The sequence below is a fragment of the Furipterus horrens genome, unplaced genomic scaffold (genome assembly GCF_987537825.1).
Source record: "Furipterus horrens unplaced genomic scaffold, mFurHor1.1.pri manual_scaffold_7, whole genome shotgun sequence".
In the NCBI taxonomy this organism is placed as follows: domain Eukaryota; kingdom Metazoa; phylum Chordata; class Mammalia; order Chiroptera; family Furipteridae; genus Furipterus; species Furipterus horrens.
This window is the reverse complement of record NW_028327177.1, coordinates 108,525,200-108,813,557: the sequence shown is the minus strand read 5'-3', so window position 1 is coordinate 108,813,557 and position 288,358 is coordinate 108,525,200. Positions and strand designations below refer to the sequence as shown.

The window sequence follows — 288,358 nt, the reverse complement described above, 5'->3', positions numbered from 1 at the left end:
TTTTCTTCTCCACAGTGCAGATGCTTTTTCCACTAGCAAGAGCCATCTATCCCTCAAGGCCTATCCCAGGTTGAACTGCCTGTATGGACGTGGTATAAACTCCCAGAGGAATATCAGTCCTACCATGCAGGTCAGCAGCTTCCCAGGCCTGGAGCACAGGCTTATGCCCCCACTGCTGTCTGCTACAGCCACCTGCAAAGGACTCCTCTGCTTGTGACCCCATCCCTTTCCTCTATCCTGGAATTCACTCCTGAGGATGTGTGGATGCCCGGGCTTGAGAGCTAAATGCTAAACTTACCTCCTCATTCAGAGAAGTCTATAAATCTGAGTGATGTTTGCCCTCTTTGAAATAAACTCCTAATTGATTTCTAAAGATTGCTGTTTGCAAATTAAATTACACTTCTCTTACATATTATATAAAGAAATATAAACCAGTCACTTCTCCTGGGCACACACCCCCCTCCTTGGGCTCCTAGGGTGTGATTACATTACTTCAATTACACTGCTTCTATTCAACTCAAGCTACATAGATTGTTTCCCCTGCTTGTTTAATTGCCCATATCTTATTACAGAGGCAATTTATTGTTTTAGTGCAGCATAAAGTTCAAATATTTTATGCAAGATGAATATGTGACATTTTTATTTCCATCTTCAATTCACACACAAAAAAAATCACGCTGGAAACTTTTCATAATGTTTGTGACCAATACCACAAAATGTCCAAACCTTGGTAAGTTGTATGTTTTTTAAAAATGAAAAACTCTAAATAATGTTTCATTTTCTTCTATAGCATTGCTAGGGATTTTATAGGGTGATATTGACACAGCTCATGAAGAACTTCCCCTGGGTGTGAAGATGCCTTTGAAAACACACTGGGAATGAACTGTTGATAATATGCCACAACCCGAATCTCTAGAGAATGATGTTGAGTTAAAATAAAATTCCAAAATGCAAAAACTGCATGATATCATTTATATAATATTTTGAAACACATAATTATGGAAATGGAAACTAGCTTAGTGGTTACTAGGGGTTAAGGAAGGGGTGGGAAAGGATAATAAAAGGGTAGCGTGAGAGGTCCTTGTGGTGATGGAGATGTTTTGTATCTTGACTATATCCATGTCAATAACCTGGTAGTGATGATGTTCTCTAATTTTGCAAGATGTTATTCCTGGTGAAAAAAATAATAAACGGTACACAGCATTTCTCTGCATGGTTTCTTACAGCAAAATATAAATATATAATTATCAAAAAATAAAAATTTTTATTTTAAAAAGCACTGAAAATAGGGGAAATGCTGATTAGATAAATGGATAGATATGTGATAAAGGTGGATCCATTGTACAATTAAGTATTGTACAAAATAATATGAATATTCATTGTAGGGTTATTTTAATGTTTCTCCATGTTTGAAAATTTTTATAAGATGCTGGAAAAGACATATTGGAAATGTGAGCAATAGCCTAATGGAGAACAAATATAGGTCAGAACCCAACTGTGCAGTGCTGCAGATCAGAGCAGACCACTTGGCCCCTGGTATGGAGCAGAGAAAGAGTGTGTAAAGGAGGAACAAGCTTTCTGAGGTGAGAGACTTGGGTTCAGATGTACAGACGTTTTCTCGATCTTCCCAGTAGTCCAAGAGGAAAGCCTGAGCCCCACCACAGAGCTGTGATGGATAAATTCTGCCAAGCAGAACCATGCACATCAGCATGAGTTCCAGGATGGCAGAAGTATAGATGCCCATCTCTTCTCTAGGATTCCCAACTTCTAGGGATGTGTATAAGAACAAATCATGATAATGTGTATTTGCAATTGTATAAGCGAAATAATCACTCACAGTAGAGTTCCAACTGTTTCTCAACAGTGGTCATGCTGTTGCTCCATAATCCAAGTAATAAAATCCAGCAACAGTTCGTCCACTGGCCTGCTCAGTATGTGTTCCAACCCAATTCCTCAGAGGCTGGAGCTATTCAAGGGTCTGAGAGGTCACATCTTCACATTCCAGGGGCCACTTGATGTAATTTCCCTGCTTTGTGTCCTTCTTTTCCCTCCCTCGTGCCTTCCTTCCTTCCTTCCTTTCTTCTCCTTCCTTCCTGGTATTGTAGAAAAAAACACATAATCTGAAATTACTCTGAACAAATGTTTAAGTTTACATCAGATCTCTAGAGCTTTATCATCTTGCATGACTGAAACTATAACCACTGAGTAATGATTCCTCATTTTCCCCTCCCTCTGCCCCAGCAACTACTATTCCCCTTTCTGTTTTTATGAGTTTGACTGCTTATATAATTGGAATCATACAGTATTTTTTTGTAACTGGCTTATTTTACATAGTATAATGTCCTCAAAGTTTATCTGTGTTGCAGCACATTACAAGATTTCATTTTTAAGGCTGAATAATATTTCATTGTATATATAGACCACATTTTCCTTACTCATTCATTCATTAATGGATATTTAGATTATTTCCAGTTCTTAGCTATTATAAATAATACTGCAATGAACATGAATTGCAAATACTTCTTTGAGATTCTGATTTCAATTTTTTTGGATAAATACCTAAAAGGGAGATTGCTGGATCATATAGTCTTTCTATTTTTAATTTTTTGAGGTGTCTCCGTACTGGTTTTCATAAGGACTGAACCATTTTATATTTCCACCTACAGTGTACAAGGGTTCCAATTTCTCCACAGCCTAGCCAATACTTGTTATTTTCTTCTCTTTTCCTTCCTTCCTTCTTTCTTCCCATTCTTCCTTACTCCCTTTGACAGTGGCTGTTCTAACAGGTATTAAGTGATTGTGCTCATGATTTGCATTTCCCTTGTGATTGGTGATGTTGAGCATATACACCTTGACTATTTGTCTTCTTTGGAGAAATGTTTATTAAAGTGCTTTGTCTATTTTTTAATTGGGTCATTTACTTTTTTGCTATTGAGTTGTGGGAGTTCCTTTCCTTCTCTTTCTTTTTTGGGGGGGGATATTAACCTCTTATCAAATACATTACCTTTTCACTCTGCTGATTAATTCATTTGCCACACAGAAGCTCTTTAATTTGGTGAGTTCCACTTGTCTAGTTTTTCTTTTGTTGCTTGTGCTTTTGGGGTCATATCCAAGAAATCATTGCCAACACCAATCCTATGAAGCTATTTCCCTACACTTTCTTCTAAGGGTTTTATAGTTTCAAATCTTATGTTGAAGTTTTTAATCAATTTTGAGTTGAGTTGATTTTTGTTTATGGTGTAAGATAAGGGTCCAATTTTATTCTTTGGCATGTGGATATCCAGTTTTCCCAGCAAGTTTGTTGAAGAGGCTATCTTTTCCCTATTGTATAGTCTTGGCACCATTGTCAAGATTTTTGACTGTGTATGCATAAATTTATTTCTGGGTTCTCTATTCTGTTTCACTGGTCTACACATATGTCTGTCTTTATGCCAGTACAATTCAGTTTTAATTACTGTAGCTTTATAATATGTTTTAAAATTGGGAAATATGAACCCTCCAGCTTTGTTCTTCTTTCTCAAAATTATTTAAGGTGTTCAGGGTCTTTTGAGGTTCCATATGAATTTTTGGATTTTTTTCCTATTTCTGCAAAAAATAACATTGGAATTTTATTTCTTTTTAATTAAAAAAAATCTATTTATTTATTTATTTATTTCTAGAGAGTGGGGAAGGGAGAGAGAAAGATACGGAGAGAAACATCAGTGTGTGGTTGCTTCTTGCATGCCCCAACTGGGAACCTTGCCCACAACTCAGGCATATACCCAGACTAGGAATCGAACTGGTGACCCTTTGGTTTGCAAGCCAGAACTCAACCACTGAGCCACACCAACCAGGACAACATTCGAATTTTAATAGAGAATCCATTAATTATATAGATTGCTTTGTGTAGTATGGACATTTTAATAGTAAGTCCTCTAATACATGAACATGGGTGTCTATCCATTTGTTTGCATCTTCTTTAATTTATCTCTTCAGTGTGCTGTAGTTTTCAGTGTGCAAGCTTTTCATTTGTTCAGTTAAGCATTTTATTTTATTTTATTTTTTGGTCCTATTGTAGATGGAACTGTTTTCCTATTTTTCTTTTCATAATGTTTGTTGTTAGTGTATAGAAATGCAATGGGTTTTTACATATTGATTTTGTATCCTGTAATTTTGCTGAAATTGTTTATTATTTCTAACAGGTTTTTGTGGCATCTTTAGGGATGCATATAGGATTAGGTTAGGGTTATTTCTTGAGACTGTTTTGACTTAGATTCTATTTTATTTGGCATAATTGTAGCTATCCCTGCTCTCTTTTGGTTAATGTTTACATGGAATATCTTTTCTCATTCTTTCATATTCAGTCTGTATCAGTCCTTCTTGTTCATGGATTGCAATAATTAACATCATTAAAATGTCCATACTACCCAAAGCAATCTATAGATTCAATGCAGTCCCTATTAAAATGCCAATGATATATTTCACAGATTTAGAACAAATATTTTTAAAATTTATATGGAACTAAAAATGACCTCGAATAGCCTCAGCAATATTGAGAAAGAAGAAAAAGTAGGAGGGATCACAGTACCTGATATCAAACAATATTACAAGGCCACTGTAATCAAAACAGTCTGGTACAGGCATAAGTACAGACACATAGATCAATAGAACAGAACAGAGCCCAGAAATAAACCCATGTCTCTGTGGTCAATTAATATTTCACAAAGGGGGCAGTTGCATAAAATAGAGTAAAAATAGCCTCTTCAATAAATGGTGTTGGGAGAATTGGGATGGTACATGCAAAAAAGAAACAAGACCACCAGCTTACATCATACACCAGAATAAACTGAAAATGGATAAAAAGACTTAAACATAAGCCATGACACCATAAAAGTCCTAAAGGAAAATATACGCAGTAAAATTTCAGATATCCCATGCAGCAATATTTTTACCAATTCATCCTATATGGCAAGGGAAATAAAGAAAAGAATAAACAAATGGGACTACATCAAACTAAAGAGTTTCTGCATGGCTAAAGAAAACATCATCAAAATGAAAAGGAAACCAACTGTATAGGAAACCATATTTGCCAATGGTACCTCAGACAAGGGTTTGATCTCCAAAATATATAAAGAACTTATATGATTCAACACCAGGAAGACAAACAATCCAATTAAAAAATGGGCAAAGGACCTGAACAGAAACTTCTCCAAGGAGGACATACAGAGGTCCCATAGACATATGAAAGGATGCTCAACATCACTAGCCATCAGAGAGATGCAAATTAAAACCACAATGAGATACCACCTTACACCAGCCAGAATGACCAACATTAACAAATAAACAACAAGTGCTGGTGAGGATGTGGAGAAAAGGGAACTCTTGTGCACTGTTGGTGGAAATGCAGACTGCTGCAGCCACTGTGGAAAACAGTATGGAATTTTCTCAAAAACCTAAAAACAGAACTGCCTTTTGACCCAGTGATTCCATTGCTGGGATTATACCCAAAGAATCCTGAAACACTAATTCAAAAGAACTTACACACCACTATGTTCATAGCAGCGTTATTTACAATAGCCAAGTGCTGGAAATAGCCTAAGTGCCCATCTGTAGATGAGTGGATCAAAAAACTATGGTACATTTACACAATGGAATACTATGCAGCAGAAAGGAAGAAGGAACCCCTACCTTTTGTGACAGCATGGATGGAACTGGATAGTATTATGCTAAGTGAAATAAGCTGGTGGTGAAAGACAAATACCATATGAGCTCACCTATAAGAGGAACCTAATGAACAAAACAAATGAATGAGCAGAATAGAACCAGAAGCATGGAAACAAGGAACAGACTGACAGTGACAAGAGGGGAGGAGGGAAGAGGATAAGGGGGAAAAGAAGAAGGGTCTAGTCAAGGAACCCATGGCCATGGACAACAGGGTGGGGATTGATTGTGGGAGTTGGGGTGGGTGGGGTAGGGGAAAAATTGGGACAACTGCAATAGAACAAGACTAAAATAATTTAAAAAGGGAACCAGATAATGCATATAATATACCTAGCATGTGCATGACAACAGTAAATACTAAATAAATGATAGCTACCAATTAAAAAAATAAAATAAGTATCTTGTAGACAGCATGTACCTGGATCTTTTTAAAAAATCCATTCAGCTATTCTGTGTCTTTTGATTAGGGAGTTTAAACCATTTATGTTTAAAGTAACTAGTGATAAGAAAGCACTGTTACCATTCTGTTCATTGTTTTGTCTGTCTTCTACAATTTTGTTCCTTTTTTTATCCCTTGCTATCTTTTTTTGTGTTTTGTTGATTTTTTCTTTTTTTTAGGAACGTACTTTGATTCCTTTCTCATTATCTTTGTGTATCTTCTATAGATTTTTTAAAAGTATTTATTTATTTATTTTTAGAGAGGGGGGAGGGAGAGAAACATCAATGGTTGCCTCTCATGCCCCCCGACCAGGGACCTGGCCTGCAGCCCAGGCATGTGCCTGACTGAGAATCGAACCAGCGACCCTTTGGTTTGCAGGCCGGTGCTTAGTCCACTGAGCCACACCAGCTAGGGGCATAGATTATTTTGTGTGTGTGTGGTTACTATGTGACATACATAAAATATATTATAGTTATAACAGCTGGTTTTATATTAACTTGGGGTGCAGGATCCTCTTAACTGATTTATGATTTCCTCACAAAGGGAATCAGTTTGTGCATTATTGTTAGGTCACTGTTTTCTTTGGAGAACTAGAGTCTGAGGGCCCCATTCCACCATCTTGACCCCTCGCATCCCAAGTTGTCTTTCTTTGAGAGAAAAAACCATATTGATGCTCCTCATGTGGTTATTTAAGAGACCTAAAAATCATTTAGGCAGGCAAGGAATAAGTACCCAAGTAAGTGAATGGGGAAGCTTCCATGCTCACCCTCGTACTAAAAAAAAAAAAAAATACTCTACCCACTCTCACCTTTTCCACAAATTCCTCCAGGGATCCTCTCGACCCAGCTTTCCAGTTTTTTCTCTGTCAAGATGTTCTCTTACAAGGGAAAACTCATCTCTCGCTCTTTGAAATGTAAAGCTCTTACAATGAAGGGTTTCTTTCTGCCCTGCAGAGATATAGACAGAGCCTTTCAACTTGCTGGTTCTTTCACATTGGTGCTCTCCACTATGACTGTCACTCTGAGCAGGACACAGGATGGGAGCTCAATCTACTTTTTTGTTTTTGACATAAAACTATTATAGAATCTATCACACTGTATTAAAATTATTGTTTTTCTGTCTGACTTCTCTAGTACTCTGTGAGCCACATGAAGGATGTATCTGATTTATCTCCTTGCTCCCAGACTAAGGTTCCATAAAATAAATGTTTAGCCAGTGTTTCCTGGATGACTGAGAGGAAGAGAGGGAGGGAGGGAGGGAGGAGGGAAGGATGGACAGATGGATGGATGGATGGATAGATGGATAGATGGTTGTATGGATGGGCAGATGGAAGGGGCACTGATGGAATATCAGGCTTCAGTGAGTAGGGGCAGAAGTTAGTTCTGGCACTAATTTCTGATGTATGGAACAACACATCCTGACAGCAGTGATCTAAGGCAAATGTATTTGTTGGGAAGGTTTCACATGGCTATATGGTATGGTCTAATAGGCAGCTAATATAAGTGCAAAGAGATATGTAAAACCCATGTATATTTTGACCTACCTGTAATACCCTCAATGAGTAAAGCTAGCCAAGTCCCAAGAGCATGCCTCACACAGTAGAAAAAGCCATTTTAGAAACCACCTTTGGATATCATGTAAACCCTACAGATAATGCCAAGCTGACATCGGTAGAGAGAATCCCCACCACACCATGCTCAGGATATTGTAGTCTCCCTGTGGTATCAGATAATACTATGAGGACAAAGAACCTTATAGGTTCTCAGGACACTTCTTTGGCATATAAGCCTGACAGTTCCTGAAGGCAATGTGATGTCTCAAATTTGACTTTTAAAGGTAGAGGGAATTAGTTCCTTATTTTTAAGTCAACTATTTTTCTATATTGAAACCTTTTGTGGACCTTCAGACCTTCAGACCTTTCTCACCGCCATAACAGTTAAATCCTATAATGAGCATTAGGAAGGGAGATATTACCAAGGCAGAGAGGGGGCTATATCAGTAAGGATCTTAGCTTCTTTTGGGAGGTTCCTACTATCTCCTAACTTCACCGAGGAGTCCTTCCTACCTGAAGTAGATATACTCTCTCCTTCTCGGCTCCAGAGCTATTAATGTCCTCTCCATCATCCAGCACTGGAAGAACTCCACAATTCCCTAAGTCCCAGCCCTGTAAGTTCTAAATATTTAACTCTATTCCTATCACAAAATGGAAGTTGAAAAAAGCTTTATGATTTTTAAAAAATGCAGACTGCCTCATGAACAGCAAATGAACCATCACAAAAATACCTTCTAAGGGAAAACCCCAGGGGAGATCAATTCAGGTCAAGGCAAGTATGAAATATCCAGTGACTCTGCCTTTACACTAGTAGGCCCATTATAGCTCATTTTGGGTCTAGAAAAGTACTCCACACTGAGGTGTTCAGTAAAGACCTGTAGGTCTGTCAACTGGTCTCCAGTTCTAGTCTCCTCCACATTTTATCATTCAGCTCTGTTGTTTCTTTATTGTTTGTCTTTTCTAGATAAGCTTGAGAATCAATTTTAGGAGGTACTTGGCAGTAAGATTCATTGGGACAAGAATTCTAATGTTTCAGCACATTTTTGAATTCCAACATCAAACATAATGTCTGCTATGCATTAGCCACTCTAATTGATGAATGAAAAGCTTTAGATCATTCAAGTTGTGTAATATAGTGGATAGAAGCACAATCTTGAGTGTCAGATTTCCTAGGCTCAAATCCCAGATCTGCCATTTTCCAGCTCTGTGTTCTTGGGTGAGTTTTTTGTTTCCTCATTTAAAAATAAGGTTAATAATGTTACTGGAATCTTGGTGCTCAATATTACTGTATTATTGTGAAAGTTGAAGGAGTACATATCTTTTAAATGTCTATAATAGTGTCTAGAGCACAGTACAAACTAAATTAATGTTATTCATTTATTTAATTCTATGATATAGCTTATGGGCTAGAAGTACATAGGCTTCCAAAAACAAACAAACAAACAAAAAAAACCGACATATTTCAGTCTCACCTCTAAAACTTACTGGCATCACAAATCTAGTCAAGTCGCTATACCCCACTGCTCCCCAGTTCTCTGTAAAATAATAATCATCAAATCTAGGCCATGTAACTGTGAGAAGCGTTACAGGAGGTAATTCATGTGCCATTGTTGACCCCCCCGCTGGTCTTCCTTCCCTCACCGTGGGTACCCTTCCCCTTCTCCTTCATGTTCTGCATACTCTGTCCATTTCTCCCCAGGAATCCATCCTAGGCTTTCTGCTCTTCTCATTCCATGCACTCTCTTTGTGTGATCTCATCCCTGCCATGGCTTTAACTGCAATTCCTGCAGGCTGACATCCCAAATCCCTACCTCCTGTCCAGATATTTCCCCTAAGTTTCAGTCCATATAGCGTTCTATTCAACACTTGCACTGGTCTCTTCCACGGACATTCAGAGTCAAAAGATGAATTCATTATCTCTCCTGCAAATCTGACCTTCCTCCTTTGTTGACTATTACAGTGAATGGCACCCATACCTACCCAGTACCCCAGCCAGAACCTTAGGTGTTTTCTTTAACTCTCTCTCACTACTAACATTTTAACGCTCACCAAGTTTTATCAGTGCTGCCACTGTAGTTCTTCTTTCAAATACTACTCTCTACTCTCTGAACCCTGGCACTAGCCCAGTTCAGGATAACAGCTCTTTCTTAGGTGACTTCCAGAGCTTCCCGACTGGTCACTCCTCTGTATTCTTCGACATCCCTGCCACCCAAAGCCTATTCATTTTCTATAGTGAAGCTGCAGTAAAATTGCTCTAGATTTTAAAAACAGAAATACAGACACCAGTTCTCTCTGGTTTAAAAGATGTCAGTGTTCTCCATTCCCTAAGCATTGGGCCCACCTCTTTCAGTGGTGGCAAAGGTCTTTGATATCTGACCCCAGATTCTCCTCACCCCATTTCCTCCATTTCCTTCTCAGACTTAATTTTCTGGTTCTGTACTCGTATTGCTCTAACCTTCTGTGCTTTCTCCTGCCTCTAGCCTTTGCACATTGTTCATTCTGCCCTCCTCTTTCACTTGATTGACTCTACATCCTCCAAGCTTTAAGTCTCAACAGAGACTTACCTTCCTCCAGAAAACTGCTTTTGGTCCCCTTCTCCTGGTCTGTGTAAGGTACCCTCCTCCAAGTTCATGCAGTACCACTTGGCTATTTCCATCCTAGCATACACCATATTGGGTTTGCTGTCTTTCTACATCTTCTTTCCCCAACAGGCTATGAACTCTTTGAGAACAGGGACACTGCATAATTTATCTTGCATTTATCTTTTACTTTCCCTGCCTGGAATATAGTAGTCATGCAGTAAAGATGAATGAGTAAAAAATAGTTGATGGATAATAGTTGATAATTTCTTCTACTCTACAGAGCCTGCTTAATAAGAGTTTTATATGACGGGGCAAAAAGTCTTCCCTGCCACAGTCTCTCTTTCAGAGGGTAATTTCTGGTGCTCTAGGATGGCATGGCAAACTATAGCCTGAGAGCCAAATTCAGCTCACCACCTGTTAATGCAAATCAAATTTTATTGAAAAACAGCCAGGCTCATTCATTTGTGTTATTTATGGCTATTTTGGGGCTTCAGTGGTAGAGTTGAGTAGTGCTAACAAGAGCATATGGCTTACTGAGCCCAAAATAGTTACTCCCTAGCACTTTACATAAAAAGTTTGCCAATGCCTGCTATAGTCTTGCTGGTTAGCATCTGAGCCCATTCAGCTCAGTGTTGAGATTCAAATATGCAAGGCAAAACCCAAGAAAGGGTCACAGTCTTATACTCAGTTTCCATGGCTAAAGGGGATTTCTAATACTTTCTCTTTGATAATTCTTTTTTCTTAAGTATATTTTATTGATTATGCTATTACAATTGTCCCAATTTTCCCCCTTTGCCCCTCTCCACATGGTACCCACCTTCCACTCCAACACCGCCCCCCCTTAGTTCATGTCCATGGGTCATGCCTATAAGTTATTTGATTGGTTTCTCCATTTCCTATACTATTCTTAACATCCCCCTATTTTGTTCCTACCAAATTATGCTTCTTTATCCCTGTACTTTTTCCCCCATTCTCCCCCTTCATTCCCCCTACTGATAACCCCCCAAATGATCTCCATATCTGTGATTCTATTGCTCTTCTAGATGTTTGCTTAGTTCGTTCTTGTTTTGTTTTGTTTTACATTTTATTGTTGATAGTTGTGAGTTTGTTGTCATTTTAATGTTGATAATTTTGATCTTCTTTTTATTAAATAATTCCCTTTGACATTTCATGTAATAATGGCTTGGTGATAATGAATTTCTTTAGCTTTACCTTTTCTGGGAAGCACTTTATCTGCCCTTCCATTCTAAATGATAGCTTTGTTGGATAGAGTAATCTTGATTGTAGGTCCTTGGTTTCCATCACTTAGAATACTTCTTCCCAGCCCTTTTTTGCCTGCAAAGTGTCTTTTGAGAAACCAGCTTATAGTGTTATAGGAGCTTCTTTGTAGGTAACTCTCTGCTTTTCTCTTGCCACTTTGGAGATTCCCTCTTTATCTTCAACCTTTGGCATTTTAATTATGATGTGTCTTGGTATGGTCCCTTTGGGTCTAGCTTGTTTGGGACTCTGTGCCTCCTGGACTTGTATGTCTATTTCCTTCACCAAATTAGGGAAGTTTCCTTTCATTATTTTTTCAATTAAGTTTTAATTTCTTGCTCTTTCTCTTCTCCTTCTGGAACTCCTATGATTCAGTTGTTGGGATGTTTAGAGTTGTCCCAGAGGTTCCTAATCCTCCTCATTTTTTTTCAATTCTTGTTTCTTCTTTCTGTTCTGGGTGAATGTTTATTTTTTCATTTTATTCCAAATCATTGATTTGAATATCAAGCTTCCTTCCCTTCACTGTTGGTTCCCTGTATGTTTTCCTTTATTTCACTTTGTTTAACCTTCATTTCTTCTTTTATTTTGTGGCCATACTCAGTCATTTCTCTGAGCATCTCAATCACCTGTGTTTTGAACTCTGCATCTGAGAGGTTGGCTATCTCCATTTCATTTAGGTCTTTTCCTAGGGTTTTGTTCTGTTCTTTCATTTGGGCCATATTTATTTGTCTCCTCAATTTGGTAGCCTCCCTGTGTCTGTTTCTGTATTTTGGGTAGGGTTGCTTTGAATCCATGTCTTGGTAGTAGGGGTTCCGTAGGGTCCAGTGGCACGGCCTCCCCTATCACCCAAGCTGGGTACTCCAGGTGCATCCTTTTGTGGAAGGAAGGTAATAAAGAAGAATAAATTGCTTGAACAAAACAAATTATTAGAAAATAATTTCTAGAGAAAAGCCACAGAAATGAAGAGGGGGTAGCATTGAAGAGCATAGTGGGAGTGAGGCTGAAGAAAATCAAGTTGCTGGTCATGGATGATGACTATGGCATATGGTGTCATGAAGACCCATGAGTTGCTGGGGTCCCAGAATTGTCTCTGCCTACACTTAATTGTGTGCCCTTGACCAAGGGCCATCCTCATTCTACCCTTAGGTACCAATTATGTGAAATCATTAATTTGAATTTGATGATTTCTAAGGGTCTCTCCATACATCTAAAATTCTGGGATCTCTTAGGAAAGGAAACCTACAACTGTTTTGCTGTTGTTGTTCAAGTTATTAAATGCTTCAATAGCACCCACTTTGTACTAGTCTAAGAATTATAAAGTAAAAATATTGCCTCTTATAAACCTTAACACAGCTTTAAAAATTAACTCTTATTTTTAAAAAACTATAAAAAGAAATTGCTCCACTATCTTCTGACTAGTGTTGTTTCTGATGAGAAGTCTAAAAAGTATGATATCAATGTTATTTTTATTTCTATGTGTAATATGTCTTTTTTGGGCCAATTTAAAGATTTTACTCTTTAATACTAATTTCATCAAGTTAAGATATGCTCTGTATGTTTTCTTCATTTCTCCTGTTTGAGGTTTATTGCTTTTCATGTGGGTTTATGATTTTCATCAAATTTGTTAAAACTGCAACCATTATTTTGTCAAACATTTTTTCTGTCTTGACTTGTATTTTCTGGGATTCCAGTTAAATGTATATTAGCTTGCTTGATATTGTCCCATACCTCACTGATTCACTGATGCTCTGCTTATTTTATTTATTGATCTTTTTTCCCTTTCCTTATTTCATTTTGGATAGTTTATGCTGCTATGTCTTGAAGTTCACTACTCTTTCCTTTGGAGGCTCTAATCTATTGTTAATCCAGTCCTGTATATTTTAATCCCCATTTTTTGTTTATCTCTAAGAGTTCTATTATAAATAGTTGGATAGTACATAGATAGAGATAGAGAGAAAAAAGCGTGAACAGATAAAGAAAGACATGGAAATTAGATAGATATAATAATATACATCTAATCCATCTACCTATATAATTTTTTCATAATTTTTCTTATCTGACCATGCTTTCTTTTCTTTTACTTCTTAAACATATGAAAGATATTTATAATAGTTTTAAATTTCTGTCAACTCGTTCTATCATCTGTGTCATTTCAGGGTCTGTTTCTTTCAATTGATTGTTCTTCTCATATGTTTTACTGCTTCTTTGCATACGTAGTAAACTTTTATTGGATTCTGGACATTGTGAATTTTATGTTGTTGAGTTGTGGGATATTTTTATACCTTTAACTATTTTGAACTTTATTCTGTAATGCAGTTAAGTTACTTGGAATCAGTTTGAGCCTTTCAAAGCTTGCTTTTAAGTGTTGTTAGGTGGGACCTAGATCAACTGTTGGTCTAGGGAAAATTTGTCCCTACACTAAGGCAATACTTCATGTCCCATGTATATACAAGGTTTTTCCTCACTAGATATTGGGGATACAAACTATTCCTACTACCATATAAGTTCCAGGAATTAATCTTTCTGCTCCTTTTAGTGGGTCTTTTCCCACCTTTGTGGTCTTCTCATGTGCATGCTCTGATTGGCACTCAGTCAATGACCTAGTAGAAATCCTCTGACATTTCTAGAGCATGCTCACATGCCTTCTCTCTGTTTCCCTCCCTCTCTCTCTGTGTTTCCCCCCACCACCACAGTCCTCTCTGATACTCTTCCCTACAAATTCTAACTGCCTTTACCTTCTTAAATTTCAGTGTCTTGACTTCCTAACTTTAGGAAACTGCTGAGCTCTCTCTCTCTGGATACTCTCTTCTTATGCTGCAGCTTGGAAACTTTTGCTAGACAGTAAACTGGGTCATAAGATTCACTCATTTGTTTCTCTCCTCACAAAAATCACAATATGTTGCCTGTTGATAAATATCTGAAAGCCATTGTTTTATACATTTTCCCCCAATGTTCTGGTTTTTTAAGGCAGAAGTTTCCTTTTATTTGATACTTTGAAGAAAAGTTTGCTTTATGGATGGGGAAACTGAGGCACAAAGAGTTTGAGTAATTTACTCAAGCTTGTGTGTTTAATAGTTGGAGTAGCCAGGAATTTGAAGTCATTTTCTTAAATTCTAGGCTCTACTGTCTCAAAATTATTTCTGTAAAACAAAGCTGAATTTTTATAAATGATAATTTGGCACTTCCCAATTACAGAAGAAGGAAATCAACTTTCCCCCCCCACATAAACCCATTCAGCTTTCACAGGGACAGGTCCATTCTGCTCATCCATGTACTCATCAGAGCTAAACATGGATGCTTTTCCAATGTCAGCCCCCATCCTATATTTGTGTCTTATCTCAGATCCTAGAACAGAAGATATTTCTCCTGAACCTTTGGGGCCACAGAATGGATTGGCAGAGCCTTCGGTTGTGACAGATGCCTGTATTGAAGGGAAATATAATGTGTCTTTTCACTGCTATCTGGAAAATTCCTGTTTTCAGAGCACAAACCATTTACCCAAACGCTGTAAAGGGATTATGGTTCACCCTCTATGCTGAATTATGCATGGTTTTTAGCTAGGTAAAGTTGTCTAAGCTCTATTTTAAGAACATTTCCTGCACAGAGTGGGGAAAAATTTATAGTGTCCAGAAGCAACTACTTTTGAAATATATTACTTCCACTAGGAAAATGAAATAGGAAGTCTGAACCTCATCTGTTTTTCTTGCATCTTGTATAATAATTGGTAATCAGAGATAGATTTCTCTTCATTTTTAGAACTGAAACTTTCCCTTTATGTTTCAAAACATTAAAAGGAAAAAAACAGAAGTAAAGTTGGCCCAAATTTTAAAACATCTATTGCAGCATACTCATTATGACATCTTTTTAGGATTAGGCTGACTAATTCTGCTTAATACATGTGAAGTGTTTGCTATTAAGTGCTGTGCCTTCTCAGAACACCATGTCAAAATCATTTAAATTTGAGTGAGGGAGTGGTTTAAAAATATCTTTAAAAGGACTATTTCAAGAATGCCTCAGAGCCTCGGATTCAGCTACAAAGAAATCTGTAATGATTGAAATAATAGAATGATTAAAGCAAGAGGGATTTAAATTTCAGAGTTTTAGCTCAGTATTTATGGTGTGAATTACAACGGATGTGAATCTAAAAGGGAAGTTCAATTGCCTGGCTGAATTGAAGACATTTATTTTGGAAGAAATCAAAATAACACATGGAAAAATATTTCTTTACATTTCTTAAATGTACGCTGTGTCTTATCATCTTTCCCAGCAATCTTTTGCCATATTTGGATTGCAGAAAAGCCTTGATAAACACAGTTTTTTGCTGTCAGTCTCTGTGAATATTGGCTGTGAGGATGGGCCAGATTGGATGGTGGCAAGAAACAAAATTAGGTGACTCCACAATTTTGATTCAGGTCAGACCTGCAACTCAATTTTCCTTTGAGGTTACAGAGTAGACATACACATATATGAATGCATACATAATACATATATGAGCTCTATTTATTAATGGTAAGATGCCATCAATTTTAAAATGTACCATTATTTTATGTACCACTAAAAAAAGACAAAGGCAAAAACATTGCCAACTAAACTATGACACACACTTTCTTAATACTTTGATTTTTTATTTTTTAAATTTTGGTTTTTCAATTACAGTTGTCCCCTTTTCCCCTAATTTCTCTCCCCCACCCAACCCACCCCCTCTCCCGCAATCATATCCCTCCCCGTTGTCCATGTCCATGAGTCTTTTATAAGGGTTCTTTGACTAGACCCTTCCCTTACTTATCCCCCTTCTCTCCCTCTCCCCTCCCCCCTATTGACTGCTATTCTGCTCTTTGTTCTATTTAGTTCCTTTGTTTGTGTTGTTCTTTAGTTTCCTGTATTAGGTGATATCATATGGTATTTTTCTTTCTTTGCCTGGCTTATTTCACTAAGCATAATTCTCTCTAGTTCCATCCATGTTGTTGCAAATGGCAGGAGTTCCTTCTTTCTTTCTGCTACATAGTATTCCATTGTGTAAATGTACCACAGTTTTTTGATCCACTCATCTACAGATGGGCACTTAGGTTGTTTCCAGCACTTAGCTATTGTAAACAGTGCTGCAATGAACATAGGGGTGCATAAGTTCTTTTGAATTGGGGTTTCAAGATTCTTCGGGTATAATCCTAGTAGTGGAGTCATTGGTTCAAAAGGCAGTTCCATTTTTAATCTTTTGAGGTAATTCCATACTGTTCTCCATAGTGGCTGCACCAGTCTGCATTCCCACCAACAGTGCAGTAGGGTTCCCGTTTCTCCACATCCTCGCCAGCACCTGTTGCTTGTTGATTGAGTTTTTTATTTTATACTAATTACTAAAAGAGTTTTAAAAACAAGCTGAATAATATTATCAGTCCATATGTACTTTAAAATAACAAGATAGGTAAATGATTAAGGGGTCCCCAAATTATCTTCACATTCAGAGGCTGAATTTTCAATCATCTGCAATTCAGATTATCCAAGCCCAAATTTTGTGATGCAACATCATCCTCCATGCCATTAGAACATTATGGATGCAGCATTCTTAAAAGTGCTTCATTATTGTAACCAGGACTGTCTCCAAATGCTAAAAGCCATTCTGCAAATTTTGATGTGTATACATTGTCAATGAAAATTACGTCATGATTATAGCCTAGCCATAGATTATAAGGTGCTATTGATTCACTGGTTGTAAGATACTTCCTGTTTCCAATGATGATAAAATATGAAAAATATGCAATATTTACATATATGTGCATATATGTAATATATGTATTGTGTAAACATGCACACATATTTAAACATTTTTATAACATAGAAAAGAAAATTCTACCTTGTAAGGTCTCACTCCAGTGAGAATAGAAAAGCTTTCTTCCTTTCCCGGACACGAATTTCATCTGTGCACATACCTTGACTTTGGAATTTCTCCTAAGTCCTGACCCAAGCCCCAGTTATAGAGCTCTATCATAATTGTACCTGGACATTCAGATATTTTATGCTAGTATTTACTGAGCAAGTTATCATAAACAAAGAAAATAATCATGGAAGAGCACATGTCATTGGGAAAAAGAATGAGATTTGAAAAAAAGGGGATAAGATTTAAGTATCACCAGGCTATAAAATTTACCAGCTATGAGACCTTGGTCAAGTCACATACCTTCCCTGAACCTCATTTCTTCATCTGAAAATAGTGATGCAATAATATCAACTTGACAGGTTTGTTGAAGGGTCAGATGAGATAACATTTATACAGATGTAAAATGGTACACACACAAATCCCACTTATACTGCCAGTGTGCTGACACATGTTCTGTGGGCCAGGAGGTGGGTCCTTTGTTGATGGTAGATGATCCTTGACCTTGTTCCTAGCAAAGCAGAAGAATAGATAGCTAGGAAGAAAGTGAGCCACCTTTGTCATATCGAAACAATGAAGACTGATTAGAAGATAAGGGGTGTTCTGCAGCTGGGGTAAAAGAGGAAGACAACATTTTATGTGGCTCTTCTGGGGTTCCTGTCTCTATACTACTCTCTCTATGAGTATCTTCCTCATCCCAGGTCATATGCTGCCAATATGGGAGGCTCAAAGTAGGGAAGGTGTTATGCATCCTTCATCATCAGTGGTAATGTACTGACATTCAGGAGATTAGGAATTGTAACTGCTGACAATGTGACAGAACATGAAAAATAATTATGCATAAAATCAGCTGTATAAATTGTCACTTGTAAGTTACCATTTATGGGTTCTGTTGGTCAATGGTTTTAGCAAGAGAGTTTTTTAAAAATAATATTAAGAGAACCATTTCATAGTGTGATGTACCCATTTTGTCAAATTGTGCCTGCCCATCCCTGTTGCCTCTGGTCAAGATGGTTAATAAGTTTCATACCTCCTGTCATCTAGAATCAACTGGCGGTGACTGCTGGGAATGTTCTGTTTCAAAATATTCTCAGGCTGTACTCATGTTCAACAAGAAAGTGTTTTGTGATGACTTAAATATTAGTATCTGCCCATGGATGAGGGAGAGGAAAATGTACTCAATGTTCCATTAATCCACTGACCCTAACCTGTGGTCCAGGCCATTTGTCCAGATATGTTTGTTAGAACAAACACTTAAGAGCCAGCTTAGAAGGGAGCTGATTGTGTACTTAATTCCAATCTTGATATTAGTTTCCTGTAACTGGTACTAGACATCTTGCCCTGATCCTAGTGCTCCAGACTCTTCTGGAACAAGTGATTAGACTATGAGTACATTCAGTCCTGTATTCATTCATTTAACACATTTTTATTGGGTGTTTATTATGTATCAGGAATTGTGCTAGAATCTGGGGATATATCAATGAGCAAGACAGATGGAGTCCCTGTAGTCTTGATGTTATGAGGGAAGATAAACCTTCAACAAACACACACAATATTTAATACAGTTGCTTTATATGCTAGAGAGGAGAAGACCAGTATAATATATTATAAATACATAAAAATGGGGGAAACCTGGCATATTCCAGGAGTCAGACAAGGTTTCCTTGAGAAAGACTCATGGAAACCATATTGTCATTTAAATATATATCTTCAACATTTTCCAGGAAAACCTGTTTGTGAGACACATGAGCAGCAGTATCAAGAAAGCACATTTGAAATATAATATGGTAAAATGTTTACATGTGTTTTCCATGGGTCAGCTTGTGAAAGTATTTTTTACTTAAATTTACCTTACATTTTGGAAACTTGGCATGCCTTATCCCAAATGTACATTGTCTGTGCTCTGGCCTCCCAGAGACCAGGGAACTTAACTTTTCCCTACATTAGGCAGGACATGGGCTTCCACCAGTGCTTTCCCGCTTGACTGGGAACTACAGGGTTTTTATGGACCTTGAGGGTTTAGCCACTCAGCCATTGCTTTCCCACAGGGAGACTTACAGGCAACGAGAGCTCATGGGACTCTGAACTTTATGAGAGGACATGACTCCCATTCCTCAGGCTGCCATGTCTGGCATTCACAGAGGTGATGGTGCCTGACGGAGTCCTCACTGCCCAACAGCCTGTGGAGAAAAAGTGCTCATTCCTCTAGTGATTCTCTCCCAGAGGAGGACTGCCCCACCACCGCTCCCTCCCTGGTTGATGGCCTGAGCTGACCCACATCATCCCTCAGTCTGGATTTAATACAGGAGTCCACATACATTGCCATGGTTATCTGTAAACTTTATGTGCTTCTTGTTGTTGTTTTTAATCAACACCCACTTCTTTCTCTTCTACGTGACTCTTAGTTAATCTATGATTCTTCTAGAACCCTTGCCAAGCCACTGCAGCCCCATGTACTTTTTTCCTTCCCTGATTCTTAGAAGCACATGTTTGCTAGTTGCATTAGTCTCATCAAAGCTTGGCGGTTGCAAAGGAAAAGAAATGTGTAATTCTTTAGCTACATGATAATTAAAGTAAGTTTTGGAAGGATAACAATTGAGTTGACCAGGTTGACAAAGAGAGAGGAGGGCAATCCAGGGGGCGTCGGCGTCGGCGTCGGCAGCCGTCCGTCTCGAGAGACGATGGCGTAGCTTCTTGAGAGACTATCTGCACCGCCGAGAATGGCTGTGCAGTCCGATTCGGGAGTGACAATCCCTGCCGCACTTGTTACAGGTGAAGGCAGATGGCTGTTGTTGCTGCTGTTGACGCTGCTTCCGCCTCGATCTTTTCTGGACCGCCTCCTCGTTGCGCGCAGCCTCCGCGCGTGACGTACCTTGCCTGACCGCGAGCCTCCAGGCTAGGCGGTCGTCTGCTTGAACTTCCCATGTGTTGAGATTGATGGAGCATTGTGTTATGTCCTTTTTGCAGATGTCTTTGAACCGCAGTTTTGGGCGCCCTGTCATCCTCTTGCCTTCTGCTAGCTCGCCGTAGAGGAGGTCTTTGGGGATACGGCCTGCATCCATTCTTTTGACATGGCCGAGCCACCTGAGGCGTCTCTCGCTAAGAACTGCATGCAAACTGCTCATATTGGCTCGCTAATCCAGGGGGAGCATCCAGGATGGGCAAGAGCTTCCCAACCTTGGTGGAAACACATTGCCATGGGCTAGAAACTAGTAGCTTCCAGAAAGGAAAATGCAATGACTGACAAATGCTGGAAGAGAGGATGGATGTCCTTGATCACAACATGTACTCCTTTCCTTCTCCAGAGAAGGTGCAGCTCTGTATGGACAGTCTTATTCCAAATTGGAAAGGCACCACACTTTCTGACTTCAGGGATCCATGGTGGCTTTGGATCATGGTCTCCCCCTTTGTGAATTCCCACTTCATTGCTCTTCTCCTGGGAACTTAAGGAGGCTGCAGTAAAGTGTGGCCCTTGCTCTAGCCAGTCAGCTGGTAGTGTCTGCTGAGGGCATGTATATCATCAATAGCCTTGTTTTCTTCGAGTCTTCTTCTTGTTATGCAGTACAGATGTGTGTAGCTTTTTTTAATAAGTGCACAATCAATAAACTGTGAATTTGTGACTGTAAATAAGACAACTTGTAAAAGTGCATTTACATTGATATTTCCAACTTAAAATTTATTTTGGTTTTACTTTATTTATAAGTCAGGAACGACATTGATGGAAAATCTGTTTCCATACTAATAACACTAAAATAGATTTAGATGCATATCAGATGGAAGCTGAGAATCATTTTTAATTATGATTAAAGTGATGTTTTATTATTTTCCCCAAGAGCATCATGAATTTTGACTCTGAATGAAATGTTAATTGAATGTACCTCCTGCCCCTTCAATCAGAGGATATTCTTGGAAAATAATTGTAGTTCTGTGTAGGCAGTTGCTACAGGGGCAACTTTCACCGAGTTCAAAGAATCATTCTAGATGCCTATCCCCTTTCTTACCTGTCCCAGCCAGGAGACAGAATCAGACACATGTGGATTTGAAACGCAGCTGTAGCACTAGTTATTTCATCTTTCTGAGTCTGAGTTTCAATGGGCCACTGTACAGTGGGCGTGATACCTACCTCACAAGACAAGGATTTCATGAAATGTGTTGTAAAATGCATAGCAAAATGCCCGGGACATAGTGAGTATACTTAACAATGTTTGTTGTTGTTGTTGTTGTATTAAAGTCTCAATAAAAATGGGAACTCTCAAACTAGTAAATCAGTCCATGGAAGTGGTAGCAGAGAGCAACAGGAGCACTGCTGAACAGGAAGGAGGGTGAGTCTGGAGAATTCCACAAGGGGTGTTTGTCCCCTTAGCAGTTGTCTCTGGGGCTGCTTATGTTTTGGGGCACCCTCACTTACTTCTGAGAGGTAACATAATACAGAAAAAAGGGTGTGGGTTTGGGGTAGAATCCTAGGGTTATTACAATGGGAATAAAAATGCTGTTTTTAGTCATTGTGAGGATTATGTATAATGCATAATAGTATCATCATATTCTTGGTGCCCAATACCAGGGGCCACAGTTATGAACTGATACAAGAAAGCATATAGTGGGGAACACATTTACCATGACAAGCTTAGAATATTCCTCTTCTAATTAGGGGAAATGCCATTGAGCATTTGGTTGGTTTTCGGAAAGGTGAGCTGAATACCATGAAAGGGCCTTGGCATTGACATTGGGAAGTTGACTTGGCTATCAGTGATATCTGTTCCATGAGGGTCTGTTTCTTAACTCTGTGTCTCCTTCGTGACTGTATTGAGAACCCAGCCACCCAGCAATTAGGACCTAATTGTTGGTACGGTGACTAACTTTTTAGGTTTCCTTGGGACTTGCCCAGTTCTAGCCTTAAAAGTTCTGTGTCCTGGGAAATTCTAATGCTAAGCAAACTGGATGGTTCATGGCCCTACCTGTCACCTAAAGATAGATGAAGGGTGACTTTCAGAAGGCCTTGGCATAGTTACAGTGCCCAGAACTTCATTTGTGGGAAGCCACTTTTTTCCCTAAGCCTAAAAATTCAACTTCAAATTGGCATATTAGACAGATTTCTTTCACTGAAAAAGACAAGGGGGAAAAAAAGGGAGAGAAAACAGAGCCCCTGGGTCTCTAAAGTGAAACAAAATGATGTGCTGTATTTACTTTGCTATAATTCTCTTCCACTAATGGTTTTTGGTGTATGTGTGTGTGTGTGAGAGAGAGAGAGAGAGAGGGAAAGAGAGAGAGAGAAAGAGAGAGGGAGAGAGAGAGAGAGAGAGAGTGAGAGAGAGAGAGAGAGAGAGAGAGAGAGAGAGAATGGGTATCATCTGAGTGAATAATGTGGGTATTTCGGTGTCTGGAGGGATGTGGGCACACGGACAGTGAGATACCTCCGCCCCTCAAACCCTCCCCGACAAAACACTTGTCCCCTTCATGTGGCAAAAGATGAAGACAGAGAGCAGTTCCAGAACCCTGCCAGCCTCCCCCTGCCTCTGCCCACTTGGTTCCCCTCAGGAAACACTCTTCCTGCCTTTCTGAACTTCTCAGACAGGCTGATACCCAAGCCACACCCTCAGAGGCTCTGATTTAATTCACCCCAGGATTGGGCCAGGCATCAGGATTCCTTCAGAGTTCCCTGAGGTGATTCTAGCATGCTGCCAGGACTGAGATCACTTTTCTAGTCTAACAGGATGTATGAGCAGTAGGTGCTTCTGGATGCAGGCACATTTTAAACCTGCTACCTCCCAGGCATCTGCGGGCATAAATTAATGGGTGTGTGAGGGAAGAACTTCAAAGACTTGTCTGTGGGGATCTGAGGGGAAATGAAAGGAGATGATGCTCATTCCCTAGGCAGAACAAAGCACTAGATTTGACATCCCACAGAACATAGGAGTATAGGTTAAGCCAAAGGGGACATTTTGAAGTCGTGACACAAGCCATACTGCTTAGGGGCCTCTTGGGAGTGTCACCCATCAGGAACAAGTGCCTTGTTCTGATTCCTGTAGACAGCAGGAGCTGAGTCTCCAGAGTGGTAGCAGCCCCAAACACAGAGGAGGAGGTGGTGACAATTTTGGACAGTGGTGGAGGAGACTATGGATCTTCCTCCAATGCTGTGGGGCCGAGGCCTCAGCTGGGCTGTAACGCATTAAGTGGGCTAGCTCCCAAGCCCATGTGAGACTCACTCTGAGAACTTGCAGCAATATGTATCTGGGAAAACATCCATCAGCCATCAGAAGAGGAACAGCTGCAATGCTGTGGCAGTGAAGGTGGGGCTGAAGGACCAGGAACATTCAGGGATTAGCTAATTACAGACTGCCAGAGGTTGAGGTCTGACAACAACAATTGCACAGTTCAGCTGGGTGCAGGACCAGCCCATGAACAAAAGGTCCTTATAGAATTCCTCCAATTGAGGGATTCCAAAATATGTTTAAGGATGAGTTTATTATAAAAGTTATACAGTAGTCCCTCTCTATATCGCGGTTCACTTATCACGGCCTCACTGTATCGCAGGATTTTTAAAAATATTATATTTAATTACTTATCACAGATTTTTCGCTATATCATGGGATTTTCCGGTACTGTATACATATGTTAAAGTTATGTAGGTTTAAGAGTGTAGAATATGTTTAAGAACATAAGTAATGTTTATAAAAGTGTGGGAAAGGTTAATAAGGGACTGGGAATGGTTTATAAGTGTGTGGGAAGGGTTATAAAGCCTTAAAAATATATATAAATACTAAAATAAATGTAAGGTTCTACTTCGTGGATTTTAACCTATCGCGGGGGGTCTAGAACGTAATACCCGTGATAAGTGAGGGAATACTGTATTTACATACAAGATATAGAAGGAACTGCATTCTACAGTTCCTTCCTTAGAGGTCAGGTTTCAACCTCAATTCTCCCACTAAGTAGCTATGTGACAAAGTCACTTTCCCTTCTTGTGCCTCCATTTGCCCAATTTTGAAATGGGAGGGATGGACAAGATGATCTATAAGAGACCTCTTAGCACTGACACTTTAGGGATTCATGTTTTTAGCTCAGTGTCTGTATTAGTCAGGGTTCTCCAGAGAAACAACCTCTGTGTGTGTGTGTGTGTGTGTGTGTGTGTGTGTATTTTAAATGAGATTTATTATGAGAAATTGGGGTATGTGATTGTGGAGGCTGAGGAGTCTCATCATCTGCTGTCTATAAGCTGGAGACTCAGGAAACTGGTGCTATATTTCAGTCCAAGTCTGTTGGCCTGAGAACCTGGGAAGCCAATGGTATAGATAATGTAAAACCTAATCCAAGGATCAAAAAAGATGAGATGAGATCTCCCAGCTCAATCAGTGAGGTAGAGCAAAGAAAAAGGGACAAATTCCTCCTTCTTCTGCCTTTTGGTCTATTGAGGTCCTAAAAGATTAGATGAGGCCCACCCACATTGGGGAGGGCAATCTACAGTAGCGCGTCCACCATTTCAAATGCTAATCTCATCTGGAAACGGAATGATGTTTAATCTGGGCACCCTGTGAACAGTTATGGCACATGAAGTTACCACCACAGTACCTATGTGAAGAGAGCTAGGGCTTGGAGGAAGGTTTGCCTGTGGGGTTATTGACCCCTCACTGCCACTTGCAGTCCCCCACTCCCTCCCTGCTTCTCCTAGGCACTTTCCTATAACAGAGCAGAGCACCTGAGATGCCAGGCAGGCGGGTCCAAGTCAAGCCCCGCCTCTGTTAAGATGTCATTCCAGAAAACACAGCTCTGAGAAAGACTGTCCTGTTCCTAAAGCTATTTCCTTGTTCAAACAACTCCAGCTGAAAATCTGAGCCTAGATGAAGATAAATTGACACAGACAGATGTTCTGGCCAGAGTAATTGCCCTGCAACTCACACAGGAACATTTAGTCAGCATGCCCAGCCTGTGGTCTGAGAAGTATGACAAAGCTGGGGGTAGATAAAGGCTCAGCAGAGGGCTTATCTGGCACCATATTACTTAGGGGGCTGGGACTCTCAAGGGGAAATGGTCACGGGGGCTCTAGGATTGTAGATCCTGGTGTAAAGAGCCGGTATGACCTGCACTCAGAAGGTAACAGCAAATGGCTTCCATATTGGGCACCTGCGACGTGCAGGTACAGCATTGGCACTTTGCACATTTGATCTAACTGAACTATCTTCCAAACCCTGGGGCATTATTCTCTCCACTTTATAGGTGAGAAAATTTAGGCTTAAGGGGTTCATAAGAGGAGAGGTGGTTTTTGCCCTAGGTGGTCTGATGTGAAATCCTACTTTCTTTTCCTCTGTTACATGTTAAATCCTAAGTATCCTCATTTCACCCACCATGTTTGAAAACTACTAAAACTCATGGGTCGCAGCCAAGAGAACTGGGGAGTACAGGAGGTGAGAGATGTCAGGAAGGTGTTTGCAAAGGCCTAAGTTTAGGACAGCCACCAAAGAGCCCAGCCCAGCAGGGCAGCAGGCTGGCCGCACTGCACCAGCGCCGCCATGCCTGCTGGCTGGTGGCCTGTGGTGGGCAGGGGATGTCCAGACAGACAGCAGTGTGCCTCAGTGCTAGCCAGGAGTTATGTCAATTTAAGAAATACTGTATGAAACTGAAAGTAATAAATGAACAAACAGAACAAACACACAAAAACTCATAGACAATACCGTGGTGGTTACCATAGGGAAAGGGGTAGGGAGGGAAGGGTAAAGGGGTCAAATACATGGTGATGGGGGGAGACTTGACTTTGGGTGGTGGTCACAATGGAATATATAGATGATGCATTAGAGAATTGTACACCTGAAACCTGTGTGATTTTATTAATTAATGTCACCCTGACAAATATAATAAAAAATTAAAAAGACAAAAAAGTACCCCAAAACAAAATAAAATAGATCTAGAGATATTTAAAAAAAAGAAATAGCAAGTACCCCTTCAAGAGTTACCTGCCTAATTATTTTTAAACTTTTATTTGCATTCATTTTATGCTAAATTTATTCCTGGGCCATAAGTTTTGTTCTTCGGTTTCTTCTTAGATATTTTTCTTCTCCTGTGCTCTCCTGTGTTGGGAACAATTTGTTCTTCCTTAGTAAGGATCATCTCAGTGTGGCAGGTGAGCTCATGTAGGGGTTAATCCGACTGTAAACTCTGTAAGCGCAGTGGCTTAGCCTGGGGACTTTGTTCACTGGAATATTCTCAAGGACCACAGGTTCTACACCCAAACCTTTAAGGTTAGCATTACCCTCTGCATTTTTAACCATGTGCAGCAAAAGCTCAGCACTCATTTTGAACCATCAACCCTGCCTTCACCTGCACTGTTTCCCCTGGGCACAGCTGTCAGCTCCACCATTGTAAGGACAGAATGGTATGCATTACTTCTGTAAAGTGATATCTTTCAGCTATTTGGTGACTTTTTGTATATGCATACTCTAATGGTCTGAGCAATTTCATGGGTGCTCTTAAAATAGACACAAAGAATCAACCCCTTCATTTGCATGACTTTGTGAGATTTTCCTGGGTCAAGTAAATAGTGATCTGTTTTCAGAGATCACCACAGGTCCCTTACAGTAAGAACCTGCTTTATTTTTTATTGGAAACTTGGAAATAGTTTGTGCTATGGAGGGATGTATCAAAACAAGCCTAACAGACAACATATTAAAAAGACAGGCATTATTTGGCAACTAAAGATTTGGTGACAACAGCAAGCATGTCTGAAGGATCACGCATTTGCTCAGCACAAGTACCCTGGTGCCTACTCTGCCCAGGACCATACGATGATCTGGGAATACTGAGTGAGCCAGATCTGCTCCTGACTTCCAGGAGCCTGCACTTCTCTAGGGCCCTTCAAAAAGTGCTGCACTCTGATGGTGGAATGGGGTGGATCACTTGAGAATGAGCTAAAGAATATTTCCATGCCAGACATTTACAGCTGAAATTCACAGCTATTTGGCTCTGTCTCTTAAGGGGGTTGGGGGGTTGGAGCTAATGCTTCATGGAGTTTTCACGGGGAAGAAATGAGAAAAATCTATTTCAATTACTTTTTAGAAGTCAAATTTACATAATCATTTGAGGTAATGCTGTTCATTATGGGCTTCCCTGGAGTGGCATTAGAGCCGCTGTCCCTGCAAGGGCCTCAGCCCTGGAGTTGCAGCCAGACCTTTCTCTGCACAGGGAGAACCAAGTTGCACTCCCTGTGACTGGATGGGCCCCAGGCCAGGGGTAATTAGGCCAAATGGGTGTGAAAATCCACCCACAGGGAGGAAAGAAAAGCAAGCATTCTCTTTAATTAATCACTCCTTTTCCAAACTTGAGAGTAAAACACTAAAATTAAACTCCATTTTAATAATATAGTCTTCATTAATGTGAAATATGGTTTTAGGCAGACTTTAATTCAAAGCCTCATTTTTCAGTGGAAAAGAATATTGCTTTTTGTATGCCCTTTAATAAATCCAGAACTGACAACATGGAATTATAAAGGATTTCTAAGCAGCTGAATTCGGAGAAGAGCCCTTTTCCTCCTGACTGGTTCTCATGTGGCAGATGAGTCCACACTGTGACATTTGTGCTAGGCATATGTTGGCTCTGACTTCTGCAGGCTGCATGTGTAAGAGGACATGTGAGTGTGTGGTCCCTTCTATGAGTGCCAGGACCTGGCTGTTTTTTTCTGAGTCCAGCCTGGTAGCCATCCAGGCACTGTCTGTGGAAGGAAGGAAGGAAGGAAGGAATAAGGGACATTACCAGAAGGTAACTTCATTGTTCTGAAATTTGGCATCTCCTCTGTGTCAAGGCTATTGAGTTTGCCATTTGTAAAAATTCTTCACAAAGAAGAGTCATAAGTATCTTCTTCCATTAAAGTTTTCTCCAGCCTGTGTAATTTATTCAGCATCTGTTTCTATACTTTTGTAGCTTGCCTAGTTATTGAGTGAATGTTTAGTGACAAAGAGTCTGAAGAACAAATTTGCTTCCTTCAGAATTTTGGCAGGAAGACCTAAAGCTGTTTCATGATTTTTGGAGACCATGTCTTTACTCTAGCCCGATGATTGACACCTGGTTCCTTGACCTGGGTGGCAAGAGGAAAGGAAAGTCACTGAGGGCAGCTGCTGAGTTGGTCTCTATCATCGGTATACTGTATGTGATGGAAAACACATGCAACTACCACCTTCATGGATCTCTGTCAAGTGAAGATAACAAAGAAATAAACAGACAACACAAAGAAATAGGCCTAGTTCCTGGGCAGTAGAATCTGTGCCAAGCATGGAAGAAGGAGTAGGAGTTACTCTGGTAGAGACAGGGCCAGCTGGCCGGAGGCGGTTTCAGAGTGTGGAGCACTGTGCTAAAAGCCTCACCCCAGACCTCCTGATTCAGAATCTGCACTTTGACAAGCTCTCGTGGCCATTCAGATGTATGTGAAACTTTAAGAAGCACATCTGTAGTGGACCACGGAAAGGGGAAATGCACCTCCATAAGGTATAAACAAGTTAGGAACGTGTGGTGCAGATGCACTTGTTAAGTTAATAATTTGTTTAAGGAAATCGCAGGGGACTCAGAGACTTGAAGGGCTACATGGACAACTGAAACAGCCCGTGAGCTTCTCTTCAGCCTTGAGTCAGCCCATTCTATGAAGATCAACAATGGCTGTGTAAACTGTGTCTCTCTGAAAGCCAGGAAGACCAGACCAACATACTAAGTTAACACCAAACTCTAGATCTCCCCCGTCCCCCAGCTAAGCTGTCTCACTGTCAGCCCTAAGTGTTCATTTCTGTCTAAGACTGTTTATATATTTGTGAGTTATATCACCAGGATCCATCTGACTACCTGTGTAGTCCAGGAACACCAGGCAAAGATAAGTGGGAAGCCTCCCTACCCAAACTCAGGGCAGAGGATGGAGAGCAGAAGATGGATTCAGGTTATAAAATTACAGTTGCAAAGACAGAGTCAGAAAACCTAGATCACGGGCAAGATGTTGGAGTAAGATTGGGACTAATCAAGGTCAGCACTTCAGCTCTGCTGTGGTCACTACCAGGTTCTGCAGTGTCTGGGAGGAAGTTATCTCCCCGGGGTACCTGCAGGAGCTGTCTCCAAACCCAGGAAACTGGTTTCAGCTTCTGAGGTCAAGGGCACTGTGCTCGTGGCAACTGAGGAGTTGATGTCCTTCATTAGTGTTGGCAGCAGCCACATTTGTTTATGACATTACATAATCAAATATGTATAACTTCTCTCTTATAACTCACTTAAAAAAATTCACAACAGCACAGTGCAGGCAGGGAGAGTGAGCGCGGGGGGGTGGGGGTGGGGCTCTTGGCAGGGCAGCATTCCAGCCTTTCCTCACTGGGAAGGGTGTGTGTGCACAGAGAGAATGCAGCCAGAGCTGTTTCCAGATCTGCCAAAATCAGGGATGACTTCCTTGTCTGGAACAGATTCTAGTCGAATTCTTTTTGTTACAGGGAGATAAAAAGTTCAGGATCCTAGAAGACAAGGACCCACCAAGAGTTGCAGTCCACCACCCAGATATGACTGTTACCATTTCTTCCCTCTGATACATGTGGGAATTTTTTGATTGAGTGACACTCCTGGAATGAGAGCCTCCATGCTTGGTGATGGGGGTGGTTCTGGTTCTGCTTAAAGCCATAGGCAGGCCTTTGTTGGGGGCAGTTAGATAAGTTTTTATAGTTGTCAGGGCCATACTCTGCTTCTGCTGTGAGTCCCTTACTTATTTTGGGCACATGTCTCCTCATTCTTTTCTAGAAATCATAAAATAGGTAAGAAGGGCCTCTTTAGAAGAGATTTTCACACTTCGCATGATCTCACCTCTTGTTGCAAATACATGAGAAATCTGAGAAGAGTTGCAGATCTTTGCAAACTTTATCTAAAATATAGAAATAGTCAAATTACTAAACTTTTAGGCTTCCTGCAAGAAGGAAAAATCATCACATATAGGGGTGAGGAGTCTTGGACCCCATGGAGGGGACTTTTATGTGAGTTTCCCATAACTAATTCTTAATCTAGGACTCATCGTTGCTTCAAAGTGTCCATGAACTATCCGAAATAATTGTGTGTATAATTTTTGTATATGTGCATTTGTATATGTTGATGGGAAACAGAACCATGTCATTCATAAAATTGCAAAAGCTGTGGTTTCACATAGCTTAAGAAGTTAGAGAATTTTTAATGGTTTAAAGTTTATGAAGAGCTTCAGGTAATATCTCATGCGGTCCTCATGTTATCACTGTGAATCGGGCAAAGCAGAGAACATTATCTCCAGTTTATAGTGAGGAAATTGGGGCATAGAAATGTTCAGTGCTCACTGACTACATGCTTATTAATTATTAGAAACGGGACACATAACCAGGGTTCTGACTCCTGCTCTTTTAACCCTGGCACGAGCTTTAAGAACAGAAATTATTGGCTCTAACTACATAATCTAGGACATTTGGACATTTGGAAACATTTAAAATCCTTACATCTTGAATCTGGGAAATTGATTTCTGTGTGTGCAAGTCAGATCTCTGCCAACTCAAATATTTCCTTAAAATGATAAAGCTATTTCTAGGTCATAGTTCTAGGTACAACAGCTGAAGATTAGAGAGACCTTTCCTCAAAAATATCCACAAGCACCCACTCTCCCATTCTTTACCTCAGTCCTCTCCTGGGCACTAGGGCCTCTCCTTTAAAAAAAAAAAAGTAGATGCCTACCACCCTTTTGCTGAAGATGGACCTTAAACTTTGTTTTCAGCCACACTGTTCAAAAAGCAGCCATATGAATACTGTTTTCAATTCACAATCAAACCAATTCCTAAAGGAAAGTATGTATTTGAATGGCTGTTCCAATGTATGAATGGAGTCTGCTACTTCACCTTTCTGAGCTCTGTAAAATTGGTATCACCACATCAGCCTCACTGGGTTATTTGTGCAGATTGAATGACATGAAATGAGAAAGTGCCATCACGATGCCTGGCCCAGAGTAGGAGCCCCAAAGTAGTTATTTGCCTTCATATTTTTCAGAATGAGTTTCAGGTTGGTGTTTCCATTCTCTGTCATCCCTGCTTTACAGCCTAGAACATAGATAGGCTGGACCAGACATTCTAGGAAGTGTTTCTCAAGTCTTTACAGCACTTCCCTTTTAACCTTGGCTGTCCCAAGGTTAAACATTTCTGACTGTTTGAGACTTCTATTGGATTCAGTCCAACAGAAAGATAGCCACATAAATAGCATGAACTAAAATACCACCAGAACCATTGTACAGTGTTTGGAATGCACTGAGTTTTTTGTTTGTTTGTTTGTTTGTTTTTAATTTACACTCTGATTCAAGAGTGTATGTCTTTCTAAGCAAGTGTACACTAGACACGTGTTTGCTACATGCTGAAAGTTGGATTTCACATTCCCAAGTCTGTCTGGGGAGACGAGCTTAATGCACAGAGAGCTCTTGAGAGCAACTTGTGTGGTGTTGAAAGGCATAGATTACATGCTTAATAAATATTTTTAAAATAATATTTTTCTGAAACTGAATTCAGTTCACTGGAATGCTTGAAGGAGGATTTAGAAGATAAGTTTCTAACTTTTATTTATTTATTCTTTTTTTTTTCTTTTAATTTCTTTTTATTATTTTTCTATTATGGTTGTCCCACTTCTTCCCTCATTGCTCCCCTCCTCACCCAGCCCACCCCTTCTCCCACAGTCAATCCCCACCTTGTTGTACATGTCCATGGGTTATTTATACTAGTTTCTTTAGTTTCTAACGTTTACAGCAAATATGCTTCAAACTAGTGAAAAGCCCTACAATAATTAAGTGTATGCTCCATAAGTAAACTTTGGTACACATGGTAAGTGGAAAAGTCTCTAAGGATCACTTAGGAGATTAAAATTATTTAATTAGGGAAAGTGTTTAGATGAAAAGTAGAAAACTATGGTTCATTCAGCAGACAAGACATAACCAACAGTAATACAGTCAGCCAGTGCAATGAGGAAGGTCTCCTATCACTTAGAGAAATGATGGAAAAGATTTACCGTCAATCAGATGCATCAAGATCATATCTTATATTTTAAACTTATTACTACTCAGTTGTTTACAAAGAAATGGAGTGGTAAGTATTGTTGGTATTCCAGCCTACTTCCTTCCAGTGTTTGGTGTAGGAGTGTGTGTGTGTGTAGGGGTATGTATGTATGTGTGTGCTGTGGTACATTCTGTGTATAAAATTACTTTTTGTATAATATTAAATGTTCCCATGTGATTAAAAATGTCTTAAAATATATTTTTTAATGGCTGAAAAATGTTCTGACATACTGATGCATTGTGGCTTAATTAACAGTTCTTCTGTTGCTGGGCATGTAGGTTTGTTTCCAAACCTTTGCAGGTATAAATATAAATATTTTAAAAAGTATTACAGGGATCACTTGTGTGCTGAAATGTCAACATATATTTCAGATTCTTCCCTTAAGATGAAGTCCCAGTAGACAAATTGCTGGGTCAAAGGGTATAAACACTTTTAAGACTCTTCACATATATTCTTTCTAGATGTGTCACTTCACTTTCCCACTGGTGGTGCTCAGGTGCTCTCCCTTTCACAAAGTCTGCCAATATTGAATGCTATTATATGTTTTTCTATTTTGGTAGCAAAATCATCTCATCTTTGTTTTAATTTGTTATTCTTTAATTATTGATTGAGCATTTCCCCTAACACTTAATAGCATTTTTTATTTTCATTTTTTACACATTCTCTGTTCATAGCTTTTTAACCTCCTTTTATTTTGTTAAGCTACCTTTAATAAAGTTATTTAAACAGACTTGAGATTTAAAAAAGAAGGTCCTGTATGGAATCTTCTACCTATGAATTTACTAATTCCACATGAGCAGTGACTTCCTCATAGACATGTAGCTGAAATGACTTTAATGCTTTGTACTTAGGTTAAGTATTTATCCATGGGTTTTTTATTTGACAGCTAATCCATGGCCTAGCTTTGGGAAGGCATTATTTCCTCCATGTGGCCATAGATAATGGATGAGGTCATTTCCAAATCATTTGTCTTTTCCTTTTTTTCTTCTTCTGGCTCTCTTGAGTTAAACCCCTGAAAAAGCTGTAAATGCACCACAATAAGACTGAAAAGGCACATTTCTGATGGGAGATTTGTCATTTCCCATTTGCTGCTGTTATGTGTATTCTTTTCAAACCTGAGAGGATAAATTTTGTACTTGCAAATAAATTGCATTACTTCCTCCTTATTGATATTTTCTAAAAAAAGATATCCCTCTGATGTTTTTTGTGGACACTTCTGTCTTAACATCTTTGAACTGTTTTCTATAGGGTGCAAGACCTCTTTGGGTTTTAATAATATGTTGGAAATTTCCATTATTCTGACACTTACCATATGATTACTAGAAGCTGTCTAATGACAAGAAGTACTTAAGAATGGTCTTCTGTGTAATTATCTTTATTTTCAAAACCTGTTCACAATATTGACTTTCTCATTGATTAAAATCATGGTATGCATATAACATGACTGTTTATGTAGATGAGGCACTAAGCAACATGGGACACATCCTTGGCAGTTAATTGATAACCTTACAAATTTGGTGTCTGTACCACACTATTGACTTCCATTTGAGTCATTCCCTTTGGTAATTTTATCTTAGCTTCCACATATCTTTTATGGATTATCTAGCTATCAGAATGTCTTTAGAGCTTGCTCTGCTAGTCATCATTGATATTGAGTATTATCTCTAGGTCAGTCACACAGCCAGACTAATTAGTATAATTCTCTAAAAACTGAAGATTTTAGAGTCACACTGTTCTGCCTGATTAGCTGTGCAACCTCAATAAATTTCTTAACTTCTCTGGGTCTCAGTCTCTTGATTTAGAAAACAGTGGTTATTAAAAAACTTGCAAGACCATTATGTTTATAATACACTATGCTTATGTGAATGTTTATTTGCTGTTGAACATGATCCAGTAGAGTATGAAAAATATATATCTAGTAATGTGGAAGCAAGAGGCTGATTGTTAGAGTGAAGGCAAATGGCAATCAGCCCCAACATATGAGTGATGAGGAATAAAGACACCTCTTTCCATTCCATAGTCGGACAACAAAACACTCGGATTAACTACTCATTGATAATTCTAAGAAGGAGAAATGTCCCTGAAAGAAAGTTTAAAGTTGAACTCTGATTATATGAGAATATTTGAAGCTGCAATTCTATACACAGTGATTACAAATGCCATGCTAAGTATTTTTTCTTCCATATTTCATGATCATATAAAGTCAATCCTCATTATTCATAGGTTACATATGTGTGAATTTACCTTCTTGCAATTATTTGTAATCCCAATATCAATACTCATAGGGCCTTCAGGACCATTTGTTGGTACATGGAAGTGGCAGAAATTTGAATCGCCAAATGCACTGATTTCCAGCTGAGGTCAAACAAGGAGACACTCTGTCTTCTCATTTCAACTCTCATATGTAAATAAGTATCCTTTTCATAATCTATTTACTACTGTGCTTTTTGCATTTTTGTGTTTTGGGTTGGTGATTTTGCTGTTTTAAATGTCCTCTGAGCATAGTGTGGATGGACATGCTGTCTAGTGTTCTAAGAATAAGAAGGCTGGTGTGCCTTACGGAAAAAGTACTTGTGTTAAATAAGCTTTGTTCAGGCATAAGTTATAGTGCCAATGGCCATGAGGTCAATGATAGTGAATCAACAATACATATTAAGTAAGGTATTTTAAAACAGAAACATACAGAAAACAAGGTTATATATTTCTCAGTTGATGAAAATGTTCTAACCAGAAGCTCTAAGGAACCTGACCCTCTATGTCCCCTAGGGCCAATGATTCAGTATTCGCTAATTCAGTGTTTGTAGTGACTTTATAGAATGTAACTACTGTGAATAATGAGAATGGACTGTGGTTGATGGTGATTCCCTTTGAGGATCATTCCCTTGCATTTCCTTCCATTGACCTGCCAGCAAGAGGTGATCTTTAGCCTGTTAGAGAAGTGACCCAAGAGCACGGGACCAAGAGAGAAGAGAGCAAGAACTGGCCAGTGGTTTTTAGAGCAACTGAAAAATTGATATTTCTCATTGAACGATGGCTACTCATGGAGAATGAGACTGGGGGAGTGGGGATCTAAGAGTACCGGCATGCTTCCACACACATTTATTGAGGGCTTTCTCTGTCAGACCAGAAGCTGAGATTACAGAGGTGACTTAGATAGAGCCCTACCCCCAAGGAACTCATAGTTTTCGATCCCTACCTGTTCAGTCCCTTCCCGTCTCCCCAATAATGTGCTGGCCATCAGTGTAGTATATTACACATCATAGATAGTCCATTTAATCTGTACAATGACTCTATGAGGAGGTACCATTACTATTGTCACTTTTTAGAGGAGGTAACTGAGGTCAGATAACTTGCCTGGATTTACTCAGTAGATAGCAGAGTCAGGAATTGGGCCCATCAGTGAGCTGCAGACACTCAGGCCTTCAACAACGAGTCTGCACTGCCCTTCCTGGCTGGAGAACAAAGGCAGAAACAGCCAGTTCCAAGTTGTAGGTGTTCTCTGTTGGGGGTGGGCACAAGGGGTGAGAGAGCCCAAAGGAGGAGCCTAGGCCAGTGCCACCTCCAGAAGCTCGAACACTAGGAGGCCTGAACTAACAACTTCTTAACAGGGCGGAGAGAACTGGGAGACAGGAGGCGAGTACACAGGCTTTGTGAGGACAGCATCCTAAACCACAGCTGTGCATGGCCCATCTGAGGCCCCTTGAGACCAGACTTCAAGAAGACAAGCTTTTGTCCAAAAGAAACAATCACTCTGGTTAGCCTGTCCCCATTGAGTGTGATTAAATGCAGTTTGAATGCACTTTCCACGGGAATTGATTTTCAAAAGTGGCTCTCCTGTTGCAGATATGAAATAAGAGCTGGTTTTATCTGGAAGACAAATAAAAACAATAAAGCCAAAAAGTGCTTTGAGCTTTCTTCGGTAAGGGCTAGGTTTTCTTCATTCTTCCCACTCCCACATAGCTCCTGAAGAGGGAAGTGTGTAAGTCAGCAAGAATGTTACACATCAAAGGGATATTCAGAGCTAGAGGTCCGGGGAAATTTGGCAGATAGAGGCATTGGTGCCATTCTGAGTCCCCTCCTGTGATCTGTAGCAATACATTCAGAAGCATTTCCACATTGTGGAAATTAGGCTCTAGGGTTCTTGGGCCCCTTGTTGGATGGTAACCGTTGTTGCATACATCAACCCTGCATTCACTTGGCTCAGCCAGCTACAAGGGACCCACTGTGACTCATGGGAGTTCCTAAAAAGCCTTTCAGTACTGCACCTGCCACCTTTCAATAGCCCAACACCAGAAACAGGGTGCTGGATTACTGAGGGTGACTTAATTCATCAATCAATCTACTGCCTGTTTGTCCCTCTCTCTGCACCTGATGTTGGCTTGTCCCCCCCCCTTCCCATTGTCCTTTAATGCCCCTCATTGCCACAGGGAATGCAGAGAAGGTGTCATTCCAAGGGCGTGCTCCTAAATTCTTAATCTTATAGGTAAATAACACCCGTTGAAGTATAAGAGAGCAAAAGAAAGATAGAGATAGGGAGCAGGGAGGGTCAGGAAGGGGGGAGGGGAAAAGGAAGACAAGCAACATTGGGAATCCCACAGCAACCTGTGGGATCCAAAATAACCACAGAAAACTTGAAAAGTATTGAGTTTATATTATTAAAAAAGTAGTTTTGGAGTTCTGATAAAACTAAGAGATCATCTTCCAACTTTAAGTCTCAGAAATGCCGAGTTTCGCTCACATGTGTGTGTGCCTAAAGAACAAGTCCAGTTCTCAGCTACTAGAGGACAATTTGAAGATGTATCAGTTGGTATCTTGTTTACATATTGGTTGCTAAAACTCATTATTTATTTTAAACATGTTGTTCTGCTTCCAGTAGAGGCTGAATAAATGAAATGTGTCTGGATTCCCACTGTTATGTTTTGGTTTTATCCTTCATGTTTACACCAGGCATTAAAGTTTTGACTATTTAATGTTGGACACTAATTAGTCTAACAAGTGATCATCCTTCTCAGTAAGTTTAAATAGACCTGATTCATAGGTTTACTGGTTGTCTACCTGACTGTGGGTGTTAACCAATGATTTGGCTTTACCTATATGGAGAGCATGCAGTGAGTGGTGGCATTTTATGTGTCAACTCTGATTGTTAGTTATCATTTGAAACATTATGCTGGAAAGAATCCCAAGGCTGAAACTGGCTCAGTAGGGAATAGTATCTTGACCAATTAGCAAAGTCTACCATGAGTTCAGGTGGAGAGAATTAGGACCACTAAGACTGTGTCTTTAATTCCTGGATTAGAGCTACAACATTTGGAAACCAGTTGTATCTGGAAATCCTAGGTGGATAGAGAATGGACTATGTTTCTCCCAGACCATCAGCTTGAGTGTGTAGCTGGCCGAGACTGTATCTTCCTGTTTGTTACAACACTTGGGTCTCTCCTTTCAACCTACCAAGGCTTTTCTGAGCATCTACCACTCTCTATAAGCCTCAGATCCTTCCTGAAGAAGAAGAATGAGGAGAACGCAGCCTAAGGAAAAAATATAGAGAAAGAAAGTTTGGGACCAAACCCAGCTCTTTGTTGCTCCTCTGTAAGTTCTCTTTGATGTAGAATAGAATGCCTTTGCCCTGGCCTCCCCATCTCAGGCCACAGACTCCCATTTCTAGGTCTGCTGCACATTTCTGGGCTTCAGAGCAGGATGAAAGCCTATCGGTACTGAGGGAACAGTGAAGGTCAGGGAGAAAAGCTGAGCCTTATTGAAGGAGAGTAAGTCAAGCAATAACGATTACCAAAGGAAGTTGAAGGTGGGTGGGATGATGGTAACATACCTACATTCTCAAGGTACAGGCTGCTTAAAACTGCCCTGTGCATCCTTCAGGCAGAAGTCCAGGTGGTGTCCATGTCCCAGGACAAACCTTTAAAGCTCAAGGGTAGACCTCAGTGATTTCTAGTTTGGTTGTTCTGAGGAAGGGCTTGCCATCTTTTTGATACCTCAACTCCACATTTGCACTGAGCTTTGCAAGAGTGAGAATTCTGGTACAGATCAGAAGCCCAAACATTGGGACAGAACAGTGTGGATAAAGGCCTTGGGAGAATACCACCAACAACAGCATACCTAGAAGGTACTGCTATTCTTAGACTCGTTCTGTGAAATGAAATTATACACACATTGACATCAATCAGCTCCTGTCACATAAGCATTTCATTTCTCCTTGAGTAACATATTACATAGAAACAGGGAATGAATTGGAAGCAGAAGAAAAGAGAAGGGAAATAATACTTCATACCAAACTTTGAGCTTGGTGGTAAAAAAATATCTCATCAGCACACCCCTGTGGCTGCCCTCACATAGCTTCCTATCTAGTAAGAGCAGTCTAGTAAGTACACACTGACCTGAGAACCCAAGCTCTCTGCCTCTCCAGAGGAGGGAGGATCATCCAGCAAAGGGATGGACCAGGGATACGCAGTGAAGGAGCATTGGACTTACATTCATGTGTTCATTTACTCAGGCTTTTGACCAACCTTTCATTCGGTATATATAAGCCCTGTGCTGGGCACTGGGGACATAGAGATGACTGGAGCTCAGTTCTTCCCCTCAGGAAGTTCAGGGAGTATGTATGGAGAAACATGTGCACATTATAGTGTTATGGGTGCTGAGATAAATCTGATGAGCAAGGGATGGGCAGGTGGGACGGGCTGCTGCAGGCTTCCATATGGCACTTTGGGGCACATCAGAACATGACGCCTCTTCTGGACAGATGCCACCCACAGGTATGTGGTTTGGCAAGCAGAAGACTGGAAAAGAGTCCCAGTCTGCTGGCTGACTCAGTACCCAGCATTGGTACTGACTTAGCCAGTGAATCACAGGAGCGCCCAGGTGCCATTGTGCAGGGTGCAACCTGCACACTGTGCACAGCACCCCAGAGGCAGTGGGCTAGAAGCACACAGCCCATGTCGTAACTCTGATGCTGTGTAACCTTGAGCCAGTCGCTTGACCTCTCAGAGCTTATTTTCTATATGTGCAGGATGGAAACCATAAAACGCAGCTATCTTGTGTTGCTGCGATTAGCAGCAGTCAAACAAGATAATGTATGTAGATGTGTTCTGGGCCCTGGAAGACTATACACAGATGTTAACTATAATTATTCAACAGAGATTTGTCTATTGATTAATTGATGAGGGATCTCTTTAATAAATCTGCTAGTGTGTAAACCGTACATTCCACAGCTTCTTTTCTTCTTGCTTCTCTCTCTTGTTCTCTTTCTCCCTCCTTGCCATCACCCTCTCACACTCACACCTACCTTCCACCATCAGCCCTGCCAATTCACAGGCCTACTTCCTCTTTGCTGAGAGACCCTTGCTTTTGTTTTTAGGATTTTAGTCAAGAGACAGCTTTCTCATGGAGTTGTAGGACTGGATACAACTTAGAACTTAATAGTGTTCTTTAGGCCATATCTGTCTTGCAGAAAGGATTTTATTTTTTAAGTGGACATAGAACATAAATAATCAGGACGTGTTTGTCCCCAATAGCTTTATTGGAAAGCATTATCGGGCCAAATGAACCAGGCTGAGCATTTGCATTAATTAAATTGACCATAAACCCAGCTTCATGTTTCATTTCACCTTTCTCCTGCATGATGGCGCCTGCGTGTTGTGGAACTCAGATACCTACCCACTGGTAGGGATGGCTGGAAGATCAGCAACAATCAATGTTTGCAATCAAAGAAGATTAAACTCCATATTAGTTAATGGAAATCTAATGATCAACACTCTGTGGGGCAGAGTGGCCCAAGCCTGTGGTGCATTTGCAGAAATGGAAGTCATTAAACGGTGGACCCTTATGGAAAGAAAAGCTTTTGTTATTGTTGAGTTCAACTGTGTGCATAATCTAATTCTTTAACCATTGGGGAGCAAACCCAGTGATGCAGAAAATTGGGACTGTGTGAAATGCAACTCCGGACCTGAGTTCTAGGACGCTCCAGCCCCTTGCGAATTTGAGTAGCATTAAGAGAGGGGGCTTACTCCTGGGTTCAAAGCCCAGCCCCATCCTCCCTAGATGTATGAGCCCAGGAAAGTTACTGAACCACCCCGAGTCTCAGTTTCCTCATTTGTAAAATGGCAGTAATTGCTAAATTTCAGAGGATTTAAAGTAATGAAGATAGAAGGACAGAAAGCAGAGGGAGGACATGCAGGATGGTTTGTTAAGCAAATGCTCCTTACTGGGCCCTCATTTTTGTAGACAGGAGTCCAGTTAAGCCTCAAAGCCAACAGCTGAAACACACTTTATTAGGCCAATCTTCACAATGGGGATGCTGAGGAAATTAGAAAAGAATAAATCCTGGGACTGCATGAATATCCTAGTGAGTGAGGATTTGTTGGCTCTCATTTATTGAGAAGACTAATTATATATAGCTTCCACTATTTGCTGTTCATTCATTGCTTCTTTCCCTCACCTGTGATACTTGGAAACTTCTCACACAAGTGAGAAGATGGAGACTGAGGGAGGTCAAGGGTAAGAGTCCATACCAAAGCTGGACTCACACCCCGATGCCCAGGCTTGCCCCACTCTCCCAGGGTGTCCACAGAAGGGAAGGGGTTAAACAGAAGATGGCAGTTGTCCCTTTTCCATGTTAAGCCCTGTTGATGGATAAATGAGGCAAGCTCTTTGAGATGTGCCTGTGGTCTGTGAGGACAGAATTCATAAGCAGAAAATGGAAGAACATATGTGACCCACTGTAAACTTGGTGGTAATCCCAGTGTCCCCTACCCCTCCCTTGGAACCGTTCACACACTGGGTCGGTAAATAACATGATCCTTTACAGCGAAGCCAGGTTGTTGTGTACAGGATGGGAGGAGGGCATGCAAGGGTATTGTAGGCATTCCCCTTGTCCGTCCTGTGGGTTTGTGAGTCCGTGATTAGAAACCCTGGTCCAGCAGGTGGCAAGCAGCACAGAGACAACCAGCATCTCCATATTATTTTATTATGGCCAACAGAATGGCTGGGGCTTCACTTTACTAAAAAGCACATACATTATCACCTGGCTGCTGACAGCAGAATTCTGGAACCTGCAATCCATACCAGTCCCAAGGGAGGGCTTGCAGCTCCCTCCCCATCATTACTCCTCCTCAACAGTCCCGGGCAAATGTTTGCATTTGACCTCTCAGCCTGTCATGGAGACAATTTGGCACCATCGGCTAGTCTTTCCATGAAGTAATAATTTAAGAGAAATTACTCTCTAACATCCCCATGCCAGATAATTCTTTACCAGCGTCTCTGGGTGATTTCCATCCTGGGGAGCAGCATAATTACCTTGCACTGGCTCACCAAACAGCTGATGGCTCAGTGCATCATTGCCCCCAGTCGAATGGATTTAGAGCACCATTGCATTCTGTGATCATTTGTCCCTAAATCTCTCGGAGGTCACCTCTGCTCACCAGGGCGCTGGGCACATGAGAAGGCAGAAGCCTGCATACCAACTAATGTCCAGGCAGGAAATGGCAAGTGGCTGTTTATTCAGGGTGCTCTCTCTGCTCCCCTCCCCTCTAAACGAAATTGTTTATTTCATCAAAAGCCCTGCCTGTTTAGCAGCACCTAAAGCTGCATATTAGATCTGCCTGGCTTCAAAGAGAAGGAACGCTTGTGAATTCAAACTAAGTGTGTCTGTGTAATGCAGATACACAGACTTATGCGGGTACCCGGCTGAGGCAAAATGTGTGTGCTTACACCAGTGAACACTTAACTTCTAGGATAAAAGTATGAACAGAAACCAGCTCTGCTTTCTTTGTTAATATTCCTTGCTAGTCATAGAATAGCACAGAGTTTAAAGTAACTACCAGGGCTGTGTTTCAAAGAGAAGCCACTCGCATGCCGCCCTTCTACAATAGCAAAGGAGAAGCTGGGTAAAGGACCGCCTTCCCTGTTTGCGGTTTGCTTACACCTAGATTCATAAAAGCTGGTGGAGTGATGTGGGAAAAGAAAACAAGGTTTTTGAACAAATTAAATCTAGGTCCACATCGTAGCTCCTCCAAGACAAGCTAAGTGACCTTGGGAAAGTTATTTAATGTTGCTGGCCTCTATTTCTTCCCCTTTGATATGAGACAGAGGGATAATTTAATCACTATGCATAGGGCATGAATAAGGTCAGCAATTCATACCTCATGGGGTAAGTGTGAAAAGAAATTAGATCCTGTGTGAGAAGGGGTATGTACAAGGTTCAGAACACAATAGCCAATCAATAAGATTATCATAATTAGAAAGACTATTTAAAATATAATGTTTGGTATTTTACATTTCATTGTATTGATTACTAGATGGGAAAATCATAAAATGTTTATGGAAGATTGTGATTGACAATGTTTTTTTCAGTCTTGACTTAATTTTGAAAACCTTAAAGGAAATTGCTCTTACACTGACCCAGTTCTTTGGGAGGTTGGAGCGACCTACTCATTGTCCTTATTGGCTCTCTCACTCCACTGTCATTTGTGACACACACATATTCAGATGAAGACAAAGGACACACAAGATGAGGGAATGATCTCACATTTTGAGGGCAAACTTCCCAAAGAAAGACTTTGCCTTTGAAATCAGACTCATCACCTTTGAATTCTTGCTAGTTGGAAAAATACTCACTTCCTTCTTTTTCTTAAACATATTTATTACCCATGATGCTGGAAGATATATTATTCATGTTAGTTCAATTAATTCTTCCAACAGTGTCATGGCTAAGGAAATGGAAACCTCATAGGAATGGTTCCAAAATCCACATATTTTTTCTCTATCTCTTACAAATAGGATACTATTAAGGTGCAGAGGTGTAAAGTCAGTATGCTAGCTTGGTTTTCTCTCCTCACCCAGCCAGGGTCTCTGCAGAAAGCTTAGGGAAGCAATACTTTGGGATAACTCACCCACACTATTGATTTCAACAATGTAATTCTAACTATTTAATTGTAGGAAGGTGCTTTGACGTGATCAGTTCCCATCACTAAGAAGGTGTCCTCACCCACACTCTCCCTATCAGCATGAGTACCACTTTGGGAGTCTGGATTCGTTCCAAAAGGAGGCAGGATCAGAGTTGCTCACAAAACCTCTAAGGATGTTTGATGGTTGGATCCACGGAGCCACAAAGGAATGAGAGCACTCGGCATCCTCAGTGATATGTGTTGTTCAAAGGTTATAGTGCAACGCCCACTCGCCCCTCGACCCCCATCTCTGGGGTAAGAGCCAGGAGCCCTTAACCTCAGAGACATCTGTCCTGAAAGCACTTGCATGTTGGCATTTAGCTTAATATACAGGGCTCAGGGACCTTTTAGCCCCTCCTGCAGACCCTTCGTGGTGGGTGAGAACATGAACTGTACCTGCACCAAGGAAAGGTCACAGGTTCACACAGGCTCTGCTCCCTGAATAAGGAATGTCAAGTGGACAGAGGGCACTGGCAGTGCTTTTTCTGAGCACCAGAGAAGAATTCTGGGGACAACATCGACACAGACCCTGCTCCTTGTGAGGGAGGCTAGGACAGCTCCCAAAGTCCAACTGACACCTCCCCACTTCTGTCCATTCAACCAGTATTGATGGTCATTTTAAGTAAATTGGCCCTGTTAGGACTTATTTTATAAAGCTGCCAACCTTGGGCTGGTGTCTTCACACAGTAACAGCAGGACAGTGTGCTTATCTTCAAGGAGTTGAGTCAGAGGTCTGGGCCTTCGAGACAGTGGCCTCATCAGATGTGAGGAGCGTGACGATGCTGTCAGGGTCACAGGGCGAAGGACAGACACAGATGGCAAAGCAGAAGGTAAGATGAGCTAGGGCAAGTTGATCAGAATTTAGGCTGGGGGCTGGAGAGGCTCCAGATACTTGCTTTTATGTGGCAGCAACTTGTGCGGAGCATGGCGGCTTGCTGTGTCCAGGTAGCCAGAGAGCAGCAGGGGGCTTCCTTGGTGTTACTCTCAGTCATCGGCAACCAGGGCTCTTCTTTGGAGGACTGCCTTCGGGCTCCTGGAAGTGTTTTGCCTATAGGCAGGAAGATAGAAGTGCCTGGGGATCCATGCACCCCACCCCAAGGCACCCTAAATTAATGAGTATTTAGTGAAGTATGAAAGTCCAGCTCCCTTGCCTCAGGGTCAGGACAACTCCTAGCTGTACCTGACACTCTGGTGCTCCTCCACAGGATCCGAGTGAAGCCACCCTCCATGGGACTCTGCCTGAAATTGCGTCCTTGACTGACTTCCTCCCTTCCCTGTCCTGCCAACCCCACTTGCTTACAGGTTTTTCCTGGTAGGACTTGTTCATGAATCACTTACGCAACAATCTGCATCTCAGTCTGCTTCTCAGGAGCCCCATCTAAAAGGCCATCTGACTCCTGCCCGTGACAGACTCGCAAGCCAGCCCTGTGCTCTCCTTGTGTGCTCCACACAGCGCTATGCTCTGGTGCCCTTGACTCACCTCCAGCTGGGGAAGCAGCAGGGCAGCACCCAGACACAGCGAGTATGTAAGAAGTGGTGCAGACAGCTGTAGAAACATTGAGGTCAGTGTGGGCTGTGACCATTCAAGAAGAGCTTCTTGGATGATGTGGGCTTACACTTAGTCTTGAAGGATAAAGCATTGCAGAGTCCAAGGGAGGATGTAAGCAGGTGGACACACACACGTGAGCGAAGATGCAGAGGCAGTGGTCCAGCACTAGGAGACTGAAGACCAGAGACATGAGAGGCCTGATGGCATGGGCTCTAACGTGGGTTGGGTAGAGAACCTGGATACAACTAGAGATCTGTCTTTCATATTCCACTCAGAGAGCAAAAAATTCACCTCTTTTCTCCCACCCAACATAGCTCCATGGGCATGGGAACAATGGGGAAGGGCTAAGGCAGAAGCTGGCCCTACTGTCTATAGAACAGGCCAGTGGCAGCACTTCAGTTGTTCATAGGCAGCTGAGGATGCAGTGGGGTATGTGTCCCCTTGGAATATTCAAAGTGAAGGCCCTGCAACTCTCCTTAGCTTCCAACAGGCAGTCTTTCCTTAGTGGTTTTCTTAACATGCCCTCCCTGCTCAGCTTAGGAGCCCATCCTCTTAGCCCAGTTATGAGAAAAGGTCTGGAGTGCAGCAAAGAACAAGAGCAGAGGGAGGGAGAGCACCACGCAGCCAAGTGCTATCTTACTCTGGTTTCCCCAAGACAAGGACTTGGGTGCAGGCAGTTTATTTGGAAGGTGACCCCAGGAAGCTCAAGTACAGAAGTGGAGAGTATGAGACAGGGAAGGGAAAAAAGCCAATAAATGGTGCAGTAAATCACAGGCCGCTGTGGGCACCTGGACTCTATCCCACGGAGGACCCTCTGAGATATAATTAGGGCGACCAAGCATCCTCATGGGTTCAGACTGACTCAGTGTTAGTATTGAAAGCCCCACATTCTGGGAATTCTCTCGGCCCCTTGCAGACCAGGATGAATGGTCACTGGTATGTAAAATGTGCACCAAAGGATGGGGAAGTTGGAATATTTATCTCCACAAGTTCTTTACTGGCTGAATGTTGCTTCTAGGGATCAGCACTTCTGTGCTGCCCATTTTAAGGGCAGAGTAAGCTATTATGGCACAGAGAAAGCCGTCAGATAGAGAAGCAGGGAGTTGCAGGCCCTTGAGGTAGGAAGCTGTCAACATACACCACAACAGTCTATGAACCTACAAGTAAACTCAGATGTGGGCCAGGGGTATATGGGTCAAAGCATCAGTAAGGTCGGCTGTTAGTACCTGTGATCTCAGTTCTTGGTTTATGTTAAACCATTTCATTGTCCCTGGAACTGTGCAAGGTAGGGATGAGGAGGCAAGTTGCAGGTCTGAGAAGTTAAGTTGCTTCCCTCAAGGTCACTGGCTTTGTTCTCAGCAGGCAGGTGTGTCCAGCCTCAGAGCTCAGCTCCTTGCCTTTCACATGCAGCCTCCTGTTATCTGTTTATCCTTCAGCAATCTCCGATTGCATCAGCCCAAGACAGGTTCTTTCTGAATAGTCCTGCGGACAACTGCTGCAAAGAGAGGCTATTGAAAGCCATTCTAGAATTTAGTAATTGCTCCCCTTGAAAAATGACAAGGTTAAGGCTGAAGAACATTCCATTCCAGTCTGCTATAATTAAGAGAACTTTTCTATATTGCATGTTGCATAATTGAATTATACCATTGATTAATTTTTTTAAATAATTAGTTGCAGATTTGTTTCCCCTACCAGTGCACTTTTTAAGAAAAAATAATATACTTTGCCACTTAATAAAGCAGATAGATGCTGGGGGAGAGATGGTTGAGGAGATAATGTTTGTATTCAGTGGTTCCATCATTACTATTGATTGCACAGCCTTATTATTCACCTCGAAGAGACTGCAATTGATAGAAATGTAAATGAAGGAATATCTGTGTTCCATGAGGCTTTATGGAAAGAGGAAATAAACAATATGTGTAGACAAATAATAATTCTTTGTTGGCCATGACAGCAGAGCTTTTACAGGAAGGATTAACATGCATCGTAAGCAAGCAGCCTAGACTCTCCCTGGCCAGTGCTGTGAGACATTCATGGCACAGGCCAGTTGCCAGGTCTGAAGCATGCGGTGCTGGAAACCTGACCCCCGCTGACCTGTCTGCAGCCTGCTGAAATAAGGAGGCAGTCACAATCAAGATGGTCTGAGATGGCCCTTCTGTGAGCTCCTTCATCTACTTGGTATTCAGGTCTGAGGCTGAAAATTAGATTATAGTAAGTCATTCTCTGGATCCCTGGATAGTAGTGACCTGAATAATGAGGTGAGTGAAGTAGGGGCAGACCCAGGTACTCAAGGGTGTTATTCTGAGGTCAGCCCCACCTTTTCCCTGCTCTCCTCCACAGCACTCCTTGCTTCCTGCCCTTCTGCCCCAGACTGCTGACTCCACAGGCTGCCCCTGCTTCACTCAGGCTGCCTCCTACCCCTCGAAGCCCCACCCTATCTTCCTTCCCAGGCCAGTGGCTGCTCACCCTTCAGGACTTGGACTACTGCTGTCTCCCAACCTCCTCCAGCTGCCTGCTTTCTCGGTTCCGAGGACACAGCTGTCTCCCAGCCAGACTGTGAGCTGCGAGGGTGACTGTGCCTCTTCATTTCTGTCCCTGTGCCCCAGCGCAGCGTGGTACAAAGCAGTGCCAGGAACTGCGAACCCACCTGTGCACATTAACAGTCACCTCTTTGCTGATACCCACAAAGATGTTTTTTTTTTTTTTTAATTGAGATACAATTTATATATAGTAAAGTTCACTAACTTTAACAGGCACAGGGTTATTTTTTGCATATCTATATATACAAGCATGTGGCTACTCTATAGATAAAGGCATGGGACATTCCCAGCACCCCAGAAATCCCCTTCTTGCTGCTTCCACCGCCCTGCCTCCCACCCCCACAGTAACCACTCTTCTGATTTCTATCACCATCAGTCAGCTTTGACTATTTCAGGCCTTTATGTAAATAGAATCATGCAGCAGGGACACTTGTATCTGGCTTTTCCTGTTCAACATTATGTCTCTGAGATTCATTCTGATGGTGTTTTGGGTACCCTGAGCTCGTCCTCTGCAGGACTCCCGTATTCAGATGCCTGGGGAAGCTCTAGATGAGGGAAGACAGGGACAAGCCCAGGGCTGCAGCTCCTGTTGGCTGCTATGGGCTCAGCACCAGACCTCAGACCATGGTCAGGTCACTGCTGGTGACCAGGCTCATGCCCATGAGTTGAAGCAGCTGCAGACCTTGGTTTGTTGAGAAGTGGCAGCCAAAGTGTATCCCAGGAGGGGAGCAAGGAAATAAATGGAAGAGGAAGGAACTGTCAGTGATGGGTATGGACAAATGGCTGTGCTTTCAGAAACGCCCTGATTTGCTCTGCCAAGTCACTGCTTTGAAGTGACCATCTTCTTGATCACTGCAGCAATGCTGTGCTGCCTCTGCACAGGCCCTGGCCTGGTGAATTTAGGATATCAGGTGATATCTGCTTAACTGTAGTGGACATGAGCCTCTCAAGGCAGCGGCCTGCCTTATTGGTCCCTATGTCACCAGCATCTAGAAGATGCCAGGTGCAGAGTACATGCTCAGTAAAGTTGCTTCCAAATAAACAAAGGAAGGAAAAATGGGCTATAGTTTCACTGTTTACTCCTTCAAATACCCTTGAGATGATGATCAGACCTCTTTCCTCAGGCTCTCCTGGGGTTCTACACCCCTCAATGCTCCCTTAGTCTGTCCCAGAGGTGAGCAGGACTTTGCAGGAGCACAGCAGACCTTCACCTGGCAGTTAACCCAGCCCCAGGCTTGCTTCGCTCTCTTGCCAGTACCCCACCTCCACCCCACCTGGCAGTCTGTTTGATCCCAGATCCAGGGTCCCAGCCTTGTTCACTCTGTGCCGGCCGCAGCACAAGGCCTCGGCAGAGAAGGGAGCTCAGGCAATTGTGTGGGCATCAAACTGAAATATCCATGTCCTCTCTTAAATAAAGGGAATTTTCGGCATGGAAGAAGAAATGTCCAAAGGAGGCTACATCCTGAGGTTCCTGAATCTGACATAATATGTGCGCAAAAAGAAGTAAATACTACCATTTCAATGTTCACGTTCTCTCCGCCTCCCTGCCCCCCCGCCGCCCCCACAAGTGGGACACCAACTCTGTCATATCGGGTCTTGGCTCTTTCTTTTTTCTTTCTTTCTTTTTTTCTGTGAAGAATCATGGTACTGGGTAAGCAGAGGAATGAGGGAAAGAAAGTCTGGCTGGATTTATTTGCATTGAAAAAGACGTAAAATTACTGGTGGAAGAGAGTAGAACATATCCTGAAGGTAAAAGAGAAAAGACAGCAGGAGGCAGGGAGGGCCAGTTTGAGGGGAAATTTTCAGTTACGAGAGTAAGTAAAGCCATTGGAAAGCAGCTTCCAGCCTGTGAGGAACTGAGAAAGATAAAGAGAATGTTCAGGATGTTTTGCTGTGCGTTGTAAAGGAACTGTCCTTGGATAGATACTGAAGGAGCTCAGTAGACTTGCATTTCTATTCAATTGTTATGCATGTAGAACTGGAGCATCTTCCAGTCCGCCATGATGCAGCATGGGGCTGCAGCGGGCAAGCTAGCTGATGTGGACTTCACGTGCAGTGACATACCTGGGAGTGGCAGGTGAGGGACACTGTGCACTGGGTGTGGGGTGGGGCGGAGCGGGGTAGAGGGAGTGGACAGGAGAGCCAGGGCTGCTTCAGGGGAACTTTGAGAATCGATATAGGTGACCTTGCATGTCTGGGGACAGCCAGCTTTTGCAAAACAACGTCTTTGGTACACTAAACTTGATCTGGGGTGGTAAATAACTATTATTCACTTAAAAGCCAATTCTTGTGAATTGGTAGTTTTCTCAGTTCTGATGTTTTGAGGAGGGTTCTGAGGTAGGATCCAGGCTCAGGAGAAAAAGTGACATGATTGGCATAATTAGCCAGAAATATCTATCCTGGGTGCCAGAGAGAACACAGTGGTCATGGTTTAAAGTTTTTCTAAGGCTTGGGGTTAAGTGTGAGTGTGAGTCCATGTGTTACCCTGGCTGGTTTGGCTCAGTGGATTGAGCGTCGGCCTGCGAGCTAAGTGTCGCTGGTTCGATCTTCCAGTCAGGGCACATCAGAGAAGGAAAACTCTGATTCCAAAAAACCTCCGCTGCCTTGCGGCATACCTCTTCAGGGGAAAGGCTAAGGGAGTAAACCCCGACAGAAAATCCGGAGCCGGAGTCCCTAAGGCGGTTTGACGTTGTAGTCAACACCGGCAACTCCTGCGGCGCACCTGAAGCCAAGCTGTATTGACTCCGTCTTTCCCTTGGACCCTTCAGCTGCAAAGAGAGGGGGGGTCTGCTGCATGGGCAACAGCAGACCCTCCATATCACCCTGCCCAGGCTCTGTAGCTTCAGCTCCACTGGAGAGGACACTCCAGCGTCATCGCAAGATGTCGATTCAACACGGGAGGAGACAGATACCGTGTCACTCCTGAGTCGGACTGCACAACCATTCTCAGCAGTACAGATAGACTCTTAAGAAGCTACACCATCGTCTCTCGAGACGGACGGCTGCCGACGACCGACGAGTCCATGTGTGTCTATGTGTGTGGCGGAGAGCCTCACAGGAGCTGGGATGGTGTCGTTAGATACTTAAATTCTCAGTGAAAGAACACTTTGTATAGAGTAGGAACTCTAAACCTTTTTATGTTTAATTATAATTGGCATATAATATTATATTAGTTTCATGTGTACAACATTAGTGATTCAAGATTTATATGCCTTACAATATGATCACCACAATAAGTCTAGTAACCATCTGTCTTATACAAATGTATGTGATATTATTGACTATATTCCCTGTGTTGTACATTCCATTTCTATGACTTATGTAATTATAACTAGAAGTTTGTTCCTCTCACTCCCCTTTACCTTTTTCGCCCATCCCCACACCCCTATCTGGCAACTATCAGCTTGTTCTTTGTATCTGTGAAGCTGTTTCTGTTTTGTTCTTTTTTTTTTTTTTTCTATAAATGCTTTTGAGTTAATTCCTAAATAAATGCATTAGGATGCCTTGAATACTGAAATATAAGATGAACAAATTCTTTTCATTTTAACAAATATTTATTTAATGCCAATAATGTGGCAGGTGCAGCAAGAGGTACCAAGAAGGAGTGTTTCCCACCTCAGTGAGCTCATGGACTTTGAGGAACTTTCAGAAAAAACAAACAAACAAACAAACACATTAAGCTCATCCTGATTACTACATCCTACAGCTGGGACCTGAGGTAGCTTCTCATTTCAGCTGGAGCAGGGTTCAGAGTTCTATAATCACCGCTATTCTGCCCATATCTCCTAATCCAGCAATGGGGGGAGGAGGACACTTCCAGTGGTCTAATTAATTTACTCTGAGAAATGATCTCAGACCCCCATTCACAGTCCAGTCACTGAGATTTTATAGGGAAAAAAAAAAAAGATATTTCACTTAAAATGGTAGTCTCACTCCACAGCTGGCTGGAAGTGGTAGATTTTGAGATTGAGAGTGGGGAGTGGCGGATCCTAGAGGGAGCCGTCTGATCAAGATTGTAAAAGAAACTATCAAAGAGACCATGAGAGGTGAGCCTGGGAACCACAAGAAGCAAGAAAGCGGCTTGAAAGCAATGAAAGCCTCACCTTAGGGGGACTTGTCCACCCTCTCATCCAGCCTCTGTATCAGATTAGCTAACTGCTCCATAGAGGACAGGGATGTGGGGACAGGGATACATCCTAGAGGAGGCAGGCAATTGGCTCAACAGTGGCACTAATCTCACCAACCAGAAACTGTGTATCCTGGTTTGCAAAGGATGGTGGGCATGCACTGCTGAGCTAGGTCCTTTACACATATTTCCCCAAGCACCACAAAGAACAGCTTCAAGTGCTGCAGGTGCAGACAGGTGGCACAATGCTTGCAGTGGGCCTGGGACAGAACTGAGGCCTACTGCAGCATATGGGAATGAAGGTCAGTGAGGTAGAACTTGTGAGTCGTCAAGAAGCTGAGACCAGGGCTTCCTGTGAAATCTTCCAAGTTTAAATATTGGCAACTAATTCAACTTTTTAAAACATGCTATAGACCAAAGAAACTTATCTGTGACATTTTTTTTTTTTTTTTTTGGTCCTAAGATTTTCTCTGCTTCCCTCTCCCCTTCCCCCATGTGTGATCGCTCCCTGCTTGAAGGGTATTATTATCCTGTGTATACCATGGAAACTAACTTATAGAGTAGTGTGCTGATTTGCCAAAGCTCCCAGAGATGATGGTCAGAGAAACTGAGTTTTGCAACTAGGTCTGAGTTCAAAAGAGACACACATTTCCCTGGCTATGCTGTTGTATACTGTGTGTATTACTTTAGCATTTCAGGCATCCCAACTTTTATCATTTGCAACCCATCCTGGCCAAGCTGAACAATAAACTGTTCTATTGCAAAACCGGAGACAAAGTAATGATCACTCATTAAAATGACTTTCTCCCCCAAAACTGAGCTGTCATCTCCTCCAGAAATGACATAAAGGGATGCTCAACAGAGCTGTGGGTGAGGTACAATTTCTCAGTCATAGTGTTCAAGACCTCCTGTTTTCCTATTGCCAGCAGAAGTTTATCCATTTGTCAGATAGATAGATAGATAATTTCATAATACAGGAGGTTCTAGAAAGTAATATAGCAAAGCATTGTTTTCCTCCTACCCCAATTAAGATATAAAACGTCACTGGTTCAGATGAAGTCCTATGTGCACTCGGACCAAATCTTCCAGATTTCATCTGCTGGAAGTGGGTGTTCATTGTTTCCATGCATTCCCTCATCTTTCTGAGATCCAAAGTTTAGGTATGTTTTAGATTACATACATGTATACACAGATACTGGTACACCCATATAATCACATATGTGACCCAGAATGTGTATACATGTGTGCATGCACCCACACCCATACACAGAGGTTCTACTTTTCCTTACAGATCATTCAGTGCTTCACTTTCAGCCCCAGATCTTGTCTGGCCTCTCTAGGAAGCCTGTGGAGTTCAATGGGGCTGATCCCATTTTTTGGAGGAGGAATAAGGACTTCAAGAGGGGTTAGGAAATGGGCATGAGTGCCCCAGGCCTCAGCAGAGCCAGACTTGCACCCTGGACCTCCTCTGCCTGGCGCTAGGGCAGACCCCGCACCCAGCCACAGTGGTGTCTTCTCTTTGCTCCGAGTCACTCTGTTACAGGCCAAGAAGACGGAATGAGTTCAAACAGAAAAGTCATTCCTCCTCAGACTGAAAGTAACAAGCCGCAGTTAAAATTTGTTTTTCCAATTTATTTAATGCTTTCTTTTTTCCTTTTAACTTCTCTCATTAATTGATAATGTCCTCTGCCCACTCAGTTTCTTTGATTGCTTCTCTCTTTAAAGCTTGGGGCCACGAGCTAGGTAGGTGGCATTTAAGTTATGACTTGTTTAGGAAATTGATATTGGCATTTTCTGCATGACTTGCCTTTCTTCAGTGAATTACTTTGCTCTAATTCTCTATTAGAAGCTCCAACTGTAAAGGAGATACAGGCTAATTAAAAGTTGGAAGCTGGTAAATTTCACCTTGGGCAGCTAGTACGTGCTTTTGGCAGGAATTGATGCAATTATTGATCAAATAAAATTGTCATCCAAAAGAACATCTCCTTTTTTTTTTTAAGAGAAAGCAACAAAGTATTTATTGTTAAAAATAAGCCTTTACTTCAAAGATGCAGTAATGACATATGAAAACCAGATAGGTTTAGGTCGAAATGAAGTATTATGTATATTTTAAAATCAAAATGGTATTAGATTTTTTTTAATGAGAGAATAAATTGAGCTTCTAACTTATTGCTGGGATAAAAAGTACCATACTAGGCCTACCATAATTACTCAATAAATGCTTATCAGATTGAACAGAATTGAAAAGCCATCAAGGCACCATCACCCTTAACCAATCTTCAGGGTAAAATAGCCAACTGCAGGGATGTTCTACCTGCATGATATTGATGGAGTCCTAAAAAAGATATGAGTGATTATCTTTTTAAAGAAAATTATTCACAAAATGCAGGGGATTGTGGGGATCAAGTTCTCAAATCAAGTAGTTGTGTGTTGCCACTGTGGACTGCCTGGCTCAGGAGCCATTCCTTCCCGGTGTACCCTGCCTCAGGGGCCCACGTTCTGGGGAAAGAAAAACTCGAGCAGCAGAAATCTTCCTAAAGCCAATGCAAACCTCTGCCCATCCCAAGGCTTTGTTTCCAGGAGCCACCAGCTTACATTTCTCAGTGTAAAGACTCGCTCTGTCAAAGGCTTTTGTTTGCTATGCTGACAGCAGAGCCTCTGCCTGTGCAGTCTGCTCTGACCAACACTGAGGACAGGGGGATGGGCAGAGCCAGGGACCAGTGGCAGGGCTGGGAGTAAGGACAGGCTTTGTCCCCAGCCCTGCCCTGCTCTCTCTACCCCCCAAAAAGCTGAGCCTGAGACAAAGGCTTACAGGATTGCAGGGGACACGATTGGGAGACTGGTGGAGGGCAGCAGGAAAGGAAGAGAAGCCCAGCTGGTCATCACTGTGGGCAACTAAGGGCAGTTTCCCTGGGCCCTCTGAGGCACCGTGCAGAGCAGAGCTGTCTAATAGAACCTTCTCTGGTACTGAGAATGTACAATATTGGATCCATTAGCCACCTGTGACTGGGGGGTGATGGAACTGTGGCTTGTGAGATTGAGGAACTGATTTTTTACATTTATTTCATTTTAATTAATTTTTATTATTAATTATGTGTAGGCTGTTCTTCAAGGTGCTGACCCAAGGGATGGAAGAGGTTATCACTTACTTGCTGGTGGTGTCTTCTGTTGCCTCAGCGGGTGTTTCAGCCTACACTTCCCATCAGCCTATGTGGGTGCAGGTGGTTCCTGCGGCCCCCCAACCCCACCCCAATACTGCATCAGATCAGCCTCAGGTGCAAAGTGGGAGCTCAGGAGGTTTGGCTGAGGCAGGAGCTAATGGGCCAGTCCTGTGTGAGGCTTTTTGCAACAGATGTGGCTATAGCGATGTTAACATGCAGATTGCTGATGGACACCCCTAGAATTTTTGATGTTCGTGCTGCTGGTCAGTGGTCACATTTCCAGAATCCCTGGGCTAAAGTAAAAGGTGGGCCAGACAATATGAGTTGGAACTAAGGTGACTAACTGGGTTTGCCTGGGACTGTAGGGGAAGGGAGGGGGCTTCTGAAACAGGAGACTTTCAGAGTTAAAACCAGAAGAGTCCTGGAAAAACAGAGAAAAGTCCATCACCTTTGATGGCGGCATCTTAACACTTTGGCACCTGTGCCTCAGTGACTTTACCTGTCCCAAAGGGGAGTTTAGGCACAGTCCTGCTTGCCTCTTAGAGGGCTTGTGACTTAGGGTGATGTAATGCCTGTGAAATTTGTGTCAGCTTTAAGAAGAGCCGCTTGTCCATCAGCAGAGGGGCCAGGTGGCCTATGAAGCAACAGGGGCTTAATTTTATCCCCAACCCCTGAGCAGTATCCAGAACTGTAGCCCCAGTGAAGAAGTCAACCTCTTGTCCCAGGTCCTGATTCTGAGGGGGGCAATGCTGGAAGCCTGTGGAATGAATAGGGTTGAGCTGTTCATTGGGCCTTTGAGTCATACCTGGCTGTGAGTTTCTTTTGTTAGGTGTGATGTTTTCAAGGAGAGCTGGGAGACTCTTTGGACCATTTCTCCTTCACAAATCGATTATATATGTATTGATTATCCTCTCTGTTCAGCCTTGTATAGATATGTCTGGTAGGGAGAGGCAGACAGGAGGTGCATGAAGCTTCTTCCTTGCTCCAGTGATGTCCCTGACAAATCGGGGAGGAAAACAAGGTTTGACAATGCCCACCCCCAGTTCCAAGTCACAGACAGACAGATGTATGCATGTTTCCTCGCCCTCAGTCTACTCTCTGTGTACCCATGTGTGTGACGGTGCTACTCTCTGCCTCCCTGCCCAGTCTTGGACATGTGAGCACCCTGAGGACAGAGACCATGTCTTGCCTTTCTCCCCATTCCCATGCTCAGCTCAGAGCCTGGCAAGGAACTGGCAGTTGGAGGTGTTTGCCAAATGGAGGGGGTATCTGCTCAGCTGTACATGCTGAGTTGTGAGACATACATGATGGTAAGAGGGGCTGAACAGCAGCCCAAGAAGCAGCAGGGTTCTAGAGGAGGCAAGGCAGGCACTGGACTGTTTGGATTGGGTAGACTACTTAGAGACAAGGAGGTGAGAGACTGTGTTCCCAGCCATGGAACAGCATTAGCCACAGACACTGGAGAGATCTTGAAAGCGTGGGTGACAAGGAGGGCCCAGCCTGGCTGGAATGAGGATTCTGGCCGGTCAGTAGAGGGGAAAGAGATTGGCTCAATCTAAAGAGTGGATGAAGAAGGGCCTTAACAGCCCAGCTGAGGAGTAGATATCATGTATCAGAGTAGAGTATAATAGTAAGAAAAAGTCTCTGAGAATGAGACAGTGAGATCTTTCTGGCTTTCTGATTTTCCAGGATGTTGTATGATTTATGAAGGCATGCCTTTATAGCTTAAAAAGTGCCATTTATGAAATATTACTCAGCAATACAAAGCAGTGAATTATTGATATACCCAACAACATGAATGAATCTCAAAATCATTATGCTGAGTGAAAAAAGCTAGATTAAAAAAAAGGGGGGACATCCTGTATGATTCCATTTATATAAAATTCTAGGAAATGAAAAATACTCTCTGAAGATAGATAGCAGATCAGCGGTTGCCTGGGGATGGGAGCAGGGGGAGAGGTGGATGGCAAAGGGGCATGAGGAAATGTTGGGGGGTGATGAAGATGCCTGTTATCTTGATTGTAGGGATGGTTTCACAGTAAATACACATCACAACTGATCAAAACATACACTTTAAATATGTGCAGTTTCTTGTACTTCAATTATATCTCACTGAAGTTGTTTTTTTAAAAAGACTATCTAGTTAATAATGTAAAGAGAAGCCATAACGATAGTGGAAATTGAGAAAACATAATTTATTTTCTTAAGGAAAAGGGAATAGTTTATATGTCAATTATGTAATTCTCACCAACAGCCCAGTGCTGTAGGTATTAAATTACCATTTTACAAACTCTGAACTGAGATGCAGGGATACTCCATGACTTGCCCAGGGTCACACAGTTTGTAAGTGTTGAGCGGAGCCAGAATTCAAACACAGGTCTATCCCGATCCTCACACCGTTTTTCTGTTTACTGTATCTGTGCCTCTCAAGCTCAAGTCTCCATTGGAGAGCACACCCCGGTGCTCAGCAGGAGAGAGGGATGACCCGCTGAGCCAAACAGGACTTCCAAAACCTCCATGGTTGCTCATCTTTCATAGTGGGTTTGGACTGGGAGAGGATTCCACCTTATAATTATTAAGATGATATTAGCTCAAATTTTCAACCCAATCAACTGAACTCTAATCCTTTTCTCTTCTCAATAGACAAGGCATAACCTTAGTTTGGAAAGCAATCAGAACAGGGAGCAGGCATGTCAGAGATGTTTCAGATATATATACTGTTAAGCATATTTATATTTACTGTCACTTATTATTAATATACTAATAACCTGAAAATAAAAGGCCAAAGAGAGAGGCAATGAGTGTTTATTTGAGATCCAAACAAATAGCTATTTGGGAAGCAATGAATCAGGCAAAAACCCAAATAATCTTCTGATTAGGAGACTAAGGCAAAGGGTATTTATGAGAAAGGGAAGGGAAAGTTACATAAATAGAAGGAAGGCATTTCTATTAATGCAGATAAGCTAATAATAGTGATGTTAATTCTAAAGATTCTTTTAAATTTAAGCCCAGTAGTCATATTATCAGCTTTATTGTTATCTTTAAAAACAGTTGCTTGTGATACAGTCGTGTTTTCAGCCCGGTCCAAAGGCAGTTTTGCCCAGTTTTAACACTCAAGGCTTAAGGAGTATGACATACAAGGCAGTTCCTCTGGGATGGCAGCTCCAACTCCATTTTAAAGTGTCTCTGTTTATAGTACTTTTTACAATACCTATTGTAATCTTTGAATGTCTCATTATTAACACATATCACATAAACAGAATAGAAGTAAACATTTGGGGAAAGTAAGAAAGGAGGGTGAAAAGAAAGGCAGAAGGAAGGAGGGGGGAAAAAGAAGGAAGGAGGGATAGAGAAAGAAAGGAAGAGGTGGAGGGGAAAGGTCAGCACTTCAGCGCATATGTGGAGGTCACTGAACAGCCAGCTCACTCTCCTGGCCCTTTATTCCTCTGCCCGAGAAGCAATGATTGCACCAACTGCCTCAGGTTCTCTCAGATACCCGGCTCTTTCAAGAAAGATTCTATTGCAATCACTGAACACCACCTCCCGCATGTTTTGGAAAATCTTCAGTGATGGTTAAGAAAAAGCACAACTGATTGGAACACTTCAATTCCCCCAAGTTTTTTTAGTGGAACTCAGCCTCCCAAGTCCAGGACATAATTTCTGAGGTTTGTATATTAAATTGAGGAAATGCTAATTGATTGCTTTGATTTTCCTTTTTCTCGCCATGCTCCAGTTAGCTGCCCACCAGCATCACTGACTAATAAACTCTTGTGATATTATCACTGGTGTTGTGGAAGGTCCCCTTAACACCTTCTGAGGGATTTATATGAAAGTGACTGTGAACAGGCTTGGACACTAATGAATTAGTTTATAAATGGGGAAAATCCAGCTGCTTCCAAACAGGCTATGGCATTCTCCATGGTTCCGTGAATGAGCTGTATTCTTTCTCTCCATCCTTCATACCAGCTCCTTCATCCAGGCAGCCTCTTCAGACACTACTTTTCCCCACCCCCATTACCTTGTTCTTCCTCACCAGGGTCATACTGCTACTGTTGCATTACTGCCCTGATCATGCAGTGCTGAAAACCTCTGGCATCTCCACTGGTTGCTCTGTGAGGAGAGGGAGCCATGGTTATTTCCCTTTGTGTCCACAGGACCCAATACAGGCAATAGGATTGCTTACTATGTGCCAGGCATGGCCCAACGGGCTTTACTTGTATTTAATTCTTTAATCTTTAGAACTCTATGAGATGAGCTGTGGTATCATGTCCATTATATAGATGGGGAAACTGAGGCACAAATAATTTAGTTACTTATCCAAGGTCACACAGAAGTATAGGGATTCCAACCCAGACAGCCTGGTTCAGAGTCCAATTTAGATGTTGACCAGACATTTTTAAGGTTTTTTTAAAACCAAATTTTATGTAAAAAGTCAAAAAAGGAAGATCAAAATTCCCTTTAGTGCTCTAATTTTACTAATAGGCATCAGAAAGATTTTCATTATCATTTTGCATTTTTAATTTTTTAAAAGATTTTATTTATTTTTAGAGAGAGGAGAAAGGAGAGAGAAAGAGAGGGAGAGAAACATCAGTGTGTGGTTGCCTGTCACGTGCCCCCAATTGGGGACCTGGCCTGCAACCCAGGCATGTGCCCTGACTGGGTATCGAACCAGTGACCCTTTGGTTCGCAGGCTGGTATGCAATCCACTGAGCCACACCAGCCAAGGCTCTTTTTGCATTTTTAAGATGATGAATTCCGAAATTATCTCAAAACTCCCATTTTATGAATTTCTTTAAGCCTGGTTTGGAATGTGAGATCATCTTGCAGTCACTTACTGAGCCATTCTCATGAGTCAGGCATTCATTGCTGTCAGCCCCTGAGGAGGGGGTGGGGTGGGGGCTGGAAATACAGGGAGCTTCAGAGGTGACTAAGAGGACAGAGTTCTGCCTTCAGGCAGTTTCCTGTTACTGGGAGCACTAATATGGCAGGAGGAGCCTGCAGAGCTCTGCAGAGCATCCACAGGGAAGGATTCATTCATTTCAGATGACAGAGGACCAGTTCAGGTCACCTTAGAAGGGTGACCTTTGAGGTGGGGCTGTGGGACCAGTGAAGAGATGGCTGCATGTGAAGAGAAGGAGTAGGTGGGGAAGAAAGGGGCATCCCCATATCTTCTTCTGAGAAGCTCACAGTCCACGGGGGAAACAGGCCCCAGACTCAATCATAGTGCGATCAGCAAATGACACAGGAAAGGTTCTTACTTGGTTGAAATCCTAGCAGGGTCCTGGCTCATGTTCCACTTTGCAGTGTGGCATGGATGACTCCCACTTTCTCCTTTGTTCTCAAACCACCTTTAACCTCTACTCCTCTTGCTGATGGCCCCACCCCACCCTTTATGGTGAAAACAGAAGAAGCCATCAGAAGACAGCTCCCTTACCTTCCCATCCCTTCAGTGGGAAGTGAGTCTTTTTTCCTATCAGGGCAAGTCTTTCACTAGACCTGTAACAGTGCCCTTTTTCATGTCCCTTCATTAAGGGGTCATTCTCGCCAGCTAATAATACCTAATATTAAAAGAAAAATCTTTAATCCCTGTCTTCTCTTCATCTTCAGCTATATACAAAGGTCTCTACTGCCCTTCCCAGCAAAACACTGCTCATCTCTCTACTCCGCTTTCCTCCTCTGTAGAAGGGGGCTATCATTAATAATCATCTCATAGGGTTGCTGAAAAATGAAATCAGTGAATGTGTGTAGAGTATATGGAAAGGGCCGGCCAGGCCCATGATGAGCTTGCTCTCTGTATGTGAGCAATTATTAATCTCCAACAGTTGCCTGTTCTTGCCCAGTGACCTCACGTGGTTACTCCTTACTCCCCTCCATACGTCCTCTCTTCCTAACATGTAGCTGAAATTGCTTTGGTTAAGGCCACCGGTAAATGACATGAAGCTCCAATGAGAGCTTCCCTGTCTGCTCCCTGTTGGACCCCACATCATTCAGCAATGCTGACCGCCCTCTCCTTTTTGAAACAATTCTCCCTGGGATTCTATGACTCCATTGTCTCACTGCAAGTTTCTTCTCAGTCTCTTTGCTGCTTTCTCTTCTTCCACTAGACAGCTAAATACTAGAGAGTTTTTATTCCCTGCTTTTACCTTTTCCACCTTCTCCAGGCCAGACCGTTCATAACTCTACACCCACATATTCCCCTGCCTACTTAGCATCTCTGATCCGCTGTCGGAAGCAGAGCTCTGTCCCCTCAGTCCTCTGCATCAAAAAATCAAGTTCCCAACCACTCAAACTCAAGTTATTTTTGATTCCTCCCTGCCTGTTCAGACAAGACAGGTCTTATCAGTGGCGACTTGAAAATGTCTAGATCAGCACATGCTCCCGCTCCGCATCCTGTCCTCCTGGAGGACCTCAAGAGAACCCCAACTGCTCTCCCCACTCCAGCTCCTGCCTCCTCAGTGCATTCTCCATGGAAAGCTGGAGGCTCTTTTTAATGCTAATTCCAGATCACATTCCTTCCTTGTTTCATTTAATTCAAAGACGTCCCAATGTTCTGAAGATAAAAACGCCTTCCCTGTGGACTGCAAAGCCCCCATAGCTGGACCGAGTCCTGCCTCCCATGCTCTGCTCTCTGGCTTCTCCCCTTGCTCAGGATACTCAGACCCTGTGGCTTCTTTCTGTTTCTTCAACAGTCTGGGTCTTTGCACTTGCTAACTCTCTCTCTCTTAGATGCTGTCACTCAGCTCTCAGCTGCTTCTGTCCCATTATGAATATCTTAGCCCAAATATATCCTCCTCAATTAGGCCTTCTCTGATTCACCCAGTTAGTTATGCCATTGGTATTTGCTTGTATCCACCAAAATAGAACCTTCTTTACATATGAGAACATTATCTGCCTTGAACACAACTGTGTCCCAAGCATTTCTCATCTTGGTGACCACACACTAACTCCTCAGCAAGTCTTTGTTGAAGGATGAACCAAGAGATACCCTATTCACATGCTGTACTATTCATTTCTACTTACCCAAGCACTTCTGAATGCCTGTGAGAGTCATGCAGGAGGCAGTGTCAAAAACACTTGTGTGTAAATCCACACTCCAACCTTTATGAGCCAAGTGACCTTAAGCAAGTTCCTTAACCTTTCTGGGGCTCAGTTTTATCATTTGCCACATGAGGGTGAGAATAGCAATAGATTCCTCACAGAGTTGCTGGGAAAATGGCACAAGATAGTATGTGTGATGCTGCTTTATAAATTAGAGATTACTTTTCAATACCCTATATTTTAAATTGTAGTAGTGCTTGCAGGTAGCTGTAGTTGTTGTCATTTTAGCCTATGGGGAAGCAGGGACTCCTTGAACCTGGCCACCAGTCTTTATCCCCACCCAAGACCAATGCGTACATCAACTGCCATCATTGAGCATTCATTTTCTCTCTTTGTTCCTCCCTTCTCTCCAAAATTTCCTAGTAATATTTAGTTTTATGCATATCATTTTGCCAATTTTCTAGGAAAAAAATAATACTTGTTTTTTATATTCATTTTATTGTAAGCAAGGATAATTATGTTTTCATGTGTTTATTGACTATATTTCTTTTGTAAATTGCCTGTTTGTTTTCTTTGTCCATTTGGCAAGAGTGGGGGGGATGGCTATTAAGCTTTTCCTTATGACTTTGAAGTCAGTTTGTATATTAGGGATATTAGCCTTTTATCCATCACATGAGTTAAAGTTTTTCCCCTAGTTTTTAAATTTATCTTTTAACCTCATTTATCAGAGTATTTCCTTTACAGAGAGGCTTATTAAAAATCATAAAAGGGTTTACCACATTTTTGTTCAATATTTATGTATTTTTATTATTTACATATAAATCTTCGATCTATCTGTAATTTATTTCTGTTTAAAAAGTGATATAAAGATCTCGCTTTATTTTTTTCCTGGAGAGTTATACAGCTGCACCAACTCTTCTCTGTTAAATAGTCATCTCGGGCCCCTCCCACTCTGGCTTCCAATGCAGCCTTTATACCTGGATTTATTTATGAATTCTCCATGCTAATCTCCTGATTCATTCATCTTTTCATGTACTTACAACCACAGGTTCCTGCCTTTAACCATCTTCTGTTCAGAAGTTCCCTGGCATCCATCACATATTTATTCTTAAAGATGATCTTTAGGATCACTGTATCAGTTCCCTAAAAATCATCCTGTTGGAAAGTTGATGGAGGACGGGGTACATATATTTATGTTGTACACACTAGTAAGTTACCTTCTGGAAGGTTTGACCTAATTTAAGTTGTCATCATTTCTTCACACCTCTGCCCACATCAGACATTTTCACCACTTGCTTCCTTTGCCATAGTGGACTATGACACCCATTGTCATTTCAATTTGCATTTACTTGATTACCAATAAGGTTGAGCATTCTTTCATATGTTTATGGCTCACTTGTTAAATTTTTTTAAAGATTGCCTAATTCATACCTTTTCATACTTTCATTGGGATGCTCATCATTTTTTTACCTGATTCATAAGATCCCTTTACAAATTAATGATGCCAACCCTTTGTCACATACAACACAAACATTTTTAAAATTTATTTGACATTTAAGTTTGTTTTCCCTATAGAAGTCTGTGAATTTTTATGATGTGGCTGACACATAATCAGAGCTTAATAAATGATAGTTGAATGTTGAATTAAGAAAATCAAATCTACCAATATTTTCTTTATGGTTCTGACAATTTCTCCTGGGAGGGCCATGTTTTATGATTTCTAATCATAGCAAAGACTATACTGTCATATCCATTTTGTCATTAGTTCCTCATCACCACCCTGTTAGGTAGAGAGGAGAAAAAATAACAAGTTAATTTTCAAATTTAGAACCTGAGGTTCAAGAGAAAACCAGGAGCAAGCTGAGATGGAGCCAGGAAAAGCAGTCAGGCCCACTCCATAGGCAGCCTCTGCCCTCCCCTGTTGAGTGGAAAGATGGATGGACAGACAGGGGCTGAAATTCAGGTTCCATCCTCTGGTTGGGCCCAATTTCCTTCAGGTGAAATTTAGACCTTCCAGCTGCTCTTCTATGAGGAGCTCTCCAGGCATTACTTAGAGTAATTAACTTCTTACTAATATTTTGACTAATTAAGAAACATTTGGACTCAACTTGATTTGTTTGTTTGCCAAGTATTTGGGGCAGTTTGGCATTTAGTCAGCCAGCCTCAGTCCTTGAAATGATCTCTGCGTCGACTCTGACAATTAATCTTGCACAGAAATCACAGAGCCACTCTGAGGATTGAGGGAGGTAGAATCTCACACGCACTCTTTCTAACGGGTACAAAGGACTTGGGGAAAGTCAGCCACCTCTGGCATAAAAGTTTTAACTAATATCAATAGTTATTATTCATATGAATGTCCTTTGTTATTACATCTTCCTTTTTAGAAGGTTTCTGCCAACAGCATTCACTTGTTTCTCACAATAAACTTGTGAATTAAATACTAACTGCATAGAACACGGCCATTAGCTTTTTACAGTGAAGGGCCAGAGAGTGAATATTTTAGTCTTTGAAGACCAAGCAATGAAATTGAGCAGCCCTCTTCTTTGAAAGTTAGACTTCTTTCTACATTTTACATTTAAAAATATGGAAATAATTCATAGCATACAGGCTATGCAAAAATGCCTGAAGGACTGGGTTTAGCCTGGGAGCCATAGTTTGCTGATATTGCAGTATACAGTATTATGACTAATGAATAGATGATGAAACCGAGTCTCAAAGAAGCTATGTGACTACATGAATAATCTTTTTCAGAACAGATAGCGTAAGTTGTGGGGCTTTTGAATTCCATAAGAATGGTCCAACCCAACAGTCATATTCACTCATTCATTCATTATCAACAATTATACTGAGCATCTACTCTGTGCTAGGCCTCATGCTAAGAGGTGAGATAATGTAAAGAATAGTCATTTAAAGCTCTGGCTTCAATTTAGACAGACCTGCACACAATTCTTGGCCCTGCCACATACATGCTGTATGACCTTGGGCCGGTGATTTTTAGCTTTTTTCACCTCATGGCACACATAAACTAATTGCTAAAATTCTGTGGCACACCAAGAAATATATTTTTTGCTGATATGACCAAAAAAAAAAAAAAAAAACAAGTATAATTTTGATTCATTCACCCCAGATGGCTATTGCGTTGACCGTTGCTATTTTTTTATTTTACAATCTAAGCGAAAAGAGGTCAGTGCCCCTGACTAAATAGTCAGGTATTGCATGTTTTAAAAATTCTTGCTACACACTGGTGTGCCTCTTGCAGCACACTGATTGAAAATCACTTTTTTAGGCAAATTGCTTAGCATCTCTGAGTCTTAGGGTTCTCATCTGTAAAATGAGCACAATGTAGATCATCTGTAAAATACATGTAATAGCTCATTGGACTATTATAAATATTTAAGGAAATAATCTATGTAAAGTGTTTAAAACAATGCCTAGAATATAGTATCCATTAAATGGAAGCTAATAACAATAGTAATGATAATAATAACTGTCATTTACATTGATTGGCTTATGAACCTTCAAGGGGCTCACCGTTTATAGGAAAAGCCAAGCATAGACACATGTGGCTCAATACACTGTGGTAAGAAATGTTGAGGACACAGAGGGGCTGCAAAAGAGGTCAGTGGGAAAACTGCTATTGAGTGACTGGTAGGGTAAGGAGGGTTTGTGCCAGGAACAGACTGGGCAGGAGGGGCAGGAAGCACTGAGCAATTAAGAAGCTCTTGGCTAGGAGTCCACCTACTGCACACTGGGTAGGCCATGGTCGTTGGACAGGTTCCATAGGAGGGGAAGATGAAGCCCAGGGAGGGGTGATGACTTGTCCAGGATCACACAAGGAGACACATTCACCTGTTGACTCATTCACTCATTCATTCATTCAATATTAATTGGACAGGCAAAGGGCGATGTACTTTCTCAGAAAGTTCACTGTCCAGTGGGGTGGCAGTTGCAATTGGGAAGGGCTGATAGACACACAAGGAACCAAAATATAAGGCATGAGCTAAAGGAAATGCAAATAAGCTGCACTGGGAGTGAAGATGCAGGAGAGCAGAAACCCAGTTGCTGGATGGGGAGAGTGAGGCATTGGAGCTGAACTAAGAGAATAAGAGGGATTTGAAGAGGGAAGGAAGGCACTTCAGTCCTGAGCCAAAGCTGGGGTGGTGGGTTCTGAGGTCTGGGCATGGTCTGTATGTAGTCCATTCACAATAAAAAAACCAAAACAAAACCCCTCTAAATAGTGCCTTGCCTGGTGGTGGACACACAATGAGTGCCCGATAATACAAGGTGACCCTGATCTGCCCCCATTTCTTGGCCTCACACCCACCTGGATTCTCCACAGCCCACTTTCCCCCTCCACTCAACCTAATACAGTATTTCTGGTTTCTTCCAGCCCCTGCCCTCCTGAAGGAGGACCTCCTAAAGTACTCCCAGACACAGTTGTCAATAATTATAGTATACGACCCAACTGGATTGGACCAGGCCCTGTCCTTGCATATCCTGTCTTTAGTGATTACATGGATACCCCTGGTTCCCATCCATGTTCCTTAGCCAGCCTTCAGGAGTCCTGAATCAAAAAGCTTGCCTAAGGATTCATTTAGAATGAAACTACAATATATAATAAAGTCTATACAGTTTACTAAACCATTTTAATCATAATATGCTATACCATATGCATGTATCTGCATATAAATTCAAAGAGAAGTCATGGTTAAGTCTGTCCAACTGTCAGGCTGAACGTGGAAATCCATGAATGCAATACTAGGTAATTGGTGCAATGACAGAAGCCAGTCTGCAGTTTATTTTGGGTCTGGGAGCTCTGAAATGGCTTTCCAGAGGAGGTGTGCTGGAGGCGGGTCTGAAGGATGACTAGATGCTGGGAAGGCCCATGAAGAGCTGAGAGGACCCTCGGACAGGGGCACTCACACTCTTTGGTCTTGGGACTGCTTTATACTCTTAAAAATTATTGAGCATCACAAAGAACTTATTTTTGTAGGTTATGTCTAGCAATACTTAGCTTATTAGAATCAAAACTGACGTATTTTAGAAATACTTATTAATTCAACAATACAGTATTCCCTCACTTATCACAGGTATTATGTTCTAGACCCTCCCACGACAGGTGAACATTCATGAAGTAGGAACTTTGCATTTATTTTAGTATTTATATATATTTTAAGGCTTTATAAACCCTTTCCACACACTTATAAACCATTCGCAGTCCCTTATTAACCTTTTCCACACTTGTATAAACACTACTTATGTTCTTAAACATATTCTACACTCTTAAAACTACGTAACTTTAACAACATATGTATACAGTACCACAAAATCTTGCAATATAGTGAAAAATCCACGATAAATAATTAAATATAATATTTTTAAAAATCCCGCGATACAGTGAGGCCGCAATAAGTGAATCGTAATATAAAGAGGGACTACTGTATAGAGAGGGACTACTGTAATTCAACCCATTACATGTTAACATAGATAACATCTTTCATGAAAAATAACTCTATTTTCCAAAACAAAGTGGATCTATTGAGAAGAGCAGCATTGCTTTACTTTATAGCACATCTCCTTAATATCTAGCCTAATAAAGACAACAACATTCTCACTTCTGCTTTCTCACTTCCATTGCTTTTATAAAACTTCACTGTACAATCATGAGATAATAAAAATGAAAAAGATAAAACATCTTCATGAAATTAGGAAAATAGTTTTGAGTTGTGGGCTCTTGCTCCAAACGGGTCTTAGGGAACCCTCGGGGTCTCTGGACCATTCTTTGAGAATTTCCAATTTGGAGACAAGGATCTCAAGGATTTTTAATTGGCTAACCTGCTAGACTTTGGGCTTTGGTGTGTAGGCAGGAGACCAACTGCTTTTCCTTGAGCCTATGAGTCTGTCAGGCAACAACTCCCTACTCCTACTGCCTTCCCAGCAGGGCAGGTGGGAAATATACAAGAACAACCCCCTCACAGAGTTGTAATTTCCTCAGACTCCTACAGTAATTGTGTTGGAGAAGAATTTTTGCTACTAGAGTGCTCCGATTTCTACAAAAGCTTCAGGCCTGTTTTTAAAGCAAATGTATTATTAAGAAGGCATGTATAAGAATATTCAGTACATGAATTGGCTTTTATTTTCCCCAACAACATACATAGTTCCTATGCTGTTATATAGAACATTATTTTATTAAAAAACTGTTAGTCCCCCACCCATATTAATATTTGGAACATTGTAATCATTAGAGGCTTGGTTGGGTTTTGCTAGTTTTTGTTCTTGTTGTTTGCCCGCCCCTCCCAAAAGAATCCCCATAACCACAGCCATGACTCTGTTATTGCAAGGCTGGATGAACTGTCAAAAGGCCCCTGATATTGGACACCACTTGTTAGCTGTGCTGACATAGGAGCCATATTTATGAGCTACATAATTAAATAAAGATGGGTTTTTAGACAAAAAAAAAAAAATGCAAGAGAAAATGGTGAATAACGGTGTTCATTTGGCTCCCTTGGGATTGGGCTTGTTTTCTGCTTCCTCGCTATTAATGAAAAGAAATCCAATTTGTTCTACATGGTGAGATTTGTAATTTAGATGCTTATTAATTCTGGGTTTGTGTAGGAGCTCTTTGAAAAATGTGGTCTTCAAAGTATTTACTCTCAAAGGCCAGCAAACCTTGGCTGAAAACAAGTCAAGCATTTGCGGTTAAAATGTTTCCTGTGTTTTAACATAACTAGATTCAGTATTTGCCATCAGGTCTGCCCTGATCTAGATGATCAGATGGTTAGAGGAGTAGAAAAAATTGCCTTCACTGTTGCCCGCGGTCCAGCTGGGGGAGCAGTGCAGGTGTATAGAGCAGACAGGAGAGTGTTCTACTGTGGTAGGTCAGGTGGTAGAATAGGGATCCAATGGTGGCTGGTAGGGAGGGGTGGAATGGACCCAGTGTGGAGCCAGAGGAGGGGGGTCAGAGTCCAAATGAGGACCTTCACATCCTGCTATGGGCCAAGAGCTCTGTGCCAACCTTAGAGAGACTGTCAGTCCCAGAGATGGTGCAGGACTGTCATTCCAGCCATGGCTTAGTCCCCAGGCTCTGTCCAGCCCTGCAATACACATAGCCCTTGAAGGGTATGCAATCTTATTGGGGATGCAGATCAATACAGGGGAACTGATGACAGGAAAACCTGAGTCATTGTAGGATGAATTCAAATGTCAGGTAGGCAGTTTGGGGCCTAAATGTTCACAGGAGTGTCAGCATCTACGAGTTCAGACATTTTTTTAAAAGGCGTTTTTTGTGCTAAGCTTACCTCTAGGCTTGGGGAACCAGAGAAGATAAGAGGTGGTCCTTGTCATTTAGGAGCATACATCTTTTCTCCTATGTGCCTAAAAATATGTTAAGTACACAGTAGGTACTCAATTAGTGTTTCACTAACTTGAATTCAAAAGAAAGGTCAAGCTTAGAGTTTCACTTCTGCCACTACTCAACCTTGTGATCTTTGACAAGTCATTTAGCTTTTTTGGACAGTTTTTACTTATATGAGAAGGATAATCTTTAAATAATCCTCCTGGATTTTGTCCAAGTATAATTATAATATCCTCCAAGCATAGCACTCTGTACAGTTTACAAAACACTTTTACTTCCAAATTTTAAAATGCATCGGGTCACCTGGGGGAGGAGGATGTGGTTTTCTAGATATGTATTTAAAAAATGTCCAACAAATTTGAGCCTGAAGGGACAATTCAGGGTCCCATCCTGACCCTCAGCCACTGTAACTGGCTCCCATAACTCATGGGTCCTAAAGGAAACAGCACTGCCTTTGTGTCCTAGGAGGTGTCAACCTGCTCTGCCAGATATGTGAGGATACCGACCAGCCGTGACCAAGGACCATGCTCTGCCTAAGTACGGGGCCACCGCTCACAGGGCTGGAGTGTGGCCTCGGCACTTTCAGAACCTGGAATTTTGGGGGCCTTGTAGTCCACAGCAGTCCTGTGCCACTTTTTCTCTGTGGGTTTAACTAAGTCACTTGTTCTCTGAGTCTCCTTTGTCTTTGAAATGGTGATCACCCTTCTCGTTAGGGGATTGTATGGGTTCAGAGGACAATACACATAATACTCAGAAGAGGACGTATATAAGCTGGCGGTTACCTCAGAAACTGACAGTGGGAGGCTTAAATGGCTCCAGACTGGAACTACATGCAACTTCATTTCTTTGAATTTTCTGATAACTGTGGGTAATCTAAAAGCCCTTCATGTTTCTTTCCTCATCCCGATAATCTTCCAAAATGCTGGGTTCAGTGACAAATGGACTCCTTTGCTGACAGTGGGGTTCTGGTTCCCTGTTTGAAGCGTGGACATTGCTGATGGCTCGCCAGGGCCATGGCGGGGTGGAGCTGGGAGGGGACATCTGACCTCATTGAGGCAGTGCAGCCGGCAAAGGTGTGCAGTGGATCCAGGCAGATCTGAGTCCCACCCCAGACCCCACCACTTAGGTGTGTCGTCTTAGGCAAAATGCTCAACCTCTTGTTTCCTCAGGTAAGAAAAGCTGACAATTTTCCTTTATTACCTACTGTTGTAACCACCACCACCCCCCCAGAAAAAACCTCTATATCAAGAGCCTAGTGCCCTAAATGTAGTATAAGTGGTAAGCTATGCATGATAGTTCACTTCTCCCTGGAGGACAGAATGAGGCAGGTCTCAGATACACACACACACTGTGTGTGAAATGTCCCCTCCCTCCCCACCTGCAGTACTAATCACCGGGAAGCCTCTGCTGAGCCGAAACTCCTGTAAAGGGAGTCAAGGTGTTACCACACAGGATGCAGTCAGAAGGGGCTCCATTTGTATATTAATAGCCTGATATGCTCATTTCCAACAAGGAGATGACTTAGTGATTGCATCTCTTCATACTCCCAGAAACAGGTTTTCGTACGGGGAGGCATTTCATGTCCCTTGTCTCTGAAAGCAAGTAGAACCTTCCTTTTGTTCCCTTTAGGTCACCCCTAGCAAGGCAAGACACTATGGCAGGAAAGAGGGTGGGGAACATGGTCAGGCCCTTTCCAAGGGAGGCCCCAAACAGCGCCATGCTGCCATGGAAACCCAGATCTAGAAAAAATATTTTAAGAGAACAAAATATTTTCAGTATTTTATTAAGTAAAAGAAAGCAAACCATGGGATTATATGTATAGTCTGATCATGAATTAATTTTTTTAAGTCCACAAAGAAAAAAAAAAAGCCTGGCAGGATAGACAGCAAAATTGATGGATGACTCTTCAGTTTTTTTTTATACTTCTCTGTCTTTCCAAGGACTTCTGCAGTGAGCATATGTTACTTTGCCGATAAGGGAGGGAATGGTATTTTAAGTGTCCATCTCTCTACTTTGACTACCGATGAGCCACGTATATGGTACTCAGTCCACCCCCTAGGCAGTTGCTCATGCTGTTCCTCTTTCCCCTACAGAATATTCTCCTCCTTTCTACACAAATCCAGACCCTCCACACTGCCCTCGCTAACATCCTCAGCACACATGTTGTGCACCACCCTGGTCCCACAGGGCTTCCATCGTGTTCATGGTGGATTCAAAGTGCCTAGAACACTTCTGTGCACACGGCTGGCGCTCACACTGCTCTGAGTCAATGAAGCACGTGTCCTGGGGACTTGCTCCTGTTCTTACTGTTTCCCTTTGCCACGCTCACCATGACCTCTCTCGTTAGAAGATACAGTTATTCTCACAGCATCATCCCTCTAAGAGCAGCATGTTCAGGGAAAGAAGCCGCAGGCTTCACAGAAGACTGACCCTGGGTCCACTGCCTACCGATCCTGGCTCCACCACTAATGGTCCTGAACAAGTCGCTGAAACGCTGAGCCTCAGTTTCCATCTTTGTCATGCGAAGCGAAACGCAGGCCCTGATTTGTAGTACTTGAGGACGAGAGAGAACGAATGTAATGGAAGCAATGCCTACCTCACCCATTTGTGTCCCAGCCTTCCTCTTTGTGTTTCCCTTGCTTTATTTAAAGAGCTGGGTCTCCCCGGGTCAGACCTGCAGCCCTGGTATTGTTCTGAGCCTCTGGCCTTAGCACCCATGTAATGTGGCTTTCCCAGCAAATATATGTCTCAGTTGCTGAAGTGGTTTTCTACTTTCTCAGGGCAGTTTATTTCATCCCCGTTAGATTTCTGGTGCTTTGGGATTTATTTTTGTATTTATTTATTTTTTCCTTTCTGTTATTTCTACATGAACAACACTAACTCAGAGTCCCTCACCGTGTGGGATGTTTTCCTGATCCTCTCTAATAGGCGATTGTGACCTACCCACAGGATCTGTGCTGCCTGTCCTCCCACCCTCCTCCTGCCCACCTTGCCTTCCCCTGTCGAGACTCCTGGCCCCTGTGTTTCCCTGACCCCTTTGTCAGGGCATATACTGTCCATGGGGTATACCCCATGCCCATGCCTCATTTCCCTCCATGCTGCGAAAACAGAAAAGTTGAGGCTGATAATCTCTAAATAGTTCCCTCGGGGCTGTGTGTGAGGTATTCAGTTAGTGTTAAGTCATGCTTAGTCACATCCACTACCCTGGCTGGTTTGGCTCAGTGGATTGAGCGTCGGCCTGCGAGCTAAGTGTCGCTGGTTCGATCTTCCAGTCAGGGCACATCAGAGAAGGAAGACTCTGATTCCAAAAAACCTCCGCTGCCTTGCGGCATACCTCTTCAGGGGAAAGGCTAAGGGAGTAAACCCCGACAGAAAATCCGGAGCCGGAGTCCCTAAGGCGGTTTGACGTTGTAGTCAACACCGGCAACTCCTGCGGCGCACCTGAAGCCAAGCTGTATTGACTCCGTCTTTCCCTTGGATCCTTCAGCTGCGAAGAGAGGGGGGGTCTGCTGCATGGGCAACAGCAGACCCTCCATATCACCCTGCCCAGGCTCTGTAGCTTCATCGCAAGATGTCGATTCAACACGGGAGGAGACAGATATCGTGTCACTCCCGAGTCGGACTGCACAGCCATTCTCGGCGGTGCAGATAGACTCTTAAGAAGCTACACCATCGTCTCTCGAGACGGACGGCTGCCGATGACGACGGAGTCACATCCATGGGACTGCGTGATTCAGGGCAGGGCACATGTTTGATGACTGAATGTTTGCTTTTTCACGGGTCCATTATACCTTGCTCTTGCACCCTTCCCACTATGCCCTTTATCATGCCGAAATCAACTTTCTTAAAATAGCCAGACCCTAGTTTGTGAACTTTCTGCTTTCCTCCACCATTTATAGGAGCAGAAGGATCTCAGTCTTTTCTACTTTTTGAGGCTTCTGGTATATTAAGAAATAAAGCAAATACCAAACTAGTTAACACCATGGTGCATTCAAATGTTTACACTTACCAATTAAGTCATACGGTGAAGGCTTCCTTTAACATTTTTTGAAGTGTTCCTTTAACAGGGTCTGCAGATATAACCTGTGCAGACTGTTCAGCAAGTCTAAATATGAGAATCTTCTTGAATGTGAATGATGGAACAAAGTATCCCCACCACCCAGGATAGACCCTGCCCACATTTTTACTAAGGAGGTAGCCATTCACTTTGGAGTTGGCTCTTGGCATCAGTGGAAAGCCACAGACTCCTTAATTCTAGAATGCTGATGGTACCAATATCAACCCAGGAGCCAGAAAAAATGGAACTGGAGGGCCTCAGCTGCCCAGGCCTGCTCCATTCTTGTTATTACACGTTGGGATCCAGGCAAGTCACTTAACCACAGTGTAGCTGTAAAAATCCCCAATTCAGAGTGTTGCTCAACACCGAGGAAGGAAACATGGATGAAGGACCTCCACAGGGCCGGTACATAGTAGGCTCTTAAAAATGATCCTGAATGTTATAGATCCTTTGTGTTCCCTCCTTGAATGCATTCTGTGTTCTGATAACTACATGTTGTGATTTTGGCGGGGTCTGTGTCTTTTTTGGGAGAGTCCATCTTGCAAGCTCATTCTGAAGGGAATGAATTCAATCCCAAAGCATTGTGTGAGTCATTAAAATCAGATTAGTTGGCCACTCCCAAGAGAACTGGTGAATTTCTAAAAGCCATCCTGCTCACTTCTCAGCCAGCTGGAGTGCGGTATGTTCAAAGTTGACAGCAGCTCCTCATGGAACCCCCATCGTACAGTGCCAGATTATTAAGCGATGTTTAACATTTCAGAGGGACAATCCTCACTCCAGTTTTATGCTAAGCTGTTCAGTATTCTCAGGAAACTGACACTCATTAGCATGTTAGATTCCTTCCTTCCCTCCCCCTTCCCCCTGCTTCCCTAAGGGCCATCCTAATGTAGAGCCAAGCACAAATTCTCCACTAGAAATCATTTCCCAATTGGACTGGCCCAAAGCCTATGCAAAATAGGGGATTTGAATCCTGATTCAACATTTTACTTTTTACTAATTGTGTGATCTTTGAAGCATGGTTGCATCAGTTATTCATTCATATGTCTATTCAACAAATATTTATTGAGCACATACTATGTGCTTGGCTTTGTTTTAGGTACCAGGGATATAGCAGTGAATGTGGCTGGCCTGGTTCCTTTCCTCAGGGAACTTACAATCAAATGGAAGAATCAGACACTAAGCACATGATTAAGCAACTGATTATTTGAATTAAAGTCTTGACAAGTGAGACAAAGCAAAGTATAGGGTACTGGGAGCATCAAACTGGGGGTCCAAGGAAAGGCTTCTCTGAAGAAGGCCCATTTAGGCTGAAACTAAAGACTGAATAGGAAGTGTGGGTATGGGGGGGGGGGCAATGAATACACCTGTGAAGGGCCTGAGGGGGCAAGATGTTTGGGACATAGGGTTACCAAGAGGATGTCTGGTCCACCTGCTGCTCCCAGAGTGATCCCAGGTGAGGCTGGTGAGAGGTGGCACCAGGTCATGCAAACCTGGCAGGCTGGGATCAGGACTGTGATCTGCATTGGTGCACTAGCTCTGCAGCTGTCTGAGACAAGGTGAAACGACCCTGGACACAGGAGTCTACAGAGGAGGAAGGTGCCCCAGAGGGCACTAAGGATGGAGTAAGGTGAAGGGAAGCTCTGGAGACTAGTCTTCCTATAGGTGTCATAATATTCAGAGGGCTAGTCCAGTCCCAAGAGGCCTGAACTGGTGACAAGGCAGGCAGGTCAGAGCACACAGGACCTAGGCATTTCATGCATGCTAGGACTCCTCACTGATCAGAGCATTTCAGGTCACAAATAAAAGATCCAGGCAGCCACAGGAGCCACCCACCTGCCCTACTAGGAATTACCCTCCAGTGACAAAGTCTTTCCCCAGCTGCTGTACTCCTTCCCCACACTCATGTCCTTAATGTCTGCATCTTGCTTTGGCACTTGGCCCTGTCATCCTATTTCCTCAGGCCAGGTTTTTTCCCCTTCCCCATCTTTACCATGAACACACAAACATATGTACCCACTTCTTCCAGAACAGAAGCCTCAGAGTCTGGGTAGGATTAGCACTTCTGACTGTTGCGGCTTGTAGCTCGGTGATCCTGCTAGGGCCCTCTGCCCTGACCTCCCTATATCACCTCTAGGAAAGGTCTAGTCTTGGAGTTCTGCCTTCCCTATTCTCTTCTCCTCTTCCTTCCCCTCCTTTACCTCCTCCTCCTCCTCTTCCTCTTCAAACTTGGTCTTCCTTCTCTTATAGGTACTGCTCGGGTCTAAACACATCTGTCCCCTGAGCTACATGAGTAGTCTCCTACTTTTCTCCCTGTCTCTTGCCTGGTCTCAACCCATCTAGACTCAGTGCTGTAGCCCAAGATATATTTATGAAACATACCTCTGGTTGTCTACTCTAAAGCCATTGGTGAGCATTCAAGGCTGGCCTGTAGGCCCTCCCTGGTCTGGCTGCACCCCATCTCCCAGTCCCTTTCCCATTGCACCCTGGCCAACTACCTCTGCCTAGTTCTATACACTGTTATGGTTACCCAGGCTCTCATGGGCCTTAATATTTTGTAGTTGCTAATGTTGTTTCTTGGAAGGTCCCATCCACTTCCTTCAGCCCTCATTTCAGGATTTGATTTCCTTTGTGAGAACTTCCTCAGTGTCTGAAAGTACAGTTGGGATATACAGTATTTCTGGGCTGCTCTCATGCCCTCTGCTCTCCTTCACATGGTATGAACTCGCTAATTACAGTGATCCGTTTATAGGTCTCCTTCCCTTACAGACTTAGGTGAAGATCTCCTATACTATCCTGTCTGTCCTGGTCCAGTGCATTGCACTCCACAACTTCCCTTCACCTCATTCTATTCTACAGTATTTCATTCCATTGAACATGGAATGGATAAGAAATAGAACAAGAAAAGTGCTTAGAACAGTGCCTGTCACAGAGTAAACACTAAATAAATATTAACTATTGTTATGCTTTAGCACTGTCTTATATATCATTTCAATATTTAATTTTATTTATTCCTTTATTCAATAAATGTTATTTGAGCACCTAGTAAAAACCAGCCTCTATATTAGGTGCTGTGGATTCAAGAACAAAATATATCAGATACAGACTCTGCCCTCCTGGAGCCTCCTTGGCTGACAGGACAGTCTATGCCAAGGCCCTGTGAAGAAGGCATTGTGACTGGTCAGAGAGCCCATAGGGAGAGGAAAGGACAGATGTGGCTGGAAGTCAATAGTCTTCATTTAAAAAATAGTGGGAAGCAACTGAGTCAGGAACTGACATGACCAGACTGCATAGCCCAGATTGGGAACACTGAAAGTATGTAATAAATGCTGTTTAAATAAATAGATGGTTGGGTGTGTGAATTTATAACAGCTAAAATTTATGAGTACTTACTACATTCTTGGCACTATCCTAAGGGTTTTATATGAAATAACTCATAATACCAATGAGAATCCTATGAGGTAAGTGCTCTTTTAATCATTTTTGTCCAGTTGATGAGGAAAAAGAGACTCTGAGAATTAAGTAACTTGCCCCAAGCACACAGCTAGTGTGTGTGGGCCGGGATTTCCACCTAGACTCTGGGCCCTGCGTCCTGGGCTCTGGGTCAATGAAGATGAAGTAAAGAGTTTATACTAACAAATCACCTTCATAAGGAATGAAAACCCTTATCTTAAGTTGCATCTATAATTATGAAGATTATTCCAGTTCCTTCACTACAGCTGTGTTGTCAATGTCTTCAGTCCTCACTGAGTCACCTAATTAGAGGTAATCCAATTAAACCTGGTTCTGCTTTCTGTGGCTCACTGAGACTCACAGTGCTCTTTCCCTTTCACCTTGCAGTCTGTGGTTGTCTTCCTCCAGTGCTTGGAAGCAATGTAGACATTTATTTTTAATGAGAAGGCCCTGAGTTTCATTAGAACATGAATCTGAGATCTCTTCCTGGTATCTGTTTGGCTGTGTGCTAGTTTTTCTAGAAAGTAATTAGTTTCAGATCAGTAAGTGGCATTACGTTACAAATCGGGATCCCAGTTAACACAAAAATAAACGATTTCCTCTTTTTCATGTGCACATGTTCTGTGAAGTGTGACCTCCCTCTGTAAAGCTGGTTTGGGAGCTGTCGCTGGCGATGTTGTCTTCTTAGCTCTGGGACCTTGACCTTCTCTATTATCATTGCATGTGACAGTCGACTTTCTTTTTATTTTTCTTTCAAGTAGTTTCCCCCCAGGGAAATAGGCAAACCTTTGTGACAGCCATGGTTGTCACCTCCAGCCTACAACTCTTTCTGTAAGGTTTGCACGGTGAACTTGTCTGAGGTAATCTCTCTGTGTCTGGAGCATGCAAGAAAATTCTAAGCCCTCTTTTAAAATAATGAGAACTCCGGAAGCTGAACACCCTGTAAGTTTCTCCTTCTCTTGTCAAGAGCCAGGATAAGCCATGTGTTGCAATCAGCAGTGATGTGAACTCTGTAAAACCACAAAGAAATTGTCATTAATTGGGGTCAAGGAACAAATGGGGATTTCCAGAGGAACACAGTTTGCTTTGCCTTGGCTTTAGAGTCTGACAACAGGTGCATAGGAGACGTTGAGATGGGAATTTGCATTTGTTTTGAAAATTGAGAGCAAAACCTTTTAAGGGTTGACATTTTCAGCAATTGAATTATTTGTTAGCTTGTCTCCAAAGGTCTTCACCTGAATTCTGGGCAATTTCTGTTTTGTGTTATTGGCATATTTGTTTATTTCACTTTGAACATAAAGTATTTTAAGGAAGCAATGCAAGGAGTCTAGGGGAAAAAGTTCAGGCAATTACATTCAACATATCAAATAATGTGCTGCTCATGGTGTTAAGTGCTGGGGTTATAATGATGAATGAATCAGGCACTGTCACCACCATCCGGAAACTCACATTCTGGCAGAAGAGACAGAAAAGCAAGTGCATCAAATCATTTACCGCTTGTTATTGAATCCCTGTACATGCCAGATGTCATGCATTTCATGGTGCCTAATCTTCATAATAACCCTGCAACCTGGGGACTATTAGTCCCTTTTACAGATGAGGAAACTGAGGCTCAGAGATGTTGGGCAGGGATACACAGCAAGGTGGGGTGGGCACAGGGCTCTAACTCCCAAGTGCAGTGCTCATTTCACTCCCCAGTCCAGCTCCCGGCCCCAGTAGGCAGCCAAACGGGAAGGAATCTTTTCTGCCTGGGGAGGGGCCTCACAAAAGGCTCCAGAGAAGAGGTGGTAGGCAGTTCAGTGGAGCACAGTGTCATTTTGAATTACATGACAAATTACCACTGAGAGAAACTGAGAGCCAAAGAGAGCTGAGGGTGCCTAGAGGAAGCGCAGCTGCGGTCAGTGCTTGGAAGGAGCACAGATGGGTTGTAAAGTTGAACCAGAGGGGCATGATTCCAGAAGTGAGACCACTCAGAAATTGACAGGAGGCTTTCACAGCTTTCAAGTGCATCTGTACCAGCTACTCAGAGGCGATTTCTGTCCTCATAAAGTGAAGTGTGTCTTTGGTAAAGAGTCTAGACATTGTAATGGCCTTGTGACACAAAGCACAGCACACCTGTCTCCAAATTACAGCAAATGCCCCAGCAACTTTCCTTGCCATTGGTCCTTGGGTTTTTAGGAAGTTGACATCTGCTGGTTTAGGAATATAGGGAACAGCTCAAAGTGGGAAGAACAAAACAGGCTCTACTTTCTGGGGTTGCCATCTTTGCCCTTTGAGCCACCCCAGCCCCAGTTCTCAGTGGCCACAGGGCCAAGAAACTAAGATGGTAATACAGCTGGTTCAAGGAAATGGTGTGCTTTGGACCACCAAGGTTTTTGACAGTAATAAACACTGCCCCTTGTAGGGCACAGCAGAAGGTGACAGGTCCTGGACATTCCCCACATATGGCCTCATGGAATCTCTATAACCATCCCATGAGATGATTTTGGGGTTTTTTTTTGTTTTTGTTTTTTATTTCCATAGTCTATTCAAGAAATTAAATAGCCATTCTTGAAGGTTAGATCTCAGGAAAGAGTTGGGTAAAGATGAAATCTCATGAGTGTAATTCAAAGCCACGTACTTGTTCATAAACCTTGGGAACTCATAGGCTTCCTGATATGGAGCTTCTGCCCTGGAGTTACCCCTGGGATCACTGTTCTAGTGCCAAGACCCCTGGGATATGGGAGGCATCGGGTTACCCCTGGGAACCCATGACTTTACATGTATTCTTATGCCTCCTACCTATCCTTATCTCCTTAATCTGAATAAAGGAAGCTTATTAAATGCTGATCCATGTGACTTCTCCCCTGGAGACCTCATAGGACTCCCCACGTGGGAAAATTGGATTCTCTTCTTTTTACCTCCATTTACCTGCAGTGGCCCCTGTCTCCATATGCCAGTGTTTTTGTTTTTTAATAAACCAATCTTAAAAATGAAATAAAAAAACAACAAAAATGGGTTTTTGCATAAGGACCAGAATTTCTAACCTCTGAGTAAACTCAGAATATCTAAGGACGCGGCACATATCCCTGGTAGGAAACCATCATTCTGACTTAGTAGTGGCCGCTCCTTCAGGAAAGAGCCTGTGTTCTTCCACTTGTCATAGTCACAACCTTTCCTGTTTTTCTTACATTAGGCTCACTTCTTGGTTTTGTGCCTGATCTGGTCCCTGGGGCATTGGAATAATTACCTATGCGAATGTCTGTCTTCCTAAAGGAAACACAGCTAATCAGGGCAGGGCCTCTGCTCTAGCTCAGGGCCAGCCCCTATCACAAAGCAAGCATCTGAACATACCCTAGAAGAATTATTTATCTCAGGTAACAGAGTTGGATCACTTTCCAGCCTATACTAAGGATACATTAGATTGGTCTGAAAGTTTAGATGCTTCCTGGTGAGGGCAGGATGCCCATGACAGGAATAAAGAAAGCAGTGCTGAAAAAGGAAAGGGTGAAGACCTAGGGAGAACCACCTCCTCTGATACCCCTGGATCCTGCCTCAGACCTGTAGCCGCCACACACACCAAACAGATTGGAAAGCCCAGGAAACCCTCCCCAAACTAAGTAAATAAAAGCATATGTAAAATGACAGGAGCCTTTGACACAGGCCCTTGCAGAAGTCCAGTTCTGCACAATACCTGTGACTTCCCAGCTGATCATGAATCCCCGTAATTGGAAAAGATGTATGCCAAGAGGATTTGTTTGGAAGAAATCACGTCAGGCCTAATTAATGACTCCAGAGCAATCAACCAGGCTCCTCTGATTTAAAGCCCCACAGACCAATCCATGTTAATTGGATTTGATTGTATTGCTATTTTAATTAGTAAGCAAATTATGAAAATGTTTATTTGTTCCCATGCATGCTGTTATCCTCTCAGTGCCATGGCTTTTTTTGCTTTCCACGTGTACCAAATATGAACCTGTTCATTGTTTTCTTGTTCAGGTCCTTTAGTTAAGAAACTGGTTTTGAATTAGTAAAAGGCAATTAAAAGTCTCAGGTGTCCTGAGGAGGTCCCATGGAGTGGTTGTTTCCCACAGGGGCTCCCCCTAGCAACTTGCCTTCCAGAGGGACCCAGGTGCCACATCTGTCTGCACAAAAATTCCAAGTCAAAGCTGATATCTTTTAGCAAGGTCATAACCTACCTGTTTTATTCTGTTTCTGGATCCCATGTTATGGGTTCAGCAAGGTAATGGTTCTAGGGCAGAGGGCAGGGAGGATAAAAAGCGTGGAGCGTGTTTGGCCACTGCCCTCAGGCAATGGGTGAAGGAGGAGAGGGCTCAGTGGAAGGAGAGTCAGGATGGGCTTTCGGAAAAGCCCCAAGGGAACTGGAAGTCTTCAGACTCATTCCCTGATTCCATGGGCATCTGCTGAGTGCAGGCTGTGTGTTGGGCTCTGTGCAAGGTGCCAGGCGTGTGGTGATGAATGAAACCCCACCATGATCTTCACCACCTGGTCTGGGAGCAAATGAACATATGGTTATCATTCAGTGTGCACAGTGGGATGAAGGAAAGAAGCCCCTTCCAGAGGGCAGCACAGGGAATGGAATCTTCCCTGGCCTGACTCATGACCCCAAATCTGGAGTCCTGGAGGAGAACCAAGGGCATGCCCTTTGCAGCAATGACAGTTATTTGAGCTTGTGTGAGGTCAGACTTACCTCAGAGTTGTGATCAAGTCTCAATTCAGAGTGTATGTCAGGTGCCTGTCATGGTGCAGGCACAAGAGCACTTGCTAAATATTGCCTATGCTCCTACAGTTATTTCATATTTTTTCCATGGATTCCCCTCCTTCAACCCACACCATCTTCTTTTCTCAACATCTCCTGGTGTCTCTGTCATCCACTGTGCCTCTCAGTCGCGTGCCATTTAATCATCGGTTGAATCTGCGAGTGTCAGCTCCCTGAGGATAGCGAGGGTGTCTCAGGTCTCTCAGAGCCCTGTCAGACATAGGCAGGTGCTCAGTGAGTACCTGTTGTGGTGTGATTGACAGGGGGTCTCACACCTTTCCCAGGGGTGGTGGTGATGTGTGATCAGAAGCTGTAATTGCCTTGGAGGCCAATGATATTCTAACCTGTCACCACATTTGTGAAGTTAATATTTCATTTCACGTAGTTAGCAGAGGCAATGCTAAATTGTTATACCACTCAACTTTTGAAGAGACACCTCATATTAATCTCATCAAAGTATTACGAGTTTTAAACTCACTGTGAATGCAAATAAAGCCTGCCATGGAATAATGTAGGGTAGGCTGTCAGCAGGCTGATAGAGAAAGTGTCTCACTTTAGAGACAATTGGAAGAAATCAAGAAAATAAGTTATCAGTGTTAGGAGGAGTCATAATAAAGTGAATTATTAGAGGCATTTCCATTTGAGAGTTTCAGTGATTTCCCTGATTAGTGGATCTGCTGGAAATGACGCTTCTTAATAATGAAGCTGAGCCTTTAAAAAAACAAACAAAAAACAAAGAAAACAGTCTCTATGAATTATACCAGAGAAGTATTGAGTGGACCAGATGTCTCAAATACAAACAGGGTTGTTGCTCTTTGCATCATCTTTTGAACGCACAGGTGGTAAAGTTAAGGGAATCTTCTGGGAGGGTGCACCTAATAAATTGTCTCAGACAGTTGGAAGCCATAGCTTACTGATGCAACTGGAGCTAAGGGCTGAGGGTGAGAGAGAGGCCAGAGACCTGCTCACAGCCTCCCATCCAGGTCTTCCGCCTCCTCCCTGGCAAGTCCTCACTCAGCCCCATTCCACGTGGAGAAAGGAGCCTGCAGCTAGACGGCCACAGGCCCCCAATCCCAGTGTCAGGCCTTCCAGTGCCCAGTGTGCCAGGAGTCACTGCTTGTCCAGAGTTTCTTTCCCTCACATGCAAAATAGAAAAGCTGTCTGCCTTGATTTCCTCTTGGGGCCACTGAGGCTCAAATGAGACAGTGTATGTCAGACATTGGGAACTTAACCTACTCTCCCAATACTAAAAAGGCCCATTACTATTATTTGACTCGATATTCAGCTGGAGTTGCAGGGATTACTGTGATACAGGACAGGTCCAGATACCCAAGGGCCCTCCTGAGAGCCACCATTTCCTGCTGGGGGATTTAGGTGTGTCATTGAATAAGTACACATTTAGTGCTTACCTGTACCTAGTGGAGGGAACTGGAGAAAAAGTGGAAGATTTTAATTTTTAAATAATTTTTTAATAAATTTCATTATGCAGAATAATCTACATTCTGAGTTCTTGGAGGACAATATTGATTTAAAGTATTTTTCTTCCCTTCAATGAAAGCAAACATTAAAATTTCCATGTATTATTACTGTAAGTACCTATATGTAACAGTAACTAATATTTTGGACTTCGGAGTCAAATTATCCTTGGATTTTATACTGTTTACTAGCTATGTGATCTTAGAAAAGTTAATTAGTCTTTAAGCCTTAGTTTCTTTATCAGTAACATTAGGGAATAGAACTAGATCAATTAGAACTTTTCCAAGTACCAGAGTAATTCCACTTTACCCCAAATCAGGAATTAAGAAAATGTTTTCTTTCTTACTTCAAGAAACGCAGTAGCAGGGTGGACAGAGCCCGCAGCTCACATAATGGCTTTAGGGACACATGTCCATGTCCATCGGTTCAGCATGGGTGCCATAATAAGGGCGGGTCTCTGAGATCACAAGGTGGCCACCAGGGGCAGTTGGATCCGTGTGCCACTCTGTTCTCCCCCTGTGGGGGAATGAGAGCATCAGCTCCCCTGCCATGACACATGTGTCTCATCGTCACTCTGGACCACGGCTCCCTCCCACTTGAGTAGCAGTGGCCAGAGAAAGGCTGAGCACTGATGTGCTTAAGTAATCATGTTGCCCTGTGTGGAAGGGGAGGAGCTGGCTGCAGAACAAATCAGGATCCACTGTGGAAGGGGGGTGAGGACATGGAAGCTGGGAAGGCAGCCAACAACAGTGTCCACCCCACGTACCAGGATAGAGATTTGTCACAAAGAATAAAGAGATGACACATGGAAGGTTCTGAGCATGTGCCTTACTTAGCACAATTGTAGATCATGTAAATAATAAGCAGAGGTGCAAACCCTTCTAGGAATTTCTGTCTGTCTGTGTTTTGAGTAAGAATCACTTTGCTCTTCTGAAACCTGCCCTGGGCACAGCACTATGCTGATGCTTTGGAGAAGTGGCACCTCAGCTGCTTTGTGTCAGAGAAAAGGCTGGTCTTATGGCAAATACGTCGCTGCTGCTTTATGTCTTTTACATTTTATTGCAAGTGTACTCCCTGAAATCTCTGCACACTGTGTTCTAGTGTCCTAAACAAATGTCCCTGTCCTGCCATGAGCTGTGTGCGTGTCTGAAGTGTCATCTCAGAGCATGATGTATGTCTAGGCTCTGACCACAGGCAGCCATGCTGCTCTGACAGGCTTAGCGGTTGGCTTCCTTGCAAGAGCCCTGCACGGCGTGGGCTAGCCAGGAGATCTGAAAGTGGGTGAGGAGCAGGGTTGTCAGGACAACCTCCCACCAGGAGAGCATCACAGCCTGTGACAGGGGGACCTTTACAGGATTCACCCCCATTTGCAGTTTCCAGGTAGGGAGTAGGAAAACCGGGTAGGAAGAAACCCAGCAGTGGGCCCAGACATGACAGTAATCGCCGTCTCTCAGTGGAGAGAGGGCGGGTGTGATAGGATTGATGAGGAAAATGATAAAAGACACGGTCCTGATTTGGGGATTTTCAGATGCAGGTGTCACGTGCTCCAGGGAAGTCTTGGCATCAAGTGGACACCTGGGTCCTGGCCACACAAAGTCAGGCTAGCAGAGCACCTGAGATCTGAATGGCACCATGCAGGCCCCATTTCCAGACAGGTCATGTCCATGCTTGCTTTTTATTTGGGAAGGGTGACCGATTTGTGGGTCTTCTGGATGATACAGGGTTCAGAAGCCTCTCATTATTAAGTTGGAGCTCTGAACTATGTCAAGTAGGAAAAGGCCATTTGGGGGGATACATTTGCAGCCTTAAGCAGCCCCTGAAATATAAGAATAGATGGCAGAAGTGAGAGAAGGCAGGAACAGAAGGTAAATGCTGTCTCTGAGAATGCAGGTGGCTTATGTTTGCTCATTAGGTTGATGGGCGTTGAGCTGAAGCAACAAACAAAAGTATTTGAGGTCACTTTTACTGGGTGCCAGGAGCAACACTCCACCAAATGGCCCCATACGAAGGATATGCTGGGAGAATTGCAGTGCCCTCTTATCATGTGGGGGGGTTGGGAGCTGAACTCAGTGGGCTTGGTGGCCAAGGATAAGGGTAAGGGTGTCCTGGGTGACTGATGGTGAGTGAGCATGGTTAACATTGTGGGAAACGGGGGCTTCCTTTGGCTGTACGAGTATACCTCGGCAGAGTGCAGCTTGTTGCTGGAAAGGGAGCCTTGGGGCCTTGGGGATGAGGTTAGAAAAGATCTGCCCAGGACCAACCATAGCCTTGGGTCCAGAGTAAGTCAAGGATAATGCTCAGGCCTGCTCAGCCTGCCTCTCCTCTCTGAAAATAACTTCAACCCTTCCTACCCAGTGAAATCAATCTCCTACAAAATTACCTGCTAGGTGGGGTCTAGCCCAGCTGGTTGATGGGCATGTGATCCTCAGCCCCATTTCTTTCTCCTTCTCTTGGGCCTTTGCAGGTCCTGGAAGGGGCCTATATTGTCTAGTCTTTGTGCCACCTGATCTCCACTTGCTTCCTACACCAGCAGGTGTGGGTTCCCTTCAGGCCCGTCACTCTCTTTCAGAGGCCTAGAGGCTAATACCTTAGCACCCCTTCAAGATGATAACCCTTAAAATGTTGCTGGCTGCTGAGAGCAGGGAGGGGAAGGAGCTGAGGACATACACACCCCTTTGAGAAACTGGAGCCCTGAGATAACCAGAGCTACCCTCCTGAGAAGGCAGTTACAAGATACCAGTGGTCCCTCGCCCCACGCCATCCCTAGAGATGTCCAGATTGTTCTCCTCAAAAAGAGTTCTGAGAAATATGTTTTTTTCCATTTTTGCTACTTTACTGACCAATTCAGACTAGTGCTCAAGGGCCCACCCCTGCTGCTAGCTTCCTGGAGAATCCAGGGTCCAAGAGGAGGGCTGCAGCCTTGTCCAATACTTGTACTTGCAGCAGTGACTCAACTAGTGTCTAACTATAGGGCAGATACCAGACCCTCACTGTCACCTTCTACAACCTCTGTGGTGCCATCTCTCTAGACTGCAGACTCCAGGAGAAAGGAAGCCCTGGGGTGGGCACTGTCTCAGGGCAGAGCCTTGATCATCACCCAGTGCTCAAAGCAAGGATGTCGTCAGTAAGGGAAAGAGACAGAATGTCAGTGCTGGGGAAAGGTGGGCTTCCCCTGGACTGCATTAGACATTGCTGAGATGGCCTGGCTACAGCCTCCCTGCTGGAGCACTGAGGTATGAACCAGCACCGAGTCCTTTTCCTGTGCACCACTGAGGAGAGATTGAATAAATAATGTGTTGTGCACCTATCCCCATGGCAAGGTCCATGCCAAGGGCTGGGGATGCTAAGACAAGCGTAACACAGTTTCTGCTTAAAGAACGTCAGAGTCTATTGGGGAAGATGGGCAAGGAAACAGCCCAATAGGACCCACAGTGATAGATGGCAAGCGGGGTCACCTGTAGGGACTGCAAGAGTATTGCAGAGGACCCCAAACCAGCCTGACAGTGAGGGAGTCAGGGCAATTTTCTAGAACAAATGGCAATAAACTGAGTGTTTTTGAATGACGCCTCTTGTTATTATTTCTTATTGAAACTTAAAGATAAATTAACAAAATGATTTTCCAAATGCAGGTGGTGAAAGACAGAGTAAGTGAAAGGTGGCACAACCAATGGAACGCTATCACTCCTGGAATCCCAGAGTCCCAGGTGGAAAGCCTTCAAGAGATTTCTGGGTTACAAAGTTCTGATAGAATCAATGAATCAAAATATAAGTCTCCTTTTTGCAAACCAGCATCCCTGTCACGTAAAGTCCTATTTCCCTAAGCAGAAGTTTCTCACTCCCAGAAAATCATGTACATTATCTGAATTAAAATCTAAGAGAGAAATTAAAAGCACATCTCATGCTGGGTTGATTTTCTCTAATAATCTGATCCATGCCCCTTCTGGGGGTGGGAAGTTATTATATCCATAAGTATTTGTAATTCTTCCTCTGATGTATTACCTTTGTTAGCACCACAGGGTAGAGGCTGTGCTACACAAAATAAGAACATGGTTGGTAAGGACTAAAGAGAGAAAACCAGGAAGCGGGGTGGGGTCCTCTCTTTGAGTAGGCTTCCCCAGCAGTGGACTCTAGTGGAGGGGGGTCTGGACCCCTGGTTGAGGAACTTGGTTTCCATTTCAGCCTTGGATGCTAGCTAGCCCTTTGCCTTGGGACAGAGCACTTTAAAGCTCTGTGGACCTGTCTCCTCTTCCACAACATACCTTGAGAAGGATAAAATAAATTTAATAGATGCAAAGGGATTTTATAAAGCAGTAAAATCTACTCATGCACATTTCAACAAAGGGCACAGAAGCATGGAAGCTGCCTGCCTCCTCTTCACCCTCATGGACAATATGCTTGACATTCTTCATTTCTCTAATCTGCCCATCATCAAGTCTCCAGAATCACACAAATGTGTATTCAAATCCAGCTCTGTGACTTGGGGCAAGTTGCATAAATAGCTTCTCCTCTATTCAGTCTCTTCATCTGTTCAAAGAGGAAAATTACTGTTCAATTAAAGATACAGTCTGTAAATTGTTTGTAAGTGGTAGCCATTATTTTATGTGTTGGTTTTACTTTTATCAGTTAGGATGCTTTCAGCTGCAATTAATAAGAAGTCCAGTTCAACCAAAAGAAACAAGGAGGAAAGTATATTTCTCATGTGATAAGGAGTCTGAGGTCAGGACAGCACCAGGATGAGTGGAATAACAGTTTTAATGATGTCACTAAAGATCCAAGTTCCAGTGTTAGCGTTTGTCCTAAGACTGGTCTCTTGCTTTACTTCAATATTGGCTGCAGCAGTTACCAGCTCCACATCTCCACCCAACAATGCTCACCGGCCATGCCCAAAGCGGATGTCCTTCTGACATCAATAGAATAGGAAATTCACCAGTAAGGAAAATGGGTAGGTCTCCTAGGGGCAGCCAGATGAAAGCATCTGCCACACCTCTTCAAATAACACCCAAGAGTAGAGATATGATGCTGTACTGTCAAATATCTCCCATGCTTCCTTGAACAGTACTGTGTACACACTAGGTCTTCACTAAAGTGTTGCTACTAGTTAAAAACAGTTAATGGAACACTCGGTTATTATAAAACTTATTATGCTTACACTATCTGTCCTTTGCATAGGAAGCTGTTAACTGTGGCATAATTTGTAAAAGCAAAATAGAAAATGAAACAAAGCAATTATTCAACAATAGAAGAATGGTTAAATAATCAATAATATGCACCACTAATTTTGCAGCATTAAAAATGACATAAAAATTCTATATAATGTAGAATAAAAGAAAGATGAATAATAGCCTACATTATTTTCACTAGTAAAACAACAAATTGGCAAAATAAAATTAAGTGTAGGAAAAAATTTTGCTAGAAGAAATCAGACCAAAATGTTGACAGTGATTTTTCTAGGGTGTGGAAACCTGATTGATTAGTTTACTTTCTTTTTTCTACAATGTTTCAAAATTTCTGTAATTCATATGTTTACTCTTTTAACTGGGGAGAAAACAATGTCAAAAAATAATGCTTCTTTGCTTGATCACAGAGAATGCCTTCTTGGCATGGATCCACATGTATATTTATATATTTCCATTCGATCCAAATCAATGTGAAAAGGCAGCCTAAGCCATATGTGAAAGTCTCTGCATCTCATGCATTTTTAACAGATTTATTGAAACAAGTGAGAGATGAGGGAGAGGACCTCTTTGTCTTCAAAATAAGCTATATAAACTAGAAGTGATACTTTGGTGATGGTGTCTACAGAAATGTGGGTTAGGGGACTCTTCTAGGACTGCAAATGTGTTAAGAAAATGGTGATAACTTGGGAAAACACTGTTAATACTATGACAAATTAAAGAGGATTGGCATGTATTTTTATTCAAAAAACAAATATTTCAAAAATTTATATGGGCCCACAAAGTGCCCAAATAGCCACAGCGAGCTTGAGAAAGAAGAATAAAGATGGAGAAATCACGCTACCTGATATCAAACTATACTACAAGATCACAGTAATCAAAACAGCATGGTACTTCCATGAGAACAGACATATAGATCAATGGAACAGAATAGGGAGCCCAGAAATAACCCCACATCTTTATGGTCAATTAATAGCTAACTAAAGGAACAAAAGCCTACAATGGAGTAAAAATAGTCTATTCAATAAATGGTGTTGGAAATTGGACAGAAATGTGCAAAAAAAATGAAACTACACTACCTTCTTATATCATACACAAGAATTAACTAAAAATGGATTAAAGACTTAAATTTTAGACTCAAAACCATAAAAATCGTAGAGAAAAGCATAGGCAGTAAAATCACAAACATTTCTCTTAGGAATATTTTTCCTGATATGTCTTCTCAGTCAAGGAAACAAAAGAAAATAATAAACAAATTGGAATATATTGAGCTAAAAACTTTTTGCATAGCAAAGGAAGTCATCAACAAAATGAAAAGACAACCCACTGAATGGGAGAACATATTCACCAATTATACACTTGATAAGGGATTAATATCCAAAATTTACAAAGAACTTATATAACTCAACACCAAGTAAACAAACAATCCAATTAAAAAATGGGCAAAGGAACTGAGTAGCCATTTCTTTAAAGAGGACAGATGGCCAATAGATATATGCAAAGATACTCAACATTGCTATTCATCAGAGAAATGCAAGTTAAAACCATAATGAGATATCAACACACCTGTAAGAATGCTTATAATCAATAAATCAACAAACAGCAAGTGCTGGTGAGGATGTGGAGAAAAGGGAACCCTAGTGCACTGTTGGTGGGAATGCAGATTGGGGCAGCCACTGTGGAAAGCAGTATGGAGTTACCTCAAAAAAATTTAAAATGGAACTGCCCAGTGATTCCGCTTCTGGGAATATGTCCAAAGAAACCCAAAACACGGATTCAAAAGAATATATGCATCCCTATGTTCATGAAGCACTATTTACAATAGTCAAGATCTGTGAACAGCTGAAGTGCCCATCAGTGGATGAGTGGATAAAAAAAGCTGTGGTACATTTACAGGATGAAATACTACCTGGCTGTAAAAAAGAAGGAAATCTTACCTTTGCAACATCATAGATGAACTTGGAGAGTATTATACTAAGTGAAATAAGCCAGTCAGAGAAAGACAAGTACTATATGATTTTACTTATATGTGGATTCTAATGAACAAAATAAACGAACACAAAACAGAAACAGACTCATAGATACAGAGAACAAACTGACTGCTGTGAGAGGGAAAGGGGGCTGGGGGACTGGATGAAAAAGGTGAAGGGAATAAGCAAAAAAATTGCATAGACACAGACAACAGTATGGTGATTACAAGAGGGAAAGGGCAGTTGGGGGAGGTAGAACAGGTAAAGAAGGGATCAATGGTGATGGTAGGAGACTTGACTCGGGCTGGTGAGCAGACAATACAATATACAGATGATGTATTGTAGAATTCTACACCTAAAACATATGTAATTCTATTAAACAATATCACCCCCAATAAATTCAATTTAAAATAAACATTGAAATTCTAAAAAGAAAAAAAAGATTTATTTTTTATTACAAAGCGATTAAGGAGCTAAAGCTGCCTGTAAGACAAGAAGTGTGATAAGATAGATCAGAAAGCATGAGATAGGGTTGCCAGAGAGCCAGTTTGAGGTGCAAATGGGAGCAGTGCACTTCACAATGGGTGGTTTGCTCATGAAGACCACCCCCTTTCCCCAGACACCTTGCCCATAACTTACTACTGGATCAAAGCTTTAAAAAAGCCAAATGTATACTTTTCCTCTTCACAGTCCTAACCCACAACAAAGTGTTAACCACAAGAAATACCATTTTAAAACATGGTAAGAAGCACTGGGTATGTCAGAATTCCACCCTTCACACATCATATATAAACTCAACCCTGCTGCCTGGAACCATAACTGAAATGCCATCATTATGGCTTTACTCCTTTGAGCCTTGAATAGGCCCTAGTTTCTTAAGGTTCCCCAAACAGTACTTTCTCCTGGAGGATAAAGCTTTATGTCACTGTCAGAGCATCTCATGAGTTAGTAGCTGACCACCAATAGCATCTGGATGTGAAGATGGGGAGGCAAAACAAGAGGACGAAGTAGGATCCAAGAGGCAAGATCTTCACAACATTGTGTGTCTTGTGCCCAAAGCTTCCAGAGATCTGGTTACCACAGTCATCCGAGGCTGTGGGTTACCTTGTGCTTACATGGGACCAAGGAATAGGGGACCTAAAATGGGTGAGCATTTCCTGCTCAATGTATATCATTTCATCCTCCCAGCTTTACCTTGTATTCAGAAGAAAATCCTCTCTGATTAGTCAAGGAGTTTGAAAATATGCAGGTTAATAAGTGGCAGATAGGAGAGTCAAGGCCATGGCTTATTCCTCCAACCCAGATTCCTTTCAACGACTCAAGAGCCTGAGAGACAGAATTTTCCAAAACCTACCACCCTTTCTGCCCACCTGCCCCACCAATCAGGCATGACTTGCCATGGTGCTGTCCATGGTCCTTAATATCATTACATGGGCCAGTTTATAAGGGACGGAAGGAACAAAAGCTAAGGGCCTCGTTAGAATCTACTACAGCTTTCTTTTTGCTTCTGAACCTCCAAACAAAACTCTCTAATTGACCTGTGCAATTTGGTGTGACATTTTTCCAAAGTGCTCTCTACAGCTGTACTTGCTCTAAACATCAGTTTTAAGAGTGAACGGTTGACTTTCTGCATGTGAAATATTTTATACATGACCTTTTATCCATCTTTGTAAGATTAATACAAACTGTTCGCCCAGAGAGTAACTAAGCATACAATCAAATAAGATTATCTATTACATAGAAAACGTAACACCTCATTAAAAGTGATTGTGTATGTAGCTCTTGGCAAACAGGTCAGTATCATTTAAGCAATGCCAGAAAGAATGCAGAGGACAAGGAGAATCAGTTCATCTTGTTTCATCCCTGGGGGGAACTGAGAATCATTAGAATTGAAGCCCAGCTTACTGGTACCCAATCAAAACCCAATGCTGTACTGCACACTATGGTAACAAATGCTTTTATTGCTCTTCACAATATAGCCATCGTCCTGCCCTCTGGGGGGCCAATAACAAGGAAAATAGACCCAGACACAACATGCCCTCATTGCCCCAGCAATAGGCATAATTTATGAAGTCTCTTTATGTAGGAAAAAGACTTCAAAGCCTCGTTGTACTCAACTAGATTCATGTGTTGCTGGTCTCAAGGTCAGAGTGTGGGTCTCCTGGGTTCTGCTTGTCAGATCTCCCTCACACATGTCAAACTTTAGGAAATGGAGTCAGGAAAAACTCTGGACATGCTGCCTGGTATACTCAAGAGCATATGGGCTTTGAGGTCAGACAGCTCTCCGTTAACATACTAGTACAACAGATAACAGCTGTATGATCTTAGATGAGTCACTTTACCTTCATGAATCTCAGGTCCCTAATATATAAAGTGGGCATAACTGTAATACCTACCTCCTAGTTGTTGTGGGGATTAATTGAAATTAGTCCATGTACTCAACAAATGTTGTTTTACTTGCCAGTCCAAAGAATACTATGGGATCTGAAGAATTCAGTGTAATGTGTTAATTTCTTGCTATACTAAGGAATTCGTTTAATAAGATTGTACACAACATGTAAACTAGCTAAGAGCTAAGCTGTGGGTATGAGAGACTGGAGTCCCAGGATCTCAGATCAATTGTACTTCAATCCCATACTCTGAGGCGGGGTCGGGGGTGGGGGTCCTAGAAGCCTGTAGGAACTGCAAGAGAATGTTTTGGATACTCATTGTGCCTTCTTTCCACCTACATGGGTTTGCTACTGTTCTAGCTTCTTCAAAAAGAAACCAGGTGTCTTCTCTAGCCAAAAACTAGAGAGTTCCAGGAGGTGGACTCTGTTTGTAACCAAACCAGTGCAGACAGACATTTCTTATAGACCATCCCCTTAAGCCATATCCTGTTCATTCTTCAAAACTCGAGGCATACCCACCTTTACAGAGAAGTTTTACTGAGCTTCCCAACCCACATAGACCTCTTCTTTCAGTGACCTCATTTGATTATAAAATGTCTTGAATCTTTTGGGATCATATATGTTAACTGTCTTGCCATGATTCTCACTCTGTTTTTCCTAACTTTTCTTAAGTTGGGAAAACCCTACAGAGCTCAGCACATACACGATGGATAGAAGAGAACTGAGACATTTCCTCTCAGTGAAATTCTTTATATTGTTTGTAAGCGGGGAGATTTCCTTGAAACATGGAATATGGAGAATCCTGATGAGTGGCAGTATAGAGGAGTTAAGACAGTGGACTGGAGTCAAATAGTGTAGGTTCAAACTCCAGTTCTGTCACTGGATGACTTTCAGCAAGTTATCTAACCTCTCTTTGCCTCAATTTTCTCATGTGTAAAAGTAAAATAATAGCTTTTTTCTTCACAAGGTCATTGTGAACATTCAATAAGCTAGTAAATGTCAAGGCCTTAGAAGAGTGTCTGCCATGCAGTGTTTCATAAATGTCTCGTTGCCACTTTACCCTGTGTTTTGGAATGGAGTGAGTTAATATGGGATAGTCAAAAGAGCACTGGTTAGCCTGAGAGTCAGAATCTAAATTCTCATCTTGATTCCTCCATCAATTTGATGAGTGACTTTAACCAAGTTACCTTTGCTCTTTGGACCTCAGTTTCCCCCATCTGTACCATCATCTCTAAGCCCTCTTAGATTCTATCTCTTTAATAACTGATAAAATAAATATAACATGGTATCAACCATTTTAATTGTACAGTTCAGTGGCATTAAGTGTAATCACAATGTTGTGCAAACATTACCACAGTCCATCTCCAAAACTTTTATCATGTTGCAAAATTGAAACTCTGTTCCCATTGAACAACTCCCCCTTCCTTCTTCACCAATCCCTGGCAACCACCATACTTTCTATCTCTGTGAATTTGACTACTCTACATACCTTATATAAGTGGAATAATATGATATTTTATTCTTTGGTGACTGGCTTATTTTACTTAGCATACTGACCCCAAGATTTATCCATGTTGTCGCACATGCCAGAATTTCCTTCCTTTTTGAGGCTGAATAATATTTTGTTCTATGTATATACCACATTTTGTTTATCCATTCTCCATTGAAGGACATGCAGGTTACTTCCACCTTTTGGCTATTGTAAATAACGTTGTAACGAATATGAACATCCAAATATCTCCTTGAGTTCCTGCTTTCAGTTCTTTTCGGTACATACCCAGAAGTGTAATTGCTGGATTTGAGCCCTGGCTGGTTTGGCTCAGTGGATTGAGCGTCGGCCTGCGAGCTAAGTGTCGCTGGTTCGATCTTCCAGTCAGGGCACATCAGAGAAGGAAAACTCTGACTCCAAAAAACCTCCGCTGCCTTGCGGCATACCTCTTCAGGGGAAAGGCTAAGGGAGTAAACCCCGACAGAAAATCCGGAGCCGGAGTCCCTAAGGCGGTTTGACGTTGTAGTCAACACCGGCAACTCCTGCGGCGCACCTGAAACCAAGCTGTATTGACTCCGTCTTTCCCTTGGACCCTTCAGCTGCGAAGAGAGGGAGGGGTCTGCTGCATGGGCAACAGCAGACCCTCCATATCACCCTGCCCAGGCTCTGTAGCTTCAGCTCCACTGGAGAGGACACTCCAGCGTCATCGCAAGATGTCGATTCAACACGGGAGGAGACAGATACCGTGTCACTCCCGAGTCGGACTGCACAGCCATTCTCGGCGGTGCAGATAGACTCTTAGGAAGCTACACCATCGTCTCTCGAGACGGACGGCTGCCGACGACGGGAATTGCTGGATCTTATGGTAATCCTCTCTTTTAATTTTTAAGGAACCACCGTAATGTTTTATTTTGTTTTTGCATTTTTTATTACTTTTTTTGAGAAAGAGGAAGGAAGAGAGGAAAGGAGAGAAAGAAACATCAGTGCAAGAGAGAAGCATTGGTTGCCTGCCATATGTACCCGGACTGGGTATTGCAGGCTCTGGGACTGGGGATCAAACCTGCAACCTCGGTATGTGCCCTGACCGGGAATCAAAACCACAACCTTGCAGTTATGAGATAATTCTCCAACCAACTGAGCCACACCAACCAGGGCAGGAACCACCATAAAGTATTTATTAGAAGTTGCACCATTTTGCATTCTCAAGAAGAGTGCACAGGAGTTCTAATTTCTCCATTTGCTCACAGCACTTATTATTTAATGAGTTAGTTTGTTTGTTTTATAGTGGCCATCTTAATGGATGTGAGGTATATTCTATATCTCTCTTTTGATTTTAAGACTTTGTGCTTAATGTGGCAGTAATGCCTGGTCCAGAGGTCTGCTGCTTAGACCCCTGCTCTCTGTCTCTTTCCCATGTCTGTTTCCTCTGTGAGGCACCTGGTATTCACAGAACAATCTCCAGTCCTTTCCTGAGAGAATTGTGATTTGGCTTATAAATACATATGACATTACTTGAATTTAAAAAAAAAATCAGCCCAACCTTATAAAAAATCAACCTCTTTCCTTTGATTTTATGAGCATAAGCACTTCAGGTCATATTTATGGGGTTAAGATCCAAGCTCTGATTGATGGCCTCTCATCTGCTTCCTGTATTCAAAGCAGGCACGGAGAATCTATGGCTCAGTGCCACTAAAACAAAACGTTCCTTCATTTGTAATGGATGCTGAAGAATACAGCTTATATCATTATGCCTGCCATAAAATATTAAGTGTAAGTAATTCAATGTTACCCAAGAGCCAGAGCCAACTGGGTGCCTTTTCCTTCCCCTGTTCAGGGAGGAGTGGCCCTGAGTACCCAGCCTGGCCCCTCCAAGGCCCTCCAAGTATGCCTGCACCTTTATTGTTCCTTACCGGAGGCTGCCTTTCTTTTTCTTTTTTAAAAAATATTTTTTTAATTTATTTTTAGAGAGAGGGGGAGGGAAGGAGAAAGAGAGGAAGAGAAATATCGATGTGAGAAACGTCAATCAATTTCCTCTTGCACATGCCCCAAGCTGGGACCCAACCCACAACCCAGCCTTGTGCCCTGACCAAGAATTGAAGCAGTGACGCTTCATTCTGCAGGATGATCCCCTACCAACTGAGCCACATCGGTCAGGGCAAAGCTGCCTTTCTTAAAGTCTCATGATGCTGGCTGCTAGATGGAATGAATGTCTTTACCCAACATTTTGGCTTCTCTTGGGAGAAAGAGAGCCAGAGACGGTTTCTCCTCCTTCGACCTCTTCAAGTAAAGAGAGGGTTTCCAGTGTCTGGTCTGACCTAAGATAGGCTATGGCACATACTTTTTGTGCCCCATTCCCTGCCCTCTCAGTCCATACTACTTCAATGCAGTCAAGTGGACAGTTTAGTGCACACAGTGAGCATCTCCACCTCCACGGGGGTCCACTCACCTCACATTCAGGAATGCCCAGAAGTGTGGGGCAGGTAATCTTCTCAGTGACAACTCCCCCCTAATGGGAGGCAGGAAGATGGGGAATGGTTATTATTATTCCAGCTGCTTATCCTCTGGAGGAACAATTTTGATGTACACTTCTCATGTTTCTTCCAAGGACCCCCAGAAGGATTGAGCCCCAGTTTGCCCATAGCAATAACTAACCTGATTGTACATTTTCCATGGTCCCTGCATTGTTTTCCTTGCCACCCCCTTCCCCCGGTTTCCTATGACACCACCCAAGTAAACTTACTTGGTTCTAGTCTTTGTCTCAGGCTTTACTTTCAGAGGGACCCACATCAAGACACATTCACGTATGGGGAGGGTTTCTGAAAGAGGAAGTAAAGTTTGAGGCTTGGGTGGGGACTGAGAAAAAGGCCAAATAGCTCTAAAAGGCAGGGGTTTTTTGTGTGTGTTTGTTTAAGAATTGGGTTTTGGTTGTGTTTCTTGTTCTCTACACATCTTACGTGAGCTGTCAAGGCCAGGCTATTGCATACAGTTTTGCAGGCTGGGCATGGTACAATGGCACCTAACACAGAGTTTGACATTTGGCACTCGTCCTCTTCACTCCGCCACTCCCTCAAGTGCCAATCTGTATCTACCAAAATAAAAATATTCTTTTTCTCAACCCAAAGATACCATCCATTTCCCAGGTGATGTGGCTTCAGGTTGACATCTGCACAAAGAGGATACTTTTTTGGAGGGGGCAGGGGGTGTCACACAAAGGCATCTTATAGGCTAGTTGTGGTCCACAGTTACCTGGAGTTCTGCCCTATGTCTGACTACTTTTATCCATAAACCTAACACTGTAGCCAAGACAGTCTCTCTCCCATGCCCCCTGTAACATTTTTATTTCTGCATCTGCCTGTACTAATGCTGACTTCCTTCCCTTAATCTTCTCCCAAGGCTACTCCCAGGTTCTCCAGTCTTTGTTCTTTAAGTCTCCACTCGTTCTGGTGATCTTCCAAGCTCACTTCAGTCACTACAGTACTAATTGGAAGTCATCTACTTGTTCATTTGTTTAGCTGTTTATTCTTTGAGTACATTCAATGTTTTCTAATAATGGGTGTGTTCTACATCTGCAGATGTTAATCAATCTGATACCTCTCCTGGAGGGATGAACAAGCAGACAGACAGAGACAGAACAGTGATCAGGGCAGTGACAGAGCAATGCTTGGGGCTCTGGGAGCAGAGAGGGGTCCCTTCTTCAGCTTAGGGATAGAAGTGGTGACAAATAACCTGAGCTATCTTAACACTAGGAGGGGAGTGGGAAATGTGAAGGGCATTACAGAGAGAATACCAACTTCAAAGAGACAAGAAATATCCACAGGGGAGTCTAAGCTGTTTAGAGTTATTGGAGTATAAACTTGGAGGCAGGCAAGGAAGAGAGGTTAGGCTTGGAAAGGTGGGGGTGAGCAAGGTCCTGTCCTACAGGATAAGCCCATTAAGGTGATTATACTCAACCCTGTAAGGGACAGGGTGACATGCCAGGTGCTCATAAGCTCTTGCTTATATTTTGCAAATAGTAGAAAATTTTTTACTTATTTTTTCAAACTCTACCCGTGCTTCTGGATGGAAAGCCACTTGAGTGGGGTTTCATTGGGATGCATGAACACTTGGCTGGGATGAATGGATGAGCAACGTCATGAATGTGGTCTTGGTCTTCATAACATGGAAGGTGCTGAGTCAATGAAGAAGTACAGAGTCTGTTATTACCTCTATCAGCCCACATTGCTTTTCACACAGTGAGTCCTGGTCTTTCTGATCTAGACAACAACCCCAAGGTAATTCTATTGTCTTTTCTGGTGAAAAGGTCAATAGGAATGATCCATTTGCCCTTCCTCTGGACGCAGGCATATGACAGACCAGAGCGAGGACAGGGGAAATAGGCAATGGGCTGAGTAGAGGGATTTAATCCCTGTTCCTTTGCTCAAGTTCTTAGCAGGGCCTTGCAAAATTTAGGGAAGTCTAGGTGGGCAGAAAGAGCCTGGGGTTCTTGTGTCTTATGGACCTCTACTCAAAGTCAATCTCAGATTCAGGCAAGTTACCAAACTTCTCTGTGCTTCAAATTTTCTTTCAAGGGGAATCACAATCCTTCCCTCACTGGGTTGTTAGGACAATTAAAGGAAACAGTATGGAGTGCTTGGCACGGAGCCTGACCCTGAGGGTGACTTTAGATACCTCAGAGGAGCTCGTTGAATGCTGGCTCGTTTCTCTCTACCTGCCACTTCTTTAGGTATCTCTTTCTACTTCTCTCTGCCTCCCTTTCTGTAAATGTACCAAAGTGGGTCAGCATCATCCACCTTACCTATCTCTGCACAACCAGTGAAGACTTTCTAAATCAGAGTGATGATTATATACTTCCTTTGCCAATAATATATCATGTGACTTTTCGCAAGTTACATTTCCTTTCTGGGCCTCAGTATATCCATCTATAAAATGGACAGGTAGATTATAATTATATCATCTGAGAGTTCTCCCAACTGTAACATTATCATCGGCAGCCGTCCGTCTCGAGAGACGATGGTGTAGCTTCTTAAGAGTCTATCTGCACCGCCGAGAATGGCTGTGCAGTCCGACTCGGGAGTGACACGGTATCTGTCTCCTCCCGTGTTGAATCGACATCTTGTGATGACGCTGGAGTGTCCTCTCCAGTGGAGCTGAAGCTACAGAGCCTGGGCAGGGTGATATGGAGGGTCTGCTGTTGCCCATGCAGCAGACCCCCCCTCTCTTCGCAGCTGAAGGATCCAAGGGAAAGACGGAGTCAATACAGCTTGGCTTCAGGTGCGCCGCAGGAGTTGCCGGTGTTGACTACAACGTCAAACCGCCTTAGGGACTCCGGCTCCGGATTTTCTGTCGGGGTTTACTCCCTTAGCCTTTCCCCTGAAGAGGTATGCCACAAGGCAGCGGAGGTTTTTTGGAGTCAGAGTTTTCCTTCTCTGATGTGCCCTGACTGGAAGATCAAACCAGCGACACTTAGCTCGCTGGCCGACGCTCAATCCACTGAGCCAAACCAGCCAGGGCATCTAACATTATATGGTTTTATATATTATCCTTAAATGATGAGAATTCTATGATTCCATTGTGCCCCACTGTCTAGAAAATAAAGTTCAAATGCCTTAGAATAGCATTCAAGCTCTCCCAGGGCCCTTGTCCCCATGGTCTGACTATAACTTTACTTTTATTGTCCCAGCTTCTTTTTCCAGCTATCCAGTCCCTTGCCTTCTCACCCCAGTGGAATTCTGTTACTACCCTGGGCCCCTGCCACACTATGTATCTTATCCTCTCTCATTTTCAATTTCTTCACAGCTCATAGCATTGGGCAGAGAAGAGACATACAGTAAATTTATTTTCTGAGTTAATTTGAAATTTAATTATGAATGGGCATTACTGAAAGTAAGGCAGTAAAGCCCGAGCTTATAATCAGAGATCTGGTTGATTCATTCACTAGACCAAGCCATATAAAGAGTTGTTAGGGCAGAAACTAGCTCCAGAAATACTTGCAGCTCCACATCTGGCCTGCCATAGAGATTGTTTGGAGCAGATCAGATAAAAGGCTAGAAGAATATTAAAAATTACACATGGGGGTTATGTCTGGATGATAGTCACTTTGATCAAGGAGAAGCAGACTGGTGTTGTGCGAAGTGCTGCAGAAGGCAGCAGGGGTAGAAGCCTCATTTCAGTTTTATCTTAGCTCACCATGTGATTCTGAGTCAAGCTGGTTAATTTCTTGGACCTCAGTTTCCTCATCTGCACAATTAAGATGCTCTTACCCCTGGAGTGGTGTCCCACCCTGACTGAGACATTGAATATGAAAATGCATTGGGAAAAACATCCAAATGTGACCCCAAAGGGAGAAAGCATTATCATGAAGTCATTGCTTATCATCCATTTTAGTGAGGCTTTCTAGAACAAGCAAAACCAGTCACGCACCCCAGCCACTGACAAATGACTCATTCTCATGGATGTGACCTGAATACATGGAGGAAGAGTGGCAGCTCTGAAGTATTAAAATGCAGGAACAACCTGGTAGCCTCATTCATCACCGCCCAGCTGAAAGTTTCTGCTCTGTGTGTTACTTGGGCATTTACTGTTCCGTGCTCATTCAGGGAGCACACATTGGCTAAAGAACTGCTCTGTGCCAGGCTGTGGAGGCACAAATAGAAGACAAGAGTCTCTGCCTTATCACACCTCAGAGCCCCGTGGAAGGCCCAAGAGCAAAAGCAATTGCAATATCTTCTCATCAGTGACAGAATGAAGGGACATTCCATGTGAGTCTAAGTCTAAGTCCTCTAGAGGAATCCAGAAAGCTTCACAGAGGAGGTAGCATTTAAGAGGAAACTTGCAGGTAGGTAGGGGGTTTGCTGAAGGGAAAGGGAGATTCATAACATGGCAGGTGAGATGAGCTTTGGAGTTTCGGCTGAATGACAACAGACAGAAGTTAGAAGGAAGGTGTGGAATCAACCAACAAGCAAGCTTAAAACCAAGCCAGCAGTCTGGGAGGCTGATCTTGGAACCCAAGCTTTAAAAAAAATTTTTTTATCCTCACCTGAGGATATGTTTATTGATTATAGATAGGGAAGCATCATTGTGAGAAACATCGATTGGTTGCTTCCTATACACACTCCTACTGGGGATTGAACCCGCAACTTAGGTATGTACCCTGATTGGGAATCAAACCCACAACATTTTGGTGCATGAGAGGACACTCTAACCAACTGAGCCACCTGGCCAGGGCCAAGTGTTTTTTTGTTTTGTTGTTTTGTTTTTGTTTTTTTTAACCCCAGTACCTTAGGAAGGTGCCATCATTATTACCACTTGTCACTACCTCTCAGGAAAGCATAGGACTGGGTCTTCAGGGGAACAGGTTATGTCCTAGAGGGTGTAGATGCCAACAGAAAAGTGGCCAGAGGCCTTCTTGAAGGAATGACAGGCTCTTTATTTTGACCAGATTACATTGGCTTGAAGTTTGCCTTGTGGACTCACAGGTTGGGGAATCTTCACTCTCTATGTGAGAAAATGCTGCTGAGTTTCCTGACTGGATGGTATGTTACACCCTCTTCTTGATTAAAATCCAAGCGTGTGACAGGCAACCTACCTCTGGCTACCTAGGACCTTTGGCCTTGGTGACCCATTTGGTGGCTGTAGCAGGAAATGGCGCCAAGGCACAAGGAACACTCATCTTTAAGGATCATATACTATTAGGATGGAGTAGTTAAAGAAATACGCACTTCAGTACAACCTTCTAATTCTTAAAAAAAGATCAATTATGGCAGTCAGCAGGTCAGGAGAAGTCGTCGAGGGACGTCAGATCTGTATGCACTGGCTCAGGAGATGTGGAAAGCAACCAAAGCTCTCCTGAGACCCCAAGTGGCAAACAAAGCCCCACCGAGACCCCAAGTCAAAGGGCTCAGTGCATCCCCCAGTTCTGAGGGCCTCCCTTTCCCCACAAGCCCCAGTTCCACAGTGCTCTTAAGACAGAAGCCTGCAGTCTGGCTGCCCCTGGATTGAGGCAACCAGAGTCTCAGAGTTAAAGACAGGATAAATCAGACTGGAAGCCTTAGAAACTGTATCGCCATAATAAAGATAGAAGGGAGAATACAATCACATAAAAAAAGTCTTTTCAGATGACTGCTGATTCCCACAATGCTAATGTTCATTCAATCTTCCACCTATAATTTGGCGGTCATGAACTCCAGGAAGTCAATTCTTCCAAGCAGAGGGCAAAAATGAACTTACAAAAACTTGAATATGACTCTGGTGGGGAAGGGGTACAGATGAATGAGGGACTGGGAGGCCCTGAATGGCCTTATCTTCTCTAACCTTCAGGGCTATTGAAACCAATGCCCCTCCCTCAGAACCAAGACTTCAGGCTACACCAGAGTCCATGTTAAACTAAATATCAAAAATCTGCTTTTTAGTCCCTTACAATGTCATGGCTGAGCCTTTGGAAGCAACTGGAGAGCTAGAATGAGTCGATTACTACTTTTTTGATTTTGGTGATTCTTCTGTCAACCAGCAGTTGTTTTTAGATTGAATATTGTTGAATTAGGTTATTGATGAATAAGTTAATGAGGAACAATAATAGCTACCACTGAGTGCTGGCTGTGTTGGCTACAATGAAGGTACTTTGAAAATGTTGTCTCATTTAATCCTTATAATAACCAGAAAGCAAAGATATTTGTCTCCATATTTTACAGAGGTGGAAACTGAAACTCAGTGTCATAACCAAGCTCACAAAGCAGGTACATTGTGGAGATGGGATTTGAACTCAGGAACAACCACTTGTTCAGCATTTCTGGAGCCTGACAAGTGAGGGAAGAAGATGGAGGATGCTTGAAGATAAATCATAACGAGTCTTGAGTGCCATTCTAGGGGCTTGGCCTTCCTTCTTTCTAGTGCTTCAGGCTCTGCCTGTGGAGGACTTCCTCCCTCTGGCATCCCCTGAAGTGTGGACAAGCTCCTTGCATGGCAGAGCTTGCCCTCTGCTTAGCACACGGATTCTGGGATTTTTTTGTGCAGCACAACGCCCCTTCCCTGGGGTTGGGAACTGACCTTCTGCCAAGTGCACAGACACCCTAGCTTTCATCGTCTGTCAGAGGCAGCATAGACTTGCCAAGATTTTGTTGAAAGCCAACTGCTTTCAATGTATTAAAAGCTGAAATCCCAGAGGGGGGAGGGCTTTTGTGTTTTCTTTCATGGAACTATTTGCTGCTCTGTATGAACTGTGCTGCAGAGAATCAGCTGCCAAAGGCTTCGGTGGTCAGCGTTCGGAGGGCAGTGGGGCTGCTGCGTGCCCCTAGCTCATCACCAACCTGGTTACACAGCTTCATAGACAAGCAAGGGACTAGTGGTCCTCACACTACCCCCCATTCACCCCCCAGAAGATGAACGGCTCAGAGAAGAACTGAGCAGCTGCCTCTTCCCAACCCCTAGTGATGGAACTGTCTCCTGAAGGGCCATTGTTCCCACTGGTGCTCACCAGGCTGTGTTCAGGATCCAAATTTTAGGAATATGGAGCTTACATCTTGGGAGCTATCATTCAGTCCTCTCTCTTCAGTTCTAGAGCCATTACTGCCTGTTCTGGGTTAGTAGATATCTTAATTTCCTAGGGCTGCAATAACACACACAAACCAAGTGGTGCAAACAATAGAAATTTATTGTCTTACAGTTCTGGAGGCAAGAATTTTGAAACCAAGGTGTTGGTAAGGTTCTGAGCCTCTTCCCTAGTTTCTGGTGGCCTCAGGTGTTCCATGGCTTGTAGATGGTGTTCTCCCTGTGTCTTCACATCATCTTCCCTCTGTGTGTCTGTCTCTATGTCAAATTTTCTCTTCTATTGAGTACATAGTCATATTTAATTAGGGCCCGTCCTACTGAGCTCATTTTAACTTGGTCATCTGCAGTGACCCTATTTTCATTTTTTCTCTTTTTTTAAGAAATAAATTGTGATGTTTCATATCCAGGGGAAAGTAGAATGTTTGTAAGATATACATTAGATCTTCTTAAAGTTAGGTCTACTTCACAAATTAGCCTGGACCACAATTAAATGCATGTCTTAGGAAAATGTGCTAAGCAATTACTAGTTTCTACAAGATTAAACAGGGGTACATTCAAGCTATAGGAGAGGGAATGGGAGACGTCTCAGACTCCTGACATTCCGCATCACTCACTTCACAACCACCACCTCTTTTAATTCTCACAGAGACATCACAGTAATATATGCTGACCGGGTTTGCAAATGAGGGTCAATGAGTGAATCAAAAGGGTAAAAACACTTTTTATTTTAAAAATTAAAATGAAAATAATACAAATATGTATACATATAGAATAATTATATATGCAAAGAGAAGGCTATAAACCAGTAGTTTTGTCTAGAGGGTATAATTATAGATGATTTTCTTTTTCTTTTTTTAATAAACTGTATTTTTAGAGCCGTTTTAAATTTATAGAAAAATTTCAAATGACAGGATAGAGAATTCTCATAAACCTCACTCTCAGTTTACCCTCTTATTTACATCTTACTTTAATAAGATACATTTGTTACAATTAATGAACCAACATTGATTACTATTAACTGAAGTCCACACTTTATTCAGATTTTCTTACTTTTTACCTAATGTCCTTTTTTGTTTGAGTGTCCCACCCAGTATACTACATTACCTCTAGTCGTCATGTCTTGGCTGAGACAGTTTCTCAGACTTTTTTTTTTTTTTTTTTTTTTTTTAATGACCTTGACAATTTTGAGGTATACTTGTCTGGTATTTTGAAGAACGTCGCTCAATTGGGATTTGTCTCACGTTTTTCTCACGATTAGAGTAGGTTTATGAGTTTTGAGGAGAAAGACTAATGGGGTAAAGTGCCATTTTCATCACATATTAAGGGCACATCCTGCCAAACTGATGTTGACCTTGATCACCCGGCTGAGGCAGTTTTCGTCAGGTTTCTCCATTGTAAATGTAAAGTTACTCTTCCATCCCTTTCCTGTACTATATTCTCTTATTTCCTCTTTATTGTTTTATATTATCTGAGGGTTTTATTTTTCCAATGAGCACAATTACTTTGATAATCGGGGGGGGGCTATTTTTATTTTAGAAAAAAAATGAAAAAGTCTCACAAGACATTCACCCTTCCTTTATATTTTGTCTTGGCTTGGTTTTCACACTTTTGCACACCACTGCTCCTGTAGTCTCTTTCGGGAATGTGTCTGGTCACTAACCTCAGGTCCTACTGAGTGTGACTCTGACCTCGGCCCACGGTGCTCCACATTCAGAGAAGGGTGTATTGTATGGAGTAACTTCTGATGGTGCCATGTGAGCAGGCCTATAAATCATCCAGGGAGTTTTGCCCTCAGTCTAAAAGTGAAGGGGACTTGCAGCCACTTTCCGGAGGTAAACAGGGCATAAATCTTGCTGAAGTTGAAGGTTCTTAGGCAGCCACCTGAAAACACCCCAGCAGTTTGGAGGACAATCTGCTCCACACCGCCTTCCACTCAAAACACTCAGCACCCAGGAATGGGCACGTGGTGCTCAATTATCAGTGGGAGAAATGAGTGAATTGTAGCAGTTTATGCCCTCCTTTCACACAAGGTTTTTGTCAAAGAAGCTAGCAAGAGTGACACATTGAAATTAGACAGCTTTAACTACGGTAATAGTTTCCTGGCCACCTGCAGTCGGCACATTGTCCTAAAATTTACTATCCTTAGTGAGTTGGGTTTTTTTCCAAATGGAACAGTTCTCTAGAGTGTGTCTGAGAGCAGGTGGCTAATTACTCTGCTTTGAAGGGAGCCTGGCGTGGAAGACAAGGTTCTGAGAGGACATTGTAGGGGCTGAGTGTCCTGGGGTAGACAGCCTGCAGACACTGCTTCATTTAACACCTGAAAGAGAAGGAAAGAGTCTTCAATCAATCATATCTTGTCATAGGCCGTCTTCCTGGCCTAGGTAGCATTCTCTGTGGAAATGGAACATTCTTAGCAAACTGAGCAGCTCTGAGTGGTTGCTATCTCCAAAGGTAGAGGTTTCAACCTCAGTACTATCGACATTCCAGGCTGAATAATTCTTGGTTGTGGGGGGCCTCCTGTGCCCCGTAAGATGTTCAGCAACAGCCTTGGCTAGATAACGGTGGCACCACTCCCCCAAGCTGCAGCAATCAAAAATGTCTTCAGACATTGCCAAATACCCCGTGGCGGGACCAGGGCAGGAGGATTTCCCTGAGTTGAGAACCACTCTTCTAAAGGGGTAAGTGTCCTTTGGTCCTGTGCAATGGGGCACATTTGCACCCCTTGATATGCTTTTGTTTCTACCTGTGAAGGGGTAATGAATTGTTAACTATTAACTGCAGAGGGTACGAGAGAAAACCAGGGAGGCCATCCCCATCATGGTTCCTGTTACAGTTATCTATTGCTGTGAACAAAGCACCCAAACTTAGTAAGATAAAGCAGCAACCATCTGGGTTCTGTAGACTTTAGTAGGGGTGTAGCAGTGAAGGCTTATCCCTGCTCCTGATGTTTGGAACCCTCAGTAGGAAGACCTGAATGTTGGGAGTGACTTATACCCAGGACCTGAAATCATCCAAAGCTTCACTCACATGTCTAGCAGTGGATGCTGGCTATCATCTGGAACTTAGCTAAGGCTGTAGCCAGACCATCTATTTGTGATCCCTCCGTGTGGTCTGGGCTTCCTCACAGCATGATGGTCTTGGCACTAGATGCTTACCTGGTCAGGGTTCCAAAGGTGAGCATCACAAGAGAACCAAATGGAAACTGTATTGCCTTTTATAACCAAGCCTTGGAACTCAAACAGTGTAGCTTCTGCTGGGGAAGAAAGCCCTCCCAGATAGGAGGAGTGTCAAAAATCACATCGTATGAAGAGTACATAGGCAGGATATGTTGTTGTTGCCATCTGCCGCAGTTTCTTCCTTAACCATCTTTCTGTAGAGTATCCCTCATCCTATTCCATGGGCCCTGGCTCCTGGCTCTCTTCTCTCAGGCTCTCTGCTGTCCTTTAATTCACCACAGAATCCCACCCCCATAATAAAAGAGATTAAAGTGAAATTATCCTCCAGGGCCGTTATAAGATGATGATACTGGAGTTTTGTTTGGTTTATTTCCTCTAATTATTCCCAGTAGCTCTGAGAACCTTTGATTCTTAATTCTAGAGATTCTAAGAATAGCTCACCCCATCTCACCTTGAGAAAGCTCATTTTAATGCAAAATCATAGCATTGGTGACTATGAATTTAGCTCAATAAAGAATTATGGTGCTAATGTACTTGAAATAAGAATGTACATAAATCTTTGCTTTTAAGAGACTGTCTTAAGGAGTGAGCGTGTGTCTTTCAGAGTCTACCAATGTGCAGTGCACATACTGGATTCTAAGTAAGTGTTTACTGAATAAATGTTTCTGATCTCAGTGACTGGGTATTTTATTGTGCCCAATATTATCTATATTAGAGGCTTGCAATTATTTTCCTTGAGCCTGGAAGTTCCAGACAAAATGTAATAGAATATGAAGTGTTACTCCTCATTAATCATCATTCAGATTCTGGTTACGTTAAGTTCATATGATTATTCTGTTAATTTGAATGTGTTTCCAGGCTGTGGCCACAGCCAAGTTTTGCTTGTGATATTTTTGAGTCAGTGCTGTGATTAGCCTGTTGTTTCTGATGTATGTGTAGCCCATTGTTCATGGCTGAGGATTCACTGGTTGGTCATGAAACTGTCTTTACTGAGTAACTGCTATGTGCTCAGACTAATGCTACATGTCAAGCATGGATAACCATCCAAAAGAAGGTACTCCCTGCCCTTAAGTCTCAGGGCCACTTCTTTCTTCCTTTGGTTTTCTGTTGTGTTTATTTTTAATTGGTTATATTCTTCCTTCTCCAGCCTCCTCACTTCTCATTCTTTGCCTTTCCCAGTATATCAGTCTGCTGTATTTTCAGTAATGCTGCATAACAAACCACCTCAATCTCATTAGCATGCAACAATAAACATTTGTTTACTATTTACTTGTCTATAATCATCTAGATTTGGGCTTATTTAGGCTGATCTCAGTTGAGATAAGGTCCAGGTTCAGGTATATCTCATTGCTGAGCTTGAAGCTATCCAAGACATGTTCCGATGGCAAATGCCCAGAGTACAAGACAGCAAACCTAACTGCACATGTTAAGCCTCTGCTCACATCATGTCTGCAAACATAGAAACAGCCAAAACAAGTCATATATTCAGCCCAAAGTCAAGTTTCATGCAAGTAGATTTCTCCCAGGAGGCAGGGACAAAGTATCTGAATATTTCCCAGTGATCTAATCTGTCACACCCAATAATACTACTATAAGTGTTGTGCTCTTTCTGGCTTCTGGGCCTTTGATGTGCCATATCTCTGCTTGAAATACCCTCCCTTTTGGAGTTAAGCTACCCATTCTCTGACTCATACCCGCTCATCTTTTGTGTTTCCAGTCCGGAACCATCTCCTTTGGGACACCTTCCCTGATAACACACTTTAGATTCCTGGACTCTCCTCTGGGTTCCCATAACATTCTGTACATATGGACCCCCTCTGTTATCTGTTTGTCTTTATCTCCCCTACATAGCATTCTGTGAATGTTGAATCATGTCTTATTCACCATTTTTTTTTCATCATGGAGCACAGGCTCAAAGGTTTTGAAGGGCAAATATATGCTATGTTTGTTGCACTGAGTGAGAGGGTTGTGACCTCTCTACACTGACAGCTCTTGGGAAGCACAGAAAGAACTGAGGTTTTGGCATTTCCAAGTGGGAGGGTCATTTTTAATGAACCATATGAGCCATCTGGGCACAACTGACTATGTCCAACAAATGCCATCTGTATTTGAGGCATGTGGAGACCGGGAAATCAGTGTAGACCATGTGGCCTAGGTTGTGTTCTGGACAGCGTCATATCCTCACTTGCCCATTTTTGCCCTTTGTTCCTCATCTTACTATAGAGGAGGAGTATGTCTAGTTTGCTGCCAGTTTTCTCCTCCAGCAGTAGTTTTCAGGGATTCAAGATAGGGAAGCATTGGGTGAATATGGGCTCTTTTTTGCAGGATTTGCCATTGATTTGTCATTGGTGTTACTAGGTTGATTTTTTGGTAAAGGGGTGAGCTGAGAGTGTGAAACAGGAGGTTGTACGTGTGGTTAAAGGCAGTAACATGTGTGGCTGCCACTCATCTCTGTTTGGATTTCTCCAGAGGCAATAGAGAGGGTGGAGGGGACACACTTGCAGGCTGCTTTCAACCCACTCCAGACTTCAGTTTCTTTAGAATGGGGCTGGAAATGGGAATTTATATGTGTACCAGGTGGTACTTGAAAGTCACAGATGCTCCTCATTTAAAGGAATCCAAAGCTTTTCAGTGTGAGTGATCATTTTGAAGGTAACTCAATTATCTGTGTTTACTGGTTCAATATGGTACTCTAAGATATAACAGCCCATCATTTCAGCTTACTGAGGCTGCTCATGGCTTCCCAGGCTGGGTCTTCATCCAGAGAAGCGAATGGAGACATTAGAAGCCTCTTCCAAATCTATAGACAGAAGATGGGAGATAGCAGGGGATGGCAGAGCCCCAAAACCTGCTATCTCGTTGGGTGCCATTCCTAATTCCTCTAGGCATGCAAACATGCAGATGAGTCTTACCATCTCAAAGGTATGTGTTCTGTGCCAGTTGACTTGGCTGTAAAATTCATCAGACAAGATGTCACACTGTTTATTCAAATTTAGAATTTCATAGTAGCCAAGTACATGCAGCCATCCTGCATAAAATAGCCCAAACAGGTTATCCGAGGCATCTCACTTATGGGGTAGGTACAGTGTGTGTCTCGCACCTCCCTCTTGTTTTCAGTGACCCACTCTGCTTGTTGCTCCTTTTCAATCCACTTTGTGTATCCACAGTTCTGTGCTGTGATTTACCTCCTCATGTACCCAGTTCTGCCCATTCAAATCCTTTGAGCAGTGTGCCCTGCTGACACAAATGCTTTGCTCACCGGAGTTATTCAATAAGCTTATAGGATTAAATTATGATAATTAAGTAACTTTAGGAATAGGAGTCAAATATGCAAAACTCTGAACTGAGCCATTTAAAATCTATACTTAACCAAAATTGGGTTAAGTATTAAATTAAATTAAATTAAATCTTTCTTTAATTTTCCCTTTTCCCAATGACTCTTAGCCAATGACTTTAACCTTCAGCATCTCATGGTGGTTACCTACAAAAGTGAGAGAATGACAATCTTGAATGTGGCTGTGAGAATTTTGGGTAATGGGTAGAGTATGAAATCCAACTGGCCATGATAGATTATCTAGAATCTGGAATAATGGTAATATTGGGACCCGCCTTTACCAATCCACTCAACCTCCCTAAACTAGTAGCATAGACTTTCCTATACTGTGCATAAGTCACCATGTTTTTCTTTTCTTCTAATAAATAGATAGCAAACATTGAAAATATATCTTACCCAAACTTCATTTTTTTTTATAACTTTCCTCTCCTGGGAAGGGATTTAGCAGTTCTATCAAATTTTTGTTTTATTTTCTTTAAAGAGGCCCCGATTCTGTTTTCTCCTGTGAATAATACAAACATTTTGAATAGAGTTATTTTCTCAATGGTTTTTTTAATCACAAAACATCTTTGACTGAAATCTTGAGTAAAATGTGTTATTGGTTGTCTCCTAATAGTGCCCCAACAGAAACAAAGAAGAAAAAAATTCTATTAAACTTTTCCTTGTTGAAAAGCAGAGATTAAGTCATTCCTGTGCCAGGGAATCTGAGAGAGTTGAAGGTCCTAAGGAGGTTTTGCAGGACTGCTCAAGCTTGAGCCCACTGTGCTTTTGTTTACTGGCTGCTTATGAGATGGTGATCCAGAGTGCACCATATTGGTGAGCTCCCGCCATTTTTCCTGGAATCCTAAACCAAAGGGTGAGCAAAGGTGAGATACCTGGAATGGACTTATAAAATCATCATGATTTCTCTGGATTCTTTTGGTGAAGCAAACAGCTGATTCATCATTAAAACAACTATAACACTTCTTTCTTGATGAGCGTGGCTGGGGCTCTATGTAGATAAGGCCTTAGTGAATCATTTTTTCTTCCCAAAGCAATAGCAAATATGTTTTTATGATCTTCAGATAATGCTTTCTTCCACCTGCCCCTCAGGAATTTTTGTAGATGAGTCATTGCTATGTGTTTGTTTTCAAATATGCATTATTATTAGATGTTCATAGATCTGCTATATATCTACTGGAGTATTCTACCCTGAATTGCCTCTTCAGAGAAAAAAAGCACAGAGATGGAACCTTTAGAGAATTTATTGTAGAACCTCTTCATTGCTTTGGACTTAAGAGCCAAGTCTAATCAACTAATTCTGGAATTCTGAATATCTGGGTTGAGAAAGATTCTGATGCATAATATTAGCTTGAGATGGAGGACATTATGATGAATTAGCACTGACTGCCATGGGTAGAAAGGAAGAGTGATGGCATAGGTATTGTGCATTGGCTCTGTCCTCCTGACTTGCAAAGTTAACCAATTGTGATCATGGTATAGAGCTTTGGTCCTTGGCAAAGTTCTCTCTTGAAATGACAGAGTTACCAAAATGAGATGTAGCTCTAGTATTTTGGTGGCAAACTCTCAGATAGAAACTAAATCATTCAGTCTAATTCCACAGGCTAGGATAAGCTGAACTCTGCAATTTCACTTCTGGAGCACTGGAGCCCAAATCCAAGTTTTTAAACTTTTAAAGCATCTGTTACAAGTTGAAAGGGCTTTTTCTTTCTCTGATGACCTTTATATTCACGCCCCAACTTAGGGTCCCTCGGCAAAGACTATTTTCAGTTGCCTTGCATTACCATTTCTCTGTCTTGTGTCCCTGTCAGCCAGGGCACTTCTCTTCCCCACCAGGCATTAGCACCAGTCTGCTCTCAAGAAGGAAACCGCTATCAATCATTTACACTTCAACATAAATTTTCCTGTTTTTCTTTCTCTCAGAGAATCAGTTTGAAATTTCGCAGCCCTTACCCATCACAGAAGAGTAGGCCAGAATAGCAAATGGGGTACATACAGGAAGTCCTTTATATTAAGCTCCAAATCATACCATATAGATAATGGTCCAGTCTGCCTACTACATGACCTGCTGCTGTTTGACCTCTACTGGAAGGAACCTTCTTTCCCTAAAGATTCCAGTGTATTGATAACACAAACACACACACACGTGCACACACACATGTACAGATAAATTCCCTGAACTCCAGAACTCCAGCCAGTCTCTCCTCTTGCTGTCCCAGTACCCTCCTCTGTGTCTCCTGTTTCCCCTCCCTGTTAAGGCACAAATAGTGCATCAGAAACTTTGCCAAGACCAGTTGTCAGTCATTACTGGCTTGACTGTGTTTTCCTCACTCTATACTAGGAACATATACTCTACTTTGTCATTTGGTCAAAGGGCAATTACTTTTGAAAGCACTGATTGAATTCAGTGTGGGAAAAAAAGCCCATGTTCTCTTTTGTAAAATGAAGTCATTTTTAACAGGAATAATTCATTTATGTATTCAAGAAACATTTGTTTGTTGTTTATTATGTAATCCTGTATATTCACCAGTAACAGAGTAGATGGCATTCCAGTGGGAATCCAATTTATGGTTGCAGTACTGAGTATGGTGTGAGGGCTGGAAATGGCCTGATCTGAAATCTGTGGAACAGAAAAGTCTTTGAAATGATTTCTCAGACCTTTGAGAATCCAGGTATTTGAAGCAACATGCACCCAATTACTGTTTGCTTGCTATGTTTCCTCCTGGGTTCCATGCACAGGTTTCCCCCTCTAACAAGACTCTACAAACGCAAATGGTTAAAGGGGTAAGGACAGCCACATGTTTCCTCATGTTGCGTCATGGAATCTCTCTGCAAAGCCTTCTCTGACTCTTCCTGTCCCTCTCCTTTGACACTTCTCATAAGACTGAGAGAGATATTTGGCTGCCAGTTTTGGAAACTGCCTGAAGTCCGGAAAGGAAAGCCAAGAGTCAGGAAAAGGCTGAGCACTAATGAACCAGTGAACACACACACGCACACGCACACACACACACACATGCACACACGCACAGGCACACATGCACACGCACAAATGCACACACGCACACATGCACACCCTTCGGTCCCCAGGGAAGAAGGACTGGCTGCAACAGCAAGTGTAGCTCTTGACTCTTGGCTTGGTCGGGGGAACCAGGAAAAAAGAAAATAACTTTGGAAAGCTGACAGAGCACTTCTCAGAAAACCACTTTTTTTTTGAATGAAGCCAAGAATGCTAACTGCCAGAAACCCAAGCTAATCTCAGATGTTAATAACAGCTAGAGGAGTTTCACTCATGCAAAATGAACTTGAAAATGCAGGTATTATGTAGAAACTGAAAAGCCGGCTACATATTTCCATGTTCAGCACAAAGCTTTGCCATGGCTGCTTGGTTCCTGAAAGTCCTGTACTAAAGAACTAGATCTGATAGAGAAAATGGGTTGTGAGGTGTCAGGTGGGGGTAACTGTGAAAGCCCCTCTATATGTGTTCTGTTTCCAAAAGTACATCATTGAAGAATGCACTAAATGATGAGGGTATCAGTGATATATTACCACATCCAAGGGGTAATAGTGGGTGCGGTGTGGGGTTATGTTCCATTTACCTATTTGCCAGAAACTTCTTGGTTCTCCCTTCCCAGATATTTTGACAATATGCTTCTAAGTTCATGTTAGCTTTTTGCAGGTGGGAGGCACTTATTTTGGTCTCTTTTTTCATCCAGGTAATCAATGATCTTCATGCCACTATATTGAAGCCTGGAGCTCTTGGTAGTTCTGAAAAATTAAAATTAAAGGCTTAGGATAGAGAGAGTCATTGAGTAAAGTTATCAAAAAGGCCTGCTAGGTGGGCCCATCAACACCAACCCCAAGCTCTCCTGTCCATACCTGAGGGGCTTCTTCTCTCAAACTCCACAAAAGTTGTCTTCCTCATTTGCTCAGCATTTCGTGTTTGGCTCCCAAACTGAGAGAACTGGTGCTGTGAAAAGTGCGCTCAGGGCGCTTCTGGTGGGGAGTGGCCAGTAACCAAGCCAGGATGAGGGAGGACTTCCCAGAGTAGGTGCAACAATCCAGATAAGTACTGAAGTACAATTAGAAGTGGAAGGAAGGGCTTGTCAAAAACTAAATTTCTCAAAATGAAGACACACAGACAGAGAGAGAGAGAAAGAGAGAGAGAATGTGCATCAGAGTTTCATTTAGTTTTTTAATGAAGGAACCAACAAAGTGACAAAATCAGTACAAAAGAAAGATGAGAACTGGAATTTTATGTAGTCTGTGAAATAAAAAGGAATGATGAGAAGAGATAGGTAAATTAGTAAGCCCTGCAGGGCAATAAAAATGACTTTTGAGATTCTTTTCTACCAGCATCTCCCCTTTATCAGTTTTCTGTAAGTTAACCTCTAACCTTTATAGAATGCAAAATACCTGGGTCCTAATCAGTAGTAAACAATAGGGAAAACACAGCTGAGTCCCTCAGAGCACGGTCAGCCAACTCTTTCATAAGGGCCCAGATGGTAAGTATCTTAGACTTTGTGGGCCAGAGAGTCTCTGTTCTGCCCTTGCAGCACAAGGGCTGCCCTAGACAAGATTTAAATGAATGAGTGTGGCTGTGTTTCATAACATTTCATTTACAAAAACAGGGAGTTAGCTGGATTTGGCCCACAGCTGTAACTAACCCTTATTCAGGACAACCTTAAAGGGTCATAGAATCATCCTTTTAACTCTTTTCCAAGTTTTTTTTTTTTTTAATAGGTTTAAAGTTAAGAACACAGGAAGTGCAAAGGCACAGGGGCATGAGTTCACACTTGGTATTTGGGAAGCTATAAGCAAGTAGAAATTCTTGCAACACCCATATGGGTGTAGTAGTGATCCAAAGAGAGACAAGGCTGGATAATTAGGGGGGAAATTATCCATCTTTTTTACCTACAGTAGTAAGTGTACCTGAATAATACACCTAAGCAAGAAAGTGAGATAGACTGCTTGTAATCCCAACTCTAATCCCAATGTGTGATCTGAGAGGATTGAGCTAATTTTACTAAACCTTGCTTTTCTTGCATTAAAAATAAAGGTATTGGACCTACGCAGACAGTTGCTGTAACATTTAAAAGAGACAATGCATTTTCCAGTACTCAACAAATGATAGTTTTTAATTATAAAATCACCTTTATTAATCAAAGTCAAAGGGAGGTCCTAGAGCAGCAGACGAATCCACAATCATTTGCTGGATAGGGCAGGTCCTGGGATTGTGAAGAGGCAGAGGGAAGTCCCAGGGCTCACTTCATTCTCATTTAAGGTCTTTGGTCCGGAGACTTTGTCCTAAAACCAATTGAATCTTTCCCTTCAGTACTCAGCTGGGGTTCAGAAGTCCTGGGATTCCTGTTAGGAATCTTCTCACCACCAACCCCCAGTAGTAATTTATAAACAACAGGCACTCTGGGGACAATTACCTTGTAAACAAGGACACAGTTAGTGTATTTAGAGCAAAGCTGCTGGGTTTGCAGCCACATTTGCATTCCAACAATGGATGTGCTAATTAACAATGATTCCTACTTTTCATTAAAGCCTTCAGAGACTCTTTAAGAAATGCAGCAGCTCCTCTCATTTATGGCCTCATCAGTAGTGTCCTGTGCTTACACAAAGCTGCTCTAAAGTTATACCTGTTGTTGGGATTTCTTTTTCTAATTGGGACTGGTTATCTTCGTCAGAGCAGAGGAATTCATCTCCCTCCGCCCAACTGCCTTGCACCCTCAGCCAGGCTCCATCTTTTTGGGGAGCTACCTCAGCCTCTCTCATGTTGCTAGTAATATCTGCTCTCTGTTAGCAGCCCTAAATAAAATATTAACAAATAATAATGATAAAGTACTTACTCTGAGCCATTCTCTAAGAGTAATGATACAGATGTCATGTGGTACTGTTCATCTTGACCTGGATTCACTGACAGGCTGTCTGGTGATACTGGGCAGAGGGTGTGTCAGACTGCAGAGATGCTGAACCATAAGAGTGGACCCAGGACCGGTCTGAAGGCTGAGCTTACTGAAAAATGGTCGGTCCCTTTCATTCATCTCACTCTAACCACTCAGGAATGTGGTGGCTTGTTTTGCAATGGCTCCTTGCATTTGGAGAGTGACTAGGCATATAGCTTTGGTAACTAGGAGAGGGGAGAGGTGGAGAAGGTGAGGCTAGAAATAATTATGAAAGATTCTCCTGAAAATAGTGAGGAGAGCCTCTCACACCTGACAGTGCCCTTCCTCCACTTGATTATGTCACCCATAGTTGTATCACCAGGAAGGGACCAGGACCAAGGTGGGTCTGTCCTAGTATAGTCTGGAATGTGTGGGTTTCTGACTGTGCAGGAGAGATTTCATGACACAAGTCCAGGTGACTTTGAGAGTATGTTTATTAAAGCTGGGGACAGTGAAACAAAGGACAAGCTTAAGACAGAAGAGGCAAGATCGCAGCAACAGAAGTGAGCCTAGGTGGAGCTACTTTGGCCCTTTGGAAACGTGAGGAAGAGTTGAGCCTGGCAAGGCTGCCTTGGCCCTTTAGAAAGAAAGTCAGAGGCTTAAAAAGTGAGGCAGCTGGGCTACATGGACTCAGAAAACAAGTTACAGAGGTGAAAGGAGGGCCTTTGAGACAGAGTTAGGTGATTAACCTAGGATAAGATGCTGCTGCCCACTGCTCCCCTGGTTGCAAGTCTCCTGGAATCCTTTAGAGCTTAAGGGAAAGAAGCAAAGATACATGCCTAAGGAAAGAAGGGGGAGATGCACGTGTGCTTGGGAAAGAGCGTGCACTAGGTCCTTTTTCTTAAGGGTTTTAATCTGTTTTCTAAAAGTGAGAATTTTAGGGGATTTCTCAGAGGAGGATCTCAATAGAATATTCATTAGCTTTCCAAGTGTGTCCTTTAATATGCGATTCACCAAAATGAGCATATAGAGGGGTCAGAGTCATTCTCTGGTCAGTTTCTCCCTCAAAGAATGTTACCAAGAGGGACTGGGACCAAGGTGCGTCTGTCCTGGACATCGTCTGGAATGTGTAAACCATTTGCTCCTAAGTGTCCTTGGTTAGGGAAGATAAAACCTTTTGATTTATTACCTGGTTGTAAATTGCCTGGTCCCCATCCTTGTGAGATCAAGAATTGGTTGGTAGGGGGAGACCTCACACCTGACTCTCACTGTGTTATCTGTACAACAGGTGAGGTAACATGTACAATCGAGGTGTTTTACAGAAAGAAAGTGGCATTGCTATGAAAGTGTACATGGGTGTGAGAATTACCTTTTTTAGACTGGCATTTCTTATTTAAGAATGGTATTTTTTTAATAGTTTAACTTAAATATGAACCTCCACACTCTTGAATAGAGAATTTGACTCAGGGAATTTGCCACTTCACACACACTCTGTGTGTAAGGAGGTCTCCTCCATCATGGGTCTCCTCTACTCAGAATTTTGTGAAACCTGGCCCTCCAGTCTCTGAGTGATAGGGAGACTTGACCAACTCTCCTCCCCCATCTCTTGGGAAAACTTTCTGGAATCTTCTTGGCTTTTTGAAGCAGTCAGAACTCTTGCAGGTGGCTCTGGGCTGGGGGCCCTCAGGCTGTCTGGGTTCTGGTTCCAGTATGTAGCTAAATAGCTAGTGATCTTGGGAGAGACTGAGCTGTCCTTTTTGGGGTGGAGGGAGATTTTTCATGTATAAAATGCCTGAAATATTAATCTTGCTGTAGTTTTAGTATTTAAAGATTATTTCCTTAATTAATATGAGAGTGTTATCGGCAAAACCCTGATTCTTCTCGACAATGCAGTAAAGAATTACAGATATCAGCGAGCCTATTAGTGTGCATGCAAAATTTATTAGTGAATGGGAGAGTAAAAGCAAGGGTGGCCAAAGACTAGGGTGGCCAGCTCACCCTAGGGTGGCCAGAGGCCTGGTAGCCAGAGGGCCAAGAGCCAAGAGAACGAGTCCTTTGTTCTGAGGACTTATATAGTTGGCAGGATGGGGTTGAAGAAGTTACATATTGATTGATGGATAAAGGTGGAGCCAGCTTTTCTCAGGGAAATGTGACTACCCAAACTTAGGTACTTGTGGGGGTCTGTTAGCCTGAATCCTTATCTTGCTCCAGGCACCATTTGTTCATCTTGCTGTAAAACAGGTATGTGACAGGAGGCAGTTAATTAAAGTTTGGGCAGTTCCCCAAAGTTATTTATTGGCTTTTTCTGTAAGCATTAGGGACTCCCTGTAAAATAGATAGCAACAGATAGCAACCACAGGTAGGCAATTAACCAAAGTTGTTTTATGGGCTGCTTCTTTGGGCACGGGGATCCCCTTCCAGGCCTTGGAAGGAAAGCACAGTTTCAAAGGCTTCCTTTCCCAGATAGTAGAAAGGATACATAGAATTTCAAGCACTTTCCTCCTCCCATGCTAACATAGTATTCCTTGTGATGTTAGAACACTTGGCAATATTATCAGACCAGGCCCAGGACCACTGAGTTAGCGGGTGAGACATGGTTCCCTCTGCTTCTAGCCTCCTCTATTAAGTTGTTTGTTAAATTGTAATGGTGAGTGTCTTGCCTTTATTTCCACTTCTGCTACTCATTCTACTGTAACAAAAGCACTTAGAAAAAAACATAAGGCGATAGGCAAGGCTAATATTAAGAATGCTGTTCAGTCATGAAAATGCGATTCGAGAGGCCTTTATTTGGGTTATGCCTTGCATATTTAAATCTCTGCACAGAGCTGAAAGTGACCTGAGAGATTTTTCTAGATTATTATTGTAGTTCTCAACCCTGGCAGCTCCCAGGTGACAACCGGGGACCTCCCAAAATATCAGTTCTTTACCACCACCACCATCCTATCACTCCAAACCCCTTTCCCCAACTTTTCTATCTTGATCCTGTTTGCCTGGGGGTGGGATAATAGCATGGGTGTTTTTGTAATGCCACAGATGATGTACACGTGGGGAGGGAAAGGTTGATTTGACCCTGACCCACTTTTTGTAGGTGCTGATGCAGTGAAGCCGGGGAGTGGTGGGCTTCCCGCCAGGTACACACCAAGGCAGTAGGTGGGAGGCAGAATAAACTCGAGAGCAGAAGCCACAGCCAAACTGTCCTCCCAGGCAGGGGGGCAATCAAACCTCCTTCTACCATCTAGGCATCGCATCTACGCCAAGTGTCATTTAGAGGTGTCATATCTGAGTCCGCAATCACCCCATGACCCACCCGTGACGCCTGCCACCAAAGCTGTCCTGGGAATTGGTGCAGAAGCAGGAGATGGCACTTTGTTTGCTGGTGTTTGTGGGGAAATGCAGCCTCTTGTTTTGGCTCTCCCTCTGGACTCTGAGCTCTTCAGGGCAGTGGCTGAGTCTTCTCATCTTTGCATCCCGTGATAGAGGAGATCTGACTAGGAAACATGTCTGGTGGGTGGTGAGTGAACAAACAAAGCATTGAAGTGCTCCAGCACCAGGGTCCAATTTAAACCAGGAACGCCATATAATGAGACCATTTCCACACTCAGCTATCTCTTCTGTCCTAAATTTTAGTTAAGTCAGCATAAAAATCATTTTGATAGTTAGCTAGGGCTGCACTGATGCTAAACATAATGTGTACTCACACTAAGAAAGGAAAAGGAAAAGGAAAAAGAAATGAGGCATTTGATTCTTGGCCTAACTCACAATAAGCTATCTATGGTGTTAATTTTTGATAATAACTTATTGACATAAGTACTTCTATGTAGGTTGCCTGGAATAGTGAAAACACAGGAGGATCTTAAATCCTTTGAAATAGATTTAAAAGGAAAGCTGGCTCGACCCCTTTTTAGATGGGTGAGGTTGGTCATATTGCTTAACCTTTGACACTTAGCAGCTTCATCTTTAAAGAGGGACAATAATATCTATCTTGCTAAGTTATGGCAGTAGAGACATAATACACTCACTTTCAATTACATTCTATTTCCAAGAACTAGTGACTTGACCCTGACCTAACTGCAAGGAGGACCTAGAAATGTGCAGTCCTCCCTCTGGGCCACAAAGCTCAATGTATACAGATTAGATTTTCCCTCATACTGCACACTTCTGTAATTTAGGAAGGCATAACCGTGGACTGGAAAACCACTGCTCTGGAAATCCCGGGCCCTGGTTAGAGGCCTTATCTTCTCCTGTAATCCTCCCTTTCTTTATTCCTTCATTCACTTACTCTTCAACAGATGTTTATCCGGTTCTGATTCTCAGAAGTAGGCTGGCACTTGTGGAACCAGAAGAGCTGCTTACCTAATAGCCAGCCAAAGACAGGCTGACCCAGGAAAGCAGAAGCACAGTGCCCTCACTGTGACAGTCTGACATGCTTGTCTGTTGCATGTCACAAAGGCGTATGCACACACATTCCCTGACAGAACTAGCCCGTGGGATGGAAGGGACACAGCATCCCAACCACGGCCGTCTGGCCCGTCTGTCCAAAAGCCACTGGCTGTGATTCATGCTGGAGAAGCCTTGCCAGGCAAATGGAGACACTGAGGAGCATGTGACTGCTCTGGCTGTGGGTAGCAGCCCCAGCCTGAACCAATCAGCCTAATTACTTCATTCATCCTGAAATCATTTGTGAGCTCCAGGAGGATAGGAGACAGGATTTATTCTGCCTTAAGAGAGCATTTAAGAAAGCAGGCATCATATATTCAAAAAGAAAACTTTATAAGTCAAAACCAAGACTTTTAAAATGCCTTGGCAGTGGGCCCATTTCAGATAGACTGCAGAGGACCCCATGTGGCTAGGGCCCCAAGCAGCATCATTATAATGCTCACCCCAGAATCCCCTTTCTTCTGCACACCTAGTGAGTCTCACCTGCCCTGGACCTTGACCCTCACTTAATTCCCTCTCGAATCCTCTCCACTCTCTGCACCAGCTCAGACACTGCCTCTTCCCAGCACCTGCAGAGCCTGCCCCTGGCAGTGCCCCCTCCCTCTCGAAACTCCAACCAAGGCTCTTCCTAGTCAAGATGTTTCCTAGCATTTGGGACCTTCCTTGAGTATTTACCTTTTCCCTTTCAGCCTCCAGGATCAGCTGGTGACTGGGAAAGATAGAAGATGCAATGATCTGGGTGCTGGCAGTGAGCAGGATGCTCTTCCTGGCCCACACAGAGTAGAAGCAGCCTGGGAGGCCTGGGCAGCAGCTACGAGAGGGAAAGTAAAGTCAAACATGCATGGACCGGCCGGCATCCTGCAGCCACTCCGCTGGCCAAAGCAGTGCTTGCTGTGGCAGCTGGGCCATGGGCCTGGTGGCCAAGAAAGTGGTGCTGGGCCCAGATTCCAGCCCTCTCACCCTAGGGCCAGGTGACTCTGCAGGTACACTGAGGTGTGTGTTAGGCCCCAGCCAAGGAGGGGGGCCCCCCCAAAAGAAAAAAGTTCAGCTTCAGAAAAATGTATCCAGAACTTTAGAATTATAAAACATAGAAACGATTTTACTTCCAGCATCTGCATTAGTTTTGTGTCATTGTTTTATGTTGTTTATATTTTGAATTGGGAAGGCTGTGGGCTCCATAGTGTTACCGAGCAAAGCTGGGCTCAGTCACATGGTGCCTTGGTGTAAGACCCAACGATTAGTGTTGAGAGAAACAGGTCCTTATTTACAATATTCCAACCTTGCGGGGGCGGGGGCCGGAAACACTTTAGCTCAGAGACCTGTTCTCCCACAAAACCAAGCACTTCCCTTGCTCCCCAAAAGGCTATAAACCAAAGCCAAGCCCAATAGTTCCCCATCTCTATCTGTCATCGCTCTCCCTCAGGATCTGGGGTACGATGTCATCAGCCTCCATATAATAGTCCAGGAAAGCATGTGCTGTGTTCCACTGGATCATGGTGAAGTCTAGGAAAGGCACACGTCTTAAGAGTGTCCTCTCTATGTGTTCTGAGTTCTAAGAGTCCAGGTAGAGTCTGGGTCTGCAAGGCGGGGTCCTTGGTGGATTCAGAGTCAGCTGGAGCGGGCACAATCAAAGCAGCAGCGTGCCTGCTTTCTTACCAGCCCAGGCCGCATGGCCGGGTCCTGACTACACACTGCATAACCACTTGTTCCTTCTTACATGGCTGCTACAGCCTGCTCCTACATCATGGCTGCTACAACTTGCTCCCCAATATGCTCTTCTCAGTCATAGCACCCCTCCATCATGCTCCTCTCACATCCTGGTACCCCTCCATCATGCTTCTCCCTCTCAAGGCTTCCCACCCTTCCTTTTATATCCTGATAGTCATTTATACCTTTTGCACTGGGGTGGTAGCACATCTTGCCATAGACATGCAAAGTACCTTAAAAGTTGTATTATCTCCTTCCCCCATCCCTCAAAGCATGAACTATAGGAAAGATCTGTACCCCATTTCAATAGCATTTTAATGCATATAAGTTCCTAAAGTTTTTATTCCAGTCCTGGCTCTGTCCCTTAGTATATTTGTGACGTTTGATTAAGTTAGGTGAGCCTGTAAGTTCTGAGAGCAGGGCCTGAGACAGAGCAGGTGCTCAAGACTGTTATTGAAACTGGAAAAGCTGGTGTGCATGCTGCCTGTCACCTACCACACCTGATAATCAGAGGCAGGGATTGAATCTTTGTGGGCGCTTTATTCAGATGGTCGGCAATCTGAGATGATAGCAGGTTTGTACCCTAACAGACTGTCTTAAATTCCATTATAAATAGTCCCTTTTTATAAGGAGAAGAAAAGTGTAGGTAAGGAATTTGGAATTCAGGGAAAAACTTCATCAGATAAAAGCTGCAGCATTCTTTCTTCTGTTCCTGGGTGGTGGTCTTTGTGTCCTGAGCAGTGGTGTCTTCACCCTGGAGTACAATGGCTCAGATACCATCTTGATTGTTTGCCGTCTTCCTGAGGCACAAAGGTGGTTACCTGGAGTCAAGGTGGGTCATACTGCCTGTTCCTGAAACAATAGTTTTTTACATACATTGATTACTAAGCTCATTAGCTGTTACCTGAAACTAAAATTTTCCAACATTTGACCCCCCCCCCATCATTATTACTTTCATCTGGGTGGCGGAGGGAGGCAGTCTCGGTGCATGTAAGTATGTGACGCTCGTTACCCAAGTTTGCGGGGACGTGGCCACCAGTGTAAATGGGTACATTCGTGGGAGTGCTCTACACACATTCACTGAGCACTTAAATGAGCCAGTCACTGAGCACTGGGAGCAGGTAGGAGGATCACCGGAGTTAGCCAAGGGCAAAGTGCTCAAGAAGGCCTCCCAGATGAGGTAGCCTGGCTGGATTTTAAGGGGTGAGCAGTGTGTTCAGTTCCAGGGATTCCGTTGCCTTTCTTTCCTCCTCAGTCTACCCTGCCACCTGGCTTCCAGCTGGTTCAGCCATGGGGCCTGGGAGGAGCTCAGGGGAAGGAAGGAGAGTAACGGTGGGTTAGTCATTGCCCTGGCACCCTCCCTGCTTGGTCACTGCAGGCTGGATGTGCCCTTGACCAAGGGTCAGAGGTGCTGCCAGGTGGCCCCAACATTACAGCCCCTCAAACCGCTTCCACACCCTCACCAAGACCCAGGGGTGATATCTGTATCCCTGGCTCCTGTCCCACCCCCTGTGGTTTCTCTGCACCTGAACCTCTTTTTGTCTCCTATTTCCTCCTGGGACTGGGACTGGTTACAGGCAGAGATCAGACAAAGAGGCAGGTAAGGGGAACCTACCACATGCAAAAAGGCCAGAAGTGAAGGCGGGCCCTGCAAGGCCTTCTGCATGAACAGCTGGTAGGTGGGGAAGAGGGCAGGGACCCCACTACAGAGGGGCTTTTGTGCTAAGCCAAAAAAAAAAAAAAAGAATTTATTTGAAGATAAATGCTAACCACTGAAGGAGTTTAAATGCCAAGTAGTGTGATCAGCTCAGCTTTATAGAAAGAACTTTCTGGCTGTCTTCTGGAGGATTGGCTGGAGGTGAGCCAGAGTGGAGCCTGGACACCAGTTTGGAGGCTACTGCAATACTCCGGACAAGAGATTGTGAGAACAGGCAAAAGGCACATTGTGAGAAAATGAGAGGTAGGATTCTAGGGATTAATTACATGGAAAGTGTAAGGGAAAGGGAAAAATCTAGGAAACTTCGCAAATTTCTGGATCAATAGACTTGGTGGATGGTAATTCCATTTATCAAGATATTAAAAATAAAGGCAGAACGTTTGAAAGAATGAATACTTAAAAATGCTATGTATGATTCGTCCTGCTGGTGTGGCTCAGTGAATTGAGTGCCAATCTACGAACCAAAAGGCTACGGGTTCGATCCCCAGTCAGGGAACATGCCTTGGTTGCAGGCCAGGTACTCAGTTGGGTGTGGGCAAGAGGCAACCAATCACACATCAGTGTTTTTCTCCCTCTCTTTCTCCCTTCCTTCCCCTCTCTCTAAAAGTAAAAATTAAAAACAGGTATAATAGGTTCAATAAACTAATATTTTTTTAAATGCGATAGTATGCTTGTTCCTGAAGAAAGTGCTGAATGGCACGTCATATAGAAAATGAGCTGACTTCTCTCACGTGACCACCCAGCACCCCCTTTGTCTGGCTCACTCACATTTTTTCTTCCAGACCTGCTTACTTGTTACCTCCTCTGTGACAGTTCTCTGACACGCAGCCCTCACCACCTCCCCAACTGCATGGGGATTGTCTGCAAAGGAGCAGAGAGGAAAAACACCATGAGGTCAGATTCCAGACCTACCATTTAGTAGCTGGTGTTCCCACACCTCTTGCTGAACTTCTCTGACCCTCTGTATCCTCAGCTGTAAAGGAGACCGATGCTGGCTCGTGGTGAGAATTGAAGAGGCTAATTTATAGATAAAACATCTGGCATGTAATTGGCACTCAATAAATGCTCCTGTGCAAGAGCATCCAGAAGGGAGCTGAGGCAGACAGGAAGGGCATCCTGGAGGAGACTCCCTGGAACTAAAGCTAGCCTCAACAGTGGCTTTGGGGATGTGCAGAGGAGGTAGGGCCTCTGTGACTCTGTGAAGAAAAGCTCAAATGTGGGAATAACCCAGGAGAAGGAAAGAAGTCATCCAGGATAAAGGAAACAGTGTTTGGAGAAAGAAGGATGGGATACAGAGCCATCCAGACCCTGTTGGAGGACAGTCTTTAGCCAGAATGGAGCCCATTCCTCAGTGTGTCAGAACCAGGTATTCTCACCTTTCCTGCTGGCTCTAAGTTGTCATTAATCCTCAATCAGTTCCTGTCTCAACCTATCCATAAGGGCCCCCAAAATGATCCATGGGAGTTCTCAAAAAGCTGCACCAGCACCCAGTACAGACCCAGGTCTCTCCCTTTACCCTCTCCCCCACCCCCCGCCACCTCTGTCTTGCCTATAGTAAGAAAGCAAGAAAGCCGGGAAGTTGCCCTCTCTCTCCAGAGTGCCAAGTGCATTTACTGTGGAAATTTCAGAATTATATTTTATAGCATCTTCACTCATTGATTTTCTTACAGTGTTCTTTGTGAGTTTCAAGTGAAAACAATCTGGAAAGCATTTTAAAAGAAAGGTGGGTGACACCTTTCTGTACCATAACCAAGGTTAACTTGGCCCCCTCAGAGCCAGCACATAATTGAGGTCCTGTATTTTATCTGACAATTTACTCTTCTCTAGGAGAGCATGGACCTTGAGGGTGAGAACTTGCCATCCCTTCTGGGTCAGAGTGCCCACCTCAGATAGAGATTCGGGAGCAGTTTATAAGTAAATGAATGCATTTCTGGCTAGATTATGGCTGCTCTATTACCTGGCAACACATAAGACCAATTGTTTAGGTGAGGAAGAGTAGTTAATAAATTCAACAGCTGAATTCTAGACACTTTATTATAGCTTACTACTTAATTGTCTTGTGTAAAATTTATCAGCAGCCAATGTATGTCAATACTGAGTCAGTGAACGGTATTTCCATGTCACTAGTCTTTTTGAACCTCGTACCTGAATTTCACAGCAGGCAGCAGAGGGACCCCAGCTGTAGGACTTGCCTGCCTCTGATATCACTAATCAAACCTGGGGGCCAGCAGAAACTGGCAGTGGTACTCCATCACGGAAGGTCTGTAACATGGATAGAACCCAGCTTTGCCAATGTACTTGCTGTCCTTTTGGTTCAGAAATCAGATCTGATCAGCTGACATGTCTGACTTGCATTGCTCAATGTGGTTTGGTTTTGTTAGTTTTTGATATTTTTAAAAATTGATTTACTTTTGACATTTAAAATCAGGAGATTTCACGTTAAAAAAACCGAAGATGCCAACGTGAGTCCTCAATTTCTGCTTGGCCACGATTAGTGGGAGCTATATAATAGCTCACCTACTTTGGGACCTAGCATTAGCACGCCTATGGCCACAGTTTCCACAATCACGTTGTCCTTAACTTGGCCTGCTTGGCCTGTATTACCTCCAGAAGTGGGAATCCCTAATCACAGATTGGGAAGGGTCAAGCCTATACATGGACATAAGTACTTAATCATGGGTAGTGCTATGCAGGGCAGGTAGTAGGCCCCCTGTAAGTTGTTTCTGGGGATCATTTTATGTTACAAATGTGTAAAATTATCAAAACCCAAAACTATGTAATTATTGTGGGAATTAATAAGGATTATTTCTGTGGGATTGTGAGTTCACATCTTCAGTCTGGGAGTACCCTGTTTTCAGGGAGGGTTGACTTCCATGACTTGTCTAGAAACACTCCCTGTCAGTCATGGGAACTAACCAAGGTGTGTTACAGAAGACAGGTCATGTAGACAGATTGACTGAAGGGGTCTGAGGGTGGCCCAGGGCAGGCTTCTCACCCCTGGCTCTGTGTTAGGATGCATAGTCTGAGCCTTACCCCCCCAGAGTTGATTCAGTTGCTCTCAGGTGAGGCCTTTACCAGCATATATAAAAGCTCCTGGTGGTGATTCTCATGGGCAGTCAAGGTGGAGAATCACTGCTCTCAAGGAAGTCTGTCTTCTTAAGGTCAGTTATCATGGCACTGAAGTGCAGTCCTGGATTGAAAGCTTGGGATCTCTGCCTGTCCCACCAGACCAAAGACCCAAGATGGCTTTGTGCTCACCCATATCCTTCGCCTAACACAGGGCATGTCACATGCTCAGTAAATACTGATGGAAGGAAGGAAGAAGGGCAGGGAGGAAAGAAATTCTCATGGAAAGCTTATAACTCATATTGGTACTGATTTTATAGTTCTAGGATATGGTTGCTGTGTCAGATTTGAGGGAAGAGGGAGGAGACCCAACTATAACTCCACTGGCCTGAGAGGACTTTGTTCACCCAGCATGCCCTCACCCTGAGCGTTTGGAGTAGAGTGTAAGTGGGAAGGACACACAGCTGAAAAAAGAGAGCCGTTCAGGCTAACAGAAGAATGAATATAGCCATCCCTCGTTTTATTGAGTTTTGCTTTATTGCACATCATAGATATTGCATTTTTTACAATTTGAAGGCAAGACCTTCCACCAGCAAAATGATTACAACTTACTTTATTGAGATAGTCTCTCTGGAATGGAACCCTCAATATCTCAAAGTTGTGCTCAAACACATTTCAAGGATGACCTGACTTCTGGGAGCTGAATGACTTTTTCTAGTGCCCACCTCCCAGCAGGGGCCATGCTGGACCCACGAGCACATGGTAATTCTTCCATCAGAATCCCAGTACCGCCGTTCCCACCACCCCCACAAAACGCGCACTCACACCCACCTGCGGCCACTCAGCTGGGAAAGCCAAGTGACTCTATCTAGAGTCACTATCTGAAACTCTGCACTTTCCACAAGCTTGTGTCTTGTAAAAATTTAAACACCTGCTAAGTGAAAACAACACCTTTTGCTATCTTCCTGGCAAACACCTTCTTCATGAATTTTCTCACTTCTTAGAAGTGACATCACCAGCAACTCCCCTGGCACTGAAGCTGCTAAAGGATACAGGGAGCCAGGTAAGGTGTGCCCTCTAGGAGCCCTGGCAGGCACCTCTGGAGGCAGGGATCTGGGAGGGTTTTGGGAAGAAGAGGGTTCAGGACCACAGAAGAATGGGGGTTGGTCTTTGAAGATAAAGGGTAACATGGCCCTGGAAGGTTGTTGCAAAAAAAAAAAAAAAAAAAAAGGAAAACTAAAGAGAAAACATGCTTAGCTGGAACACAGGGAGTGAGGGTATGGGAGACACGGAGCTGTCATGTACTAAGGACCAGACATGTGCCAGGCCTTTTCATATGTAAGCTAGTTTCCCCAGGCCTCACCCATCTTTGATGTAAATGAGACCTCCACACCAGCAACCAGTAACATGATATGAACAGACATTCAGGCTGTTCACAACACTGGCATGATGTAGGCTGCAGATCATACAAACTTCTGCATTTCCCAGAAGGTCTCATATGAGCTTACTGGGTCATCTCACATTCTTCCTGTTATGGGATGAATTGTGTCTCCCCCAAGATTCTTTCACTGGAGCCCTAAACCCTCATACCACAGAACCTGATTTTATTTAGGAATAGCCTCTTCGCAGATGTAATTACTTAAGATGAGATCATTCAGGAGTAAAGTGGGCCCCTAGTCCAATATGACTGGTGTCCTTATAAAAAGGGGGAAATTTGAACACAGACACACACCTGTGAAGGTGAAGGCAGAGATCGGGGAGATAACAGCAAACCACTGAAGACTCAGAGAGAGGCATGGACAGATGCTCCCCAACAACTGTCAGAAAAAACTAACTCTGCCAACACCTTGCCTTCAGGCTTCTAGCTTTCAGATTGTGAGTCAATAAATTTCTGTTGTTAAAGCCACACAGTCTGTGGTACAGCCTGTGCAAACTAATATACTCTCCAACCCTGGCTTTCACCGAGACCACCAAGGAGGGGCTTTTCTGGAACCTTTCTATAAATCCTGCCCTGTCCTCTAGTTGACCGCCTATATCTGAGCATGTTGAGTCCCACCTCAGACCACAGCATCAACATCCATCATCCAAGGTAACCCTTCCTAAAGAAAGCCTGAGAAGGAAAATTAAATCTTTATTTTCAGCCAAGTAACTGCACCTTGGTGAGATTTATAGGACTAGCCTAGGGCTACACATTCCTTAATTTCAGGGTTTCTCCATGAAACCAGTTATGGCACATCAGCCGAGCAGCACACGGTCAGCAAATGTGTGGTCAGGGAGCTTCATATTAAACAGCGGTACTGCAAGTAAGAGGCATGCTGTCTGCATCTAACCCTAACGCTAGGGACACACCCACAATGTCCACCTCTCCCTTCCTGAGCAGCTGGGAAGCTGTACATAGATGCTTCATGACGGGCGTTGGGAAGCCAGAGATACCAACCCAGCAACTCCCGCATGGCAATGGGTTTGTAATTGGAGGACCTGGGAGGAGCAGGAGTGACTGCAAGGACAGGCCATAGGATGAATCTGGAGAAGGGTATAGAGCAGATAGGGATACCCCAAGTCTGAGAAATCCCAAAGCAGGGAGGGAGTAACAGGAACTCGGTTTATTATTGCTCTGCCTGGCATTCCACACCTATAGGCACTCCCCTTTGTCCCTGGCCATAATGCTCCTTGTGGTTTCCAGGATGAAATCAATGCTCCTTACACATGAGAATATCTCCAATCTGGCCTCTATGTCCCTGTTGGCCTCGTCTCCAGTTGCTTCTCTACAATCATTCCTTTTCCATCCACACTGGGCCTTTTTTCTCTTCTCCCCAGGCATAGCGTGCTCTCCCAGCTGTCACTCCTGTTCTTTGTTTTGCTGTAGCACCTTTCCCCATTTCCTCAGCTAGGGGAAACCTCCTTCTGAAAGCCACCTCTCAGTGTATTGTTTTTGGACTGGGCGAGGTGTCCCTTGTCTACTCCCAAAGCACTAGGCTTGTCTCCCCCTTCATAGCATATTGCCCAGAAGGGTATTTATCTGTCTAGTTCTCTGTCCCTCCCACTGGACTGTGATCTTCTCAAGGGCAAGTCTGCAACTTCCGTACTGCCTGCATCCTCAGTCCGCAGCACAGTCAGCGCTGAACACTTTGAACGACCAAACAAGTAAAGAAAGGGATGCCTATGCAGCTGGGGAACCCAATGAGCAGTCTTAGTGTGAATTATTTACACTTCCCCGCTTTTATGAAAGAAAACTAGTGAACATGAGGGCCCTTGGTGGAAAGAAAAGAAGGGGAAGGTGGGGAAGGGTGGGGAGGCCCTTGCCTACACATTTTGCTGACTTAATAACTTTAGGCCATTTGGTGTCACCAACTGTCATGCAATGAAGTCCCCCAAAACCCAAGAGATTTTGTTCTAGAGGCAAGCGAGGGCAAGGTGAGTCTGAACATAACCCTCAGAACACAGGCAGCTCCTCCAACATGCAGGTGAGGTGGTTATTTGACCATCTTCCCAAAAAGTACTCTGTGAAGCTCTAGTTACATGAAATACTCTGCAAAAAGACGCTTCCAGGAATGCGTAGTGTCGGAAACACTGGTTCTCTTGGAAATTCACAGTACAGATTAATACATTAAAAGCTCTGAGAAGTCTTGCAGTTAAGAAACATGTTTTTAACAGCATTTTCCAAACATATGTAACCATAAAGGGAACTGTGAGTCTGTATAATATCCATTAAGAAATGGCAAAACATACTCTAGCAAAGATGGTCATGGTAGTATTTCAGCGTTGAGAATATGAGGTAATCTCATTGGAACTTTGAAGACTGTTGTTCCTTATTCTTGGGAGAAGCTCAGCCAGCAGGGAAATAAGACCTCTTTCCCCTACTGCTCCTTGAGTGAGTACCAGGCATAAAAACATGGCCAGTGTTAACACGTACACTTTCAGATGGAAAATGATCAGCTTTCTACTTCACTGCACTCCCACCAAAGGTCCATTCTGAGTGCTGTCACATTGAACAGGAGGATCTGAGACCAGGAGCCAGAAGGAATCTCTCCTCCCTTCGGTGAGGCTGTGGGCCTATGCAGCTGGGGTGTGGAGATGTCTTTAGGGGAAAGAGCTCTTTAAGTGTACAGGACACGGGCACTCAGTACTGTTGGCTCAGGAAGGAGAGAACTCCATTTTAGGGCAAAGGAACAATTATTCTGACCGACATACATCATCACATGTGAAGCTCTAACAGTAAGCAAGTCAAGGAGATGTAATCTTCACTTTGGAGAGTGAGGTGGAGTCTGCCTTCCCAGTCAACATGAGGGAAAGGGGTCAGAGAAGATTGGCGGAAAGCCCCCTGACAGCACTGGAGTATAAAATGGGCCACTCATGCCTGCCAGAACCTTCTGGAGGCCTCCTCATGGACTGAGCATCTCACATGCCCTCAGCTCTTTTCTCTCTCCAATGGCTCAGGCTCCAGACCCTTCTCACCATCTCCACTGCAGGCCCTTGTCACTGGGTCAGGGTGGCCCCTGGTGCCTGCTAATGGTCTTCCTGTCCAGCTGCCTTCCCTTCTGCTCCTCTGCAGAGGTTCTCCTGCAGGACAGAGTCCTTCATCTGCCAGACACCTTCAATGGCTTCCCACTGACTTCAGGATGTGCCATAAACTCCTTCCCACTAGCTTTCACATCACAGCCTTTTGTGATCTGGCCCTGAAATATTTACCGTTTGACTGTAACCTTAAATCCTATGACCAAAACTAAGGTGATTAACCCGCCTGTTCTATGCTTTTGCTCAGGCCTTTCCTGACCCCTCTTCCTCCTCTGCTATCTTTCTCCCCTCCTCCTATTCCTCTTCCTCCTCTTCCTTCTCATCTTCTTCATCCTCATCCTCCTCAATCTCCCCCTCTTTCTTCTCAGACCATTCAAATACTGCCATGCTTTACAACCCAACCGAAGTTCCACATCCTGACTGCTTGTCTTTAAAGAGTGAGCTCTGCTAGGACCTACTATTAAATATACTTATAACATTAGCCTTCCTTTCATGTCTTATTAGCTAATTTTTATAGGTGTCTTTTGTGCTCAAATGAGCATATCTGTTATAGGTGTGTTTGCTATTTCATTAATTTCTATTCTTTGGACTTGCAGGTTCTTTGAAAATACTAATGAAATTGAGAAACTTTTGCTACGGATGATCAAGTTAAAAAGAAGATATAACCTATAGCAGGAATGAAAAAGGAGGACATCAGATGTTATACAATAATAAAATGACATTATTAATGACCATGACAATAAATTCAAAATGTAACTGACAAACAAATTTCTAAAAATACAACTTTTCAAATTGATGGTGAAAGAAATGGAAAACCTAAATGACCCTATAATTCTTCAATAAATGGAACCAGTAATTTTCATAGTCAGATACCCATTCTCTTTGACCAGGCTGGGAGCTCCTTGATAGCATTATAATATATCTCAGTATTGCCTGAATGATGTTGGCTGTCAGATTCTTTCCACTCCCGGTGAGGGCTGGGAGGAGGCCAGCTGCTCAAAGACAACTCTACTGTCCCAGTAATGTCCTCTGGCCATACAATCCCAACCCAAAGCCTCTGTGCATTTTGCAGAGTTTCAGATGGACAAGGCCTTTCGCCCTCTGCCTCATTTTACCCCTCTAAGAGTTAGGGTAGTGGTTCTGAATCTTGATGCTCGGACTCTCTAATGGATTGCATGTATGGGCACTGCTCTTTGCTGCTCACAAATGTCTTTGAGGGACTGAAGGGAAGCAGCTGATCTGGTTCAGTTTTCAGTGTGGTGCATTACAGAAGCTGGCATGGGTAGGAGGCACACATTGAAGGAGAGAGGACAAAAGGGAAAGGGAAAGGACAGATGTCCTGCTCTCCAACCTGTGGGGCTTTCTATCCAGTGAACATTGGCTGGGAACCCCTCATCGTGGAAAGACAGTCTTGAGAGGCCTGTGCCCCACCCCTTCCAGTGACTGTCTTGCCTGCAAATGCCCTGGCTGTCTTTGACTCAAGCCTTTGACATATGTCCTAGGGACAAATGAGCTCTATCTTCTTTTCCATTTTGCTTTATTGACTGATTATCCTAGTTTTATAGTTTGTAGATTATATTCTTTAAGTATTCACTTTGCTTATTTGTTTCTTGTATTTTAATTGTTCTCAGCTGATATACGATTTAATGACTTTCTTTTATCTCACATTTACTTTTATCCATGGCTTATATTTTATTTGATTCTCTCATTATATTCAACTTCTTTTTGAGCTTTATTTTTATGTTGTTCTGTTTTTATTTCAGCCTTGTTATTTGCCTTCTATGCTGTTTTCAATGACTTTGGCCTTGATTTATCTCTTTGTTGATAGCATACTGTTACTTTATTTTCTTTTATGCTCCTTAATTACAAAATGGCAATTCTGAAGTGAAGTGGTGGAGGAAGCAGTTATGAGGATTGCCCAGTGTTGTAGAAAGGACGTATTGAGTGGCCAGAAACAGGAAGCCACTCATGCTAACTCCATACAATGAAGGCTTATTGGAAGGATATAGGCAAATAGCAAAGAAATAAGGATATTTAAGCCTCATGAGAAATGGAAGATTATAATCGGCAACTACCTTCTCCATCTGTCTCTCCCTTCAAGTCCCTTGTTTCTTTCTTTCTGTTTATCTTTTTCATGTGGCCCCTCCAAATGGTTGAAGTCTTCTTTTACCAGGCCCTGCTGACCCACCAAGCTCAAGAGTGCATGCTTGTAGTCTAGGGCCAACCTACTACCATCTAACTGACTCCACCACTGTTAACCAATTCCAAATACCAGGGAGAGAGGACTGCATTGAACAGTTTGGCTCAGTTTTTAATTTCCAACTCCCATCCCACTGCCAACAGCTTTAGCCATCAGGATGCCAACAGGTAGTACTAACAGCTGCACCTCCTAGGCTGTGGCAGGCATGCTTCCTGACCAAGGGCAGTAATGCACAGGGAAGGAAAGGAGGCTGGATGCTTTTCTCCTTCCAAATGACCCTGCAGCAGCATCATACCTCCTCCCAAGGATGCCCCTCCCTTCAGCATCATCCCTCTATCTCTTATTTATTCAATTAAGTAGAAACTGGCTAGAATTTTAATTTCCTTTCCCAAAGGGTAAGCCCTTCATGGATTTTGCTTTTAAATGTTAGAACAAAGTTGTTTTGTCACATCACATTTTATACAGTCCCTATGGGGAGTTGTGCTATAAATCCATGATCTTTTCTGACTAGAGAATCCCAGGACATTTGGTAAGATTGCCAATAAGAGAGCAGTGTCTTGGTTTCATTGAAATAAGCCACCATGTTATTTACAGCATCCCCAAAAGACTCCTTGGAAGAAGGCATAATGAAAGGTCTGTATAAGCTGGGTTTTGGATCATTCTTCTACCAACATCTTTTGATGCAGTCTAAAGCTGACAGGACCCACATTCTGCCAGTTGGACTTCAAGGAAGGAGCATCTCTTGCTGTTAGTGCTCCTTTACTTATTTCTTTCTCCTGGTAGCAGATCCACATAAGAATCGCTCTGGATAGCATATAACAGGTGCTCAGTAGACATTTAGTGAATGAACTGCAAAGCCATTTGACCCTAATGGAGAAGTGGGACTAATATCTGCACACATCTATTGTGTTCTAAGCATTTTACACACTTAGTTTGTACAAAGCCAGTGCCTACAACTTTCCAGACTTAATGGAATTTTCCCAAAGATGAAGAATTCACTGCTGAAACTAGGAAAGCTAGGGCCTGAAATGTAGTGACCTTAATCTGTTGACCTATCATTGAACCTATACTGTTTGCCAGAGACCTGACGCCTAGACTTCCTCTCTGGCACTAGGACTCTCTAGCTGTTTGATAGTGACTCTGGGGAAAGCAGGCAGGGGTGGGATGGGGATTGAGAATCCACCAGGAAGGGCTTCTTTAGAGACTGGTACACAGAAGGAACATGAGCATGGGAATCAGACAGGTTGTGTCTGTAGCCTGAGAGTCCCTTACTGGCTATGTGGCCTTGGATAAGTCTCATAACAGCTCTGAGCTCTGGGTTTTCTCTAAAATTTGATAAAAAGAAAAAAAAAAAGAAAAGGAAAAACACAACTAGTTCTCAGGAAAGTAGCCAGAATTAAGTGTGCTAATATGCATGCGATACTCGGTTATATGGTGGCTTTACCCCTCCCTGGACCATCCAGTCAGTGTGACTTAACTCATAGTCTGAGCCTGGCTGCTACCTGCTGAACTGCTCTTGAGGCTGAAGTCTTCAGTGGTCACTGTTGACTGTCAGCATCAGTTTAGCAACTGGACTTCCCCTGCAATGGCACATTTTGCTCCATCCTCACCCTGCCGTCTGGAGGGAGAGGTGCTAATTGAAAAGCCCCAAAAGACCCCCAAATTCTGGGGGAATGAGGCAGAGATGAGTCAGTCTCCCCTTTTGTTGCTGCTGGGTGTCTGCCAGCGGGAGCTGAGACCAACTCATTTAGCAGGCAGGAGCCTGCTGCTTCTTGCTGCCAGTCTCAGATATCAGCCTTTCCCCCCAAACAGGCACATGGTCTCTGGATCATATTGAGAGGGATGTGCTCCCAGCATGTCAAAGGGGGCTGATCCCTGGGAGGCCGTGATCACTGTGGAGGTTACTAAGAGGGGGAAGGAGTAGACAGTGACTCTTTAGAGTAGCTCATTGGCTGAGACTTGCTGAGGGTCAAAGAACAGTCATTCAGCAGGAGTCCGCCCCACAAATGGGATGGTTGGATCCATTTCCAGGGAGGTTGGCATTATTATAGTGGAGTGTTGGTCATGAAATCTTCTCTTGCTGGAGAGGGGGAAATGGGAGGCTGTATTTTTAAGTAAAATAGCAAAACATAATAAGAACTTGAAAATATTCATAGTTTGATTCAGTATTTTCACTTCCAGGAATTTATCATCATTTTGCCAATGATATTTTAAAAAATATATGAAACTGCTTTATCTAAGTACTGTTATGTTGGATACAGGTTGAATATGTTTGCCATACCCATAGAATGAAACATTATGCAGCCATTAAAAGCAATTATTGGAAGAAGTCTGTAATAAGATGGGAAAATGCTTTTATAATATGAAACAACAGGACACAGAGCTGTACATAAAGCATGATCTCTGCTGCTTGAAAAAAGTTCACTGAAACAAGATTGAAAGTAAATATCCCTAAAAGTCTCTGTTGGTTGTTTCTGAGTAGTAGGACTACCATTCTTTTTTACCCTTTTATATTTTTAGATTTTGTCTACTGAGCATAAAGATAAAAATTGAAAATGAAACAATAAAGCCAAGAGATACCAGTGTGAGTGAAGAAATGAACTCTAGTAGTGGAATTTCTGGCACCACCAGGGAATGTTTGTTAGAAGAAGAGCTACCTTGTGCCTATTGAATGACCCCACTGGGACAGTGGTCTATATAAGTGACTCTTGAGCCTACTCTGACAATGGGGGGCTTTAGGAACAACAGAAATGTTTGTGAGGGGCATTTGATAGTGTGTGCCTGCCACAGAGCCAGGCGATCCCATCAGAATCGGTCCCTCTTCTAGGGCCTTGTTTCCTGAGAAGACCAAATAAGGCACCCATGGGTGTTCTGAGACTTGTCCATCCAGGTGTAAATTGGAATGCTTATCAGATTGGCTCCTTCAAAGAACAACACTTAACAATGAAATAATAGCAGGTTTATTTATAGCCCTTTCATTAAAATCCTTGAGAATTTTTTTTTTTTTAATTCTGTAATTCTTCCAAGTTTTGGAATGTTGACAAAAATTATTTTTGTTTCCTCAAAAAAAACTTGTCAGAGGCATAAAACCTAGTTGAGCACCTTCAACAAACTCTGGGGGGCCTTTCCTAGGGACCCCAGCTGCTCCCCCCACCAAAAAACCCACCCCATGTTTGTGCCCCACTGGCTGGACTGACTCTGATGCATAATTCTTCATTTATTTTAACAAGCACAATCTGAACTCCACTGTATGCTGGAACTCTTACCTGCTCACATCAAGACAGTGAAGTAGAGCAGGACACAGATAGGAGACCATCTCTGGCTGGACTGGATGTTCCTTTCAGGAGCTCCTCTCCTTCTTCACCCCATAGCACCACATAGGACCAAGGTGGGCTGGAAGGGCAGCTGTGGAAAAGTGTAGTCATGGGCTTTGCAGCTCAGGTTTGGTTTCTGTATTCATTTCCTAGGGCTGCCACAACAAAGTGCCAGAAACCTGGTGGCTTAAAACAATACAGATTTATTGTCTTATGGTTCTGGAAGCTAAAAGCCCAAAATCAGGTGTCAGCAGGGCATGTTCTCTCTGATGCTCTAAGAGAGGATTTCTCTTTGTCGTTCCCAGTTTCTGGTGTTTGCTCGCAATCCGTGGCATTGCCTGGCTGTGTATGCATCACTCCAGTCGCGTGGCTGTCTTCTCCCTGTGTGTCTTCACATGGTCTTTCCTCTGTGCATGTCTGTCCCTGTGTCCAGATTTCCCCCTTTTTTTGAAGCACACCATCGTACTGGATTAGACCTCATCTCATTTCAACTTGGTTACCTCTGTAGGGACCCTACTTCCAAAGAAGGTCACATTCTGAACTTAGGACATCAACATGTCATTTTGAAGGGGCACAATTTAATCCATAGCAGTTTCTAAGGCCACCCACTGAGTGTGGAGCCTTGGAAATCACACAACCTCTCTGCACCTCAGCCACATCCTACTCTGTAAAATGAGAGTAAAAAGAGTGTCTAACACCAAGGTCATTGTGAGGTCTAAGTGAGGTAACGTGTGTAAAGCACATGACATGGTACCTGGCTTACCCTACGTGTGACCTCTGGACGTTGTTATCCAGGTAGCACCCACTGGCCACATAATGACTGCATTCAGAGGAAGTCTTGGCCTGAGCCAGCTGGCTGACCCTGCAGCTCTGACTTCACACTGAGGGTCCCAGGGTGGCACCACCCCAGCAGGGGCCTTCTAGGCTGACCAGCTGTGGGTTCCCAGCAAGAGCACATTGCCAGACACAGTACCACTGATGTATCAAAGTTTGCTGAGTTGAACAGTTGGAGTTTATCATTTAAAAACAATCTCACAGAAGCTGCCTTTGCAGTGAGGCCTGCTAGATGCAAAAAGTGCAAGAGGTCTTTCGAGAATACATTTGGGGTCAGCTTAGAAAGCCTTGGATTGGAAAACACAATGTGTCCACACCTACCTCTTACTCTTCATGCCACTGACACCACCTTTCCATGTGCAGATTCCCCTTCTGTTCCACAAAAAAAGGTTTGCGTCCTTCTACCTCAGGGCTGTTCCTTCTTCCCAAAAAGCACTATGCAGTCAACCTCCCCACTCCTTCCCAATTCCCTAATTTGTCTAATTTATTTTCATTTCTTACACACTGTCCCTTCTCCCAGTTATTGCCCTGTTTATTCCTTTCCTAACATTTAACCCAATTTGTAACCAAATGTTCAGTCTTGTACTGATTCATTTGATATTCGTCTCTCCCATTAGACCAGATTCCCAGACTACAGGGTCCCTGTCTGTTTTATGCTGCCTGAGCTACCCCCCACCTAGCTCAGATCCTGCACACAGCAGGTGCTAGGGACTGTTCTGCGGGTATCTAATAGATGGAAAGAGTCACTATTTCCCCATATAATGTGTGGCTCTATAAAGCCAAAGGAGGCTGATCATCCAGGGAAAATGAATGATTCATAGTCTCTACTTTCAATTGAGTAACATTTAATCAATGTGATTTGTCAAGGAGGTCAGTTCATTTTCATGGAAGTTGACAAGCTCCTTGCAGCCAACACCATATTTGTTTGTGCTCATGGGCTGTGCTTTCTCTACCTCATGCCTTTTGGGGTTCAGGTTAATGGTGTAATCCTACTAAAACAAGCCTTCCATGAAAAGTGATATCAAACAAAGAGGAAACACCAGAGGCTGCTGTTCTTTGCATGAACTCCAAGTCTTCAAGCATGTGTTCTGTATGAGTAGTGAGAGTATTCTATTCCCTAAGGAGAAGTAAGGAACTCCAACTCAAAGGTTCAAAGGTTTAGGGGATTGCCCCCTCCCCCCATATGACAATCGGGTGACCAGGAAATGGACTCAACAGCTCAGAGATGTCACCACAGCCAAATCTCCCAGCGTCCTTGAGCTCAGTGCACTTAAGAAGTTGTGAATTTCAGGGCAAGCTAGAGAGATTGAGTTTTTGACCCTAACAGAAAATCACAACCCAGAGAAAATGAAAGTAGCCACAGGGTAGTGTTTAAAATAGATCCCAGCCATCAAAACAAATGGGAGGTGCTGAATGTAAGAGCAGATATTTTAGAGCTATTTCACAAAATGAATGATCAGATAATATCACTGCAACTGCATAAGCCATTTGAAAGTTTGAAAGAAATCAATTTTGATATCCAGATCGGATAATCAGTAATTTACTGTCTCTACATTGTTCCAGAGAGGATAGCAGGTAAATTAACACCAAGAAATTTTGGCTGGTTCTAGAGACACAAGAAAGACTGCAGTAAATATGGAAGGCCATCTTGTCTTCCTGATGAACTCCTAAGCATCCTTCCAGCCCAACTAGGATGTCTCTTCCTCCAGGAAGACTTCCCTGAGTTGGTTAATTGCTCCCTCCTCTCATCTTTCTGTTATACTTATCATACTCTGTTTTAATTAGATGGACACATGTCTATCTCCTCACTATGAGGGTAACATCAGCAAACTAGAAATAGTACATAAGCATTGCCTTTCCCTTGTGGCAGATTGTGTCATTTTTCAAACTATAGTAATAGTTCAAGTCTTCTTTATAAGTAATTTTAAGTAAAAACAAGCAAATCTAGTTAAAATTATGAAGTAAGAATATTACAAGCCTTTCTCAATTACAGTCAAAAATCATAAAAGTGATCCTTAAAAAACTGAAGGCTGAGAAACATTAGAATAAAAACTCGGAATCTTTCTCTGATCTAAAACCCCGGGGTGCTCTGTGCATCCTCTCAGGAAAAATCTCAGCTTGGAAGACAGTGGTGGAGTTCTTTCCTTTGCTTCCTCGGCGGTAGCTGGTATGTAACAGATGCTCACTAATTACTCCTAATATCCTAGGTATGAGTGTGGTTGGCGGGGAGAGTAACAAGTGACAAAAGGTATAAGTGGTCAAATTCAAAGCTTATTATGGAAGTTCCAGGCCAAATACCATTTGCCAGGTGGGAGCTGGATGAAAAAGTACTGCTGATAAATTTGTGCAGAAACATACAGTGACTTCCCAGTCAATAAAAATATGCAATTCTGAGGAGTTGCAGAAATGATTCTCCTGACAATTTCATTTCTCTGAGGAATGCAGAATTTTGGAACTCAGTGGGGGTAATATAATTATGTGACCTCCGTTGATGGAAGCCAGGGAATTAAACTCTCCTGGGTCTTCTACAAATACCCCCTACATAGAAAGGCTGGAATTCCATCTATCTTTCCATTTCTAGATAGCTTAAAAAGTGAACTTCATCCACATATATTTTGCATAGAAACTAAGAAGCAGCACACGGCTACTTACTGTACAGTGAGATGCATCACAAGGCTGTAATTCATCTTGCCTTGGCCCGAGGGGGAAATGAAGCATCCTATTAGCATTGCTGGTCCTGTGAATCACAATAGCCAAATTACAGCCAGAGAAAAGCAATGATAATACAAATATCCCTGTACAGTGAAGGGAAATGTCAAAGCAGAGTCTGGCTTTGCTGGAAATGGGTTACATTTAGAATGCATTAGCTCCTGACACCCAGGGCCTGGGTAATCTACAGCTCTTTCAAGTTATTTACTGTAAACTTTGGAAGCAGCCAACCTTTCACATTTGCATTGGCCTTCTGTTGCCAGAATTTTTTAAATGGTACATGAAAAGAAAATGAGGGTGCTGTTGTGAGTCAGTTTGCTGGTACACTGGCTCACTGGAGCACGTGTCCGTGAACTAGGAATGCCGTGGCCATCGTGGCACGCGGTCCAGAAGGTACATTCAGCTCCACTATTGCATTCCCGCTCTAGCTAATTCCTTAGAAAATAATGCTTGTATTTTGCCCCCGAATTAGAAAAGGAAGCAGCTGAAGCTGGGAGTTACAAGTCTTAATTATCCTCCCTGGCCTTTTCTTCAGGAGCCTAAAATTGATTTTCAAATTTCTCTTCTGAGTTTGATTTAACATTATAATGTGCATGCCTTCTGTGGGGGCTTTTGCTTGCAGTATTGATGACAAGGAAATGAAGAATTAGCCAGGCACATAGGAGGTGCTTGTTATCAGTGGTGCAGTCCTGGTCTTTAATGAGGGGTGCCTGGGGGTTGTCTGGTCCATCTGTGAGAAGGCCCTTCATCTCCCTTTCACCTTGATCAGAATGAAAGCTGGAGTCACGCCTGGCAGGCAGCCGCCTCTGAACTTTTGTTTTAAACTGTGAAGCTGTCCCCTGAGATGCTGACTTATTAGCTCCACGAATTGATAAAACAGTAAAAGAGTCCATATACTTCTGTAATATTGATTGGGCTGCCATTTCTCTTTCTTCTGCAGCTCAAAATATGGATTTTCCTGACACTCGCCTTAACTTGAATTAAACATTTAAAATATGCTTCTGCCCCTTTGGGGTTCCCCACCCAAACATTTGGGAACTTCAGTACAACATATGGATTATGGGCAACATTTGTCAGGGAGTGGAAATGTGCGGTCTTGTGTACCTGCAGTTGTTCATCGATTTCCTCCTTGCTGTACAAGGAGGCAGATTGGTGTAGAGTGTGAGCACCAGAGCCAGGAAAACCAGGTCCAATCCCAGGGTGACCACTAATATATCATTCAGTTGCTCTGTTTCTCGGCTGACTCATCTGTCAAATGGGGTGAATAACCCCTGGCAATGGGATGGTTGGCAGGGTGGGAGATGGTGCAGGTAGTATGCCCAGTGATAGACCGTGAATTTGGGAAGGCCAGGGTGGTGAATTCAGCTCGGAAGAAGTGAGCCATGGGATGAGCTAAAGGATGGCATCAGACATAAAAGGAGCCCTGGCACCTGAAATGACAGGTCACCTGAGATGGCTCACAGAACAGGGTCCCAGAAGCAAGCGGGGATCTGGAGCAAGGGCTAAACAGGCCTTGACATGAGGCTGGCTGAATGAAGTAGGGCTTGACAACTAGCAAAGAGAAACCTGGAGGTGAGGTCCTAGTGACGCCCTTGTTGGGATCTTTTTGACACCAGATGGTCACTTTCCCTGAGGCTCTTTCTCTCCTCAGGTCAAAATCAGAAGAAAATGAGTTTCAGCTTCTGTATGAAGGTGCTACCACTGATCTTGGCAATTGCCATCATTTACTGCACATTCTCCGTGCAGCACTGTACAAAGTACTTTATGCACGCTGCCTTGTTGATTTTAAACTTCACAGTATCTCAGTATAGTAGGATTTGTTATTATTCTCACTTTACAAACAGGGAGGTTAAGGTTTAGAGAAGTTAATGCATTCAGGAATGTCAGAGCTGATACTTGAAGCCAAAGCATTCTAATTCCAAAGACTCTCATCCTAACTATTACACCGTACTCCTTTTGAATGGATTAAGTCTCTATTCTCTTGACATCCAACGAACATTAAGTAAGGCCTTAACAGAGGCAGTAAAGTCAGGGAAATGAGGAAGTACAGATTTCGCCTCTGGGAGCTCTACAGGAAAAGCGTGTGTGGACACAATTGGCATTTTGGGAAGAAAAGTGCAGGGAGGCAGGGAAGCACAGAGGGGCACCAAGGAGATGGTGCCCATTCAACTTGAGAAGCTAGAACAGGCTCCTCAAAGATTATGTTAAGCTGGGTTTTAAAGTTTATATAGGAGTTCTAATAGATATAAGGAAGAGTTCTTTGTTAACTGACCAAGAATTAGGATGGCTCACTTTCTTGGCAACAAAGGCTGCGGATGGCAGTGACAGCTGCTTACCAACCTCTCAGCTGGACAGCTTGTAAGACTTCCTGCTTCCACAAGTTCCCATTTGCAGGTCAACTGCAAAAGGCTACTTATTGGGCTGTTGTTGTTTTTTTATTTTCTCCTCCTTAATTCCAGATTTAAAAATCTTGTGGATTAATTGCCAGTTGGCTCCCTGATACTATAATCTTCAACCAGGAATTTCAGAGCATGGTTCTCTGTACCTGAAGTGGCTCTCACCAAACAGGTGTGGAGGTGCCAGATAAACACAACACATTTCCTTAGAATGTGAATTCTACTAAAAGATGCCATGCTAAACAACACAAATTTCATAATAAAAGATATTTAGTTATTTTATAGAATGAATTGCAAAATTAACATGACTATAAGAAATAAAACATTAGCTTTCTTAGAAATATCACAGTTAACATGAGCCATTTTTTTGGCATAACAAGTCCTCATCATTCGGTGATAATGAAATGACTAAATGGACCTAAGATTAATTTAAGGTTGACAGCTTCTAGCCAGTATAACTCTTGCAGTCAGTCTTGTCTGTTCAAAAGCTGAACACCCACATTCTCCCTGTAAAAGGGTACATTCCCTGGTATATAATTCTGTAGTGTCTGCTCTTTCGTGAAGACCTGCTCCACAGTTGCTTCTCACACTTCACCAGCAATGGCTAGATTCTTACAGCAGCTTCATGTCTTCTTTGAAATTAATATAATGGGAGACCGCACTCTAGGCCTTGTCAAGTCATAAAACAATAAGGCTGTGAAAATACAAGAGCAAGAAATCATTGATGATGTGAAGGGAGCAAAATAAATATCAGCTGTGTTTTTAATTAACTGTCTCTAAATAATGAAAATGAGCAAATAAGACTCACTGTTAGTAGAAAATACCATTGTAATTTGAGTATTCCTATTAATGCATAGCATGGTGTCTTTGATGGAGATGTGTAAATCAGGCGGTGGCTCTTTCTAGCATCTTCTGGCAACCGCATGCCTTATAGCCTGTATCTGCTTTGTCCCTGGTGGACTGTGTTAGTATTACCTTTCCCTCTCAGACTGTGAGAAGGGAAAATGTGAAGAAGCCAGACATAGGAGTTTCCCCTCTGCCTCTAGATTCCTATAATAATAATTACATTATACTACTGAGAAGACAGTAGTGGTAAGAGGTGAACTCTGAAGTCAGGGAGATCTGAATTTAAATGTTGGCTTGTCATTGCTCTGTTGACACTGGAAAAAAGTTTCTTAACCTCTCTGTGCTTTAGTCTCCTCATCTGTATAATGGGAGAAAACTTAGTACTTGCATGAAAAGTTGCTCTAAAGCCATTGGCACAGTACCTGGCACAAAATAAACACTAAAAAAAAAAAAAAAAGATGAGAGAAAAATAAACACTAGTAAATGGTGAAAGCAGACCTCCTGGATTGTTCCTGATTTTAGGAACAAAGGATTTAATATTACACTCTTATTATGATAGCTGTACGTTTGTCACAGGTTCTCATTACCAATTTGAACAAGTTTCTTTCTATTTCAGGTTTTCTGGAAGATTGTAATATGTATGACTGTTGAATTTCGACAAATTCTTTTTTACATCTATTGAAATGACCATATGGTTTTTCTCATTTATCCTGTTAATATGGTGAATTACACTGAGTCTTTTATTTCTGAGATGAATCCTACGTAGTCATAATTCTTTCTATAAAGTTGGATTGCATTTGCTAATACATTGTTAAAGTTTTTTGTGTTGGTGTTCATGACAGATAGAGATCTGTAATTTTCTTATAATATCTCTGTCGAGTTTTGTTATTAGGGTAATACCAGCCTCTTAAAAAGCCTCCTTCTCTATTTTTAAAAACAAATCATGTGTGAGTGGGCTTATTTCTTTTTTGCATGAATGATAGAATTCAACAATGAAACAATCTGGTCCTGGAGATTTTTTTGTGGCAAGTTTTTTTAATAAAAATTTTGAATTCTTTAATATGTGATTTAAATAAGATAATCAATAGGGAATTTTTATTTACTTTGGATTTAGTTTACTCTTCTTAGCTTCTTGATTTTAGATCTGTTTTACTTTATAATATATGCATTTGAAGCTATACATTTCTAAACATTGATTTATCTTCATCCCACAAATTTTTGTGTTGTATTACCTTCTTCAGTTTCAATTACTTACTAATTTCCCTTTTAATTTCTTCTGACTCATATATTGTTTAAATGTATATTGTTTAATTTACAAATATCTGGTGCTTCTTTAGATCTCTTATTGTTAAATGTTACTGACTTTCATTTAATTCCATTGAGGCCAGAGGAACAGACTCTAGGATTTCAGCCTTTTAAATTGATTAAGACTCATTTTATGACCCAGCCATATGGTCTTTGTGAACATGACATGTGAGGTTGAAATGATATGTATTCTGCAGCTGGATGTCGTATTCTATAAATATCAGTTAGGATAAAGCAATTTATAGTGTTTTTTAGATTACCTATGACTTTATCGATTGTTTTTTGTCTTGCTGTTCCATCAGTTACTAAAATTCTCCTACTGTGATTGTGGAATTGTCTATTTCTCCCTTTAATTCTGTCCATTTTTGTTTCATGTGTTTTGAGATTCTAAAATTAGGTGTATATTCTTTTATGATTGCTATCTCTTACCTTTGTAATTATGAAATGTCCTTCTTTAATAATACTCTTTGTTTTGACATCAGTTTCATCTGATGTAAATTTAGCTGCTCCAGCCTTCTTGTGTTTACAATTTGTATCAGATATCTTTCTCACTTATTCCTTTGTCCATATCTGTGTTTTTATATTAGACATGCATCTCTTATAGGGAGCACACATATATAGTTGTTCTCTGAATAACAATATTTTGGTCAACAGCAGACTGCATATACAAATGTAGTCCCATATGATTATTGTGGAGCTGAAAAATTCCTATTGCCTCATGATGTCATAGCCATCATAATATCACAGAGCAACTCATTGCTTACATGTGTGTGGTGATGCTGGTGTGAACAAACCTATAGGGCTGCCAGTAGGATAAAAATATAACACATACAATATATAATATATAATACTTGATAATGTTTTAGATGCACAGATATCATTGTGTTACAATTGCCTACAGTATTTAGTACAGTAACATGCTGTACAAGTTTGTAGCCTAGGAATAATAGGTGTGTATACGAGGTCTAGCTGGAAAAAATCCACCCATTGTTAATATCACAAGAATGGTTTGCATGACATCGATGTAACCTGGCAGCCAAGGGAGTGGCCTGGAATGTGCATACGTGAACAGTAACACTATCACTGTTCTAGTCAGTAGGAGCAGTAGATGCCATTGAGTGAGCATGTGTACTGTGTGGCTGTCACATTCAAAATGAATGAGTAGAGCGACGAATCTGCATCAGATGTGCATTAAGCTTGAACACCCCACCACTGAAGCTATTCAGATGATTCTGAAGGCAACAGCTACGGGCAACTGGTGGTGATTGATTGGCAGCCTCATCACAACAAAGTGCCTACTTATATATCATGTCTAGTGCAGAGTTTTTTTTTTAGCGAAACATCAAATCACCCAGGTTACTCAGCCCCCCTGAAGCCCAGATTTGGTGCCCTGCAACTTCTGGCTTTTCCCAAAACTAAAATCACCTTTGAAAGGGAAGAGATTTCAGACCATCACTGAGATTCAGGAAAATATGATGGGGCAGCCGATGGCAACTGGGAGAACTGTGTGAGTTCCTGAGGTGCCTACTTTGAAGGGGTCTGAGGTGTCGTTGTCCTATGTACAATGTTTCTTGTATCCTTTTTAATAACTGTCTTTATTTTTCATAGTGTGTGGCTGAATACTTTCTGGACAGACTTTGTCACGTATAACCTAGGTGCATAGTATTCTACACCAGCTAGATTGTATGAGTATAGTCTGTGATGGTCACATAATGATGAAATCACCTAGTAAAACATTTATCAGAACATTTGTTGTTAAGTGATGCATGATTAGCTGGGTGTTGCATTTTATTTATTCTGATAACCTCTGCATTTTTATCAGAATGTTTAATGTAATTATTGAAATGGTTGAATTTAGATCTACCATTTTATTACTTGTTTTCCATTTAGCCTCTAATGTTTGTTTCTCTGTTGCTTCTTTCCTGCCTTCTTTGGGATTATTTGAATATTCTTTAGAATTTCACTTTACCTATAGAGTTTTTAAAATTTTTTTAAATGGTTACTTGCTCTCTCTGTGCATCTACAAATGTTCAGTCTTCCTATAATTGCTATTTTACTACTTTGTACAAACTGCAGAAACCCTGCAACCATATAGATCCATTTGCCACTCCTTTATGCTATAGCAGTTATGTGTATTATAGCTGTACTTACCATAAGCCCCACAGACAGTGCTATATTTTTATTTTAAACAATCATGCAATCATGCAGTTTTGAGAATTATCTCTTAGATTTACCCAGATACTTAGAGTTTCTGATGATCTTCTTCATCTTTGAAGTCCCGTGACTTTCCCAGTATCACTTCTCTTTCACCGAAAAAAAAAAAAAAATTCCTTTAGGGCAGCGGTTCTCAACCTGTGGGTCACGCACGACCCCTTTGGGGGTCGAATGACCCTTTCACAGGGGTCGTCTAAGACCATCGGAAAACACATATATAATTACATATTGTTTTTGTAATTAATCACTATGCTTTAATTATGTTCAATTTGTAACAATGAAAATACATCCTGCATATCAGATATTTACATTACGATTCATAAGAGTAGCAAAATTACAGTTATGAAGTAGCAAAGAAAATAATTTTATGGTTGGGGGTCACCACAACATGAGGAACTGTATTAAAGGGTCGCGGCGTTAGGAAGGTTGAGAACCACTGCTTTAGGGTGTCTTGTATGCCCAGTCTAGTAGAGATGAACAAAAATGTCTTTACTTCACCTTCTTTCTTGAAGGCTATTTTTTCTTATTGTAGAATCATGAGCTGATAGTTTTTCCAGTTTTTTTTTTTTTTTTTCAGTCCTTCAAAAATGTTCCACTGTCTTCTAGCTTTCGTGGTTTGTAATCCGTTTACCGTCATTCAAGTTATTGTTCCCCTGTTTATATAATATCATATTTCTATGACCACTTCCTCTTTAACTTTGGCTTTGATGTTCATAGATGTGGTTTTCCTTGTATTTATTCCTATTTACTGGCTTCTTGAATATATAAATGTATGTCTTTTACCCAAACTAGGGAAGTTTTCAGCCATTATTTCTTTATGTATCATTTTTGCCTCATTCTCCCTCTGTCTTTTCCTGGGATTCCAATTACCTGTTATGTGAAACTTTTTGATATCAACCCATGGATCCCTGAGTTTATGTTTTCTTCATTATTTTTTTCTCTTTCTACTTTAGGTATCTCACAGGTCACCAAAGCTCTGTTTGTTTCATTTTGATCTTTGTTCTCTTTTCTTTAAATTGGGTACTTTTATAATGATCTAGCTTGTATTCACTGATCTATTTTTCAGGCATCTCCATTCTGCCAGTGTCCCATCCAGTGAGTGTTTTATTTCAAATAAATATTATCTCTTTTAGTTACAGAATTTGTGCTTGATTCTTTTTTCTGTATTATATTTGATTAGATTTATATCTTTTCATTCATTACAAGCACGTTTTTTTAATGGCCTTGAGCATACTTGTCTAATATATGTGTTTGAGAACACAAACATCTGAGTTACTTGGGAGCTGACCTCTGTTGTCTTTTCTGTTAGGAGTCACATGTTCCTGGCTCTTCATCTGGCAACTAAGTTTGTATTATAGTCTGGACATTTTGAATATACATTGAGAAGACTTTGGATTGTTATATTCCTTCAAAAATTGTTGACATTTGTTTTAATAGGCAATTAGCTTAGTTCAACTCAAACTGTGAACTCTTTCTTGCCTCCTGTGGGCAGCAGCACTGATCTCAGGGCAGATCCTTTCAGTCTCTCCCCTACATACATAATTCTGGCGCCAGCTGGAGACTTGGGCGGAGTTTAAACATAGAATTTGGGCTTCCCCTTCCCTGACTCACTCCTCTCCCAGGTATTTGCCTCACATGCCGGCAGCCCTGTTTACCTGGCTGGAAAGACCACAAGCTCTCTATCAGAGTTTTAGCTGCCCCCTGCTCCATCAGGGGCTATAGCTGCTCTCGGGGGAAAGGATCAAAACAGAAAACGTGTGAATGTACTTACTAATACTCAACTGTAAAATTAAAAATAGTTAAGATGGTAAATTTTATGTTATGTGTATTTTACAGTTTTTAAATGATTACAAAACAGAAGACTCACTCATTACTTAGCAGCTTCCTCCAATTTTCCATGCCCTTCTTAGGTGTTTTTTTTGGGGGGGGGGCGGTATTTGTGAAGGGATATGGGTGTTATTGTGAGAGAATTGGTGTGTTAGGAACTTAATCATACACCTCAAAAGCACACTTAGGTTCCTTCTACATTTTACAGCCCAAGTGTTCTTCCTCTACCATTGTGGAAAAACAACCACAGTGCATTACATTTTGTGTGAGTTTGAATTATTCTAATTAGAAGCAGTATAATAAAAATATTGACATAATGACTTGCTATGCAATATATAATTATTATTTTATAAAATTATTGTTTCATTATTAATATAATACTGATGTAATATTGTTTATTTTATAAAAATAAAAGTTTCTTTGTAAAAATTTACACATTTCCAATTCCTGTGACTAAGTGAATTATAAACTAGCATTCTATTGCCGAAAGACTTCTGTATTAGCTGATAATTAAGAAAAGCTATTTGTCAATGCATACATCTGAATTTTTATGTGACCAATGTGCTATCCTTGAAATACTCAATGTCATTAAAATTTCAAGATATTTTTTGTTTATAACAATGCTGTCATTAACAGGAAATGCTCATTCAAGGCCTGACAATTAGTACTTTGGGAACTAGCTAAGTTTTGCTTAATCATTGAAGAAAGTCAAATGCACTGATGTTTTAAGAAGAAACATTTTCCTAAATATTAGGATTAATGCTGAGAAATAAAAATCAGAATAAAAAGTAGGACAGTTCTACATTTATTGTAGAGTGCATTCTCTACTTTTATTTCTGTGGGAAAATTAGCCTCTAGTGCTATATACTATTAATTATGTAGGTAGCACTGTCCAACAGAAATATAATTCAAGCCACATACATAATTATATATTTTCTAGTAGCTGCAATAAACCTGTGAAAAGAGACAGATGTAATTGATTTAAATAGTGTATATTATATAACCTAGAATATCCAATAATATCATTTCAATGTTATCAAATAGAAAATTGTTAATGACAAACTTTACATTTTATTTTTCATAAAAAAGTCTTTCAAATCTGGTATGTATTTTACACTTACAAGACATTTCAATTAGGCTCTAAATTTCATCAAAAACACTTGATCTGTATTTATATTTCACATAATTTATAGCTGCAAAAAGTTGATTCACGTACCCAAACATATTTAAGTTTTCCAGTAACTGAACTTACTATCTGTTCTTAAATTTACATTTAAAATTATAAAATTGAATAAAATTAAAATGCAGTGTTTTGATCACAATAAGCCACATTTTAAGTGTTCAAGAGCCACATTTTAGCTAATGGCTTCCATATTGAAATGTTCAAGACGGTACGCTTTGAAGGGAAATTCATCCTGTACCTATCTGTGTTCCTAGACACTATAGATGAGAGAAACTCAAAATGAAAGAGAGGAAAATAAAGAAAAACTGGGGAGTTGGGGGTGGGGGATAAATAAAGCCTTCAGATTTCCTTGGATTTGAACCTCTGACTGGTTCAATCTTGAGGTCATATGTGACACCCCTGTTTGGACACTGAGGAAAGGGGGACAGGAAAAGCTTCCAAAGATTTTACCTGTGAGCATGATTTGTACCAAATTTATTTGACTGTTAGGTCTTCCTCTGGTAAATTGAGGAGGCTGTAATAGTCAGCCCCTGTATCTTAAGAACTCATTAGCAATCACTAACCTCAAATACCTTTAATTATTTGGTCCTATGTATAGCGTCTGTTTGTGAAACCCAATTTTAAGTCCCTGGAATGTAAGGACAGAGTCTCAGTCTTCCGGGAACCTTAGCACCTAAGATACCCTCCGTGCCGGGCATAGATGCTCACAAAAAATTTGTTGGTGAAGATAATCAAGCAGCAGTAAATGGACAGTATATTTGGATGGGAGCTTTTCACTCTCTGAAGCACTTCAACATGCATTATTTTCTTTAAAGGACAAGTAAGAGTTAGCAGAGACAGATTTCAGATGATTGTAGGATGGATCTGACTGAACTCCACCCAACAGCTGTAGGCAAACAAGATCCCTTCATTTTTAAGTAAGATGCTTTCTCCTTATCTGACAAGCCCCTATTTCTGCTTGGCAGTGGCAAAGGTATTTAGTCCTATCTGGTCATTGTATCCAGGCTAGTAATTTTTGAGATAAAGCTTTTAAAAGTCTCTTCAAAAATATTAGAAATTTGGCCACTATAAAAGCAGTCACTGTTCTATTCAATGTGGTTTCCTTGCTTCTATCTTCCTGCTCCCTCCCATCTGATATCTGACCAGAACTATAAACATGTCACAATCAGCCAGCGAGGTCAGCAGGAGGCCTGGATATTGCTGACCTGGGAAGGGTACTGTGGTGGAACTGGGCAAGTTCTGTCTGCTCTGGTCTGCCATCACTTTCTGCTGGCATTCTCATACAGCTGTGGTGAGAATTAAATTATATAGTTTTACACAAATCACTCAACCCAGTTTATGCCAGAATAAATTCTCAGGTTTTGGTTTTGGTTTTGTTTTTCTAAGTACTGGATTGCCAGAGGGAAGGGGGGTTGGGGGAAGGTAAGTAAGTAAGTAGATAAATAAATAAATAAATAAATAAATAAATAAATAGTACTATTTTGATTTACCAGAGAAGGGAGATGGCTTTACTCCCATTTCACAAATGGGGACATGGAGGTGTGGAAACATTAACTCTTTGAGGTTACAGAGATGAAAAGTGAAGAATCAGGGTCTGAATCTGGGTTTACCTGTCAGGCACTGACCTGTACACCCTTCTCTAGGAACAGAAGCACTGAAACACCACTGTAAAGAGAAGGACATGATAGAGCTCATAGGTGGCATAAGACTGACCTGTCTGGGGCAGGGTCTTGTCTCAGCAGAGTTGTTTAGGCTGAAACTTCTTCCTTTCTGCAGCTACAGCCATCCTCTGTGGGGGCTACATGCCAGCAAACAACTAATTCTGGAAGTATTTAGGGGTGAGATCGACTAATGTGTCTTATCTGTGTTCTCACAACTCCCAGAACACCTACTGCAGCCTTTGCAGGACATTATTGCACTTAAGTCCTTGTTCATCTGCCTGCTTCTCTTGTCTGTGGAGACGGACCTGGTCTCTGATTTATCCAAATCTCCATCCCCTGGCAAGGCAGGTCAGCCCATGCAGAGAGATGGATGGTTTTTACAGTAGGTTTAAATAAATTCCTGGTCCCTCATAAATGCTCAACAAATGTGAACTGCAGTTGATTTTATAAATTATTATTATTCAGTAATTTTTCACATTACTTATGCCCAAGGAAGATTTGCTGAGTGAATGATAAATACAGTACGTATTTTGTACCTGAAGTTCTTGAACTCCAGACTGTTGGGCACCCTTGAGACCAAATGACCATGCAACATGTTTTCAAGCTCTGCTTGGCCTAGTTGTGACTAGCTGAGTCATGGCGACCTCTCCAAGTCAATGAGCATATATATTAGTTGTCACATCATTTATTCATTATCAAATATTGCCAAAGAATGAAAAATGCAGTGTCTTCACTGGTTTTTCAGCAACATAATAACTGCTGTGCTCATCTTCCAAAGAGAGGGGCATTTTGATTTCAGCATAAAGCTTTAGGAAAATGATTTCTTAAATAAGAGTTATTTTAACTTTTCCCAGTATTAAGTAGACAGAAGGCTATATGGTGACACCCTCCCACCTTTGGTTTCTAATAGAAACAAGCTAAGCTGCTAATATGCATCTAGGTACTTCAGGCTTGAAGGTGGGACTTATTATAATAATAAAAAGTAGATAAACCTTTATATTTCCCAGAGCTCTTTCTCATTTAGTGTGTCATTGCTGCCTCATGACACTTTTGTGATCAGGCATGATATATTTTCAGTTGTAATAACCACAGAAGGTCACACAACCCAGAAAAGAGGAGCTGGCGCTGAGATTGAGGTCATCTGCTTGCCAAACAGAAGCCTGTCCGAGATCTCCCTGTGCTGTAGACACACGAGGGAACAGTCAAAGTGATGACAATCCATTGAATCTTTTCCTTTAGTTTTCTACTTCTGGAAATCCTAAGTATTTATCTGAAGTGAGAGGGTATAAAATCAACTTTCCTTTTTTAAAATATAGATTTGTTTCTAAGTTCAGCCCTGATTTGTTGTTCTGAGCATGATTACCTCTTGATGTGATTGGCGTTTGTCCTTTCCCGTTCTATGACACCTAAAGTGATGATTGCAGAGGACTCTGTGTAGAGGGACAGAGTACACATTTAAAAATTCATCTGCCCGGCCCTCCAACAGCATGGTCAGTGTTCGCTATCTGCCAAGTGTGTGAACTGAGGGGCACAGAGTGTGCACCTGAAAGCAGATGGTGTCATCCTCCACCTGGAGGGACCTCACCTATCTGGAGAAGCCTTTTAGATCTGTCAATGTCCTCACACCTGGGGTCATGAAACTGGACAGCTGTTTTCTCCTTGAAGACTAACTGCATGCTTGAGGTACAATGTTTCTCAAGGGGTAATATAGCCATTTTATGTTAAATATCTGGGGCAGGATATTTAACATCTTTGACTCTTGCCCAATCAAATCCATTAGCAACTTCTAGTCACTGTGAGAAGCAAAATCAAACAACACCCACTCACCCCCAGTAAACACACCCTACAAGGTAATACTGGTCCTGGATGAGATTTTGCAAATGTACAGGATGCAGCCATTAGCCAATGATGTTCGGCAAAGTAAATATGTGTAATCTATGGCTAATAGGTGTGAGATACTTCAAGGAGCCAGATGTTTTTTTAATGACACATAAGACATACATTCAAAACATTTCTGATGATAAAATGATCTCTGCATTTGTCCTCTTCAGTTCTCAAATACACAGTTTGCCAGAAGTGTGTGACTTACTTTTTCTGCAATATAATGACAGTGGTAAGAGCTAACCCCTATAGAACTCACTTCATACTGTTAAGTGCTTTGCTTATGTTAGCTCATATAATCCTTCCAAAAATCAATAATCCTGTGAGGTAACTATTAGTAATATATTCCCATTTTATAGATGAGGCAACAGGCACAGAGGGGTAAATGACTTGTGCAAGGTCACATAGGTAGTTAAGCACAGGTATGGGATTTGAGCCCAGCCTGTCTGACTCCAGAGCCATATTTTTAAACATCCCTGTGTGGATGAAGATCTAGAAACAAAGTTCTCTGTCCTCAGCACTCTGTGGATAGGTCTGCTGGTTACACTCATACAAATGCCACAGCTGTGAGGTAGACAGTAAATTGGGTTGCTCTGCGATTAAAAGTCCTCTGAGAAGTGATGGGTCCTGTTATAAGCATCGGGAACAGGAGGTGGAATTATATGCATGGAAACTATGGTTGATAAAAGCTTTTTGGTCTCATGACCTTTTCATACTTTCAAACATTATTAATGACCCACAAGAGCCTATGTCTATGTGGATTGTACTGAAATGAGAAAAGTCAGTGTTCATGCTGCCTGTCACTACCACAACCAATAACTAGAGACAAGAATTGAATCTTTGTGAGTGCTTTATTCAGATGCCAGAAATCTGAGAAGACAGTGGGTTATGTACCCTAACAGCTGTCTTAACATCTCATCTCAAGCCAACCTTTTTTATAAGGAGAAGAAAAGGGTAGGTAGGGGGTTTAGAATTCTGGAGGAAAAGGTTAATTAGATAAAAGTTGCACTCCAGCGATTTTTCTAGCATCCCTTCATCTGCTGACTAGCAATCCTTCATCTGTGCACTGGTCGGTGGACATTCCCTCCGTGGAGCACAATGGCTCAGGTGCCATCTTGATCATGTTCAGTCCATCTGCAGCACAGGGTTGAATTGTTAGCAGGTATCCTGGAGTCAGGGTGGGTCTGGTCATGCATTCTAGTTCCTGAAACAACAGCTTTCTACACACATTAACTACTAAGCCTATTAACTACAACTAAAGTAAAAAAACTTTAATTCTGGGTTCCCCCATCAATATCTGTCAACAATGATTAGAAATTAAAACTGAGAAACTTTCAAATGCTTATTTCTTAATATATTTTAAAATAACAGTAAATTCATTACAAGTTTAAATATATAATATAATTTGACCAAAAAACACATTTTCCAAAATGAGGGTAGTGCGAGAAGTGGCAACAAGTACATTTTTGCAGTCTATCCCATGTCTGCCTTAATAGAAGACAGCTAGCTCCTCACATCTACTTCCGCCTTCAATCTGTTGTGATGTGTTGCTTAGGTCAAAGTAGGTGAAAAAAAAAAATATGGCCTTACCCAGGTATGTAATTGGAAAAGAGAGGAGTATTTAATCATCTTTTCAGGTAATTATAGATATTCTTTTCTGATAATATACCAGAGCTCCATAAGTAATAGTTTCTTAAAGGTTAGTTACAAATAAAGGATCTGAAATCACATATGAACTAACACACTGCTATTTTAAAATCCATGTATCAATTTTGCACTTTGAATGAGTCCTTCATCCATACAGGGCTACACAACATTATGCATTGGTCATTTGCATACTGATTGATTCATTGTTAAGTAGGTATTTCAAAATTTGACATAATTCATTATATGATATCAATCACATTCATTAATGTCACTCTCCATCTCATTAGAAAAGTATTAAAGTATTGGTTTATTGTCAAATTCACTGTGGCAGACATCAGTTTTCGAAAATGGGAAACTTGGATTTTATTTTTGGCAACAAATGCTACTAGTTCTTTTCCTTGAAATAACAGGCTTACTTTAAAAAAAAAAAAAAGTCCACTACACACTCAAGTTTAAATAAACATAGTTTGTCTCTCAATCATTCTTTTAAGTCAAATTGGCATGTCATGAAGAAAAGGTCCTAGTTCAGCTCCCAACTCATCTGAAATCACACAAATGCCTTTCCTAGAGACAAACCAGCATACTTTGCTTTACAAAGGTGCTTCTGGGTACTTTCCTTTTTGGCACACGGAATATTAAAATAGGCATACTCAAGGATTAAGATATAATGAAATTGTTAATATTTACTACATTAGTAAAGTCATCCTTAAGTACATTTGGCTTTATTTATTTATTTACTTATTTTTATTTGTTTACTTCTCACTGTGACTGAATGTGGCAAAGAATGCAGTTTGGTGCTACTAAGACAACAACACTTTCATTCACCTTTTTTTATACCATTAGTGCCAATATCAACACAATGAAAAAGTCAGATGGTGCCTTAGTGTTAGTAGGATGGTAAGTTTGACTTTGTGGACCCTGCAGAAAGGGTCTTGGGAGTCCCAGTGATACACAGATCGCACTTTGAGAAGCTCTATCCTAGAATATCACAACTGCCCAGTGGCAAACACGTGAAAGAGCAAAGAGAGTGCTAGCTTTAGATTCAAAGGGTCTATGTATCAGTCCTTGATCTGCTCCTTACTAGCAAAGTGACCTTGGGTAAACCACTTAATCTCTCTGAGACTCAGTTTCCTCATCTGAGAAAAGGAATCAACACAATCTGTTGTTTCAGGGTCTTCAAGGATAGGAACAAAATACATTCTAAAAATCAGTTTCAGTGAATTCGTTCATTCATAAATTCCCCCCAGAATCTTACGGGAGGACTTGAGAGACAACTACATTTCTGCTGGTGTGTTGAGAGGTGTGCTGCTGCAGAGGAGGAGGGAACTGTGAAACACAGAGGTGACCGAAGGGCTGGGGCTATTGCCCTCCAACAGGCACTACAGGGGCTCATCTTCTGATCTGGCTCCTCGTGGCGGCTGTTGGTGAAGCTGAGTTCAGCCACCTTAGGCCACGGCCAGTGTTAGATAGCACCCAGAGGTCTCACAGCTGCTGGCCTTATGTCCCCTTTGCTGGTCCAAGGTGCACAGTCATCCAGATGTTGCACTCCCACACACAGTTCCTGGCACACCAGCTCTCCCACCTAAGAAAGCATGTTGGAAAGCAAGATTTTTTTCCCAATATACTTCTTATTTTAGAATAATTTTAGATTTATAGAAAAATTGCAAAGATAATATAGAAAATTACCAAATACTTCCACCTTCCCTTCTCCCCTGTTAACATTTCTTTTTTTAAATGCCCTAAGTTTCTTTTTTTCTTTTATTATATTTTTCCATTACCATTTAGTCCTCTTATACCCCCCCTACAGTTACCATGCTGTTGTCCATGTCCATGAGTCCTTTTTCCTTTTTGCTCAATCCCTCCACCCCTGCCCCCTCTTTAGCTGTCATTCTGCTCTCTATGAGTCTGTCTTATTGTGCTTGTCAGTTCAGTTTGTTCATTAAATTTTACATATGAGTGAAATCATATGCTATTTGTCTTTCTCTGACTGGCTTATTCCACTTAGCATAATGTTCTCCAGGTTCATTCATACTGTCACAAAGGGTAAAATTTTCTTCTTTTTTATAGCTGAGTAATATTTCATTGTATAAAGGTATCATAGTTGTTTTGCCCACTCATCTACTGATGGACACTTGGGCTGCTTCCATAGCTTGGAGATTGTAAATAATGCTTTAGTGAACATAGGAGTGCTTATGTTCTTTCAAATCAGTTCTTTTGATTCCTTCGGATATATTTCCAAAAGTGGGATCACTAGGTCAAAGGGCAGGTTCATTTTTAATTTTTTGAGGTATCTCCAAACTGCTTTCCACAGTGACTATACCAATTTGCATTCCCACCAACAGTGCAAATGGGTTCCCCTTCCTTCACATCCTGGCCAGCACTTGTTTGTTGATTTATTGATGATAACCATTCTGACAGGTGTGAAAAAGTATCTCTTGTGGTTTTAATTTTCATTTCTCTGATGATTAGTGATATTGAGCAACTTTTCATATGTCTACTAGCCATCAGCATGTCCACTTTGGAGAAGTGTCTGTTCAGGTCCATTTTTTAATTGGGTTCTTTGTTTTTTCTGGTATTGAGTTTTGTAAGTTCTTTATAAATTTTGGATATTAACCCCATTCTGTGGGCTATCTTTTTATTTTGTTAATGTCTTCCTTTGCTGTGCAAAATCTTTTTAGTTTGATGTAGTCCCATCTGTTTACTTTTTCTTTTGTTTCCCTTGCCTGGGGAAATATATTCAATAAAATATTGGTACAAGCTATGTCTGAGATTTTGCTGCCTGTTTTCTTCTAGCATTTGTATGGTTTCAGGTCTAACATTTAAGTCTTTAAACCAATCTGAATTTATTCTTCTATGTGGTGTAATAAAGTGGTCTAGTTTCACTTTTCTGTACTTATCTGTCCAATTTTCCCAACACCATTTATTGAATAAACTATGTTAAGCCCATTGTATGGGCATGCTGCCCCTGTTGAATATTAATTAATTGACTTCAAAGGTGTGGGTTTATTTCTGGAGTCTCTATTCTTTTCCATTGATCTCTCTGTCTATTTTTATGCCAGTATCATGCTGTTTTGATTACTATGGCCCTATAGTATAGTTTGATATTAAGTAGCATGATTCCTCCAACTTTGTTCTTCTTTCTCAGGATCGCTATTGCTATGCACAGCCTTTTGTGGTTCCATATAAATTTTTGAAATATTTGTTCTAGTTCTGTGAAATATGTCATAGGAATCTTGATAGGAATTGTGTTAAATCTATAGATTGCTTTGGGTAGTATAGACATTTAAAAGTGATGTTTTTATATGGAAACAATTAAGTCTGGTCTTTCCTTTTTAAGTACATCATCCTCCCACTGCAGTGCTTTATTAATAATAACAAATTCTAGTGACAGCCTTCCCAAAAGATCAAGACAGCCCAATGTGTCACTGACAATGGAAACTGCAGTTTTAAATATTCTTCATTCTCAGGACTCCATCCTGGGACCTTTCTTCCACAGTCTGTCTCTCAACTTGTGGTGTTGTGAATCTGTCATTTGATGTCATTCTGAGTAAAGGAAAACTAAAATTTTAACTTACAGAAGTCCCTCTCTATATCACAGTTCACTTATCATGGCCTGACTGTATTGCGGGATTTTTAAAAATATTATATTTAATTATTTATCGCAGATTTTTTGCTATATTGTGGAATTTTGCAGTACTGTATATGTATGTTGTTAAAGTTACATAGGTTTAAGAGTGTAGAATATGTTTAAGAACATAAGTAGTCTTTATAAAAGTGTGGGAAAGGTTAATAAGGGAGTGGGAAAGGTTAATAAGGGACTGGGAATGGTTTATAAGTGTGTGGGAAGGATTTATAAAGCCTTAAAATATATATAAATACTAAAATAAATGTAAGGTTCCTACTTCACAGATTTTCACCTATCGCAGGGGGGTCTAGAACATAATACCCGCAATAAGTGAGGGAATACTGTATTCGCATGAATTTTACCATTTATCTCTATACTGTGCAATTCCAGTTTTAAATGTAAATATAAGAGCAGTTAAATGCTGTGCAGAATCTCTGAAAATTACAGAATTTGCATTTTGTAGCTCATGTAGCTTACGTGTTAAGTCCTTTAACAGAACAGTGTAAATGCCACGTAAACCAAATTCATCTATTTTTACTTCACTTCTCGATATGTAAATATTCTACTAACACCCTCTACCTTTGGCTTACAGATAGAAAAAATGGTCCAAAAAGAAAAGAAACTATGAGGTTGGGTTGTCTTATTTTTCCTTTTCCTGTATGTCATCATTTTCAGCATAAGTTGCTGGCTGCCACAAAGGACATATCAGGATTCTTCGGTTGATCATATTTTTAAAAATACCCCGTCTTCTGTTTGTGGTCAAAACAATTTTGGTTCAAACAGAAGGGATGGCTTCTTGGGGCTGTCAGCTCTCCGCTTACTCAGTCCTCGGTGTCACATGTTTACTCTGACATCACTGAGTCCCGCTGAACTCCCATGCATCCTGGGTGCACCGGAGTTCTGCGCTCATGGGGCAGTCTGAATGCTATATGTGAACGGGGCAGCAAGGCCCATGAATGTGCATATTGCACCCACCTGTCTGCTCACAACATGCTCTGTCATCCATCAGACCTCATTTACAAAACAAGTTCAAAGATAAAATTATTAAGAATTTCAGGGTAGTGACAGTAGAGATTTAAACCGAGCTCAGGACATGTTTGAGCTGAGCATGGGCCCTGCGGGTCCTCAGGTCACATTCCATGAAGCCTGTCCTGCCCCATTGCCTTTATTCCTGCCACACTGGCCCTGGCCCTGAAGTCCCTTAGCCTGATGTTTCTTCCTGCCGAAGGGCCCTATGGCATGCTGTCCCCACTGCCTGACCCTCAGTTTTCTTCTTCACGACCTGGATATGTTCCTCTTTCTCTTCCTGTGGTCTCAGCTCATCCATCACATCCTTAGGTTAGCCCTGCCTGCCTGCCCAGGCCAGGACTCTCCTAGTACCGATCACTTATCACAATCACCAGTCTTCATTTAGACATGTGATTTTCTGATCGCTTATTTCCCTCCACTGCTGGACTGTCAGAGGCTTATAGGCCAGGCCTGGTCTGGTTTTCTTCATCCCTGTTTCACCAGTTTTGGGCACATAGTCCCTAATTAATATTTATGAGGTGAATGGATGGATTAATAAATGAATGAAAAGTCTTTGCAACCAGAACGCAAGTGTCAGGTGAAGGGGAGGGATAAATGAGGGTGACATGGCTTCCAGGTTTTGTTCTGAGGGGACTAAATCCTGACTCAGTCTGAGCTGGTGAAAACTAAGTGAGCTTGCATTGCCCTTGTTGACTGTCTCTTCTGCTAAGTGATGAGTGCTTTAGGATAAAGTATCCTTATGTTTTAAGGTGTCCAAGTCATTTCCTTTGTGTCTCCAGGCCCTGCATAATGCCTGGCACATAACTCTCAGACGATACAACGTCTATTGAATTGAATTGAGGTGAATTTAGTGAGATGAAAACACGTCGCCCTGAGGTTCACTTCCTTTCCCCCTCCCCTGTGTCTCTTCTCCTGCCTCATCTTTCTCCTTTTCCTCCTTCTTTTCCTGTCTGGTGAAGGATTTCTGAAACTTGGTTTTAATTGTAATCAAATGTTTCCAACAGAAAATTACCCTCTTTTATTTTTGGTTTAACTGGACGCTTCAAAGAGAAATGGTCTGATTGGTCTTATAATCATGGCAGTGGCTGGCGCTTCAGAGAATGCCCCAGAACCAATCTGAACACATTCGGTAGTAATATTCCTATATTGGCATTGATCTCTGGATAGAATCACAGGGCAGGCACTTTAGACACTCATCCATTTAACCCCAGATAATTCACAGCAGAAGTAACAGGAATGAGATGAAGCCTGTCCTCCTGCCCTGAGGGCTGCAGAGTAGTTTTGTCAGAGATGCCGTGCGATCCTGAGCAACAGCCGGTGTAATGGGAACCGGCCTTCTTGTTAGAGCCTGGCCCACAACCTGTCTATATTATCCATTACTCCACAACTACATTTGAGAAATGGCCAGGAGGGGATATAGTGAAAATGGAGTGTTCATAATGAAATTAAAGATCAATGAAATAATAAAAATCAAAAGCCTAAGGGTAAGTTTGTTATTGATCGATCATCTCAGAAAACCTTGTTAGTAAGAGATCAGGGCATGCTTCCTGTATGTAAAATGGGGGATTTCTTCCCTGAGCGAGGCTTGAATGGGAATACAGAATGTGACAGGACGCGATCCCTGCAGTGGTCCTATGGAAATTATGGGGCTGCTGAGAGGTGGTGCAGTGGAGTAGTAAGGGCCGAGACTTAGAAGTCAGCCATAGGTGGGCTTTCCACCAACTTTAGCTCTGTGACCTTGACCGAGTAATGACCTCTCTCATCCTTTTTTTTTTTTTTTTTTTTTTTAATTTGTGTGAACTGGTATATAACATCTGCCTTGCATATTTGTTCTGAAGATTGAATGAGGTCTCCTGGGTGGAGGCATAAAGCTCGGTACCTGGTATAGAGCAGGCATGTTATCCATCCCTTCTTCCCACAGTGTCACTTTGGAACAGCTGGGCAGGTGCCTGGTCACCCTGAGAGTGAGGGCCCCCTAACACTGGGTACTCTAGGTGCCTCCCAGTGGTTCCAGCAGAGCATCTGGAGCAGTGTCAGACCAGGGTTAGGGTATCTCAGGATCGATGCCCTCCTCCCAGCACTGCTTCCTGGACCATTTACATAATTGAGACCCAGAGAATCAATATAATTTGACTACATCAGTGATAAGGGGAAAACCTAGATTGTGAATCCAGATCTCTGGCCTCTAAGCCTGCATTTTACTCTCCAGCAGCCTATAGCTGAACTCTTTGCTGCCCATGCCACATGACCCTCACATGCCCCTTTGCACTCTGAAAGGTCTTTCTGGACATCTAGACATTGTCTCCCCAAGTCTGAAAACTCCCTCAATACAGGAAAGAGAGCATGTTTCAAATTTTCAGCACTTTTCAAGGCATACAATACAAAGCTGACTTGCAGTCAGGGTTCAAGAAACAAATATCCATCAATTGAGACAAGAAAGATATTTTCATAGCCTTATCACTTTATGCAGAGAAATAGTTATAATATACATTAATCCAGCTGAAGGAGAGAAAAGCATTAATTTCACAACATGATCAGCCCTTTAGGAAGTAGCTTCCCAGGCTCCCCAGGGATTCTGGAACTCACATAGACTCACCCCCGTTATTTTGATAGAAAATTGCAACTTGGAATGGTGGCCCTCTCCCCACAGGAAAGTGGTGAGTGGAGAGACATAGAGGGGGCTGGGGAAATGTGGCTGCAGAAACGTAGGGTGTTTAAACCAAGAACAAAGGACAGAAGACAACAGTACAGCTCATGTTTAGCAAGCAAACATATTGCCTGGGGATCCTGTTAAAATTCAGACTCTGACCCAGGAGGACAGGGTGGGACCTGGGCATCTGTATTCTAACAAGCTGCCAGGGGATGCTCATATTGCTGGTCCACAGAGCACACCTTCAAGTAGCAAGGATTTGGTCACAGAACAAAAGACTGGGAAGGCTTTGGCCTTTTCCTCCTTTCCTCTGCAGTCATTTGTCTTTTGACTGTGGGCAATTTTTAATCTCAGGCTGGGCAGAGGGCAAGCAGGAAACCTGCTCACAAAAGTAGGAAACCAGGATCATCAGCCAGCTCCCTGGCACATGACTGTCCCCATTTTTTCTCCCAGATACACTTGATGGGTGACATTTTCATGCGTGAAACACTTTAGTTTTACCATCCATGAAATGAACGTCTTGGTCTCGGTCTCTGGAAGCCTCTTCTGGCTTGACAGTTCTCTGCATGGGGGAAATGATCTGGAGGTGTTAGCTTTGCAAATCTGGTCCAATGGAAGTTCTGCGTTCAGTCTGGCAGGTCTCGGGATCCCCACTCACTGTCTTTCATCCTTCTGCAGGGGAGATTTGTGCGTTCAAGATCCATGGCCAGGAGCTGCCCTTTGAGGCCGTGGTGCTCAACAAGACCTCTGGAGAGGGCCGGCTCCGTGCCAAGAGCCCCATCGACTGTGAGCTGCAGAAGGAGTACACGTTCATCATTCAGGCCTACGACTGTGGCGCAGGGCCCCGGGAGATGGCCTGGAAGAAGTCGCACAAGTGAGTCACCTGACACAGCTCCCTGAATTCCCTCCCATTCCCACCCACCCATCTCTGTTACACTACCCTTCAGATATGTGCACCCAGTGGTCACACCATGGTGCTCCAGCCTGCAAACTGCTGGTCAGTTCTCTAGACCACTACAGGCATCGGCACTGACTACTGTTGATGCCTGAAATTCTCTACCCTCTGCTTCCCAGGGAGATAGTCCTGTTCCACCGTCAGAACTGAATTCAGGTTCTGTGAGCCAGCCCAACTCTGCAGACCTAGCTGGGGCCTTTCCCTGGGTTTCTGCCATGCCATGTGCTTCTCTCTGTCCCAGCCCTTTTCATTTTGAGCTGTAACTCCCTCCGTTACAGAGTTTGACTCAGACTAACACAGACTAAGAGCGGTGAAGTTCTTACTCAATGGAGGAGTGAGTAAATCAATGAAGGGATGAATAAGGGAAAGGAGAGACAATCAAGGGGAATGTTGCTGCCTGATCCTGGGTGACAAGGAAGTTTAAAGAATGAGAAAGAGTTTCTCTGGGGGTAGATTCATTACAGGGATCAATGAGAGGGAGGACAGAGCACTCAGGCAACCACCACCATGACTGGCTTGCAGTTTCCCCATTTTCTTGGCATTGGGGCCTGAGTCGGTGCCTGTGGGAGGTGAAGAGGATGGTATGATTCTTTCTTTACCACCATCTCTTCTTTTTCTGTGTGTGGTTCCAGGGCTGTGGTCCATATCCAGGTGAAGGATGTCAATGAGTTTGCTCCCACCTTCAAAGAGCCAGCCTACAAGGCTGTGGTGACTGAGGGCAAGATCTACGACAGCATCCTGCAGGTGGAGGCTGTTGACGAGGACTGCTCCCCCCAGTACAGCCAGATTTGCAACTATGAAATTGTCACGACCGATGTACCCTTTGCCATCGACAGAAATGGTGAGTGTCCTAAGAGGACCCTAGTGGGGGGCAGGGAAACCACCCCCCACCCACCCCCTTTCCAAAGGCCAGGTGAGGGCCTGAATATACTCCGCAGGTGATGCCTCCCTTGCTATCCCTCGTCTGGGCTCTGGAACCCAGAACTCAGTCCTGCACTAGAGGGAATGACCTGCTAGTAATGTCAGGTATAAAACAGCCCTCCGCAAGACACCTACTCAGCCCTGACTGGTGTAGCTCAGTGGATTGAGTGCCAGCCTACAGACCAAAGGGTTGCTGGTTTGATTCCAAGTTAAGGCCCATGTCTGAATTTCAGGCCAGGTCCCCAGCTGGGTGTGCAAGAGACAACCACACATTGATTTTTCTCTCCCACTCTTTTTCTTTCTCTTCCCCTCTCTCTAAAAATAAATTTAAAAAAAAATTCTTTTTTAAAGAGACCTACTCAATGAGCTGCAGACAGGTTGATTTTCTGATAGGACTTTTCAGTTGTCATCCAGATGTGAGTCATGCCATCAGCTCAGCCATGTCCTTGTCCCTTTCCTATATAACCAGCTGTAATACTACCCCACCACAATAATCTGCTTCCTGCTCCTAAACAAAGAGATGCTGAAAGAGAAGGTGGAGATTTCTGAAACCCTTCTAAGCTGCAGATCCATTCAGGAATCTTTAAAGCTCTTGCCAATGCCCTTTGAGAATTTCTACCCTAGTGAGAATGAAGGATGAAAGGACCCTCCACAACACCCTAATCGCAACTGAATTGCTGAACTTTAGATGGTCCTAATAAAGCCATTTGAATATTTCACCACCATTAATTAAAATCTCATTGTAAGTGTAAACATGACAGTCAGAGGCCAAATCAATTCAACCCACTTTAACTCTAATTTTCAATAACTTGATATCAATCAAATGATAATTATTTGCCAAGTATATTATTTAATTATTAGCATGAGTGTGTGGGTACATGTATATTATCACACTTTGTTTCAAATAGAATTTAAGTACTACACAAAGACTCCAATGTTTCAAACCTGAAGTTCATCCACTCTATAAATACAGGGGTGGGAAAAAGTAGGTTTACAGTTAGGAGCATGCAGAACACAGAGTTTATTCTTGTATTATTACTTATTTACCATTGTATTATTTATTTATATTTCCACTTTAAGCCTAATTTTTCCACTCCTGTATTTTCTGAGTGGCCAGCACAGTGCTAATAACTGGGAATGGAGATAGAGAAGAACCAAAAACAGACATGGTCCTGCCCACATGGAGCTTACCATTCAGTGGGGAAAAAAATCAAAATAAAAGATACAAAGTCAGGTGGCATCAAGGGTGAGGCTGGTATGCAAAGCATGCCATGAACCTGAGTTGGAGAATAAATTAGCTCTGAGCCTCCTTGTAGGCTGCACCTAAAGGGAAGTACCACCAGTCACCTGCTTGCAAGTTGTCAGTGCTTCCAATGCTTCTTGATGTTGAGACCAGGGAGAAACTTACCCTATGACATTGTCTTCTGCATCCTGAGAACGGCAGCAGATTCCAGAGAGGATGGGAACCAAGGAGAAACCTTCATCCCTGACCTCCAGTAGTTTGTGGTGCGTCTTGTAAGGGGAAATCAAAATTCCTAACACAAGCAAATGAGTACTAAGGCAGTTTCCTTATAAAATGTTAAAACACATGGAAATGACAGTTTCACACCGGGACACCACTGGATGCTAATTGTGTGGGACACAAGATCAGTGCACAAGAAAGTAAGGGAGGAAATACTAAACTTCAATTAAAGTTTGGTTCAGGACTAAGACCTAGGCAATTTCAACTAGTAAAGCTCTCTGATAGCTTTTTCTGTCGACAGGTGGCCCATCTCGGCCACACAGACACACATCTCACAACAACACACGCACACAAACACTCGCACGTGCCATTTCATAAAATATAAAACAATTCTTTTGTATTTTTCTGTTCCCCTATGATCAGCTGTTCAGTGTGTGTCCACAAGAACTTTGGCATTTGGGGAATGACAAGTCTCTGATGAAGAGCAGGACTAGAGAAGGAGGTCTCTGGGATGAGTGGTCAAGCTCCCCTTGACCTCCTGCCTTGGTTCTGGAGAGCCACAGACCAAAAGGAGATGCGATGCAAATTCTTTCATTAGAGGGTAGACTGCCCCAGTCATGAAGATAATTACTCACCTTGATGAGCCATTTCACTAACATATGCCAATTTATTTCCCTAGCTGTCTCATTAAAAGTGAGTAATGGTTCTTTGCCAGGCCTCTGCCTCCAACACTGGTTTACAATATAAGATGAAGAGGAGAGTGGGCATTCCCAGGAAGTGTGGTTTACCAAAGTAGTTCTCCAAGTAATGAAGGCAGGACCTAGGGGCAGACACAGAAATGGCTCCTATTCTAATGAGCTTCCCAATTGCCCCTTATCCATCACTCTTCTGGTGACCTTACAGGCTCCTTGAAGAAGTTCTTTGCATGCCCATCAGAAGAAGTACTGTTAAGTTTGGGCCCACTCATTGAGCCCTCACGGCTTCAGGTAGAAGGCTCCTGGCCCCTCCAATTTCCATGCTTTCACTTGTGGGTAAAGAAGGCGAGCAGGGCAGCAGGGAGGATAGAAGACAACACGCAGTCAGAATGGCCTGTCTTCACTGAAGGCTCGACCTCTTCCAACAGAGGCTCTCAGCCTCCCTCCACTGTGAAATCATGGCAGTAATAATCCCTGCTTCACTGTGGGGTCGTGAGGCCTCAGGGAGAGGCAGTGCCTGCGGATAATACTTGCAGGGTACGTTGCACATAGGGAGTGCTCCATTCACAGTGCCGTGATTATTAGATAGTCACCTGGCTGATTGGGACATGCAGGTTATTCCCTCACTCCCCATGGATTTCCAGGCTGAAATTATGAGCAGGTAACTCTGAACTGGTGACATCACTCCATCTTGGGAACTCCTAGGTTTGTTTCAGATGGCTGCCAGCGCCGCATCTTCTGGCACTTGGTTGGTCTCTCAAAGATTGGTGGAGCCTAGATGCTCATTTCCATTAAATAGGTGGAAAAACTGAATTCTAAAGCATAAAGAGCTTGCCTAACAGTGCCTGCCACACAGCTGGCAGAGTTGGGACCAGAGCCCACATCCCCTGAGTGCTGGCCCCAAGGCCTTTCCACCAGTGATATCACTGTCCTTAATGATATTTGACAGGAATGCATGGCAATGATGTTTAAGTTCAAAAACACAAAGTTGTGTTTATGTGTGGGTGCTAGGGTTTGGGTAGATCTTTGACAAGTTACGTGAACCTTGTCTCAGATCCTCACCGGTAAAATGAGAATTAAATACGTTGTCTGTGTAAGGGGGGTGGGTATACTGCAAACCAGGCACTCACCATAGTGTGGGCACAAGCCATACTCAACCACATTTGAGAATGACCACAGAGGGTAGCAGCAGGGGTCCCAACAATACCCTCTCACCACTGGACAGACTTTTCTATTTCTCAAGGGGCCATTTGGTCTCAGCTGAGCTCTGTCAGCAGGCTGCCCTGGTGAGTAATGGCGCTCTGACACCTCTGAGTGGAGTGGGTCTTAGAGTCTGCTTATTCTTAACCTAAATGAAAACACTTCTCTTCCACGGGACTAGGAAAGTAACACATACCCTTTGTGGGAAATTTGGAAAGCATAGGAAAGTATGAAGAAGGAAATAAGTCACATGTAATCCCATGAAAGATAACCACTAATAAAATAAATTTAAAAAAAAACAAACCACTATTGACATTTTACCAGTGGATTTTTTTATGACTTTTTAAACAAAAGTATGGCTACATGTTTCTTGCTTTTCTTTATCCTCCCATTTTTACTTAACATTTGATTATACGGATCTTTTACATCCTTAAAAACACTTCATAATTAACACTTCTTTGTGTTGAACAACATTCTGTCGCATGCACAGACTTATACATAGCTCTTCCTTTACTATCAGACATGCAGTTTCTTTACTATTTTTCAATGTAATAAACAATGCTGATATGGACATATTTTTACCTGTATTTGCAATTTTTCACAATAAATATCTGAAACTTCTATCATTTTTCTGGAATCAATTTTTAGATGTGGAATTGCATGCCCAAAAGTTATGAATAATTGCAAAGTGACTGGCTTGTATAGCTTTCCAAAAGGATTGCTCCAATTTAAACTCCATCGGAAGGCGTGTGCAGGTCACTGTGTCTGTCTTACTGCCTCCCCCTCCCAACCTGAGTTTTAAAAAATTACCTTCACCAACATGCAAGGTAGGTACTGATTGTTCTTTGAGAGTTAGCTACCCAGGTTCATTTGGACAGGAGAATAGGCCCAGGGGCAGCTGTTTACCTGGGTTACCTGTGGACTATGTTCTCCTAAGACAGACATAGTAGGATAAGTCATTTAAATGTAAGGAGAAAAAAATAGAATTGTAACAGAAGTGAAATGTATGCCTTCTTCTGAGCTATCAAAAAATTTTAACTGGGTGTCTTATCCAGACATTACTCTCCCCCACACAATGATTGGGCACAATATTCTACTCTTGTTTTGACCTAACACTGCAGAGTCTATTCTCTGAATCTCATCCTCACATGCATGAAGTTGGTGGTGGCGGAGAAAGTAAATTAGTTTCTCAGACAGTTTCATTAAGAGAGTTTCGGAAGAGGAGCTGCAACAGATTGAGGCAAGGGTTGCCGGCTTGTGTGTTTATTTTTCTAGCACAATCAATAGTATTTGGTCTGCTTAATGTCCCACGGATTGTAAACCCTAAGCCTTCCTCTTTGAAGAGACATATCTTTTGAGAGCCATTTAACTTTAAAGAAAGAGAAAGTTAAGACTTTTTGTTGAAAATTCAATTGGATGTTGCTGAAACTTCCTTCTGGTTATATTATGATGTCGCCACCTGACAGAATTCCTCCCCTGTGATAACTGTAACCACAAACTAGTTTGTTAACAGAACCTGGAGAGAGTGTTACCAACCTGATACCAAGCCATCCCAGACCTGTGCGGGCCCCCAGCTAGACTGAAACCAATATTTGGGGAAAAATAAAAGGGATTCTGAACACCAGCCGCAAGGCTAAAAATACTTCAAATCCATTTTTATTCAGAGATTTTTGACTGGCTTTGTTAAAGTAAATTTAACTTCAAATCCACTGCTACAGTTGCATTTTTAGAAACAGTTCAGAGCAGATAGCAGAACAAATGGTTCCACTTCTTGGCCCAGTGTCTCAGGCAGCTTGGTCTCCCCTCCTCATCACCATGGCCACTGCCTGCTCGTGTGCACTCCCATTGGAGCACCTGCTCATGGCCTAGTACTGTTTAATGTTGGGTGATTGGTGGATCAACTTTCCCAACGTTTAAAATATGTGACTTTCCTGATTCCCAAACTTTCATGCCTTATTCCCTGTTGTCACAATTGACATGAACAATATCGTCGGCAGCCATCCGTCTCGAGAGACGATGGTGTAGCTTCTTAAGAGTCTATCTGCACCGCCGAGAATGGCTGTGCAGTCCGACTCGGGAGTGACACGGTATCTGTCTCCTCCCGTGTTGAATCGACATCTTGCGATGACGCTGGAGTGTCCTCTCCAGTGAAGCTGAAGCTACAGAGCCTGGGCAGGGTGATATGGAGGGTCTGCTGTTGCCCATGCAGCAGACCAGAAACTCATCAGATAGTTTTCCCTTAGTTTGGATAAAAATCTAAAAATATGCCTGAGTCAGCCATTCCATGTTTGTTTATTTGCTTGTTAGTTGTTGGGTTTTTTTTTTAATTTCCATTTTCTTAATTTCACTTCTGCTAAAGGATGATGATAACATTTTGTGTTCCAATTTGTTGTCAGTTCCACCATCAGAAAAAAAATGCAAGAATGAAATTACTTTCAACAAAGGAAGACTTTAATCTCTTGGAATCAAAAACTAAAAATTATTACATGCATATTGGGCCTATATTAGTTTCTTGAAACTAGAATTGTATTTTAGCAAAAATAATCTATTAAAATTTTCCTTGTTAATTATCAAATATTTGTTTCCAAATCATAATAGTAAACCCACAAGGATAAAAATACACAAATGGCGCATAAAAACTGTTTCGTCTTTCTTGGAGAAAAAAAATGTCTTTGCCACCAGGGCAAGGAATCTGTTATTCTGTGTAGCTTTGGAAGGGAGGTCACACGTTTTCTTATTGATTTTACTTCCTATTTGGTAGCAAAATAATGTGAAAAGAGGTGGTGAACTTTCCTGGCAATGAGCCCAGATGTTAAAAAATATGTGTCAGGACAATTCTGAATTCCATCTTTTTCCCAGAGATTTTATGGCAGATGAGTTCCACACCTTACTTACATCAGGGGACACAGCCACAGGGGGCTCTTTAAGAGAGAGTTTTCCAACAATCCAACCCATTATTTACAAACACAAACCAGTTAGATTCCAAATGTGTGCTTGGAATTTCAAAGCATCCCTGTCCTGCAGCTGAGGTGGCTTTATTCAACCGATCCTGAAAATCTGTCGCTCAAATACAAGCAGGCAGCACATGAAAACTATGCCCCATTTGCTCCTGTTTTTACAAAGGGACTGGGAAGACGGTAATTTCATTCTGGTGAAGGTTGGAGGAGTGGAGAAGGGATTTTGAAGAATTGCAGTGTGTTTAACTTGATTGAAACCATTTTGAATATCTGTGTCCTCAGGCAACATCAGAAACACTGAGAAGCTGAGCTATGACAAGCAACACCAGTACGAGATGCTGGTGACTGCCTACGACTGTGGACAGAAGCCGGCTGCTCAGGACACCCTAGTGCAGGTGGACGTGAAGCCAGTTTGCAAGCCTGGTTGGCAAGGTGGGCCTACTTTTATCAGTCCTGTGGAGCAAAGGCAGCTTGACCTGGTGTATAGAAGCTGCTGCTAGACCTATCCTCAAATCATCACAACATGTAGCTAGAGGGATTTTTAAAGTGCAGTCTGTCTGGCAAGAAATAGAACAGTTTGTTTATTTTCACAACTCCTAGGGGATATATCGTCCCCATTTTACAGGTGAGAATGTTCAAGGTAACTTGTCTAACAAAGTGCCCAGTTTGTCCAGTGTGCTCTTTCTCAAATCTCATGACATCTTTGGATCAATAGTAATTATTCACACTGCTCAGCAGAAATGGCCAGCAAGCCTGTTCCCTTGATCGCAGCATGCTGATTCTAGGTTGTGCCTTTCAGTTGCTGCATTGTTCCTCAGCCCCCAGAGAGCGTGCGCACAGAGGCCATCCAGGCAGAGGTTGGAGATCCAGAAGCCAGCCTCCAGATTCAGGGCTTTCTGAAATGTTGGCTCTGGGAATGGCAAAACAATGGCCTTAGACAGAGGTGGATTTCTGTGCTAGTTTAGAACTTCTAGGGTGCAGGGACAGAACAAAGTTTCACATTACTCTTAGGCAGTGGAGGCTTATCACTGAGCTAAGGGGAAGCAAGAAGCTAAGGCCAGCTATGTAGATGGATCTTACAGAGAATTGGATGGCTTATGGAATATGTAACAACAGTTCTAGTGGTGACATCAATAGTTCCGGTGGCAGGGCAGGGAGGCTAGAGTATCTCTGTGCCACCATTTTGGTTGCTTGATGGCTCTTGTTTCTGCTTCATGGGCTGATGCTATAGTAGGCTACTGCTTATTCACAACCAAGTGCTTCGTGGAGTCCTCCACTTTGTGGCTTCTATTTATTGCCTTTTCTTGGTGTGTTTTTAAGCTTTAGACCCCCTGTTATATTATATTCTTATTCTCTCTCTCTCTCTCTCTCTCTCTCTCTCTCTCTCTTCCCATCTCTCCCTCCCTCCCTCTCTCTCATCTCTATTCTCTCATCTCTCTCTCTATCTCTTTGTAGAGGGTGGGGGTATCTTTCATTCTTACATTTCTTCAGAGAGGATGTGATTAGCTGTGATAGTCACTCACATGCCTATAGGGCAGCTGATGCCAGACCACCATATAGACTCTGAATGGCTGCCTTTTAGTCAGACATTTATTCCTAACCCAGTTTATCAGGGCTGAATCAGTAAGACCTCATATGCCTGTGGTCACTTCTCTCAGGGGGCAGCTCTCAAAGTCCCCCTCCCCAGCACAACCTATTCCCTTAATCTTTCAACTAGAAAGATGAGAGACATAATTAAACTAACCTCTGGACAGAGTTAGAGTCATTTGCATTTGAACAAAGTAGAGAAGATGAGTTCAGTAGATACATGTTTGTGTCAGTCTATTTAGGATGAAGCAAGAAACAGAGAAAGAGGGACAAGCCAGAGTGGGAGGCTATGTGTTCCCAACCTCAGGAAGCCTGGGCTCTGGTTGGGGATAACTCGCTAGACCTGAAGGACTCTGAGGGGAAGGTTCTGTCTTTCTTGTTCATCGCTGAATCCTCAGGCTCAGCACATGTCTGACCTAAATGGTAGGTGCTCAAGAAATAATCATCAATGAATAAATGAGCAAATGAGTGAATGGATGAATGAGCTATCTGAGTAAAGAAGAGCTCACCTTGTTTTATTTTAACTTATAAGGACTGGCCCCAGTGAAGGTCTAGCTTTTGAAGAGAAAGACTGGAAAGGATATAAAATCTTTCTAAGCATGAAATAAGCTCACAGTGGGGTTTTAAGTGGGAAAAGCAAAACAAAACCTTATCTGGGGAATGGTCCCAATAGTTTTTGTCTTTGATAAATGAGACCCCTGTGATTTGGGATTACATTTTTGTAACTATATTTAAATGTAATTTTCTAACAGAGTTGGTGCTTGTTTCAGTGTTAAATGTATACAAAGAAAAATATTATAATACTGTTCAGTTATGTGTGTGAAGACTGAGTGGGGCACCTCCCCTCCGATGCTGTTTTTGGCTCTAGACATTGGTTTCCTGAAGGCGGAGACTGTGCCCACTCATTGCTGTGTCTCCAGCACTCAGCACAAGGCCAGGCACAGTGCAGGGATTGGCAAGTGTTGAATGGACAATTGAATGAAAAACTTTCCATGGAACAGGAAGAAGAGGGAAGCAGCAACTCCATGCATCAGTGCACCATGTCAGGCAAAGTGAGTTAAGCTTGTGTACCATCAGAATCAACTACTTTATGGTGGCTTCCTTGCCTAAGTAAGCCAGCCTTTGGTGACTGAAGCTGACATTGGATTCTGTATCACGCCCCTCCTCCCTCCAGCTTACCACTTGAGGCAGTCATTAAGTCTCTCTCCCCAACTATTGACCCACCAGGCTTTCAGATCATGGGTCCTCCAGGTTCTCATATATGTGTGGCAGTGGTCAAAGTGCCTTCCTGACATCCCTATTCCAGCCTCCAGATCTGGAGAAAAACTCCTCTCCTTTCAGTATGCTGGTCCACTTTATTCCTACACTTGGGCAGCCCCCATCTCTGACCAGTGCATCTTGGGGCCTGTTCTCTATTCTGCCCTTGGCCAGGGCTGCAGCTTTTTAGCTTAACCTACACCTTTCTTTAGGGACAAGCAAACCACTTCTGGTCCCAGATGTGTGTTTCTTATTCAGTCCCCTCTCCCAGGTTTGTAGGGCAAACTGGAATGAGCCATGTTTTACTGGTCTTCTTTGCTAACTGCAGATGAAGCAGGCTGCCCCTGACTGGGAGAATTTGTAGATCCTAGGCTGAAGGACTGACTCTTCTTGAAGCAGGTGTTGCCTGAATCTTGCACAGTGTAGAATGGAAGAGGAAACCAGAAAGGGAAGGCCATTCAGGGCACCAGTGAAAAATACAAGGGAGCCAGTCTGGCTTGGGTCGGGACTGGGGAGAAGCAGGTAGAATAGGGTGAGTGGCCAAGATTATGAATGCCAGGGTGAGGAGCTGCGATAATCCCCAAGCTCCTCAGACTCAGTTGTGAGGGATAGGTCTGCAGGCATGTGCCAGGCATAACTGTCCATAACAGAGGTGCCTCCCTGAGTGGACTTCTTACAAGCAACTGGAGTCACCAAGCAAATGCAGTTTGGCAGTTTAAATTCTTGTACCTGTTCCAAGTCATTTCCCTGCAGGCAGGAAGGGATTGCAGCCCAGTGCAAGTGGTCCATCATATTTGGGAGCCTCTTGTCTGCCCTGAGCATTTCTAATCAACCCTGCTACCAGCCCTTGCTACAGCCAGCATCTCCCAGCCAGCTTCCTAGGAGGAGCAAGGGATCCTGCCCACAACTAACCTTTGAGAGCCTTCACAAGGCTTGATAAGGGACTGCTCCTAGACTCCAGAATGCCCAGGGCAGTGGCCCCATTTTCCATCACAATAACCTCTTCCACAGGATAGGATACAGCCTTTCCCAGCATGCTGCTGGCCTTCTCCCAGCTGTGCACAGATAGGCATCCCAGACTCTGGCTCTGCTGCTGCCTGCCTTTTAGACCTTGGTCAGAGCCTATCTGCTCAGGCTACAGTTTTCCATTTTATCTTCTTTTGTGGGCTAGCCTTGACCTCCCAGACACAATATGGGTTCTCTGAGGACAAAATCATACTTTTTACAACACCTGGCACTCACTGACCTTTCCATCCATCACATAAGCATAAATTAAGAGCTTGCTTACCAGCATCACCACCAATGATTGAGTGGAGGAAAGAAAGCTTTGCACCCAGAAAATGGTCCCAGAGTGCCCACACATGTGCTGTCTTGCTCTTCTTTGAGTTTTGTCTTCTCTGCTATACTCTGAGATTGTAATTCTGAATTAGTGGTAAGGGTTAGCTCACTCTGCAGGGCTAGGTGCGGTTTTGCCAAAAGGAATATCACCCCTATTCTCAGTAGCCCAGAGTCCTCCAGACACCAACTAGACCTGTGTGAGTGAGTGAGAGAACTAAATCTCTTTCTTCTGTTCTGAGCTTTGGGAACTCATGGTACCCCAATAGGCACTGCATATTCACAGAAATGAAAGATTATAGTAGGAACCAAGAAAGAGGTGCACCTGTAGCCGGCCACATGCTAAATAATGACAGGCTTGTGCCCTGCCTCTATGCCAGGTGCCTGGACTTGCAGTTTTTTTGGTGTCTGTTTTCCTTTTGGTAAGCAGTAATGAATACGCAAGCCCAGCCCATGTGCTCTGAGGACCATCCTTCAGGAAGCTCTCCATCCTCTGTGATCAGAGCATCACAGAAGATGTCGTGCCCTTGAAGGATATCTGGGTGATTGAGGCAATAAAAGCAGTGGGACCAGGTGCAGATGACCCTGCTGATCCCTTCTCATGGGGGCTACAGACTGTGTCCCAGAGGATCATTTGTAATTCAGTTGCTAGTTTGAGTTGTTTTGTTATGTTATGTTATGCTATGTTATGTTATAAGACATATCCCCCCTTTATGCCTTTCTTTATAGTTCTTTACAGTCTCTTGGTCCATTTCTTTCTGTGTTTTAAACTGAAAACTTTTTCTTCACAATACTTACTTAGTATATTTCCCCTTTTACTGTTGCAAGTCAGACTTTGTATTTATTACCTGCAGATTTTGTAATTATTACCCAAAATTTAGTATTTCACTCTACCTTCATGCAAAAACAATTCCCCTTTACAGAGCCATTATAGACTTTCCTGGTGGCCCTTCACCATTTCTTTCCCAGACATGTTGCTGATTGGACATCCAGTCATATTGGATTCAAGGTTCTCATATCAAGAGGCAGCTCTCCAGATTCAGACCCCTGTGGAACCCCATTTCTGTCTGCCTGCCTCATTCCTGAGCACAGTCCCATGGCAATCAGTTATACCTGGCCAGCACCAGGTCACCCAATACCACCAGCTCCCAGAGATTCTCCCAACTCCTGTTCTTTTTACCTTCACAGTAAGGTGCCTTATTTCAAATAGAAAGAAAAGGAGATGCAGTCGTAAACTGAACCAATTCTTCTCTGTTCTTTCAGGTTGGAATAATTCTCCAGGTGTGCCAGATGGTCTCAGGGTTTCTTCCATTCCAGAAATCAGGCCTTCTTTAGGAAGGAGGGGTGGTATTTTTTAGAGGAGTGCTTCTCAAACCTAAATATGCACATGAGGACCTGGGAGGCTGAATATAACGCAGATTCTGACTTAACAAGTCTGGGGTAGGTCTGGATGTTGCTGGCCTACCACCTTCACTTTGAGTAAGAAGGTCACACAGAAAATACTAACTGAACACCTAGAGGGCATCTAACACTTTAGTGATGAGAAGATAGCAGCATGAAATCTGCTGGTTGAGGTTAGTTTTCCCTTAGTTATTCGCATTGTGAGACAACTGAAGTTGACACACACATTGCACATGGGAAATATTTTCAGAGTGAATGTATTCACCCTTTACTGAAGGCCCACTGTGTGCTGAAGACTGGGGATACAGAGGCACACCAACCTACTGAGGACATCAGCTCTGGTGGAGGGAGCTATGGGGACACAAAAGAGAGCCACTTCACCTTGAAGGACCCACAAGGAGTTGCACCGGGCTAAATCTTGAACTGTGATAGTTTCAGCACAGAGGAAAAAGGTGTTCCACCCTAGGGAGCAGAAGTTAGGGCTGTGGGAAGAGCGTAATATGGCCAGGGCATGGAGAGAAGGCTGGACAGGCTGATGGGACCAGATCATGGAGGTAGGGCCTCTGGTGTTACCCCAAGGGCAGTGGGGAGGCCAGAGGCTTTTATGCCTCAGTGTGGCGAGGGGCCTCTTGGGGAAGAAGGACTCCTAGGCCAACCACAGAGATGGTTGCTGGGATGCAGAAACTGGGGCACAGAGACCAGCTGCAAAGGATGATTATTCCTGAGTCTACTTTTAAGGGGAGCACGTCTGGAAAAGTATCTAAAGCCATGTATTTGTTCCCAAACCAATTCAAAGTACTATGTAGCAAAGGAGGTTAGATTTTCAGGCTAATTCCATGAGACTCCATAGACAAGGGGACAGGTCAGCAGTCAGGCACGTCTGGGGTAGAAAAGACCCCTGCTAACCTTGTCAAGTGTATTTCCCAGTCCCCTCTACAGCTGTCCACCCGGCCACCTCCCTGCCAAGGAGGAAAAGCCCGGGCAGGCCCTTGGGGTCAGCCAGCTTCACCCTGCCCTTTCCAAAAGTCAGATCAATTATTGATCAAGTACACTGAAGAGCCGGCATAGGTTTTATTACATGAGAGGCATTGATTTTGAATCATAGGGCCATAAGCCCAGGAAGATGCCCAGATTTGCTTAGAGTAACAATCGAGCAGGGCTCAGAAGGTAGAACTGTATCCATCAGAAGATTTCATGATGATGTTACCCTTACTGCAGGCTGACGCATGAGGACTTAGAAAGGCAGAGGAAAGGATGGCTCCCTGCCCTCAGTTCTCTCCTTCACTGTTGTGCCAGGGTGTCCAAGAGTCCATCATTAGGGCACCAACCTTTGTTCTAATGGACGACCCCCACATAAAATGCAAATGCCTCCTGCAGGAGTCGTTTTTAAACCCAGGGCCAGCAAAGGATGACCAGAAGTCAAATCTAGTTGACCACCTGTTTTTGTACACTTGTGAGCTAAAAATCTGGCTATTATAGTTTAAGCAGTTTTAAAAATTCAAAAGAAGAACAATATTTTGTGGCACATTAAAATTGTATGAAATTCAAATTTTAGTGCCAGTAAATAAAGTTTTATTGGCACACAGATGCACTCATTCCTTTATGTATTAGCTCATGACTGCTTTTGTACTACAACAGTAGAGCTGAATAGTTGTGACAGAGACCAGATGGCTCTCAAAGACTAAATATTTACTAGCTAGCCCTTTACAGAAAAAATTGCTGACCACTACATAAAGCTATTATTGTCTATTGACACCTTAGTGAGAAGTAGTTTATTGGAGTACCTGGCAGAGCCTAGAGAGAATGAGACATCAAATGGACAGATGTAGACAGAGGCAAAGGAGTGTAAAGTCCAAAGCCTTTTCTAGACCATTTTACAGATGATGAAAACTTAGGCTAAGAGTGATTGAGTGGCTTGCCTAAAATCTGATAAATGGCAGAGACAGAATTCAAATTCATGTCAGTCTATCCCAGAGGGCCTCCGAGGTGTCAGGGGGCAAAAAAGGAGGCTCAAACAAGGAGGTTGGGAATTTCCGAAGGACCAATAACCAGCTTCAGCAGGGCATCTCAGAAAACTGTTCCGAAGAGACCCAAGTTGTGTGCCTTTAGGCAACACATTTAACCTCTCACTCACCTTATCTATAAAATGGGGATGAAACTTACCTTGAAAGGGTAGGAAGAGTTGAATGAAACAAGTAGCGCCTAAGAGGTGCCCTAACACTTATTTTCTTTCCTCACCCTGACCCACCACCTCACATTTCCTAAATTGAGCCTGGTCTAGTGCACTGCCCCCTTCAAATGACCACTCATCCAAAAATAAACCCACGTCTGTCTCTCAGATACTATTTGCCTGAAGCTAGAGTTGCCTCTGGTGATCTCATGGGCCAGAGAAACAAAACAGGAGCCTGAGACTTGGGTGTTAAGCTTCAAACCCAAAGATGCTGGACCCAAGTGCAGCTCCTCACACCAGAGCAGGAAGACTACCTTTTTCTGTATAGGAGAATCGAGAATGAAAATTACCCACCATCTGCCCTGTTCAACAGGACAGAACCTGGCTTTATTTGAGGTTCATCCCAGGGGTTCATGTTCCTTCAGTCTCCATTCCTCTCGACTCTCCTCTTCATTGATGTTCTTTCCTGTCTCTGTGTCCCCATTGCCTACCTTCCTCTCCCCTCCCTCTTCACTTTTTCCCCATTCTTGCTCTGGCTCATTCCCCCTCCCTTCTCCCAAGCATAGCCCCGAACCCAACACTGGAGAAGGCAGTGAGGTGTGGGGTGTAGGAGTTAGTACAAAGCAGTGAAGATGGAGCTGGGTGGGGAGTAATATCCCGAGTCAGCCCTTAGCTCCATCATGATCCGCCACAGACTCTGTTGAGGCCACTTCCCTTGCTGAGCCTAGGTTACCTCAACTGTAAAGGAAGAATCATAATCCTTGGCTGCATTATTTTATAGGTTTAAAAAGGCCATATTATGTTCTAGGTGTAGAAGTGCTTTACAAACTTTAAATCACTGTGCATGCACACACTCTCACACACACACACACACACACACACATTGAAATTCATAGGATTGGGTGAGGCTGTGTGGTTTTATCATTGTGTCCTTGGTTTTGGAGTTTAAGACTGGAACTAAGAGGAGACAGTGGGGTGGGTGGGAAGAGCACAGTCTGGGGCTTCAGTCCCAGCTCAGTGCTAACCCAGTCTGCAGTATTGGGAAAGTCTCTCCTGACTGGTTCAGCCTCCACAACTGTAAACGGGACAATGAGGGCTTCTTGTGAGGACGAGATGAAAGGCTGCCAGTGGAGCACCGTGCACAGAACTACACACGGGATTCAGGGAACAGCAACTCTTTTTAGTTCCCTTGATTCCAATGTTTAAAATCACACTGGAGCTTTTTTTCCTGCAGATAATTAGAAGGGCCATCTCTGAGACCTGAATTCCACTAACCCTAGCAGTGTAAGCCAAGCAGGTGCTCCTGGTTTTGCTTAGATGGTCCAGGTGAGCATCTGATCTCCTGGCAGAGGCCTCATGGGGCACTCCTCCATGAAGAACGACCTGTTTGACATCACTAACTTTGCCCACTATTAAGGTGCAGCAAATAGCAATGAACAGGATGCTGATTTACTCACTTGGTAGCATCTTAATTTTAAAGACCTGCTGGATACGTGCCCACTTTCAAGTCTGCTTTCGCCTGCCTCCCCGTGACTTGGTGTGAGCCCTGGAAAATGGGCCTCAGAGTTTCTGGATCTGTCATCTCTGCCCTGAGCGGGAGGGGGCGAGGGTGGACTGCTCACCCCCAACAGCACATTATCTTCCTGGCAGCGTTTACTGTTTGCCAACTCTGTCTGAGGGTGTTGCATGTGCACGCACTCTCGTTTACTCTTCCCCACACCTGAAAGCTGTTATTTTCAGGTGAGAACACTGAGGTTAAGACTCTTGCCACACAGCTAGTAATACATAAGACCAGCGCCAACCCCAGTCTTGTCTGCCTGCAGATATCGAGCTCCTGCTCTTTCACCCGCAATGTGTCTCAAAGCAAAGGAGAACGCTAGCCACCTTTTCAAACCATGAGAGGAAAGCTATTTTGAGGAAAATTCTACAATTAGAATCCTCATGTTATAAAGAAAATGTGTCATTGCACAGCAGGACAGCCTCGAGAGAGGGATGGGGGCGGGGGTGTCACTCCTGCTGCCCAAGCCCACAGCTGGGACCTGCCTTCATTCAGGATGAAAGAGCCATCTCTCAGGTTTCTTAGGTGACTCATTGGAGATCACAAAGGGGTTAAGGGGGGACCATGGCTGGTATCAGGTCTCCTGACTCAGAGCCACACTCTCTGCCCTCTCTGTGGACCTGGGTCTGTCCCCTGAGCCACATGTAGTCAGCCTGCTCCCTCTTCCACTTACAGTTCTTTTAAATATTTGCAGCCAGCTAGAGAGTCAGCAAGAGGTAGGGCTTCAGAGGACTGGCTCTAAAGCCAGAAAGATCAGGGTTCAAATCCAGGTTCCATTAGGCAAGGGGCAGCTCAGTGCTACCAATGAGTGTTTAGGAGTCAGGCCAGCCTTTTCGTGCCATTTGCTGACGGTGTGACCCTGAGGAGATTATTTGACATCTCAGCTTCAGTTGTCTCATTGGTGAAATAGTCCTCCTACTACTCCCCTCCTTAGATGGGTGCCATGCAAATTGATAACAGGGGTAAGAGGCCCAGCAAAGGGTCTGTTACATGGTGATTTCCTTCCTGCTCTCTGCATTATTGGGGGCTGCCAGCTTAGAAACCAGTATCATCATCTTCACACCTGCAGACACTTGGGTTGTCATGAAGAAGGTGACCCACAGCACGCCACCCCATCTCTCTTTGCTGCATTGTCCTCCACTCTAAAGTGGGCAGAATACTGCCCCCTTCTCCCCACATGTATTGCCAAGATACTTCTCTCTTCAGACAGTGCCTGGTGGATAGAAAGACAGGCTGGGGAGTTATGAATCAGCTCTGGTCTGCCAGGGAGCCCTGGATTCCCATGGTTGCGTGTATTTATCATGAGCCTTAAAATGCCAGTACAGGCACTTGGAGCATTGATCCCACTCAAACCGCGCAGAGGGACAGCTGTGATCATGGCACAACAGAGAAGCTCTCAAAACTTCCATTCAGTTAAGGAACTTACCTCTAGGTTTAATCTGTACCAGGTGGGAGGTGAGGCCCTGAGGACTTGAAGCCGGAATGATGGAGGAGAGCAAGCAGGTGAACAAATTATCTAGTACAAGGAAGTCATGATAGCAACCAGGCAGGCACCCTGCGAGCTGCAAGAGCAGAGGGCAGGGCCTCCTGACCCTTTAGAAAGACTTCCCAAAGGGGCAGGCACTGAAGCTAAGATCTGAGTGATCAGTATACTTCACCAGGTGCACTGAGTTGGGGGACACAATGGGCTAGAGGAGGCAGGTATATCCCCAGGAGAGCTTGGTGCTTAAATGCTGCATCTTCTGGGAATCAGTATGTCCTTCTTCTACTCAGCGTCTCTTGCTTCACGACCAACAGAGACAAGAATTTGGACTGCAGAGGAGGGTTTGGAGAAAATTGATCAGAGGTGAATTGACTTATATTTGTCTTCTTGTTTGTTTTCATGACAAATGTAGTGGGATTTCTAATGTAGACAGTGGCTGAAGTAGACAGAACTTTCTGTAAAGCTGTGGACATAACAACCAGAGTTCACCTGACCCAAAGGTGGCAAAGCGGGCTTAGTGGGGAGGGTCCTTCTCCCTGCCTCTCCATGGGACACAGCCAGCCTCAGCCCCTGAGGCCTGGGTGCCTTCAGAGCATCCACATTTGGTGTCCTTGGCCAGGAGGCCAGTGTCCCCTTCTCAGGCCAGACAGAGCAAGGCTTCTCCCTGGGTGCATCAGGCGTGGGCAAGTGGGCTGGAGCAGAAGTGAAAGCTCAGGATGGCCTATGGGGCCTGCCACTGCCCAATCACCCTGCAGACCACAGCAGGGAAACTGTCTGGAGCCTCTGGAAGCTAGTACACTCTGAGAGAACTCATTTCTGTATTTTTTTTACATTAATTTATTTTCCAGTTACAGTTAACATACAATATTATAATAGTTGCAGGTATACAATGTAATGGTTAGACATTTTTATACTTTACAAAGTGATCACCCCTATAAATCTAGTACCCATAGGCACCATACATAGCTATTACAATATTATTGACTCTATTTCCATACGGTACTTTTCACCCTAGTGACTATTTTTATAACTGATATTTGTACTTCTTAATCCCTTCACCTTTTGTACTCATCTCCCTAAATCCCCTTCCATCTGGCAACCATCAGTTTGTTCTCTGTGTCAACGACTTTTTTGTTTTGTTTTGTTTCTTCATTTATTTTTTTCAGATTCCACATGTGGTACTTGATATTTATTTTGGTATTTGTCACAAGGTATTTGTCTTTGTCTGTCTGACTTATTTCACCGAGCCTAATACCCTCTAGGTTCATCATGTTGTCGCAAATGGTAAGATTTCATTCATCTTTACAGCTGAGTAAAATTCCATTGTATGTATGTACCACATCTTCTTTATCCACGTGTCTACCAATGGACACTTAGGTTGCTTCCACACCTTGGCTCTTGTAAATAATGCTGCAATGAACACAGGGGTGCAGATATCTTTTCAAATTTATGTTTTGGATTTCTTTGAAAAAAATACCCAGTAATGGAATGGCTGAGTCGTATGATAGTTCTATTTTTAATTCTTTTAGGAACTTCTATACTGTTGTCCATAGTAGCTACACCATTTTCAATTCCACCGACTGTATACAAGGGTTCCCTTCTGTCCACATCCTTGCCAACATTTGTTGTCTGTTGTTTGTTAATAGCTATTCTGACAGGTGTGAGAAGACATCTCATTCTGTTTTTAATTTGCATTTCCCTGATGATTAGTGACATTAAACATCTTTTTATATGTCTACTGGCTATTTGTATGTCCTCTTTGGAAAATGTCTACTCATGCTCTTTTTTTTAATCGGATTTTATTTTGGGGTGTTAAGTTGTATGAGTTCCTTGTATATTTTGGATATTAACTCCTTTATTGGCTATATCATTGGCAAGTAATTTCTCCCAACCAATAAGTTGTCTTTTAATTTTGTTTATGGTTTCATTTGCTGTGCAAAAACTTTTTTAGTTTGATGTAGTCCCATTTGTTTAATTTTTCTTTAATTTTCTTTGCCTGGGGAGATATATCCAAAAACAATATAGCTAAGAGCTATGTCAGATACTACCTAGGAATTTTGTGGTTTCAGGTCTTACATTTAAGTCTTTAATTCAGTTTGAGTTTATTTTTGTATATGGTATAAGAAAGTAGTCTGGTTTCACTTTCTTGTGTGTATCTGTTCAGTTTTTCTAACACTATTAACTGAAGAGGCTGTCTTTACTTAATTGTATGTTCTTGCTTCTTTTGTCATTGATTAATTTGCCACATAGGCATGGATTTATGTCTGGGCTCTGTATTCTGTTCATTGATCTATGTGTCAGGGTTTAATAGAAGTACCATGCTGATTAGATTACTATAGCCTTATAGTATAGTTTGATATCAGTTAGCATGATACCTTCAACTTTGTTCTTCTTTCTCAAGATTGCATTGGTAATTCTGAATATTTTGTGGTTTTATATAAATTTTAGGATTATTTGTTCTACTAATATGAAAAATGCCTTTGCTATTTTCATAGAGATTGAATTGAATCTATAAGTTGCTTTGGGTAGTACAGACAGTTTAATGATGTTAATTCTTCTTATCCACGAACACTGTATAGCCTTCCAATTATTTGTGTATTCTTCAATTTCTTTCTTCAATGTTTTATAGTTTTCCAAGCACAAGTCTTTTACCTCCTTGGTTAAATTTATTCTTAGGGATTTTATTCTTTTTGATGCAATTGTAAATGGTGTTGTTTTCTTAATTTCTATTTCTAATCATTCATTAATGATGTATAAAATCAACTTATTTCTGAACATTAATTTTATATCCTGCTTATTTACTGAAATCATTTGTTAGTCCCTCACACTACTGAGGATAGCATAAGTCATCACAAATGATTAGAAAAGTAATTGGCAAAATGTACCTTGTGCCTCAAAATGCCCATATACTTTGGGTCAGGTAATATTCTCCTGAGAAAGTCATCCAAAATGCAGACAAACACTTTTTCACAAGGATATTCACCAAGGCACAAAAACAAAAACAGAACCCAGCTAATGCCTGACAATTACACTGCCCTAAAGGACATGGTTAAGGACATGTGACCTTCTCTGAGGAAATGTTATGCAGCTTCTGAGGGGTGGAAAGGGGTCGTGATGTGGGGTAATATATATGGCACAAAGTTAAGAGGAAGAAAGAATAAAGTTCAAATGACAATGTATGAAGGAGAGTATACCATAATATTGATAATATTGCATGAATTCAATTATGGAGAATTTTCATTGTGATTATTATACTTAAAATAATCATTTTCAAATGAGTATACACATGGACTCTCGGTGTAGTTGATGGACTCTGCAGATTTGTACCACATTTTATAAAGAGATGATAGTGTGGATCCAGCTATAGGATGTCAGTGCAACAAAAGGTCCTGCAGCACTCTAATATCACCTAGAGCCATGGTCCTGCTATTAAAAATATATATACATATATTTTGCAAGTGTGTATAATTGATCTATAGATTAAACAGATTTACATTATTGGAGTATGAAAAGTGTACATAAGCCATCTTTACAAAAAGAAAATGTGTGCATGAAAAACTATACTCTTGCATTGTAAATGCTTTTCAAAGCCATAAAAGTAAAGATTCTTGAAGAATAGCTACTTCATCTTTTGTTAATCATACATCTGTCCCAAGATAAGAAAATTGCCTGGAAAATGCTTATGTTTATTGGACATAAGAGAGAAGAGTTTCTATAAATCCAAGAGAAACTACTCTGGTTAGTTGAGTTAATGATTTCCCCCTTGGGAGAATTGTCTTTCAGAAGGACTGCTTTTCAATTGCCTGGTTTCCGTACCTCTCGGCATCAATTCTGCCAGATATGTTTTTGTTTAGGAACTGAGAAGCACATGAGCTGAGGTGATGAAAGAGGAGGAAAGGGTTGGGAGAAATCAGCAGCCAGGCTTTGGGCAGGCATCCTGGTTTCTGAACACCACAGGGTTCACTTCAATGGCAGCATTCACTGCTGCCCAGCTGCCCATGAGAGAGCCTGGAGCTAGAGCGAAAGGGGAGGTCACAGGCTTTAAAGAAATGGTACCCAACACTAGAGGCTTGTTGGGGAGCTAAAGCACTTTTACCAGTATCAGAGAACCCTACAGAAGAGAAATGATCCCTTTACAACATGTGGACAGCCGTGGGGTGTAGTGTCCAGGCACAGAGGCAGAGTAGAACTTGGATCTTTGCAGATCCAAGGGCCCTAGTAAAGCAGTGTGCAGTGAATCCCAAACCCAGGCCAGTAGGATGGCAGCAACGTCTCCAGTTCAGAGGGTTTGGACTGAGCAGGAAAATTCACAAGAAATGCAGCAAGAAGCAAGTCCAACTAGAGTCAGAGTGCCAGGGGAATTCCCTGAGCCCCAGAATCTAGACACAGGCACCTTTCATGAATCACCCTTGTCATTCATTCCCCAGACACTTAGTTAGAACCCACTATGTTCCAGGAATTGTTCCAGGTACTGGAAATTTAAAACCAAATAAAACAGGCACAGTCCCTGTTCTTATGGAACTTCTGATGGGGGCAGGAAGCGGGGTGAATTGAGAATTGTAGACAAACTAGCACAGAAATAAATGAATTGTTAGACACCAGCATGGTAGCATGAATGAGTTAGATGATGCTATGAGAAGGCGGGAGGCAATAAGTGACCTAGACTATCTCAACCTCAGTACTCAATTTTATTTATATGATGAACCATAAATTATCAATGTGTGTGAGTCACAGAGCACAGCCAAAGAGGAAAGAATAAAGCTCAAGGGAGGGTCCTAAAGGGAGCTCCCCACCTGTCTCACTACTTGGAGCCCCAGAATTTTATGGTGGTCAGGTTGGAAGAGATGGTCCCACAAGTGGAGCACTTGTTCCTTTCGATGATCCCCGAAGGGGACTTTTCCTCCAGCTCAAGGAGGAACTAGGGGTGACTGAGCCCACCTCATGGAACAAGACACACAGTTTGCTATATATTAAATAAGCACAAGTACTTTGTACAATCACTTTAAGTGCTATTCATATAAACTTCCCAAACTACCTCTTTAAGAAAATGGTGAGCATTTTGGACCCTCTTGATTCAGATCCAGTCTCTGTTATGAGCCCAGTTGGAATCTTGGCCTGCCTGCATAGAAGGACAAGGACCAAGCACCCAGGCAGAGGGACAGCCTTGAGGCTTAGCCTCTGGCATGTGAAGATCTGCCCCTCCTTCCTTCTCTTTTGTAGTTAATTAAGGTATCTCTTTTTAGTAGGAATTAAAAGGTAGTAAAATGCTCTTGTGAAAATAAAATACAATAAATGGAAAGGGGTCAGTAATAAAGAGAAGATTCCTTACATTTGTAAATTCCTTACATTTGTAAGTTTGTATTTTGTTTCTGTTCATATTGTGCCCTTGTGTAATTGTTTTTAATTGGAGTAGAGAAAACCACATAATTTACTGCTCAAAAATATATGTGTTGGACACAGGGTTAAGTGGTTTGCATTTACTGTCTGACATAAACCCTATCTGCAACTCTGAAATAGGTGGTAATACTCACTACCTTTTTGCATGAGTAAACACAGAAGTAGAAGGAAATGACGGGCCCATAGTCCATGGTAACAAGTAGCAGAGCTGGACTCACAGCTGGGTCTGACTCCAAAGCCTGAGCTCCTCCATTGGGGGTAGTTAATTAATATCCCCATTCTACAGATGAGGAAACTGAGGCTCAGAAAGGTTATGGAACATGCCCAAGGGTACTCAGTTGGAAAGGCAGGACCAGCTATTTGTGGATCCCAGTGCAAACTGAAAATGGAGAGCTCCTTGTTTTAAAATTATTAAGAATTTTAAGGCAGTGACAGCAGAGTATTAGACCAACCATGGGGCCCTTCTGAGCATGAAGCTAGTCGTGGATGCCCAGCCCCTCTGAGTCTTCACTACCTCCCACCTCCTTCCAGCTGAAAGTCCAGACTCACAGTTTCAGAAATGTGAAAAGAAAATCTGGAATAATGATAAGAATGATACAAAAATAATCATAGTAGTAGTAACAACAGATCTCTTTCTGGTGCTTAGTATACTTTTTCTCCAATTCCCAGAGCAACTATGCAAGGTAGATCTGTGTTATCTTCATTCTATAAAAGAGAAAATGAGACTCAGAGAGGTTTGGTGATTTACCCAAGGCCACACAGCCAAAAAGAAGCAGAGCCAGGATCAAACCTGAGTCTGTCTGCCTACAGAGTTAACACTCTTCAATGTAATTAAACTGAAGCTAATTCCCCATTGCATGATCCTGTCACAGGTGACCCTCTGCATGCATTCGTCGTCGTCGTCGTCGGCAGCCGTCCGTCTCGAGAGACGATGGTGTAGCTTCTTAAGAGTCTATCTGCACCGCCGAGAATGGCTGTGCAGTCCGACTCGGGAGTGACACGGTATCTGTCTCCTCCCGTGTTGAATCGACATCTTGCGATGACGCTGGAGTGTCCTCTCCAGTGAAGCTGAAGCTACAGAGCCTGGGCAGGGTGATATGAAGGGTCTGCTGTTGCCCATGCAGCAGACCCCCCCTCTCTTCGCAGCTGAAGGGTCCAAGGGAAAGACGGAGTCAATACAGCTTGGCTTCAGGTGCGCCGCAGGAGTTGCCGGTGTTGACTACAACGTCGAACCGCCTTAGGGACTCCGGCTCCGGATTTTCTGTCGGGGTTTACTCCCTTAGCCTTTCCCCTGAAGAGGTATGCCGCAAGGCAGCGGAGGTTTTTTGGAGTCAGAGTTTTCCTTCTCTGATGTGCCCTGACTGGAAGATCGAACCAGCGACACTTAGCTCGCAGGCCGACGCTCAATCCACTGAGCCAAACCAGCCAGGGCGTTCTGCATGCATTGATCAAGAGGTAACTATCAGGAGTATTCTGATGTTTGGAAAATCAACACCAGGCCTAACGCAGCTGCCAAGTGACCTTTCCAAAGCACAGTCTGGATATTTCATGCCCTCACCAAACACTCATGTATGGCTCTACACTGGCCCTCAGATGAATTCCAAACCTCTTAGCCAGCATACATCATCTGACCTCTGCTAACCTCTCCAGCCCATCTCTACTTCCTCATCCCCCTCCAATTCAGATGCTGAGCAAAGGTAGCACCCTAGCTTCTCCCAGTAGGAAAAGAAGTCTCTTGATGCCCAAATCAAGGTCACAAGTCTCTTGGAGAAAGTCTTGAAAGATGCCAGATGGTTGATGCCTGCGGAGATCAGTTAGAATGTCAGCTGCCTGAACAATCCCTGTCCAGAGAGGCCCCCTTCCCATCAGTCCCATGCCCCAGCATCCCCACATCTAGCCACTCACCTTGTATGAATCCAGGAATTTCCTAGAAATCCTGATGCTTCTTCAGCTGCTGAAAGCTGAGATCAGGAAGAGCTGGAGACCCCTGGACATGCACAGTTAAGGAAAGATGGATATTTTGACATACTTGTGTCTTTCCTTTTCATGCAGACATGGAGCAGTGGACCTAAATGTCTTGGATTACAAGAACCCCCAAAGCTTGTGCTTTCCAGAAGTTTCAAATTAGCATTTTTTCTGCCTCCAGGCATTTACTATGAGAACTCTAAGTGGTTAATATTCTCCTGATAAGAAAACATATGTTCCCCAAATTTCGTGGGAGTTATAATAAAATCGTCATGTTTCTTAAATCCTTAATCCACAGAGAAGAATTTTAATTCCTGAAGTCATTCCAACATTAGCTTTTTCAGAAACGCTTACAGTGAAACTGAGCCTGATTATTAAAACAATAGGTGGTCTTCATCCTTTCTCTTCACTAAAGAAAAAAATTGAACCACAATTTATAAACTACTCTCCAGGCCCTTTATTAACTGAAAAGATTTTGTTTCCAAGCAGGACAGCTTAGAGAAGTTTGGGAAGCTTGTGAACCAAGGAATAGAATGTTCCTATCATGAGGCTTCAAGAGGAGGATCTCTGTGTTGGGCCCTTGGCCTTAAATGCTCACAACAAGCCCATGAGGAGGTGTAATTATCTCAGATCTCCAGATGAAGCAAAGGAATCCTAGAGATGATAACTGCTTTGTAAAGGTCACATGACCTGCATATAGGGGAGCTGAGACTCAAGGCCAGATCTGTCCCATCTTCATTGTCAAAGCAGCTGTGGACCCCCACTTACTGCCTTCAGGGTGAAGCAGTGATGAAACAGGCAACACTTCTTGGTCCTTTGCCAACATCAGAGATTATCACCTTTTGCTTTTTTATATCAGTATAAATCAAATGCTCAAAATGAATCTGTAAAAAATTGCCATTGTTCTCAGTTCTGGCAAATCCTCAGAATTATGGAGGAGTTATTTTAAAAGAGCTGTGTGGCCTTGGGCAAAGTCACATCAACTCTCAGCCATGGTTTTTGTCAACTGTGCAATTAAGATAATAACACCCACTCACTAGGTTGCTGGGAGGATTAAATGAAAAAAATAGTTGTAAAAGAGCTTAGCACCTTGTCAGTACTTAATAATTACAGGTCCTCTCATTTCCCAAAATAAATATCATTAAATAAATGATATATCTATTCAACATCTCCCTTGTGTTTGGTATAGAAACAACTCTACTTTTAATCCCTACACATCCTGGGTGGTGGGTACTACTTTTACAGAAGAGAAAACGGAGTCTCGAGGAAAGAAAGTGATTTGCCCTAAGTTACACAGGAAGTAGGAGGGCTGGGATTTGAACCCAGATGCGCAGAATTTAGAGGGCATACTTTTGACTATCATGCTAGCCTACCCTCCAAGAAATAAGAATGAATAGACATTTCATGTGGCAAAGGCTTCACTTGATGACTTGCTTTTGCTCTCTTAATCCTCATCCCAACTCCTTCTTGGAAAATGAAAGATGCTTGTGTGAGTTTCCCACTCTCTTAAGGGTACTACACTCAGAAAGCTTCATCGATTTCTTTTACTATCTGGTTGCAATTTTGCCTACTCCTCATAAACCCTCAAAAGCAAGTGTCATGAGGTCACCAAAGCAAGTGGCAGAAATGTTGCTCCTAAAAACTCTTTTTGTGCCTGATTTCTTCCCAGGGAGGGCCTTGCTCCTCTAACCATAGGGGGACAAGAGGAATAAAAACTCTGCAAAGGCTGCCTCCACTGATTTTCCTTCATTATGCATTTACTTCTTTATTTGCACCTCTTTTAAAAGGATCTGAGGTAGAATTTTTCATCAAAGATAACCACCAAAATATGTAGATGAGAAAGAAATGCCTGCAATGCCCACAGAATTACAGGAATAAATACCAAGGGTGTCTTGGGCTTCTACAACAGAAGAGGCTTCCAGAGGAGGTCTTGTGGGACATCTCTGACACCCTAGGAGAAGTAGGAGAGCCTCAAGAACTGGTGCTATAGGGCTCACACCAAGGCCCCATGCACAAAGCCACTTTCTCCACTTTTTTACCTGCATCTCTAAAGAAAGGGGGGATCCAAGGAGAGAGGAGTGAGGAAGGGAAGACAAAGAGACCTCCTCCTTGATGTCATTTCTTGTTATTAGGAAGCAAATTCTTCCATCATCAGTTCTGAACCAATTGCCCTGCTGAGGACAAAGAGAACCAAATATGTCATGGCGTGAATGGTGCTGAAGGGCTGAGGGGAGGGGCTGTGCACAGGCCAGGGGTTCTGTCTGCGGCTCACGAAGGGCTGCCACGGCAGCAGGCAGGGTCAGGTGTCTGGGGATCCCCAGATTCAGCTGGCTAATATTTCCTGTACACTGAGCTAGGTGTGGAAGGATTAAAAATAAATGTCACAAAACCTGCCTTTAAAGAGTTTCCAGTTACTGGGGAAGGCAGGCACACAGATGGATAATTTTAATATGATATCCAGTAGGATTCATTAACACTTTCTAGCACTATCTAGCAAGCATCTACTCTGTGCAGGCATTTTGCAGCATAATGGGGACTCTGAGTAGCCCTGAAGCTGGGAGACTAATGTCACTGTCTAATGTTTAGGATACTGTGAGAGCAGAGGGGGCTTTCTATGCTGACTGCATAGAAAGGTTGCACAGAGACGACAAAACAGAAGGGGGTAGAAAGGGAGCCCCATGCAGAAGAAAGAGCGTGGCCAAATGCACAGTGGCATGAAACATTTGTACCTAGGACACTACAAAGCTGAGTGTGTGTGCACTGCTTCTTACAGCATTGTGACTTCCACATACATCCTGCAAAAAGCCCTCCCATCCTCCAGTGGTTTGCCCTTCACATTGAACTTGGAGCCTCTGGAGCATGGGCTCTAGCAGTTCCATAGGGAGATGATATGCAAGTCCAGACACAGCTCCTGGGAGCTATGAGGAAAAACATGTAATTGAGTGTATTCTCTTTTACATATAGTCACTCTCATCCAAGTATCCTCCCACAGCAAGTTCCCAACCCTGGTGTGCAATCTCTCCCCATGGTGCGCTCTGAGCAAACCCCTTAGAGCAGCGGTTCTCAACCTGTGGGTCGCAACCCCTTTGGGGGTTGAACGACCCTTTCACAGCGGTCGCCTAAGACCATCGGAAAACACATATATAATTACATATTGCTTTTGTAATTAATCACTATGCTTTAATTATGTTCAATTTGTAACAATGAAAATACATCCTGCATATCAGATATTTGCATTAAAATTCATAACAGTAGCAAAATTACAGTTATGAAGTAGCAACGAAAATAATTTTATGGTTGGGGGTCACCACAACATGAGGAACTGTATTAAAGGGTCGCGGCATTAGGAAGGTTGAGAACCACTGCCTTAGAGAGTAGCTGGTTAATGTGGGCATTCAGAGATAAACCCAGATTACATGGCTATCAAGCATGGGGCAAGATTGCAGTGTAGAGAGATACTGTCCCCGTGGACTGCACATCTCCTTTCCACCCCCAGAGCAGCACCGTCCGGGGCCTGACTGCATGCCAGGCTCATGTTGCCACACTTGATCCTCACCCCAACTCTGTCTAAGGTCAGTCCAATGGCCCCTGTTTTACTGATGAGGTGCCTGAGACTTGGAGACCTTCACTAACCTGCCCAAGATATTTCTGACCTAACAGAGTCAAGCCAAGATTATAGCTGCATCCCCTTCAAACATGCCTTTATGAGGCTTCCCACACATTCATCCTTGGCATTCAGGCCTCAGCTCAGACAGGAACTCTCGCTCTCAAGAGGCCCTTTCTGTTACAGCTTTTCCTTTCGCAGCACACCCTCTGATAGGACTGCACAGACTTATTCACCCTCCTCCTCTCTCCCCCAGCTCCACAAGGTGAGGGCATTTCTTAACTCCTTTACTGTTCTATCCGTAATGCTCCGAGCAGAGCCTGGTACATGGAATCCCTCAACAAATGGTTGCTTAGTGAACAAAGCCGTCTGGCGGGCCCTTAAGCCCAGCCCTCCCCACTCTCCTGGTCACAGAGTTCAGGCTGATGGCCTGTGGCCCATGGGCCTTATGTTGCACAGGCCTCTCAGACATGCATCCTTGTGGCATGAGTGTGGGGTGGTCACTGTTGTCAGCAAGCACTGTTACTGGCCACAGAACATTGCCTTGACCTGGCCCTGGCTTTCAGTTGCTGCTATTGCCGTTTCAGTCAATTAATGTGTACACTCTCCATGTTCATACGATGCCATTTTAGTTGTAATTGTATTCCTCTCCAACGCTTTCTTGTTTCCAAATTATTTTTCCACTAAACAACAGCAAAGACCATCAGTTCTCCTTAAATGGGTCACAGTCCTGAATGTTAGGGAAAGAATCCTTGCACCCTACCTCATGACCTCATGTAATCTTTGAACTATCAGTCTGTTTTTTGACATATGTGTTCCTAAAAATCACCACATTAGACAAAAGGGGGAAAGTGGGGCAAAGAACACAACACTCAAAACATCATTAGTGACACATAAAAAAGAGGGAAAGAAAAAAAACATTAGCACAGTTTTATACAGGTTAAATGGCTAAAAAACATATAAATACTACAATAAATATGGCACTTTACCTGGAAGAGACCTGGCCTTTGCTCATGGAAGTAGGTGTAGGAAGGGTTTCAGCTTATGTGTTACTGTGAACTGGTGAAAGGAGGGTGGTCTGAATGGGATGCAAAGTTGTAACCACAGGTGCAGGTGGGTGCAGCCCCTAGTGCAAGGTGAATCAAGTACCTGGTAGATGGTTGAGATGTGTATGTGTGCACATTCTGTACATTGCTAAATAGCTGATTTCCACTGGGTGCAGTTTCCTGCACTCACCTAGTATTTCTCTGGGAGACGATTTTGCATAAGCCAACGTGAAATTCCTGTTATCCTCAAATTACACCCTAATACATTAGTTGTGTTGGAACAAATTCACATATTCAAAACAAATGTCATAGCAGAACTAGCTGCACCTGATTCACTTTACTTAATCTTTTCCTTGTTTATTCAGACTGGGCCAAGAGGATTGAGTATCAGCCTGGCTCGGGGAGTGCACCCCTGTTTCCCAGCATCCACCTGGAGACGTGCGATGGGGCCGTGTCCTCCATCCAGATAACCACAGAGCTGCAGACCAATTACATCGGGAAGGGATGTGACCGGGAGACCTACTCCGAGAAATCCCTTCAGAAATTATGTGGTAGGTTTTCCCCTGTGGGGATTTTTTAATTCAGAGCATGTCTTACTATATTATGAGAGAATGAGCCCTTCCTACCACACTGGTTTCTGTAACTCCTGGATGAATATTGTTTACTTAGTGTGGTTAGAGGGTCAGAAGGCACAGCTTTTGGCATCGGGCATCCCTGATCAGACCCCACCATTTACCAATTGCATGGCTGTGTGCAAGTGAAGTGACAAAGTCTCTATTTTTCACCAGTAAGACAGGGATTAATGACACAGTGTGTTTAAGAGCATCTAGCAGAGGGCCTGAAGAAACACCGGTTTCCTTCTGCTGTGTTGGTTTGTAGCAGCATCTGACCAGGGGCCAGCCTGAAGTGTGCTGTCAGTCCCTCGGGGAGAGGTTGGTCTCCTCCCGACAGGACCAGCTACTTAATTTTCAGGGCCTGGTGCAAATGAAAATGCGAGACACTTCTTCAAAAAATTATGAAGAATTTTAATAATAAAGCCACAAAACACTACACCAAGCTGGGAGCCCTGTGAGACTGCTCAGGTCGCACGCCAGTAAAGCCTGGGCCAGGTCCCCAGTTGGAGGTGTGTGAGAGGCAGCCACACAATGATGTTTCTCTCTCTCTCTTTCTCCCTCCCTTCCCCTCTCTCTAAAAATAAATAAATGAAATCTTAAAAGAAACAAAACTCAAGAATTCACATTTGAGTCTTCAGCAGTGCTATGGGGAGCTCAGTCTTACACTGGGCCTGTGCTGGGGTAGTACATGTCTACAAAGGGAAAGGGGACTCCTGGGAACACCATCTAGCCTGTCATACCCCTCCTGGTGTCCCTCCACTACTGTCTTGGGACTCTTTCCCCCTCCTTAACATTTTCCCTCCCCCCACACACATACCTTCATCCACACTGCTTGTTGCCTAAAGAACCAAGTGAAACTTTTATATCTGAATGTGAAATAAACCCTGCTTGGGTATCACCATGTGCCATTTATCATGTCACCAGACCGGCAAGGAAGGCCTGTGGGAATGCAGACTTCTCCAGAAGGATGTAGCTGAGTGAGGAAATCACCACACCATCAATATCCTGAACAGCTCCTGCAAAAATGGATATAAGGGGCCCGCAATATTCAGAAAACTGCCTCCAGTCCTCTCCCCTGCTCTGCATTCAGAGAAGCCATCTCAGACAGCTTACTTGGGATGAATATCCCATTTTGTTTCCTGTGCACCTAAATTATGCGTCAGCTGGACCCCACTCCGCTAAGAGCTACCTGGGTTGCAGTCATTTCCTGAATTCCTCCAGGTTATAGGGAGATGATGGAATCAGCTTGTTAAAGATCAGATGGGCCCAAGGGCATGCACTTCTGATTTGATTTTGAATGTTGCTGGAAGAGATGAGGAGATACGGAGAGTGAGAAGGATTTTCTAAGATAAGAAACTTTAGAACAAAATTGCATCTGGTATTAACACAACTCATTCCTCTGCTCTGCCAGCTCCCCTTGCATGAAGGCAGATGAATTTAGTCAGGAAAGCAGTTTCCCCCACGGCATGGTTTCCCCCATGGTGCATGCAAGATATCTGGTGCTTGGAGAGACCCTTTGCTGAGAGACATCTGTTTGTCTTTCTGGTGAACCTTCCTGGTAGTGCCACCCTCCACACTGCTGGGAACTCTGTCTGAGTAACCCTGATGGGCAGGGCCACCCTGCCTCCAGATTATGAGTCTGAATCTTGAATTGCACTGAGGTAGAGCTCTGGAAGAAAGGGCAGATGCAAATGGTGAGACTCAGATGTGCATCTGGTGCTAGAGTCTCATCAGGCTCATCCGGCTCCATGATTTCTGCAAGCTGTGTGGGAAATGCAGGCTTGATGACTTCTAAAATAGAATCTGGGTCATAATTCCTGACTCCTGTGGGAACCTGACGTTCTGGAGACAAGCCTCTATGTGTGTCTCAGTGGCTGGTAGGCAAGTTTCTTACCCAGGGAACTGTCATGACATTTTAAGCCCCAGCATTCATGCATTTTTTAATTCTACAAATCTTTATTGACTTTGGATGGAAACAGGGAGACCAATTAGGATGCTATTGCCATAGTCTTAGAAAGAGATAATTAGTTCTGAACCAAGGGAGTGGCAGTTGGTATGAATTTAAGACAGAGTCAGGAGGCAAAATTGGTAAGATTTAATGATTCATTAGCTGTCAGAAGTGAGAAAGAAGGACTCTAAGATGGCTCCAGGATGAGCAGGTAGCCAGACAAGGGTGCCTCCAATGAGAACTAGGAATCCAGGCAAGAGCAGAGTTAGGGGGCAATGATAACAGCCACCTGTGGAACATCCAGCTGTGCGTGCCCAACTCTAGCCTGACCCTTGACCCTCCAGAAGACCTGCCTGCACCCTTCCCATCTAATATCATAGCCCATTTCCTCCTGATGCTCTTCTTCTTGGCCAGTGCACCGCCTTTATTCCCATGCCTGGCTTGTTCTCATCCCTAAGCCTTTGCTCATGTTTCCTTCTTGCTAGGATGCTCTCTTTCCTCTTCATCATTCTAAACCCTTCCCTTTAGTCAATATTCTCCTGCCCTCTGTGTTCACTGGGGTGGCAGTCTCGAGGTTCTGCTTCTTGGGTGACTTTGAAGTCTGTCATCTTTTCTATGATGCTGTATTTGTTCAGTAACCCAAGCAGAGGTATCTCCTCATAGGGGCATTGTGGTGTCTGGTCATTGCCCACCTGCTTCCTCCTCCTGCAACATCAGCTCCATTAGAAGTGATAGGGAGTCAGACAATGACAGGCACAAAACCTGCTGTCAGTAAATACCCGACAAGAGCAGCAGCACTTGAGATAGCATCTTTGGTTCCAGTGAAGTGCTGCCCATCAGGCATATTGCTGCCTGAGGTTTGTACACTGAGACACTTCCACTCTGCCTTGAAATAAAAACAATCAGAGCCTTTAACCATGTCCTCTTCAGCTTGTGAGGCTGAACAGAGCCTAGGAAGGACCTTTACTGCCCTTGCTTTTTATAAAGCCAGGCTCCTAGTAGAAATTGAGCAAACTTCTTGTCATTTCCTCTTAATTCAGAGATTGAAGATGAAGGTCTGTCTCAGTACCTGGCTTTCTGGAGGTGCAGGGTCACTGCACTGCCTTGAGTATGAAATATATGGTGAAACCCTTGGTAAGACCTCTTGGCCAAATTAAATTTGACATTAACAACAGCCCAAGTGAAGGTCTGCTTCGATGACCTTAAGTCACTACATATTACAGTAAGTAGAAAAGTAGTTTGTGATGCACATGCCTCATTGCCCAGAGGCCTGGGACTGTTCCTTCTCAGAACCCCAGGACTCCTAGCAGCTGGCCGGTACTTCCCTCCCACATACGTCACCCAGTCAGCTGCTTGGTATGTGGAGTCATGAACTGCGAAGACAGGTCTTGTTGAAGGAAAGGCCACAGAATGAGAGCATGGTATTAAATCAAGTGATTGATCTGTCAGAGCAATTCAGATCACTAGACATTAAGTTGTTCTCAGAATTATACACTTGTGAGCCAGGAATTTTTCATAGAGGATTCATTCACTCATTTATGTATTTATTAACTTAACAAATATTTATTAAGTGTCCAAATGCTGTAACTCTTGTGGTTAGACAGAATGTAAGAAGACCACTTAACAGTTTAGTCTCCTGGGGAAGACAGACGTGGTGAAAATGTTAATTAAGTCCCTGGTTTTCTACTACTGCTCGCAGCATAGGAGAGCTGTCCTCACCAAGAGTCACTGACAGAGCTTTTCATACCCTCAGAATAGCCCAACTAGAGGAAGCTCCTCCAAGATACCCCTAAAGAGCCAGAGCTTCCAGGGGATGTGTTAGTCCCTTAGTCATAGCCAGTGCTTCCATTCCCAGAGAACTAAAGTAGGCCTCTTACTTTAAGGAAAATCAATGCACGTCTATTGGGAATCAGATAAAATCATTAATCATACACCAGTAAAGAGCTGCACACACTGACTCATGGATGATGACAGTGAACAGTGAGCTTCTCTCCGGATATGCCCATGCCTTTGATGTTCTTCATGCAGCTAACACCCAGCATGCCCTCCTTATCCTGTGGAGAACATTTTGCCTTCAGTAGCCTTGCCCAGGCTGGTCAGCAATTGGGTTTCTACAGCCCTGCCTTAGGGACCTGGCTGACCACTCCTCATCCAAAGCCCATCTTGCTTCACCTAGAGATCCAAGATTCTGATTCCAAGGTCTTGGATGAACCCCTCTTATCTAGGATTCCAGAAGTAGAGTGACAGTCTTACCATAGGATCAATAGGGTTTGCACTCCTGAAATGACATCAGAAAGCCCACCAGTGCCATGCTGAAGGTATGCAGAAGGCAAAATTGGAATTACATCTACTGACATCAGTCACCTAGGTGGATCATCGGTCAGAATAGCAGATTATGCTGTAGTAACAGATGATCCCAAAAATCTCATTGGCTTAAAACAACAAAGGTTTATTTATCATTTGTACCACATGTTCTTCTTCGGTTGACTGCAACTGTTCCATGTGGGCTTCATCCAGGGATCAGGTTAAAGGAACAGACTTTATTAGGACGTTGCTGCTCTTGTGGCACATGGAAAAGACACATGGTAAACCATGTACTTGGCTCTCAAAGATTCTATCCTGATATGGTACACATCACTGGCAATCACATTTCATTGGTCAGATCAAGTCACATGGCAAACTGATATCAGTGGGTCAGAGAAGCATGTGGAGAACAGAATGCACTTGTCCTACTCGGGCATTTGTCAAGAGAGCTCCCTGCTTCCCCTGAGACTCTCTGCCACTGGACTGCTCCACCCAAAGACTCTCTACTGGGTTCAGAAGGCGCGGCATTCTCACTGCAGTGCCTGGCACATTACACACACATTTGTTGAAATAATGTGGAAATATTGCCAGTTGTGAGAATACTCTGCAGAATGAGGCCTCTGTCCTTGCTTACAATGGTTCCTCTCCCCTGAGGCCCTCTTGCTTATCCCTGTCCCTTCCCATACTGTGGTGGGCCATGAGCTTCCTGTACTGTGGGGGACAATGAGGAGGCCTGTCAATCACTGTTGCCACAGTCCCACCTTGAAGTACTAAGGGCAGTCTGCCCTCATCAAAACCATCCAGGACAGAATGGAAACCAATTAAGAAGTCCAGACAGTGGGACTTCTCGCCAAGATGAAGGCGTAGACAGACAAACTGCATCTCCCTCCACAACTAAGAAGGAATACAACTACCTCAAACTAGAAACAACCAGAAGTTCCAGAAAATCAAACTGCATGGAAGTCCAGCAAACAAAGATATACAGAAGAAATACTCATCCAGACAGGTAGGAGGGGTGGAGCCAGGGCAGAGAGGATGTGGTGTGGTGGCAGCAGCAGTGGCAGCAGCAGCAGGCTGGCAGAAAGCAGTCATGCATTTTAAAAAGTCAAAAATGACACCTGGGGAGCATTCCCAGCTCCTCACGGTCCCAGCTGCGGGAAATCAAGCCTCATTGCTTCTGACTATGCAAACTAGTGTGGGTTGGGACAGAGGAAGAAACTGCGGGTCTCAGCAGAGTCCACTTGTTTAAAGGGCCCCCTTGGTCCTAGAACATCCGCAGACCCACCCACTCTGGAAACAACAGCCAGGGCAGCAGCTAGAGGAGCGTCAGTCTGGTGTGGAAGTGGGAGAGGTGCCTGGAAAAGGGGCGAGTGCTTGGCAGGCAGCATTGTTCCCTCTCAGACCCCTCCCCTGCATACAGCACCACAACATGGTGAAACAGTTCGCCCTGTATTGACGAATCCCTAAGGCTCTGCCCCTTACAACATAACAGGAGCAACAGCTCTACCTGGGATGCAGAGGCAAACAAATGCAGGAGCCTGTCAGAATGAGACAGAGAAGTATGGCCCAAAAGAGGGAATGGATCAATGTTCCAGTGGGAGAGCTAAGCGACGAGGAGATAGCCAGCCTAACAGATGAGGAGATAGCCAACCTAACAAATGCAGAATTCAAAACACTGGTGATAAAGATGCTCACAGGCTTGACAGATATGCTTGAGTACAGCAAACGCATAAGAGAAGAAGTGAAGGCTATGCTAAGTGAAACAAAGGAAAATCCACACAAAACCAATGGTGAAGAGAATGAAACTGAGGTTCAAATCAATGATTTGGAACATAAGGAAGAAAAAAAAATCAACCAGTGCAGAATGAGAAATCAAGAATTGAAAAAAATGAGGAAAACTTCCCAAATTTTGCAAAGGAGATGGACATGCAGGTCCGGGAAGCATGGAGGGCCCCAAGTAAGCTGGACCCAGAGGGGACCACGCCAGGACACATCATGACTGAGATGCCAAAGGTGAAAGATAAAGACAGAGTCCTGGGGGCAGCAAGAGAGAGGCAGAGAGTTGCCTACAGGGGGGTGCCTATAGGACTATTAGCTGATTTCTCAGAGGACACTTTGCAGGCAGGAAGGGACTGGCAAGCAGTATTCAACGTGATGAAAAGCAATATACAACCAAGATTACTCTATCCAGCAAAGCTACCATTTGGAATGGAAGGGCAGATGAAGTGCTTCCCAGACATGGTGAAGCTAAAGGAATTCATTATCACCAAGCCATTATTATATGAAATGTCAAAGGGACTTACTTAAGAAAAAGAAGATCAAAACTATAAAACACTAAAAATGACAACAAACTCACAACTATCAACAAGTGAATCTAAAAAACAAAAACAAAATCCAACTAAGCAAACCAGAATAGGAACAGAATCATAGGTATGGGGATCATTTGGTTATCAGCTGGAAGGGGAGAGGGTGAGAAATGGGGAAATGGTGCAGGGTCTAAGAAGCATAATCGGTTGGTACAAAATATACAGGAGGATGTTAAGAATAATATAGAAAAGGGTGAAGCCAAAGAACTTATATGGACGATCCGTGGACATGAACTAAGCGGGATGGGATTGCTGGAGGGAAGAGGGGTACTGGGCAGAGCGGAGCAAAGGGGAAAACAATCAGAACTAGTGTAACAACATAATCAATAAAATATACTTTAAAAAAAAAAAGAAGTCCAGACAGAGACAACTTCCCCCAGGCTCATTTGGGTTCTCATAGCATAGTGTACCCTGAAATCTGCCTCGTTCACCCCTATCTTTACTTACTTGCTGCCTCAGAGAGGCTTCCCCACCCTGAGCAGGTTCAAGAACCTTGAATCAGACCTCACCTCTGATTCCCAGCCCTCCCCTACCCACCACATTCAAGCTGCAGCTGCTGTGCCCCATACTAGTATGACCTCTCAGCAGCCTCGTGGGTCCCAGGGACCTTTTTGGAGGAGTCCCAAGGAGCGTCTTAAATACACCCTACTTTGCAGACGATGCCACACCATCTTTGCTAGTGATGGATCTGTTTACCCACTGTTCTCCATGGGATCCCTTAGGGAGAGGAGAGAGAGAAGAACTTTGGGAGAAGGCAAATCTCTATTTGTTTAAGTGCATTGAGAAATGAAATACAAGCTGTTGAGTTTGTGGAAATCTGCACCGTCTGGTTAAACGCAGCTTGATGCTTCCCAGTAGGCAACATCTGTGGATTAGGCATTGTGGCCTGCTGCTCCCCTCCCCAGGGAAGGTAAAGGAGCTCTGCATCAATGGCCCTGCCAGGTCACATGCTGTCTTCAAGGTGCCCTTCTGTAGACAGCCGCCTGTGTAGGGAGCCAGGTCCCAGGGGCCTGGGCTGTGCTTGGCAGGACACTAGCTAGATGCCTAAGAACTGGGCCTGCCTCTAGCTAGCTGTGTGACCTGTGTGGCTGTGTGATCTTAGTTATTTTCCCTCTCTGAACCTCAGTTTCCATGTGTGTAATATGTGCAGGAGGTTATAAGAGGCCCCTCCAGGTTCATAGAGATGATGCAGTGGGGAGGTCTCAGGGGAGAGGAAAGAACTGGAAAGTCCTGATGATGGGCCCCCTCACTAGCTGGTTGTGATCCTGGGCTTGCTGAGCTTCAGGTTTCTTATCTGCAAGGAGGAACCGTAACAGTATTTACCACATAGCTGAGTAACTAAGAAAAAGAATTGAAGTACTTAATTTAGGTCTGGCACTCAGTGCCCCAAAAAAGATTCCTAGGAAAATAATAATAAATACCAGTAACTATGAAAAATAAACTTCTGTACATATAGGAAGCATGTAGAGAATAACCCTGACCAGGACTGGCCTTTGGCAAATGCAGCCAGTTTTGCCTCCCAATCTCTTTCTGTCTTCTCCCATCACCCCACACTTGTACTTATATTACACCTCTCTCCCTCTATATACACCTGTTTGGGGGAAAAGTTAGAAGTAGCCCCTTCACTAGTCTAAGGTGCTAATTACAGTATGAATTCTACAGGGACATTTGCTTAACACGTTGCATACCGGGGAATTTAAATGCCTTTTAGAAATGACGAGAATTCTCGCAATGTGTTCCCAACAGCAAGGTCCTCAACCAGTAAGGCACCTTGAATGGTAGAGGTTTGAGCCCTGGCACTTTCTGTCCTGATTCTGCTGTGTGGAGGCCGGCCCACACACCTCTGCACTGGGCCCTGGGAGATGATGCTGGCTGCATTGGCTTGAGCTAGAAGTCAGGAGCCCTCAGTGGTCAGTCTGTGTCTCTCTGGCTACCTGAAGTTTTAGGAACTGACACACACCCTGTGTGTGCCTCAGTCAACAGGCTGTCTTCCTGCTGGACAAATCTTGGTGTCAGAGCCAACTTAATTATGGATTGAAGAAACTGTTGCCATGTTGCATTGTTCTGGGAGTTCTAAGAGGATGAACTTGTTCCAAAGACCACTTATCTCCCCCCCTAAACTACCCCCAAGTGTTTAGCTGCTACCATCTTGATGGATTTCATTCATTCACATAGCTATGGAGGGTGATAACCCTTAAGGCTTTGATAGTCATTAAAACATTCATGTGAATGAACTTCCCAGATAAGTAAAATAGATACCAAAGGAAGCTCTAGGGGAATGGGATGAGGACAAGTCAATATTGATGAGAAGTGTGGAGCATAGACAAGAATGCTGGATGGGCAGGCTCATGTGAGCATTAGGTAGGTGGCCAGAAGCATCTCATGGAGGAAAGGCAGTTATACACATTAATGGAGTGTCTACTGGGTGCCAGGCATGCTACCAACCAAAAACTCCTAAAAATAATAATATAGTCAATACTGTCCACATTTGTCCTTGATTTGCATAAGCTATAAGGTGATCATGAATTGGGAGACCGACCTCTTCCACTCTCTCAGAGTCTGCCTCTCCAAGGTGAGCTTCTCACAGTGTTAAACGGCATATTTTTCACGTAGCATAACTTTCAGCTGCAAGCCAATGAGTGCTCAACCTTGGACCCAATGATCTGTTCCAAGGCCGGAGGCAAAACTGGCTGGGTTGAACATTTTTGAAGAAATATATTGGTTTCCAGTATGGCACTTTCCTGAGGGATTTTCAAGGGTCATTTTAAGTAGAAGAGATGTTTGTGGTGGCTGACTTTGGAACCCCATCCCTAGATGAGATGAGGCTTTGATTTATTGAATTCAGAAGTTTGATGATCTCTGACAAATGGCAGGCCATACACCCAACCACTGTCCATTAAACCCATCAGCATTTATAAGTGACTGGTCAGTCCTGAGCCAGGAGAGAGGTCCCCATACCCATGGCTCCCAGCCCCTGGCCCTTATTTCCTGACAGTATTAGGAAGCCCCCTGGGCCCTCCTCCTTGCTGAGCCTTGCTCCTCGTGAAATGTAAGGACGTGGAGAAAGTAAGGATGCAGCAGCATTTGAGCTTCAATGGCAAGTCAGTGGAGGCCCAAAGATTATCCCAGCTGGGGAACCTAGACTTCTCTTCAGGGCCAGTCCCTCCCACTCACCTCAGCTTCACCCTCCGCAAAGTTAAAGGCGTGAGTCTCCTAGGACACAGTTTGCCCATGACATTCCCACTGCGTCAGGTTAAGCCCCCATGTACTAGCCTGGAATCATAGTGGTAGCAGAAATAATAATAATTATAATAATAATGATGAAGGGGTAGCTAACCTGATGTGAGCCTGCACCTGTGGTGAGATTGCTGCTGGAAGTCCTAGTGCAATGTCTTACTTAGTCCTCACAACACCCTGGGGAGGAAGATAGTGTAAAAGGAAGTGGAAGGTCAGAAAGCTTACGTGTCTCATGCACAGTGACAAAGCTACAAGTCATGCTGCCAGGCATCAAATTCAAGTTTAGCTGACTTCAGAACTGAACTATTATACCATTTAGCCTACACAAATGGTTGTTTTTAAAAAAAAAGTATGATGAATACAAAGTGGCTTATACTTCTCCTGGGATCAGAACCTAGAATTTTCCCCCATCATAGCCCTGATCACACTGTGTCACAGTTGTCTGTCAAATGCTGGTCCTGAGCTCCTCTAGGTCAGGGACTGTGCTGATTCTCTGACATCACCAGCACCTGCCAGGGTCTGGGCATCTTGTGGGAGCTCAACAAACGGCTGACAGGTTAATGGACGGGTGAGTGCCTGAATGAATCCATTGATCCCAGTCAAACACTGACCTTCTCCAGGAACCTTGCCGGGTATTCTCATTTTCCTAAATTCCTCCAGCACTTTTTCCCTGTATGATAGTTAATTGCACTCTGTCTTGCCACATGCAGCACTTTTCTGAGTAGGTTACTGATGCCTCCCCAAGGAGACCATAAGCATTTCAGAAGCAGGAATGGCATTTGGCCCTTCTTTTTCTATGTCACTTAGCTCAGGGCTGGTCACAGACCTCTGAATAAGTACACTGAGTACAGCTGACCTTTGAACAATGTGGAGGTTGGGGTGCTAACCCCCAGTATACTCAAAAATACATGTATAACTTTTGATTCCCTCAAAACTTAACTACTGATAACCTACTGTTGACAGCAAGCCTTACTGATAACATAAATAGTTGATTAACACATGTTTTGTATGTTATACGTATTAATACTGTATTCTTAAAATAAAATAAGCTGGCAAAAAGACGATGTTATTAAGAAAATCAGCAATATTTATTGAAAAATAAAGCTCAAGTATAAGTGGATCCATGCAGTTTAAATCAGTATTCAACGGTCAAGTGTAGTTTATCCTGACCTAGGAGTAGAAAATAGAAGGTGAGATGACCCTTTGTTCTTTCTGTTCCCCGTCCCCTGCAGGAGCCTCCTCTGGCATCATTGACCTCCTGCCGCCCCCTAGCGCTGCCACGAACTGGACCACAGGACTGCTAGTGGACAGCAGTGAGATGATCTTCAAGTTTGATGGCAGGCAGGGTGCCAAGATCCCTGATGGGATTGTGCCCAAGAACTTGACAGACCAGTTCACCATCACCATGTGGATGAAACATGGCCCCAGCCCAGGCGTGAGAGCGGAGAAGGAAACTATCCTCTGCAATTCAGATAAAACTGGTGAGTTTCGAGCCCAGCCCTTCCGGTGGCTGCCTGTGATGTCCCAGCAGAGTAGGCAGAGACTCAGCCACCGAAGATGTAGGAGAAAAGCAGGAGTGTGAGAGGGGCCCTGGGAAAAGATTCTGGTCTCTGGTTTTCTGGCTGATAATTCCTGGGCTTGGGGTAGAGCAGGACCAGAGAAAGAAGAAGGGCAGATATAGAGAGACAAAGAGTCAAATGTTGGCTCTGGGTTTGGTGGTTTTAAACTGGGTTCTTCTGAACCCCAGCCTCCCAGAAGTAACTTGGGGCTGCTATGCATGAGACAGAGGTGGGAGTACATCCTTACTTCAAGCAAAGCAGCACCACTTTTATTATATTATATACAGGGACAGGCAAAAGTAGATTTATAGTTGTGAGTGTAGGAAACAGAGTTAATAAAACTATTGCAATAATTGTAACCTGCATGTCATTTTCCATGAGAACAAAAGTTTATTTTTGATGAAAGGGCCCTGCTACTTTAAATTAGTAGTTTGAATACCAGTGCCATATGTAATGGTGATAGCTAACATGTAATGTCACTGTGCAAGGCAGATCATAGCTTGGTGGTTAAAAGCTCACCACCACTTACTGGCTCTGTGACCTTGGACAGGTTGTTTAAGCCACCTGTGCCTGACTTTCCCTGTGCATACAATGGGCATTAGAGTATTATCTACCTTCTAGGGTTTCTGTGGGAATTAAATGACTTAATGTATGCATAGTGCTTTAGAACAGTACCTGGCATATGGGAAAGGCAATCTGTGTTAGCTATTACTCTTCTAACCAGCGTCTCACATCTCCACAAATAATCTTATAAAAGCTTCATTGTGTGTCCGTTTTAAGGATATGGGAACAGCCCTGACAGGTTAGCTAACTTGTCCCAAGTTACACAGCCAGTAAGTCTCAGAACTGGAATGGAAGTTTAGAGCTAGCCAATTCCAATCCTGCGCTCTTGTCACTAACCGCCCCCCCACCCCCTGCATGCAAACACGTGCGTGCGCGCACACACACACACAAACACAAATACTCTGATATCTTATGCACAGTTTACAACTCCATTTTAAACTGTAATTTCACAGTGTCCCATTTCAAATGCTCCTTTTGTTAAATTACCCGAAATAAATAACCGCAGCTATGAGAGGACACAGCTGACAGCTCAGCCTCTGCTGATGGTCAGCTCCTGTCTCAGCCTTACTACTACTTACGGTGTGACCTTTGAGGAGTTGCTCATCTCTCTGAGCCTCAGCTTCCCCAGATGCAAAATGGGGAAAATAAACATGAACTAATGTATAAAATCAGTTAGCAGCACCAGATATAATATAATCACTGTTCTATTAGTTTACGTGAGGTTGTCATTATAGCCTCTGGTTTTTGTATTAAACTGCTACCAGAGCCCCACATTTCCTATTTCAACCAATCTTTACAATACGTGTTCACGCATTTTTCTGGCTATAGAAACAGACAGAGTCACCCAGCTTCTCTTAGTCTTCTGGTATGTCTGTGTCGGAACCAGTGCCAGGGCCCATTTTTCCTAGGACCTTCAGCAGAAAGGACCTCGCAGACCTGCATGTGAGGCCCTGAGTTTTGGGACCAGATTCAGAGTTCAGCCCACAGTCCCAGGAATTGCCCTGTGGCCTGATCCTCCCAGTGCCTACTGGGGCGCTCCCCTGTGATCCAGGAGCCAGTGTCACTGAGACAGAGGCTTACGAATGTACAGAGAAATGCAAAGTGGCATGAGCTAGGTTAGTGGCCACACACATGCAATCCTTGCTGAAATGGACCCAGTAGCCCTGGGAGACAGGTCAAACAGTATTACTATTCCTGCTTGAAGAGAAAGGAACTAGAATATAAAAGGTAGACTGACTGGCCCAGGATAACAGCCGATTGCCAAGGAAAGCAGGCTTGGACCTCGGTCCTCCGGTCATGCATTCCAGGCCCATGTTACTGGATCAGTGGCTCTCAACCCTGCTGCACACTAGAATAACCTGGAGCACTTTTAAAAGTATATAAATGCCAGGCCCCCACCTCAGCTCAATGAATCTGAGTTTCTGGGAGATCCTTTTGGGCAGGCGCAGCTGAAAACTCTGCATCAAACAACGATGCCTCGATGTCCTGCCAGGCCTTGCAGCACCTCGACCCAGCAAGCCCTGGGGCGGCTCAGCTGGGGCTTTAGTATAAAACAGTACCTTACAAACTAGTTCCAGATTGGCACAAAGGAAATGGGAAAGATTTTTCTCTAACTTAAAAAAGAATCTATAACTACCTCCTTGCCCTAAATTTTAAAATACCGGGAATAAATTAAGCTTGATAAGGGCTTTTGTGTATCAGAAACATATTTTCAAATAATAAAAGCAATACATGTTTATTACAGCAGAAAACATGATAAATAGAGAAAAGTATAAAAAAGAAGACACAAATCACCTAAAATCATAAATTTGGAGATATTTTCTGATAATATTTGGCATATTTCATTACCAAATCTTATATTTCTATGAATATATTCTTATAATTTTCAGTGTATTTCATAATACTTGCAATGCTGTTATTATCTGTTGCTTTTTTATAACATTATATCCAGATCATTTCTCTATGTGATAAAATATTCTCTTTTTTTTTTAAAGATTTTATTTATTTTTAGAGAAAGGGGAGTGGAGGGAGAAAGAGTGGGAAAAAGAAGTCAGTGTGTGGTCGCCTCTTGTGCGCCCCCAACTGGAGACCTGGCCTGCAACCCAGGCATGTGCCCTGACTGGGAATTGAACTGGCGACCCTTTGGTTCTCAGGCTGGCATTTATCCACTGAACCACACCAGCCAGAGCAAAATATTCTCTAAAAATATAAATTATATGGTAGTATAAAAATCCATCATATGGGCTACTATTATATCATAAATGTGAGTTCTCTGAGTATTTGTCAGAAGACTCTTCCTCCCTACCCAGTGGGTGTTATCTGGTGGCTACAAGACATCATGGCTGGGATCCATGACATGAAATTTCCTAAGCAGGAGAGGAAGTTTTTATATCAAAGAAGGGAAATGTCCCATCCATTGTCTGAGCAAGAAAAGTTTGGAAAGTCACAGAACTATGTGTAATGTTAGAAAACCCATCTGTCCCCTTCTCCCACCTAAATGTGGGGCAGCTCCCCTTTGCTGCACAGAGATCAGAGGAGATGTGGTCTCCCTTATCAAGCCTGATGAAATAAAAGCCCAGAACTCGAGGAGAAACCAGCTATGTTAAATGGTCCCAGAGTAAATGATGTGATTGTCAGAGAGTTCCTTCAACTCTCCCAGAAGTTTACCAAAAAATTTTAAAAATAAATCTTGTTACTCTTAAGTAATTTTTATCCGGGGTCTGATACAGTATCTGAGCATAGGTTAGGTTGGTATTTAAGCCCAGATGACTTCTTAGCAGAAGTTTTCCATGAGCTTTCTTAAATCTTCCTGTGTATTTCAGTGAGAGCTACCATATATATCTTCTAGAACTTTCATCAGAACCAGTTTTAAAAAACAAATGGGAATGCCAGTGTCCTTTGAGGTCCTAAGTGATGCAGAGGGAAGCCTCCTTTGGTAGACACTGATACAAGGATTCTCTCAGCCCCTAAATCCTCTTTCTGTTTTCAGAAATGAACCGGCATCACTATGCCCTGTACGTGCACAACTGCCGCCTTGTCTTCCTCTTGCGGAAGGACTTCGATCAGGCTGACACCTTCCGCCCTGCGGAGTTCCACTGGAAGCTGGACCAGGTAGGACAGCCACCTGGCATGTGGTCCCTGCTCACCCCTTTGCAGGGGTGGATGCTGTGCCCTAGTGATGGCAGTGGATAAGCACCTCAAGGTTCTGGTCACTTGATGATTTTTGGAAGAATTAGCTCAGGGACACAAATGGCATATTCAAGTCAGGATGGAAACTGCCACTTTAAAAACCACTCTGAGGTGGGGAAAGCCACACTCCCCGCAAGGACCCATAGGGTCAGTGGACCTGCTAACGCATATCTTGTCCATTTGCTCTTCATGGAGTTCACAGGAAGCTGGTTCTCTTTCTCTTGATCCCCCAGGCTCAGTTTATGATCTTTGTTAACACATCTTTATGTCATAAATGCTCTGTGTCTCCTCTTTGATGCTCTACTATCTCCTTTGGATGACAGTGTAGCCTTGTTTTTGGTGACACAGGTTGAGAACAGGGAACAAGGACTTTGAAGTAAGTAGTGACAGGGTGCACTGTGAGCAGCGCCTGCTCTTTTCTGAAGTGGAAAAGTCTGACTCACTTCAGAGCCTCGTGACTTGTGATCACAAGGACCACTGTGTCACACTTGTCAATGACAAATGAAGTGTCTCGTTTGAATCAAAAGCGTTGAAGTGTCTATTTGCGACGCTGCAGCGTGGAGATTGCGGAGGTGGCACTCACCTCTCCTGGTGGCTGTACCACTGAAGAGGCAGTCTGTGCAGCCAGCCTGCAGCTGACCTTCAGTGAGCTTTGAAGGAAGGGATGTGAATTTTTTTTTAATGGTTTTAAATTATCAAGAGGGAGAGAGCTGGCAAGCAGGGGAGGGGATTGCAGAATGGGCCTGCTGAATGCAACAGGTGAAAAGATGCTCACTCTATGACCTCGCTGCCTGGGGCCCCAGCAACTCTCTGCCCCACCTAAATGCTTCTGGGGACCTCATTTTCTGTTCTCTCCAAAACCCACAGAGTGTGCTTCCTGCCTCACCTTGTCTGGGGCTGAACGTTCCATAATCCTTTTCCTTCTCTTTCCCTATTACCCACATCTTCCCCACCCTCTCTGGGTACTACTTAAGCTCCCCGACCCCCAGTGAGTGCTCCTGGGAAGCGTTCCAGGAGAAATCCATTTACATTGAGATGAGACCGATTGCTGCCCCCTTTTACCCACAGGGAAGTAAAGACATTCACTCTTTAAAAGAGAGATTCATTAACCTCCGGCAATCTCACAGTGGTGCAACTTCAAACAAAGTGACAAGGTCAAGGATGCCAAACTGATAGGAAAGATGTTTAAGGGAGCTCAGTGGCAACTGACTAATCCATTCCCAATAAATCCCATTTTGCTGGATCCTGGGGTTTTGGAAGCAAGGTATCTGATTAGTATACGTTTCTCTGAACTAGGAATCCTGCGTCTTGCAGAAGTTATGAAATCTTGATCTAGTTTATTTTATTTCCCAGCTACCTTCAAAGTGCCATATGGCTTATATGAGATGTTTTTAAATGCATAATATGAGTTGAGGTGAATTAAAATAAATCCCATATTATGAGGGGTTTTAATAAGAACATTGTTATACTACCTGAGACAATTTTAGGTGCCCTGCAGCATTGTCTAAGATGGGATTGAGAAGCACTGATACAGGCAAATGAAGTCACAGGGTTTGAAAAATAAAAGTAATGGAGGAAGGAATTCTGGTTCTACAGATAAAGATCTGGTGAGTCTAGGAATTCAGAAAGCTGTTCCCAAAGTGGTGACTTGAAAAGGGCTGAGAAACACTGAACGCCACGCAGACTACTGCCAGGTGTGCTGTGCCTGTGTGCTCCCGCCCAGGGGATGACACGGGGCAGGAGACCGAGGTCCATTAACTTGCCCAAGGTCATACAGCAAGACCATGGTGAGGACCTGCCTTTTTCATGAGGCTATGCTGCTTCTTTGGGTGAGCTTGCTAATTTAACATTTTAAATGTTTTCAGTTCTAAATTTAAAATACTTTAATTTAGAGATGAGAATAATCCCTGAAATGCAAAATGTTTACAGGCTTGATAAAACTGTATGAAACTGTCAAATCTTCGCTTTGCTCAAGGTCTGTCTTCCCTGCTTTGGTCAGCTGGGGCTGCCACAGCAAAATGCCACTTAAGCCTCACAGTTCCAGAGGCTAGGAGGCCAAGGTCACAGTGCTGCCTGACTCTGCTTCCAGGTGAGGGCCCTCTGCCTGACCTGTCCCAGTTGTCTTCTTGCTGTGTCTCACCCGGTGGGGAGATAGAGCTCTTGTCCCTTTTCCTCTTAGCACTATTGGAGGAGGGCCCCACCCTATGACCTCATGCAATCTTCTTTACCTCCTAATGGCCCTAACTCCAAATTCAGTCACATTGGGGGTTAGGGCTTTAATGACTTTGGGGTGGGGAGGCATGATTCAGTCCATAGCATTCTTCAACGAAAGAAATTAACACTTATTTAAAAATCGTAAAGGTTGCCTAATGACAATAAGAAGCCTCATCTCACCTGAACAATTACTGTCCCTCTGAAAGGAGCCCCAGTGAGGAGGGTATAGGAAACCTCAACCATACTCATGCTAGCAATCCAGCAGGATCTGCGGACCAGCCCACAGACCCCTCTCCCCTGATTCTGCTCCTGAGTAGGCAGAACCTTTCCAGAAGTTCCTTAGATGTAAATCACGTAATGCCCAGCCTGTGTATACCTGATAAAGCCTCTTCCCCCAGGAAGCCATCCTGAGTTACCACCCCCTCCAGTGGTTTGTCTCTCCCTGTCCTTCTCAGAGTTCATGCATAACTCCATCCCAACACGTACTGTACCCCAATTATCCAGTATCCTGTCTCTCTGCTCACCTGCACTGAGGTCGTGGAGGGCAGGACCGTATTTTACTCTCCCCAGTTCCTCAGCATATATTGTAACACTGAGCACACAGTAGGGGACCAATAAATACTTACATAACAGTGAATGGATGTCAAGATCCAAAGATGGGACAGATGATGTGAGGGAGGAAGAAAGAGAAGGGGAGACAAAAATCCAGAGGTCCTTTTAAATTTCCTGGTGATTAATTGATATTTTGATCCATTTTATGGAGCATTCTAAAATTCTAAAATTTTAACTTTTTTTTTTACGCTCTGGATCTCAAACATTGTTCAACTTTGATCTTGTCCCTTATTTCAAAGATCTTACTGGATTTACCACCAGTAACTATTATAGAACTTTCTGGCCTTGGCCAGAAAGGACTAGAGCCAGTCTAATGTACATGTGCATTAAAATTCCTGGACCATCTTGGGGATTCCAAAGCATAATAAATGTTTTAACAGCTGATAGGCCTCATTTATTTCTTTAATTAGCAGTTTTTTTCTGAACACAAACTGTGTGCCAGGCTCTGTGCTGGGTACCAGGGATCAGTAGCTGAATCAGGAGCCTCTGATCTCTAGAAGTTTCCATGATAAAGGAGCAAACAACACATCCACAGACAGTTTACCTCATTCTGTTGCAGTATGGGCTCGGGCAGAAGGCAGGGGACCTGGTTGGGAGAGTCTGTGGGGGCCCATCCTAGGGCTCCTGACATGGGCCTGGAGATAAGGGACTGGAGAAGCCCCCAGCAAGGGCTGGCATCTGAAGGGAATGTGGAGGGTTCCTGGAGCCAGGCAGCCCCGCTGGCAGAGAGCTGGGCAGGAGGGCCATCTTCAGGGAAATTCTAGCTGTCAGTGAGGCAGGGCTTAGGGATGGGGCAAAAAGGAAACACATTGGCAGGAGTTAGGAGGAGCAGCTGGATTAAATCCCAAGAGGCTTTTCATATTGTACTGTTGAGTTGGTACTTTACCCCCAAAAGAACTGGCCACAATGGAGGCATTTTGTTACATAAAGAAGACTGAGAATTTTAGAGATGGATAAATATGGAAAAGACTAGTATGATATTCATAAAATGAATCAAATTTAAGAAAATATAGGCAAAGTCATTCAATGCAGTCAATGGCAATGGCTGCATTAGAACCAGGGTCTCCCCTTCCTCTTGCCACAGCCAGGCAAGGAGACCAAGCACTTGACAGATTCTGCTCATGGGCATTGGAATCAGGGCGTGAAATGCAGGATGGTTTCCACGTGGCTCTTCAGGAGTTGCCCGCAGTGAGGCAGTTGCCTCAGAGGAGCCATGGGCTTCCAGCAGCCCAGCTCCTTAGTCCCCGCACCTCAGATGGACTTTGCCAGGGTGGGTGGGCTGCCAGGTGAATCCATCAGCAGGCCGCGCCAGGAAATGCCCCTGACAATCCAGTGCACATTCCTAAAGGGACCATAATGATGAGGAAAATGTCATTTTAATGGGATTTTTACTTATGATCCACTAATGCTAATCCCTGGAGCCTGCAGTTAATCATGTGCAAACCCAAACAAGAGCAGAAGAGAATGCCCAGCTGGCAGCTCACACAGGGAAGGTTTATTAATTTGCAGCCCCTCCCAGCCTTAATATTGTTTGGATACGGTTGACTCAGTGTCGCGAATTCTAATGATCTTCCCTTTGGACTTGTTGTTGCTTAGAAGGAAACCTGCTGATGTTTTATGGCATTTTTCAGTTATTGGGAGGCACAGCTTGAGTGACAGCCTCAATTGACCAGCGCGAGGACAGGTGCCCCCAGCTCATGCAAGAGAAAAAAAAAATGCATCTCTGAAAAATGGCAGTGAACACAAAATACTGAAGTAGGGTTCATTCTTTTGGCCACTGCCTTCCCTGTGCAGAATGTGTAACAGGCACCAGGGAGAGGGAGGAAAGACATGATGCTGCTCTGGGGGGCTCACAGCCCTGCCCCATTTATGGACCCAGCAGAACGTCCTCCTGCAAGAGTACCAGCTCTAATATTATGAGCAGGGAGAAGCAACAGAAGTGAGTGGAGAAGTGAGTGAAGGTTGGTCCTCACTGAATATTAAGCCACCACACAGCTCCAGGCCATACAAGAATACAGGCTGGTGCTGTACTCTAATTGTCCAGAAGTTGGAAATCAGATTTTTATGTGAAATCTCCCAATTTTTAATATTTTCCTCATTTAAAAACATATATCATCACACCAAACAGATGATCTGCAGTCTATCTTTATATTCTGGTCATCAGTTTGAAACAACTGATAAAAAACAGACAGACAAACAAAGTAAAATGACTGTTATTTTGACACAGGAAAACTACTCCATAATGTGTCTATATGAGAAATGTGGATCTTCTTAAACGAGGCAACACTTGTCCCTTGTAAACACCTCCTGTTCTCCTAGCCCCCGTTCCACCCCCCATAAGAATGTTGGCTTTCCTGTGGTGAGTCGAGGAACCGGACATGTTGGGTCCCCATCATCCCCTCACCACACCTAGAGGAAGAGGCCAGGTGCACTTTGGACAGGATCCCCTAGATGCTGGTATTGATGGTCGACTTCCTCCCTCTTACATAAAGAGGAGAGTAAGTCACAGGCTCCATTCCCCCAGGAACAAATGACAGCTAGGATTTGAGCCAAATGCTCACATTTGTCTTGGGCCAGTGCCTTTGCCCATCAAGTCCATTCTCCTTGCATAGGGTTCTAAAGCTCCTAGAGGAAGCTACAAGTGAATAAATCCTTTATTCTTGGTGAGGAAAGAATGTGAGTGAGAATGATGCAGAGTCAGTTTACTCACATCTGCTCTTTCAGCCATGCTGGGAGTCAAATGGGTTAGTTCAATCATTATTATAGCCAAGTGCCAAGGAGTTAATTGGAAAATGGTCAGTCCAGTCCAGGCCAGTCATCTTAATGAGCAGAATAATTGGGCATTGTCAGCACTCTAATTCTGCTGTTAAAGACAAACTCTTAGACACGTTGGCCATGTTTCCTCTAGTGCAGAGACACCACCCTGCTCACCGGCCTGCCCTGTACACGGCCTTAAAAGAAACCCATTTGGGGGGGGGGGGGGACATGTGTCCTAAACAGAGGGAGAAGCATGTCCAGGACCTCTTTTTTCTCTCCTTCAGGCGGAACACCTGCTTTTTCTAAGATGCCAACTTGCAGGGTGATTCTGAATGTATTATGTATGTGGAGAGTCACAAATACAGCGACTCTCACTTGTTTATTTTTCTACAATACATAAATGAGGGTCCCTGACAAGCCCCCACTTCTCTCAGAGTCCCTCTCCTTCCTCTTTCCATCTCCATGAGTTGAGAGTGGCTCCCATAGCTGCCTAGTGCTGGCAGAGGAGAGTCCTCAGACCCGCATAGTCCCCCCAGCTTGGCACTCTGCAGTGACGATTTTCTGCTCTCTGGCAGGGTCACTGCTGGCGTGGTTAGCTCATTTCTTCTGTTTTCATTAGAAGGGTGCCCACCCATTGCCTGAGCCAAGCCCCCTCTACCTTGAAGTTCCTTTCAGTGGCAGCCTTTGATCATGCCCATCTCTGCTGATCACCTTGATGCCATGACACCTCACCTGGGCTCCCATGAGTCCCCTATTAGCTATTTATGTTGGAATAATGGCTCCCAAAGATGTCTACATCATAGTCTCTGAATCCTGTGAATATATTCCCTCACTTATCGCGGGTATTACATTCTAGACCCCCCCCCCCCGATAGGTGAGAATCCACGAAGTAGGAACCTTACATTTATTTTAGTATTTATATATATTTTAAGGCTTTATAAACCCTTCCCACACGCTCATAAACCATTCCCAGTCCCTTATTAACCTTTTCCACACTTTTATAAACACTACTCATGTTCTTAAACATATTCTACACTCTTAAACCTACGTAACTTTGACAATATACATATACAGTACCGCAAATTCCCACGATATAACGAAAAATCCACGATAAATAATTAAATATAATATTTTTAAAAATCCTGCGATACAGTGAGGCCGCGATTAGTGAACCTCAGTATAGAGAGGGACTACTGTAAACACAACAGAAGGGTCTTTATAGGCATGATTAAATGAACAAGCCTGACATAAAGATAATCCTGGATTATCCAGGTGGGCCCAATGTAATCATAAGGGTACTTATAAGAGGGAACCCTGGCTGGTTTGGCTCAGTGGATTGAGCGTCGGCCTGCGAGCTAAGTGTCGCTGGTTCGATCTTCCAGTCAGGGCACATCAGAGAAGGAAAACTCTGACTCCAAAAAACCTCCGCTGCCTTGCGGCATACCTCTTCAGGGGAAAGGCTAAGGGAGTAAACCCCGACAGAAAATCCGGAGCCGGAGTCCCTAAGGCGGTTTGACGTTGTAGTCAACACCGGCAACTCCTGCGGCGCACCTGAAGCCAAGCTGTATTGACTCCGTCTTTCCCTTGGACCCTTCAGCTGCGAAGAGAGGGGGGGTCTGCTGCATGGGCAACAGCAGACCCTCCATATCACCCTGCCCAGGCTCTGTAGCTTCAGCTTCACTGGAGAGGACACTCCAGCGTCATCGCAAGATTTCGATTCAACACGGGAGGAGACAGATACCGTGTCACTCCCGAGTCAGACTGCACAGCCATTCTCGGCGGTGCAGATAGACTCTTAAGAAGCTACACCATCGTCTCTCGAGACGGACGGCTGGCGACGACTTATAAGAGGGAGGCAGGTTAGAGTCAGAGATAGGACAATGGAAGCAGGGTAATGTGGAGCCATGAGCCAGGGAATGTGGCAGTCTCTATGAGCTGGGGGGGAAAAAAAGATAAAGAAACAGATTCAATACCTGTGAAACTCAGGTCCAATTTATGACCTCCAGAACCGTAAGATAGTAAGTTTGCATTGCTTTAAGCCACAGTTTGCACTAACTTGTTGCCGTAGCAATAGGAAACTCATACATCACTGATGAGACTCAGAGAGGCCTAGCGCTGCCTCAGGATCCAGCCACCTCCCATCTCCGCACAGCTTCTTCAGAGGACCCAGGCTAGGCAGGCCCCCAGACTCACCCCAGTGTGTGGGTGCTTCTGCTGCAGGTTGAAAGTGTGGCCCTAGGAGGGAGGGGACTGCCTCCTAACATCCTTCGTTCACTGCTTACTCCTCACTCTTCACCGGGCCTGCTTCCTCACAAGCCTCTGGAGGAAGATTCCCAAGGGGCAGATAGATATAGCCTTTCCCTTCCCCTCTAAGCCAATATTCTCCTTCTAGCCTAAGGTGCTGGCCTCCTGCCAGCCATGATAAATAGAAAGGGCACCTTCTCTGCCTGCAGGGAAAAAATACTGAGTCCTCTAGGCTTGTTTCTGGAAATGCTAAAGCAAACTTAGAAAATCCTCTTTCTCTTGACAAAGGCACTGAAAGTTGACAGGGTTGATGCATAAGTGAGATTCTCTAGATAATACCTGCCCATCCCCCGAATCACAGAAACCAGCTTCACTGAAAGGTATGCTCACACACCTCATTGCGCTGTGCCTTTCAGTTTTCTGTCCCAGCACTTGATCCAAGGCAAGAGGAGCCTCTCGGCTCCAATAAGAAGAGTCAGAATAGGTCAGCACTGTTGCCCTGGGAGCACCTCTTGCTCCAGAGGGACAAGGAGTGGCCAGCTTGGAGGTGGAGACCCCTCCTGAGTAGCCTCCCACACCCTGACTCACTCTCCCACTTCATCTTTTATCCTCCCTGGAACCGCCTCCCAAATGAACTGTGTGCCTTGGTTCACCCCTAAACACTGGAAACTTTCCGATCTGTAGTGGGCAGTCAACAAACAGTGACTGCTGTTATTATTAGAAGAAATGATCATGTTCTGCAAAGTTCCAGAGGCAGAGCCATGACGGGAAGGCGGAAGTTATCAAGACACCAAAGTGCCGTGAATAAAGGGAAGGAAGAGAAGGTGAGCAAAGTGTAATTCAATGCTGCCAAATGTTCGTGGAGCTGGTCCCAGTCCTAACCAACAGTGAGATCTGATGACAAGTGGATAATTTCATTTGTGTTATATTGTGGACACAGTCTCCACAAACCTACTAGGGGTTTCCATAGCCTTATTTATCAGTACAGCTTGAGCCATTTGCTTGGAGAGCTGATTTCTTGGGGTTTTCCTGGGTGTCCTTTGCTACTCCAAGGCCGCCCTTTAACTCTCTGAAGAGCCCGTGCCCTCGGCAGGTTCAGAGCTGCAGGAATGCCACTCTTTTCCCTGCTGCAGCCTCACTGGCTTCTCCCGCTCTCCTGAGTTGAAGCAGAAGACTAAACAACTGTTACAGTTAAACAAATCAAAGATACTAATTATCCTACACCTTCCTCACTGTTCTGGCAAACCTGGCTCCTTTCTGGTCTTTTCTTCCCCTGGCGAGCACCTGCTCAGCAGTACCTTTTGCTCCTGTGAGATCATTATTTATGTTTTAGCCTGTACATCTGCCCAGAGGCAATGAATGCGTTTTTTTTCCAGGTGACATCCTGGAATACGTATTTAAAATCAATGTCTCTCATATTACTGTTGAGAAGGAAATAATGGCAACCCAATTAAAAATATTTAATAAATCAAATCACTTTTTCACTAATAACTTAAGATGCTCAAGCCTTGTGGTCCCCAGGGGAGCCTCGTTAACTCGGTTGTGGCGCCATGCCTTGCTCCTGCCTTTCGAGACTGCTTCAGGGATGTGTGCCCGTGAGAGGGGAGGGAGGCCCCTCCTTGGCACCAACCCAAATGTCTGCATTTGTTATACAAAAGATATTTTTCTCTGTCACTTCCACCCCACGGAAAGACAAGAAATTGATGAAATTGAATCCTAATGGAAAATGGAAAATTCTAATGCTCATCCCCTCGTTTAGGAGACATGAGGCAAGGGCATTGATCACTGTAAAGTCCTTTTGAAAGGAGAAGGAGAACCAGAACCAGCATTACTTCAGTTCTTACTTTGTGCCAGACACTTCCTTTTTAATCCTAGCAAAAATCTTGCAGTTTAGGCATAATACCCAGGTTAAGGATAAACAATGGGAGACTTGGGGGCATTCCATACCCCTTATGTAATAAATGTAAGACCCTCAAATATGACCTCAGAATATATCTACTCCAAGAGAGTAAAAAGCACTATTATTGACTTGGGATGATTTACAACTTTAGGGAATACACAAGATGACAAGAATGAACCAATATCCATACTGATACCTAAGTGTTTAGAACAGCACAAGGATGTCCATCCAGAAAGAGTTCAAGTTCAGATTATCAGTAAGATCAGCTTGCTCCTGAGTCACAGTGATGGGAGGGCAGTTCATCCCATAAAACAAGAGACGACAGTGAGGTTGACTTCCCAGGGAAGGACCGCTCCTTTGAGGAAGTCTTGCTAAGCAACAACCCTGGAGGCCCTGGACACAAGATTAATTTGCCCCAGCTTCCCAGCTTACTCCCAATCTCCTACAAGTCATCTATTTATGTCCTTAATGTCTAAACATGCAAATATTGCTGCACTTACTGCTCATTAGTTTAGTTAAAGGAAGTGCCCTTTAATTATGCCTTTAAATAATGAACCTCCTCCATCACCTTGACAATCAGCGCACATTTAGAAGGAAGCAAGGCCTCATTATGGAACAGCAACTGCATCCCCTGGTTACTGAGAAGATGGTAGCTTTCTTGAGGCAATAGAGGTGGGAGTCTAAAGATAAACAAGCCTTGTGATTGCATTAACTCCTCATAGCTGTAGGTGCAAGAATGTCAAAAAGCTAGCCAGTGATATATTACATGTGAGGGAAAGAGGGTAACTCACATTTTTTGAGGGGCTATTATATACCAATCTCTAAATGCACTGAGTTATATATATTAAATCTAAATTGCTCTGTTACTTTTTAAGTTATTTCTTAACTCCATTTTATAGATACTGAAATCGAGGCTCTAAAAGATTAAGTAATTTGCCTACGGTGTTGGACCAAGTCCACCATTCTCCAGAGCTCCACATGCTGTTCCATTATGTTTATCTTGTTGAGGAGTGTTCATGTAGCATGGCAGAGCTGGGGAGCCCCCAAGTCTTCACCATATTTCTCCATCCATTGCTCTCAGCAAAAACTCAAAGGAATAGTTTGCTTCCACACATTCCTAGTCACAGGCAGACTAGACAACACTGCGTGCACCTGTCTGAATGGCTCTGAAAAATAAAACAGAATGTGCCGTGGGCAGGCAAGCACTGACTCCGGTGTCCAAGGCCAAGATGGAGGACAGTACTAGAGTCACCCCCGTGCTTGATTCCATGGCTCTACATGCCTTCTTTGCTTTGGTGGGTAGGTGGTAACTTCCCATGTGCTCAGGAGAAAGATAGAACTCCCTTCTCTTCAATAGCAGAGTCTAATATCTGGCTTCTTGACATTATATGAACTGTTAGATACCAAGTAGCCCTTGTCCTTTGTTTAGACTGCCTAGAAACAGAGCACGGTATGAACTTGCAACATGGTCTGCTTCTGTTAAAAGAACCACATACCTTTCCATCAAACACAACCTTGTCAGAAAGTTTAATTCCAGTCAGAGATACAAGGGGACAGGAGGGTTTAGCTATGTGGGCACAAAGCAAAGAGAGACCCTTATACCTTTTATTGAGACTCAAATAAGTGATGCCATAATTAAGGTATAAATGTGAATTGAGACGTGAATTACTTGAAGAATAATCTGATATCATCTACTTATGTTTTTCATCTTTAAATGCATGAATAAAATGAGCCCTACAAGCCAAGAATAAAAATATACCCTTTGTTTTTTCCAGAATACTAAAAATATCTCTCTGCCATATCTAGCAAAAATATATCACATTAGGAACCAAAAATAATAAGAAAAAAACATTCTTTAGTGATCAGAGCACAGAGCCAGACTGTGTCTACATTCTGCCCCATGAAGCCAAGCATTCATTCACTCACTCATTTATGACAAATCTTGATCAAGATTAATTTCAAAATAAACAAATTTATTTTCCATCAAGAAAAGTGAGAGGCATGTAGGCTTTAGAGTCCCTCAGACCTGAGTTTGCAGCTCAGTTCTGCCCTATATTATCCTGTGTGACCTGTGTGAGTCAGTTCACCTCTCTGAGCCTCAATTTGCTCATCTGTGAATTGAGGATAATTGTAAACACCTTGGGATGGTTATGAGGTTTCAATGACATAATGAATGAAAAGGGAGTAGCAGCAGAACTCTTGACCCATGGAAGTGTTTTATTGGGCCAGCACTACACATGCATAGATAGGCAGGTAGGTAGATAGATAAACTGTAGATGGAATAATTGCTCTTCTACTGCTGAATTCATTTGACACATGGTTTTTGTTTAGCAACTACTTCACACCAAGCACTGATCTGGTGGGAGCTGGGCACATAGTAATGAACAGAATTCTGATGACTTTCTGATCTTATTATCCAGATTGTCATCATAAAGTACCATTTGCATTCAAAGGAACCAAGATTTGAGGCAGAAAATGAACAAAATGAGCCTGTATCCAGTTGCCTATTTGCAGGAAACCTAAGCCAGAACAACACTTTGAACTGCCTGTAAGTGTGCCATTAACAAAATCCAGACTGGAAACTCTATAGGTCTGGCTTCTCCAACAGATAAATTATAAGGAAAAGAAAGCAATGGAGGAGGATTCTGTAGGTTAAAAAAACTTAAAAACATAACAAATTAGTTTTTTAATGGGAAAAACTAAACTATAGTGCCCAGGGATACAGATTTGAGTGATAAACTGTAGAGAAGTGAGGACTGTAAAGGTCAGGAATGTGGGCCCTCCTAGGAGAAGGGTGGCTTCCCTGGGGTAGGGCACAGCATGGACTTCTGAGTAGCCAGTGAACCTATTTCTCAGCCTGGGTAGTACCGACAGATGTTTGTTCTGTAATAGTTCATCACATTCTATGCCTGTTGTAGTGGCTCTCTGCATCTTGTCTTATGTTACAGTTTCTAAAAAGTAACTTAAAAAGGAAGAAGCATGTGTTGAGGGCTACTGTGTGCTGGAGACCTTGTTCCAGGTGCTATGGCTCCATCCTGGCCTTGAAGGAGCTTAGAACTGAATGGGAGAGAAGGGTCTTAGAATACCATGATCAGGGCAAGCAGAGGGGTAAATAGAGAAAGCAGCCTGGTAGGGAAGGGTCACGTACCAGCCCTGTGGGTGGGGTGGCCCATTCTGAGGATACAGGGGTGGTATTGACTCTGTCTTGACTCTAAAGAGCTCCAGTACAGGTTCAATGGGGGATGCAGGCAGCTAAGCTGCTAATAGGCTGGGCTCCTTGCCACATACTTTCCACAGCTTCACCTCGGTGTCTCAGTTCATTCTTGCCAGGCATTATTACCCTATCCCTCAGATGTGAGGTAACCGTGGCCTAGAGAGGGTATAAAACAATTCACCCTAGACATCTGGCCAGTAAAGAGAGGACCTGAGAATTGAACCAAACCTACACTTTTTTGCCAGGGTCCCTGACAGGTACAGGTGTGTAGTCCATAGTGACAGGCAGCCCAGGCCAGGAGTTTAAGGGGTTAGCAATAGAAAAGCACAAATAAGATTTAAAATATAATTCTTGCCAAGTAAAATAGAAAAGTTGATTTTGTTCTCGTGAGAATGCCAAATATGGCAAGGGTACATCACATACATGCTGCTGGGAGCGAGTGTAAGTTGTTGCAGACTGGATGGGGGTATCCTGAGACCTGCAGTCCCTGTCCCAGGTGACGGATGAGGCCTGTGTTCAAATGCCCAAGGAAGAGGAATGGCAGCTCTATGTGTGCTATAACTGCAAGAAATACAAGCCTCCTAAGGGCAGAAGAAAGTGTGTGGAAGTGAGAGCATGCGTTTTAAGCAGAAAACCTCAAGTTCACATCTCACTATGGAAATTCTCTAGGTTGGATATTACCCAACCCCTCCAAGCTCCCATGTGGCCGTGTACAAAATGGGCTATATGAGCATTAGATAATGTGTATAAAGCACCAGATTCATGCTAGATGATGATAAATTACATTGTTTTATCACTGTCATTATTTTTCCTTTGTTTTGCCCATACTGGAGGTCAGAGTCCTGGCCAGTTCAAATTTCCTGAAGGATTCTGGAATTCTGCATTTTATGGAACCAAGAGGCTATGCCTTCTGGCATACTTTTCTGTAAATGATAGCCTGACTTAGTGGCTAAGTGCATAGATTTTTGAACCTGAGTTCCTGGGCTTGAATCCCAGCTCTGCCTCTACTGACTGTGTGGACTATGGAAAAGCTAAGGTCACTGTGCCTCAGTTTCCCCATCTGTAAAATGGAGTACTTTAACACTTACTTTGTAGGGTTGGGAGGACTGAATGCAATAGTACAGCACATTGCACCTCCTGTAGTGTTCTGCATTAAGAGCTGATGAGAAGCCTCCCCCAAGCGTCCAGCCCAGTGGTCCCTGCTGGTCTGACTGGAGCCTTCTCGGGGCATCCCAGGCTGCTCTGGGGCTTCTTGGTTTCTGTTTCAATATCCCTGTTCTCATTGCAGAAGTTCTAACCTTTCTGTAATCCCTAATTCAATGCAGTCTAAAGATGTTAAAGGTTTATGTCAATCTTCCAAGCCTTGGCTTCCTTTTACCACACAGCTCAGTACATTGGCAGGGGTGGGGGGGCAGGGGTTCCTGACAGCCTCCAGCTCTGTGGACTATATGCACTCCATACGATCACTTCCCTGTGTATGCCCCACCTCCACAGACATGCGAGGGAGCTTTTAAGTCTCCTTATAAGAGCAGGACCCTCTCTAACTTGAGTCAGGGCTGTACATGATTGACCCTCGGTGCCTGTGTATTAGACTCATCTCCACAAGACATAGTTCATGGGCAGTGCTATAAACCCATTTGCTACCCAAACCAGGTGCTCCCCGCGGACTTTCATTCCACAACCATGAGGCTGAGTCACAGAGAAGCTCTCAGCCTCACTGCCTGAACCACCCAGGACCGTTCAGCATGTGTCACATTCCCTAGGACCATGTTCTGAGCAGGCTTTTGGCTTTGCAGAGCAGGATTCTGTGACTTCCCACCTTTCAGTTAGGAGCAGTCTGTTCATCACGCAGCACTGTGGGCTGCACATTGACATCATCCTGGGCTCAGTCACCATGGGACAGAGGCCACAACTCACAGGGGTCCCACCGCCCAGCCTGTCTGGCTGTGACACAGGATCATATGTGTCCATGAGCATTCATGTTAATGACTGATTGAAGAAGCCAGGGAGGCTTCCACATTACATGCTATTACTCGAAGCTGCCCCATTTCTGTATTTCATCTAACCATAGCTTATCAGAGTGAGAACAGTCGACATCTGTTCACTTAATAAGATTTTAACACAGTCTTAACCCCTGCAACTCATTTGTCCCTAATACACTTAGTTTTTTTAATCTGTCCAGTAAAGCACAATTGGTCACTTCAAATCTTGGAGCACATACTTTACATCACAACCAGAGTCGAGTATTGATGTGGTTTTCCATGTCTTCACATGTCCTACCAACCTTTTGTCCACTCAGCCACCAGGTGATCTCTCTGAGGACATCACTAGGGCCGCAGCACCACAGCCTGACCCACACATGTGTATCGAGTGCGTTTCCCCCTTGCCCCAGGTCTGCTGGTATGGTTCACATGCCACCTGTGTACAGGAAAGCTAATAGCCCACCAGTAATGAGCACTTACATGTTCTACCAAAATCAATTCATTTAACTTGGGAGATATTAGTATATCACCAATGACATTAAGAGGGAGGATATTAAAAACACTTGCATGGGTTTTGTTTTTAAATTTCATCATCACTCATTTATTTTAATGTTTAAGAGTGTAACCTTCACAATACAACCATGATTTCAGAGCTATGAAATAGTATAATCTTTTTAAATCAGTTTATTTAAGTAAACGTGAGTTGATATAAAGTAAATATTAAGAAAATGATAGAAGAGGTATGTGAATTTGCATGTTTACTTAAGAAATATTTCCTTTGAACACAGTGAACAAGGCAGACAAAAATCTTGGACCTTCAAAAGACCCAAACCGGTACTTCACGGAAATTATACAAATGGCCAGTAAACACATGAAAAGGTGCTCAACTTTATTAGACATAAAGGAAGTGCAAATTAAATTCACAATGAGTCATCCTGAACATTCACTGCAATGGCTAAGAAATGAGGAAAGAGAAAAGATTTGGACACATGAGAAATAAACTCAGTGTTTTAATACAATTTTTTTTAAAGAAAAAGAAAAAAGGTTTGGCAGAACTGCCGGAACACTTGCATATTGCTGGTGGGAATATAAAATGTACAGCCACGCTGTAAAACTGACAGTTGTCTCCAAAGTAGACCCAGAAATGTTACTCCTAGTTTTCTACCCAGCAGAAACACTTACATACACTCACTAAGAGACATAAAAAATACTTGGGAAACTAATCAGTCTCAGAAAACACTGGCTGAATGCATTAAAACCTATTCTAGAGCACTCTAGGACATTGTCCCTGTCCTTCAGTAACCCCAGAGTAGATTCTCAACATTGAACACATTTTTTCTGAGTCTATACTGTGTTCTGGGTTTCGTATAGGCACTAGGGATACAGGGCTAAATCGATGGCCCTTACCCTCCCAGGAGAACACAGTCACTTACCTTAAAAACCAGGAGATCTTGCTCTTTCACACTTCGCTCAAGGCAATTTGGTTGAATTCATATCTCTATGAATGAACAACCCTAGTTTACATTATGTAACTCTTTGGTTATGTAATTATGTAGTCTCTCTCCAGGAGAGCAGGAACATTGTCTGTCTTACTCTTGCTGTGCATCCTAGGACTGGAGCAGCATCCCCGGCTTAGAGTAGGTGCTCAGTGAGTATTTGCTGGATGGATGTGGGTGGATGAGTAGATGGATGAAAATTAACGTAGATGGGAAGAGCTCAGGAGTCTGTAGGTAAACTCGGCTCCTACTGGAGGCAGGGGCCTGCCACCATGTAAGGAATATTTCACAAAGAGTTTGACAAACTCTACTCATTGCTGCCAAGGACACTCAGCAGTTTGAATTGTTACAATCAACCAAGGAGTTTTGGTTTTTTTTTTTCCCTTAAGACAGAGATTAATATTTCAGGAGAATGCAGTTCTAATTTACAGCTAAGACCTTTGGTTTAATCAGCAAAAGAAAAAAAAATTGAAGTCTGTGAACATCATTGCCTCGCTTGTGTTTTTCTGTTGCGCTCCTGGCTGGTCTTACCTCTTTGGCCTTTAATTATTCCATTCTCTGACATGGCTTTATCTCTGACACTTTGGGATGAAAATGTGATTTGCTATTCAGAGGTTTCAGCAAAAATCGCACTCCAGTCAGCAAATTGAGAGTCTAATAAAGGAACAGAGGGTTAGGGAGAGGCTTTGAAAAGATGTCTTTAAAATGTTTTTAATTAAATCTGTGTTATTATTTAGGATGATGGAGAATCATTTACATGCATTATGGGGTTTGTTTGGAATCTTAGCCATGCTGTTCTTGTAACTGTGGCATTAGTAATGGAACCTAAGGGCAGTATGACAAGTTTGCTTCTTCAGTCAAATATTTTGTGAGCAGCATCAACTGTGTATACCTGTTTTATAATAGGCTTTAAGCTAGGTTCTGTGGGGAGGGGGGGGTCACAAAGAAATACTTGGCAAAGTTCCCACCTTATCATATCAGGGGCTAGATGACATTGCCAGGTTGCAATAAAACAGAAGGAGGAAGAAGAGTGTCAAAGGAATGAACATTACTGAGCCTTTCTCTGCTAGGATCTGCTCTAGGTGCTTTGCCTATGCTTACTCTTTTAATCATCGCGGCAGCCTGCAAAAAAGAATCACTCTCCCCATTTCACAGATGGGACACCTGAGGCTTGGAACACTGAAGTGGCTTATTTTAAGCCACAAAGCTCCATAACTGGTCTCTCTAAAAGCCTGTGTTCTTTCCACTACAACACACGGCCTCTTGGAGGGGCAGAGGGATTATGTCCATCATGACAGCTGGCCTTGTCCCCAGCTGGGGATCTCATTGCCCATCACACCCGTCAGAGGAGGAAGGCACATCCATAGTCTCACTCTCCACCAGGAATCCCTGCCCATATTCAGCAAGCTTTCCTTTGGCTCCTAGACTAGAGGACCTCCTATTAAAACAGCGTCACTTTCTGTGCTCTTCCTTCAAAGCATTTGTCACAATTTAAAATATATAGTTTTGTTTATATAATTATTTGTTGAATATTTGGCTCTGTTACAGACCATGAGCTTCATGGGGGCAGAAGCCTACTCTGTTGTGGTTACCACTGAATCTCTAGCATTAGTACAGTAACTCACAGAGTATCCATAGAATAAACTAAGAAAGGGGGGCAGGGAAGCAAGGAGGGAGGGAGGAAGGAAAAGAAAAATTAGATTCTCGTGATTGCTACAGCCCTTCCCAATATTCTTTTCTCTGTGCTTTTCTAACATTTGTAGTCAGTAAAAACAAAGCAGCCTAGAGTTTAGTTATTCTCCAAAATGACTGAAATTTTAAAAAATATTAGCATATCTCAGTCCCTAGGATCTCCAAACCAAGGAGTCCTGAGTAACTTGGAGGGGTCTGTGAATTCCTTGCCCTGCCAACTATGCCATACACGTAGCCTGTGTGTACTTCTGCATTTCAAATGCTATTGTAATTATAAAATAACATATTCATATAAAAGTAAATGGTAGCTTTAGGTCACTATAATATTCTCCCAGACCACAAGTATTAAAACAACTATATGTAAAGCCTGAAATGTTTGAAATTCAAAAGCAACCCTCATTGATGAAAAAAATAGAAGCTACAGTTCAAAATGCACTTAGTCTACACTCAGTCCTTGAAGTAAGGTAGACCATCTGGGAACCACATTGTACTTGGACTTCATCCCAGGGCTCCTTTCACAACAGTTCTATCAGTAGCCATCCCTACTGGACACTCATGTGCACTGAGTGTCATACTGAGCATTTTCCACTCAATACTGAGACCTAGGACATTTAATTTGCCTGAAGTCACATGGATAGTTGGTGGCAAAACTAGAAGTCACAGCTAAGCCCATGCCACATTGATGTCAACCACTGCACTCGAATACCTCACTAGCTCCATGGTCTTACTGGAATATACCTCCGATCACATTGAAGGATATTATGAGAACCAGCCCCAAAACTCTTTGTGGGAGTAATAAAGGGTGATGTTGAGGACAATGGTCTCTGCGTCACACAATGTCTTCTTTTGAGACCCCGCAAGAGAGATTTCTGTCTGTACTCAGTATAAGAAAAAGCTCTACTTCTGTTTAACAGAAGGCACCTTTCCATATCATGGGCATGGTAAGACAATAGGACTGATCGAGCTTCCTCTGTTCACTGGCTTCTACAAAGCTTGGAACCATGGCTGTAGCCTCAGCTAAACAATGTAGGCCCTTTCAGCCTATATAAACCACATATACTCACTCTGAGACTTCACCTTAACTTTTTGTTTTAGCCTAAGCTCCTAGAAGGCAAAGCCTGTGGCACAAGTTTATGAGTTGCCCCATTACAGTAAGATATGCAAACCCAGAGAGCTGAGATTGAGGGGGAGGGAGTGCAGCAGGAAATGAGGGAGATCAATTAAAAGGTATGTGATCAAGCAGGACACTGCTTGTGATCAAGTTCAGCTGATTTCTCTTCCAAAGCAGTTAGTAGCTCTTCATAACTAACTGCTGTGTAGTATGTGAGGCGAGAAAGGGAGAAGAGTCTGTTCACTGGCACCTGTTTCCCATTGGCCCAATATTTCAGAAGCACTTACTCCCCTGCACGTCTGGGTTAAGGGACTCTGGCTGTGCCTCATGCCTCGGAGATGACTGGGGAGCCCCACAGCAGAGTGACAGGCTGGTGGGTTGTGCCCTGGGGAAGTCCATCACTGGGCAGCAGCTGGGCTGACTGTGCAGAGTTATTTACCACGATGGCAGCTGGAACCAATGGGTGGCCATGCCCCTACCCCCTTCTCCCTGAAAGAGATGCTGCCGAGATCTGAAGTAGCCCAGGGAGGTGTCTGATGAACTTTGCTACCCACATTTTCCCTGCCGCAGCTTCTTTTATTTCCTGAATTTAAAAAATATAATGTCTATTCATTTTATCCTCACAAGTCACATTTAATCTGTTTTAGATTGGGCCAGAGTATGAATAAAATTCAACAATTATCTGCTGTGTGCTAATCTGGCTTCTCCACTAAGAGAGATATCCTCAAGGGACCCCTTCTTTTTCCTCCCCAAGACTGGCTAAAGTGGATGCTTGAGGATGAATCAACACAGCCAGTAGCCCTCATCACCCCCTCTCTGTACACAACAAGGTAGCCCTGAACACACATTTCATGCCAAGTATAAAGTTTTTGTTTCCCAAAGTGTTTTTACTCAGCCTTGGTTATGTTTGTCATTGGAAACCCCAAGAATTTGCAAGGATAGCCTGTCCTTGGAATCTGCAACGCTGAGATTGTGTCTGGCATCGTGGGCACTTGATGAATATTTTTGCACTAACCCAAAGAATTAACAATGATTATATTATAATAACTATTTATTGAGTATTTATTACATGCCCGGCACTCCCCTAGCTGGTTTACCTTATTTAATCATCACACAGCTCAGCTCCTGCCAGCTGTGGTTCAGTCACGTAATCTGATGAAGAAACCTGATTTCTATGGTAATGGATTTTGCTTTAAAATATTCATATTCCTCACTGACTCTGAAAAAGAATGGAGGCCCCATCAACCTGGTATTGAGCCCTTAGAGAGTTTGCTGTCTCCCGATGCCTCTTTTCCCTGATCCCCTTGGTCTCAATGTTTTGTCTTTTCACTGAGTGACTCACAGCCCCATCTACTGACTGCAGCAAAAACAGTCTACCTTTCTGGAACTCGGCTGCCAGGCCGCCTTTAATTACCTAATGTCTTCAAGGTCCCCAAAGTGTGATTAGTTTGATTGGACCTTGTAATTAAATGGTCAGCCAAGCACATGGGCAGGAGGATGCCTTAGGCCTGGGCATTCTTTTCTTTCTTTTTCTGTGCTGAGGCCTGAGACCGCGACTAGGAAACAAAGACCCACTTCGGTGCTGAGCTGCCCCTGTGGCCTGGGAAGCTGGGGCAGCGTTTAGAGACACAGGGACTGGTCTTTGGCAGGGCAGCTCTGCTCAATGGCCGAATTTCCCATGGTGTCATGAGTGGTATAATCCCTCCATCTCCGAATACTTCTTGCTGAGTGTCTCCGATTCACCTGCCAGATGCCTGAAGTTCTACCCCTTGCCCTTCATGGGTAGAGATACCTAAAGTGACTGTCAAAATGCAGAGGATTTCATTGAGGAGAGGGCATGGTGTGAAAATAAGGGCATTTCATGGGGAGTCAGGGAGGCTCAGGTTAGGGGTCCCCAAGCTGGGACTCAGAAATTCAGAGCCAGCTTGCAATCCCAGAGGTTCTGGACATTAAATATCACCTCAATCCCCCACTCCACCCAGCATAACACAGAGGCATTTCTTCTAATTGAATATCTGAGGCTGGTCCAAAATCAGGCTGGCTGATAATTGTTTAAGGGCCCAGAAATTATATGGGAATTGAGAAAACAAAACAAACCAAGAATAATAATTAATAATAATACTAGTAGTAATGGAGAGCTAGGGAGAAGGAGAAGGAGAGAGAGAAAACACCGCAGAAGAAAAGCATACTTGAAAATTAGGACTACACTCAGAATATCTGTGAGGGAGAGAAGCTTTGTAACAGATATGGGCAATTCCACCACAGAAGCAAAGTGAACCATTGAAAGAGAATTCTACAGTTCTGAATATAAAACATGGACTTGGTTAGAGCATGAGAAATTGAATTAAGTACTCCTGAGTCATATTGTGGAGCCTGTTCTCATTTGAGTGGTGTTGTGTTGTTACTGATGGTTTGATTTTCATGTTTGTTTAGTTGGTTAGAAATAGCCAGCCTAGGAAGAAATGCTGTCTAGAATACAGGAGACCTGGCTTTGTCCCAGCCCCTCACCCGATAGCTAACTCTGTTGAAATCATTGTATTCTGCAGATCTTACTTCTTTCATTTGCAGAATGCATACAATATTCACCTATTCATCCTCCAGAGAATGTGAGGAAAAAGTGGGATAATATTATGGAGTACTTTGAAGAGAATAAAGTATTATTTCATTCATGGACAGTGATTAGTGCTGTTGTCATTAATGATGGTTATTAAGAATCTGTTTTTAATACAAATTAATCCTAAATCTGATGAAGAATGAGGTGGATATAAATACATAAGATCTAAATTAATGGGTTTCAAGGTAGTAATGATAGTGATTGAGTACCAGTCTTGCTTCTCTCACTTCTAGTTGAGTATTGGGGTAAAGTGGATTCTGTTGAGAGAACCAGCTCTTCACTTAACTTGTCTAGTGCAGAAGGCATCTCCCCCAATTGATCAACACCCTCACCCTCTTTGCTTTTGCTTGCTCAGTACCTCTCTCTTTTTTCTCTCTCCTGAGTACTTGCTAGCTTGCTTCCTCCTTAGGCTAAGGGATTGAAGATCCCATTCAGGCAGAGGTGTTTCTAAAAACAGTCCTGACCACTCGAATGCCCTTGGCAGACCATCAGCTCCCAAGGTGACCACACAAGGACAAACACCCAGCATCAGTCCTCCAGTAAACCTATAGAAGCAGCCCTCTGCTGCCAAGCCTGAGGACTAGGTGCAGGCAGGAGGGACACCCCTGGTAGCTAAGTGCTTACGGACTACCTGGGATGCTCCTGGAGGCTTCATGTCCGCTCACAAGACCTTCCAGTCTCCCACAGTGCCTACTTCCACTTCATCTGCAGGAATCCCTACCAGACAAGCTCTTCAGATTCGCATCCAATAAATGATTGTTTTTTCCTTCTTGAGTGATAGTACCACACAGTGGTTTAGGGCAGAGGTTCTCAAACTTTAATGTGGATGCAAATCACCTAGGGATCCTGTTAGAATGCAGATTCTGGTTAGGAAGGCAGGAGTGGGGCCTGAGATTCTATTTTCTAACCAGCTCCCAGGTGATGCTCGTGCTGCTAGCAGATGTTAAGGCTCCTGATTGAGGCTAACACTGAGCAGCAAGGCTTTCCATCAGGGCTCTAGGCACAAACTCACTGTGTGACCTTGGGCACGTTGTCTAATCTCTCTGAGCTTCAGTTTATCTGTAAAATCGGGAAAATAATAGTACTACCTCCCAGAGTTGTTGGGAGAACTAAATAAGGCAGTGCATGCAAAGTTCTTTGTCCAGTGAGCCGCACAAAGCAGATGAGAGAGGACAGTACTCTCAGCACTAGTGACTGCAGATGATGAAATGGGAGCCTTTTCCTAAGCGGACCTTTCCCTGGGGAGACATTTCAGAGAATCTCAAGAGCCTAGCAATGCCCGGGCCCACAGCTAAACAATTCCACACCATGGAGTGGACAGACTTACAGCGAAGAAGTGCACCTTGGGCAGGCTTTGCACACTGTATGAACAAAGGGCAGCTGCTGAGCTCTCCACATCACAATGCACCATTTCCATGGCCAGGGTCCCTGTGGGCATTCCAGGAAAGTGAGCCCTTATTATCAATAAATAGCATGCAGTTCATGGGGAATCCTGGCTTTGGGGAGATTCAGTAGGTGTCCAGCTGTATTGCATGGGGCCAGCCCAATCCTTTGAAATGTCCTTAGGTAGACAAGATTCTCGTTTGTTCATTTATCTAAAGTAGTTACACATAACAAGAAACACTCTTCAGAATGCTAAGTGGACTCAGAGCTCAGAGTACACTGTGCCTGCATCAGTGAATGACTTGGGGGGTGGGGTGGGAGGGCAGCAGGAGCAGTGTGGGGAAGGAGGGGGGGCAGCTGGCCTTGGAGGCCTGACAGGGTGGGAGAAGTAGGTGGGGAGAGCAGACTTGGGATGCAAGAACAGAGCCTAGTACAAAAAGAAAACGTTAGGCAATCAGTGTGTTTGGAGGAGCAAGGATTATGTAATATCGTACAGTTTGGCGGCTGGAAGTCTAAAGTGTTCTCACGGAGCCAGATCCCGATATCAGAAGGGCTGTGCTCCTCCAAAAGGTTCTGTGGGAGAATCGGTTTCCTTGCCCTTCCCTGCTCCTAGAGGTCACCACGGTCCTTGCCCATGGCCCCACCCTCTGTCTGTAGAGTCAGTAGCTACATCACCCCAATCTCTGCTTCATCATCACATCACCTTCTCTAATTCCCTGCGTCTCTCTTTCATTTACAAAGACCCTTGTGATTACATTGAGCCCACCTGGATCATCCAGGATAATGTCCCATCTCAAAATCCTTCACTTAATCACTTCAGAAAAGTCCCCTTGCCAGGTAAGGTGACATAGTCACAGGTTTCAGGGAGCAGGGTATGGACATCTTTGTGGGAGTTATTATTTTTTGTACATGTTGGGGGGGTGACTTAAATATGTCTGTCTCCCAGGATTTTGTGAGAAATACAACTTATTAAGGAAGTTTCTAAAAAAGAAACAAATGTTTATTTAAGAGTTTGAAACAGAGGAAAAAAGGAATTTTTCAGTACTTGGCTGTATTAGCTGGTTTGTAAGGAGAATTTCCCCCTCACACAGCAACTGAGGACCCATGGTGTACACCAAGGTAGGGTCTGCTTCATCTGGGTTCCCCCTGGAAGAGCCACAGGGGAGACAAAGCAGCCTGCAGCCTGCCAGCACCTGGGAGACTGCACCTGGCCTTGGCCTTCTCACTTTCTCCTTAGGGTCACCCTCCTCTTAGAACCTCAGTATACGTGGAAAAAAATCTCGTGTATGTTTCTTCTTCACTCTAACACCATACCACACTCACAACTTTTCTGAAACCAGATGTGTGAGATTTGGGGGCTTTTTATTCCCCACACCAAGTAATTCTCTATCATACCAGTTGGGTGTCCTACAATTTATTGGTTGACCAAAAAGTTCATTTAGACACACTTTTTCATTTTCACCACTAACTTTATTGACTTGGATATTTTGAGTGCATTGGCTATCTCCTGCATGGTATAACATTGATTGTTCCCAGTTAATGTCTCGATTTGATCACTACCAACTTCAACTGGTTACCTGACCATGGAGCATCATCCAGCAAGAAATCTCCAGCATGAAACTTCACAAATCACTTTTGACACACTTTATCAGCACAGCACAAATCTTTTTATGCGTGTTTTCAGTTGTGTTTTTACCTTTTTTGAAATAATAATGAATAACACACTAAAAATGCCGTGTATTTTCTTCCATCTTCAATATTAAAATGGCTACACAAAAACTCACCAATTTTGATAAGTTTTTTTTAAAGCACACTGTTATGACAGCTGTCACAAGACAATCTAACAAAATTATTTCAGGTAAAGTTAAAGACAACGAAGTGCTACTAGAGCCATCTTATGAAAAAGAAAAAAGAAAAAACGAATTTTTTGGCCAACCCAATATTTCAATTCCATCAGTAAGTAGAATTAGCACAGACTGCAGAGGTGAAGGGCTCAGTCCCATGAGACTGTCCCCACACTTCAGATGCCAGCTACAAGGACAGTTGACCCTTGAATAATGCAGGCGGTTAGGGGCACGTGGTTGAAAACCCACATACAGTAGTCCTTCTCTATATTGCAGTTCACTTATCGCAGCCTCACCGTATTGTGGGATTTTTAAAAAATATTATATTTAATATTTATCGCCGATTTTTCGCTATATCATGGGATTTTGCAGTACTGTATACATATGTTGTTAAAGTTATGTAGGTTTAAGAGTGTAGAATAAATGTAAGGTTCCTACTATGTGGGGACGTCTAGAATGTAATACCCTCAATAAGTGAAGGAATACTGTATAACTTTTGACTCCCAAAAAACTTAACTAATATCCTACTTTTGACCTAAGCCTTACCAATAACATAGACAGTCAATTAACACACATTTTGTATGTTACATGTATATACTATATTCTTACAATAAAGTAAGCTAGAAAAAAGAAAATGTTATTTAGAAAATCATAAGGAAAATACCTTTATGGTCCTATATTGTATGTATCAATACGATAAGTTTATGTTATTTGTTTTACAAGATGACTTGCCTATCGGGACCTAATCGATATTGTATTATATGAGACAAAACACTGGGAATGTTATATGTATTACCAACACTAGGCACCAAAAGTGAAAAAACTAGTGTGAAAACAAAGGGGGTATTATATAAGTATAATGATTCATGCATTGATAACAAAAAACCAGCAACATGATTACTTTATTGTAGCCTATTATAGTCGATATGATTGCTTCGTGGTAATAAAGAAATCTCAAAAAAAAATTTTCAATATATTTGTTGAAGAAAATTTGTATATAAGTGAATTTACACAGTTCAAACCCATGTTGTTCAAGTGTCAACTATAGTAGATGCCCAGGCTACCCACTTTTGTCTCACTTGGCTGAAAATCAGAGGTTCTCACAGAACTCAGGGAAACACTTATATTTACCAGTTTATCCACAGGTACAGATGGACAGCCCAATGAGGATATACATAGGGCCAGGTCTGGAAGGGCCCCAAGTAGAGGAGTTTCTATCCCCCTGGAGTTGTGTGAACTGCCCTCCTGGGGCACGAATATGTTCACACACCTGGAAGGTCCTCAAACCAGATATTATTGAAGTTTCATCAAGTAAGCATGACGGGTTCTTGGCTTCATTTCCACCCCTCTCCATCACCAGAGAATGGGGGTGGAGCTGAAAGTGCCAAGCTTCCAATCATGGCTTGCCCTTTCTGGTGACCAGCCACCACCAGGAGTCTTCCAGGAGCCCATCAAGAGTCACCTTATCAGAACAGAAGACATTCCTTTCATTCAGAAAATTCCAAGACGTTTAGTAGCTTGATGTCAGATGCTCCTATCACTCAGAAAATGCAAAGGTCTCAGGAACTGTGTCAGGAACAGGGGTCAAAGACTGTTAGAACAAAAGATTCTTCCAGTACCTTTATTTACAAAGGTTTTTTGGGAGGTCAGAAACCAGGGATAGAGACATATACATATGTAGAAGAGTAGGTGGAAAGGTCCCCTGGAGCATTCAACAAGATGCCAGGCTCAGAGAATAGGATATATATTTATTAGCTCACACTCAGGCATAATAATAAACATTCCATGAAGTGGTCTTAAGTTTGACATCTCCCCTGCTTCTGCCAGATCATGGGCGAGGGAGGCCTGGCTCAGCAGAGCTGGGACTTCAGGCTCCCCAAGCAAGATCTCAGCTTCCTCCTCAGAGAACAGGGTGCTGGTGCATGGCAGGCTCCATTCATATTTATTGAATGAATGAAAAGTGAATGAATGAACAAATACGGTTTACAGACCCTTGAATGGGAGCTTTTTAAATATTATTTATTAACAAGAGATTCTTCTTTAAAAGTAGCACTTCCTGAACACATATAACACCTCAGAGTTTACTCATATCAGATGGAGTCAAAGAATTTTCTTTCCTTATACAAAAATAAAAATAAAAATGAAAAGAAGAAGAAGAAGGTGGCGACCTACTACATAGCCTCTTTGCTTTTTCTGTCACCGTGAGTGATAGGATTGGAGGTTGTACACATCCTTTGAGCACTTGGGGAACATGGCGGTAACAAAAGAAGGCCATTATGGATTGAATTGTGTCCTCCAAAAAAGATGTTAAAGTCTTTACCTCTAATACCTCAGAATGTGACCTTATTTGCAAATAGGCCTATTTCAAATGTAATTAGTTAAGATGAGGTCATTCTGGAGTAGGATGGGCCCCTAATCCATTATTACTGGTGTCCTTATAAGAAGACGGCCATGTGAAGACACAGACACACAGGGGAAACCTATGTGAAGACAGAGGACTGGAATGATGCATCTACAGGTCAAGGAATACCCGTGGCTACCAGAGGCTAGGAGAGAGGCATGGAACAGATTTTTGCTCAGAAGGCCCACCCTGCCAATACCTTGACTTCAGACTTCTAACCTGCAGAACTCTGAGACCAGTAAGTCCCTGATGCTTTAAGCTGCCCAGCGGTTGGTACTTTCTTGTAGCAACCCTAGCAAACTAATACACAGAGCAACACAGAGTCATGGACTTAGGCATTTTCAGCATTGCTTGAGGACTTTGTGAGATGTGGTCCCTGAATAGTATAGCTTGGATGGAAGCGAGGATGAATGAGCCCCACTTATCTCAGTGAATGTGGAGGACCATTTATATTTTCTGACAGCTACATCCAGACTAAACTTTGAACCAGCATATGTTTGTACCTAATCAGCACTCAGGAAGTCCACGATGAATGATTAATCTGGGCGTAGAGCTGGTCAGACTAGCCCCACTTTCTATCCGAAGTAAGGGAAGGTTGGTGCCAGGCAGGAGTTAGGGGGAAGGGGCACTTGCTGGATTTTAAACAGTTCCCAAAGCTTTGAATGAGACCAAAACCCAGATATGAAAATTCCACTTGGCAAATTTCCACAACAGTCTGGTCTTAAGATCTTAGATGTTCTAATGGATTTAAAACGGCAACTGTTCCCTGAAGATCTTTACAAATTCTCCCAAACTTAATGGATTGACTTGTCATTCAAAGAAAGTGCCCAATTTATCTACTGTAGAATTCCAAGCAGAAGCAACATATTCACAGGCCTTCCCTAGAGGCCCCTGTGAAATGCAAATCATTGGCCTCTCCACAGAAATCACTCTGGAAGGGGAACAGGTGATCTACAGGAAGCTACAATGGATCTTTTCTGGAGCAGAGATGTGATGCTCACAGCCCTGGCCTGCTGACAGCCTTTAATTACAACCCAGCCCTCCAAATTCAACCAGAGAAGATCAGTGTGGGAAGCTGCGTGGCAGAGGTTCTGTGCTGGAGCTCCAACAGCTCCAACTGAAATGCACACTGGTCTCAGCTGCTCCTCCAGGGAGCTGACAGGCACACACCAGGTAGACATGTGGCTGAAGGCAAGGCCACTGAGCCACACCTTGACCAGTTTAAGGAGCCAGTACCCGAGGAAGGAAGTTCTTGTGAGATCTGAAATGCAGGATGTACTTGCTGGCTGGCACGTGCCGGGTCTTTGGAGATGAAAACACTTAACCAATTCCATTCAAGATCAACTCAATTTTCCAAAGGGGCAGAATTTCAGAACTTATTATCTGAATTATTTAGGAGAGGTTTATTCACCAGTACCAGGATAGGAGATATGTCAACTAAATTATAATTATGTTTCTTGAAAGGTACCCACTGACATTCCTTTCTTTTTTAACTTGCAAGGAGAAGTCATACTGTGTATTTATGGAGAGCCAGCCTCAATATTCTGAGTGGCAGAATGAAAAATTAATTTTCTTCAAATACATTACTGAATAGTTAACTACATCTCAGTAAGTTAGTTGTTTAATATACCGGGGTCCTCTTCAAAGAGCCTATGATTTGTTCTCATCTTTGCCAAGAGATAACTTTCAAAAGTACAGGTCTGAGGACAGGAAACAGGAGTTCTGGGCTCCAGTCCTGCCACTAACAAGCTGATTGACCTTAGGCAAGTCCCTGCTACTCTCCGGCCCAGCAGACTGGTGAAGGCTCCAGGGGACCCTCCTACCTACTCTTCCTGCTGGTGTCAGGCTCCCTGAGGGTGAAGAGGGTGACATTTGACTGTTCATTGCTCTTTAACTGCCTAATGAGGAATGAGAGGAGAAATCAAGCATGGAGAGAGACACTTTTGCATCAAAATAATCCCTCCTTTCATTCCTTCTGCCAACTCTAGCTTCCCCTGTCAAGTCCCTAAGAAATTGAGAGAACTCTGTTGGGAGATGCCTCCCTCCTTCTGCTTGTTTCTCCCTATCTTTGCCTAAAGCCATGGAGGCTGAGAGCTCCCTAGGACAGGACAGGCCTCCTTGACCCAACATAAATCTTCACCACCCCACCTCTCTTTCTTCACATGTCCCTCCTTATGCTGCTGCCTGGGCCTCTGGGTTCTTTAAGCACTCCCTTCACCATCTCTTTAGAGAGGCCATTTGGAAGCTGGTACCCAGGATTTGATCCCCATTGTGGCTGAAAGGCTATGTGCTCAATAACAGAGAAAGCAGCTTCAGGGGAGAGCAGATAAGGGATTTGCAGAGCATGGCTGCTGTTCATTTGTGCAATCAGCATTCATCAAGAACCTACTGCATACCATGCCCTCATGGATCCCAGAGTCAAGGACTGCCCTGACCAATGGGATAGCCACTAGCTGTGCGTGTCTGTCAAGCACTTGAAATGTGGCGGCTCTGAACTGAGACACACTGTGAGTGTAACATACACAATGGATTGCAAAATCTTAGTAAGAAAAACAAAATGTAAAATATCAATGATTTTTAATATTGATTACAGGTGTACCTAATTTTATTGTGCTTCTATTTCTTACACATCAATTTTACAAGCTGAAGATTTGTGGCAACCCTGCCTCAAGCAAGTCTACCCATTTTTCCAATGGCATTCACACATTTCATGTCTCTGTGTCACATTTGGTAATTTTCATAATATTTCAAACTTTTTTATTATTATTATATTTTTATGATAATCTGTGATCAGTAATCTTTGCTGTTACTGTTATGATTGTTTTGAGGGCCACAAACCATGCCCATAAGGGATGGCAAACTTAATTGATAACTGTTGTATGTGTTCTGACTGCTTCACTGACCAGCTATTCCCCCATTGCTCTCCCTCTCCTTGGGCCTCCCTATTTCCTGAAACACAACAGTATTTAAATTAGAATAATTAATAACCTTATAATGGCCTCTAAGTGTTCAGGTGAAAGGAAGAGTCACATGTCTCTCAGTTAAATCAAAAGCTACAAATGATTAAGCTTAGTGAGGAAAGTATGTCAAAAGCCAAGACAGACCAAAAGCTAGGCCTCTTGTACCAGTTAGCCAAGTTGTGAATGCAAAGGAAAAGTTATTGAAGGGAATTAAAAGTGCTGCTCCAGGGAACACACTAATGATAAGAAAGTGTAACAACCTTATTGCTAGTACAGAGAAAAGTTTTAGTGGTCTGGAAAGAAGAGCAAATGAACCACAACATTCCCTTAAGCCAAACTCTCTTCAATTCTATGAAGGCTGAAAGAGGTGAGGAAGCTGTAGAAGAAAAGTTTGAAGCTAGCAGAGGTTGGCTCATGAAGTTTAAGGAAAGAAGCCATCTCTATCACATCAAAGAGCAAGGTGAAGTGGCAAGTGCTCATGTAGAGGCAGCAGCAAATTATACAGAAGATCTAGCCAAGGTAATTAATGAAAGTAACTACACTAAGCAACAGATTTTCAATGTAGATGAAACATCCTTATACTGGAAGAAGATGCTTTTTAGGAATTTCATACCTAGAGATAGAGAGAAGTCAATGCCTGGCTTCAGAGCTTCAAAGGACAGGCTAACTCTCTTGTCAGGGGCTAATGCAGCCGGTGACTAAGTTAAAGCCAGTGCTCACTTATCTGAAAATCCTAAGACCCTTAAGAATTATGCTAAATTTACTCTGCATGTGCTCTATAAATGGAACAACAAAGCCCAGAGGACAGCACATCTATTTATAACATAATTTGTGAATATTTTAAGCCCGCTGCTCAGAAAAAAAATTTCTTTCAAAATATTACTGCTCATTGACAATACATCAAGTCACCCAAGAGCTCTGACAGAGATGTACATGGGATTTATGTTGTTTTCATACCTGATAATATAATATCTATTATATAGTCCATGGCTCTAGGAATAGCTTTTGCTTTTAAACTGTATTATGTAAGAACTACATTTTGAAGGCTAGAGCTGCCGTAGATAGTTATTCCTTTGACATATCTAGGAAAAGTACATTGAAAACCTTTGAGAAGGGATTCGCCATCCTAGATGCCATTAAGAACATTCATGATTCATGGGAAGAGGTCAAAATATCAACATTAATGGGATTTTTGAAGAAGTTGATTTCAACTATTATAGATGACTAGGGGGTTCAAGACTTTAGTCAAAGAATTAACTGCAGATTTGAATGAAATAGCAAGAGAACTAGAATTAGAAGTGGAGCCTGAAGATGTGACTGAATTCCTGCAATCTCATGATAAAACATAAATGGATGAGAAGCTGCTTCTTATAGATGAGCAAATAAAATGGTTTTTGGAGATGGGATCTATGCCTGATTAAAATGCTGTAAAGATTGTTGAAATAACAACAAAGGATTTAGAATATTACATAAACTTAGTTGACAAAGCAGCAGCAGGGTTTGAGAAGAAAATTGAATCCAAATCTGAAAGAAGCTCTACTGTGGATAAAATTCTATCAAACAGCATCACATACTACAGAGAAATCATTTATGAAAGGAAGAGTCAATCAATGCAGCAAACTTCATTGTTATCTTATTTTAAGAAATTGCTACAGCCACACCATTCTTCAGCCAACACTCTGATCAGTCAGCAGCCATCAACATTAAAGTAAGATCCTTCACCAGCAAAAAAAAAAAAAAAAAAAAAAAAAAAAAAAAAAAATTATGACTACCTGAAGGCTCAGATAATAGTTAGCAATTTTAGTAATAAAATATTTTTAATAAGGTATGTACATATTTAGACATAATGTTATTGCACACTTAAGGCTATAGTGTAATCAAAACATAACTTTGATGTGTCCTGAGAAACAAAAGAATTCATATGACTTTATTGCAACATTCACTTCACTGCAGTGGTCTGCAACTGAACCCACAATATCTCCGAGGTTGTCTCTACATGTCAAAATGATAAATAGATATATTGGGTTAAATTAAGTATATTATTAAAGTTAATTTCACCTTTTTAAAAAGTTTTTTAATGTAGCTACTAGAAAAAGTGAAATTACATTTGTGCCTTGAGTGTTGTAAGGGACTTAGGAGGATGGGGTGGGCAGAGGATGGTGCAGGCTGGCACAGTCAAAGTAGCACAGGTGACGTGGTGGGGAGAGACACAGCACAAGCTGGTTGGGCATTTTCTGGACTGAATGGGGGGAGGGAAGAAAGCTCATGACAAGAATACTGTAAGTAACTGAGGGTAATAAGGGGCAAACACAATACCATTAGTAACACCTACATTTTTTGAGCACTCACTATGTCAGTCACTATTCTAAGTGTTGTACATGTACTAAAATATTTAATCCCCACAACCCATAAGGTAGTTACTGTTATCATTTCTCTTTTGTAGATGAAGAAACTAAAGCACAGAAAGGGGATGTGATTTGTATGAGATCACACACCTAAGAAGTGGTCAAATCAGAATTTTAACCCAGGAGGCCTGGTTCCAGAGCCTCAGTGTTGAACTATAGCCCCTCTCTAGGGTTGAGCTGAGGGGTGAGCACTTTATCTGTGGGGATGGGGGTCCCCCACAGATTTGAGGCCGCACAGAGCCCCATCCAAGTAGACAGGAAGACTAAGCTGGGGGCAGGAAGTTTGGGGTGCACCTGAGAGCATGCTGGCAGCAGCGGGGCTGAGAAAAGGGCAGAGGCTGATGCTTCCCTGGCACCTGCTCTGTCAGATCCTCTGCCCACCATATCACAAGCACTCCCTTATCCTCTGTGTCCCAACCACAGGGCCATTGCCTGCAGGTTTCTCTGCCTTAAATGTTCTTACCCCATTGGCCCATTCACCTGCCTCCTTTCCTTCACCATCACTTCCTGATCTCCAGAAGTAGGTCAAATCTCCCAATTATGGGCTCATACTTACCTATAATGTTACATTTATTTATGTGAGTTGTTTATTTTCCATCTATTCCCTCAGGGAAGGAACTGCATCTATTTTTGCTCACTTTGCTCACTCAAAACCTGCAGTAACTCCTGACCTATAATTGCTACCAGTAAATATTCACTGGATAAATAAATCTTCCTGCAACATAGCTGTTCTAATCATTTTTACACATGAAGAAACTAGCACTCAGCCAGTTTAATAAAGTTGCCCCAGATCCTAGTCCAGCTAAGAAAGTAGAGCTGAAATGTTCCTTGAGCTGATTCACTTCAAAGCCACTGCTTCTTGGTGGGAATGCGAGAAGGTGTCAATACCCTGGGGTGGGCATCGAAGCCAGAGGCCAGTGAAGAGGCCTGAGCAACATTCAAGTGCACCTTCCCTAGCCAGGATCTTATCAGGACTCACCCATATCTGATGACCTTCACCCTCTTTTCTTCTCTCCTTCAGGTTCTCATCCTTTGTCCAAAAACCTGCATGTCTATTGGGCCTTCTCAACCCCTCCTCTTGGATTGCCAGCCTGGTGAGGTTGCCAGAACTCTGAGTATCTGACATAGATATGCCCTTATCCCCAGGGCCATGCTCCAGGTGTTTTTGCAGGACCCTCCCATTCCCCTTTTCTAGAGGAACCATTTCCAGTGTTGATGGCTATTGCTGTAATTATTCACGCATTCAGCCAGCCAGTCAGTCTATAAAAGCTAATTATTGAGTGTCTATCATATCTCTTACACTTGAGACTCTCACATTCTTTTGCAGGAGAGGTAGCACCCACAGGATGGGACTCTAACCACTTCAACCCTGTCTCAAGAGGCAGAGGTTCTCAAACTCAGCCTTTCAGAACCACCTGGAGGCCCTGTTGGAAGGAAGACTGATGGCCCCACCCCTAAAGTTTCTGAGTCAGAGGGTTTGGGGTGGAACCTGAGACCGCATTTCTAACAAGTTCTTAGATGTCTTAGCTCAGGCTGCTACCGCAAAGTATTATAAACTCGGTGGTTTATACAACAGACATTTATTTTCTCATAGTTCTGGAGGCTGGGTCATCCAAGGTCAAGGTGCTGGTGGTGGCTGACTCAGTTTTTGGTGAGAGTCCTCTTCCTGGCTGACAGAGGACTGCCTTCGCACATGACAGAGGGAGAGAGAAACTCTAGTCTGTCATCTTCTTATAAAGACACTAATCCCATCATGGGCCCCACCCTCACGAACTCATCTAAACCTAATTATCTCCCAAAGGCCTTCTCTCCAAATACCATCACATTGGGTGTTAGGGGTTCACTATACAAAGTTGTGGGGGTGGGATGGGGTTACAACCATTCAGTCTATAATACTAGGTGAAGCTGATATTCCTGGTTCAGGAACCACACTTTGAGAACAACTGCTCCAAGGAGTCTAGCTAACAGAAACCTGTTTAACTGTTAAATGAGCTTTTCCAAAACATTTGACTCTGGACACCTTTGTTCAACTCCATCTTGTAGGAAACATTTGACAAAACTTCATCTGAGAAGAAACCTAAAAGGGTCTGAAGAGAACACTTTCCCAAGTGATAACTAGGGAGGGGCCTCATCTCCCCTGGCCGGCTCTGTTTCCTACTGCACTTGTAAGGGAGACAAAGCACAATCCCTGCTTCATTGAGAACAGACTTTCTGCCTTTACTTCTGACTCCCATGTCAACCCCATCAACCTACCACCATGGGCGCTGCAGAATTTTCAGATCAGCCCCAGGCTGAGCAAGAAAATCTTTGAATGAGAAAGAAATTGAAGTACATTTTTTAATATATGAAAATGAGTCCATCAGTAAGAGCTGGAAGTTGAGGAATTATCTCAGGGTGTCATCCAAGGGTAGAGAAGAAAGCACTAGTCGACATTGTTTAAAGACAGTGGTGAGAAAGAATAAACCACTTGGTCCAGTAAGCTGATTACACAGACAAAAATCATAGCACGGCGCCAGGGTACCAGGCACACCCTCAGTGCATATAACACAGATGTGCTTTTCCTCCCCATGGATACGTTTAAATCCTGAGTGCTAGCAATTCTTGCACAAATTGCACACATTTCAAAGACAGCTTTCCAGGATTGTTTTGGGACTTTGCCTAAATATTGCTCAACCAAGCTGCTGATGGGGGTGGTCTCTTTGACACAACTACCTTTCATGGCTCCTGCTCCCCTGTGCTCCGCCACCCAGAGTCAGCAATTGCTTTTTGACAGAAGGCCCAGAGGGTGCTTTCTGAGCTGTCATAATCACCTTCCGCTGAAAATACACTGTACGTCTCCCTGCCCATTCGGAAGTGCAGGCAACCTCCTGGGAAGATCCTAAATAGATTTGCAAATAAGAGCGGCATCCTTGCTTTGGCATGACGTTGATCTTGGCACTAATCATAACCTCATCTTTCTAATGTTCCAAAACAGTGGCCTGAGGCCAAACAGCCTTGCAAGTCTGCTGTGAGAACCCAGTTTGTATGGTTTCCATCCTCCTGACTCAATAGCTCTCTATTTCCCAAAGCAAAGCTCAGTGTTGGCCTACCCTTCAAATGTATCCTGTGGGCCAGGGGCTTACATAGCTCTATGTGTCTACTGTCACGTGAATTTCATGCATGATAAGACTGTTGAAGCCATGATAATGACTTTCTAGAATGCAAGGCACTAAAATAAAGTCACACACTCTTTAGCAGGCATACGAGGTCCTTAGGAGCCTGGTCCACTGTTCTCAGCAGCTGACCTCCAATGCACACACCTGCTGGAGGTTTTGCTGGAATGTGTCCTCTGTCAGCCATAGATCCATGGCTCTTAACTGCTTTATCAAATTGATTATTTTGCTGTAATCTCATCTATCTTTCAATTCCTTAATTTTGTTTTCAGTCTGTTTAACTTAACAATCTATTTCTATTTCAACAGGTGCCTTCTATTTCTGGAATTTTTATTTGGTTTGTTTTCAAACCTGCCTTCCCCTATTCCCTTTTGAATTCTTCCATTTTTTCTGGTTCCTGGAATGTGAATTTGCTTATTTGTTGTGTTTGTTTATTCTCACACATGCAAAGAGTCATTTCTTCTTTGTTTTATAAGTTTTTACTCTAAGCTCATCTCCAACAGGAATTGTCCTGCTCAGGACCTGGGTTGCAGGGGCATGTCTGGGGAGAGGTTTTGAGTATGTTTTTGCTGGGATCCATAAAGACCTCACGGACACATGTTTAAGTTATTTCTGCATTCTGGATTTCCATGCCATGTGGTCTGGTACCTTTGGACCCAGTGCACAGACACATGTTCCAGACTGGTTGACTGGCTTACTTCCTGCATTCCTAGGTTGATGGCAGTGGTTGCCCCAGGACAGGGCTTCAGGCAGTCCCTTTGTAGCTGTGGACTTAATGGAAACACACATGCCACTCAGGCTTTCCTTGCACAGAGAACTATGTCTCCATTCCTCATTCCCATGGGCTTTGAAACTGTGGCTGAATGGGATGGGCCAGGAGTCCCTCAAGCAGCCACTGTTTTAACTCTCAGATGCAGCTTTGTTTTTGTTTGTTTGTTTTGTTTTATTTTTATTCTAAGGAGTTCTCTTTCTAGGTCTCTTATTTTTATCTTATTTTGTTTTATTGTTGTTATGTTTTATCTAGAATCTCAATGTATTTGGAGAAGAAAAGGGGTTTCCATATCTGCTCAGGTTGAAAATATGTGCTAAGTATCGTGTATAGTTTATTTTAGTTGGATCAACACAATCAACCTCTGATATAGATACGATTAATAACCTCACTGTACAGGTGAAGGAGCCAAGAATTAAGAAGGTTCGATTAGTTTCCCGAAGTTCAGAACAAGATTCCCAGAAATCACTGGAGTAGGTGTGGCACCCAGCCTATCACCCACAGGCCTGGCCTGCCTGGACCCCCTCCAGCCCCCTCGGCTGCTGCCCCACCCATGTCATTCTGTGCCTGCCCCCTTCCCCACGGCAGCAGGTCATGGACAGGCTGCTCACTCTGTTCAGCCCACACTCCCACGAAAGCTTTCTCATCATTCCCCTGCTACAAGTGGTCCCCTCTCCTGATCAAATGCTTTCCACCTTGCAAAAGCCTGTCCCAGACACACTTTCTCAACTTTACCCCTCTCTGGTACACGTTGTACGTTCTGAGTGTGCGTGAGGGTGGAGAGGGGAGAATGGATAAGAAAAGCATTGTCAGAACTTGGCAGTAAGTTAACCAGAGGGAGAGAAAGAGTTGGGGGGTCCAAAGCAATGCCCAGGTTTCCAGCTTGGATGACTGACCAGATGCGGAAGCTTTGCTGAGAGGGAATACGAGAGAAGGGGCAGGCGAGGCTGGGGCATGGAGGCTGTTCAGCTCAATGAGTTTGGAGTGCCTGTAGAACATCAAGCGGGGCCATTCAGGGACAACCTGGCAAACAAGTTCATCGCTCAAGAGAGCAGCCCTCACTGAAGATCCTCGTTTAGCAGTGAGTGTGTGAAGCTGAGCCATTGTTTGTGTGTGAAATGGAAAGACACACAATATGTGTGCGCTACATTTACTCCTATAAATTCCTTGAGATTAGAAACCATGTCATTTCTTCCCTTTATTTTCTAAAGGGGCCTAAGATACAACTGACCCTCTTGCAGTAAGGATTAAATAGTATAAAGAATTTGAAAAGCTGCTTCAAAATGAAAAAATGTGTTCCAAGATTAATTGTTGTTATGACTACCATCCTCGTCCTCCTACCCAGAAACACCCAGATCTCCTGTCTCCTACAAAATAAAAATAGTACACATCCTTGGGCCTCACTTCTAAATCTATCCTTGCAGCCTCATCCCTCCGAGCTCTGTGTCTTTGCCCCTTTCCTCTCCCAGTGCACCAGACACCCCTCCTCCACTGGGTTACCCTGGCACCTTGCAAAATCTGTGCAAGCATAAATCACAAAAAGCGTTTTGTCAATTCTGTGACTGAACTGGAAGCTCCGTAAAGGGACGTGCTTTCTTTCATTCACAAAGCAGGATATATATTCAGTAAATGTCTGCAGGAGTGGACAAATGAGTGAATCGCTACATGCCCCAAACCTAGTACTTTCTTTGGCAATAGAAAACAGAGACAAATGAATAAAGGAATAAAAGACTTCTGCTCCATTTACTTGAATATTTTTTTCTTTGCTGTCCCTTCTTAATGAAATCTTAACGGTCCTTCAATATCCACCCTAAATACCACCGTCTCCCAGCCAGAGGTCATCTCTCCCCTCTGGGATCTCACAGTGCTTCACACCTAGTCTCTAACTCTCATCTCAATTCCCATTACATTTGAGGCTTTTGTGTACTTGGTACCCTTAGGATGATTCTCATGAAGGCAAAGCACCTATCAGACAAGCACAGCACCCTGTGCAGCCCCTAGCATACAGTAGTTGGTAGCTAAATGCATCCCACCTTGAGTAGCTGCATTCAAAAGGACATGATTTACTGGGAGAACCAACTCAGAACTTCCAATGTGGCATTTCCAGAACATTTGGGCCAACCCCTCAGCCGCCTGGCCTGCTCCCCCGCTCTCGAGGGAGGCTTCCTGGACCCTGGACTCACCCTGGAGTACCAGCCTACTCCCAACTCAGACCGCCTATGACATTGTCCCTGCTACTATTCTTCAACATCTGTCCCTGGGTCGCTGGTCTCTGACTCACTCATCAGCTAAGCAGTGGCTGCAGCTGCCCACCCCAGGAACACACCTGCAGGTTTTCAGAGAGCAGGATGCTTTTGGTCCAGCTGAGGCTTGGAACATCGGGGATAATGTTGGACATGCTTGGTGTGGCTGTATTCTCCAGTGATTCACAAGCAATTGGGAATTAAAGTTTTTCTCTTCCCCCAGGAAAGGTCACTTTACCTAATTCCCTTCTTTCTTGGTTGAGCTATGCTTCAACACATTTATTTTTGCTTCCTCCTGGTGTGATCATTTTTCAGCTACAGTTTGTCCCTGCAGCTCTAGCAGAGGGTTAATGCAGGTTTCTTCTTGATCATAGATCCACATTTATGAAACCCTAATTAGGCGTTTTCTTTAGCTGCCTTCATAGATTACTTGGTGTGAGAAGTCTGCAGGCATAAACCTAGTCTGAGCTAAAAGCCTGTTTGGATGTCCAATTAGAAGCTAACTGGGGCAGTTTCTCATCATTCACACCTCTTGAGTCTTAGCTCAGGCTCCTCCCCATTCATTCCCAAAAGGCCCTTCCCTTTTGACCTTGGATACTAGAAATCTTGCCATCTTTCATGACCCACATTAAAATGAGATAAATGTATCCCTTTCCAAATTGCCAGGAGTTTATCTTTTTTTTAATGCTTAATGTGGCAAGGATACAATGCATGAGCTCTCTCACAATCTGAGGGCAGGAATCTAAATTTGCACAGCCCTTTGCAGAAAACAAATAACAATATGTGTCAAGAGCCTTCCACTTCCAAATACCTCTAACCTTTGACCCAGTAATTCCACTTCCAGAAACCTTTCCCATGGATATAATCAGAAATGCAGACAAATATTTATGCACAAAGAAATTTATTACAGCATCATTTATAATTGCATGTACATATGAATACCTGATAACTGGGGAATATTTAAGCATATTATAGTAAATCCATATTATGTGTACAGCCATCTAAAATGAAGTTGGTAATGGCATTTTAATGCTAATATTAAGTGAAACCAGCACACTTTCAAATTGTATATGCAGTGTTGTTTCACAGTATATTTACAGGAATGCTATAAATAGAAAAGGTCCATTTTCCAGTAAGGTTGGAATGTTATTATAGGCATGTATGTTAAGGCCGCTAAGAGTCTTGGACATGCTCATGAAACTTGAAATTTTTTTTAAAAATGAGGCTGGGTGTATAAGGTCACTGTTTTTACACAGCCCACCACGGACTGCTGTTCACATGTCAGAAAAGCTGGGGTGGGGGATGCCTAGGAAAGATTGTAGAATTGAAAGGAGTCACTGCTGCTGTTGAGCTGTGGAATTATTTCACTCCTTCCTTGGAATGTTTTGTACTGTCCTACAAAAATGTTATAAGTGTTATGAATGAAAGTGAGCCACAGGAGCACTCTCCAAGCTGCTTCAGCAGACCTGGAATGCTGCAGAGGCAACGGGCCTGTGGATTCAACAAGGCCGCCCTGCTCCAGAGGATGAGCCCTGGGCGGGTGGTGGTGGCCAGGATGGGGAGACCCCAGGCTGCCTGCTTGACTCTCAAGCTCTGCCTACATATCAAAGGACATGGGGTGTGGTCAGGGTCCCTCTGTACTCCAAGCCTAACCAGAGGTTTCCTGATGCCTCAGAGAATATCCCCAGGATGTGATCCATATTCCAGGTTCTGGAATATGCTGCCTGGCTGTTGATTGCAAACCTCATTTCCAGGATTGGATGCTTCCTCATTTAAATACTCTTCCTAGTTCCTTACTCTTCCACCACCCCTACACTCTGGCTCCAGGTCTTCCTTTTTGCCATATCTACCCCACTGGATCAGCCCCACCACAGCCACACAGGCACAGCCTATGAGCCCTGCACCCAGCCCAGTGTCTGGTCCCAGGCATCGAGCAGGAGGGGAGTGAGGAGGGGAGTGTGACTTGGGTTAGGACCACTAGTGAGGTGTTAACAGGCACTGAGCTGTATTGTCAGTGGAGTGTAACAGGACTTTGGAGACATCTGCCTGTGCCCCTTCTGCTTATCTTCCATAGGCCCCTAAAATAGTCATCAGGCTTTATCAGGCTAATGGGCTTCAAAAGGAGCAGTTTTCTGAGACATGAGACAGGAAAATATAAAAAGAACATTAAGTAAAAAAAATTCTTATTGCAAAATGAAAGGGAAAAGATCATTTAGCATCCCTGTTGGTGTTATCTCTTCATGAGAAACAGCACATTTAATCCATTGTGGGATGTAGGGAGGGTTTGATGCCCTCACCTTGGGGTCACCTTCTTGCAGAACTCATCTGTCTCTGCTGTCACAGATGGCAGGGGCCATGGCGACAAGAGGACACAGATGAGAGGCATTTCAGAGGGGAACTTCACAGGTTGCAGAAGGATTACAGGGAGAGGGAGTGTGGAGGAGAGTAATGTGAATCCCAAGGCACTCACTTAGGGGCTGGGAAGGAGGGGAACATCATTCTTCAGCGCTTCATCCTTTTGTGCTTTCTATCTCCCTTCCCAAGACACACTAGTCTTGATTTCTATTTTGATCATACCGTGGGAGTTCAGTCCCTTGAATTCAGGAACTGTGATTCCTTCCTAGCCTCCAATGTCCCTACCTGTCTATTAGGGGTAAGTTTTGGTTCCCAGCCCTAAGACCACAAGTCTCGGGTACAAAGCGCTGTGAGGAGACGTGCATGTAAGAGTGTTCTGCACCAAGTCCAGACCAGGGGAACCTGCTTTTGATTCTTCTCTGACTCCCCAGTTGTTCCAAGGTAGGAAGTCTTTCTGTCTCAGAATTTATTTTGCTTGAGTCAGTGCAGAGATTACATTTCCACAGGCAAGCCTTAATATAGAGACGAAGACAAAGGGATTGGAGGGCTCCTATTCTGCATCTCCTGCCTCTTCCTCTCCTCATGTTCACTGCCTTCTCTCTCACTCCTCTTTAAGTCCTAATTCTTTCCTCTTCCATTTTCTTCTTTCTTTTTTTCTTCCTCCTCTCCTTCTTTATCTTCATCTTCATTCCTACTTTTGATCTGGCTTCTTTCTTTTTATAGCTCCACTTACCCCCAAACTTAGAAAAATAATGCCAATTTAATTTTTTCCCTACTAAAGAAATAAGAAGTAAATTTAAGCTGACATCCCCACCTGTCCACCAAGAGTTTGCTGGCCAATACAGCTGGTAATTATGAGACCAACATGATCCGCCCACAGTCAAATGTTTGCCTGATGACTGGATTCTCACCCACATCATTTGCCTCATCCTGTTTGATGTGAGCTTCTATAACTTCAGTGCATACCAATCACTATATTGATTGAGCTCTTTGCAATAAAAATGGTTGACCCCAAAATGCCTTCTCCCCCTTTCATAATTAGAATAAAAGCTTGTTTGTTGTTTCATTGCATATTCAACTCTAAGTGTGGCTTCTCTTTCTTTTCATTAGATTTGTGACAAAGAGTGGCATTACTATGTCATCAATGTGGAGTTTCCTGTGGTTACCTTATACATGGATGGAGCAACATATGAACCATACCTGGTGACCAACGATTGGCCCATTCATCCATCTCACATAGCCATGCAACTTACGGTCGGCGCGTGTTGGCAAGGTAACCCTAACTCAAGCCCTTCTCCCTAGCTCACCTGTGTACAGTCTATGAAAGGTACTGATAGAGAAAAAGGAAAAACAAATGGTGTTGGAATTGACCAAGAAAGTTTGCTATCACTTACTAATAAAACACACTTATGAAAATAAATATTTATCCAGATTCTAAGCTTGTATAATAATAAAACACTTGGTTTGAAACCAGATATTGATTTTAGATCAACATGAGCAGCTCCATGGTTGTTTTTGAGCTGCTAAAGCCTTCTATTGTTCTGGAACCATTATCCAGTTTTAAACTGGGGCTATGAATAAGAAAAGGCTGAATATAGAATCCTGTATCAAAATGGCCAGTTGGCTCTGTTAAGCATCACGTTGGTCAGGAGCCAAAGATCTTCCTTTATCCCCACACAAGTTATTCAAGGCTCTAGCCCTCTGTTGTGAGAACTCACAAACATGCAGGGCAGTGGGAAATCAATTTCTCAGAGGCATGAAGCCGTGGAAGGCTACTCTAAGCCCCTTCCCCACTCACCAAGGACAGAGGTTCTTTGTTGCCTTCCCACGCAAAGCTCTCTGTTTACTCCTCACTTCCTTTTCTCTAACACATAGCCAGGGTAATCTCCCATTTGGAATCAGGAGAACCAGCTCTCCAAGGAGCAGGCGTGTAACCTTCCTGTCTCTCACTCAGGTCCATTGAACTCTGTTTTTGCTCCCTTAAGGGCTATGGTGCTTTGAAGCAGAGGGCAGAGGTGAAGAAAAACACTCCCCAAATAAGCAGATTAGTACTTTGGGATGACTCAACCTCATGTTGATGGATTCTGAGAAAGTTACTAAGATTTGTGACTTTGACCATTCACCGTGGAAGACTGAAGGGAGAGGTGGACTATGGTATAGAATATGCCTTGAGGGGACCAGCCAACCAGAGGGGGAACTAGAGGAGACATAGGTCCCTCTGGGACAAAGAGTGAGTTCTGGACCATTCTATGCAAGGGAAGATGGAAATAAGTGCCCATAGCGCAGCCTTGGGAGCAGTAGAAATACAAAAGTCAGGAGGGAAATAAAGCACAAATGAGGCAGGGGAAGAAAATGTGTTTCTGAACTGAGGTCACCTACCTGGTGTCTGACATATGTATATGATAGTAAAAAGTCATTAAAAATTTCAGTAGAAGTTGATGAGAGTTTCATCAGTGAGGCAGAATTCCCTAGGATATCAGGAAAGAGAGACTGTCATCTGGCAAGAGTCCAAGAAACTAATTAGTATAGCAAGGCACTGATTGAGAGGTTTCACAAGACTCATTAGTCACCGAACACAGTTATGCTAGAGCAATGGCCCTCTGGTGTGGCTCCGTGCCCCAACCAACACCACAGCCAAGCTGCAGGTATTTTGGAACACAGTCTGGGTCCTTCCCATAATATAAGAGGGTCCTACTCATGTCTTCACCACAAATCTTATCATGACTTTCCTTAGAGGCCCTCAGAGACCACATCTGGATTCTTGTCACCCTATCCTGCAGTGGATACCTGCCCCCAATTCTACAAGGCCAGCTGCTACCACTGCTGCCTAGTTTCATGCTCACTGGGAAGGGAAACAACCCCCCCAAAATAAAAAGTGATTTCATAAAGAACTAATAGGATCTCTTTGAATCAAAATAGGCTATGTTGTATTGCAGTGACAAGCAAGCCCCAATTCTCAGTTATGTAAAATAATTCTTACTTCATATTCACTGAAAATCAGAGGCTCTTCTCTGCCTTTACTTCAGTCTGGATACCAAGTGGACAGAGCAGGCACGCGCTGGGTACTGAGAAAGAAGAAAAAGACTACAAGTGATACCAATCATTTTATTCACATTTTATTGGCCAAAGCAAGTCACATGGCCACACCTCAGGACAGGGAAGTGAAATCTATAATGTGACTGGAAGAAAAACTGAAAATTTTATGAACAACATTGATGAGCACCACAGACTGTCTACCTCATCTACAGATAATTATTTGATTGTATTAAAAAAATACAACCCCTCTTCCCTAAATGAGACAATCCCAAAGCTCCCAGCTAAATATCCAGGATGTCTGAGTGATTCCTAGTGATGTGTCCATCAGGGTGAGGTGCATAGGAGGTTGTATACCTGGTACAGATGTGGCTTCACTTGATCCGGATATACACTAATAGAATTATTTTTCCACAACCATAACTATCATCCTCTATGCACACACACACTGTTAAACAGTGAAATGAGACAGAATAACTAAAAAACACTTGCACTGAGAAAGAGAAAGAGTTTGGAGAATACCGAAGTCTCTGTTTCATAACAATTCTGAAATTGCTCTGGGAAGATGCTGTATAGGGGAGGGTTGTCTGTGGACCTGGAACCCACCATCCGTGAGGCGTTTCCTTCTCCAGTATCCTAGGCCACATCTGAAAATAGAATTATCATATCATAAATAGCAGCTCTCATATTATATCTGATTACAATTTACTTAAAAACTATTCTGCAAAAGTGTTTTTCAAACATTGAACCAAAGTATATGTTTATTTTACAAGAATATGGGAGTAACAATGACTACTAGGGTATTCACTGAGTATTTCTGTCCTCTTCCTGGACAGATGCTAGGACCACTGTTTGTTGGAATTAGGTGTAGTCATGTGACTTGCTTTGGCCAATTAAATGTGAGGGAAGGTGTCTTATGTCATTTCCTGATGGATACTTTAAAAGCCAGTATTGCAAGGAGGCTCTTTACATACATGGTATGTTTACAGTTGTATCAGAAAGTGCTATTAGCCACAGCTTGTAGATAAAGAAACTGAGCCTCTGAGAGGTGAAATAGCTTATCCAAGGCTATTCAATGAAATTAGCCTGACCCCATGTCTTCAGAGCATGTTATCCTTCCACTGTGGCTCACTGCCCCTATTGCTAGTTCATCATTTTGTTGATGTGATTACATGTTTAGGAAAATACAGGAGCTGATGTGTATTGACACAAACACTATAAACCCTTTACCCTCTGATATATCTGATAACCCTTAAGTCAAAAAGTCACAGGAATTCTGCATGCCCTTTGCTAATCCCTTGCTATAGTCTCCCTTAAGTGTTCCTCCACAAAAAAATAAAATAAAAAATATAGAGTTTATGTTCTGGAGACAGAAAATTTTTAGTTTGAGTCAAATCCAAATCCCAGCCCTACTTATCAGCTGTGTGGACCCAGCAGAATTTCTAACTTCCCTGAGCTTTTAATTTCTTACCCATAAAAATAGAGTGATACCTACCTCACAGGGTTGTTATGAGTTAGGTGCTGGGCACATGGAGTATGCTTGGCATGTTTGAGTCAAATGAAAGTGTAAATTTGAAAACATTTGTGATCCCCTCCCCTCCACCCACTCTCTGCTCTTGCACTTAAATCCAACATGACAGACACTTTGTAAGACCTTAGTGATTCCAGCATCCCATGGCTCATTGAATGCACTGACTTGTATGTCCTTCTCCAGGACTAACCCTCACACAGCTCTGCCCTCTCAGCTCCATCTGTAGATCAGAGAGAAGGTCACTGATGCTCAAGAACAGTCAGAAGACAAGTACTGGAAGATAGGGCCTGTGGTGTAGGCAAGAACCTGATTATGCATATTTGGGTTTTGGAGAAGATTTGGGTATCTTCCCTGAGAGGAATGACAATCCATTAAAAAATTTTCTGCATGAGAGAAAACCCTTTGAATCTTTAAAATTGGGCTTTACAGGATGAATAGGGGTTCACTAGAAAGACAAGGAAGGCAACAGCGTGTGCCATGGCAGGGACGCTTGATGCAGTAATGCCCAGGGTACCTTACCACTGGAAGGTACATGGACCAGAATGAGTGGAGAGAGGCTGGGAAACGGAGGTGAGAACAGACCATAGGGCATCATACTGCCTTTTTGAGGAGCTTGGATTCACATGAATACTTATATCCCCCTTGGAGCCATATTTTGTCTTGGAAGGACACATCCAAAGCTCCGTCAATAGGACATGGTGCTGTGAAGTTAATGGCCTACAGTGGAGCCCTTATCTCCACATGTTTCTAAAGCTTCCAAAGTCCACTTACAGACATACTTTAAGCCCTCTATGTGGACCTCTCATTGGGCCTGCAATTGTGGGAGTTTTTCAGGTGCTTTTGAGGTTGGCAAGGGAACTAGCTCCCATTTTCAAAATGTCCAGCCGGGCTTTAACAATGGGGATGGGAAATAATCTGAGAGCAGCTGCTCATTGGGTGCTCCTGGGAGCTGGCTCCAGCGCTGTTGCTGGGCAGCGCTTTGCAGCCCCAATTAGCCTACTGTGTCCTTTGAGTGAATCTGAAAGCCAAAGTAATCAGTGGAACGTCATTTCATTGGTATTTTTTCCAGTAATTAAAAGAAATGGAAAGTTCATTTACACATAAGAAATGTCACCAGTACAGCCCAAAACATGTAGGAAAACTGCAGTCAGGATGGACCTCTTGTCACAAGAGTCCTGGTTTCTCTGTGCGGCCAGTCCACACCACCTTGCCCTCACTCCTGTGCTTGGTGTCACACTGTTCTCAGGACACACTCAGTCTGAGCTACCTCAGAAATTGCTGCCTTTAAACAAATACCAGATTCCTTGTCTTTTTCTGGATCATGCCATGGGAGAAGACCATTTCAAAGACTAATTTGTTTTTCCCTTAAATCTCCTACCCATCCACTTCTAACAACAAAAATTCAAGTTCTACTCACAAATAATAAAAAGTGTATCCTCACCACTTCTTCAACCCTGGACCTGTAAACTGAGCCCAGTCACGCAGGGGCTCTAATGCAGCTGTCCATGTGAGGGACCCAGGAAGACTGCTGATTGTGCCAGACCTGGGCCTTAGAAGGAACCCTGGGGCTTCAGGGAGATGCCTTGGCAGGTAACACTTCAGGGCACCTCTCCTGGCACTACAACCAGAGCAGCTCTCTTTTGTCTATTGTGTATGGCACCTGGACAAGAGTATTTCTGACAAAATGATGAAACATGGCACTGTCTCAAGAAGCTACCACCCTGTTCCCTGCTTAATCCTCATGTATTCTTGGTAGATCTCATCACAGGTGTCCCTACTCATGCTCTGCCCCTAGCAACCACTTCATCCCTACCTCTGTTGGAGACTCTCCTCCAGCATTCTGGACCTTGGCATTCCTTGGGTGTCTGGCTTTTCCTACTCCTTACTGTGATAGCCCCCTTGTCTCAGATAAGGAAGGCTCCCTACCCTACCTCCTGGTCTTACTGAGTTCTACCCCATACTTAACAAATAAAGCAGCAGGAGGCTGAAAGGGGGATAGTTTTATAAATTAGAACCTGTTAAGGAACAAACACAGAACCCCCACTGTGGCTTTTTGGGAGAAACCAAGGCAAAGAATGAGAATGGCCAAAAAAGGAATAAAAAAGCATAAATAACCCTGAGAATGGCAGTAATCAATAGCATATGATCCTCAGCCAGAGGGGAATTGGAGCAACATGTGGTCCTGAGATCTGGTGTACATTTCCAGGTCATAGTCTGCCAGACACTAAAATGGGTGCAGACATGCGAAGTACATGCCTTTATTTAATAAGTTGGGTCTAATTTAGTACAAATTCTCTTAATAAAGTCTGTGTTAAAATTATTCTGCCTCCCTAGGGTCTGTGCTCTGGAAGAAAGAGGCACGCGCTAGCATAATCTGCTTTGCACTCAGGCAGCATTTCCCAAAGAGGGCTTTATGAAGCTCCAGTGCCACAGGAGGCCCCTTTCATAAGGAGGCCAAGGTCAAGTTTGGGAAACCACAGAGACCATTCCCACACCACCTCATCGGGGAGTCACAATGCATGTTAGTTTATTAAAAGCTCTCAAAAGCGCACCAAGAAAGCAATCTGTTTGACATTACTCAAACTAAATTATTTTATCTTATTTCACTGTTGAACTCACTTTTTGTGAAATAGTGCTTCTGGAGCACCCTTCGGGAAGCAGCTCACTGGAGTTGTAAATGCAGGTCTCCATCCCCTACTATGTCATGAGTTTGCAAAGGCAAGGACTGTCTGCCCACCCAGATTTCCCTCTCTTCAGCTTTACCCAGCTTGGACCTAGAGAAGGTCAATAATTAATGTTTGTTTAATTACATCCCATTTTCCAGGCCATTTTGACGAAAGTGTATGGTTCATCGTCTGACATACAGGATTGATCAACAGGATTCCTCTTACCATTGTCTGTATTTAAAAAAAAAAAAAAAAAAAAAGATCAAGGAACAATTGTTCTAGGCCCTGGAGTTAATTTGACATGAGTGTGTATTGGTTTAAAGGCAGCACAGATTAAATCAGCTTTAAAATTCAGTGGTTCGTGCCTGGAAATACAGTATAATTGGATTATTATTCTAATTTTGTATCTTTTTCTGACGATTATATTAATTAGAAAATTTGACAAGGGCCTTAGCACACATGCAGTATCATTTTCGCTTCTCTGAAAGACACACCAGAGGGGAGGGGTAAAAGATAGAGAGAGAAAGAGGCCACTGAAAGGAGACAGAGAAGCTCACTCAGTGCAGCCCTGTCTAGAAGCCCCTTGGTTCCTGATGCCACTCGAACTATCTGCCATTTTTGATCTCCTGCTCTGTGCTGATCTCTTAGCATCTTTCCCTTTACCACGCCTGTGGCGTGGGTATGATTACAATTCTCATTTTGCTGATGAGAACACAAGACTTAGAGAAGATAAGTGCCTTGGTAAGGGTCACTTGGAACCTGGATTTGCACCCAGGTCTGTGCCACCAGAGTCCCCCACACTGCTACACCACCTCTGCTTCTAGGGTCACGTAAAGTCATTTGGTGTTTCACAACCAAATAAGGAAGGCCAGAGGATTCCTGAATCTGGGCTCAAATAGTTTGCCCAAACTTTCTGGGCATTTTCCCCACAGATCATCCAAAGTCCAGCTGAGGACTAAAGGTAAGTACAGGCCCATCAGGTCTCATGGCTGAGTATGGCAAGGGAAGTTGGGTGTCAGAAGAGGAGAATTCCAGACCCTTGGTGCTGCTGCTTTAGGTACTCTGAGTCTTGGAAAACCTTGTCTTGCCTCTGTGCTCCTCAGTTCTTCTTCTAGAGAGTGAAGGAGATAAACTGGGTGGTATATGAGGGCCCTTCCAACTCCATGAATTTAGGTCCCCAGAGAACTGAATCTTGAGGTCATCTAAAAGCTGTATGTTTTACACACTTGGAACATGCCATATAAATGTTTGCTGGAAAGGTTAGAGAGATGGATACACAAAAACTGAAGAGCTGAGAAAGCCTGCAGCCATGATGGCAGATCATCCATCTCCACAAGTCACCTGCAGCCCGCAGCTGCAGCCCCCGGTGCTATGTGAGCAGTATTCAGGCTGCAGCTTATGGCGGTCTGTTACACACACCTCACTTGGCCTTGCGTGCTGTGGGTGTCTCTATTGCTGACATGAGAAAATGAGAGAAAGCAAGATTTCCGATGGTCTCACATTTGCATTGCTCAAAATTGATACCCAACCATCCATGAAATTGTGTTCATTGAGAGGCGTCCCCATCACCCAGCCATGCACAGAGCAGCTTCTGACTCGAACAAGAGGGAATGTGGCCCCCAGTCCTTTCTGTGTGTCTGTCAAACTAACAAGCTATGGGAGTGACAACAGGAAAGACAAGACCAGCAGCAGCCTGCACAAACTTTGCAAAGGGAGGAGACCTAGTACATCTGTGCACATTGATCCTTTACTCCTACCTAAAGGAAAGTGGACATCACTGATTCCAAAGCTCTTTTTAGAGTGGGTGGGCCCTACCTCTCACTTGAAAGAAAGCTGAGGGGGAATTCATTTCTGTCCAAACTCTGGCTCACACAGAACATAGGCTATGCTAAATCACGTTTGGCGAATGCTATTGTTTTTCAAAACAACCGTGTTTCCCAGAAAACTTGGCACAAATCATTGGGAGTTGCTGCCAAACTCATTCAGTGTCCACAGAACTCAGTATAATTGGACATTCTCCCCCAGTGGTGTGTCAGCCCCAGCCTGACCCCATCCTTAGGAAGCATCCCAATTATTGCACCTCGAAGAAATCTACCAAGAGATCTCACTGTGTGGCATGCCGGCGAAAGACTTGGGACAAGAAAGGTCTGAGTTGAATCTTGGCTTCACTAATTTCTGACTGTATAGCCTTGGATAAGTAACTTAATTTCAAAAACATCATCTATAAAAGGAGTTAAAAGTGTAACAGGGAAGAATCTGAATTCATAAAGAGAAAAATTAGTTTTTTCACATCTATCTTAGGTTCATTTCAAGCCCTTATTCTATCTGAGTAGGGGAGACTTAACCTCAGCAAATTTGGGATTCTCCCATTTCCTTAAGGTGCCAGCTGATTTCAAGGGGACTTATACGGTGCCAGGGTATGGAGGTGGTGGGCCTCCAATTCTCCCCATGCAGATCTCCATTGAAATGGTACCTACTCTGGTCGTTAGTCATTAATGATCCTTCAGCACTGGCAGCTTTCTCAGTGTTTCCTTGCCTTATTTAAGGACATAAGAATATGTCCACTGCTTCTCACATTCTCTCTGTAAGACCATCTGTTCATCTGTCCAGATGCCCAGGCCAGCATTCCCTCCCAACATCACACACCCCTGCCAGGGCTCAGCCAGGTGACAGGCATGGGTCCCTCACTCTGCATCTCTGTTGCCTGGCCTCCCTTCACACCCCCAGTCTGGGGAATCATTTCCTAGTCTGGGGGAATCCAGAGTTTCTCCCTCTGTTTTCCCTCCAATGTCAATCCATACCTAGCTCTTCCCCACCCTCCTAAGAGTTTAGGCTTCTGGAAATGAAACTGGGGAAGAGACTCAGCTTCAAGTCCAGTCTGCTCTTCTCCTGGTCACAGTCCTCCCCGCGGCAATGAGCACAAGCCAGAGGTGGAAGCAGGAGAGAAACGAAGAGAATAGAGGCTAAGGTCTCAAAAGTAATATCTTACCACTTAGGTATTCAATAAAATAGATACAGAAAACAGTAGGGGGTTACCAGAGGGAAGGGGCTGAGGAGACTAGTAAAATGGGCCAAATATATAGTGATGAAAGATGACCTGACTTTGGGTGGTGGGTGCACAATGCAATGTACAGATCATGTATTATAGAAATGTATACTTGAAACCTATGTGACCCTGTTAACCAATGTTACCCCAATAAATCTTTTATAAAGAATTAAAATAGCATATTAAAGAACTTGCCATGTTTTAGGGACCTCATAAATGATAACTGTTATTTTCCCCTCTGTGATCTGCTGGCCAAATTACCTATATCACTTGTTTGAAAATTAATCATGCTCTGCCTCAGAACGTCTATTGTATTGACAATTTACTCTTTTATATTTTACCAGTTTTTATACTTTTATTTTCCCAAGTAAATGTAAGCTCCTGGAGAGCATGGTCCACATCCTATAATTAACTGAATCTAGCAGAAGACTAGGCATACAACAAACATTTTAAAAATGTGTGCAGATCTAGCCTCAGGAATTCAACGTCATGCTTGCAAAGATTTAGAGAAGATTTTTTTGTATTAGAAATCGGGTTGGTTTTTTTTCTTAAAATAATTCATGAGCATGTTTATATCTAAATGCTAACAGAGGAGCTGTGTGGTATATGCAGACACTCTAGATGGGAAAAAGAGATTTTCAATGTATCCATTATATTTTAAAATCCCTCATCACAACAACCCCTGAGTGCAAATATATTTCAAATTTTATGCTGGTCTCCTATTGCAAAATGCTAATTGAATTGATTTCCTGGAGCTACATCACTGATAAATTGAGTACATCACAGATCTGGGGTTTTTGAGTCAAAAATATTGAGTGTGAATGCTTTTCTGAGAGAAAATAGTGTGTAGAAAAGTGACTTAGTCTCCACAGAGTTGCAAAGTTTGGTCTTTAAGGATGGAGCTGCTGAGTGAGCGGTTGAGTGGAGCCAGGTGACATGCCAGAGTGGGCTCTCTCGGAGCCTCATGGATGGGGCTGGCCAGTATCACCAGGATGCCCCAGCCAGCCCTCTGCATGAATGGATATACTCACACTATAAGGCCCACACTTCACTACTTCCTCCTTTTGTGGCCTTGGGTCACTTACTCCTCCTCTCTAAGCCTGAATTTGCTCATCTATAACTAGAGAGTAAGTACCTGCCTCCCAAGATTCTGATGAAGATTCAATAAAATAAGATGATGTATGTGAAGACTTCGCATGGTGTTAGAAACATAGATTATACCCATTACATAACGGTTGGAAAGATGACCACTTGGATGCCCTGGAAAATGGCAGCTCTGCCATTAGTACCCAGACTCCCACCCTTCTTCCTGCAGGGCAACAGAAGTGTCCCTTTGCTGGGCAAGAACATGCTAATGACTCTGAGGTGCATGGGGGCTTTGAGGCCTAGAGGAGAAGGCCCCAGATTGGCTCCCCATACCCTCAAGCCATAGCCATCTCAGGCCATTCCTCAAAGTCAGATCTGTTTCGAGTTCCCCGTGGACTTCTCCTTTCATTTCCAAAGTGAAGATGTTTGGGGTGGAAAGTAACAGAATGAGTCAAAATGGCTCAAACCATAAAGATGGATGATGGGCTCCCACAGCTGAGGGCGTCCCATGGCAGAGCAGTGGGGAGGCCCATACAGGGTTCTGCTCAGCCTGCTCTGACTCTCCTGGCTCTGCCCACCTCTACACATCGCCTTCGTTTTCCCGGTCTGCTTGCAAGGTGGCTGCGGCAGCCCTTGTCCTTACAGGGTGAGAGAGCAAGAAGCTTTCTAAGGAGAAAATGGAAGCTCTTTTCCCAGAAGCAGCCAGTCAATTTCTTTTCCCATCCCACTGGCCTAAATTTGGACTCGTGATTATTCCTGAATCAACAGCATGGCTTCTTGGATGCCAGGTACTGATTGGCTTCACCTTGGCACTGGGTCCCAAGTCCATGCCTAATTCAGTCACTGGAGCAATGGAGACAGGAAAACCTGATTAGCTCTGACAGAACCAAATCCACCCCTGGAGCTTGCATCAACCCTCCAACCTCAGGGCTGCCGTTGCAAGAGGGCAAGAGTGAGAGGCATGTTGGAGAGACACCACAAAGCCCACCACTTGGCTGGTGTTTAACTGCAATTCTGCATACAATGATGAAATGTCTGCTGTGTTCTAAGCAGAGTGCAAGATGCCGGGACAACACAAGGGGCCTCGTGTTGCTGAGAGAAATGAATGAGCCACTTCTGCAAAGTGCCTGTTGCAACCCCTCTGCCCCTAATACCTGTTCAGGGTTGTCTTCGATAAAATGAATAATGCCTGAGTGCTCCCTCCCTGCCATCTAAGAGACAGACATAAGCAAATAAAGTCCAGCGATGTGCCAAGAGTGGCAAGAGGAAGCCTATAGGGGGCACAAAGGAAAGATGTCACGTGAGGAGTTTGCAGAAGGCCCAACCTCAAGAAGCTTATAGTTTGGTGATTCTTACCCTTGACTTCATGTTTGACTCATCTGAGGAGCTTTTAAAACCCTACACTGATTAGACTCAACCTCTGGGGGTGGGACTCAGCACCAGCATCTGTTTGTCTTTCTCAAGATTCCCAGATAATTAAAATGTGCAGTCAAGGTCGAGAACCACCTTTATAAGCGACTCAAGACACAAAACACACATAAACCGGTAACTAACATTGCTGGGTTGTGAGGGGTAAATGAAAATGAACTGTCAATGTTCCAAGGCTCAGGGGGCTGAGGGCAGGGGAAGGGCATGGGGGGCAGGAGGCTGAGGGCAGGGGGAGGGCATCATGACAGGTTTCTGTGAGCAGCGGGAGACAGGGAATTTAAGGGGCCTTAAAGGACCAGTGGATTTGCATAAGCTGAGCACTTTGGAGGTGGTATCTCATTGCCAGGAGAAATGGGTGTGAGCAAAGGTCTGTGTACAAGCATAGAGGGTGTATCAGTTCAGACCCAATCAGGAGAGAGAAACCACACAGTCATTTGAACAGGAAAATAGAAAGAATTATTAACTGTAACACAGGATTGGAATCATGAAGAACTGGCTACTAAGAAGTAGAAAGAACTCAAGAATATAGGAATGCAGGGACCAGGAGCATCTACTCCCCCAGGGCTGAGAGAGTGCCCAGGAGATCCCCCTGCCTCCTCCCCAAGGCTGAGGTCCAGACATGGCTTGCATGGCGTGGCTCACGGAAGGGCAGGGCAGTCACTGTGGTGTCGCTCAGGCAGAACTTCGGAGATGTGCCCTCTGTGGCACTGGGAAAGTGTTGACAGGGAGGTGTCTCACTGAAGCGCATTGCACTGGGGGGAAGGTGCTGGCCCTGCTGAGCAAGCACAGGACAACCAGGGGGTGATGCCCACAAGTGTCCCCTCCAAGCAAGCAGAGGCTCAGGGAATCAGCAAAGCCAAAGTTTGACCCGTTTGTCTTTCCTATATGCTCTGCGTCTCTGAACAAATGGAAGTGCAAGATCAGGGTTAAGTGTGCTGGTGCAGGCAGCCCAGAGACAGAAGGGCTCTGAGGTCAGTGAAGTCAGTGGGGAAGGCTTCTCAGTGGAGGTGAAGATTCAGATGGACCTTAGGGAGGCCTGATTTTGAAAACCATGGAGAAAATACAAGGAGGTAACTTCCAGGTTGACTTTGCAACAGAGCCACAGCGGACAATTTCACATGCTGCAGAGTGGACCCCAGCTCAGACAGAGCTCCACTCCATCAGCAGAGCACAGTAGAAAAAAGAGTGAGCCATGAGAAGGAAGTCAGAGGTAGAATGGAATCAGGAAAGTCCTTATCAGCCAGAGAACCTGAATTTGAGCTGGTATGAAGTCAACTCATTTTGAGAGAGGCAGTGCCTATGGATGTGGGGTTTCTGGGACTCTTCAAGGGCCTGCCAACCTCTCAGTGGAACCTAGGGGAGCAAATGCCAGCTTTGGAGTCAGACAGGCCAGGATAAGGGTACCAGCTCCAGCAATTAGCTGTGAGTCCTGGGGCAAGTCCTTCAACCTTTCTGAGTCTCAGGATTCCTCAGGCATCGGTCAGAAACAATGATGCCATCTTGGCAGGCTTATAGGTGAAGTCCCTAGCACGCCGCCTGGCACACAGCAGGCTTTTAATCATTAGTGGCTTCCTTCTCCTTATTTTTACTCTGTAGGGCCTTCCTGTCTTCTAAAACAGTTTACATCTCTGAAGGTAACTATCTTAAAATTCAGAAAGTCCAGGACTCCTGAATCAGGTGCAGCTGAGAGTGCCTAGGTATTGGCTGCAAATGACACCTTCTTGTTGAGAATCTGGAAACAGTCACTGTGTCCTTGGCTCCATAGCCAGATGGTGCCTTGAAGTGGTGTTTCATACCCCATCTCCACAGGGCAAATAACGGGGCTTCTGTATCTTTTAGGAGGAGAAGTCACCAAACCGCGGTTTGCCCAGTTCTTCCACGGCAGCCTGGCCAGCCTCACCATCCGCCCTGGAAAAATGGAGAGTCAGAAGGTGATTTCCTGCCTGCAGGCCTGCAAGGAAGGGCTGGACATTAATTCCCTGGAAAGCCTCGGCCAAGGAATAAAGGTAAGGAAGGAGCCAGCATCACCCCAGAAGGGTTATGAGAAGGAGGCTGCCCAGGGCTGGGGAACATGGGGAAATGGGGTCCTTTCCTTTGCAGTTGCATAGAGATGGTCAAAGGTGCAGCCACATGGGGAGTTTCATGACTGTGACCCTGTGATGGACTCCTGCAGCCGTCTCCTGAAATTCCTAAATGAAGTGCTTGTGGATGAACAGTCAGTTCACTGCCCAAAAGCAGGCCCATGTTCAATGTCTACCTGGAGGGAGTTGTTATATTTCTCTTGTTCGTGGGTTGATTGGTTGCTTTGTTGTTTATTTCCCTAAAGGAACTGAAGCATCATGCAGGAATACACTCAAAGCTATTTTTTTAAATAAATACTTTGGACCATGTAAGATACACATTAGAAAGGAAGGTCAGTCCCGGTGGGGTAGAATTAGAAAGCAGACCTGGGGGTCGCTGGGTCTTTAGTTGAAACACAGATTGAGCCCTGAGCAACCTCTGGCCAGCAAAGGGAATGTAAACAGAGTCACGATTTTTATCATGCATACAAAATAAAAACATTTGAATAATCCAAGAGAAGCAAAGCTGCATTCTGAGAAAAACTCCTCCTGAGAGGAGGGGAGGATGTGGTTAACTGTGCCTCAGCAAGCTCCTCCCTGACAGGTAGGGATGGTTCTAGCCCCAGCTGGTTCTCAGGAGCACCTGCCAGCACGCGGTCTCTGGTGTCCTGAGCAAAGAGCAGGATAAACATCATGGTACCCCTCACTCAATTATGAAAGACCCCATCAGAGCAGGCAGCCCTCTAGCCTCCTCTCTGGAAGGCAGCTGGTTCTCCCTCTAGGAGCATAGGACAGCCCCCTGAGGCCCCAGTAGTTGTCAATGCCCAAGGAGGGTGTGACCAGAGCTGAGGTTTCCCAGCCCACCTCCCATCCCCACCCAGTGCTGCCTATGGAGCCCCGCCCTGCGCACCTGCCCTGACCTGCTTCTCACGGACAGGGAAGCATCCGACCAGCAGAGAGCCCTCTGACTGAAGCTCCAGGCTGGGCCTGCACAGATCCAATGTGTGGTAGACTAGGGCGGATAGCGATCTGAGCACATCAGACTTTTGTCTAAGTCACGGTTGAGTCAAGCAAGCATTCCTTGGGCGCCCATGTATTCAGCTCTCAGCTGGAATGAGGGACAGAAAAATGAATATTCCAAGCTTTGTGTCTTCAGGGAATTCAGTCCTACTTCAGAGCTCCAGAACCTGGGGGAACGGCAGTTAGGGAAGGCTCCTTGGAGGATGCAAAGTCTGAGCAGAATGTTTCAGGATGAGTAGGATCCAACCAGGAAAAAGGCAGAGGTGGAGAAGGGGGAGAGGGCAGGGCAGTCACTCTAGGCAGAGCCAAGAGCCTGAGCGATAGCAGAGGGCTGAGGAACCCCGCAGTGCACGCTGGAGCTCCAAGGTCAATGTTACAAGTACCCAAATTGCAAGACCAAAGATAGAAAGTGTGGCCAGAGAGGTAGGCAGAGGCCATGTCATGGGTCCTCGTTAACTGTATTTAGGTGTTTCTTTTTTTTTTTTTTTTTTTCTTTTGTCTGCACCAGGCAGCCATGAAGTGCGCCAGACAAGGGAGCATGATGTGGGCATGTGTGGGGTTTAGGGTACTCACCCTGGAGACTTGGTCCAAGGGGCACGATGGTAGACACAGACAGGGTAAGACAAGAATGGCTTTCCAGAGCATTGTTGAATGTGCATTAAATACACACACACACACACACACACACACACACACACACAAGCATGCATGCACACGCTTCAGTAGCTGATCACCAATCATTGAAGGAAACTCACAAGACTGCCTCATAGTGGAACAGCAGCCTGTTTTGTAGCAGCTGGTCCAGGCAAGCCCTTCATGGCACATTTCACATAGCTATCCCCGCGTGCAGAGCCTGGGATGGATCCTTGACCTACTGCTTGTGTCGTGTCCATAGTGTTTTGTCAAGCCAGTGATGCAGAAATCTGTCCTGCCATCCTCCCTTTGCTTTCTGCCTGATTCTGGATTGCTCCCCACCCCTAAGTGGGTCTTCTCTGCACCATATCATCACATGGGGGCGCAGTTTCTGGATTCCAAGCACCAAAGATGCTGAACTGAAAAGCCACACAACTTAGACTTATAAACTGAGAACCATCACAATTTCTACATAGCAGTCATAGCCTCTAAAAAGAGGAGGCTCTAAACAAAGGGGCACAAAAAGCTGTGGGGGGTGGGGGAGGCTGAGCTGACTTTCCAGGAGACCACCTGCTCAAAACCAGTTGATGCAAAGGATCCTTTTGCATCCTTAGGGCGCAGTGAGCAGGAACTGGAGCACTGTGTGAGAAGTTAATGATAAGACACAATTCACAATGCACCCACTGGGGCTATTTTAAGTTCATTATCCCTACTCCTCACAACAAATTAAATAGTATGACCCCATTTCAGAAATAAGGAGACGGGCTCAGGAATTTATCCCAACTTGGATTAGAAAGCATTCTTAAAATTATTATAACTTCCTGCCTGCCCACCCTCCATTTATCCCTCATTTTGTTTCTGAATAGTGACTATTGTTTCCCCTACTGGTTCCGGGTTCCCTCCCTCCTCTCCGGCTATTTGAAAGAAGTGAGGTCCTCTTGTAATTAAGGGGACTTCCTGTCTGCTCCCAGGGCCCAGCTCGGCTTCTCTTTTTCACTTGTTTTCCCCTGGGTCATGCCTGTTTATAAATATCTCTCCAGCATGTCTGGTGTCATTAAATGGTGGGAGTGGTTGCTGTCTTGTATAGGTTATAGACACAAGACACTGTGGAACGGCCACGTGGCTGAAAAACACCATGTTCTGACCCTCGTAGCATAATCCCTGCCAGTTTGTCAGCCACACAGTGCGGAAGAGTAAGAATGAGCAGAAACTTCAGAACAAGACAATCCTTTGTTCAATTCACAGTACAGATATTTACTAGCTGGGTAACCTCAGGCAAAGTACTTCTGTCCTTTAAACCCCAATTCCCTCATGTAAAAATGGACTTAACATTATTTTGCAGTGATGTTATAAGAATTTAATTTTATGTGTAACTGTATCTATATAGATAGATAGATATAGATATGTATACTATATATACTCTATATATACATATATATACTATATATATCTATATAGTATATATAGCAAAGATATACATATAGATGAGAAACAGATACAGACACAGATATAAACATAGACGTAGATATAGATGTCCCCTAGCACACCTAATAAATCAGTTCTCAAACAATCACAGTTTTCTTCTCCAGCTGGGCTGGGTTTGCATTTGGCATTGCTGCTGCCCCAGCTTCTTTTGAAAAGTAGGCCTGGGTGACACTTGTCACAGAGGAACCTCTAACCTGGCAAATCTTCTGGCCCAGCCCAAAGAGGCTGGCAGGTGTCTAAGGAAATGGTGACGTGCCTAGACTGCCACAGACAGCCTGACCTCGAAGAACAGGCCAGGGCTTTGAGCAGGAATTTTACCCATGTCCCAGCCTGCTCAGTGGCTGGGGACCACTTTGCAAAGGCCCTCTGTCTAGCAGCTTCTTGGCTTAAAGAAAGGAATCACCATGGCTACAGCACAGCTTCCCAGGGCAGAGTGAAGGCTGTCACCCTTTGCTGGGTCCCCAGGAAGTCATCTCCTGCTCCTGTGGTATTGCTAGTATCAGCCTACATCCCACACAACCAGAGACAAGCCCTCCATCATGCCACAGAGTGGTGAAGACTTCAATTTAAAAACAAAACGAAACAAAGGTTTCATTGATCCTGCAAAAACTAGGTGGAGGGTTATTCCCTGCAGCAGTCCTTGGGATGCTCAGGCAACCAGAGGGTACTAACTGGGAATTAACACATTCCCTACCACGTGCCCTCCCCAGCTGGCTCCAGTGGGAATGTGCCTTCTCCTGATTGCCATCAGTGAGTGCTGATCCATTCCTCTGGAAGAATTACTTCATTTTCCTGTTAAGCCCTGATGTGAAGTTCAGAGACTGGCCTCCTCTGCAGGGGACATCACCTTGTCTCATGCTTGTCATGTGCTGGACCCTGTGCTAGTGCTGAGAAAAGTCAGTGGACCCTGCCTTCAAGGTGCTCACAGTCTGCTGGGAGTGGCAGACAGAGAGACAGGCAACAACAGCACCACAAACCTCTACTATAGCTGGGATAGTGATGAGACAGAAAAACATGTGGGAACCTAAATGGTGTCTTTAGAAGAATGACCTTGAATCAGCTTGAATCTGAATCTAGTCATCTGTGAACACTCAGAACTATGGGATGTGGGGCAAAAGTAGGCTTACAGTTGTGAATTCGTAAAACAAACAAAAAAAAAGTAAAAAGTTTATTCTTGTATTATTATGTATTAATTATTGTGTTATTTTCCATACAAACAACTGTAAACCTACTTTTGCCCCACCCTATGTATAAAGACTCACCAGTGCATGGCACCAGGGCAAGAGAGGAGCTGACCAGAGGCTGACTGCAGTGTCACCTGCACATGTGGGGAGGGGGGCGCGTGCATCCAACATGAGAAGTGTTGCTCGTGGGCTCAGAGAGACAGGAAGGAATAGGATCGTGGGGAAAGATGGGCAGAGAAAGCGGAGGAGCCAGCACAGGCAAAGACTCAGTGCAGAATTATGATAAAAGCTACCCTAAATTGACACTTAATATGCATTAGCTCATTTAAGCCCCGGACAGGTAGCTATTAATATCCTCATTATTTTAAATGAGGAAATAAAGTCCAGAAAGGAGAAGTATATTATCCAAAGTTGTGCTCCGTGGTTTGTACCAGAACTGGGGGATGGCCATCCACAGAGCCCATTGTCCTGCAGGGATGCCACATAGCCACATACCTGGGAAGAGCTGAATTCCTCCAATGGGCTAAGTGTTTGCAGTCGCAAATGACTACAAAATCTTTATGGCTTAATGCTTAAAACTTTATTTTTCTCTCACACTAAGTCGGGGAGGTGGAGTAAGGTTTTTGCCTAGAATGCCATAGGTCACCAGAGCAGAAAAAGAAAAAAGCTGGAGCATCCTACAGGGATATGAACTCCCACATCACTTCCTCTCATGACTCATTGGTCAGATGCAGTCACATGGGCCTGCCAGTGAGTGGCAGGAAAGGAGAGCAGGGTTTGATGGGCACTGATAATGACTCCCACAGAGGCTTGTCTGAAAAGACAAGTGGCTGCAAAAATAGAAGACTCCTTTGGGGCACTAACAGGAGATGGTACTGAGTAAAATGTAGGCTGGTGGGTACCACTCACTCATTTATCTAACAGGGGCTTACAGAGCAGTAGGACTAGGTTCTGGAATCCAGGGATTAGGGTCAGAGTACCCCTGTCCTCACTGAGCTCATGGTCACTGTGCTGTAAAAATTATACTTCCATTTCATTAGCACTATAGGAAGCTACTGGAGACCTAAATGAGGGAAGATGAGAAAGCCTCAAGGAGGAGGAAACAATGAAACATTCACATGATAGCTGAAGGAGACAGAGATTAAGCTATCAGTTGGCCAGGGGCCACAATGCAAGGGACTTCTGTGGGTCAGTGTCACCATAGTGTTCATGAAAGATCCACCTCCTGTTAGGGTCCAGGCACACAACAAGGAAATCTTAGAAAGACATACAACCCATATCAGAGAAAAGCTCAAATGGATAGATTTTTTCTTAAACCCATGAAAACATACTCAGTCTTCTCATGGTAGGAGAAATGCAAATTAAAGTTAAACTAAGATGGTATATATCACCTATCAAAGTCTGACAGCATACTCTGTTATTGAGGTTTTGAGAAAAGAGACATTCCCATATACTGCAATAAAGAGTTTATATTGATATAATCCCTAGCAATGGGAGATTTGGCAACAGTTGTCAAAACTTTAAATGCATATGCTCTTTGCTCTAGCAATTTCACTGGCAGGACATAACCACAGATATATTTACACAGTTACGAAATGTTATTTGTACAAGCTATTCACTGTGGTATTATTAGAAAAAGATTTGAAAAACTCAAATGTTAATATTAAGAGACAGGTTAAAAAATTAATTTATTTAATATTAAATAATACTATATAGCTGTACAAAAGAATAAGGAAACAGTATGTGCTGATACAGAGAGAGCTCCAAGGTATGAGCTAATTAAAAAACAAAAACACAAAGACATAGTATAGTATCTATAGCATGTAAAAAAAGTTACCTTTGGTATAAGAAAGGAGAATAATAGAAATCTATATCCATTAATTATGTATTCATAAGAATGCTTAAGTATAATGGTCAGGATAGGCTAGGTTATGCTGCAGTAACAAATGACTTACAATTTTCAGTGGCTTATATAACAACTATTTTGTTGTTGTTCACACTGAATGTTCATTATAGACAGGCTACAGCTCTGATTCATAGAACTCTCACTGTGAGACCCAGGCTGATGAATCAGACTCCTAGGAAATTTTGTAGGTTTCATGGCAGAGGGAAATCAACATAGCAAACCATGAACTGGCTATTAAATCTTCTCCATGGGTGTCAACCAAACAATACTCTGCCCACATTTTGTTGCCAAACAAGTCATAGGCAACAGGGCAAAAGGTATATCCAGGAGGGAAGGGTACCATAAGTCACATGATCAAGCCTGTTGACAATAAGACAGGCAAGTACAATATAATCCTCTCACTGGGAGGGGAAGCAACTAATTATGAACAATAATGCAATTTGTCACTAAGAAATTAGTATGGTGATTACCTATAGGATGGGATTGGAGAAGGTGGGTGGATAGGAGATAGGAATAAGATGGGCATTTTCACTTAGCACATATGTACATTTGAACCCTGTGGATATATTATCTATTCTAAAATAATTACCAAGTAGGTACTTAAAAATATATTCATGTTGCTCTTTCCTGTCTCATGAGCCCTGGATACATAATCTGAATTCACAGATATGTTCCTGACATCTTATTAATAGTAGTTCTTAATAACTCTTGCTCAGAAGTATGTCAAGATCGTTAACTCAGACAAAAGAAATATGTCAAAATCACTAACTCGGACCAGTACAAAAGCTGTTCTCCATGTTCCATTCAAAGAAGAGTAACTGATAGCGGGGTACATGGAGAAGTAGAAGTCTGTATCTAGTTTATCTAGTCTGAGGACCCATGTGACTCAGTGAGGAATACCATAGCCTCTGGGCCTTCACCAAGTATTGGATAACAGGGACTCAGAATGAAATGAGTAGATATTAACCCTAAAGCAATTAGCAAATGTATGAACAGCAAGTGAGTAAAACTCATGGGAAACCAGAGTTGAGCACCAAGCAGCAAGACAAAAAATCACCTCTAAGAGAGAAGGAAAGCTATTAACTAAAAAATATGAGCATTAAGATTGGAAGCTAAGATGATGGGGCATGGGTCAGGAAGTGAAGTGCAAGGTGAATTGAAGAGCAGTTCAAGGCCAAAGACAAGAACGGGGAAAGGAACCAAAATCTCAAGGTTCCGGGTTGTTGGCTGAGGGATGGATGATCCAATGCCTGAAAGCTTCTGCTCAGGACCCCACAGTAGCACAGAGCACGGGCTACCCGCAGACGGCTGAGCTGCAAGAGCACTGTGACTGGGATTTCAGAATTCCATCCTGTGGGTGTTTATAATGCCTGGGGGCCTTGGAGGGGAAGATCCTGAAGCCCACCCAACGTTAGCAAGAATTGCTTGAGGGTTAAAAAAGTCACCTGTGCACACAGCTGTTGCACTGGCAGATGCCGTGGAGATGTCTGTGCTGCCCTTCATGGCCTTTTCATGGAGGTGGGGGGCTGGGGGTTCTCCACAGGACTGGGTACTTTTTTGGTCATTCTCTCCTATGATACCATGCTTTCTTCCAGTATCACTTCAACCCCTCACAGTCTGTCCTGGTGATGGAAGGTGACATCGGGAACATCAACCATGCCCTGCAGAAGGTCTCCTACATCAACTCCAGGCAGTTCCCAACCGCGGGTGTGAGGCGCCTCAAAGTCTCTTCCAAAGTCCAGTGAGTGGACACCTGTCAGCCAGGGCCAGGGTGAGGCAGCGGGAATGGTCCCCTTGCAAAGCAGGTTCACCTCTCTTCCGCTATTCCCAGCATCTCTGCTATCTGTGAGGATGCCTCGGTTATTCTTCTGTTTTCTTCTTAAAGAAAATATCCTGTGGTTTTGCTAACTCAAATCCAGCTTTCTCTGTTTTCTTCTGTATCTGATTTAATGCCTAGTGTCTGGTGCATAGTAGGTGCTTGACCAATGTTGATTAATTAAATTAACCAATACAGCCGGTAGAGCTCCTATATACCATGAGTGTGCAAGAGAAAGTGAAGGCACATTTCTTGTACCCAGAGAGCAGAATGAATTTAAGATGAGACTCTTACTGAAGCCTGTGAATAGCTCCCTTACAGGCTTATCAAATCATTTCTCAGCCATAGCAGCTGCCATAGATGGCTAGGAAGGGGACTCCAGAAGAACTCCTGGGAGGTGGAAAGGTATCACCTGGCACCTGGAGCCAGGAGAAGGAACCAGAAAAACAAGAACAAGCATGGGAAATAAGGGTTTGCTGACTGCCCGTTGCTGAGGTCTGGGACAGGTGCCAGGGTAAAACCCATAGAGAGCAATTACATTCAATAGTTCAATAGAATTACTCCTCCCATCCACTCTGAAAACCCTCCTTACAGGCCTGGGGTAGGGGGCAGGCACCTCCAGGTCAGCTTCACATTGCAGTGAAGAAGAGGGACCAGACTGGCCAGTCTCCAGCTCTGTGACCAGGCTTCCATAAACTGGTGAAGGCAGGGGCGCCCTCTGTAAACCGTGGGGTTATGCAGCAAAGGCCAAACTGGGAACAGAAACCCACCACCATTCCCACACCTCACGCACTCAGAGAAGATGGAGTAGCTCATCATGGCGTTGAGCACCAAGTCTGTCAACATTTGCTGAGTTCCAGCTGATAGAGGCTCTAGGTCAGCTTCTTTCCTCTAAGCTGTCATTTTTAATCCTTACTCTGTAAGGTAATTCATTACTGTCATTCCCATTCAACAGATGAGGAAACTGAGGTTCCCAGGGGTTGAGCACCTTGCCCAGAGTCACCCAGCCCAGCAGTGGCAGAGCCAGGCCAGGGACCCCTTTCTGTCTGATTTCCCAGGCTTTGCTCTTGTCCTCACACAGTTCTGCTTGCTGAATATTTTGAGGCAGTGTATCAGGAAAAAAGGAGTGTGATCATAATAGCACTCCGTTGGCACACCCAGAACAGGTGCGCTTGTGCGATATCCTCAGAGAGAGGTAACATACAGGTGGTGGCAGGAGAGTTTAGCTCCATGGCCATACTTAGTACAATGGCTATAACCAACAGTTAGACAACAATTTGCTTACCAAGTTCTAAGGCACAAAACAAGCAGTTGCCATCTAATTAACGTCGCCATTGATTACTGTGTTAAGGGATAATTATATGTTTAATGGTTACTTGTTGCTGGTATACAAAATTCCCATTTCTCCCAGGAGCCAATCTTTTGAAATCCCTAGATTGCTAGTCATTTTGACTGTAATGTGTCTTTAAACTTAAATGTTTGTTGTCATCCCGAGACTCGTAGGCAGTCAGAATGCCTTGTCAAGGACTAGAGGTGGCTGCGTGCATCCTTGACCGTGGCTGCATGATGGATGGTTTCACTGTGTGCTCTCCAGGTGCTTCGGAGAAGACGTGTGCATCAACATCCCCGACGTGGACGCCTACGTGATGGTGCTGCAGGCCATCGAGCCGCAGATCACCGTCCATGGCACAGACCATTTCTGGAGACCCGCCACCCAGTTCGAAAGTGCCAGAGGGGTGATCCTCTTCCCCGACATCAAGATTGTGAGCACCTTCGCCAAAGCCGAGGCCCCAAGTGACTTGAAGACCACAGGTACAGGTGCATCCTGGGAGTGGGTGGTGGGCCCTAAGTTCTCACACCCAAGGTAAATCACACTTCAGAACAACAGTATGGTTCCCCATAGCAAGGTACTTACAATAGCAAAACAATCAAACCAACCTGGCAACCACACAGATAAATAACAAGAGGGGACGGAATGGCTCAGCAGATCATGGTACCCTATACAGTGGTACCTCAGTACTTGGTAATTCACTACGACAGTGGTGAGCAGGCAGTGATTTAAGCATTTTCCCTTGAGGGGCGGTGTCATGGCTCATACAAGTTCTAGCAAGTGTGATGAGTAGCAAGAAAGCACCAAGTGCTGAAACATTTTTTCTCATCAAAATGCGACAAGAACCAGGTTTGACAAGTTCTGAAGCCCCCGGGTACCGAGGTACCACTGTGTAAGTGCTGTGTTCTTGGAGGAAAGGCATTTATGCCAAATGGTAAGTGACAAAAAGAAAGATGCAAATTACAGAGTATCTATACATAGACTGATCTCAGCCATATAAAGAAAAAATTACACAGGAAAATGCCCAGAAGAAAACACGCCTTATACTAATAGCAGTGACGTGTTCTGAGAAAAGCCTGAGAGCCGATTGGTTTCTGCCCCTCTTCGCTTTTCTGCTACTGCAAAATGTTCTATTGTGAGTGTTATTATTTTGACAATCAGAAGTTAAAGAAGCACAAAGAAAAAAATATAACTGCATCTCAGTATATATACAGAAAAGACTTGTTCATCAATATTACTCTTAAGCTTTCAGGGAACTTTCCAGTTGTCCTTTCATTATTGGGAGGGCTGTTCAGTGAAAGTGGAGTAATGGGAATTATCTGCCAGGGAGAAACACTTAGTTGCACTGAAAGCTATAGTATATGTTGCTGTCTTGAGGGAGGTGGAAGGAGGCAGGAAAAAGAAGAGAGGGAGGGAGGGAGCGAGGGAGGAAAACCTGAGGCCCAGATCTATGGGGAAACACTCATTTGAGAAGTGTCCTTTGCTGCCTCCTCCAAGAGAATACTTTCAACTCCCCCTGTCTCTGTCCAACAGCAGCTGCTAATGATGTGCTGGCGCCTGTGAGCCTGAGTCCCTGAGGGGCTGCTTCTAGATGAATCCTAATCATCCATTGCCTTAAACCACCCTGGTCCTAGCCAATGGGGTGTGGCCCACAAAGCAGTCCTTCTTAGCTTACAGAATAGATGGTGTTGTACCACCTGTCGGGCAAGGCAGTTTCCTAGTTACACTCCAAGGTGCAGTAAGTCTGTGGTCTTTCCTCTTCCCCATCATTTGTGTCTAAAATCAGACAGAAAAAGGGCCTCTGACCTCAGTGGTTACAGGCCACAACTGAACACTGGATTTGCTAGGCCTGATAACACACACAGGCAATGCAGGGAAAAGCAATTATCGAGGTCCCTCTCCTACCCTCTGATTATGAGAGGCACACGCAGAACACAGGACCAAGTGCCTGAGACCTATTGTTAGTGCTTGTAAAATGTTACTCTTATTGTTGTTGGAAGAGTCATTACTACAGTGCCTTAAACAAGCAGGGCCCACTCCAGCTTCATCTTCTGTCCCCATTGACCTGCACTTTGTGCTGTTTCAGTACAAAGGACAGGCGAGTCCCCATGAGTACCCCTCTCTCAAACACACATCTCTGTGTTAATTTATATGTTTGCTCTTACTCTTCCCTCTGCCTAGAAGGTTCCTCTCCCTTCCCACCCTTGTTATTGCTGGCAAGCATCTCTACGTTCTGCACGTCCCCCAGAAGGTTTCCTCCACCACCACCCCGACCCCTGGACTGAGTTAGGTATATGTTCCATACACCTCCAACTATGCACACAACTTTTGTTATCTGTTACCAAACACAACCAGAAGCTCCATGAGGGCTCAACCATGGCTGACTCACCTTTGAGTCCCTGAGCCTGGCACAGTCCCTTCAGCACAGTGAAAGTCAAGGAGAGTACAGATGGAAGATATTCCCCACAATACAAGCACAAGGGAACAATGACAAAATGGCCCCCTACCCAGGATGAGTCATCAGCCAGCCACATCAGGAGGTAGGAGCAAGGATGCTCTTTGTTTGACAAGCTGGCAGACAAAGCTTAGAAACTATGAGAAAGCCATTTGAAACAGAGATACACATACACATTGTTGACAATAGACTTTGTCTTAAGTTTATATTAATGTGCTTTTAGATCTTGCCAATGGCATGTGAAGACTTTGAGATCAGCAAGCATGTAACAAGCATATGAAAGTATTGATAATATATATCTAGTAAGAGCAAAAACTGTTTCAGTATCCCTAAAAGGTTAAAATTCTCTCATCTTTAGCAAATACTTTCTAATTTCTATTTTTATAAATGTTTTATCATGCACAAAATATATTAGTCTTCTTTACATGTAAATGAATATACTTATTTCAATCATCTTGGTTCATAGATTTTCGAATATCAGTCTGCAAGATCAAAAACATTTGGAAACTACTGGCCCAGAGGGGAAGAATTTACAAACTGTGGAATCAGAAAGTCATGGTTTCTGTCCCAGCTCCTCCCGTCCTATCTGTGTAATCCTGGGCAATCCACCCCTTTGACCTTCCATATCCCCATCAGTAAAATGGGAAAATAATAGTAGCCCTTCTAATGTCTGTGAGAGAGGATGTCATTTGCACAGTGCTTGGTGCATAGCAATCCCTCCATAAACACCAGCCATGTTTATTTTAAGGTGAGATTTTACAATAGGTTAGTACTGCCAACCTGCCCAGCATTCAAACACTCAGACATCCTTTATGGAAATTCAGGGCTCAAAAAATCAGTCAGGGGCCAATTTAGTTAAGTATTGAACTGTATTAACAATGCAGCTCCATTTGAACCATGTGTAGCAGTACTGCTCCATGTGAGGGCCTGGGTTGGATACTAAGGACCCAGTTGTAAAAGGTGCTTCTGTCCCTGGGAACTTCAGAGTCTGCTGAGGGCAACAGATATGCACCATGACCACACAGGGAAAGTTACAAGAACATGGTGGAGGGGCACTTACCTCTGACCTCAAATGAGACCTATTGTTTATTGAGCACCTACTATGTGCCAGACACCATTTCAATTGTCTCAAGACCCTTGCCCTCTTTACAGATGAAGAAATTGAGGGTAGGAAGTTTTTTTTTTGTTTTTTTTTTAAGTATATTTTATTGATTATATTGTTACAATAGTTCCAATTTTTTCCCCTTTGCTCCCCTCCGCCCAGCACCCCCCTTCCCCGACAATCCCCTCCCCAAGTCCATGCCCATGGCTCACCCTTTCATATATTCTTCTTCTTTTTTTTAAATAATTAATTAATTAGTTAAATATTTTAACAATAAAAAATAACAATCCCTCCCTCTCAGACTTAAGACCCTTTACAATCTTATAAAGGACAATGGACAAAGGTCTTGAGCTCCTCTAGCTGCTTCAAGCTGGATATGGCCATCGTCCTACCTACCCTTGGGTCAAGAAATCCCTAATAAGAGTGGGGGTGTGGAGGGGAGGGTGGCCTTCCCACAAGGGGAAGGATCGTGCAGACTCCAGGTTGGTTGGCTGTCTCTGGACAACGGCATGCTTGGTTTAACAGGCTGGCATCCTTGTTGTATTCTGGGGGCAACAGGGTTAAAGGACATCATTCAATCCGTAACCACTAGATGACAAAAGACAGGTATTAATTTTTCAATGTCCCACATTAGGGAAAAGAAGGGCTTCTTTGGAGGAAGGTATGCCAGGTACATCTCACCTGTCCAAAACCTTTTGCCCATTATACTAAGTTTGGACTGAGGGAAATATTTTAGGTTTCCCCCCTCTCAGGCCTCTGGGCTCTTTCTGTCCAAGCCATTAGGATAGAAAAGAGAAACCAGTTTTAAAGTGAAGCCCACAGACCACCCCGTTCTTCACCAACCCAGCCACTTAGTTCAGCCAAACCATTGAGTCTCAGGAGGCAGCAATGCAGACAGGATTAAGTGAGGCCTATACGTACAGACAATCACTCAGGTAATGAGATCGTAGGCTTATGCCCTTTGAAAACAGAAAACACATGTTAATTTATGTAACATAACCCACACACAAGTTTATAGATCTGTAGGACTGTCTTATCGGAAAGACATCCAGTTGCAAGGCATTTGACATTCTTCTTGCCTGTAAATTAAACATCTTTGATAATGCCACAGACATAGTTTAACTTTCAAATGAAAACAAATTTTAAATGAAAAGAAACTTTAAAGACGGTTAGCTGCACTACTTTATAGTCTACCACTGGGCATTGTGATCTTCCTTGAATCTTGATTTTTCTCCCTAAGATTACCATCCTTGTCATTGAAGGGACTGCATTAAGTCCATTTTTAATTTATCCTGTTCATTTGCATAAACACAACAAGAGCAGCAAATGATCACTTATGATCTTTAGTTCTGCTTTGCTGGAACTTACACAAGGAACATTTAGGGTGACCTTCAGTCTGCCCTTCAGGGTACAGAAGCTGAGCCACATACCTGGCATTCAGCCTTGCCTGTAAACACCTGTCTTTTCCAGGTCCTCCTGGTTTTCCATTGTGCCTTATGGTCCCTTCTAGCCATCTTTCAGGAAAACAACCTTCGTTCCTTCCCTGGAAAGATTGCTATGGACCGCTCATCCATCCAAGGTACCAGGCCTTTTATCTCGTGGACTTTTATTACCTTTGAAAGTCAGTCCCAGTTGCTCATGGCTTTTTGGTAACAACCAAAGCCCAAGCATGTCTCCTTTAGGCATGACATTCCAGTCAAAGTCTTAGTCAAAAAAATCGTTATTAACAACTGGTCTTATTAGTTTTATGCAAAGAAACTTAGGTCATTACTTACTTCTTTAGAATGCCAAATTCTGGAGGGATCAGATAGGGAGAAAATATATACAGTGTGAAGGAAAAACCTTGTCCTTCTAATATTCACTGAACTTGCATTTCCATTCTTTATATTTTTATTTTCCCCCCACTAAAAATTTTTCTGTTTGTTTGTTTTTCCATTACAGTTGTCTCACTTTTTTCCCCCTCTTGCTTCTCTGCACCCTGTCCCTCCCTTCTCCCACATTCAGTCCCCACCCAGTTGTCCATGTCCATGGGTCATTTATACATGTTCTTTGACTAGACCCTTCCCCTTCTTACCACTTCTCTCCCTCCCATCTCCCCCTTTGTTACTGTTAGTTTATTCCTCGTTTACATACCTCTGGTTCAATTTTGCTCATTTGTTTGTGTTGTTCATTAGTTTCCTGTAACAGGTGACAGCATAAGGTAATTTTCTTTTGTTGCCTGGCTTATTTCGCTAAGCATAATTCTCTCTCATTCCAATCATGTTGTTGCAAATGGTAGAAGTTCCTTCTTTCTCTCAGTACTTATTCATTGTCATTTTCCCCTTTGTACTCGTGTTCCTCTCTGTCTGTCTCTGTTTCTTCATCTTCTTAAAGCAGACCCTTTAGCATCTCTTGCAATACTGGTTTGGTGGAGATGTATTCTTTTAACCTTCTTTTGTCTTGGAAACTCCTTATTTCACCTTCCATTTTGAATGAGAGCCTTGCTGGGTAGAGTATTCTTGGTTGTAGGCCTTTGTTTTTCATTACTTGGAATATATTTTGCCATTCCCTTCTGGCTTGTAGTGTTTCTGCTGAGAAATCTGATGATAGCCTTATTGGAGCTCCCTTGTATGTTATTAGTTGTTTCTCTCTTGCTGCTTTTAGAATTCTCTCTTTGTCTTTGAATGTTGCCATTTTAATTATGATGTGTCTTGAAGTGGACCTGTTGGGGTTCATCTTCATTGGGACCCTCTGTGCTTCCTGGACTTGCATGATTCTTTCTCTCTTCATGTTAGGGAAGTTTTCTGTCATTAGTTTTTCAAAGAGGTTTTCTATCCCTTGCTCCTCTTTTTCTCTTTCTGGAATTCCTATGATACGGATATTATTACGTTTCATGTTGTCCTGCAGCTGTCTTAGAGCCTCTTCAGTCTTGTTCAGCCTTTTTTCATTTTGTTGCACTGTCTGGGAGGTTTTGTCTACGTTGTCCTTCAGCTCGCTGATCCGATTTTCTGCTTCCTCTAGCCTGTTTTTAATTCCTTCTACTGTGTTCTTCAATTCAGAGATCATATTCTTCATTTCCTCCTGGCTCTTATTGATAGCTTCCATGTCCTTTTTGATGCTGGTATAATTCTCAGTAAGTTCCTTATAGTTCTTCTGGAGTTCACTGTAGTTTTTCTGAAGTTCTTTGTAGTTTCCGCTGAGCTCATTGAGCTTCTCCATAATCCATGCTTTCAATTCCATATCTGATAGTTGGCTCCCCTCTATTTCATTTAGCACTCTTTGTGGGGACTCTACCTTTCCTTTCGATGGGATGTTGTTTCTCTGTCTCCCCATTTTTGTGACTCCTATTGTTTGTTGGTGCTTCTTAGAATGATTTGCACTTCCTGGATCTGCCCCTGGTGGCGTCAGATCCTGTACCAGTCTGGGCCTAGGCAGCCTGTTGGAGACTTCCAGGGGTCTACTGCCTTTGTCTGTCTCCTTTAGTTGATAATCTATTCAATCTGTGATTAGCCGTCAGGCTTAAGGACCGTGGGTGTGGCAGCTTAATTCCTGTAGGCAGGGCCTTTGCTTCCCCTCAGGCTGACGCCACTTGGCCGGGAATGGTCTGCCAGTCACGTTGTGATGTAGCGGCCTTTTTTGTCTCTCCGTGGTTATAAGACTTCTCTCCAGCTGGTGTTCGGTTGGTTATTCCAGATGATTCCTCCAAAATTACGTTGTAAATCCAGACTAGTTCTGGGAGGAAGTTAGTGTAGCTTCCACTTACTCCTCCGTCATCTTGTTCCTCCAGGAAGTTTTTCCAATATTGCACAGATTCTCAGTAGCAGCGCTGGTATTCAAATTCACATCTTTGGACTACTGTGCTCATGTCGCCACACAAATCCATGCTACCCAGCCTCAGGGACTGCCTGGGCACCCGTCTGAGCAGTGGAAGTGGTGCTTAGGGTTACACAGCCTCTTCTCCTGAGCCTTCCTTCACCTGGGGCACAGTCACAGAGGAGGAGGGTGCAATGCAGTTGTCCTCCATTGTCTGAGCGGTCCTCACACCTGTCTTCCCCACGTGTTGGTCTCCCCGCAGCGCCCAAGTCATCAGTCTTAGAAGAAATGCTTCACAACTTAGATTTCTGTGACATTTTGGTGCTGGGAGGGGACTTGGACCCAAGACAGGAGTGCTTGGAGCTTAACCACAATGAGCTTCACCAGCGACACCTCGATGCCACCAACTCCACAGCAGGCTACTCCATCTATGGTAAGGCCACGCTCAGCCCCTCTCCTGTGGTCTCCTCTTAGAGTGGCCTCATCCACGCAGTCATGAGTGAGATGGCACTCCATCACCTATGAAGGCAGTGTCAGGTGGGGACCCTTGACCTCAGAGCGTGGACTTCGGCTCCTCCTTTGATAAGCTACCCCAGCATCTTGAGAACCTGGACCACATCCCTAGTCCTGGGAAAATCTCCTGTAAAACCTAGGTGGCTGCCTTCTCTTATATTTGATCTCAGCAGATATTACAGCAGCATTTGGCAGATTGGGGCCAAATGTTCTGGTAAGAGCCCACTCTGTGGGGGAATCCTGTGAATCAGTTTAATTAGCTCCTTAGAACTTTTACTTCAGCACATTATCTGCCCCTAAACTCCTCTAGCTCTCAGCCTGACCCAATCCAGGAGGCCCACATGCCCCAGCAGCTGCAGCCTGTCTCCCCCATCTCCTCTTGTGCCTACTGACGACAGGCATGATCTTTGGCACAGGCGTGGGCTCCATGAGCCGCTATGAGCAGGTTCTGCGTCACATCCGCTACCGCCACTGGCGATCAGCTTCCCTCGAGGCCCGGAGGTTCAGGATCAAGTGCTCAGAACTCAATGGGCGCTACACCAGCAACGAGTTCAACCTGGAGGTGAGTGAGTCCTGTGGTCGTAAGGGAAGCCCAAACTCACCCATTCTCCCCTTCTTTGTTCGAGAGGACTGGCGCCCACCTGCCACTTCTGGTCAACAGCCCCTCATCCTGCTCTTCCCAGGTCAGCGTCCTCCATGAAGTCATAGTCTCAGACAAGGAGCACGTCAGCCACCTTATTGTGCAGCCTCCCTTCCTCCAGTCTGTCCAGCACCCCGAGTCTCAGACTAGTGTCCAGCGCAGTTCAGGTAGGTCACCTGACTGGAGGGACCTCAGGGCACTGGGTGATCATTGTGAATCAAGGGCATCACTAAACAGACATTTAGGATGCAGCAGCCATAGGGGCCCAGAACTGAGGGTGGACCCTGGCTCGGAGGCACCCACACAGCCTCAGTAGGAAACCCATCGGTAAACAAGGAGTTTCAGACAATATATGATAACAGAGGTTAGTACAAAAGGCTGCGGTAAAATTTTGCAAGTCTCCTTAGGCCCTACTCAAAACTACATCCTTGATGAAGCTTTTCCTGCACCCCTTACATATGCTTTGCATACACTTACATACACAGTTGTATGCACCACATTGCAAAGCCCCCTACCCATACTTCCGCCCAGCACTGGCCTTACGCTGTTACTGTCTGCTGGGCACTGTGTCTGTTCTGCTAAACTCCACGGTGCCAGGCTCTCAATGGGAGCTTCCCCATAATATGAGGGAAAAAGCAAGAGGTAGAGAACTTGAATTCACTGACTGCCTACTGTGTGCCTATGTGGAAGCTCACATAGGTTATCTCATTTGTTCCTCACAACTACCCATGAAATAGGAATTATTCAGTCCATCATATAGATAATGAATGTGAAGGCCAGACAGAGGAAGGTGCTGACCCAGAATCCTACAGCGGGAAAGTGTTAGGGCAGATTTTAACCTATGCACAGATGTTCCATTCATGCTCCCTGGTGACCTAGAGTGAACTAGCTCACCATGTCATGCAATTCCTCCCTCATTCCAGTGGTCCCAAGCATCGCCACAGTGGTCATCATCATCTCCGTGTGCATGCTAGTGTTTGTGGTAGCCATGGGCGTGTACCGGGTCCGGATCGCCCACCAGCTCTTCACCCAGGAGACCGAGGCTGCCAAGGAGGCCGAGATGGACTGGGACGACTCCGCGCTCACTATCACGGTCAACCCCATGGAGGTGATCCTCACACGGGATGGGAGCTTCTCATGCGATGCCTCCCCTCCGCCCAGCTCTGTCTTTCTTGGGCCAGAAGCCCTGCTCCATCCAGCCCAGCCCCACTGATACCTCCCTTCTCTGAGCTCCTCCAGCCTTCTCAACACAAATGGACCATCCTTTCCCACCAACTGCATTCACTGATTAAAAATATGTGAATTGCTCTCACCCCACAAACAGAACCAGACATTTCTTAAGGCAAGCAGCCATGTGGTGTCTATCTGTTGTCACCCCCATTATATTTAGCTCAGAGCTAACACTTGGGGACTCGGTATTGAATTTTTGATTAATTAACAGTGTAAATTAGATGGCTTTTCTCCATACTGCCTGCAGAGCTCATTTAAAGGCTCAGAATAGGTTAAAATAGAAATACAACATTAATAGCTGCCATTTATTGAGCCCCCCATTACGCCAGACACTGCACAGCATGGTCTATACACACACCTCATTTCATCTTCCAGCAGCCCGTGAAGTAGGAGTCATCATCCTCATTTAGCAAGGTGGAAGCCAACTCAGAGAGGAAAGCGAAGTGCTCCAACTCACATAGCTGGCAATGGTGGCACCAATAGTCAACCTTCAAGTAACTTGATTCAAAGTTCAGCTCTTTCCAGGTAGCCAGCAGCTCCTAGAATCCACCATGAGTGTCCAAAACCCCTCTCTGGCATATATATGACTATCAAGGGAAGCCATGCATCATGCCCTTCAGTCTTCCCGGTGGTACTAAGTGGCAGTAGAGCCAAGAGTAACAAAGCAGGGGAAGAGCAAGAGGACTCATTGAGAAATGAGAAGAAAATTATCCAATCCTCATCTCCAGTTCCCCCCGCAGCTATTCTCATGCTCTGATTTCAGAGCCAGCATGCCAGTGTGGCTCAGCACGTGCAGTGGGTAGTGCTGAGCTGCTGCTGCAGAGACTCCAGCATCTCCCCCCTTGAAGAGCTGAGCCTTGGGTATGGGGAACAACCAACAATCCTGGAGCAGTCTGAGTGCCAGACAAGAGTGTGCCTACCATGAAGCAGGGAGAACTGTTGAAGCTGGAGTGCTCAGGGAAGACTTCTTGGAGGCGGTTAGCTTAAGGGAGGCCTTGAAGAAAGGGTAGGATTCGGAGGAGGCAAAGGTAGAGGTTAAGACACTCCAGAGATGGTATGCAGCCATGGAAGAGCACATATCTTTTATGGTTGATTCATCAAAACATAAATCCAGAAAGAACATCTGTCTGGGATCACAAAAAAGCTAGGCGGAGCAGAGATGGGACTAGAAAAAAGTGAGGTAGAGTCAGAGGGTGAGGGAGAGACATGGAAAACGAGGACCATGAACTTTGCCCTTCCCAGAGGAATGTTTTTGAGGGGCAGCGCACCTGAGCCTTGGCTTAGAAGATCTGCTCCCAGAGACATTATAGCCTATCTGGAAAGAGGAACAAGCTGAAATGCCATTCTCTCACTGAGAAGCAGACACTAGAGATTTGGCAAGCTCAGGTCAATAGGCTCCAGTAATGCCAGAAAACAAACCCTGGCCTGAAAGGCTCCATAAATGATGTGTTAACTGGCTTAAATGTCCAATGTCTAAAACACACGTCTTACTTTGAATTCATGGCTTAGAATTTGCTGCTCCTTTTTGTCTTCGTCCTTGACTCTCTGACTTACCTTTCACCAGACCACCTCCCTTCCCAAGGGTTTAGCATTAAGGGGAAGGAATTCCAAGGGGGCCCTAAATGTTTCCTTGGCAGAGAGAGAAATAGAATCTCCGAAGTGGCCTCTCCTCAGCCTCTGACGAGCACTTTTCTTCTCTGCCTGACATCCAGAAACACGAAGCACCGGGACGTGGAGAAGATGAAACTGAGGAAGAGGAGGAGGAAGACATGGAAGAAGACAGAAGCTCCAGCAGCAGCGACTCAGATGATAGCGAGGAGGAGGAAGTGGAGGAGGGGTCAGGCAGGGGCAGACGTGCGGAGAGTGGAGCCAGGCAAGCCCAGCTGGAGTGGGACGACTCCACCTTCCCCTACTAGTGCCCTGCTGTCTGCGCCCACCCACCTGTCCCTTTTGTAAGCCACACCTGTTGTATGTGAGTCTATCACCGTCGCCTCTGATTTTGATGACACTCTGGACAGGCCTTCCCTAGCCTCCTGGAACCCACCTTTCATCCTTTGGGCACTCCCGTGTCCTGCCCTGGGGTGGTTCCAAGAAGCCCAGCATATCCTCAGTGGGGACTTCAGGGTGGCCTTTGTCCTGCAGTCCGCACTGCTCCTGCCTCCCCCGACCCCGCCCTCCACCCCCAGAGTCCTGTCAGCCAGTCTGCAGAGCTCTGCCTTTTGCTCTTCTCTGCAGGTGAGAAGGTCGTCCTTTACGTCAGTCACCTCTCCAGGCTCCGAGTTCCCAAGGCCCTTGGGTCCCAACTCACTGTGTGTGCGCTTGACTCGGCAGTCTCTCCACACAGAGCAGCGGGTTCTCCGGGTGGCTTCATTCGGGCAAGGTGGTCGGCTTCACACACCTGAGGTCTTGGTCCTTAATGTTAAAGGAAGGTTCTTGTTGAGGCTGAATTAAGTTCACAGGGAGAGGTTCACATACTCCTGCACGTGTGCACACACTCTCCCCAGTTTGGAGATCCTTTCCCTTTGACCTTTCTGAGGCCATATAAAGCTTATTAATAAAAGTACAAAACCTTGGCCACAGCAGGGCCTGGTCCCCAACCAGAGCTCTCTGAGTCTGCCTGCCTGGGCAGCCGCTGAGACCCACATGGCTTCCTTGCTGGGGACTCCCACGCAGTGAAACCACTGGATCCAGGAAGCATTCCACACAGGCACTGCCCTGGGAGACAGCTGGGAGAAGCCTGCACCCAGGGATCAGAAGGAAGGGCTGATGCAGTGATGCCACTGGGCTTCGTGGTAGGCACAGGTCTAGGACACAGGGCGGCTGGGGTCTCCCGGGCCAGAGGGCAGCCCCAGGCAGACAAGGCTTGTGCCACCTAGTCTTATGATTCCTGTCCCCTATTTCATGCTGGTTTGCCTCTTAAGAAAATGCATTCCTTTTGGATGTATTAGAACAAGTGTGAACTGCATTAAGTCTAAAATGAAAGTTTGAACATTTAACTGCTAGGAATTAGAAACATTTGCGATAACAGCTGCTTCTTTCTTCTCATAAAAGGAGCAATACTTTGGGTAGAGGGCAAATATATATGAAAACGTAATTTATTTATTTATTTCTTATTTTTTAATAAGGAAATCTTTTCCATCTCCTTCCTAACATGGACACTTCATGGGGAGAATTGTTGCTATAGTAACTGATCTGTGATTTTTTGTGACCAAGAGAATAGCAGGCAAGAATTAGGGCCATTATAAAACTTCCACAAGGCTTGAGTGTCTTAGGCTTTGTCCTCAGCATGTGTGATCTGTTTCTGGTGTCCAGTCTCCTTCACCTCATTTCAAATTGATTTGGCACAGGCACAGAGCTGGTCCCTAAATTACAGTGGCATTCAGATTCAAAAGAAAGTTCAGAAGCTGCTCATTCTATTTCCTGTGTCATCAAAACAGAGCTACTGAAGGGAACACTGTGAATGTCCTCTAGTCTGACCTTCACCCAGTGAGGACCTGTGATAAGCCTCTGCAACCTTCTGATTCCAGAAAACTACCTTATGCAGCTTTTTTCATTGCCTAAAGTGGGGTGTTTTGGGGGGGGGTTGTTTTGTTTTGTTTTCATCTGTTCCTTCCTTTGAACCTCACAATAATTCTG

At 43.3% G+C, this 288,358-nt stretch overlaps 1 protein-coding gene and 1 long non-coding RNA gene across 2 annotated transcripts; one reads left to right on the top strand and one right to left on the bottom strand.

Moving 5' to 3' along the window:
- Positions 1 to 992: 992 nt before the first annotated feature.
- Positions 993 to 10,590, bottom strand: LOC150005027 (uncharacterized). Its single transcript, XR_016512312.1, has 4 exons — positions 10,256 to 10,590; positions 6,948 to 7,086; positions 1,838 to 2,093; positions 993 to 1,171 (listed from the first exon to the last, which is right to left on the bottom strand). It is a non-coding gene; the product is annotated as an uncharacterized LOC150005027 (long non-coding RNA).
- Positions 10,591 to 162,623: 152,033 nt separating this feature from the next.
- On the top strand, positions 162,624 to 287,788 carry CLSTN2 (calsyntenin 2). Its single transcript, XM_090284936.1, has 16 exons — positions 162,624 to 162,651; positions 163,323 to 163,518; positions 164,232 to 164,440; positions 171,117 to 171,266; positions 194,003 to 194,188; positions 205,339 to 205,587; positions 209,219 to 209,340; positions 251,877 to 252,039; positions 265,396 to 265,562; positions 273,440 to 273,585; positions 275,255 to 275,472; positions 282,602 to 282,772; positions 283,269 to 283,414; positions 283,536 to 283,659; positions 284,416 to 284,600; positions 286,435 to 287,788. Exons 1-16 carry the CDS (start codon positions 162,624 to 162,626, stop codon positions 286,636 to 286,638), a joined length of 2,664 nt encoding a protein of 887 aa, XP_090141062.1. The 3' UTR covers positions 286,639 to 287,788.
- Positions 287,789 to 288,358: the final 570 nt, after the last annotated feature.

Coding starts and splice junctions, on each gene's coding strand:
- CLSTN2 (XM_090284936.1), top strand. CDS start 162,624: ATGGTGGCCCTCTCCCCACAGGAAAGTG. Junction 282,773..283,268: donor AGCAGGCTACTCCATCTATG/GTAAGGCCACGC, acceptor TCTTTGGCACAG/GCGTGGGCTCCATGAGCCGC. Junction 283,415..283,535: donor GCAACGAGTTCAACCTGGAG/GTGAGTGAGTCC, acceptor TGCTCTTCCCAG/GTCAGCGTCCTCCATGAAGT.